Genomic DNA, 286531 nt, shown 5'->3' with positions numbered 1-286531 from the left:
AACCTATGTTACCTCTATATTTTTTAAGTTAAAAATAAAACACCGTCCTCATGGTGCCTCCTACAGGAAGCCTTCCTTGACTACTCCCTCATTTCCCATGGTAGGTTTGGTACCCTTAAAACCCTATTAGTTTCCATAATACCCATGCTCACTTCTAGCACAGCACTTACTATAAGGTATTTTAATCACCTGTCTAATTACTTGCCTGCCCCTTAGACTGTGATTTCCTTAGAGCAGGTACTGTGCCTTTCAAAACTGGGTCCCTAGGGCCTCTAATGGGGCCTGGTGCACAGAAGGAGCTTTCCCATTTCTACCCCCCTTAATAGTCCTGCCTTTAACACCCACCCAACCCAGGCAACAACTAACCCCACACACATTTACAGAGAGCCCAAAGAAGACTTCTTCCCTGTCGTCAACTGGTTGAGTAAACTTTGTTGCCAACAATGAGAGGATGGAGGGGAACTCCTCAAAAGATCAAGGCCCTGGTGTAGAGGTCTTCACCCTCATATCCCCAGGGAACTTGCCTCCTACATATGGACGTGTTTTACTAAGCCCTGAGTACCCAACACTATGCAATAAATATGAGAAAATGAGGATTCCAGAAGGACTTGGTGGGCACGGCCGTCTCAGGAATACTGGAAATCAAGGGAGGTCCTCAGGCATATTATTTGGATGAGAGCTCTATTCCTCCGGAATGAAAGGTAAAGGAGAGGGGGCAGGAAGTTAGGAACTAGACCTAGAACTTGAGACAAGATACAGACTGGAGGTGGGAAGGCAGTGAAAGCGTGAATCTCTGTTTTGGAAGACAAATTGATAGAGGAGGAACAGAGCATCATATAAAAACTGAATTTACACAAATTATACTTGGCAGAAAGGAAGAGAAAGAGGGAAAGAGGAAAAGAGGGAAAGAGGGAAAGAAGCAAGAGTGGGAGGGGGTGAAGAAAGATGATACAAGAGGATAACCCCGTAAATAATATAGGTTTTTATATTTTATTAATGTACAGGTGGTCCTAATGAATATTCCACTCAGTGTTGTTCCAGAAAAGTTTGAGAAGGGAGAAGTGACGTATACTTTACCTTTAGTGTACTAGGATACTGCTTTAACCGCTTTTGGGTTACCAGGGGAGCTTTAAAAAAATATATATAGCTGCCTGGATCCCACCCTCAGAGAATCTAATGTAATTAATGAGTCAGAGATGCAGCCTGGGCATCAGACTGGTTAAAAGCTCCCAAGAGATTTTTTCCCAATTTTGTTTATTATGGTAAAATACACATAACATAAAATTTACTGTTCTAACCATTTTTAAGGATGAAGTTCAATGTTATTAAACACATTCATAATGTTGTGTAGCCATCACCACCATTCATGTCCAGACCCCTTTTCATTTTGTAAAACTGAAACCCTACACTCATTAAACAATAACCTTGGCAACCACCATTCTACTTTCTGTCTCCAAGATTTTGACTATTCTAAGTACGTCCTATAAGTGGACTCATACCATATTGTCTTTTTGGGTCTGGTTTATTTCACCTAGCATAGTATCCTCAAGGTTCAACCATGTTGTAGCATACGTCACAATTTCCTTCCTTTTTAAGCCAAGTAATATTCCATTGTATGTATCTAACATATTTTGCTTATCCATTCATCCATTTATGGACACCTGGGTTGCTTCCACATTTTAACAATTGTAAATAATGCTGCTATGAAGATGGGTGCTTTCAGTGCTTTTGTGTATGGACCCAGAAGCAGGATTGCTAGATCACATGGTAATTTGGGGGAAGGGAATGATCCTACAGGAAATCAGTGTTCCTCTATCAGCCAAGGAGGGGATGGAGGCTGGGCAGACAAAAACAACAAACATCTAGTACTGAGGAGAGGAAGAACTCTAGGGTGGGGCCTTAGCATGGCCAACTGTGGAGCTAGAGTTCCAGGAAGACTTAGTGGGCCTTAGAGGATCAATCTCTGGGGTTATGACTTGGGCCCTGGATTTTCTCTTCATTGGTGAAGCCTGAGAAACAAGAGCTGCACTAGAGAAACAGAGGCCCCATGACTGTCCTGCCTCTTCCTGTTCAATGGAGGTTTTAAAATTACCTGGACATTCCATGTACAGACGAATGGATAAAAAAGATGCAGTATAGGGACTTCCCTGGTGGTGTAGTGGTTAAGAATCCGCCTGCCAATGCAGGGTATGCGGATTCAAGCCCCACTCTGGGAAGATCCCACATGCCTTGGAGCAACTAAGCCCGTGTGCCACAACTACTGAGCCTGTGCTCTAGAGCCCGTGAGCCACAACTACTCAGCCTCCGTGCCTAGATCCCGTGCTCTGCAGCAAAGAGAAGCCACTGCAATGAGAAGCCCGTGCATCGCAACGAAGAGTAGCCCCTGCTTGCTGCAAATAGAGAAAGCCTGTGTGCAGCAACGAAGACCGAATGCTGCCAAAAATTAAATAAATAAATTTATTTTAAAAAAAGATGTGGTGTACACACACACACACACACACACACACACACACACACACACAAAACGGAATACTACTCAGTCATAAAAAAGAATTAAATACTGCTATTTGCAGCAACATGGATGGGCCTAAAGGTTACCATACTAAGTTAAGTAAATCAGAAAGAGAAAGACAAATAGCATATGATACCTCTTATATGTGGAATCTAAAATATGATACAAATGAACTTACTTACAAAGCAGAAACAGACTCACAGACATGAAAAAAAAACATATGGTTACCAAAGAGGAAAGAGGGGGAGGGATAATTAGGAAATTGGGATTAGCAGATACAAACTACTACTATATATAAAATAAACAACAGAGTACTATTGTATAACAAAGGGAACTATGTTCAGTATCCTATAATACACCATAATGGAAAAGAATCTGAAAAAGAATGTATGTGTGTGTGTGTGTGTGTGCGTGTGTGTGTGTGTGTAACTGAATTACTTTGCTGTACAGCAGAAACTGTAACCGAAAGTTGGGTCTGGCTGCTCGCTGCTCAAAAGCCAATAGAGAGGCAAGGTTGGTGGAAAGGAAGGTTTGCTTTATTTTAGATGCTGGCAACATGGGAAGGGGGTGGGGAGGGCGGACTCCTGTCCAAAGGCCAACTCCTCCCCCCACCCGACAATCAGGGAGCAAGAGCTTTATATAGATGGAGGGAGGGTGCTACAGGCAGAAACAGCACAGTCGGCTCTGACAGTCATCTTGAAGTTGGCCACGCGGTGGTCTGATCAGCATCCTCTTGATTGTTTTGTGGTACGCGGGCCTCTCACTGCCGTGGCCTCTTCCGCTGCGGAGCACAAGCTCCGGACGCGCAGGCTCAGCGGCCATGGCTCACGGGCCCAGCCGCTCCGCGGCCTGTGGGATCTTCCCGGACCGGGGCACGAACCCGTGTCCCCTGCATCGGCAGGCGGACTCTCAACCACTGCGCCACCAGGGAAGCCCTCTCTTGATTGTTTTAAGTACGGTTAATCTTCAGTTCCGGGGTCGGTTTATTCCCATTTCCTTGAGGCCAGTTCTCGGAATTGCGGCCGCTTGTGTCATGGCTACAGTCTGGTCATCATGTAGTTAACTTCTTCCACCTGATGGGGGTTGTAGTATCTGTAAGACAGCTCAGAGGATATGGCTCAGAATATTATCTATAGCCCTTAAGAAGGAACTAAAGGGCCTTGACTTTGCTTACTGACTAACTTATTATTATTTTGTCCTGTTTGCTTTTCTTTGCTTCTGCATTTTCTCACTTCTCTGACTAAACTTATTCTTTGGCTAAAGTTTTTCCATAGACAAAAGGCAGACTGAGGACGTGGGGGGCAAGGACCAGAGGGTCCTGCTCCATTTCAAAACTAACACAACATTGTAAATCAATTGTACCTCGATTAAAATAAATAAATAAATAAATAAATAATAAATACCTGGACATTAAAAAGCAGATTTCAAAGTAAAAACAGAGAATAAACAACACGAAAGATTCCTGGACAGGAGGACATGCAGTGACTCATGGTAGCTCAAGGCAAGAGCTCTGCTACCTGCTCATGACAAAGAAGGTTCCATCCATTGGCCCAGTGGACGAGGGTTGTGTTTTCAGTCCCCCCAGTTCACCTGAGCCCACCGACTCACATAAATCCCCCTGTTTGAGAGGCTTATATGGCTTGTTGAGGGTTGTTGCACGGTGATGTTGAATTGTGAAAATGTAGAATAATAACACTCCTGATCGCCAAACCAGAGCGTCTTAGATAAACTCAGGAGACTAGATGTAGGTGAAAGCTAAGGAAGTTATTCAACGCCAGAGTGATTCATCCAGGAAGCAATGACATTTTCTTCCTTAGATATCGGTAAATATACAATAAATTTGCAGCTAAAGATCAACTTCAAGATGTCTTTTCTGGGTGCCTCCAGTCCTAAGGCTTTTTTTTCTCTCAAGAGCCAAAAAGTAAAAATAGAAACTAGAATGTGTCTTTCAATTATAATTTTGATGCCTCTGTCACATGTTGTGTAATTCTTGGCTTTCACCTTCTAAAGCTTTGATGCTGAGATTTGAAGAACGGGTGGCTGTTATCTTTATTCATCAGGTTTTTTTAAATTTTTAAAAATGTATTTGGCTGGGCTTCCCTGGTGCCGCAGTGGTTAAGAATCTGCCTGCCAGTGCAGGGGACATGGGTTCGAGCCCTGGTCCGGGAAGATCCCGCATGCCACGGAGCAACGAACCCATGCGCCACAACTACTGAGCCTGTGTGACACAACTACTGAGCCCACGTGCCTAGAGCCCGTGCTCCACAAGAGACACTGCTGCGATGAGAAGCCTGCACACCACAACAAAGCCCCTGCTCGCCGCAACCAGAGAGAGCTGTGCACAGCAACAAAGAGCCAATGCGGCCAAAAATAATAAAGAAATAAATATATATATAATAAATAAATGATAAATATTGGTGAAATGACCAATGATTAAATGAATGACTAGAAAGAGTGGTGTTTTCCTGCACTTGTTCTGGAATTGAGACCGTGGGGGCCCCCACCCTTCCCTTAGTGCTGAGTTCAGAGACCCCCCCCGCCCCCAGGAACAGGAGTCACAGCCAGTACTGCCCCGCACCTTACAGCCTTCCCCTCACAACCACATTCTGAGACAAATGATCAACAACGGCTGAGCAAAGTGGATGGCTGTCAGCCCGCTAAGTCTGCTCTTCTTGTCCATCTGTAGAAACTCAGGCTTCCTCTCTCGCAGCTGTGCTTTGAGGTAAGGAGATGTTTCCATATTCTTCCTTTCCCAGCAGCCTGCAGCATCCTGGAATCCTCCTTTCACTTTGAAAGCAGCTTCCTTGCAGCTCTTGAACTCCAGAAGCAGGGAATGTGTGCTTGTAATAAACTCCTCCTATTGGCTCGGTGATTACGTTTTCAGTAGTGTGACAATCACCTGACCCTGGAGGCCAGCCCCTGTTTCACTCAGAGAGGCCAACAGTGACTCAGATATGGATCTGTTTTTCTGAAACCCCAAGGCAGATGGGGCTGTGGCCAGGCTGCCAGTGGGTGGGGCGCGGAGGATCTGTGCTTCCTTTGCCAGTTTATTTTGGTAGAATTGGCAGAAGCTAAAAAGTGGAGATCAGAGAGAGGCTGTAAGGTGGAAGACTGTCCTCTCCACCCTATCCCTTTGACCACCTCTCCGATGACCATCTCCCTCTTTGCTAAATCGGGGGAAAACTGCCCTTTCATAAGAAAACCTTTTTTCTTTTTTTTTTGCCTGAGAGGCATGTGGGATCTCAGTTCCCTGAAACCTTCACCCATGCCCCCTGCAGTGGAAGCACGGAGTCTTAACCACTGGGAAGGTTAAGGGAAGTCCCCCTTTCATAAGAAAGGGGGGGACTAAGTTCTTGATCTTAGTTCTGAAAAGAAGGCAGGAAGGGTGGTTTCCACACAGAGCTCAGGCCTCCCACATTTCCTCAGAATTTTCTCTAAGTCAAAAGGCCAAGCACGTCATGAACTTGAATGTGTACCAGGTAGCCAGCCATAAGCAGCTCAGCGGGGAGCAGAGATAACCCCCAACTAAAGGTTCTTTCAGGGTGGGAGAGCGAATCTTCTCTCTGAAGGGAAACTTTTCAAGCACAGCAAACTTCTGCCGTGGAAGGGCGTCTACAGGCGCCTACTCAACTCTGGTCCAGCCTTGACTACGGTATGGTATCACTCTGCAGGCATTTGGGTGTATTTCTTAGCTTGTGGTAACACCAGAGACTTTGTTTTTTCCTTCTGCTTGTCTGTGATGGTTAAAGGAGGAAACTCTAATTGGTCCTCTGCAAAACCAAAGCATATAAATAACCAAAACCACGAAGACAGAAGCTTTCAGAAAAGCCCTTTGAATGTAAACCCCAGCTCTTATGCCTGGTTCTTAGTTCATATTGCGTTTCCCAGAGCTGTAAGGGCCTCACGGAACTGGTAGCCTTACTTATTTCTTTTTTAAATGCAAAAGGCCCTTTGTGCCCACATACGAGGATAGGACTTTGTACATATGCCTTTCTTGTCATACAAACCAAATAAATCCTTCTTCCGTGAACAAAATATGGGCATGGACTTGATGGGTTCCAGGAGTGGTGAATTGGGCTGCATCACTGATCAGAAATTGTGGGAGATGCAGCTATAGAGCAGGGGACAGAGCGTGAAGGGCCTCTCATGTCAGACTGAGAGCTTTGTTCTGCAAGCAAAAAGAACAGAAAACTGGGGATTCATAGGAAAAGCGTCTTTTATACAAGATTACTTTATAGTTATTTCATGTGTCCCATGAAACACTAATCTCAAGAAATGCTTCTTGAAAAAAAGGGTCACATAGATAAATAAGTTTCCGAAAGCCAGTCCACTCTAGTCCTGGAATCTCCTGGAGGTTCATTAAGCACAATTATTTTAAAGTCTCTGAGATGTCACAAGAAACTGATCGGATTCTGCTTAATCCAGGGGGAGAGAAAAAAAAGGGGAGTATATGGATGAGAAACTGATTCAATTTTTCGAGTCCATCTCACAGCAATGAATCTATAGGTAGCTTTTTTATCTGTACCAGAATATTGTCCAACCAATTTAGTATCAGGCAAATATAACTCACATGTTCAAACCCTACAGCAAGTGACCTCAAAATAAAGTTCCATGATGGTAATATTTTAAAAACTCAATGCACAGCGCCTCTTAAGAGGAATCTTGGGTTTCTGGAGATTCTTCCATGCAAATATTCCTGGGATGTTTACAGGTATAGTCCCAGAGCTCCCTAGGCTTGGCCAGTTTGTGGTTCTAGTTAAGCTCCTTTTCCTCTCTTTTAGGAGAACAAAAGGGCTAGAGGGACCATGCTCAGACCCACGCCCAACTCACATGGTCCCGCTCTGCAGGCTGCCTGCCCTCATTCACGAGACCTTATAGATGACTCTTGGTCATATTTGTCTCCTTTCTGGCCATCAGGGAAGCTCATTTCAGAGGGGTTGCTCCTAAGAGAACTGCAGGGTGCCCAGGTCATAGTTTTCCCCTTTTTTATACCTTTTCCCCTTCTCAGAGCATTAAACACACTAGCATCCTGTTTTGTTTTGTTTTTTTTGCAGTACGTGGGCCTCTCACTGCTGTGGCCTCTCCCGTTGCGGAGCACAGGCTCCGGACGCGCAGGCTCAGCGGCCATGGCTCACGGGCCCAGCCGCTCCGCCGCATGTGGGATCTTCCCAGACCGGGGCACGAACCCGTGTCCCCTGCATCGGCAGGCGGACTCTCAACCACTGCGCCACCAGGGAAGCCCAAGAAAGAGTTATTTTAAGGAATTGGTTCATGTGGTTTGGGAGACTAAGTTTGAAATTTTCAGAGTAGGATGGCAGGCTGGAGACCCAGGTAAGATTTGATGTTGCAGTCTCAAGTCCAAAGGCAGTTTGGAAGCAGAACTCCTTCTTCCTCTGGAGACCTCAGTCTTTTCTCTTAAGGCCTTCAACTGATTGAATGAGGCCCACCCGCATTATGGAGGGTAACCTGCTTTATTCAAAGTCTACTGATTTAAATATTAATTTCATCTAAAATATACCTTCACTGTGATATCTCGACTGGTGTTTGACAAAACAAACAAACAAAAAAACCCTGGGTACAATGGCGTAGCCGAGTTGACACACAAAGTGAACCATCACAATCAGTTGTGATGTGGAGTTGGGTTCACTCTGCCAGGCTCCTGGGTCACTTGCAGTGACTTTCGGGCTGCCTGTCCCTCTCTGCCATCTGACATCCAAGGGGCCAGACCCCAACTAAACTCTTAACTCAGGTACAGCCGAGGTAGTGTATAAAGTAGACAGAGCCCTTCTCTTCAACCCATCAAACCAGCTTTGGTTTGCATGATCTGTTGTAATTTTGTATTAAAACCCCTTTTCCAAAGAGTTTCTTCATTCTTCAAACACTGAAAGCTTTATGTTTATTTATTTAAAAACTCAATAGAATGACAACATGGAAATGGAAAGTAAGTTTCTCACTACCAGACAATAAAGGAAGACAACCACACCATCCAACAGCCTTGATGTTCAAAAAACTGAGATCAGGGCATGACAGGAGATTTTGGGGACATCAATGTATAATGGGAAAAAATAGGCCATACACAGCCAGGGAACATGTGTGATGCTCTGTGGGTCCCAATGTGACAGAGAATATTTTCAGCCATAGTGATTCGGTTAGACCTACCTAGACTCTTAACCTCGGATTCATTCAAGCTATTTTTTTTTTTTTTTTTTTTTTTTTGCGGTACGCGGACCTCTCACTGTTGTGGCCTCTCCCGTTGCGGAGCACAGGTTGCGGAGCACAGGCTCCGGACGCGCAGGCTCAGCGGCCATGGCTCACGGGGCCAGCCGCTCCGCGGCATGCAGGATCCTCCCGGACGGGGGCACGAACCCGTGTCCCCTGCATCGGCAGGCGGACTCTCAGCCAGTGCGCCACCAGGGAAGCCCCATTCAAACTATTTTTGGGGGTGAGGTTTTATGATTTAATCTACTAAATATTCTCTAAATTTCACTTCTCGCTTCCCATTCTAAAATCGTACCCTTTTCTTTTCTTTCTCTTTTTATTTCTTGCATTGTTTTTCTTTCAGTCTTTCCTCTTCAGAGATGCCAATGTTAGAACTTTTTTGGAAGCCAGGCCTCTGTCACTAAATAGTGCCTGGTGACGTCACCCAAACTGATTTTGATAATTGCTTGTTTATTTTACACAGTGAACTAGCTCAGGCATGATAGATCCATTGTGAAATGTTAACTTTTCTAATTCTGGTTACTAACAGTGTAGATACAGGGAATTAAGGAGGGTGGGACCACTTAAATCTTACATCATCTAACTTAACATGGTCTCACTATAGACTAAAGAAGGCCACGGTGAGGTTAATGCCAGGGAGGTGGGGGAGGGGCGGTGTAGCTACACTTTGGGAAATGAACAACATTGTTCACTTACGTGGTTCATCTTCAAGTCTTTTCAGGTGGGATGTGTCCAGCTCTGAATGAAATACCAGTTGTACAAACATTTCTGGAGAAGACACTGTATTGATGTATGTACCCTGTAACCCAGAACACCACTTTCTTTCTTCTAGCTTTATTAAGAGAGAATTCACAGATAGCACTGTGAAAGTTTAGGAATACAGCATCATGATTTGACTTACATACATTTTGAGATGATGATCGCAGTAAGTTTAGTGAACACCCATCATCTCATACAGAGACAAAATTAAAGAAGTAGAAAACACCTCCTTTTCCTTGTGATGAGAATTTAGGGTTTACTCTCTTAGCAACATTCATATGTAACGTACAGCAGTTATATACGTGTATACATATATTTACACATTCTATACATATACACATTCTATACACATATACACACATTGTATACACATATATACACACATTCTATACATACATATATATATATACACACACATTCTTTTTCCTATTCTTTTCCATTATGATTTATCACAGGATATTGAATATGGTTCCCTGTGCTAGCCAGTAGGACCTGTTGTTTATCCATTCTGTATATAATAGTTTGCAACTGCTAATCCCAAACTCCCAATCCAGCCCTCCCGCACCCCAGGCACTGGTAGTTTTTAAATCTTCCTCCGTAATTCCAACATGAAGTCAAATTTGAGAACCAGTGTCTGACCAGTCCTTCTCAAGCTCTAATATTCATACAAACCACCTAGGGACCTTGTTAAAATGTAGATTCTAATTAAGTAGGGGTGAGACCTGAGAGTCTGCATTTCTAAAAGCTCACAGGCGGTGCTGATTATGTTGGTCCATAGCTCACATTAGATTTACAAGGTCCCAGGGACTTCCCTGCTGGCTCAGTGGATAAGACTCTGTGCTCCCAATGCAGGGGGCCTGGGTTCGATCCGTGGTCAGGGAACTAGATCCCACATGCATGCTGCAACCAATAGTTCACATGCCACAACTAAGGAGCCTGCGTGCCGCAACTAAGGAGCCAGCGAACAGCAAGAAGCCCACCTGCTGCAACTAAGACCCGGCACAACCAAATAAATAAACAAACAAACAAACAAATAAAACAAGGTCCCAGAGAATCTGGGTGGGATATCAGATTTCCAATGGGGGTAAAAGCCAAGATGAAGTGTGGCCAGGTGCAGGGGGTACTGTGAATTGTGTCCCTCCCCAACAGTTCCAGCCTCTTCTAGGGTGCCTTCCTGTATGGTAGAGACAAGAAACCGAAAAACCACATTTCCCATTGCATCTACGGCTCTGAATCTGATTCCCATTCCTCTGATCCTAAGTACTCAGGTGACATTTGAACTCAGGACTGAGTTAAGTGGGAGAGGTGACAAGATAAGAGGCACCCATCTTGCTCTGTGGATGGTAGCAAGTGTTCTAGAGCAGGGGGGCGAGGAAGGCTACCAACGCAGCAGAGTCTCTGGTGGTCCATTTCCTCAGCATGGATTTGGGAGCTGTTCCTGAAAGTCCAACCTTCTAGACCCTGTGCCTTCAAGCCTTGTAACAATGCTGTAGGCTTTAAAATATTCCAAATTAAATCCTTTTTGCATAAGCCAGTTCTGTTCTTTGAGCTTACACCTTGACCCAGACACCAGGTATCCAAATTATAATAAGAGATAGCAAACCAGTAACACTGAATGAGCCAAGGGTAACATCTGGAACACAGGCAAAGTGGGGTCAAAACAGATGCAGGAGACGAGTGGCGGAGCCATAGGACGTCCATGGACAGGCCCGATGGGTATCCAGGATCCTTGTAAGGACATGGACTTCCCCTATATGTGAAAGTCCCCCACCTTTTGTTTCTTGTTTTTCAAAGTCAAAGACCTTTGAACTGGCATCTAGCCCTTAAGAACTCCTGGAGGTATCAAATGTTTCTTTGGGGGATCCTGAAGGAACATCTTTCTAGAAGGGTGGGGAGACTCATAACTGGTATCAACGAAGGAAGCATTAAGAGATTAAGAAGGGGAAACTCCCTTATTTTCCCAGGATCCTATGTGAATGGGGGAGTCTCTTGAGTTTGGGGTCAAGCTGTAACTTGGATCCAAGCTACCTCCTCTTTCTTCACATGTTGATCCCAACCTTAGGAACCAAGGAATTACTGCCAGACTTCTGAAAACCCATGCCATCACCAAGCCTTTGGCTGTAGGTAGAATAAACAATGTATCACACACATATATGACAATCCAATAAATGTAGAAATGGCATCTTTAATAAAATTCAAAGATATTTAAAATCACTGAAGAATTTATAGCAGATATTTCATTGTGAGTTTCATTTGGTTCACAAATACTGGAAAAAACAACTGCTAACTAGTAGAGATCTACAAGCTTTTTTTTTTTTACATAAGTTAAAAAAAAGAGCCCTCATACTTAAGTATTGATATCATTGCCCACTCCTTCTTGAAGTAGGGATTGTTTGCTCACAGCTCTTTCAGAAGGTCTAATAGGAAGAGTTTTTTCACAGCTGGGCAAGCGAGGAAAAAGACCAAGGAGTCTGAACAAGGGTGCAACCTCAGGGCCCAGCTGCCTGCACTTCACATGGAGATTCTTGGTCTATATCCAGTTTGGAACCTGGGTTTTGGTTTTATTAAGAAGGCTCCAGGGCTTCCCTGGTGGTGCAGTGGTTAGGAATCCTCCTGCCAATGCAGGGGACACGGGTTCGATCCCTGGTCCAGGAAGATCCCACATGCCACGGAGCAACTAAGCCTGTGCGCCACAACTACTGAGCCTGTGTTCTAGAGCCCGCGAGCCGTAACTACTGAGCTGCGTGCCACGACTACTGAAGCTTGCAGGCCTAGAGCCTGTGCTCTGCAACAAGAGAAGCCACCGCAATGAGAAGCCCACGCACCACAATGAAGAGTAGCCCCCGCTTGCCACAACTAGAGAAAGCCCGCATGCAGCAACGAAGACCCAACGCAGCCAAAAATAAATAAGTAAAATAAATAAATTTTTTAAAAAACGGATCTTTAAAAAAAAAAAGAAGGCTCCATTCTGTCTCTAATTCAAGGTCAGAGAAGTACGAGAGAAGTCCCACTTGGAAGGTATCTGAGGTAGCAGCATAAAGGTAAAAACACAGACAAAATCCTGGACTAGAATACAGTCATTCACTCATTCAACAAACAGTCTTGGCTATCAATTATATGTCAGGTAGAGAACTAGAATCTCTGGGGATGATTGATACCACTCTTACCCCCAGGAAGCTTGCAGTTGAGTGAGGGAGAAATGCAAATATATTGGTGACCAAATACAAGGGTAAAAGTATCAGGATGGGGCATTGTCAATTAGGACCATGTTGAAAGTGACAGTGACCTATAAAAAAAGAGAAAGATTCGGTCATTTATCTTTCATTTCATATACAAACGTTACTTCAGGCTAACCAAAGAGTAGACAAAGGAAGACTTATCTTTATAAACATCTGTATTTGTTCTATCAGAGCCTAAGTATGACACAGGAAATGACTGCATCCCACTGAGGTTAGAGGAAGGGATGACGCTGGTGACAGTGCCTCGTGATTCACCCGGACTAGACTTAGGTTCTCCTGAGGGTGGCTGGATGGTTGCTGCCCGCCCTCCCCAGGTGCTGCCGTTCTCAGGTGCTGTGAGTCATCATCACGGGATGCCTGTCTGCTCCAGCTCTGGTTCCCTGCGAGATCAAACACACTAGCCACAGAGGCAATTGTCCACAGAGCCCTGAGCCTTGTTTCCCTTGAAAACCCGTCACAGTCACTGCAGCGTATCCATTCCTGAGGTACAGGCTGTGCGCACTTGTCTACCCCGTTCCATTTTGCCTGGAACTGAGGGCTTTCATGGGATGTGGGATTTTCAGATCTAAAGCTGGGAAAGTCCTGGGAAAACTGGGACAGATTGTCTACCTTACGACCCCAGATATTTTGAGAAGGTACAGTAGTTGGTTTGAAATCCAACTGAATCACTTTTGCCCACTTGGTCTTATTCTTTCTACCTTGGCCCAGGCCACAGCAGTTTGGGTGCAAAGTAGAATAAATGCTTTTTGCAATACCTTGTGTGATTTATATAGGAGGATTTGATGGAAATCCACCTTGCAATAAACACACACACACACACACACACAATCTGAAAGCAACAGTGCGATACAGCCTACGGCTCTGGTCCCTCAGCCCTTCGCACATTATCTGTCATATGAGTTTGATAAATATTTGATATACTGTTGAACCAAGTTTAACTGAGTACAGGGTTGGATCATATTCAAAATCTCAGGGCCAGAAAATCTGGAGAAACTGGGCTGTTCCAGAAATTCTTCACAGCAGTAAATACAAGACTTCATAGTAGAAATATAGTGAGTTACCATCACCTCTGGTGACCAAATTGATCTTTCAGTAGAGAGGATGGTCTGCCACCTGGTGGTAACTCTTAGCATTGATCCCTGGTAAACCACAATTTCTGGGTTGGGTGAATTTATTGGGCATAGAATTCCTGAAGGAAAGGTAAGGGCTGGGCGAGTCCCAACGCTATGACTATATTTCTAACCGCTAAAATAGAGAAACCTGACAGATGTTTTAATGATTTCTGAATTCTTTTATGTAATAAATCTCATAATGGGATAAAGGAAAAGATAAAGAAAACTAAAATCTGTGGAATACTGAACGTGAACTAAACATTCTATATAGATTTCTTCACCTCACAACCACCTTGTAATATGGGTAGTATTATATCTATTTTACACGTGATGAAACGGATACTCAGAGAGGTTAAGACATTACTCCGAGATTAAACAAGAAAATAATGGGTACAGCACAATTCTTCCTGGCTCCAAAGCATGAATTCAGGCTGTTACACTGCATTTTGCCAAACAATTAAAAGATCACTTAAAAATTAACTTTATTGTAGTGTAGTTTACATATTATATCTGTTTAACATTTTATGTTGTAATACTTATAGACTCACAGGAAGTTGCAAACATTTTGTACCTTACCTAACTACAGTAACAGTAGCAAAGCCAGGAAATTGATATTGCTACAGTACATGTGTGTGCACTTTTTATTTTATCACGTAAAAATTCACGTAAGCACTACTGCAATCAAGAGACAGAACTGTTCCATCACCACAAATACCCCTGTAAATCATGCCGTTTTGTGTACCTCTCAGCCTACAGGTAGTGATGCTGTGGGCTAGAAATCCCAAGGCTATAATGTTCTGGACAAGCCCCCTCAGACGTTCCCCCTTTTGGAACCAGTGTTGTGGCTGGACCGGCCCTTGTGGTTCTTATTATGATGACAAGACACACCTTGTCAACAACCATCAGGGAACTTTGTAAAAACAAGGTTTATTACCCACAAGTCCTGGAAGGCACACGGCATGTCTGGGGCCACACAGTAAGGTCACAGGGAGAGAGAGAGAGAGAGAGAAAGAGAAAGAGAGTACGGACCTGGGGTTCTGCCTTTACTGGGCTCGAGGATGGGTTGCCTAGGGTTTCTCAGGTTTACTCTTTTCGGAATTAAAGTGTGGGAAGGGAAAACGGGGTCGCTCACTCAAATGGTCAGTTGTTGAGGTCAGCCAGGCCTTTCCAAAAGGGGAACTTCATGGTTGGGGCAGCCTGGCTCCTTAACTGCTTGTGTAATAAGCAGCGTGTTTGCTCAAGATGAATGACTTTGAAGTAGATGCCGCAGCAATCGAAAGCTTAACGTCAGTCGCGTACATTTTACAATCAAAAAAGTCGTATAATTGTCAGTTACTTACACTACACGCACTCACAACTCTCCCTCCCACCACTCCTAAACCTCGGCAACCGTTAATCTGCTCTCCGTCTCTATGATGTCATTTGAAAATGTTATTGAATCGGAATCATACAGTATGTGACCTTTCGAGATTGGCTTTTTTTCACTCAGTGTAATGCTCTGAGGTCCATCCATGTTGTCGTATGTATCAATAGTTCATTCTTTTTTATTGATGAGTGAAGCTCCATGGAAACGATGTGTCACATTTGTTTAACCAGTCACCCACTGAAGGACGTTTTAGTTGTTTCCAGTTTTTAGTATTTTAGTTTAGTTTCCAGTTTTTAGTATTACAAATAAAGCTTTGATGCACAGCCACACATAGGTTTTTGTGTGATCGTGGGTTTCCATTTTTTTGAACTAAATGTCCAGGAGTGCAATCGCTGGGTCATATTTTAGTTGCATGTTTAGTTTTTTTAACTAAAGTAAGTTTGCCAAGCTGCTTTCCAGAGGGTATACCATTTTACATTCCCACCAGCAATGTAAGAGATTCACTTTCTCCACATCCTTGCCATCATTTGGTATTGTCACCCATTTTTATTTTAGCTGTTTTAATAAGTGTGAAGTGATATCTCAATATGGTCATTACCTGTGTCAAGCCAAAAGACACAACCAAGATAAAAAGCGAGAGAAGGCGGGCTTCCCTGGTGGCACAGTGGTTGAGAGTCCGCCTGCCGATGCAGGGGACACAGGTTCGTGTCCTGGTCCGGGAAGATACCACATGCTGCGGAGCGGCTGGGCCTGTGAGCCACGGCCGCTGAGCCTGTGCGTCCCGAGCCTGTGCTCCACAACGGGAGAGGCCACAACAGCGAGAGGTCTATGTACCGCAAAAAACAAAACAAAAAAAAGCGAGAGAAGGAAGGATTTATTACTTTCATCAAGTAAGCAGAACACCAGAGGTCTTTTCCAAAGCAGTGTTGATGCCGAAAACTCGGCCTCTGTGCACCAGCGCTGAATTGAATCTCGGAGACAGTTTTGGGTGAAGTAGAAAAGAATAATTTTATTGCTTTGCCAGGCGAAGGGGGACACAGGGGGCTCCCACCCTTGAAGCTGTGTGTCCCAACCCAGGGGAGTTTGGTGAGGAGTTTGATAGCAATGGTTCAAGGATGGCGCTGCTGATAAGGACCAGGGTGTGTGCAGGTCCTCAGGTGGTCTCCTGATCTCTGAAGAATGCTTCATCCAGCGGTTCCACCTTCCATTTGTTGGGGGTTTTCGTTCTGTAAAGAGCTCAAAGGTATTGCTATGTGTATCCCTTGAGGTGGAACCAGGACCCTGCTCCAAGGCTGCACTATTGTTTCTTAGCTCATCCTCCCTTGTCTCTGCATCCCCTCCCTTCCCTAATTAGCAACTGTTTGAACCTGCCCTTTGGGACTCAGGGAAGGTCAAGGAGGCTGAACAGAAAGGCTCCTGGGCACAGGAGCCCCACAGGGTCCTGCTCAGTTTCACTGTCTCCTCAAACAGCAAAACTGGGGAAGTTTTAAGCTTCATGAAGGGGCTTGAGCAGGAGAGAATTCAGCACAGAACTGGGGCAAAGGATGACAGTGTCCAAACTTTAGTTGATTGAAGTCATGAGGGTCAGAAAAGGTCAACATCATCATTCCATCCTCCACCTAGGTGGGGGCCGAGTTCCTGTAGCACTCAAATATAAGTATCAGATTGTGATGTATATCCCTTACGGAGGGTGAGAAAGGCCTGTTGAATGGCAGAAGGAGAGGTGAGGGGTCCTTGAGGGGTTTCTTTAGAGGCTAGATATAAGGGTTTAGTGAGGAGAGCAAAGTTAGGGATCCAGTGTCGGAAAAATCCTATAAGGCCCAAAATGGAGAGAATTTGTTCCGCTGTTTCCAGAGGCTGTAGTTCACAGATAATCCGGGTGCAATCGGCTGTTAGACCTTTTGCGGTAGGGGTAAGGTGGAGCCCCAGGTAGGTTACAGAAGATACAGATAACTGAGCCTTGGCTGGGGAGACCTGATAACCGCGAGAGCCAAGGTAATTGAGGAGATCTGCAGTATGTTGTCTTGAGAAGCTGAGAGATGGGCTACAGAGGAGGAGGTCATCTACATATTGAAGGAGTGTGCTGGGGGTAAGGGAGCAGGAAGTGAGGTCCCGTGCCAGCACCTGACCGAGGAGGTGAGGACTGTCGCGGAAGCCCTGGGGAAGAACTGTCCAGGTGAGCTGACTGGAAGTATGAGTATCCGGATCCGTCCAGGTAAAGGTGAAGAGGAAATAGGAGTTGGGATGTAGCGGGATAGTGAAAAAGGCATATTTGAGATCCAGAACCGTAAAGTGGGTTGTGGATGGGGGGATATGGGAGAGCAAGGTGTATGGGTTTGGTACTACTGGGTGGAGAGGAATTATGGCCTCATTGATTAGTCGCAGGTCCTGGACCAGGCGATAATCCCTAGAGGCCTTGCAGACAGGCAGGATGGGGGTGTTGCAGGGAGAGTCAGTGGGGATAAGGAGTCCCTGGTTTAGGAGTCTGGTGATAATAGGTTGTAGGCCCCTAAGGTGAGTCTCAGAGATGGGAAATTGGGGCCTTGATGGAAATTTGGAGGGGTCCTTTAGGCGGATGAGGACGGGGGAATGGTGTGTTGCTATTATGGGCTTTGATGTATCCCAGGCCTGGGGGTCTATCAGGTTGGGGGAGATGGGAGGAGGGAGAGAGGAGGGAGGGGGTTCTGCTAACAGACCGAGGAGGGGGAGCAGGAGTTGAGAGGAGGGGGCCTTAGGATCAAGCCTGGCCAGTTGGAGAGAGGCCCCTAATTGGAAGAGAACATCACGACCTAGCAGAGGAACCGGGCAGGACGGTATGACTAAGAAAGAATGAGTGAAAGGGAGCCTCTCGATGTAACATGAGAGGGGGCCGGTCTGGAGTCGGAAGGACGGTTTGCCATCAATACCCATGACCGCGATCTGGGAAGGAGAAACTGGCCCGGAGTAGGTAGGCAGGACCGAATAGGTAGCCCCCGTGTCCACCAGAAATGAGATACCCGCTACCTGTAGCGTTACCCTGGGCTCGGCGAGGGTAATGGGGGTCTTCGAGTCCGGGCGCCGTCAGTCGTCAGCCAATCCCAGCAGTTCGAGTGGTAATGCCGTTGGGTCGGCCTGCCCCGCGCGTGGAGACGCTGAGCGAGGGCCAGTCGTAGGGCAGTCACTCTTCCAGTGGCCCGTTAGCCCGCAGCTGGGACAGGGCTTAGAAGGAGGTCGGGGATTGGGACATTGGCGAGCCCAGTGGCCTTCTTTTCCGCATTTGAAGCAGGCCCCCGGCGGGGTTGCCTTTTGCGGACCCCGTGGATGCTGTGATCCATGGGAGATGGCCGGCCTTAGGGCGGCCACAAGAGCTTGGGTTTGGAGGGCCACCTTTTGGTGCATCCGAGCCTGTCGGCTGGATTCTGCCAAATCCTCACAGCCATTATAGACTTTAAAGGCCATCTTTACCAGATCTCGAATAGGGTCTGAGGGCCGTCTTCTGCCCGTTTTAATTTCTTTAGGATGTCCGGGGCTGACTGGGTAATAAAATGGGTGGCTAGGACCGCTGCCCCTGCCGGGGTGTCGGGGTCCAGCCGGGTGTAGAGAGTTAAGGCCTCTGTAAGGCGATTGAGAAAGATAGCTGGATTTTCGTTAGGTTCTTGGGTTATCTCTTTTAGTTTTTCAAAATTGACTACCTTATGAGCGGCGGCCTGCATGCCAGCCAGGAGGCACTGGATCATGAGGTCGCGTTTACGGCAGCCATCTTGGCCATCCTGATAAGTCCAGCCTGGATCGGTGCCGGGTACGGCAGTCGCTCCGACAGGCATGGAGCTGTCGGTAAGGTGAACCTGATCTGCGTGGTTTCGGGCAGCAGTTTGAATTCTTTCCCTCTCGTCAGGGGTCAGAGTAGAAGATAGGATCACAAAGATATCGTGCCAGGTTAGATCGTAGGCTTGAGAGAGAGAGCGAAATTCTTTGATGTAGAGGGAGGAGTCGGCAGAAAAGGAGCCTAATCGTTTTTCAATTTGAGAAAGGTCCTGGAGAGAGAAAGGGACATGGACTCTGACCAGTCCTTCAGCTCCTGCTACCTCCCTCAGAGGGCAGAGGAGATTTGCATCTTGGGAGTCGTGAGCGCGTGTATGTGCACTAATTGGCGAAGCAAGGGGCCTGGGAGGAGAAACCGTTGAGGGAGGCGGGGGAGCGGTTGGAGGGGTCGGAGCGGGTTCGGGAGGAGGAGGGACCGCTTCAGGGTAGGGTGGAGGATGGAGAGGAGTTCTGGAGGGGGGAGAGGCGAGAGATTCGGGTGGGTCGGCTAGTGGAGAGGGGTCATCGTCAAAGGAAATTAGGGACTTTGGTGTAGGAGATGTACAGGGAAGGGCGGGAGCGTAAATACCAGAAGGCCTGGACATAGGGGACCTCAGACCATTTATTTGCGCGTCCTGCGGCAGTAATTATCTAGATCACGGAGGATGTTAAAATCGAAAGTCCCTTCAGGAGGCCATTTGGATTGACTGTCTAGAGGATAAGCCGTCGGCTACGGAGATCTTGGGAGAAACCGAGGGCTGTAAAATTGGCTAGGAGACACCCCAGGGGCGTCTTAGGATCTGGTTTCAATTGTGAGGTTCCCATGACCCCCAGTCTGTCCCTGAGTGAATGGAGAGGGAGAGAGGCGTCCCTGGTCTCAGTCTCCAATTCACGGCGGGTCGGAGGGCGGTCAGGCGACTGGGACGTCTCCACAGTTGCCCGAGGCCCGGCGGGTCGGAGGGCGGTCAGGCGATTGGGACGTCTCCAGTTGCCCGAGGCCCGGAGAGAGGACGGAGGAGTCCCTGACGCGGCCGCGATTAGGGACAGGGAGTCCGGTGGGCAGGGACTCTGGGGGTCGGAGGGAACAAGGGAGGGGGACTTACCCCGTTTTCTGCCGGATCGGGTGGATGAGTAGAGGTTCCCTGGTTGTCTCCTGGGGGAGGGGAGGAGCGGCCCGCGCGGTAACCCGCGGAGCTTGGTATCCCTCCTGGGTTTCGGCACCAAACGTAAGGAACGGCACCAAGAAACGGGGGCGAGCTTAAACAAGCTTTATTTGGGAGCGCTCCTGGGCGAGGTTCACTGGTCCGAGAGAAAGGGGCCAGAAAGTCCCCCGGGCGAGGGTTTGGGCAGAATTTATAGGGGAAGAAGGGAAAGGGGTGTGGTGAATCTGGGAGGGCGCAGGGTATTCCTTATTTGGTGGTCTTTTTGGGTATCCTGGGGGACCGTTAGTCCCGCCCCTCGATAGGCGGGAAGGCTGGGCCGGGTGGAAAGTCTCCAGGTCAGTTTCTGGAACTGGGTGGTACGGAAAGTTTCAGTCTGATGCAACCTGTGAGTCTGATTGCGTTCGGCTGCCTCGGGCCAGTTGGCCTTACAATTCTTTTAAAGGTTGTGCCCTGCCCCTTTCCTGTCTGAGTTATCAATATTAAATATAATACTTTTACTGTACCTAGTTTTACTAGAAATCAAATAAGACCTTATTACTGTTAAAGTTTGTCAGCAAGAAAAATAATGGTATGAAAACGTTTTAAATAAATAAAGTAGAGGTAAATGAGATAAGAGCTTTAGGTAAACTCTTTAGGAATAACTGTTTTGGGAATGTCTACTTTAAGGATAATATCTCCAGATTTTGGTAACCTGAAACAAAACTAAGTTAAACTACGAGAATTTCTTCACTATCTGGGTCATTACAAGTAGGATAAAATACTAGAACATTAATTGCTGGGCAGGCCTAAGTTTACCTACTTTTGTCTTATGAGAAACTGAAGATGTTTATTAGATACATGTCTTGTATCACATTGAAGAAAGAAATTCTTTAAGAAGGTGTATGTTTCTAGCGGTTGTAAAATACGTTCATAATTGTCAATCAGGAAATGCTGGTATGACAGTTTATAATTACTTGCTTCTTGGTTTTTGCTAGAGATTAAGAGTCTAAGGTTAAGAATTATAAGGGAAACATTTCAGTATGCAAGGAAACTAGGATGTGTGTTTTCAGACAAAAAAAGAGGAATGAAAATACGTTTTGTTAAAAAAAAGGTCATTTTTTCCTAGAGCTGGTTGTTTCTAAATGGATACATAAAGTTGTCAAATGTTTGTGGAAAGGGAACACTGAGAGTTTTGTACATGATCAGGATTGGCCTAAATTAGATAAGATTGAACTTAATTAAGAAAGTGAATTTTAAAAGTAAAGTGGTACAGGGCTTCCCTGGTGGCACAGTGGTTGAGAGTCCGCCTGCCGACGCAGGGGACACGGGTTCGTGCCCCGGTCCGGGAAGATCCCACATGCCGCGGAGCGGCTGGGCCCGTGAGCCATGGCCGCTGAGCCTGCGCGTCCGGAGCCTGTGCTCCGCAACGGGAGAGGCCACAACAGTGAGAGGCCCGCGTACCGCAAAAAAAAAAAATGTAAAGTGGTACAAAACCTGAATTTGGTTCTCTGAAAGGACAAAGTTTTCTTAAAATATTGAACGGTTTTTGATAATAGATTGTGAGTTTCTTTGTGTTGAAGTGATCTGTATTTGCCAGTGAGATCTTCTATTGTCACTTTAGTTAAGTGAATGGGTATTGTTTCACAGTGACCAAGTGTTGTAAAACTTCTTTATATTTTTGACAACCTTCCCAAAGATAAAATCCTAAATGAAGCTCATTTGACCTCTAGCTAATTTTGAAGTTTTCCAAAGGGTCCCTAGAATACCTCAAAATATTTGTTTTCTCTCCATCTCAGAGAGAGGAATATTAAACTGCTTAGGCTTCTTCGCTATGTTAAATTACATGGGAAGCATTGTCAAATAGGTGGTGATAAAACTTCTTAGATTGTACCCTATGGGTAAATGTTACCAACATACATATTCTCGAAATTATATGGAACTCCTAAAATTCTGGTAGGTCCTGGTAAAAATTATATCAGTCATAATTTTAGTAATTATCTTAAATTGTTGTGTGTCACAGCAGTAACCAAGTTTTCCAATTACATTATAATCAGGTCTTTAACCTTGACTTTTTAAGTCTTTTGACGTTTATAGGCAGTTATTATTGTACTCTTTTTGCAAAACGCTTCATCTTCAAGAAGATCCACAGAAAGTACTTTTTGCCTGAACAGATTTCTGATAATTTTCACATCATACTGCTGAACTGGGTAAGAAATTAGAATTCTAATAAACTGGATGGCTTCGTGTAACTGTTACCAGAAGATTAAGATCAAGGACTAGTCACAGACTAGTGAACAGACTATGGTTATAATTTTTGGTTTTTGTCTGAAATAGTACTGGGTTTTAATCTGTTTTCCAGATATAAGGAAACCTTTAAAATATACCTCTGTAAGTAGAACTGAAACCTTATCTTTTCTGTCTACCAGATGTCTCCAGAATTTGGAACCACTTAGGCTCCCAGCAACTTTATCAGGCCTGTAAGGAAGGCCACCTCCTAAAAGGTACAGGAACCTCACTGTATTTTGGGGACCTCGAGAAGAGAGGAATTCGCCTAAATCCATCACCCAAATCTATAGATATCACGGGTTGAATCTATGACATACCTTTGGTATGGGTTTCCTATCCCTGAGGTTTTTAAAGTTCAATCTGAGATTCTTTATGAAAAGTTCCAGCACAGCCAATTTAAAAGTCCATGTGGTCAATTACCCAGACTTATTTTGCAAACAAATAAGTCTTAATTTGGCTATATTTGGTAGAAATGAGGGTATTTTAGAGAGAAAAAGATTGTTTCAGTGAATACAGAATTCTAGTTTTGTTAATTGATGTCTGTATTTACTGGCGAAGACTCACTTCCCAGATAACTCCTTGTTAAGTTTAGTCATTAAAAAGACACTGTTTCTGAAGTTCTTCACAGTAATCTAACTTTGGAAGAAGATCAAGATGCATCATGACCTGCAACCAGGTTATGCATATTGGAAAAGACATCAGATAAAGGACTCTTTCGGGCCACTTCGGAAGGGACCTTATCAGACCTCTACAACTGAATGAACTGCAACTCCAATTTCTGACACCTGACTTAGACTAAGACCAGCACTACCAGACCAGGATGAGAATATTACATCAGAAGTAGACAGCTGAGCCAAGATGACAGAGCAGGTCTGTATACTGATTACTTTGACAATTGCTCACGCTTTTGCAAATGAACCAAATGTACTTCTTGGGCTCAATCCCATGCAAGTTTCAAAAAAAAAAATCAATCCAATTGCTGGGTTTGTGGCCAATTACCAGTACTCCCAGGTTGCCTTGGTGGTTGTCTCCTCTCCAAAGCTCTAACTGGATGGTTCTTAGAAATTGTATTTCAAACGAAACTCTAGCACCATGCAAGCTAACATTGCCACCAATATCACTAAGTGATACCCTCTTACCTGGCCAATTAATGGTGCATGTTCTGAACCTGGCCATAATACTCCTTTTTTATTAGATGTTGAATATTGGGTAGCTCCTAACAGGACCCAATGGATTTACTGAACAAGTTTGTGACCTTGGCTCTCCCCAGGTTAAGAAGATAAAAAATTGGTTTCCCTTGGGCTCAAGGTCACCTATGGCTACCGTGGAAACAGCCCGTGTCAATCTGTAATGTGAGTACTCTGGTTACTATCAGTTTTCCAAATGGCATGACCATTTAGCCATTATATTTGTTTACTCATCTTATGACCCATGAAGTGTCAGATTTCTGCTCTGAACAATCCTCTTCCTAGTTTAGGGGAAATACTAGGAAAATGGTTTTGTTCAGGAGGATTTTGGCTTAAATCTTTGCTCATGATATTGCTACTACTACCAATTTAGTTTGTGGAACTTATAAGTTGATACTTTCCTGCCTTTCATGCTGTGTCACCTACTTGTACTAAGATAATGTCTAAATGACTTGAAACTATAGATCACATCTGTAGTTCTATATAAAATAATGGACATACCCCACACACATGTGAGGAAAATTGGCTTAAGTCTTACTGGACAACTTAGAACTGAATGTCAGTCCTTGCCAAACATCCTGCTAGTACAACTCCCCCGAAAGGAGAGAATCGGGCCGTTAAGGCCAAGCATCAAGGGACAGGCAAGCAGCCACCCTTGTTTTGAGGGACCAAATATTTGATCACCTAACACTTTCTACTGAAAGATTATTTCACAGTTTCCCCCCATTGATCATTAAAGTTCATATTTTATGGCAAGACAAGAAAAACTTAAACTTTTCCCTGCCCTTTGGTGGCCTCTCTCCCCACTACTGTACATTGTGTATCTGCATTATGCATCGGCCAAACCTTCCCCATTGGCAGAGATACCTGCTCAACCACAGAGAGCAACACTCTCCTAGCATCAGAAAGACAAGTCCTTAAAAGACAGTATTCCTTCTTGATCTTGTAAGGGGCCAAGATGATGCTTAGACTTGGATTGTGTAAACTGTCAACAACACGTCATCTAAATGTATAGCCTTCTGTCTCAACAAACTTCTATAACTGAGCCTTTACTTCACTTCTCAGAGCTTTCTGAGATGCTCTTCCTGGGTCGTAATATCCAAATTTGGCTCGAATAACAGTTTCCATTCCTTAGGCTGACTGATTTTTGTCAACATGTCATAGTGGCTTGCTTCCTCACTTATGTCAAAATGTTTCAAATACTACCTCCTCAGAGACCTTTCCTGACCCCAACGGTCCTACCTAGCATAGCAACACTATTCCCAACTCCTTAGTTTTACTTCTAGCATTTAATATTTGAAATTATATTATTCATATTTATGTTTTGTCACTTCACACTAAAATGAAAATTCCCTGAGGGCAGGAATGTTTTGTAGCTCATTTAGTGCCATATCCTCAATGCTTGGTAACATACATGGCTCAGCGCAGGAAGGAGTGCTGTAACGGTTGATCGAGTGGAATGAATTCTCTTCTCAGAACGCGTGCAGGGCTTGTAGAAATCTTCTTGCATGTTCTTAACCTAGAACTGTAGTTATTTATTGCTTATTCATCCCGCAAGCCTGTATGCTCTCAGAGGACAGGAATTATGCCTTATTAATTTAGGGGTACACAGGAGGCATTCAAATAATGGCACTACCTCTAAAACTCCAAATATCAACTGTAAAACTTGTCTTTCCATACAGGGACTACTATCAGGATTTCATATGAATAATAGTATTATTCAGAAGGAGGAAAATACATCACATTTAATTTATAATGCACTCCTCTGCATGTAACGAGATACAGTAAATACAATTAGGTACTTATCTTTATTTTTAAAACAAAGCCATTTTCAAAATATAAAAAAATAGACCTCTTTTCAAAGAACCATTTAAATATGGCTTTGAGAGCCACAGTATTTTATTTATAAGAAATAGATGGTACTGCAAAAAGCATTCATAGATGTTTACGTAAATAAAAATGTTAGTATCCTTCTGGCACCCTTCTGGGGCAGGCCTTTATATTTATAGAAAAGTTACCGTAACTCAAAAGTAAAATCAATAATGGCCTTTAGTGTAATTTGTATTTAAACCTGAATTTGAGCAACCGATGTAGATTGGTAACTTATTTGGGATCTGGACCCACATATCTGAAATCTGAAGTAGAAAGCTAAAGCTTCTCGTTTCCATACAGTTTGTCAACAAACGTACCCCAGTCATTCTAGTATCTATATAAGGTGATCTATTAGCAACACCAGTAAAGTGATTTATAGACAAATATGCTAAGTAAGGGCTGACACAGCTGGATCCTCGTTCAGATTTTATAAAAAGACACTAACTACCTATGCCAAAAAATAATAATGTGATCCAGGATTATATTTTAAATGATGAAAGAGCTTCTGGGAAAAAAAATTCGTGATGGAATGACAACAGATATCAGGTACTTCTCAAATTAAGAGAAGTACATAACTGCATTCCAAATGAATTAAAACAAAAGCACATTTACAGTGGAGTTTTTTCCCCACCAAACTTTCCCGTTTCAAAAGTGGTCAGGATTTGGGCAACATCTTTCCCAGCAAACACTTGAAACAGCAATGACATCTTTTAAGAAGGTTTTTGTTTGCTATTGCACAGAGGTTGATTTTTTTTTTTTTGCGGTACGCGGGCCTCTCATTGTTGTGGCCTCTCCCGTTGCGAAGCACAGGCTCCGAACACGCAGGCTCAGCGGCCATGGCTCACGGGCCCAGCTGCTCCACGGCATGTGGGATCTTCCCAGACCGGGGCACGAACATGTGTCCCCTGCATCGGCAGGCGGACTCTCAACCACTGCGCCACCAGGGAAGCCCACAGAGGTTGATTTTAAAGCCAATACAGACAAACGAGTTCAGAAAAAGGAGCGGTCTTCAAATCCATTCAGCAAATGCTGCAAGTCAGCTTCTACTTGGACAACGAAATGGAGAAAATCTGTGAAACTCTCCATTCGGTGTCAGTTTTACTGTTGTGTTGCTAGCAACCATTTCAGGTAGAGGAAGCCAAGTCCCATACGTATGGGGAAAGCAAAAGCAGAAAAACATTGTGAAGGCTTAGCAGTTCTGTGACTTCTAATGATTATAGACCGAGTTCAATTATGAGCCATGTTGCTGTGCAGTATTCTTCTGAGTTTCATGTCTCAAATACAAAGGAGCACATGGCTGCCTTGGGCAGATGTACTGGAATTATCTTCTTTTAGTTTACTTTTTCTTTTCTCTAAGGCCAAGTAAAAAATGTGAGATATTTTCATATACCACAAAGGTAATACAGCAGGCTGGAGTCACTCTAATCAAATTGGGGGCAATTCCTTTGTAAAATCCACCGATGCCTTCTTTCCTTTAGAGAGAGAAAAGAAGATATATACATATATATACATATATACACATATATACTTAATTTCCTACAGAGCTAGCCTGAAGATAAAATCATAACCATCTTTCAAATGCCTTTAAATGTGTGAACATGTAGGAGTATTAGCTGATCTAATGTAGGCATTAAACATCTCATAACTAATAAAAATGCTAGACAACACTAAACATAGCACACAAAAATAAAACTTTATTTTCTTAATGCCTAGAATTGGAATAAAGCCTTGAAACTTTTCACTTACATTCTCAATATATATATTTACTAAAGTGAACTGAATTTAAATGTTTAAATACTCTGTCCTGGCCTTTTAGAATTAAAAAGAAACGTGGGGATGTATACTATAACAATTTAAACATTCCCACACTGAAGACATGCATGTCTTCCATACGTGGAAACAAGTGTTTGCAAAAGTTCTGCTACCAGTAGCAGATGTGGGGCCTTTTTTTCTTTTCTTTTTTTAAATTGGAGTATAATTGCTTTACAATGTTGTGTTAGTTTCTGCTATGCAATGAAGTGAATCAGCTATATGCATACATATACCCCTCACTCTTGGACCTCCCAACCCCCATCCCACCCATCTACGTCAACACAGAACAAGGAGCTGAGCTCCGTGAGCTATGCAGCAGGGTCCCATGAGCTAGCTATTTTACACATGGTAGTGTATTTATGTCAAACCTAATTTCCCAATTCATTCCATCCTCCCCTTCCCCCCACCAACATGTCCACACGTCCGTTCTCTACATCTGTGTCTCTATTCCTGCCCTGGAAATAGGTTTACCTATGATTCCACATGCACGCATTAATATATGATATCGGGTTTTCTCTGACTTACTTCACTCCGTATGACAGACTCTAGGTCCATCCACATCTCTACAAATGACCCAATTTTGTTCCTTTTTATGGCTGAGTAATATTCCATAGTATATATGTACCACATCTTCTTTATCCATTCATCTGTCCATGGACATTTAGGTTGCTTCCATGTCCTGGCTATTTACAAATAGTGCTACAATGAACATTGGGTTACATGTGCCTTTTTGCATTGTGGTTTTCTCAGGGTATATGCCCAGTAGTAGAATTGCTGGGTCATAGGGTAGTTCTATTTTTAGTTTTTAAAGGAACCTCCAGACTTTTCTTCACAGTGGCTGTATCAATTCACATTCCCACCAACAGTGCAAGAGGAGTCCCTTTTCTCCACACCCTCTCCAGCATTTATTGTTTGCAGATTTTTTGATGATGGCCATTCTGACTGGTGTGAGGTGATACCTCATTGTAGTTTTGATTTGCATTTCTCTAATAATTAGTGATGTTGAGCAGCTTTTCATGTGCCTCTTGGCCATCTGTATGTCTCCTTTGGTGAAATGTCTATTTAGGTCTTCTGCCCATTTTTTGATTGGTTTTTTTGTTTTTTGATATTGAGCTCCATGAGCTGTTTGTATATTTTGGAGACTAATCCTCTGTCAGTTGTTTCATTGGCAAATATTTTCTCCCATTCTGAGGGTTGTCTTTTCGTCTTGCTTATGGTTTCCTTTGCTGTGCAAAAGTTTTAAGTATCATTAGGTCCCATTTGCTTATTTTGTTTCTATTTTCATTACTCTAGGTGGTGGGTCATAAAAGATCTTGCTGTGATTTATGTCAAAGAGTGTTTTTCCTATGTTTTCCTCTAAGAGTTCTATAATGTCTGGCCTTACATTTAGGTCTTTAATCCATTTTGAGTTTATTTTTGTGTATGGTGTTAAGGAGTGTTCTAATTTCATTCTTCTACATGTGGCTGTCCAGTTTTCCCAGCACCACTTATTGAAGAGGCTGTCTTTTCTCCACTGTATATTCTTGCCTCCTTTGTCATAGATTAGGTGACCACAGGTGCGTGGGTTTATCTCTGGGCTTTCTATTCTGTTCCATTGATCTATCTTTCTGTTTTTGTGCCAGTACCATACTGTCTTGATTACTGTAGCTTTGTAGTATAGTCTGAAGTCAGGGAGCCTGATTCCTCCAGCTCTGTTTTTGTTTCTCAAGATTGCTTTGGCTATTAGGGGTCTTTTGTGTTTCTATACAAACTGTAAAACTTTTGGCTCTAATTCTGTGAAAAAAAATGCCATTGGTAGTTTGATAGGGATTGCACTGAATCTGTAGATTGTTTTGGGTAGTATAGTCATTTTCACAATGTTGATTCTTCCAATCCAAGAATATGGTATATCTCCCAAGAATATGGTATATCATCTTTGATTTCTTTCATTAGTGTCTTTTTTTTTGTTTTTAAGACTGTTTGGAATTTATTCTCTTAAATAAGAATGGTAACATTTGTTAAAAAAAAATTAAAAGTACAACACCTTACTTTCACAGTAATGGAAAAACAAAGTTACGCAATTAAATAAAAACTCACAAAGAAACACACCAAAACTCGCAACAGCACAGGTTAAAAACAAAGGCAAACGCAAGGCTTCACGGCAGGAACGTAACTTCCTCCTGATGGCAGGAACCCAGGATCGTACCGCGTGGCTATTCTAGCTGGTGTGGGAAATGCCTGCATTTCCTAATGGCTCATTCAGCATCCAAACCATGGAACCCAAAGGTGACCATGCAAGTGACCACGGGCATGCACCAACCACAGCGAGGCAGCCTTTTATGCCAAGATCCTCTTTCCATAAGACGACAGACAACGAAGCCTTTCTCCCGTCCCATGTCTGTGACCTGTACTGGAAGCAATGCTTTTCTGTTCCCTATGATACCCCAATCCAGTACACTTCAGTTTTGGTTACCCGCTATGTGAGTATCCTCTGGATGAAAAGAGGATCTAAAAACCTTCAACCGAGGGTCTTGTATTCAACGAGAAAACATCCCACTGGGGGTTTTCTTTCTCTGTCTGTTGTTATCCAAATGTTTCCTCAAGTCGGGGAAGGTACGATGAGGCCAGGGTAAGAAAATCTGTGCCAGGTCCACTGACCTGCAGCAGAAATATAAGAAGCTTTTGAAACAAAGCATTTACTGATTTTGAGAACAGAAAAGAGGGTTTCTATATTAAAAGATGTTAAACCAGGCAGCAGCTGGAGGCCAGGTTGCCAGAGACAGATGATGCTGGACTAGATTCTAACTCGCGGGTTGTGTTTTTGGCAACAGCAGTCATTTTGGTGTAAGACGAGAAGAACATAAGGGAAAAGAGGGAAATGCCCACCAGTGTCTTAGTTTTCTGAGTTCAGGTCTTTTTGTCTCCTTAGGTAGGTTAATTCCTAGGTATTTTATTCTTTTCGTTGCAATGGTAAATGCGACTGTTTCCTTAATTTCTCTTTCTGATCTTTTGTTGTTAGTGTATAGGAATTCAAGAGATTTCTGTGCATTAATTTTGTATCCTGCAACCTTACCAAATTTATTGATTAGTTCTAGTAGTTTTCTGGTGGCATCTTTAGGATTATCTATGTATAGTATCATGTCATCTGCAAACAATGACAATTTCACTTCTTTTCCAATTTGTATTCCTTTTCTTTCTTTTTCTTCTTTGATTCCGTGGCTAGGACTTCCAATACTATGTTGAATAATAGTGGTGAGAGTGCATATCCTTGTCCTCTTGCTGATTGTAGAGGAAATGCTTTGTTTTTCACCATTGAGAATGATGTCTGCTGTGGGTTTGTTGTATATGGCCTTTATTATGTTGAGGTAGGTTCCCTCCATGCCCACTTTCCGGAGAGTTTTTAAATCGTAAATCGGTGTTGAATTTTGTCAGAAGCTTTTTCTGCATCTGTTGAGATGGTCATGTGGTTTCTACTCTTTAATCTGTTCATATGGTGTATCACAATGACTTGCTGATACTGAAGAATCCTTGCATCCCTGGGGTAAATCCCACTTGATCATGGTGTATGACCCTGTTAATGTACTGTTGGATTTGAATTGCTAGTATTTTGTTGAGGATTTCTGCATCTATGTTCATCAGTGATACTGGTCTGTAATTTTCTTTCTTTGTGATATCTTTGTCTGGTTTTGGGATCAGGGTGATGGTGGCCTCATTGAACGAGTTTGGGAGTGTTCTTCCCTCTGCAGTTTTTTGGAAGAGTTTGAGAAGGATAGGTGTTAGCTCTTCTCTAAATGTTTGATAGAATTTGCCTGTGAAGCCATCTGGTCCTGGACTTTTGTTTGCTGGAAGATTTTTAATCACAGTTTCAATTTCATTACTTGTGATTGATCTGTTTGTATTTTCTAATTCTTGCTAGTTCAGTCTTGGAAAGTTGTACCTTTCCAAGAATTTGTCCATTTCTTCCAGGTTGTCCATTTTATTGGCATAGAGTTGCTTGTAATAGTTTCTTATGATCCTTTGTATTTCTGTGGTGTCTGTTGTAACTTCTCCTTTTTCATTTCTAATTTTATTGGTTTGAGTCCTCTCCCTTTTTTTCTTGATGAGTCTGGCTAAAGGTTTATCAATTTTGTTTATCTTCTCAAAGAACCAACTTTTAGTTTTATTGATCTTTGCTATGGTTTGCTACATTCCTATTTCATTTGTTTCTGCTCTGATCTTTATGATTTCTTTCCTTCTACTAACTGGATTTTCTTTGTTCTTCTTTTTCTAGTTGCTTTGGGCATAAGGTTAGATTGAGATTTTTCTTGTTTCTTGAGGTGATACTGAATTGCTATAAACTTCCCTCTTAGAACTACTTTTGCTGTGTCCCTCAGGTTTTGGGTCATCGTGTAAGAAGTACAGGTGTAAGACTGATAAAGTTAAGTAAATCCTGGGCTTGACTTGGAAGTGTCAGTATGAGCTCATAAGTTACTTTATCTTAAATAAAGCTATAAAACAATTAACAACAGAATCTCCTAGCTTTGTTTACTGAAAAGACCTAGAAATAATGACCAAACTAGTAATGACTGGATTGTGATCTCTATATACCATTTCCTACTAAAAGGAACTAAGGCTCCTTGAAGAAATGGGTGATTTCACCTCTGGGGCAGGAAATGTACAAGATGAGCCTGGAACATCTTGGCAACTCTGAAAGACAACTCAACAGGATCCAAGAGCCAATGTGGATTGGTTCTCACTGGCAGAGATGATACGATTTAAGCATCAATGAAGATAACAACTGGAATGGTTTGAAACACATCAGGTATGTTTAAATGCATGAGTTCATAATGATATTAAAATAAAATTCATTGATCAACTTAGAGGATGCCAAGAAATCAACTTGTTACTTTGATATTTGGGGAAAAAAACAAAGCATTTGTTCTGCTTTCTCTACATGAACTGTATTTCTGGGTAACCAACTTGTTGATGAAGGAAAATTTCTCTATAGAATGTGTGTGTGTGTGTGTGTGTGTGTGTGTATTTTATAGCAATATATATTGGTATAGATAACAAATGAAGAAAGTGATAGGATATCCCTCTTTTCAACCCTGCATGATTTTAGGGCTCTAGCAATGACCATCAATGACCGATAACATTCCAGCATGAGAAGAAGACTATGTGCCCCCTAAGGAAAGCACATAACACTCCCCAAGAAGTTGTTTTGCAAGAAAGAATCAAACCTGGATCTGGGAGATTTAGGGGTAAGATGGCAGAAGAGTAAGACGTGGAGATCACCTTCCTCCCCACAGATAGACCAGAACTACATCTACACGTGGAACAGCTCCTACAGAGCACCTACTGAACGCTGGCAGAAGACCTCAGACCTACCAAAAGGCAAGAAACTCCCCACGTACCTGGGTAGGGCAAAAGAAAAAAGAATAAACAGAGACAAAAGGATAGGGACGGGAGGGAGTGGGAGGGAGCTGTGAAGGAGGAAAGGTTTCCACACACTAGGAAGCCCCTTCGCCGGCAGAGACTGCTGGTGGCGGAGGGGAAAGCTTCGGAGCCATGGAGGAGAGTGCAGCCACAGGGATGCAGAGGGCAAAGCGGAGAGATTCCCGCACAGAGGATCAGGGCTGACCGGCACTCACCAGCCCGAGAGACTTGTCTGCTCACCCGCCGGGCCAGGCGGGGCTGGGAGTTGAGGCTCAGGCTTCCGTCAGAGCGCAGGGAGAGGACTGGGGTTGGCAGCGTGAACACAGCCTGAAGGGCCTAGTGCACCACAGCTAGCCCGGAAGGAGTCTGGGGAAAAGTGTGGAGTTGCCGAAGAGGCAAGAGACTTTTTCTTCCCTCTTTGTTTCCTGGTGCGCGAGGAGAGGGGATTCAGAGCGCCCCTTAAAGGAGCTCCAGAGACAGGTGCGAGCCGCGGCTAAAAGCGCGGACCCCAGAGATAGACATGAGATGCTAAGGCTGCTGCTGCAGCCACCAAGAAGCCTGTGTGCGAGCACAGGTCACTCTCCACAGCTCCCTTCCGGGGAGCCTGTGCAGCCCGCCACTGCCAGGTTCCCGGGATCTAGGGACACCTTCCCCGGGAGAACGCACGGCGTGCCTCAAGCTGGTGCAATGTCACGTGGCCTCTGCCGCCGCAGGCTCGCCCCCCATCCGCACCCCTCCCTCCCCACGGCCTGAGTGAGCCAGAGCCCCCGAATCAGCGGCTCCTTTAACCCCGTCCTGGCTGAGCGAAGAACAGACGCCCTCCAGCGACCTACACGCAGAGGCGGGGTCAAATCCAAAGCTGAACCCCTGGAGCTGTGCAAACAAAGAAGTGAAAGGGAAATCTCTCCCAGCAGCCTCAGAAGCAGCGGATTAAAGCTCCACAATCAACTTGATGTACCTGCATCTGTGGAATATCTGAATAGACAACGAATCATCCCAAATTGAGGAGGTGGACTTTGAGAGCAAGATTTATGATTGTTTCCCCTTTTCCTCTTTTTGTGAGTGTGTATGTGTATGCTTCTGTATGAGATTTTGTCTGTATTGCTTTGCTTCCACCATTTGTCCTAGGGTTCTATCCGTCCAGTTTTTTTTCTTTAATTTGTTTTTCTTAATAATTATTTTTTATTTTAATAACTTTATTTTATCTTACTTTACTTTATCTTCTTTCTTTCTCTTTTTCCTTCCTTCCCTCCCTCCTTCCTTCCTTCCTTCCTCCCTCCCTCCTTTCTTTCTTTCCTTTCTTTCTTTCTTTCTTTCTTTCTTTCTTTCTTTCTTTCTTTCTTTCTACGTCTACTAATTCTTTCTTTCTACTTTTTCTCCCTTTTATTCTGAGCCGTGTTAATGAAAGGCTCTTGGTGCTGCAGCCAGGAGTCAGTGCTGTGCCTCTGAGGTGGGAGAGCCAACTTCAGCACACCGGTCCACAAGAGACCTCCCAGCTCCACATAATATCAAACGGTGAAAATCTCCCAGAGATTTCCATCTCAACACCAGCACCCAGCTTCACTCAACGACCAGCAAGCTACAGTGCTGGACACCCTATGCCAAACAACTAACAAGACAGGAACACAACCCCACCCATTAGCAGAGAGGCTGCCTAAAATCAAAATAAGGCCCAGACACTCCAAAACACACCACCAGACGTGGACCTGCCCACCAGAAAGACAAGATCCAGCCTCATCCACCAGAACACAGGCACTAGTCCCCTCCACCAGGAAGCCCACACAACCCACTGAACCAACTTTAGCCACTGGGGACACACACCAAAAACAATGGGAACTACGAACCGGCAGCCTGCAAAAAGGAGACCCCAAACACAATAAGATAAGCAAAATGAGAAGACAGAAAAACACACAGCAGATGAAGGAGCAAGATAAAAACCCACCAAACCTAACAAATGAAGAGGAAATAGTCAGTCTACCTGAAAAAGAATTCAGAATAATGATAGTAAAGATGATCCAAAATCTTGGAAATAGAATAGACAAAATGCAAGAAACATTTAGCAAGGACCTAGAAGAACTAAAGATAAAACAAACAACGAAGAACAACACAATAAATGAAATTAAAAAGACTCTAGATGGGATCAATAGCAGAATAACTGAGGCAGAAGAACGGATAAGTGACCTGGAAGATAAAATAGTGGAAACAACTACTGCAGACCAGAATAAAGAAAGAAGAATGAAAAGAACTGAGGACAGTCTCAGAGACCTCTGGGACAACATTAAATGCACCAATATTCGAATTATAGGGGTCCCAGAAGAAGAAGAGGAAAAGAAAGGGACTGAGAAAATATTAGAAGAGATTATAGTTGAAAACTTCCCTAATATGGGAAAGGAAATAGTTAATCAAGTCCAAGAAGCACAGAGAGTCCCATACAGGATAAATCCAAGGAGAAATACGCCAAGACACATATTAATCAAACTGTCAAAAATTAAATACAAAGAAAACATATTAAAAGCAGCAAGGGAAAAACCACAAATAACACACATGGGAATCCCCATAAGGTTAACAGCTGATCTTTCAGCACTCTGCAAGCCAGAAGGGAGTGGCAGGACATATTTAAAGTAATGAAGGGGAAAAAGCTACAACCAAGATTACTCTACCCAGCAAGGGTCTCATTCAGATTTGACAGAGAAATTGAAATCTTACAGACAAGCAAAAGTTGACAGAGTTCAGCACCACCAAACCAGCTTTACGACAAATGCTAAAGGAACTTCTCTAGGCAAGAAACACAAGAGAAGGAAAAGACCTACAATAACGAACACAAAACAGTTAAGAAAATGGTAATAGGAACATACATACATATGGATAATTACCTTAAATGTAAATGGACTAAATGCTCCCACCAAAAGACACAGATTGGCTGAATGGATACAAAAACAAGACCCATATATATGCTGTCTACAAGAAACCCACTTCAGACCTAGAGACACATACAGACTGAAAGTAAGGGGATGGAAAAAGATATACCATGCGAATGGAAACCAAAAGAAAGCTGGAGTAGCAATTCTCATATCAGACAAAATAGACTTTAAAATAAAGACTATTAGGAGAGAAAAAGAAAGACACTACATAATGATCAAGGAACCGATCCAAGAAGAAGATATAACAATTGTAAATATTTATGCACCCAACATAGGAGCAACTCAATACATAAGGCAAATATTAACAGCCATAAAAGGGGAAATCAACAGTAACACATTCATAGTAGGGGACTTTAACACCCCACTTTCACCAATGGACAGATGATCCAAAATGAAAATAAATAAGGAAATACAAGCTTTAAATGATACATTAAACAAGAGGGACTTAATTGATATAAGACATTCCATCCAAAAACAACAGAATACACATTCTTTTCAAGTGCTCATGGAACATTCTCCAGGATAGATCATATCTTGGGTCACAAATCAAGACTTGGTAAATTTAAGAAAATTGAAATCATATCAAGTATCTTTTCCGACCACAACGCTATGAGACTAGATATCAATTACAGGAAAAGATCTGAAAAAATACAAACACATGGAAGCTAAACAATACACTACTTAATAACGAAGTGGTCACTGAAGAAATCAAAGAGGAAATAAAAAAATACCTAGAAACAAATGACAATGGAGACACGACGACCCAAAACCTATGGGATGCAGCAAAAGCAGTTCTAAGAGGGAAGTTTATAGCAATACAATCCTACCTTAAGAAACAGGAAACATCTTGAATAAACAACCTAACCTTGCACCTAAAGCAATTAGAGAAAGAAGAACAAAAAAGACCCCCAAGGTTAGCAGAAGGAAAGAAATCATTAAAATCAGATCAGAAATAAATGAAAAAGAAATGAAAGAAACGAAAGCAAAGATCAATAAAACTTAAAACTGGTTCATTGAGAAGATAAACAAAATTGATAAACCATTAGCCAGACTCATCAAGAAAAAAAGAGAAGACTCAAATCGATAGAATTAGAAATGAAAAAGGAGAAGTAACAACTGACACTGCAGAAATACAAAAGATCATGAGAGATTACTACAAGCAACTCTCTGCCAATAAAATGGACAACCTGGAAGAAATGGACACATTCTTAGAAATGCACAACCTGCCAAGACTGAATCAGGAAGAAATAGAAAATATGAACAGACCAATCACAAGAACTAACATTGAAACTGTGATTCAAAATCTTCCAACAAACAAAAGCCCAGGACCAGATGGTTTCACAGGCGAATTCTATCAAACATTTAGAGAGGAGCTAACACCTCTCCTTCTCAAACTCTTCCAAAATAAAGCAGAGGCAGGAACACTCCCAAACTTATTCTACGAGGCCACCATCTCCTTGATACCAAAACCAGAAAGACAAGGATGTCACAAAGAAAACTACAGGCCAATATCACTGATGAACATAGATGCAAAAATCCTCAACAAAATACTAGCAAACAGAATCCAACAGCACATTAAAAGGATCATACACCATGATCAAGTGGGGTTTATTCCAGGAATGCAAGGATTCTTCAATATATGCAAATCAATCCACGTGATACACCATATTAACAAATTAAAGGAGAAAAACCATATGATCATCTCAATAGATGCAGAGAAAGCTTTTGACAAAATTCAACACCCATTTATGATAAAAACCCTCCAGAAAGTAGGCATAGAGAGAACTTTCCTCAACATAATAAAGGCCATATATGACAAACCCACAGCCAACATTGTCCTCAATGGTGAAAAACTGAAAGCATTTCCACTAAGATCAGGAACAAGACAAGGTTGCCCACTCTCACCAGTCTTATTCAACATAGTTTTGGAAGTTTTAGCCACAGCAATCAGAGAAGAAAAGGAAATAAAAGAAATCCAAATTGGAAAAGAAGTAAAGCTGTCACTGTTTGCAGATGACATGATACTCTACATAGAGAATCCTAAAGATGCTACCATAAAACTACTAGAGCTAATCAATGAATTTGGTAAAGTTGCAAGATACAAAATTAATGCACAGAAATCTCTTGCATTCCTATACACTAATGATGAAAAATCTGAAAGAGAAGTTAAAGAAACACTCCCATTTACCATTGCAACAAAAAAAATAAAATAACTAGGAATAAACCTACCTAAGTAGACAAAGGACCTGTATGCAGAAAACTATCTATTATATTAACTCTTTTCGGTGTTTGGACTTTAATTGGATGCTTGAGGTAGTTCGGGACATTTAAAGATTTAGTTTTTTAAGAAACCTCCATACTCTTCTCCATAGTGGCTGTATCAATTTACATTCCCACCAACAGTGCAAGAGTGTTCCCTTTTCTCCACACCCTCTCCGGCATTTATTGTTTGTAGATTTTTTGATGATGGCCGTGGTGACTGGTGTGAGGTGATACCTCATTGTCGTTTTGATTTGCATTTCCCTAATGATTAGTGATGTTGAGCATCCTTTCATGTGTTTGTTGGCAATCTGTATAACTTCTTCAGAGAAATGTGTATTTAGGTCTTGCACCCATTTTTGGGTTTGGTTGTTTGTTTTTTTGATATTGAGCTACATGAGCTCCTTGTATATTTTGGAGATTAATCCTTTGTCAGCTGCTTCATTTGCAAATGTTTTCTCCCATTCCGAGAGTTGTCTTTCTGTCTTGTTTATGGTTTCCTTTGCTGTGCAATAGCTTTAAAGTTTCATTCAGTCCCGTTTGTATATTTTTGTTTTTATTTCCATTACTCTAGGAGGTGGGTCAAAAAGGATCTTGCTGTGATTTATGTCATAGAGTGTTCTGCCTATGTTTTCCTCTAAGCGTTTGATAGATTCTGGCCTTACATTTAGGTTTTTAATTCATTTTCAGCTTATTTTTGTGTATGGTGTTAAGGAGTGTTCTAATCTCATACTTTTATATGTACCTGTCCAGTTTTCCCAGCATCACTTATTGAAGAGGCTGTCCTTTCTCCACTGTACGTTCCTGCCTCCTTTATAAAAGATAAGGTGACCATATGTGCGTGGGTTTATCTCTGGGCTTTCTATCCTGTTCCATTGATCTTTCTGTTTTTGTGCCAGTACCATACTGTCTTGATTACTGTAGCTTTGTAGTATAGTCTGAAGTCAGGGAGCCTGATTCCTCCAGCTCCGTTTTTCGTTCCCAAAATTGCTTTGGCTATTCGGGGTCTTTTCTGTTTCCATACAAATTGTGAAATTTTTTGTTCTAGTTCTGTGAAAAATGCCAGTGGTAGTTTTTTTCTTTTTTTTTCGGTACGCGGGCCTCTCACTGTTGTGGCCTCTCCCATTGCAGAGCACAGGCTCCGGACGCGCAGGCTCAGCGGCCATGGCTCATGGGCCCAGCCACTCCGTGGCATGTGGGATCCTCCCGGACCGGGGCACGAACCCACGTCCCCTGCATCTGCAGGTGGACCCTCAACCACTGCGCCACCAGGGAAGCCCCGCCAGTGGTAGTTTGATAGGGATTACATTGAATCTGTAGATTGCTTTGGGTAGTAGAGTCATTTTCACAATGTTGATTCTTCCAATCCAAGAACATGGTATACCTCTCTATCTATTTATATCATCTTTAATTTCTTTCATCAGTGTCTTATAATTTTCTGCATACAGGTATTTTGTCTCCTCAGGTAGGTTTATCCCTAGGTATGTTATTCTTTTTGTTTCAATGGTAAATGGGAGTGTTTTCTTGATTTCACTTCCAGATTTTTCATCATTAGTGTATAGGAATGCCAGAGATTTCTGTGCATTAATTTTGTGTCCTGCTACTTTACCAAATTCATTGATTAGCTCTAGTAGTTTTATGGTAGCATCTTTAAGGATTCTCTACATATAGTATCATGTCATCTGCAGATAGTGAGAGCTTTACTACTTCTTTTCTGATTTGGACTCCTTTTATTTCCTTTTCTTCTCTGATTGCTGTGGCTAAAACTTCCAAAACTATGTTGAATAAGAGTGGTGAGACTGGGCAACCTTGTCTTGTTCCTGATCTTAGTGGAAATGCTTTCAGTTTTTCACCATTGAGGACGATGTTGGCTGTGGGTTTGTCATATATGGCCTTTATTATGTTGAGGAAAGTTCCCTCTATGTCTACTTTCTGCAGGGTTTTTATCATAAATGGGTGTTGAATTTTGTCAAAAGCTTTCTCTGCATCTATTGAGATGATCATATGGTTTTTCTCCTTTAATTTGTTAATATGGTGTATCACATGGATGGATTTGCATATATTGAAGAATCCTTGCATTCCTGGAATAAACCCCACTTGATCATGGTGTATGATCCTTTTAATGTGCTGTTGGATTCTGTTTGCTAGTATTTTGTTGAGGATTTTTGCATCTATGTTCATCAGTGATATTGGCCTGTAGTTTTCTTTCTTTGTGACATCCTTGTCTGGTTTTGGTATCAAGGTGATGGTGGCCTCGTAGAATGAGTTTGGGAGTGTTCTTCCTTCTGCTATGTTTTGGCAGAGTTTGAGGATAGGTGTTCTCTCTTCTCTAAATGTTTGATAGAATTCGCCTGTGAAGCCATCTGGTCCTGGGCTTTTGTTTGTTGGAAGATTTTGAATCACAGTTTCAATTTTAGTTCTTGTGATTGGTCTGTTCATATTTTCTATTTCTTCCTGATTCAGTCTTGGCAGGTTGTGCATTTCTAAGAATGTGTCCATTTCTTCCAGGTTGTCCATTTTACTGGCAGAGAGTTGCTTGTAGTAATCTCTCATGATCTTTTGTATTTCTGCAGTGTCAGTTGTTACTTCTCCTTTTTCATTTCTAAATCTATTGATTTGAGTCTTCTCTCTTTATGTCTTGGTGAGTCTGGCTAATGGTTTTTCAATTTTATCTTCTCAGAGAACCAGCTTTAATTTTATTGATCTTTGCTTTCGTTTCCTTCATTTCTTTTTCATTTATTTCTGATCTGATCTTTGTGATTTCTTTCCTTCTGCTAACTTTGGGGGTTTTGTTGTTCTTCTTTCTCTAATTGCTTTAGGTGCAAGGTTAGGTTGTTTATTCAAGATGTTTCCTGTTTCTTAAGGTAGGATTGTATTGCTATAAACTTCCCTCTTAGAAGTGCTTTTGCTGCATCCCATAGGTTTCGGGTCGTCGTGTCTCCACTGGCATTTGTTTCTAGGTATTTTTTGATTTCCTCTCTTTGATTTTTTCAGTGATCACTTCGTTATTAAGTAGTGTATTGTTTAGCCTCCATGTGTTTGTATTTTTACAGATCTTTTCCTGTAATTGATATCTAGTTTCATAGCGTTGTGATCGGAAAAGATACTTGATACAATTTCAATTTTCTTAAATTTACCAAGTCTTGATTTGTGACCCAAGATATGATCTATCCTGGAGAATGCTCCATGAGCACTTGAGAAGAATGTGCTTTGTGGACTTGATTAACTATTTCCTTTGCGATATTAGGGAAGTTTTCAACTATCATCTCTTCAAATATTTTCTCAGTCCCTTTCTTTTTCTCTTCTTCTGGGACCCCTATAATTCAAATGTTGGTGCGTTTAATGTTGTCCCAGAAGTCTCTGAGACTGTCCTCAGTTCTTTTCATTCTTCTTTCTTTATTCTGCTCTGCAGTAGTTATTTCCACTATTTTACCTTCCAGGTCGCTTATCTGTTCTTCTGCCTCCGTTATTCTGCTATTGATCCCTTCTAGAGTATTTTTAATTTCATTTATTGTGTTGTTCATCATTGCTTGTTTCCTCTTTAGTTCTTCTAGGCACTTGTTAAATGTTTCTTGCATTTTGTCTATTCTATTTCCAAGATTTTGGATCATCTTTACTATCATTATTCTGAATTCTTTTTCAAGTAGACTGACTATTTCCTCTTCATTTGTTAGGTTTGGTGGGTTTTTATCTTGCTCCTTCATCTGCTGTGTGTTTTTCTGTCTTCTCATTTTGCTTATCTTACTGTGTTTGGGGTCTCCTTTTTGCAGGCTGCCGGTTTGTAGTTCCCATTGTTTTTGGTGTGTGTCCCCAGTGGCTAAAGTTGGTTCAGTGGGTTGTGTGGGCTTCCTGGTTGAGGGGACTAGCGCCTGTGTTCTGGTGGATGAGGCTGCATCTTGTCTTTCTGGTGGGCAGGTCCACCTCTGGTGGTGTGTTTTGGGGTGTCTGTAGCCTTATTATTGTAAGGTCGGATCTTAACAAACGGCACCGCGAAACAGAGGAAAGCTTCGAGTGAGCTTTATTAGGGAGCGTCCCAGGCGAGGTTCACTGGTCTGAGAGAAAGGGGCCAGAGAAGTCGCACCCGGGCGTAGGTTGGGCAAGATTTTACAGGAGAAGAAGGGAAAGGGGTGTGGTGAATCCGGGAGGGCACAGGGTATTCCTTATTTCGTGGTCTTTTTGGGTATCCTGGGGGACCGTTAGTCCCACCCCTCGAAAGGCGGGAAGTCTGGGCTGGGTTCAAAGTCCCCAGGTCAGTTCCTGGAACTGGGTGGTCCGGAATGTCTCCAGGGCAGTTTCTGGAACTGGGTGGTCCGGAGAATTTCGATCTGATGCAACCTGTGAATCTGATTGTGTTCCCCTGCCTCGGGCCAGTTGGCCTTACATCCCGACCTCTTTGGTGTTATGGGGCTGCGTTCTGATCTCTGGCTACTTCATGCTGAATGGGGGCGTCTAAAGGGGAGTCGGGCGACCAGAGGTCCGAGGTTTAGGGGAGACCAGTGGGGGCTTCTGTAGGAAGCAATGTGTAAGGACCGAGGAGCATTTGGTTTGTGGCTACCCGAGAGACTTCCTCCATGCGTCTGCAAAGGAACCTAAGAAAACAGGGAGCAAGCATGCTACGAAGAGGGTGCGGTCCACTTTTGAAAGAGGGGTGTCAAAGAGTCCCTCTCTCGGCGGGCTGAGGGCCTCTACGACTTGGGGGCAGGAGTGGGAAGAGGAGGTCCCGGTATCGGAGATAGGCAAGAGGGAGGCCGGGTTTAGGTGGGGGGGCGGGGGCGGGGGGAAGAGGTCGAGGGAGATAGCAGGGTTTTCAATGAACAGTAGGTGGAACTCCTGGATGCGGGAGGGGCCCAGGAGGGAGAGAGACTTGTGGCCTAGGAGGTCGACCAGCCGGTGGGAGGAAAACACGGTTAGTGGGTGGGCCAGAGGCAGTTTGAGTGTTTGTTTGGTCAGTTCGGCTGTGCTGCTAGGGCCCGAAGGCATGGTTGCCATCCCCGAATGTTTGGGTCTAGCTGTTTGGAGAGGTAAGCCACAGTGCGGTAGGAAGGCCCTACAGGCTGGGCAAGGAGTCCAGTGGCTATTCCGGCCCATTCATCCACAAAAAGGTGAAAAGGTCGGTTTGGGTTGGGCAGAGAAAGAGGAGGAGAAGATATCAGAGCGTTACGGAGGGTGAGAAAGGCCTGTCGAACGGCTGAAGGAGAGGTGAGGGGTCCTTGAGGGGTTTCTTTAGCGGCTAGATATAAGGGTTTAGCAAGGAGAGCAAAGTTAGGGATCTAGACTACTGGGTGGAGAGGAATTATGGCCTCATTGATTAGTCGGAGGTCCTGGACCAGGCGATAATCCCTAGAGGCCTTGCGGACAGGCAGGATGGGGGTGTTGCAGGGAGAGTCAGTGGGGATAAGGAGTCCCTGGTGTAGGAGTCTGGTGATAATAGGTTGTAGGCCCCTAAGGTGAGTCTCAGAGATGGGAAATTGGGGCCTTGATGGAAATTTGGAGGGGTCCTTTAGGCGGATGAGGACGGGGGAATGGTGTGTTGCTATTATGGGCTTAGAAGTATCCCAGGCCTGGGGATTGATTGGATTCGGTGTGATTGGAAGAGGGGGATAGGGTTCTAGAGACAGGCCAAGAAGAGGAAGCAGGAGTTGAGAGGAGGGGACCTTAGGGTCAAGTCTAACCAGCTGGAGGGAGGCCCCTAAGTGGAAAAGGACATCTCGGCCTAGCAAGGGAACTGGGCAGGATGGTATGACTAAGAAGGAATGAGTAAAAGGGAGTCCTTCGATATGACATGGGAGTGGACCAGTCTGGAGTGGGAAGGATGGTTTGCCATCAATACCCATGACCGAGATCTGGGAAGGAGAAACTGGCCCGGAATAAGTAGGCAGGACTGAATAGGTAGCCCCCGTGTCCACCAGAAATGAGATACCCGCTACCTTTAGCGTTACCCTGGGCTCGGCGAGGGTAATGGGGGTCTTCGAGTCCGGGCGCCGTCAGTCGTCAGCCAATCCCAGCAGTTCGAGTGGTAGTGCCGTTGGGTCGGCCTGCCCCCCGCGTGGAGACGCTGAGGGAGGGCCAGTCGTAGGGCAGTCACTCTTCCAGTGGCCCGTTGGCCCGCAGCTGGGACAGGGCTTAGAAGGAGGTCGGGGATTGGGACATTGGCGAGCCCAGTGGCCTTCTTTTCCGCATTTGAAGCAGGCCCCCGGCGGGGTTGCCTTTTGCGGACCCCGTGGATGCTGTGATCCATGGGAGATGGCCGGCCTCAGGGCGGCTACAAGAGCTTGGGTTTGGAGGGCCACCTTCTGGTGCATCCGAGCCTGTCGGCTGGATTCTGCCAAATCCTCACGGCCATTATAGACTTTAAAGGCCATCTTTACCAGATCTCGAATAGGGGTCTGAGGGCCGTCTTCTGCCCGTTTTAATTTCTTTCGGATGTCCGGGGCTGACTGCATAATAAAATGGGTGGCTAGGACCGCTGCCCCTGCCGGGGTGTCGGGGTCCAGCCGGGTGTAGAGAGTTAAGGCCCCTGTAAGGCGATTGAGAAAGATAGCTGGATTTTCGTTAGGTTCTTGGGTTATCTCTTTTAGTTTTTCAAAATTGACTACCTTATGAGCGGCGGCCTGCATGCCAGCCAGGAGGCACTGGATCATGAGGTCGCGTTTACGGCAGCCATCTTGGCCATCCTGATAAGTCCAGCCTGGATCGGTGCCGGGTACGGCAGTCGCTCCGACAGGCATGGAGCTGTCGGTAAGGTGAACCTGATCTGCATGGTTTCGGGCAGCAGTTTGAATTCTTTCCCTCTCGTCAGTGGTCAGAGTAGAAGATAGGATCACAAAGATATCGTGCCAGGTTAGATCGTAAGCTTGAGAGAGGTAGCGAAATTCTTTGATGTAGCGGGAAGAGTCGGCAGAAAAGGAGCCTAATCGCTTTTCTATTTGAGTGAGATCTTGGAGGGAAAAGGGAACATGAACTCTAACTAATCCTTCAGCTCCTGCTACCTCCCTCAGAGGGCAGTGGAGATTTGCATCTTGGGAGTCGTGAGAGCGTGTATGTGCACTAATTGGCGAAGCAAGGGGCGTGGGAGGAGAAACCGTTGAGGGAGGCAGGGGAGCGGTTGGAGGGGCCGGAGCGGGTTCGGGAGGAGGAGGGACCGCTTCAGGGTAGGGTGGAGGATGGAGAGGAGTTCTGAAGGGGGGAGTGGTAAGAGATTCGGGAGGGTTGGTTAGTGGGGAGAAATCCAAGGGGATTGAGGTTTTGGATGGAGGAGATATTTGTTTGGCAAGGAGGATTTGAGAGGTAGAACAACTGACGCAAAGGGAGGGGCGGGAGCGCAAATACCAAAAAACCTGGACATAGGGGACCTCAGACCATTTGCCCGTCCTGCGGCAGTAATTATCTAGATCACGGAGGATGTTAAAATCGAAAGTCCCTTCAGGAAAATAGTGAGGGCTGTAAAATTGGCTAGAAGACACCCCAGGGGCGTCTTAGGATCTGGTTTCGATTGTGAGGTTCCCATGACCCCCAGTCTGTCCCTGAGTGAACGGAGAGGGAGAGAGGCGTCCCTGGTCTCAGTCGCCAATTCACGGCGAGTCGGAGGGCGGTCAGGCGACTGGGACGTCTCCACAGTTGCCCGAGGCCCGGAGAGAGGACGGAGGAGTCCCTTACGCGGCCGCGATTAGGGACAGGGAGTCCGGTGGGCAGGGACTCTGAGGGTCGGAGGGAACAAGGGAGGGGGACTTACCCCGTTTTCTGCCGGATCGGGTGGATGAGTAGAGGTTCCCTGGTTGTCTCCTGGGGGAGGGGAGGAGCGGCCCGCGCGGTAACCCGCGGGGCTTGGTACCCATCCTGGGTTTCGGCACCAAACGTAAGGTCGGATCTTAACAAACGGCACCGCGAAACAGAGGAAAGCTTCGAGTGAGCTTTATTAGGGAGCGCTCCCGGGCGAGGTTCACTGGTCCGAGAGAAAGGGGCCAGAGAAGTCGCGCCCGGGCGAGGGTTGGGCAAGATTTTATAGGGGAAGAAGGGAAAGGGGTGTGGTGAATCCGGGAGGGCGCAGGGTATTCCTTATTTGGTGGTCTCTTCCGGTATCCTGGGGACCGTTAGTCCCGCCCCTCGAAAGGCGGGAAGGCTGGGCCGGGTGGAAAGTCTCCAGGTCAGTTTCTGGAACTGGGTGGTCTGGAAAGTCTCCAGGTCAGTTTCCGGAACTGGGTGGTCCGGAGAGTTTCGGTCTGATGCAACTTGTGAATCTGATTGCGTTACCCTGCCTCTGGCCAGTTGGCCTTACAGCCACAACTATAGAAAGCCCGTGCACAGCAACAGAAGCCCAATGTAGCCAAAAATAAATAAATAAAATAAGTTAAAAAAAATTTTTTTTTAAGTATTGAGAGTAATAGTAGAGCAGAGAGGCAAAAGGGGGTTTTTCTTTCAGTAATCTTCTGAAAGTGTGAGGTTTACGTTGACGTTTGCCGTTGTTTTCTTATGGTTATTTGCGGTAGGCTGAATAGCAGCCCGTCAAAGACGTCCACATCTTAATATCTGGATCCTGTGAATGTTACCTTGTACCCTTGTATTGATCTTGGGTGGCCTCGGCTTGCAGCGGCTTGAAGCAGGATTTCCATTCCCGGCCAGAGACTGAAGTCAGGCCACGGCAGTGAGAGCACTGAGTCCTGCCCACTAGACCAGTGGCCAGTGACAAGGCCCTGGCCCATACAGCTTTTCAGAAAATGAATTTCCACAAAGAAACGGAAGGTAGTGAAACAAGTTAAAATGCTTATTAGAAGGAAAAAGAGTACGTGTGGATAGACACGTGGGCGGGCTCAGAGAGAGAGCGCGCCCTGGTGGTAGTTTGAATCACTTTTATGGGGCATTCCTTCCAGGTTTCCTCTGGCTAATCATCTTGCTTTGCCTGGTTCTGAGTCCGTATTTGGTTTATCTCAGGGTCCTCCCATGTGTGCCTGCGCATCTCTTAGTCAAGATGGATTCTAGTGAAGAGGCCTATGGGTAGGTTGAACATCACTCCCTTTTTGACCTCCAAGGAGGCTTTCTGCGCCTGTGTAGTCGGGAGGGTCTCCTTGACCTTGAGAATGAGAAATATGTGGTCTCTTATCTGGGCAGGGCTCAGTTCCTCCTCTTCTTCATCTTGGAATATCTGTCCACAGGCGACAAACTCCAGCTGCTCAGCCTGGGGCCCATCTACCTCCTGCCTCAGTATCACAAGAGAGATTTTTGCTGATGTGATTAAATTAAGGTTCTTGAGAGGAGGCGATTATCCTAGATTATCCATGTGCGTCAGGTGTAATCACGAGGCTTCTAATAACAGGAGTCGAGGAGATCAGAGTGAGTAGTAGGAACTGAGTACAAAACCAAGATGTTGGAGTGTTGTAGGAAGGAGCCGTTAGCCAAGAAATGCAGGCAGCATCTACCTGTTAGTGACAAAGGCAGGACTAAAAATCGATTCTTGAAACTCAGTTTTTTTTTAAACTGACGTATACTTGATCTACAATGTTTCAGGTGTACAGCAAAGTGATTCTATTTTAGATAGATGGATAGGTAGCTAGTTAGATTCTTTTCCATTATAGGTTATTATAAGATATTGAATATGGTTCCCTGTGGTATACAGTAGATCCTTATTGTTTATCTATTTTATACATAGTGGTGTGTTCTAACTCAATTCTTTATTCTTCCCATCGCATCATACAGTTGCTATATGATGTTATAAGTTAAATCAGATATGCTGCACATGTTAAATCATATTTTAATAAACTGTAAGCTATTATACAATTTCTGGGTTGTACCATAATCTTAACATGCTGATTTTGTCTATTCATCATCCAGGAACCACATACTGAGCACTTACCTTGGGCCACTGTAAAGCCCTGTGGACACAGGCAGAGAAGATGCAGGCTCTAGGCTCTGAATCAAGGAGCTTGCCCTTTAGTGGGCAAACACATGTATATCAGTGTGAAAAGTACTATGATGAGTTTATTCAGGAAGTGAGGCCTGAGCCAGGTCTTAGAGGATGACCAGGTGTTAGCCAGAAGAGGATGAAGCGGGGGTGGGGAGGGGAGGGGTACACTGGGGAACTCTGTTGGCTGGCTATGATTGCTGCTTAGGCAGTGAGGGTGCTAGTGAGAGAGGAGGATGCTGAAGGAAAAGGTCAAGGTCAGCTCCTGGGAAGCCCTGGCATGCCTTAAGACGTTTGGAACTCATCTTGAAAACGATGGGGAGCCATCAAGATTTAAATAGGGATAATATGATCAGATTTGGGTTTTTTTGTTTGTTTTTGCAGTACGCGGGCCTCTCACCGCTGTGGCCTCTCCCGTTGCGGAGCACAGGCTCCGGACGCGCAGGCTCAGCGGTCATGGCCCACGGGCCCACGGGCCCAGCCGCTCCGCGCCATGTGGGATCTTCCTGGACCGGGGCACGAACCCGTGTCCCCTGCATCGGCAGGCGGACTCTCAACCACTGCGCCACCAGGGAAGCCCCAGATTTGTTTTTTAAAAATTGCTCTGATGACTGCAGAAGGGAGTTGAGGATGAGGAAGGAGAGAAGCTACGAAGCTGTCGCAGTAATGTAGATGCTGGAACAGGAAGGTCCCCTCAGACATAGGGAAAGGGGCCGGGTCTGAGAGTTATAAAGGAGGTAGGACCTGTAAGTAAAAGTAATTAACTGACTAGAGTGAGAGAGAGAGAGGACTATTCTTAAAATCCTAGCTCAGAATTTGTTCATTCATTCATTGCAATGGTTCTTGCTCATTGGTTGCTTAAATCTATCATCTGCAGGGAAATAGAGGCATCCCCGGTGTGGGTCTATGTCAAAAAGCATTGCAAATCAACTTTCCTTTATTTTGTATAAAATATCCATAATGGAAATTGGCTACAAAAATATTTTAATTCCAGCTATTTTTTTAACATCTTTATTGGAGTATAATTGCTTTACAATGGTGTGTTCGTCTCTGCTTTATAACAAAGTGAATCAATTCCAGCTATTTTTTTCCCTTTGCCGCTTGCTCACTCACTGATCATATCCCTGACACTAGCAGATGGTAGATGTGTATGCGAGAGATGCCAGCTGGGTATGCGAGAGATACCGACCCATTCTAATATTTGACTGATTGTCTCATGTATTTATAACTCCACCTGTTTCCAAAAAGAATTTGGAACAGCCTACTATGAAAACACAGATACAATAAGCCTAAGCTCAGTGGATACAAAGCAAAAGATTGATAATCTTTGTACTCCCATGCATGGCAGCCATGTGCTGTTTTCAAGTTCCTAGCATCCATTTCTTTCTTCAACCCTAATTTTAAAAAATTTATTTTATTGAAGTATAGTTGATTTACAATGTGTTAATTTCTGCTGTACAGCAAAGTGATTCAGATATATGTATATATATAAATATATAAAAACTATATATAAATAATAAATATTTATATATAAATATAAATAAAAATATTTATTTTTATATAGTTATATATAGTTATTTATAAATAAATAAATAAATATATAAGTAAATAAATAAATAAATAAATAACTCTACTCAATATCTTGTAATAACATAATGGAAAAGAATCTGAAAAAATATATATATACATATATATAAAAATACAAATATACGCATGTATAACCAAATCACTCTGCTGTAAACTTGAAACACATTATAAATGAACTATACCTCAAGAAAAACATTTAAAAATTAAAAAAAATAATGACTATATTCTGCACACTGTAAAAAAAAAAGAAAGAAAGAAAGTAGGCAAAGAGCAAAACCAAAACACCCTGTATCGGGGTCATACTTCATCTTTTTTGGAGAATTTTCTTTTAACAGCATCATCTACCTTTGAGGTGCTGAGGAAATGGAATCATTTCCATTGGAAGATATGCCCTGGCCTTGGCAATGGAGGCAGGAACCCAGACTCCCCTGAGAGCTTCAGAATGACAGGCGTTTGTCTGTGTGGCCCATTGCTGTATTCCTGGTACCTGGAGCAGCAACCAGCACATAGGAATTGCTCCATAAATATCTGCTGAGGGAATATGCGAGACAACTGAATGGAAACCTTCTGCTGAAGCTGAGTAGATTCTAGAAGAAAAAGGGAAAGAAAAGACCTGTGTTCTCTGTGGGGACAAAGAAGGGGAGATTTCTTTAAGGGGAAGAAAAAATTGACTTGATAAGGGGAGGAAAAATTTGACTTGATAATGGGAAGAAAGTTGTGTTTAAATGGGTAGGGTGCTAGGGAATGTGCAGTCCCCGACATTGCTGGTAGCCCTATCATCTGGTGCACATTGCATGGGCCAGTCTAGACAGTGAGCATAATTTGAATGAACAGAGGGTGACTAGTTCCCTGACCAGGGATCTAACCTGTGCCCCCTGCAGTGGAATCATGGAGTCCTAAACACTGGACTGCCAGGAAATTCGCCTAAACTCATTTATATCAAAGACTTCTGGGGTAAAAATTAAAGGCGTTCATAAAATATGTAAGGTGCAGTGCTGCCTATATGTTTGGCCCCAGGTGAATATATAAGGGGATAATACAAGGTAACCTCAAACATACTGGGATAATAGGAAATATATAAAATAGGAAAAACTTACTTAAGAAATCCACCAGCTGTATTCCATCACTAAAAAGTGGAAGCTTTGAGTTCCCAAAAAGCCTGAGCCTAGCTTTTGTTGTCTACTAGCAGGAAGTATACCTGTTAACCAGGGGGAACAAACAGAGGTTTCTGGGGCCATGAGGTCTGAGGGTTCTGGAAAACTGGACATCCACATGCAAAAAAATTAATCTAGGCATGGACCTTACACCCTTCACAAAAAGTAACTCAAGGTCTTCCCTGGTGGCGCAGTGGTTGGGAGTCCGCCTGCCGATGCAGGGGACACGGGTTCATGCCCCGGTCCGGGAGGATCCCACATGCCGCGGAGCGGCTGCACCCGTGAGCCATGGCCGCTGAGCCTGCGCATCCGGAGCCTGTTGCTGCGCAACGGGAGAGGCCACAACAGTGAGAGGCCCGCGTACCGAAAAAAAAAAAAGATCAGTGGTTGCCAGGGATGGCGGGAAGGAGGGATGAATAGGCAGAGCACGGAGGATTTTAGGGCAGTGAAACTATTCTATATGATACTACAATGGTGAATACATGTCATTATACATTTGTCCAAATCCATAGAACGTACAACATCAAGAGTGAGCCGTAATGCAAACTATGGATTCTGGGTGATAATGATGTGTCAATGTAGTTTCATCAATGGTAATACATATATTACTCTGGTGTGGGATTACCCTATATTTATTACCACGTTGATAATGGGGGAAAGCAATGCATGTGCGGGGGGCAGGGAGTATGTGGAAAATCTTACTTTCTACTCAATTTTACTATGAATGTAAAACTGCTTTAAAACATAAAGTCTGTTTTTAAAAGTTATAATCAAAACATGTTATTCATAAACCCAATAAATATTTAGATTATAATTTAGAAGAAATTGAAGCTTGGGAGAGCATGGACTTTCTAACCAACTTAAGAAAAACATGCTCAGAAAACTAGTAACTCGTTTTTGCTTTTATTCTCCCGGTAATAATAAAACCAGTGCTCCTTTCCTGCAGCTCCCTTTTTCATTACTAGAACGTATGTCCGGCCACTCTAAATGGTGTTCAAGACATGGTGTCCTGCTCTTCTAGTGGGGAGAACAGAAGTGGCTGACCTCAGGTCTGTTCAGCTCCTGCTTGAACCGCGCACATGTGTGGTGACACCAAGGCCCAGCAGTCTCTACCAGAAGCCCCTCCCCTCTGAGCTCTGGCTGGGCCTTGAGTCGGGGAAATCAGCAAGGAAACAGTTACTGTAAAAAACATCGGAGACACTGTGCAGTAGCGCCTACAGTGTGCTTCATACGTAGCAAACAGCTCCAGAGATGCAGGAGAAACATTTGGGATGGAGTTATCCTGGTTCATTGTTTTATCATAATTTCTGGGTAAAACTAGTTCTTACACTCTTAAACATTTTTGTAAGCTGATAAAGAGGGAGGTTATTCCACATCAGTGAGGCTGAAGGTGGGGAGTTGGGGGGATGAGGGGAAAGGAGGGGCCAAGGGCTCTGGATTCATTCATTCTGCAAGTGCGTGTATCCAGCAGTGAATAAGAAAGACAAGTTTTCTGCTTATAGTCTACAAATAGGGGATACAGACAATACACAAAGAAACAGATTACTTAATGAGATGATGTTACAGCAGAATAGGACGATCTGGTGGGCACGAGGTGGGGATTGGAGGGCTGCGGATTGGGGCAGTGGTACTTTATTAAATGATCAGGGAAGACCTGGGAGTGGGCAGGAACCTGAGGGAGAGTGAAGGTCCATGGCTAAAATGTGTGGTCCAGCCTTAGAAAGTGCCCCTGATTCCTCTGGAGGACTCATTTATACATTGAAGTGGCAGAACAGGTTATTTTGGACCTGTTGGACCACATTGAAAACTGTGGACCATTTTTAAAGTCTTTATTGAATTTGTTGCAATATTGCTTCTGTTTTATGTTTTGGTTTTTTTGGCTGCAAGGCATGTGGGATCTTAGCTCCCCGACTAGGGATCGAACCCGCACCCCCTGCACTGGAAGGCAAAGTCTTAACCACTGGACCGCCAGGGAAGTCCCCAGCCTCCTTCTTGAAGAAGGACACAAATCCTTCCCTTCTTTGGGGCCGGGTACCTGGTAAGCCAGGCTGGTGCTGCTCAAGGCTGAACAGACACAGGCTCTTGGGGTGATAGTGCAGGCATTAGGGCCAGAGCTGATCTCTCTGACAGTGTGAAAAGGATGAACCTTCTCGTGGATGTTTCCCCCCACCTCCCATGCCCGCCAGGCAAAGCTTGTGTTCCTTCACGTCCTCCGACCCCTCCTCAACTCACAGGGATGTGAAGCCTCTTCCAGCTCCATCCAGAGGAAGAAAAACAATGGAACTGAGCGACGACCTTGACCAAAGAGAAGAGGTGAATTCCTGAGGGCACTCTGGGGAACAGGAAACAACCAAAAGGGGTGGTGGTGATAGGAGGTGGGTAGACGTTTGGCGATAGGATGGACTGGAGAAGGCCGATCACGTGAAAGTTCTGGGTGTAGATGAAGCAGGTGAAACAAACTGCCTGGGGTAGAAGACCCACCTGTGAACTTGCACTTGAGGATGCTTTAAGGTGAGTTTTTCAATCTCAGCACTACTGACACTTTGGGTGGGAAAATGCTCTATGGCTACCAGTGCATGTGGAATGTTTAGCAGCATCCCTGGCCTCTGCCCTGTAGCAGCCACCAGTCATGACAATTAAAAACGTCTCCAGATATTGCCAAATGTCCCCTGGTGGGGGGCACAAGGTCACTCCGAGTTGACAACCATTGCTGTAAAGATTTCAAGAGGCAGCTTGATCCTTACGCAAGGAATGGTTTCACACAGCAGTAAGAAATGGTCCTATACATATTTTTTGACCATGTGGTCAACCAGAAGGAAGACTTGCTTTTGGTAAACGGCCCGCTCTATGCTTCCTTCTAGTGCTAAGTGTCTAGCAAGGTCAGAACACTGGTATATTAACCACGGCTCATTTTGATCACTAGACCATCAGAAATAACAAGGTCTCATACTCTTCCAACGCTTTAAATCTCAGTCAAAATTACTAGTAGACAATAAACCTGTTCTTGTGGAAAGGGGTTGAAGGAAGTCAGGACACAAGTTGGGGCTCCAAAGGCCCATTCTAAGGTTGTGAGAGTTGGATGCTAAGAGAATGTGAGCTATTTCTAAATGAGTCTAACTCCTGAATAAAACTAGGGGAATCCGAACTCTAGCCTGAGGTGTATTGGAGCTAGCCCCACGCCAGTCTCTGTCAGGATCCTCAGGTCCATCCCAGCATCTGTACAGTGTTCCCTGGGAGTCCCCTTCCAAATGAACACACTGAAGAAAAAGAGAGGGAGAAGGGAGTGGAAAGGGAGGTGGGGAAGTGGGGAGGGAGAGAGTTTTTCTTGCTTTGCTGAAGCCCAGGCAGGCACGCACGCTGGCTGTGTATCTCCCTGGGGGAGCCTACGTCCTGGGATTGAGGGAGTGGCCAAGGTGCCTTGTTTCCTCTCAGACTGGACCACACTGGAGCCATCAAGGAGGTGAGGTGCTCAAGGCCCTCCCTCCCACCATCAATAATAGTGCTGGAAAATGGGCTCTGTGATCCTTCATTCTGTCCCTGAAAACTCTTTTCCAAGGACATTACGGCCCACGAAAGAGGGGAAAATGAGCCCCATGTGGTTCTTGCCAGTGCGAGGAATCTAGAAAGAAATAGAATTTTTAGTGGTTTGTTAAGATTATAACACAGATTGATCCCCCCTCTGTGAGACCCTGAAAGTGGTCCAGCAGCCAAAACTTGGACTTCCCTTCAGTTACTACTTCTTCATTTATAGAGTTTTTCCTTCCTTTTTTCCCTTATTAACTATTTTTGTCTTAAGGTCCATTGCTATTACTTGTGACTTTAAAGAGAAAAAACATTACCTGTGTGGTTTATGCAAAGTTTAGGGCTATACTGTGTGTGGGAAGGCAATTAATACACATCCGTCTAGGTGATTCTGTTAGATCAAAGTTTGATCCTAGAGTCACTGAAGGTTTGCAGCCCAGCTTCACCTATGAGCAGTGTGACCTTGGGTCAGTCAGGACTTCTTTCATGTCTTACCTGAACAATGGGGATAAGAGTACCCACTTCTTGGAGTTGTTAAAATTAAATGTGATAACGTCCGCAAAGCATTTAGCATGGTGCCTGGCACTGTTATTAATACATATACAAATGCAAAGCGTCATAGGAACACGATACTCAAACTATTCTAAGGGTCAGCATAATCTCAGCCCCAAGAGCCGCCAGTGGAATTTCAGATTGGCCGTGAGAGTCACTGGGTACCATTGGCAGACCTAAGGAGAAGGGTTAAAAGTGAAGGCAGGAATGAGAAATGATTGCAAGATGGAGAAAAGAGAGACAAGAAAGAAAGAAAAAAAACAAAAACAGAGGCACAGACAGGTGGACCTTTTAGAACACTGCTTACTCCCAAAATATTGAGCCAGGCACTGTTCATTCTATGAGGAATAGACTGTCTGTGCTATCAAGAGACACAGTCTCACCATCTTTTGAGAGAGACAGTCGCATGAATAGAGCAAGGTGAACTATCACAGAGAGGGTAGAGGTGAGTGGAAGCACAGAAGGGCAGCCAACCCCGGAAGCAGTGGGGTTCAGGGTTACAGAGTAACCTGTACAAGAGTGGAGACCTTAGGAACATCTGAGAGAAGAGTACAGTGTTTTCAAGACATGGAGGTAAGAGCATGTGTGCAGGAATTGAAATTCTGTACAGCTGAAGGTGAAGTGTGGGGTTAGGCATGAAATGTATCCGTTATCTAGTCATGCTTTAGGTATTTGTTACGGACACACGGAGGATACTGTAGAGGAAAAAAAGCAAATTCCCTCTTCTCAGAAATATTATTATTATTATTATTGGCCACACCACACGGCTTGCAGGATCTTAGTTCCCCTACCAGGGATTGAACCCAGGGCCATGGCAGTGAAAGTGTTGAAGTCCTAACCACTGGACTGCCAGGGAACTCCCAGAATATTATTTCCTAGAGAGGACAGATGACAAGCAAATACAAAACCAAGTAAACATAAATAATCAAGGAAAGTTCTATGAATGAAAGGAAACACTGGTAAAGTGATAGAGGATGGGTGGGTGGGAACCCAATTTAGATAGGGTAGTCAGGGGGACTTCTCTGAGGAGGTGGATTTCAGCTGAGTCTAAAGAATAAGATGGAGCTGGCAGTGCAGAGAGGGGCAGACAGACAGGCAGAACAATCAAGATGGTGGGAAGCCCCAGTTCAAATGCTGGAGCCTGGGGGCAGCTGGGGGCGGTGGGGAGTGAGGTGGGTAAAGCAGAGATTGGCACTGATATTTGCTCCAGTAACCTTTTGATGGAGAAATCTGAAGGGGGGGAGACTGCCCCCAAGAGGATGCAGGAGAGGCCACAAGTTTGTAGAGACCAACTGTAGTGAAGATGCACGTATTTTTCTTTTTTCCTGCATCTCAGCCAGAATGTTGCGCTAATTTCCAAATTCTGCCTAAAACGTAGGATTCAAGTATCACCTCAAATAACTTTTCCTCCTGCAGGCCAAGGTGGAGGTGGTTGAACTATTGGTGGGCGATTGTAGTGGGATCAGTATCGAGGCTGTCAAGCAGAAGGAGCTTTATTTGGGGTCTTAAGAATTGCAATTCGGGAGACACAGATTCAGGTAAAACTCAAAGAGTGTTCTGGGGAAGAGAAAAAGCCAGGAGCTTATACGGACAAAACCACAAGGTTATTAGAGTTGTCTAGCAAGAATTGTAATTGATTCTCAATGCAGGTAAGAAAATATTTGTCCTGAAAGACTAGGCTGTCACGAGTTATTTTAGGGTAAGGGTCCCAATAAGTAGATAGGCTGTCTGGAGTTATTTTAGGGTAAGGGTCTGATAAGTATCCCGAGCTTCTGGCAGATGTCCTGAATACCTGCTTTAAGACAGAAAGTGGTCAGCTTAAAAGTGCATAAATCACACTTCCTCAACGGCCTCCTGACTCCATGTTAGAGAACTCTCTTACCGACTCCATTTTGATTTTCCTTTCAGGTCCAGGGGCTGACAGCCTCAGGGGTCATGGCAAAGAGAATCCAGGTGACCAGGGCGATAACACAACTTTTACCGGTGCCTTGCACACAGAAGAGGGAGAAGACCTGAAGTGACTTTGAAGGAGATGAATTCATGGCAGACAGAATGGATTCCACCAACTTGGAGGAGTAGCACAAAGGCTAGTGCCTTTTAAAGACCTCTAAGTAGTTTATAAGGCTGGTGTTAGCAATAGCTTTCTCACCTGTAAAATGGGAATAAGAATTCTCTGACCCTCCCTATTCCCTCTGTAAACAAACAAACAAAAAGACAAAGAGTCTCACTCATCATCCAGTTACACGAAGAGCTAAATCTCAATCCTGCAGTTGCCCCACCAGCAGTGCACCCTGAGGGGAATTCAGGATGAAGAAAAACAGTATGAAGCATTTTGTGTTTTGGATACATGGCCCCTAGATAGTTAAGATGCATATCTAAGGAAGAATTTCAATGACCCTAGATTCTTGGATCTTCCCATATTTGGGAAAGCACTAAAATCATTAACTTGAGATATATTCAATATATATATTTTTAATGATTAGTAGTCATCTTTTACCAAGATGTATGCTTAACTACATTTCCTAGATCAAAAATTCATATGTATACATATATATATATATATATATATATATATATATATATATACTGGCCCCTCCCCTATCTCTTCGTAATAGTTCCACATAGCTGAGAGGTTTATCTCCCAGGATAGAGTCCCTAGTAAGGTCCCAGAATAAAGCTGAAAGTCACTGCCCTTACGTCGTGCGTTTTTTTTCGTCCACACCTACAGCAAGACACTTTAAAGGTAGAGAAGAAAAGAGAAAGCTGTTAGGTTCAGTGAAAGCCCTTTTTAAGTCAACAAGTATTGCAGGGTTTCTGCAGGGCACACGTATGTTCCCAGCCAGGCTCCATCTGGAGGGAAACCGTGCCTTTCAACGCTGCCCAATGCAGAACAACATCTAAGGCTGGGCGTTCTAATTTGTAGCCTTGGGCCTGCGGTGGGGGGCGGGGGGGCCTAAGGATGGAGTAAAGTGGGGGCCGGAGCCCCCAGGTGCGTTTCCCTGTGGCGTCAGTCTAGAGAAGTCACTCCCAAAAGGACATCTCTAGAAGAGCGACTGCCCTCAGGCCTCGTCCACCGCCACGTTCTTACTTCTAGAAAAAACAACAGGGTCACGTCTAACACTCCCTTCGCAGATGCTGGAGCAAAGAGAAAAATCTCCAGTATTGACCCCACCGGGGCTACTTGGGCGGTACAAGCCGTTGCGCCAATGCCTGTCGCCGAGATTTGCGAACCTGGTCGCGGAGCATTGTGGGGCTGGTAGTCCAGGCTGGGGCACGGCTTTAGGCCATTGAAGGCGTAGAACTACATTTCCCAGAAAGCCCCGCGCTGCAGCAGACGCGGACCTAGTACGTCACTACCAGACTTCCGGCAGAGCCGGGGGCGGGACCGTGGCGGAGGCTGGAGCGGGGCGGCGGGATGCAGCGACCCGGGCCCTTCAGCACCCTCTACGGGCGGGTCCTGGCCCCGCTGCCCGGGCGGGCCGGGGGCGCGGCCTCTGGCGGAGGAGGGAGCAGCTGGGGCGTTCCGGGTTCCCACGTGCAGTTGCCGGGACGCGCGCAGTTCGGCACTGGCAGCACAAGTACAGCTGGCGGGGACGCTAACAGCGTCTGCCCGGCCCCCTCCACGATGTCCAAGGCCGAGGAGGCCAAGAAGCTGGCCGGCCGCGCGGCCGTGGAGAACCACGTGAGGGTGAGCAGCTCAGGACGTGGGGCGCCCGTGCTCGGCCTGATGGGCTCGCGCTCTGGGCACTGCCGGTTGCGCCTAGTTCCTGGCAGGGAGGGAGCTGCGTGAGAGGGGAGGGGGTACGCATTTCACCCGCCTTGAGACCTGCTCCTTCAAGGCCTTTGAGATGTGGAATCGGTTGGGGTCGCGTTCCCTAAAGTTGTGCTATCTAAAGACTGCCTGTCCAGGCCAGATAAGTTTGCAAAGTGGAGCCTGGTGGTGTGTGTCTGATGTTTGGAGTGGGGTTAGTAGGGACTTAGCGTGTGGCTTCCTTTTCAACAAATAAGAGACTGGGACTGCGAGAGGTCTTCACTCGCTTCACTGCCCTGAGAAGTCGGGTGGGGGGAGCTGATTTTAAAAGTGTTTTGAAATTTTACTCCAAGAAAGTGGTTAGCTGGGCGCGCACCCGCTCCTGAGTATACTTGTTGGAGGGAAGAGGAGACTGAGTCAGAGGAGAAACCCAGGCTTTAAACCTCCTCCTTTTGACACTTGAAGTCTGGAGGACCCTCTTTAAGGTCGGGATGTGGAGATGTTTAGCTCTTACTTGGCGAGGTCGTGGCCCTACTTGTTTGCTGTGTTGCGGGTGTGGTCCTCTTGGGTGGAGTCTTTTAACCCGAGCGCATTTGCTGGCAGCAGTCAGTTACCTTAATTGTAATACCGGCGGCCAAGTGGAGTATCTCTACCCTTAGGTGGAGTTTCCTTGACTTTATTGGCTTTTAGTCTTTCTTTTCTGCTTCCTGGAAAGTGGTATCAGATTCCCTTTTCTCTAGTGATGGTTCTTTATTCTTTACATTTGGTGATGCTTTCGTGTACAAAGTTATTTTGCCTAGATAGATGTTTGATCCTCCCACCGCCTGGCTAAGTGGGAGGGGCGAGTGTGGTAACCTTTGGCTCAGCGTGTTCTGTAGGAGGAATGACCAAGGATCCTCCAGGACCCAAACCGAGTGACTTCCGTTCCAGTGCCCTTCCACCTGTTACACAGCTGCTCTGTTCTGGTTTAATAGTGTGGTTAGCAATAGGATTTTCTGTGGGGATTCACAGAGATAATGTAAAATGTGTAATCTGGCTCTCCTTTTGGGATTCACGTGCCTCAGCTGCAAAATTGGGATGGTAAGCTGAAATTTCAAAATGCCTGGATAAAGTGAGTCGTAATGGATAAATGTAATGGATAAATGAGATCTATACAATTAGAAAAGACCCATGTATTACATTTCCTGTTAACCTATTTGCATTCCTGTTTGGTGGCACGCCCCTCCCTGACCATTGTTTTATTATTATGTATTTGGTTAAATTACAATCTGCAAGCTCCCACCTTAGGCCAGAGCCGCAAAACACTGGATTCTGGCCACATTATTGCGTGAAGTTACCAGGCAATCCTGGGGAGATCGTCATAGGCCTTTTGGGGGCACTCACCCCAATCTGTTACACGCACTTTCCTTTGCAAACTTCTTTTCTGAGATGCCAACACTACTTGAATTTTGTATTTTCTGCTTTGTAACTTTGTTTCATTCATTGCAGGTATTTGTTGAGTGCCTGCTATGTTTAGGTAGTTGGTGTGGTGGTCAGAAATGTGGCTAAAGGGAGGAGGAGAGGCTGGTCCTGGATACTTTGCAGACAAGATAACTTAATTCAGAGCCACAGGTTTATTGAGCATAGTCCCGCACCTCACCGTCGAGGCTTAGCTGCTCTCTCCAGGGGGTATCCTATCCTTTTTTCCATCTAAGGCCGAGTTCCTTTAGCACTTCATGTCTTGAAATTGTTTACTTTTTACACAACCCAGGCTTGGCTGCTCACCCCTCCAAAGACAAGTGTTGGTTGGAAAGAAAAGGTTACTTTATTCTGGAGGCCGGCAACCTGGGGAGAAGGCAGACTCCAAGGATCAACTCCAGGGGAGAAAGGGGAAGTTAATCGCAGTTAATCGTTTGGGGAGGGGGCGTTCAGAGTCTTATCTTCCACTGAGTGCAGACTTTCTTCTGATTGGTTGATGGTGAGGTAACTGGGTGATGGTTAGCCGGAAGTCTTGCGCCTAGCCTGAATTTCCCATCTTCCACCTGGGTGGGGCCTTAGTTCCCGTACAGGAACTCAGAGTTGTATTGTTTTGTATATTCCTTGAGAAGGAACCGGGACCTGTCGCAGCACCATTGCTTCTTGACTGCACCTCCCTGGTTTCTGCAGTCCCTTCCTTCCCTGATTAGCAACTGTTTGAATCTGCCCTTTGGAACTCAGGGGAGGTCAAGGAGGCTGAAAGAAGCCTATTTCCTACAAACAGGAAGCGAAGGACATGGAAAGGATTTGTACGGGAGGACGCCATAGGGTCGTGCTCCGTTTCATACTCACTTGTGTAAGTTTATCAAGCTAGGTTGTGTGCGAGGTCCTGTTGGTTCCACCTTTGGAATGTTCTTAGAACTGACCCTTCCTGTTGGCCTGCCAACTTTCCTGGTTTAGGCTCTCCTCGTGGCCAGAAGATTGCAGTTGCCCTTATCTCGTCCCCTCTGTCGACCACCCAAGTGGTGCATTATCGTCTTCTGAAACTTTAATCTACTCTTGTCACTGTGCCCCTCAGGTGGCCTCATCCTAACCTCCATAAGACACATCAGGAGCATCTATTGTAAACCAGTACTGAGGCAGGTGGAGGGGATACACAGATGAGAGGCTCTAGTTCTTGTCTTTACGCCCACAGTCTTGTTTCCTTCTCTGCTCCCTTCTCTCCCATGTACCAGAACATTGGAAAGGACAGACTACTGGCATAGAGTGTGTGTTTTAATATCAAAACCCTTGACCAAGAGTGCTTTTTCTTGTCCGCTGCTTTTGCCTATTAAAATCATATATGTCCTTCAGGGTTTGGTTCAAAGGCCATTCTTCCTTTCCGTTTTTCCTTAGTCTTGTAGGGGAAGCAGTTCTCCCCTTGAATTCTGTAGCACTCCACACCTCTTAGATGCCTTATGCCTCTTAGTAGGTGTCTTTATGGTCTAGTTATGTGTATGTGCGTCTGCCAGTTCCCTGAAGGGTAAGCTTCTGGAGGGTAGTTAACCTTATTTTCATTCAGTGTTGGTCACAGTGGGGCCTTCCCAGTAAATGCTTGATGAATTATGCGGAATGTGGACACGAATATGGAGGTTGTGGGGTGAATCTCCCTAGCCCATTGGTGACTACTTGCATTTTCTGGGTGGGTGGAAAACTTGGAGAGTTCTCAGCTGAAGCCTTTGGGTAGCCACCCGGGACTCAGATGTGCCTGTTGCAGGATGGGTTACCATGCAGGGCCATGCTCTCCTGAAGGTCCCTAGCCTCCTTTGTTCTCTTTGGAGCCTGGGCTTAGCTTTTTGGCTGGCTTGGCTTGAAGGAGTTGGTGGGCAGTGGTTCCAGTCGGTCAACAGAAGAGGTTACCCTACTGGACAAGGTAACCCAAGTTGTGATGTTGCACGTACGACCTGTTGTCAAGTACTGCCATTAGGAGGAGCCTGCTCCTACGGCAGAGCCTGCCTGGCAGCCTTCTGCTGCTGGGCCACATCTGTTTGGCTTTGGCTGGTGCACTGATTCTTGGCCAGTCGTTTGATTGCAAGGTAGCAGGACCACAGGGTTGAGGAGCTTTGGGCCTGGCAGGCCTGTGCAATTCCTGGCCTCTTTCAAGAGCCAAGGGAGGAGCCTTGCACAGAGCTTGTGTGACTCACCCAAGTTCATCTGTGTGCCACCTGCCTGCTGGGTGACGTGAGTATATGGCAGAGTATGGTAATGAGGCATCTGACAGTTGAATTGCTGTATAGCTAGAGCTCACAGCTTCAGGTTGGGTGTGAAGGTCAGGTTGAGCCTACCTAGTCGAGATATTTCCTCGTTACTTGAAGGTTTGTACATTTTCTGATATTCAGCTATTTTGTGTTGTGATGTAGCATTTACTGGTCTTGAAGACCTTGCGATTGAGGTTTGCCCAAGTAGCTAATTGGCTGTTGGATGCATTGCCTTCTTGAGGGCATCATCACAGGTGAAATCCTGACCTAGCACAAGCTCTGTTTGAAGGCCCCTTGGTGTTATTTGGTGACTTTGAAACTTTGAGCAAAGGCACACACCCCTGTAGGATCAGATACTACCTGCAGATTCCAGCATTTCATTGAAAGTATGTCTAATAATCTCTTGCTCATTTCTAAGTCTTAAATTTTTCCTTAGGGTGTTGAATTCATCTCTAAAGTGAGGCTAAGGGCCTTGAGGTCACAAGGGGTTGTTGTGAGATTTGACTTATATTAACATTTATGAATCTTCTTGGTAGGTGCTTAACAGATGATGTTAAGCTTTGGCTTGTAGCTGTTTTGCCCTAAACAGGCAGGAGATTACTCCCAGGAAGTTGCTTAGGAACCAAGCTTCACATTAGTTCCTGACTGTTTGTACTCTGACCTTGTTTTGCCGTTTGTGGTCTAACTGACCTTGGCTGGGCCCCTACTCCGCCTCTGGTCTACTCTGAGGTACCTGCCCCCTTTTCTTAAGATAATAGGCTCAGTAGTAAGATGCCTGTTTCTTCTCCCTTGTACTCAAGGAGTGGCTTCTTATATGGCAGATGAAGACTGTTTCTCATGTTCCCACCTAAGCCTTCACCCTCTCCCCATTTTGTCTGAAGCAGGCTTGTGCAAAATGAGGACCCCTTGGGATCAGTCGGACAGATGACATGATTTGCTGTTCAAGGTTGCTTCAGACTCTTCTGTTGACTTGGGTTGGAGCTCTGGATGGTAGCCTTGATGTGTGTCTGAGGTTCGCTGTGATGCCACCAACTTGATGGGGACTGTGTAAATGTTAAACTTGTGTGAAAAGTCACTGAAGCCAGAAACCTCTGTTTTCTGCTCTTAACGTTCAGCTAGGCTGTTTTTCTCCTAGGGTCTTTCCTTTCTGATCGTGCTCCTGGGGATGGCCAAAAATCGTTCCGCGTTCATCTGCAGGCCATTTCTGTGAGGCTGACTTAAGTTGCTCTGTGTTGTAAATAAGCCAGATCTTTTGTGTTGATAAGAGGGAGGGAGTGTTCAAAATGAGACAACAGACCCAAAATGGAGTCGCTTATGCCAAGCCCCGCACCACCAAACAATACCTAGTTACACTTTTGGCTCTCCCGGAAATGGAATCTTAGCTCAGTCAATCAGGAATCACCTTATCAGCACTATTGAGGTCATCTGCCTGGTAGACCCCTGCCGTCTCCTCAAGGGAAGTGACCTTACAGTAACCAGCTTGCTTTTTTGCCCAATATAACTTCCTTGTCCCCGCTTGCTATAAAAGTCTTAATTTTGTACAGCTCCTCAGAGCTCCCTTCTGCCTGCTAGACTGAGTGCTGCCCAATTCAAACTGATTTTTGCTGAAATAAATGCTTAAAATTTTTAATAGGCTTCAGTTTATCTTTTTACAGGAGGAAATGGTGATGTCATTGTCAGGGATGAAAGGAGCAGGGCTCTGCTGATAAATTGCCACTGGGCACCAGGACATAGTACAGCTTTGAGGTTCAGTGATTATGTTTCTGTGGGCACAGTACCTTGCACCCAAGTTGGTGAATTGCTGTTCCTAATAATTTTATAGCTCTAGGAAGTGGGCTGGGGACGGGAGTGAAACACGGTATTAATAAGTCTTGGATTTCCCTCCTCCTTTTTTTGCAGAATAACCAAGTGCTGGGAATTGGGAGCGGTTCTACAATTGTCCACGCTGTGCAGCGAATAGGTATGTTTTCAGGCTGACTCCTGGATGTTTGTGTGGGGTGGTGGGGATGGGGGCATAGCGGAGAGGGAGGAAGCGGGGCACAGCTTGGCACCAGCATTGTGGAGCCTGTGGCCAGGTGAGTGTTTCTGCTCTTCTCTGAGTGGGATTCTTGGGCCTCTTCACCCAGATTTGGGGTTGCCCTGGCTTTGTTTACTCTGCTGAGCTGGGTGAGGAGCTGACTTAGGGTGAGGTCTCCACAGAATCTTAATTGTCATCAGTGGTGTGTGTGTGTGTGTGGCCTCATGGGTCCTGAGGCAGGCAGACCCTCTAAAGCCTGCGGTTTCTCAAGCAAACAAACCAAGGTCGGCGGGGCCAGCGCAGGCTCGGCCTGTCCGTGACCCTGCAGTTGGTGGCTGGCTCTGCAGATGCTGCCTTCATTCTGATTTGGGTGTCTCTGGGCTCAGGAAGGGCTCAAGCATTATCAACCCCGGTGGCTGCTGGACAGGTCTGACCGCCCTGCTCTTGTTTGTGAGAACAGAGCCCAGAGGCCAGGCTTGCCTGAATGTGGATCTCCTCTGGCAGGTGCCAAGGGGCTGTGCTCAGGGGACAAAGCGCAGGAATGCTTTGTCTTTAAGGAATGGTTGTGGTGCGGGTGTGATGGCTTCTGAAAAACTCAGCGTTGCACACCTTTCTTCCTCAGCACTGAGTATGTGAAGGACTTTAGGGCATAGGGATTACTGTGGGTTTCATAATAGTGGCATCTGAATCTCCCAAGGTGTACACCCAGTGATTAAGGAGACTTGAGATTTTTAATAAGACAGTTTTTCCCCGTCGACTGAAAAAAAATGCACAGCCTCGAAGTTGAGAATTATGTTGTATGTGTGTGTTATTTATTTATTTTGGCCATGCTGTGTTGCACGTGGGATCTTAGTTCCCCGACCAGGGATCAAACCTGCACCCCCTGCAGTGGAAGTGCATAGTCCTAAACCATTGGGCCGCCAGAGAATTGCCCAAGAATTATGTTTTATTTGGGGGTGTTACTGAGGACTTAAGCCTAGGATACAGCCTCCCAGATAGCTCTGAGGGACTGTTGAGGAGCCAGGATATATAGGAGTTTTTGCAAAAAAAACCCCGAGCAGTCAAACATCAAAAGATTACAGTTAATTAAAGAAAAACCAGACATCTCAAGTTAGTGAATGTAGTGCTTTCCTGTGTATGGAAGATGCAAGGGTCTGGGCTCAATGAAATTATTCCTTTGATGTGCACCTTAGTCTAGAGCCAGTATCCTGTTTTTTCCGTCCTGAATTCTCTCAGGGGTGCACCGCTTGGGGGCAGCTGCAGTGGCTGAGGGCTTGATGGCTGCGACATCCTTTGTTTACTGAAATGACAGTAGACGTTCTTTGTGTGCATCCCTTAAGACTTTCCTTTTTGTTTCTTTTTGGCCGCATCGTCGGCATGTAGGATCTTAGTTCCCTGATTGAACCCGTGCCCCGGTTGTGAAAGCACCGAGTCCTAACCACTGGACGACCAGGGAATTCCCAAGACTTTTCTTTTTGTTTAAATCGAGTTTTCCCGAAAGGTACAAATCCAAAGTGAATAAATAAACCCTCTTTAACCACCCCCTGGGGTCTATAAATGATTATATTTTTTTTACTGACTGTAAAAGTCAAATTCTAGCTTTTCTCTGTAAAAGCCTATATAGGGAAGTAGTTAAGACTGGCACTAGGCTGCCTGGGATCAGATCCCAGTTCTGCCATTTATTAACTGTGTACCAGTTACTTTGCCTCTCTGTGCCTCAGTTTCCTCATCTGTAAAGTGGGGATAGTAATTGTAAGTTATCTTTGGGTTACTGGATTAAAAGTTCATGTGTACAAAATTCTTTGAATATCGCCATGCACATACTAGCAAACCCTGACCTTGTGCTTTCTGTGGTTAATACTTACCTCCTTAGGCTTTTTTGTCCCTGTCTAGTGACATGTGAAGGCTGTTTACCAACTTTTCAGCAAGGGTGGGGACATAGAATGAAAGGGACATTTCAGTGGGGGGAGGGGTTGGACCTTTTCTGTGGGATTTGAGCAAATGTGAGTACAAGGAAAATAAGGTGAGGAGAGAGAAAAACCACCAACGCGGCTTTTGTCTCCACAGCTGAAAGAGTGAAACAAGAGAATCTGAACCTCGTCTGTATTCCCACTTCCTTCCAGGTATGTCCTGCTTTCCATTCTGCATCTTGGCAGTTGGATGAATCTTCTGGGTCCCTGAGGATGTAGGGGTGCGGCTCTGGGTCGTGTCCCAGGGTTTTCTGGGCGAGAGAGCCAGGAGCGGGAGCGCAGGTGACTGGAGATGGCTCCTCAGAAGCGTGGTTTAGACGTGAATATTTTAGTGTATCTTGTATTAGGCACCACGGAGTACGCAGAGATAACCACGTGGTCTCCGTCCTCAAGGAGTATTAGCTGCTCCACCATAAAATAGCAGGGGCTGGTGCAGGAAAGCAGTGGAGCCAGTTAAACACAGGGAGAGCTAAGGGGATAGTAGACTTCAGGAAAGGAGGGAAGAGAGGTGCCGAGACAGAGCCCCATGCCTCACCTGGCTGTTGTGGGGACGGTATGTGTGTCGTCTCTCATTGGCTTCGTCGCAGGGATCCTGTGAATTGGGGTTAAAGGTTGGCATTGCTGGTGATTTGTGCTCCTGTGATGTTGTGGACATGGTTTTGGACAGCTAGGTCTTAAACTCTGAGTCCTGGAGGCAGGATGTGTCAGGTGTGTGCCCCAGCCTGTCAGAGTAGGGGGTGGAGGAAGGATTCCAGGTAGGCAGGATAGGAAGTTAGGAAGGATAGTGCACGCTGTCGGAGCTGTTTTGAAGTTAAATCTCTTGGAGGCTCTGACAAGCTGCCCGGACACCCAGGGAACTGAAGACAATACCATAATTCCTGCTTCAGGCTAGAAAAGGAGTGGTTTTTTTTTTTTTTTTTAAACATCTTTATTGGAGTATAATTGCTTTACAATGGTATGTTAGTTTCAGCTTCACAACAAAATGAATCAGTTATATATACACATATATTCCCATATCTCTTCCCGCTTGCGTCTCCCTCCCTCCCACCCTAAAGGAGTGGTTTTACCTGGCCTTTCTTGCTTTGGAAATCCTGATGTTCTGAGGAGATGCTGTTAAAGTCAGAGGGGCTGTGATGAGTTGCCTCGCTCTTGCAAAAGCGAAGTGTCTGATTTTTCCAAGTGACTTGATCATCTAGTATTTTTATTTCTTGTTTAATAAAATTATTTCATATTGGTGCTTATTTTTAATTAAAGCTATACATACACATAGATTGAAGAATCAAACAATTCAAGTCATTTTATTAAAAAATAAGACACTCCCTTCACACCCTCCCCCACTCCTGACCACCACCATTTCTTGCTCTTTAGATGGACATACTTTTAAAACTCTTTTAGCTGATTGGGTATTTGCTCCAAAATCTGGAAACTACATGCTTTTCTTGCCATTTAAAATTTTTTTTTCAACTTGAGGTAATAATTCCACGCTCAGTGGATGCAGGGAAGACGAGCATTCGGTTCTCTCTTCCCTCCTGCTCTCACAGGTCAGACACCCTTCTCCTGGTCTGCAGTACAGTTACGTTTTGGTGAGGCCCCACTCAGAATTGTGATGTCCAAGCTACAGCTGAACTGTGCAGTCAGCTATGATTACGCTTCCGAGCCTGCTCATTATCTTGTTTTCCTGAAAGTTAAGTAAATGATGCCTTTGTTTTTTCCATTTCCTTGGTTGTCTGTGGACTCCTTACTAATTCAACCCGAAAATCTCACCTCATTCTGGCCCAGTGGATATTCTACTCCCATCAGCTTCATCTTCTTGGTACTCTGGTTGGTAGCAGCTGCCCTCGGCTGTTGTCTTGGGATCTCCCTTTGTGGTCAGGAACTTTCCTTCTTGCAGCGTCTTAGTTCCCGGACCAGGGATGGAACCTGTGCCCCCTGCAGTGGAAGTGCGGAGCTCTAACCATTGGACTGCCAGGGAATTCCCTCTTCTGGCTTTCAATTTGCTGTTGAGAAGCTTGCAGCCATTCTGATTCTTGATCCTTTGTATAAAATCTATTTTTCATTCTCTCCCTTATATTATCTTTTCTTTGTCTACAGTGTTCTGAAATTTCACCATGCTGTGTCTTGGTGTGGGTTTATTTTTGTCCACTATGCTGGGTGCTTGCTGGGACATGTCATTCTACAAATTCACACTCTTCAATTTTGGGGATTTTTTCCCCCTATTATTCCTTTAATTTTCTTTTCTCTGTTTTCTCTGGCTCTGATCTTTCCTTTTAGGGTACTTGTTATTTCCTTGGTGCTTGGGGCCTGTTTTGTCCTTTTGTCTTTTCAGCTTTACCTTTTTCTAACCCTTCTGTTGAGCTTTCTTTGCTCTCATGTATTTAATTTCAAATAACTCTTTTTTTTTTGTTCTCTGAAAAGTTTTTTTGTTTGTTTTATGGGTGCAGTTTTTTTCAGTTTCTTCTCTTAGCTCCCTGAGGATGTTAATACTTTGGTTTTTGTTTTAGTATTTCTTCTCCTGTATCTCTTTTCTCAAAGTTTTTTTTTTTTTTTTTTTACAGTTTGTTGGAGGTATAATTTACATAGAAAATTTACTCTTTTTCTTAATATCTATAAAAATTTATTTATTTATTTAAATATGGCTGAGTTGGGTCTTTGTTGCTGTGTGCGGGCTTTCTCTGTTTGCTGTGAGCAGGGGCTACTCTTCGTTGTGGTGCACAGGCTTCTCATTGCGGTGGCTTCTCTTGTTGCAGGGCGCAGGCTCTAGGCGCACAGGCTTCAGTAGTTGTGGCTCGTGGGCTCTAGAGCGCAGGCTCAGTAGTTGTGGCATACGGGCTTAGTTGCTCCACGGCATGTGGATCTTCCCGGACCAGGGCTCGAACCTGTATCCCCTACATTGGCAGGCGGATTCTTAACCACTGCACCACTAGGGAAGCCCCCAAATTTACTCTTTTTAGTGTATAATTCTGAGTTTTGACATAGTCATGTAACAACCAACACAGTCAAATATTGTTAGAATGCTTTGTTCTTTTTTTAAAAATTACAGCTCATTTTGAAGACTAGTGGACTAAGAAGCTGACCGGAGACCAGCTCTCGGGGTGAGGGTGGTCCTTGCTCTCGGCTTGTCTGCCAAGAGCACTCGTGGCAGACAGATCATTGGGGAACCCCTAGTGTCAGATCATTTTTTTTTTTCCTCTGGCTGGTCAGGTTTCCTGGAGAAGACTGCCCAGTGCCCTTTTAGGAGGGGTATGCGTGGCTGCCTGTGTCCCGGGAGCCAAGTTAAGAGAAGAGGGCTAGAAGACGTCTGTCATTATTTGGGACATAACCCCCGTTTTCAGCGTAGTGCCTGTGGTAGACGGGGAAAAAGTGCCTGCTACACGTTGCAGTATTTCTTTGACTCTGGGCCTGATCGTGTGACGTGTTTTGCCAATGGGATGTGACCTAATGGCCCGCCATCAGTGGCTTGAACAGTGAGTGCTTTTGCTTTGTGGCTTGGCCCTTCTGCTGCTGAAACCATTCTGCGGCCATGTGAACAGGCCTCGGCTCCTCCTCTGGAGGATGAGAGGCTCTTTTAAGCCTCTGAGTCTTGGGGTAGCTGCCGCACGGCCAAAGCTTGCTGATGCAGTACCCCATCTTCAGCTGCGCCTGGCAGCCCAGTCCTGACACCTGCTGTTTGACCGCCAGAGAATGAACGTGCTGCTTTGGGAGTAGTGGAGCAAGATGCTTTTCACTCCCACCGTGGTGTCTGTTTTCTGAAGTTCCCAGGGCTGCTGGTCCTTGAACCTTTTGGGAGGTTCTGTGCCGTTTATTTGGTCACTTCTTAGCTTTTTCCAGTACTGGTTTAGGATACTGGCTTAGGATTTCTCTTTCTCATTTCAGCCATTTACCATTGTCCATCAGTGATCTAGCTTTTAGAAGTTGGTTGCTGTTTTTTCCTCTTTTTGGTTTATGCCATTGAGAAAAATTCCTTTATTGTACTATAGATTTAGAGAGGTTTAGGGAAAGAGCTGAGCTAAATACAGGTGTTCAATTGCTATCTTTAATTGGAAGTTTGATCTGTGTTTTTAAGATAGCATCCTCCCAGCCCACCTCTATGTTGTGGTGGTTAGTAATAACCATGTACCCAGACTGGAAAATGCTGGCCAATTCCAGCTGATCAGGTAGAGGAGTCATTCACAGTTCACAGGACTTTAAAAAATTCACTTGTCCAGAGTTACTGTTTTGTTTTTCCCCCCCATCAAACCCACACTTATTCTGTGTTAAGTTTAGCTAGCCTCAATCTTCCTGAAATGATTGAAAGGAAATCAAGATATTTCATGTTCTGCCTTTTAAAGAAGTAAACCCATAGGTGTTTAAAGGATTTTTCTAGATTTTCCCTTTAAAGTTAAAAGCTTTTGGGAGAGGAAAATTTTAAAAAAGGATTTAAAAGCCAGATCTGGTCTAGGCAAAAAAACAGTGTTTGCTCATGCTGGCTTTCAGTCTGCCTCTGTTAGTTGATAGAAGGGGAAGTGCAGCGTTTTCAGGTATTATTGTGAAATTGATGAAAAACAGGACTGCTAGCCTGCCACATGCCACTGTCCTTGATCACATGAGGCATTTGGGGGCCCCAGCTGTGGGATTGCAATGAGAAGGCATTGCTTCCTGTCTTTTTTTTTCAAAAGTACAAGCTAATCATTAGCTTTCCTGCTCCCTGCACTTTTAAGAGCTGGAAGAGACAGCTGTTTGCTCTGCACCCTCAGGAGCCCCTTAGCTTGTGAGCCTGGAGTGTCTGGTGTCTAGCAGGTACTGATCTCAGTTGAGCACCTGTGTCTGCGTTAGTCCTGGCTGAGCCAGTGATGGGTCCATATCTCCACAGTAGGGCTGTAGTGTTGAATTCAGCGGATTCGTTTCCCAGGGCTGCCATAACAAGGAACCACAAGTTGAGTGCTTAAAAAACAAATTTATTGCCTCTCATTTCTGGAGGCTAGATGTTGATTGCTTTAGAGGCTGTGAAGGAGAATCTGTTTTGTCTTTCTCCTAGCTTCTGGTGGTTTGCTGGCAGTCTTTGGCATTGCTTGGCTCGTAGGCACATATCCTTGCCCTCTGTCTTCATGTTCGCGTGGCGTTCTCCCGGTGTGCCTCTGTCTGTGTGTACAAATTGCCCTTCTAAGGACACCAGTCCCGTTGGATTAGGGCTCACCCTCATGACATTCTGACTTGATTACCTCTGTAAAGGTCCAATCTCAAAATAAGGTCACAGTCAGAGTTACTAGGAGTTAGGACTCCAACGTACCTTTTTGTAGGGGAACACAGTATAACCCATAACACTCAGGGAGGAGGAAGCTCATGCCACCTGTGATGATGACTTCTCTCTGTGTGCAGGGCCATTCTCAGGGGTCTTGTGCGGAGTCCGGTCAAAGATGGGGAGAAGGGAGAGTTGGAGGACCTGCTGATGGAAGCAGGACTTAAGGGTCCGACCCCAGTGGGCTCTTTGAGGTCATTGTACAGGGTCTTCCACGTTGTGAAGGGGGGGGTACGGACGATTTAAAGGCAGAACAGATCCTGTCCTTACGTTACTGCTTATTGTCTGGGAGGACACGGGGCTTGTGGAAGTTGGGGTGGCCTCCCAGCCACATAACATAGACAAACGTATCTGCTGGGCTCCTTTCGTGTGTGGACTCTGGACGGGTGTTGAGACAGGCAGCTGGTGGTGGTGGTGAGGCAGATTTCAGTCAGCGTAGTGATCACCGAGGGTTTATCTTTTCAAAGGGGTGCGAGGCTCCTTGTGCACGGCGGGTGTTATTCAGCAGTGCTCGTGCCCAGTGTGGTGCCTCGCTCTTAGTAGGCACTCTGCCTGTTGGATGAATAAATGCTACATTTATGTGTGTCATGTTTTACAAATATATGGTAGAGAAGAAGTAGAGGTAACGTGCCTGTTGGAGGAAGGAGAGCCCACTCCTTGCACAGGGGATTGGGGGCTTCCTGGAAAGCTGGGCGTGAGGGGCTGGAGTTTGGGAGGAGGCAGGGCATTTCAGGTAGAGGAGGGAATGCCAAAGAACTCCTTTTAAAATTGTTATTGTTAAAAACGTTATTAATAGCATAGTATTATTATGTAAGATGACGTCAATTCCATTTATAAGCAGAGGCCATCCTCTCCTTTCCTTTTTCTTCTACATTCCCTTTGTTTGCCTTATCTTCTGATTTCCTTCCTAGTCCCTAGACAGGGCAGGAGAGCAGGAGACTGTATTTCTGGTCCTCGCCCTGCCCCTAACTTAGCACTGGGACCCCTCTGGGCATCCATTTCTTTCTTAATACAGGAGTTTGCACTAGGTAACTTGACTGAACTCAAAATAATTAATTTTTCACTCAACTATTGGCTTAACTGACCCTAACTGCTATAGGGTGAAGAGTGTATGTGAAATGTACTCTCTGATTACGATCTAGATGGGCAAACAGGACATCCTCATGAAAGAGTAACACTGCCAAGTGGTACAGGCAGTCTTAACACTTGAATGGTAAATTACAATGATATACAGGATGTTTCCCTCTAGGAATCATGATAGAACAGTTTCCTGACGCCCAGTGCTCATGTAATACGTTTGAATGCAGTTTAGTATTGTTTCTAAAGTAGTACATAAAATTAACAGGAACCGTAGTATATAACAGTTTTATTTGTATGATAGAGTATCACACTGAACTTTATGCAGTTCACAGCATTATTCCAACACCATCTGTATTAGATATCTTTGCTGGAACAAATTACCCCCCAAACTTAGCAGTTTAAAACAAACATTTAGTAGCTCCTAGTTTCCAAGGGGCAGGAACCTGGAGTGGTTACCTGGGGGGCTGTGGCCTCGGGGCTCCGGGGAGGTTGCAGTTAAGCTCTTGGCCAGGGCTTCCAGCTCCGTCTTGTGGGTGTTCTGGGCCTTAATTCTTCACAGCCTGTGCGGTAGGGGCCTGTCCCCAGGGCTGTCTCCATGTCTTCAGGACGTGGCAGCTGGTTTCCCCCAGTGTGTGTGATAAGAGAGTGAGGGTGAGGGGGAAGGAGGGAGGGAGGGAAGGATCTTGTGGGAGCACGCCCCCCCTTCTCTATAAACTAATCGCAGAAGTGTCTTGCTGTCTCCTCTGCTGTGTGCCACTGGTGACACAGAACAGCCTTGGGACGTTGTGGGCAGGGATTCCCCAAAGGCACGAATACCAAGAGGCGTGGGGGACTTTGGGGGTTCATCTTCCAGACGTTCCAAATGTTTTTATAGGCTTAGGGTCTGGAATTAGTATGGTTCCTCCAATGTTACATTTGGAGAAACCTAGGAACTGAGAAATAATCCAGAAATACCATTTTTATTGTTGTTTTCTCCCTTCATTATATATTTCTCTTTAATAGGAGCAAAATCATGTTTTTTTTTCTTTTGAACTTTTTTCAGTCAGTATTTTATTTTAGCTTTTTATTGTGGAAAATCTCAAACTTCAAAAAGGATGAAGAATAATGTAATGAACTTCCACGGACCCATCACCCAGTTTCCACAATTATCAGCTCATGGCCAATTTTGTTTCATCTGTATCTCATTCTCCTTCACCTTTGTTATTTTGAAACAAATCCCAGGCATGGTATGATTTCATTGTATGTATTTTATTATATCTCTCTGAAAAGTAGAGAGACACTTAAACCTCTCAACAATACTAAAAAAAAATCAAACGATAACCTTTAATAGGATCAAATAAAAATCCAGGATTCAAATTTCCCCTATTGACTTATCCTTTTTTACAGTTTGTTTGAATCAGGATATAAATAGGTCCCATATATTGCAAATTCCAGGGTCTTTGTACTTTATTGTTAGAGTCTTAGGATTTTGGATTTGAAGATTGACATTGGTCATTACCCATCTGCATCTTTTTATAGATGAGAAAACTTGCCAGGGGTCATGTGGCTGGTTCATTTAAGATTAGAACCGAGACCTTCGGATCCTACATTTCAGGTGCTTTTGACTTTAAGCAGAAAATATTTTCAAGACGTGGCTTTTGAAAAGAAGTTTTCCATCCTTTAGTTCCTCTGCGTATTGTAAGCAGTGGCATGAACACAGATCCTTATCACTTGAACTTGAGTGGTCAGACTCAAAGGTTCACGGTGCATTTATTCCAGCAACAAATTCTGCTCTGGGCCCTGTGGTGGTGGTAACCCTCCCCTTCAGTCAGCCTGTGTGAAAGGCATGTCCATAGAGTCGGTGGTGCTGACTTTTCCTACAAACATCCTAAATCTTTCCCAGTCTGGTGCTCTCATCTAGCCATTCCGGAGGTCCAGCCTTTACATATTCTTCTGAGTGTATGTATTCTTTTGCTTATTTTTATTCAACAGTGTAGCCTGGAAATCAGTATGTATCTATTTGTAGTGATCTTCCACAGTCTTTTTTCATACTGTTAGATTTTTTTAGAGACGTTTCTAATATTTTGTAGATTTGGCTCTTAGTTTAGGAAATTTAAAAAAGTGTTAGTCCCCCTTATCCAGGAGGAATATGTTCCAAGACCCCCAGAGGATGCCTGAAACCACAGATAGTACTGAACCCTGTATACACTGTGTTTTTTCCTATACAGCCATACCTATGATAAAGTTTAGTTGATAAATTAGGCACAGTAAGAGATTAACAACAACAAATAATAACATAGGACAATTATAACAATACACCATAATAAAAGTGACATGAATATGGTTTTTCTCTCTCTCAAAATATCCTACTGTACAAATGTAATGCCTTTTCCATCTTAACTGGGCACTTATGCACTGTAGTCTTGTAACTTTTGCAGTTTGAGATGCAACAGCTAAATTAGCACAGCTTTCTTTTTCCTTCTTTAACTTCATGATGGAAAATTCATTCTTACCATAGATCTTAGCAACCTCGGCATGTAACTTTTTTTTCTTAACTTACTAAATTGAGGACTTTCACTTTTTTACTTAAAGGACTTTATGGCTTGTCTTTGGCATATCTGAATTGCCAGCATCACTATTGCGCTTTGGGACCATTACCTTGGAGATATTGCAGGTTTGGTTCCATTCCACCATAATAAAGTGAGTATGATATAAAGCGAGTCACATGAATTTTTTGGTTTCCCAGTGCATATAGAAGTTATGTTTATACTGCATCGTAGTCTGGTAAATGTGCAATAGTATTACGTCTAAAAAAGCAATGTACATACCTTAATTAAAAAATACTTTATTGCTAGGGACTTCCCTGGTGGTGCAGTGGTTAGGAATCCGCCTGCCAATGCAGGGGACAAAAGTGCGAGCCCTGGTCCGGGAAGATCCCACATGCCGTGGAGCAGCTGGGCCCGTGTGCCACAACTACTGAGCCTGCGTGCCACAACTACTGAAGCCTGCGCGCCTAGAGCCTGTGCTTCGCAACAAGAGAAGCCACCACAATGAGAAGCCCACGCACCACAACGAAGAGTAGCCCCCGTTCTCTGCAACTAGAGAAAGCCCGCGCACAGCAGTGGAGACCCAGTGCAGCTATAAATAAATAAATAAACGAATAAATAAATAGACTTTATTGCTAAAAATGCCAAAAAACAATTACAGTAGTAACATCAAAGATCATTGATCACAGATCACAGTAACAAATATAATAACAATAATGAAAAAGTTGGAAATATTGCGAGAATTACCAAAATGTGACACAGAGACACAAAGTGAGCAAATGCTATTGGAGAAGTTGTACCCCTAGACTCCTTGGAGTCAGGGTTGCCACAGCCTTCAACTTGTAACGAATGCAGTACCTGCAAAGTGCAGTAAACTGAAGCACAATAAAACGAGGTATGCCTGTATTAGGTAAAGTAAGGGTTACTTGATACACAAGCACTGTGGTATTGTGACGGTCAATCTGATGACTGAGATGGCTTTTAAATGACAAATAGGCAGGGTACGCAGGACAAAGGGATGAGGGCTAGCTACTCAAAATGGCGTGCAGTTTAAAAGTTGTGAATTGTTTGTTTCTGGAATGTTCCATTTAATGTTTTCGGATCAAGGTTGCCCCTGGGTAACTGAAACAGTGGAAAGTGAAACCTTGAATGGCCATGGAGGGGGAGGGGGGTGGTGGTGGTGGGGGAGGGGGTGGTGGTGGGGAGGGAACTACTGGTACTGTATTACCAGAGGCTTTGGGAGGCCATGACGCTACCTTTATTTATTTATTTATTTACTTATTTATTTATTTACGGCTGCGTTGGGTCTTCATTGCTGCACACAGGCTTTCTCTCGCGGCAAGCCGGGGCTACTCTTTGTTGCAGTGCGCAGGCTTCTCATTGTGGTGGCTTCTCTTGCTGCGGAGCACGGGCTCTAGGCGCACGGGCTTCAGTAGTTGTGGTGCACGGGCTCAGTAGTTGTGGCTCGTGGGCTCTAGAGCGCAGGCTCAGTAGTTGTGGCGCACTGGCTTAGTTACTCCGTGGCATGTGGGATCTTCCCGGACCAGGGCTCAAACCCTTGTCCCCTGCATTGGCAGGTGGATTCTTAACCACTGTGCTACCAGGGAAGTCCCCCTTGACATTATCTTAAGTAACAGGTCACTGAGGAGGAACTCCCAGCCTAGCACTGGAGCAGTGTTCACTATGTGCTGTCTACCTTCTTCAAGCTTCTGGAATGAATTAACTTTTGCTGTTCATGGGGCTAGATCTCCTACCTCGTGGTGGACCAGGTTGGATTTGAGAGGAAGCCTTGGTGGGACTCAGTGTCTGACACTTAAATCCAAGAGGATTCTGGGGATTATTGCCGTCACTAAGAGTTAATGATTAAGGGTGGTTTTTCCTGTCCTCCACAGGCCCGTCAGCTCATCCTGCAGTATGGCTTAACTCTCAGTGACCTGGACCGACACCCAGAGGTAAGTAGAGAGAGGCTGCTGGGTTTTTTGGTCTCCTTTTTTTTTTTTTTTTTTTTTTAAATAGCTGTCACTTGTTCATGGGCTCTGGATATCTTGTTGAGTCTAGGAGAAGAGTCAGTTAGTCATACTAGCTTTTCTCCTAGGACTTTGAATATTAATCCTAGCTGAGGTCAGAAGAGAAGAGCTTATGAATTTCTAGGACATTCCCTGTGGTTTAACCGAGAGGGCTCAGGGACCCAGGGCTTCCTGCAGCCCTCACACAGACGTATACGATGTACACGAGCAGGGCGGCCCTCAGAACTAAGTGGAGATAAGAAGCATCATCTGAGGCAGCCATGGGTCTTTGAAAACAGATTAAAGTGAAGTTGTGTGGTAAAGATGATTAAACACACGGACAATCTGGAGGAGACTGAAGAGCGAGCAGCGTGCTCACGGCTGTCGTTTACTGAGCCCTGACTGTGTGCCAGTTACTATGCTAAGTGCCGGGCCTGTATTAAACCACAGTCGTCCCCGGGTATCTGCTGGGGAGCGGCTCCAGGACCCACTGCGAATACCAGAATCTGCAGATGCTCAGGTCCCGTAGTTGGCCCTCTGTATCTGCGGTTCAGCATCTGTGGATTCAACCAACCGTCGGTCACGTACTGTAGTACGTATTTAGTGGAAAAAAATCTGTATAAGTGGACCTGTGTAGTTCCAACCCATGTTGTTCAAGGGTCAGCTGTATTTAAGCTCCAGTAGTCTTGAGGGTGGGTACCATTAGTACCTCATTTTACAGATAGGAGAAAGGCACAGAGAGGGCAAGGCATTTGCCTAAGGCCATGCTGTTTGTAAGTGGCAGAGCCTGAAAGTGAATCCGGGTGCTTCTGGCTCTAGAGGATGCTGCTTAGAAGGGTGTTGTGGGAAGAGGTAAAGTTTGAGCAGAGCTGTGAAGGCTAGGTGGCAAGGGCAGGAGAGAGCATTCCAGAGAGGGGTAGATGGGAACCATGGGAGCGGTTCCAGCCTGGCATGTGTGCAGTGCTGAGACTGGCTGGGGTGTCTAGGACCGAGTGAGTGGAATGGCTTTGTGCACAGCAGGGGGAGGGGGAGAGGGAGAAGGAGAGGAGAGGGCAAGGCTGCATTGGAAGAGTGAGGTGGGATTTCGGCAGCTTGAAAACAGACTTGATGGTGGTCTGCTAATCCACTGTGTCATGGGACATGTGGGCCACAGATGGGTTAGTAAGTACCATGGGAAGGGCTTGTTCAGAGATATCTGTGGGTAAAGCCAGGGCACAGGCTGAATCAGCTGTTCAGCTCTGTGGGGAGAGTGGTTTGGGCTGAAGGTGGGCGTGAAACCCAGACAGAAAAGGTTGCCGCCTTCCAGGCCCCAGAGAGCTGCCATGGTGCAGAGAGGGGAGGAACACTGCAGGCTGTACCTCCATCCTTGTGAAAGGGTGGAAGCGAGGATGCCCCGTTGAAGCTTTGCAGGCCCTGGGCCAAGCAGCTTCTAACTGCAGCTTGAACTGAATCTGCGCCCTGAGGTTTTATACTGCTCTTTTAAAGACCATACTTGAGGCTCCCGCCTTGTCTCTGCAGAGTACCAGGAGTGACAAGAAGTACATCCCTTTCTTGATTTCAAATTTTGAAACATGAATGAACCTATTCCCACTGCTTTTGGGCCTGGCAGTGGAGCTTCCTGTAAAGGGAGTGGGCCAGCCCAGACAGGTGCCTTGGTGGGTCATAGCGGGGGTACCTCAGAAAATTTCCAGTTCTGTATTGCATCAGATGTGTGTCAGCATGCCGGTATTTTTGCCACATTAGTACGGAGACTTCTGAATCAGTGTGTCTCAGCCTTTTTTCCATTAATGCCCACCCCCAATGAAATTTTAATCTCACAGGTATACTGTATACCTCCTTCTGTACTTGGAGGTGAAGTTACTCACGTTGAGATTGCATGCTCTCAATAATTCCAGCTCATCCCCAGAGAAGCCCATCAATGAGTAAAGGGAGTGTAAAGTGGTGGATCAGAGTTGGGCCCAGGTGTGGTTCCCCTGTTTGTTTCCTGGTGACCTTACTGGAATAGCTTAACCTCTCAGGGCCTCAGTTTCCTGACTGGCTGAATAGGAAGAACTGTGCTGGCTAATAGGGCTGCTGGGACCTGATGAGCCGTGGCATGTTCAAGCTTAGTGCTTTTTATATCTTTCCTTACCCTCAACACAGATTGACCTTGCCATCGATGGTGCTGATGAAGTCGATGCTGATCTCAATCTCATCAAGGGTGGTGGGTGAGTGTTGTGGGGATTTTTCTGCAGAGTATCTGCCGGTTAATCCTTAGCAAAGCAAAGTGGAATACAGAATAAACACATTGCCGCTGTGATGTACATGAGTTTGTCTCTCTGCTTGGATGTGGACAGCATAAGGCTGTAGAACCAGCCTGGCATTTCTGGTTGTTAGTAGCAGTCTGGTGACAGGAACCTGGGCCTCTGCAATGAAACTATTCCTCTTAAAGGGTTCTCTTTGCTGCCTTCTGCTGATTCCAACTTTAAAAACTGTACGGGCTAAAGCAAACGTATTACCGGGACTAGATTACTAGGTCTGTGGGCTCTGAGCAGTTAGTGATGTATGTATTCATTGATTTGGAAAACACTTATTGGGTGTTTCTTAGGTGTTGATTTTGGGGGGTTAGGAAGTGGTGAGTCGAAGGAGGTGAAGTCCTGGTCTCCTGGTTCGTATAATCAAGCAGACTGTGGAGTGACACAGAATTTGCTTCACATCTCACTGTGCTCTCTCCACTTTATAACCTGGCTGTCACACTGCAGATACGGCAGGTTGTTCAGAGCTTGTCCTTACTTCTCCAGTTGCGGAACCTCCGCCTCATGCCGTGCTCAGGTGGCTTCTCCCCAGGCACAGTGCTTCCTGACAGATGCATCTTAGATGGGATTATGCCCGCTGCCTGACTGGGAACCATTTCTCCCAGACACAGGCTGTGTTTCCATAGTCCATTTACTGGAAACAGCATGTCTTAGCTTGGGCTGCCATAACAAAAACCTTAGACTTAGTGACTTAAATGGAAAAATTTATTTCTCACAGTTCTGGAAGCCCTGGGCTTGCAGATGGCGGCCTTCTCAGTGCAGCCTGCTGTGGCGGAGGGAGGGAGAGTAAGAGAGCTTTCTGGTGTCTTCTTAAAAGGATATCCATCCTATCAGACCAGGGCCACACTTTAATGATCTCATTGAACCATAATTACTTCCTTAGAGACCCCATCTTCCAAGTATAGTCACATTGGGGGTTAGGGCTTGAACAATTGAATTTGGGGGGAGGGGCAGGGAGACACAAGTCAGTCCGTTACACAGATGGAGTTGGGGTGGTGGTGGTGTTCCTTTAAGAATTAAAAATTAAATTTCTCTTTAAGTGCCAGAATTGAGTGGATTTTGGTTTCCCATATCTGACCTTAGTTTCCGAATTCAGTTTTTGTCTTACTTACCCCTGTGTTCATTTGCTGCTTCTTCCCCATCCCCCAGAGGCTGCCTGACCCAGGAGAAAATTGTGGCTGGCAATGCCAGTCGCTTCATCGTGATTGCCGATTTCAGGTACGATGTTTGGTGTTCTGAACTGTCCGCTGAGGAGGTAGATCGGCCCCCAGGCTTCATATTACAGAGGAGGAAACAGGTGGAGGGAGGGGCTTTTCTGATAGTCTATGGCGAGGGCCGTGTCCTGCAGGATTATGCTCTGCTTTCGTGCTGAAGTTAGGTACCGCTATTTCATGTGTCCACTGGAAGGAGGAGGAAACAGCTCGTCACCCTTGTTAACAGAGCGCGTCCTTATTTATCACGCGTTCGCGCCTAGCAAGGAGCCTCAAGAAGCGGCCCTGCAGCCTCTGGGGTCACACGTGACTTGTGTCGTGGACAGTCTTTGACCAGGCTCTCAGATTCTCCTTCAGGGAGTCTGATAGAAGGCACTCCTGCGAACATGTTAATTAAAAAAAAAAATTACAGCTGTAAATGATGATGTTCTTCACACCTGTATATGACAAGCCAGTCACATCCAGGTTTTAACATTTTTGTCATATTTACTTACAAAAGCTACTGCTTTTCTTAAACGGTAAAACACAGCCAATGCATTTGAAGCCCCGTGCACTCCACCCTTCTCGCTTCCCTTGTCCTCTTACCTCATTATTACCCCCATGCCTGAATTTGCTGTGTCTGTACCACTGAGCTTATCTACACTTGTTGTACTTTCTGACTCTTTCTTTCCAGGAAAGATTCAAAGAACCTCGGGGATCAGTGGCACAAGGGAATCCCCATCGAGGTCATCCCGATGGCCTATGTCCCAGTGAGCCGAGCTGTGACCCAGAAGTTTGGGGGTGTGATTGAACTTCGAATGGCTGTCAACAAGGCAGTAAGTGGCCAGGGAGGTTTCTGGAAGGCATTCCAGGCTCTCAGGGCTGTGTCCTCCTTCCTGCTTCCATTAGGTCTGTGCCTAGACTGGGCAGGTGGCTTCTGTTTATTTATTTTTAATCAGCCTATTGGTTTACTTTTAGAGCGCTGGCTTTATCAGTTTCCACATTCAAACTCATGTAGCTAAGACTATACTTAATGCAATGCATATTCTCTGTACAGATGGGCGTATTTTCTGTCGCTCGGGATCTGTGCTCCTTAGGTTATCTGGTCTTTGTACCCGAGGCCTGGATCTCTGACTAACAGCTGCTAAAAATGGGTTTTGGGAGGCCCACCTGGGGCAGAAAGTTATTCAGGTTTCATGGTGTAATTTTATTTTTCCTCCTCTTTTCTCATTCTGTGGTTAAATGAAGTAGAGTTTCTAGGGAGATGTGAATTCCTCCCCAGGAATATACTCCAGAAACTTCGTCCACATGTTTCTCTTCAGCTTCTAAAGTGGGTTGCACAGAACTTTTTTTTTCTTACACTTAAATAAACAAAAAAGCAACAGCAGTACTCCAAAAAATAACTATAGTTGCAGACGGAACTATATATAAAAAGTTTGGAACGTACAGAAGAGAAAGCAAGTTATCTGTAACTCTACCCTGACGAACTTTTATCGTGACGTGTTTTCTGCCTGGTGTTTTTGTGACTTTTACAACATCATAATCCTAATCATACTGGTTGTACAGAGCTCTGACTCTGGCTCCCTTTGTAGCTGAAAAGCCAAGAGGAGATTGTTGGGGTGCTCTCTCATGGCTGGGGTTCCTCCACACTAGAGCCAAGTATCGTGCCTTCGTGGGGTTCTGCACTGGGCTCCCAGCCCTTCTCCAGTTTGCAGAGGAGTCCTCATTTCCTTGCCTTTGACTGTAGTGTTCTGTCAATGTTTATGCTGCTAAACGCTTTCTAGTGCGCAAAGCTGTCGCGGAATTCTGGATTACTCAACTAAAACTACCCCCAGCCTGTTCGACCTCAGGACCCATCTCTGCTCCCTGTCTTTTGGATGGGTCTGCCCCACCTGGGGGAGCCTCGTCTTATGTGGCGTTACTGATGGTTCTTCACGTGAAGCTGTGGGAATGTTGAGCCGTGTTGGTAGTCTGTCCTGTTGCTGTAGTTTTTCACTCTAATCATAGCTAAGAATCAGTGAGCCCTCGCTGTGGCTAACGTTACCCATGTGGCTTACCCACAAGCTGCCTGATGAGGTATGTTTCATTATCCCTTTTTTGCCATTGAGGAATCTGAGGCTTTCAGAGGTTAACGGCTCCTGTGAGATCTATCTATGCCTGGATGGCTTCAAGACTCCAGTTCTGACTCCCAAGTTCCTGCCTCCTAGAAAGCACGAGGCAGGGGTACTGGTTGGAGCGGGTTAATTAAGATACTTGTCTTTGGTTATCACCTCCCCTCTCCTGCTCTCCCCTGCCTGCCTGTATGTACATGGCCTCTGTAAGTGTGGGGAATTATCTTCTAGGGTCCTGTGGTGACGGATAATGGGAATTTTATCCTGGACTGGAAGTTTGACCGGGTCCACAAATGGAGTGAAGTGAACACAACTATCAAAATGATCCCAGGTAATGGGAGTGGCGTTCACTGAGCACAGACGCCCATGCCCTTCGTAGCTGTCCCCTGCCTCTGGCCATGGATGGATGCGGGCTTTGCAAGACTTGGTTGGAAAGAATTTCCTTCATGCTGTGTTTCGACTTCCTAACTTCACGCCTTTGCCTTTTCCTTCCGAGAAGGGTTATCGCTCACCAAGCAGCTTCGTTGGTTGGCATTTCACAACCCATTCAGTTGGGGTAGGCCTGGAGCTGATGGGGTGTCAGATGGGGCCTGCCTTGAAATAAGCCCACCCTCTCTGCGAAGAGCCTTTCCTTTCAGGAGCTTGGCTGCAGCCTCTTTGATTTTGGCATGTTCTCTGGGGGAGAATGACTCAGGTCACCCACACATTAGATTCCTGCCACAGGCAGGGCACTGTGACACGTGTTACAGGGAGTTCTCCTGTTAATAGAACATGGGCTCTGCCTCAGGGAGAGTTGATGTGAACCTGGGGAAAGCTGTGTGGGGCTGCCTAGGAGCTGTGCCTACAAATAAGATGGAATGTGGAACACCAGGAGTCTAGAGTTGCTTCTTCTGCGAAGCAGGGGGAGGTTCATGGAGGAGAGGTGACTTTGGACCTCTGCCTTAGTGTAGAGTGATCCAGACACTGTGCTAAGTGTTGAAAAACGTCTCGTTGATCCCCCAATTTAATAAGATAGTTACAGAGGAAGACACGGATTGAGGAAGGGTACATGGTTTGCTCAAGGGCTGCAGCCCCAAGGTGGGAGCCTGGGTTGTCTGCCTCTAGACCCTGAACTCTAAGTCCTTCCTTCGTCGAGAGCCAGGTCAGGAGGGGGTTGTGTGACACGGACATCTGGAGCAGTGGGGTGTCTCCAGTCCACCTTGTGCCAGGGATCCGGGCCCTGGGTGAAGGCTGGGTGGGCAGTATCGAGGTGAGTTATGAGTCCAGGCCAGAGGTGGTACTGAGGGCTCATACGAGGGGATTAAAAAGAGGAGGCAGATGTGAGAGATATCAGTCTTACGATATCGAGCGACTAAGATTCCAACTGGGAATATTGCATGACATGAAGTATTCTTGGGCCAGAGCAAGCTAATGGGGCAGGTGAAGTCAGTTTAGTAGATTGTAGTGGCTAGGGGTGGATTCTGGAGCAGACATCCTGGGTAAGGATCCAAACCCAGGCTTGCTCTATCAGTATGACCTTTGTGCAGTCAGTTAAATCTCTGCGCCTCAGTTTCTTCCTCTGTAAAAGAGTCTGCTGTTAGTACCTACCTCATAGGATTGTTGGGAGGAGTAAATGAGTTAAAATGGTGCTCAGCACACGTGGAAATATTTGTTGAACGAGTACATCCCTAGGAAGGAAGTATACTGTCTTCATCATCAATTAAGTTGCTAGATTACATTCTGATTTACCCATGCTATTTGGGAATGAAATACATATAAATATATAAAATGAAAAGTATATAGACATGGAATAAAGAGCTAATTCTCCACCCTTACTTTACTCTACTATTTTAGTCTTCTATTGACAATCTTTTTCCAGATTTACTATGTAAAGAAGATGGGTTGAATTAAGCTTATTCCCTTACTTAGTGTTAACTTTTTAGTGGAAGAACTAAAGCGCCTTCTAAGAAGGCAGGAGGAAGAGAAGCCATCGAGGTCACTATCAGTAACGTGGGAGGATTAGCCCCGAATGATAATGCAGACAAACCCAGGGACGCACAGGAAACGGCTCACTGTTGCCGGTGCTGTTCCTCTCTAGGTGGATTTCTTGCAGTGCCCACTAGGTAGCTCTGTTGCACCTGTTCAGACCTTTCTTGGTGTATTGAGACATTGAGATCTCCTTGGTGAGCAGATTTCTCCCACGCTTTGCTCTCCACCTTAGTAAGTAGACGCTACATCCTAGAGAAGTTCAGAGTTTCACGAGGAACTTAAAATGAAGAAAGCAAAAAAAGAGAAGCTAGATGTTAAATTATTTAGTGCAGTGCCACCAGGATCATCAGTGAGGTTTTGTTCTCTCTCATTCTCTTTTCTCTTCCTCTTTGGTCTCTTAAGATACTTGCTGCCGGACCATGATCAAGGGAGGAAAAGAGGGCAAGTTTCCCTGTCTGTCCTGTCTGTCCTGTCACCCTGCCCTTGTCCCATGTACGTTCATTTATGTGAGGACACTTAAAGGACAGTTAAACCGGTCCATGGCTGGTCACGCCCTTGGATGTTCCATTGTTTGCACGCAGAGCAGAGGTTCTTTCCCCCATGTTCACACTGAGCCATCTCTGCCCTTTCCACTAATTGGGAGGGTGGGGGTAGGAATGGGTTAGTCGCTCCCAGCATCTCAGTAATCTGAAGAGAGTTTGCTCTAAGGTCAGACCTTAGACTGCTGCCGTACATCTCTGCGCTTTCTTTGAAGTCTTTTCTGGAGCCAGTATGGCTTTCTCTTGGATCAGGTGGAAGCTGTCACCTTGTATTACAAAATTTTTGCAAAGGATGGGTCTTGAGTGGCCGCTTGGCATGTCTTTGGGAGGCCCCAGTTGTGGCGGCCCAGTGTGGTGCTGGAGACCTCTGTGTTTCAGCAGCTCCTTTCTCTACCTGATGGCTTTTTATTGCCGGTAAATGATTTTATTTGTTTATGTATTGGGGGCTGTCTTTGAAAATTTTAATTTTGTTTATCCTTTTTAATATATGTAGTTCAAAATTACAAAAGTGAACAGTGAAAAGTCTCTATCTTCTATCCCTTTGCCCTTCCCCCTGTCTGGAGGCAGCCAGTGCTGCCAAAGTCGTGTGTCCTTCTTGAGTTGATCTTTCATAAACGCAAATCAGCCCCCGCCCCCATCTCCTTTTACATAAGTGACAGCACACTAGACAAGTGGTTTGCTTCCTGCTTTTTCCCATCTTGAAGATTATTATGTAATGGTTCACAGAAGAGCTTCCTCATTTTTTTTTTAAATAATTGCATGGCGTTCCATTTTGTGGCTATCACATAATTTATCTAACTAGGTCCCCACTAGCAGATATTTGTTTCCAGTTTTTTCTGTTTTTGTTTTTTTTCAGAAGGGAATTACCAGATCAGAGGATACGTGTATCTGATTTTGCTATTGGTGCAGAATTGCCCTACACACTGGGTCCATCAAACTTTTTTTTTTAATTTTAATTTTATTTATTTATTTTTGGTTGCGCTGTGTGGCATGCAGGATCTTAGTTCCCTGACCGGGGATCGAACCTGCGCCCTCAGCAGTGAGAGCTCGGAGTCCTAACCACTGGACCTCAGGGAACTCCCAAACTTTTTTTTTCCGATAGTTGAACAGTATAGTTAAGTCCCCTGCATATGGACGAGTTCTGTTCCAAGAGCGCATTTGTAAGTCCAATTTGTTCATAAGTCCAACAAAGTTAGCCTAGGTGCCCAACTAACACAATCGGCTATATAGTACTGCACTGTAATAGGTTTATAATACTTTTCACACAAATAATACATAAAAAGCAAACAAAAAATCAAGAAAACATCTTACAGTACGGGACCTTGAAAAGTACAGTAGTACCAGCTACATCACTGCTGCTTTTACCCTTGCTTCCAGACATCCCGGGCTTGAAACAAAGATAGTATACTACTGTACTCTATGCAGTACTCTACAGTAAAGTACACAAAAGCACAACCACTTGTAGAGGATGCACGGATGTAGCAATGTATGCCAGACACGTGAACTAACTTATGTGATCGGACATGCGAACGCACGTTCACCTCTTTGAAAGTTCGCAACTGGAAGGTTCGCATGTAGGGGATTTGCTGTATTATCTCATTGTAGTATGTGTATATACGTAAATATTTTCAGTGAAGGTTGCTTACAGTTGTAGTTAATTCTCGCTACCGAATAGTATACCATCATATTTATGTGTTTGGAAAAAAGTTTGTATATCCATTCTACTCTTATGGGCATTTGGGTGTTTCTAGTTTTTAGCTATTAGTAAAAGTGCTGCTGTGAACGTTCTCATACACGTCTTTTGAGGGCCATATATATACCTAATATATACCTTATATACCAAAGAGTAGAATTGCTGGATCATCAGGTATGAATATGTTCAGCTTTAGAAGATGTACCAGCAGACATTTTCCAACGTAGTTTTGCCAATTTACTCCTACTGTTAGCGTGTGGGAGTGTCTTTGCATTCTAGTCAAATTTCATTATACTCATTCTGGTGAGTGTGTTGTGGTGTCTTGTTTTAATTTGCATTCTCTTTTGACTAGTTTGAGCACCGTTTTCTCTGTTTATTGGCCATTTTGGATAACCTTTTTTGTGAAGTGCCTCTTTAAGTCTTTTTTTTTTAATAAATAAATAAATAAAATTTCTATTTATTTTTGGGTCTTCGTTGCTGCACACGGGCTTTCTCTAAGTTGTGGCGAGCGGGGGCTAGTCTTCATTGTTGTGCGTGGGCTTCTCTTGTTGCAGAGCATGGGCTCTTAGGTGCTCGGGCTTAGTTTTGCTCCGCGGCATGTGGGATCTTCCCGGACCAGGGCTCGAACCCGTGTCCCCTGCATTGGCAGAAGGATTCTCAACCACTGCGCCACCAGGGGAGTCCCTCTTCCAGTCTTCTGCCCATTTTTCTACTAGGTTGTCTGTCGTCTTATTGATTTGGAGAGTTTATATATTTTGATGTGGTATATGCATTGCACGTATGTTCCAGCCCTTTGTGGGAGAAAGTTCTAAGGCTGATAGTGTGATTGAGGATAACTGGAAGTGGGGGTACTTCGAGTAGTCCTGGGGGGCCTCTCTGAAAAGATGGCCAGTCCAGACTAAGGCAACAGTGTGAGCAAAGGCCCGAAGGCCAGGAGAAGCTTTGCACATCTGAGTATAGAGGGAAAGCCAAGACTGCAGGGGAGGAGGCATTGCAAGAAGAAATAAAAGTAATCAGAATCTCTTTTCATTGTCACGAGGGAGGGAGGGCTTTAGACTTGTCATTTCTTTGTCCAGTGCTGTTCATGGTAGTTGCTCCTACGGACCCTGCCCTGTGATCCTGGTTTTCTTCTTGCCTTGGGAACCTGAAACTTAATGCTCCCTCCCGTCCTTCGTCCTGCAGGCGTGGTGGACACGGGCCTGTTCATCAACATGGCGGAGAGAGTCTACTTTGGGATGCAGGACGGCTCGGTGAACATGAGGGAGAAGCCTTTCTAAACTGGCCCTGCAGGAGCGGAGTGTGTTCCCCTTGTGTCCCCAGCCCGCCGCCGAGGCGGACATGCCTCTCCAGGAGCCTTTGCCTTAATGTATCTGTGCCAGGTGGACACTTGGCAGGGTGGGGGGTTGAGGGTTAAATCTGGTCTTCTGAAGTATTGTTATTAAATGTCTTTTTAAAAAGAGAAATATAAACATATATATTTTTACTATTAAAAATACTTAGTTGTTTTTTTATAAAGTAGAACTTGATTTCATGTTTTATATGAAACATTTACCAAAAAAAAGGAGGACTGTCTTTTAAACTTTTACCTTGAGCCTGCTGGTTACGGTGAAGCCTCTGAATATTGGGTTTGCTGAGAAATGTAAATCAAACTTTTCTTTAAACTGGTGAGATGAAGGGCCCAGCCAGCAGCGATTCCCTGATGCCTTACTGGAAACACTGGAGTTTGTTTACTTTTCTACCACACTGTTTTATTTTTCGTTTTTGTTGTGTACAGACGCACAGTGCGTAGTTACGTGTTGTAAGATGTGAATGACAGAAATCCGGTGAGCGTAGGGGTGTGGTGTGTGTGACTCAGAGTGTGTAGACCACCAGGGGGAAAATACGGGGGCTCTTTTGCCGAGAACAGGGGGTTCATTCAGACCCCTCTTGTTGGAAGCCATTGGCTGGAAGTACTTGCCAGTACTGCCAAAGCACTGCTGTGAAACACCTTTAAATGATTGTCTTTTCGTCGTTAATATTTTTTTTCTTTATTGTTATTTGCATGGTTCGGCATCAGAAGTTGTTACCTCTTTATATTGTTTGAAGGTTGAAATAAAACAGTATGGTGCCGTTTTGACTGTTTGTCTTTACTATAGAATTTTTGTCAGTTTTGCAGTAAAATAGGAATCAGTTTTGCTCACCCACTTTACATCGGATCTTTGATAAGGGGTAGAATTCACTCAAGCAATCTTGAGCCAAAGAGTAGACAAATATTACCTTTATTTCTGAGAGAGCTTGATGTCAGTTTTATTCCAGAGACCTCTGTCAAATAAGACATTAGTTTTCTTTATTAATAGAGGATGACACAGCTGAACAAAAGTCACAAATTATCCCCAAGTTTCACACCGGTCAGACTTTCGATCCTGGAAGCTGAAAAGCAGTAAAGTGGGTAACCTGACTTTTCTCTGTGTTCTCCCGGTCTGTAATCTTCGCAGTGTGCCTAACGAGCAGTGAACCGTCCAGAAAGCCTCCGATGGGAACGGAAAGGCTGTGGTCAGCTCAGTGATGATTCTAGATGGGACTCGGGAATCCATCCTGTTGCAAAGGTGTTTGTGCGGAGAGCCCTGATTCCCCCCCGCCATGTGCTGACTTCGCACGATCCTTAGACAGTCATTTCACTCGCCTTGGCCTCTGTTCTGAAGCTTGGATTATAGCTGCCAAACTTAGTGGCATTGGAATTCCTGCGAAATCAAGTTGCAGGAAAAAAGTCAATCAATCAGGACTGAGCACTGACGAGGCTTTCTTTGCTGAATTCCTTCTCTTCTTTACTCTTAAGGTGCTGATTAAAAATAGTTGCCTCACACATTGTTAGGAGACCTATTGTTAGGAGCGCTTTATTTTTCTCCAAGACTCTTTTGGTCTGGGTGATAGGTAATTTTTGCACAAAATGGGCACTAGGTCTTAGCTGAGAAAACTTTTGATAGAACTGATTTTTGGAATGATCCTTTAAAGCTCTTGGATTAAATTCATAAAGATAAAGGCATAAAGATAAAGGCATAAAGATAAACAAAGTTAAACTGGGCTTCTGAAAAACGCCTGCACGCTCCACAGTACGTGTAAATCCTCAGAGACTTTCATACACCTTCACACCTGTGACCCAACTGCAGTTCCCTTAAGTGTGAATGTGAGGTTTTTCTTCTCGTGAAGAAGAAAAAAACACCTGCTGTGCTTCAGGTACGCATACAGCAGTTTGTTCTAGAGGTCAATTTTGATTAAAGTTTCTTCAATAAAGTTGTTAGTAAATGTGATCTTGTTGGATGGACACAATTTGCAGGCTTGTGATCCGTTGGAGGGGCACAGGGCAAGCTGCAAGTCCGGTGTTTGGGAAAAGTTTATAACCAAGTTAAGCTGCCGCCTTTCTGGGAGACATCAAAGGGGAAAAACAATCACTTGGATTTGAATCAGATCGATTCTACTTTGGTTTCAGCTAGAGCTCATCAAGTTTTGATACTCTTCAATCATCAAGTGTTTTTCAATCAAGTCCCCATCACGTGCCAGTTCTTAGTGGGGAGTAGTTGGGGGCCCGGGCGGGGGAGGGTGGGGACAGAGACGAGACACCTCCTGTGCTCCAGCTGCTTCCAGCCTTTGGGGCGAGACAGATTGACAGAGGAATTGTCAGCACAGTAAGGAGGAGGGGCCACGAGGTAGGAAAAGTTATCAGGTGAGACTGGTGACAGAGCCCTACCTGTCCTCACTGTGTGCAGGTGCTGACCTGGGCCTTTGGCCTGTTGTCTCACAGCAACTTGGTGGTGTCTGTTCTTTTCATTGGCGGAGTGGGAAACGGGCTCAGTTTAAGTAACTTGTTCAGGTCATACACTGGAAAGCAGGCCAGGCTTTTCTGGCTCATAGTTGCAGGTGGTTGTAGGACTCTGAAGGGTTGGTGTTCTTAATTGTTGTATCCATCATTTGTAACTTGAATCACAAGTAATTTGTAATTTGTTAAAGTACTGAAGTTAGTGAATGGTTTATTGTGTATGTCTGTATGTGTATAGACTCATGGGTAATCCTATACTATTAATAAATTTCTGTTCTCTAATGAGCTTTCTTTTAACGGGAGAAAGGAGCAGGACATTGTACAACCTAGGGTCGGCTGTGGGAAGGCCCTTGTAGGAGCTGGTCCTTAATGCCATCACTGATTTTCTCTCCTCCCATGCTTGTTTCCTTTCTCCCCTTTCCAAGATATACGCACAGTGGCAACCATAGGCACTGCTAGCCTGGGGAGGATGTTTATGGCTAAGGGTTGTCAGTTCCCTGTAGCCAAAGACTCTTCAGAATGTGTAGTTGAACAAAATTGGTTTTATTGACCCATTGAGTGAAGGATGTCACATGCCATGGGGAGTCTGTCCAAGGGTGTTAGGACTTAGAGGATTTAGGCTTATGCCTGGGGCTTTGGGGGAGGGCTTTGTACTGGAATGGATGTCATCAAGAAGCAGGAGAGGGCTTCCCTGGTGGCGCAGTGGTTCAGAGTCCGCCTGCCGATGCAGGGGACACAGGTTCGTGCCCCGGTCCGGGAAGATCCCACCTGCCGCGGAGCGGCTGGTCCCGTGAGCCATGGCCGCTGAGCCTGCGCGTCTGGAGCCTGTGCTCCGCAACGGGAGAGGCCACAGCAGTGAGAGGCCCGCGTACCGCAAAAAAAAAAAAAAGGAGAATTCTGTGATCGGGCGTCTTAATTTTTACTGTGAAGGTAAGAAGAACGGAGTGAGGCTAAAGTTGGGATCGACAGCAGTCACTCAATAGCCAGGGGAGGGGCTGTCTGGTCCTGTTTGTGGTTTGGATGACGTTCCTTCGTTGTCTCTTTTATGGAGACATGAAATGATTACGGAGTCATCTCGTGTTTGTCCTCACAGTCACAGTGACTTTGTCTGATGGTGTTCTGTGATGTTGTTTATGATGCACAGGAGAACACAGCAGCCTTGCTGTGGGGTGCCAGGCCAGCTCTTAGCGACACCAAGACTGGGCTCTAGAGCCTGGCCAGTTCCCAGCTGTCAGGGGCTGCATTTCTCTTCCCCAGGATCTTCTGACCCCAGGATCTGGAGACCTGAGTGTTCTATGAGCTACTCTTCCCTTCCCTTTGGTTAACAGGTACTGAGTACTTTCAGTGTCCTGGGCACTGGGATGGAAGAGTCAGGCCACAGATACCCTATGATGTGACTCTAGCCTTCAAAGACTTCGTTGGTGCCATGAAGTTTGCTCGCTTCCTGTCCCACCTAGCAGCGGATGCAGCCAGATTTAGGATTGCATCAGCCTTCACTCTCCACTAACCCAGTGATCAGATGATGTTTTTGACACAGGTTCAGTGCCTTTGCTTTTTTAGTAACCAGCTTGTATTGCAGGACAGCAAAACACTCCAATATAGCCTCGCATTCAAATGTGCCCAAGTTGACCTCTGCAAATAAACGTCTTTCATGATGCTTTGAGAGGGATGGAAATGTGATGGTTAATGAGGGCAGTGTGGTAAGGTGGAATCCAGAGGGGAAGGGAAAGGTCTTCCCTGCAAAGGCCCCCCCAGGGTTCTGTGGACAATGCATTATGCAGCCTGATTCAGTGTTGAAACTCCATCACTGAGAACATCTCTGCTCGGCAGCAAGGTGGGAGAGGAAGCAGCTTCTCTGGGAATGGAAGCCCTGGCTGCCTGCATCTCTATCAGCTTCAGCCCATGGGCAATAAGACCCCCAAATGTCTCCCTGATGACAGAAACACATTGGAGGGACTTCCCAGATTCAAGGGTGTTCCAACCTGAGTTGCAAATAGGAGAGTGGCACGCATCCTCATTTTATTTCAGAAGCTGTTCTTAGTGGAGTGTTAGGCCAGTCTCCAGTCTCTGATGAGTTCAATTCAGATTAGAGCTCTGATCTGAGTTTAGCTCTGCTTGGCCCATGTTCCTGTGCCAGTGGTGCTGCCTCCTGTTTCTTTGTGAACTTGTGGAAGCATTCACAAGGCGAGAGCCCGCAGGGAGCTGGCACCCAGGGCAGTACAGGTATGGTCGAGAACAGCACTGCCCAGTGGAAATGTGAGACACATATATGCTATTTTCAATGTCCTAGTAGCCACGCTAAAAAGGTTAAAAAAAAACAAAAAACCCCCAAACAGGACAAATTAATTTTAATAAAATATTTAACCCAGCAAATCCAAAATATTACTATTTTAACACATAGTTGATACTTTACATTCTTTTTTTTTACTAAGTCTTCAAAATATCATATATGTTTTACTTCGGTACATCTCATTTTGGACTAGGCACATTTCAGGTTCTCAATAGTGACTATAGGATTGGGGAACAAGGTTCTAGAATTCAAGTGGAGCTCTGGTGTTGTCCTTGTTCTGGCTTTTTAAAGCCTCCTTTGATTCACAGGAGTAAGCCTGGGTTCTCCTGTGGCCCTAGATTTTTTTTAAAGCCCACAGAGCATTGAGTCAAATAGAGGGCGCCCCAGGGGCTCCACTCAGTTGCCCCAATTTTTTTTTTTGGCATCTCTTTATCTATCTGTCTATCTATCTATCTGGGTTGTGCTGGGTCTTAGTTGCGGCATGTTGACTCTCGGTTGTGCATGCAAGTGGGATCTAGTTCCCCTATCAGGGATCGAACCCGGGCCTCCTGTATTAGGAGTGTGGAGTCCTACCCACCAGACCACCAGGGAATTCCCGTCAAGCAGATGACTTTTTTGACCTTATAAGTGGCCTTAACTCCAGGAAAGAGAATACCATTCCTTCAGCTTCTGAGTTAAATGATTATTTTAGTTGAGGTATACTGTTTTTGCTGAGAGAGGTAAGTATGATTAAGATAGTAACCTTGGTTTGGAATTCCATTCTTGCACTTACTAACTTTTGGATAAGTTATTTCACTCATAAGCCTTGATTTCCTCAGTGTAAAATGGCTATAAAAATGTTACCTTTTAGGGTAATTTTGAGGATCAAATGAATTAATTCATGCCAAGTGCCTGGAGCACTTATTGTCACGTAAAGCACTCGAATGTTTTATTCTCATTAGACTGCTGTGGGCTTATATTTTCTAGATTCCGTGGGCCTCACAATGAAGAGCATTGGGACGTGCAAAAATAGCTTGCTGAAAATAATTAGGGGGCGCATAGGATGGGGAAACAATGAACTGAGTCATAGGTACATGGGGTTCACTGCTCTCTGCTTTTGGATGTGTGATATTTTCCATAATAAAATTTTTCTTAAAATGGCTTGCCAACTTTTGTTCTGGAATTTGCTGAAAGAAAACATTGTTACAATAATTTTAGGTGCCCCTGTGAAGTACCACGTAGGATTATCGAGATGTGTGAGTATATGTGTGTGTTCTGCTCGGGAAAGTCAGGGAAAGCCTCGTAGGCTAGGTGGTCATTTAGTTGTATCTTTAAAAAAGTTTTTTCAGCTCTATTGAGATATAATTCACATACCATACAATTCACCCACTTAACGTGTACAGTTCAGTTTGTAGTATATTCAGAGAGTTGTGTAGCTGTCGCTACAATTCTAGAACATTTCCAGCAACCCAAAGAGAAACCCCTTGTCCATTAGCAGCAACTCCCTGTTTCCCCTCAGTGCCTCCCACCCACACCCCCCAGTCCCAGGCAACCATGAATTCACCTCTTTTTTCAAAATTATTTATTTATTTTTGGCTGCATTGGGTCTTCGTTGCGTGTGGGCTTTCTAGTTGCGGCGAGCGGGGGCTACTCTTCGTTGTGGTGCGTGCGCTTCTCGTTGCGGTGGCTTCTCCCGTTGCAGAACACGGCCTCTAGGTGCGTGGGCTTCAGTAGTTGTGTCACGCCGGCTCAGTAGTTGTGGCTCATGGGTTCTAGAGTGCAGGCTCAGTAGTTGTGGTGCACGGGCTTAGTTGCTCCACGGCATGTGGAATCTTCCCAGACCAGGGCTCAAACCCACGTCCCCTTGCATTAGCAGGTGGGTTCTTAACCACTGCACCACCAGGGAAGTCCCATGAATTCACTTCTTGTCTCTATAGATTTGCCTCTTCTGTAATTTCATATAAATGGAGTCATACAATATATGATCTCATTGTGTCTTATTTAGCATAACGTTTTCAGTTCTTGTTCATTCTTAGAGCGTGTATCGATACTTCATTCTTTTTTATGCTGAATACTCTTGTATGAATATGCCACATTTAATTTATTCGTCAGTTGATAGACACTTGGGTTGTTTCCACTTTTTATGAGTAATGCTGCTGTGAACAGTGATGTACAAGTTTTTGTGTGAATGTATGTTTTTTGTTATCTCCTTGTCTGTTTGTACTTCCTTCTTTCGATTTAAATAAATTTTAAAGCCTACTGTTCTAATTCCTCTGTTTTCTGTTTTCTTTTTTACTGTTTATATTTTAGTGACTTTTTAAAGTGGTTGTTCTAGCTGCTGAATCTTGAAGGAAGAGTAAAAGACCACCAGGTAGGCAGTGGTGGGTGGGGGAAGAGTGGAAAGAAGCATTCCATGGAGGGGGAACAGAATGTGCAAAGGCAAGGGTTAGTGAGGACCTGGTGGGTACGGATAAACTCGAGGAGCTCTGTATGGGTGACAGGTGATGGTGGCTTTGGGGAGGAGCTGAGAGAAGGGAAGGCAGAAACCACTTACTGAAGGGCCATGTTCACCACAGCAGTGGACTATGGTCTTAATTCTGACAGTGGGGGATTTAGGCAGCGGAGACTTAGGGTCCGTCATTGCTGGCGGCAGGGAGGAGGGTGGGATGAACAAGGCAGAGTCTGGGCCGGAGAAATCAGTGATGAGTCTATAGAAAATGTTCAGAAGGGCTTCCCAGTTTATTTGAAGACTTTGTGTTTTTTTTTAAAGGCTGGTAGAATGTTTTCTTTACAGTTTCAGGACACAGCAAGTCTGGGTTGTACAAGATGCCAGGAAATGGTCTATATCATGTGGGTACTTTTTCTGAGCGTCACTAGTTACCCTGGGGGCAGGAACTTTGGCGCTTCCTAAATCCAGTTACCTTCAAAGTGTTTCCGTTAAAATGATCCATTGTTTAGGAACCCCCCAAACACGATGAGATATAAAGTGGAAGTAAGAAATAGGATTCTTGGGAAGGAGACACAATCATCAATGTAGAGGAAGATCAATATATAAAAGGCAGATATGCAGAGGCAGATAAAAGGCACGTACTGAGTTTAGCAGATTTTTTTTTTTTCCCCCTTCTCCAGCATCTGAACCCCCTATATATATCTGGGGAATTCCTCACTGTGGGAACTTGATGTGAGGCATGTCTTGCCCTTTCTACCACAGCTGAAATGTCTATTCTTCCTACTCCCTGGCTCCTAGGGCATGGACTGAGGCTTGATCAGTGGGCTGCCCCTGCCCAAGGCTTGAACCTTAAGGCAGCGTCCCAGCTATCTATTGCATAGTAAACCACCTCAAGGTGTAGTAGCTTAAAACCACCACCACCGTTCATTTGCTCAGTCCTGCAAATTGAGCAGAGCTTGCTGGGGATGGCTCATCACTGTTGTATGTGGCTGCAGCTGGGGAAGCTTGGCAGAGGCTGGAATGTCTGGGAGATGCCTGGGCCGCTCACTCTCCCTGGGCCGTCTTGGGCTTCCTAACAGCATGGTGGCTGGATTCCAGGAAGGAGTGTTTATGTGGAAGCTGGAAGGCTTTCTCAGACATTGTACAATGTCTCTCTCACTTATATTGCTCAAAGCGAGTCAAAATGCCAGCCCAGATTCACAGAGGTGGAGAAATAGACACGATGTTCTTCTGCCGGCGGCATCCAGAATTCAGTGGTGGGTGGCAGTAAGGCCAGGAATGACATTCAGGGTAACAAAAACAATATAGCATCTTATTCAGACCATTTTACGGTTAGATCTTGGCCATATTTCCAGTGTGTCAGGTACCCTTGGTTCTATTTTCTAAACCTAATTTTTCAGTTTTCCCATCCGTTTTGGAGCTGCGTTATACCCTGTAAATAAATCCCATTTCTGCCTAATTTAGCCAGAACCAACTTCTGTTGTTTATATCTAAGAACTCTGCCTGATACTCCAATCAATAAGAAAATCAGTAAGGACTGTACAGTAAAATAGTAAAATAGATAATTTACCAAAGAGGAAAAGCACATGGCTAATAAACACCCAAAAAAGTTCTATCTCACTGGGGCTTCCCTGGTGGCTCAGTGGTTAAGAATCCGCCTGCCAGTGCAGGGGACATGGGTTTGAGCCCTAGTCCCGGAAGATCCTACATGCCGCGAAGCAACTAAGCCCATGCACCACAACTGCTGAGCCTGTGCTCTAGAGCCCGTGAGCCACAGCTACTGAGCCCGCATGCCACAACTACTGAAGCCCACACACCTGGAGCCTGTGCTCCACAACAAAAGAAGCCACCGCAGTGAGAGGCCCGCGCACCACAATGAAGAGTAGCCCCCGCTCGCCGCAACTAGGGAAAGCCTGCACACAGCACCGAAGACTCAATGCAGCCAAAAATAAATAAAATAAACTAAATTTAAAAAGTTCTACCTCACTAACAACAAAAACAAAACACATCTAAGATAAAACAGTAACCACCAGATGCCTTTTTTTTTTTTTTGCTTATAAAATTAGCAAATAAGGTAATCAGTGTTGCAGAGGGCAAGGTGAGACAAGCTCTCTTTAGACCTCTGGTAGGATTGAAAACTGGTCTAATCTTTCTTTCTGGGGATTTTGGGGCAATATTTACCAAGAATCTTCAAATGAATCAATCCTTTTTAGTTGCATCCAGGAATCTAGTCTGATCAAATACTTATAAATGTAAATAGAAATTTATGTACAAAGATGTTCATACCAATGTTATAACCTAGCAAACATTAGAAATTTGAATGACACAAATGAGTTAAGGTGTGATGTCATGAGATATTATGCAGCCATTAAGAAAGTTTCGTAAATAGTGAAAGATACCAGAAAAACTTTATAGAATAATATTGAGGGATAAATTAACCAAAAATTATAGATGTGAGTGACATATGTCAGTCATGACCTTGTCAGAAAAGTAAACCACTCTAGGCATTTCAGACAAAGGGAACTCATTATGGGAAATGCTTCACAGGAGGTGGAAGGGCAGAGAATCAATCCTTATGTTAAAGCAACTCAGAGATGAGTGACAGCCACAGGCCACTGCACTCCCAGGGCTGGAGGACGTGGTGTTACCAGAACCCAGAAACTGGGCACTTGTTAGAAGCTAGGACCACAGAGGAGATGTAGCCACTGCTGGAAAATTCCTCCCCGAAGCAGAGAGGGACTAAGCCCTTGCTTTAACCCTAATTCCCACTCTCTAAGCTTTTGCCAGTGCCTCCCATCCGCCAACCAGCCGAAGTCAGTCGGCGGTGGAGCCTGGGACAGTAGATGGAGCGTGATCTCCACTAGATGAAAATTGTGCCTATTAAATGATGTTCAAATTAATATTTTGCTGATGGAATTATATATGACTTTTACTTTCATGTTTTTTTTGTGTTTTCTAAAGAACCCAAACAATATTACTAAAAACAATGGTGAGTATATTCAGGGGAGATGCCAGATATTCTTACGAAGATAATACGTACATAAGGATGGATGTGATGCAGTCAAACAACAGCGTTTTAGATACTGGGTCTCTTTCATTAAGCTCCAGGCTTTAGTGAGCGCTCCTCCTAGCGCTGGATGTTCTCTCTTCATGGCAGCCAGCAGGGGGCACGCCAGCCCAGCGCACAGGCTGGCTGGCAGGCTGGGGTTTCCGGCGGCCCTTGCAGAGTGGGACCCTAGGGGAGAGTTGTTCTGTTGACTAGCCTGGCCCCAAGAGATTTGTCTCTTTCAGGCCTCTGTCTCAGAGCTGCCCCTCGCTTCCATTTTAGACAAGCTATTGCCAAGATTCATGAGAAAGCCAAGACAGGCACCGCTGGAACTGGAGGGACTTTCGTTGTCCCTTTGGGGTGTTTGGCACATGTGTCCGTTGAACCTTGAGCCCCACTGTACTGATTTTGCTTGGCCTAAAGAGACTTTCCTGGAGGTGCCAGTGGTCACTGGTTAGACTCTCAACCCTAGATGTCATATAACAGTAAATGCTGTATGAATCCATCGTGGCGTTTCCTTGAGTGTGGACCTGAAATTGCTGTGTGCAAGGCTCCATATTTTGCAGTTTCTGCTGTTTCTTCAAACTGTCTCACCTCAAGTGACTGATTCTGGTAGACCAGCTTGGGCTGCTTAACCAGCGAAATGCCAAAAGTAGTTCGAGCTGCATTACTGAGTGGCCAGAGGACTTTTTTTGGCGGTCAACATGAGTACCTTGACAGTAAGGTACCTCTGTTCACCTAACCTTTATCTTTGCCTGTTCCCCGGGGTACACAGAGCTTTCTCATGGCTGGAAGTGCAGGCTGGGCTGGGCTGGGCTGGGATTCCTGCCTTCCCGAAGCAACTCCATGACCTCTTCAGGCAGATGATCTTCTCTGGACACCTATATACAGGTCCCCAGGGGTCACAGGAGATTGCTCTAGGGAGTGGGGAAGCTTCCCCGGAGGAGAAGGGGTCAAATTCTGAATAGTGGACATTGTAAAAATGTAGCAGGTCTCTGATAATGAAGGCACCTGCAGCCCCATCAGGAGCTGCCCTGGGCTGCCACTAGGGCTCCCACAGTGAGTGCTGCCAACCTGCTGCCTGTGCAGAAACTCTGGGGTAAGAGCTGGGCCCTGGAGTCCCACCCAGGCTCTGTGTGTGTGTGTGTGTGTGTGTGTGTGTGTGTGTGTGTGTGTGTGTGTGTGTGTGTGTGTGTGTGTGTGTGTGTGTGTGTGTGTTGGAAAATCCAAGGGAGGTCCAGTGAGGTGGAAGTATAGAATGCTTTACAACTTTATGCGTTTCTGTTTTGGGAAATGAGTTAAAACTTCTCTGAGGAAAAGATTGCTTTGGTGAAATGTAATTAAAGAGATTGCATAAGCAAAATACAATGAGTAAGTGTTAAGAGGGTGACATGCAATTTTTTTTTTTAGTTTTATTTTTTTTTAAGTTGAAGTATAGTTGATTTGCAGTGTGTTCGTCTCAGGTGTACAGCAAAGTGATTCAGATATATATATATTCTTTTTGAAATTCTTTTCCCTTAACTGGTAGATGCAATTTTAATTGGGAAAAATAAGCAAAGTTTCATCAACGTAAACTATTTTAGGCATGAAAAGTTGAGTCTCTGATTAAGCATGAATCCAGGCTGATAATGCTTGTAAATGTTGATCTGGGAAGTTCTTGGGGTACTTTGCAGAGCTGAGAGCTGGGTCCTCTGGGCTGATGGCTTAGATCAGCTCCTTTCTCTCAAGTACAATTTTCTTGGGTTTTATTTAATGCACTCTTATTTTTTATTGAGATATAATTCACATACAATAAAATTCACCTCAATGCATTCATCTTCCTAAAATTGATTGCTGTTATATAAGATGTATGCATAAGTATTTTTACATTTATGTTTAAAAGTTTTGAGGAGAAAAGAGGAATCTTTCTCTAAGTAACCTTGTAGATTTTTGTTTTTAATTATGGCAAGTACTCATTAATTATAATTTTTTCTTTTTGTTCCTTTTTAAAAAATTGAAGTATAGTTGATTTATAGTGTTTCCGGTGTACAGCACAGTGATTCAGTTATACATATATATATATATATATATTTTTTTTTTCAGATTCTTTTCCATTATAGGTTATTACAAGATATTGAGTATAGTTCCCTGTGGTATACAGTAGGTCCTTGCTGTTTATTTTATATATAGTAGTGTATATCTATTAATCCCAAATTCCTAATTTATCCCTCCACTCTCATTAATTATAAATTCATTTCATGGGGCAAAATATATTTTCTGTGTACCCCTATCCATAGGAACCTCAGTGGATCATCTCATTTTTGTATACCAGATATAAATAATGTAAATGAGTAAATGACCCCAAATATTTATCCAAATAAGAGACTGAATTCTAGAACTTATTTTTTGAATACTTTTCTGTAATTAAAATAATTAACACTTTGATAACTTGAATTTTTATAGTAAGGAAAATTCTAAAAGAATTCCAGAAGTATTGGTTTTGGAAGTAGTTCAAAAATTAGTTTGCTCCGTAAGGAGAGTTTATACAACACGTACCTTGAGGTCTCACTTCTTGTTATGTCTTTTCTAACATTCCAGTTTTTGGTTTCAGTCCACTTTTATTAAAAAACCTACTTGAGAACTAAAATATTTTATTAAAAATTTATTAGTCTGGGGGATATGGAGTGGTGGAGAGAGAATTATTTCCCATGATTTTTCTTTTGTACTGTATGAGTGTTTTGCCAAGTTCATGGATTACCTTTTTAACAATCAAATGGAAAACTTTTCAGTAAAATACTTGATGCCCTTTAGTGTTTTTCATTAACCTATTTCTACCTTTTTAAGTACTTTCAAGAATGGAACTAGACAAATGGATGTGAGAAATTAGAGAGAAGCAACTTAATTGACTAAAGCATGCATCTGCACCCAAACATACCCTTGGTAATTTATTTTAGACAATCGTCTAAACCTAAAGTATTTTCAGTTCTCAATCCAGAATGACTGAACCTATTTTTATAGTTCACGTGTCACTTGACAATAAAGGATAATTTCAGATCCTGAGAATTATTTGCTGTAACTGGTAGAATTTAACCTTTCAAATCACTTAGTCCGAACTGTTAGGAAGCAATAAGCTTTCATGTTTGTCTGCTTAAATAACAGTGCTTTATTTACCCTGGGTGCTGGGGCAGGATCTTCACAGCTGGGGAATGATCTGCCCAGGGCCTGGCACAGAGCTTGTGCTCAGGAGGTATTAGTTCTATTTGAATCTGAAAACAAAACGATTTCTTTCTGACTTCCACTGTGCAATCTTGGCAATATTTTCCTGTTCCTAAATATTACTTATTGAGAAATGATATTCTAATAACAAAAATTTTGGAGGAAGAAAATTCACAAATTTGGACTTAATATAACAGTTTTAGCATTTTGTCCACGTCCAGCCTTTGTTCGTAGGCACATGTATTTTTACAGAAAGCTAATTGTAAGGCATATAGAGTTCCACACTTTACAGATGCCTCATTAATTGAGTTTTCCATGTTGCTGCACAGACTTCAGAAGCCTCCTCTCAAATGACTGTAAGTTAGTTCACTGAGTTGGCTTTCCATAATTCCTTGGCCACTTCTCCTATTGTTGGGCATGTAAGAGTTTTCTAATGTTGGTTTTTAGACTTCTTGAAATTTTTGAGTTAAAGGGAATGAGATTTTAGTGGCTTCTGATATGTGTCACTAAATTTATTTTCAAAAGGTCGTACCAATTTACAATGCCAATTAAGTGTTTCACAAGTGTCATTTTCAACCATAGGAGAATTATGTTACAGTCTATTTATACACATCTGTATCTCTCCTGTACAGCCAGCAAAAAACCTGGCTTGAGGGTGAAGTAAGACCTAGACATACATAAATACCCGTATGTTCACTGTGAATGTCTAGCTTCACACACTAAATTCTATAGATATTATCTCACTGAGAAATACAGAGATAACCCACTTAGCTCCAGGCCTCAAGTCTGGCATTAGGTCTTTTTGGAGAGCACGATTCTGTAAGTTTTTGGTCACAAACCCTTATCAGCAAAAAGTGAAGACTTTGACTTTCTGTTTCTGACTATGATCACAGGTGTCTCTCCAGAAAGAAGGAGTTGAGGGAAATTGTTCCCACCCATGTAATTATTCAGGACTAAGTAAGTGCCCGGCCTGGAGGCAGGAAGGAGAGCATGCCTGTGAGCCCACCACACATGGAGAAAACAGTTTTGTTTCATGTTGCCGGTGGGGCAGGAAGTGGCACCATGTTGCTTTTTATGAAATGAATTCTGTGCCTGTCCCTGGGAGCTGTTGTTCAGAAGACTGGGTACAATAAGCTTGCCAGGAGTTTTCTTAAACATTGTTTGTGTGACCGTTATTCAACACTGTGTAGGACATAAGGTGTTTTTATCCCCATTTTTTTACTAAGACTTACTTTATCTGGACTAAGTGACGCAGTCAGCAGAACAGGAGCAGAACCAGAGCCAAGTACAAAAGTCTGTATTCAAATCCAGTGTGGTTTGACTAGGTTTTATCGCCATCTTAGGCCACTTGCTTATTTATTTATTTTTGGCTGCGTTGGGTCTTCATTGGTGCACGTGGGCTTTCTCTAATTGAGGCGAGCAGGGGCTACTCTTCGTTGCAGAGCACAGGCTTCTCATTGTGGTGGCTTCTCTCACTGCAGAGCATGGGCTCTAGGTGCACAGGCTTCAGTGGTTGCAGCACACAGGCTCAGTAGTTGTGTCACATGGGCTTAGCTGCTCTGCAGCACGTGGGATCTTCCTGGACCAGGGATCAAACCCGCATCGCCTGCATTGGCAGGTGGATTTTTAACCACTGCGCCATCAGGGAAGTCCCAGGCCACTTATTAAAGACATGCCATTTGAGGGTAGAAATCTCTCAATCTACATCCCCAGCACAGATGAAGGGGAAATTAGATCAGTTGCCTTGGCAATTTTGTCCAGTGTTGACTCATTGGATAGGGTACCCAAACCAGGATACTCAGGGATTTCTAGATTTAATTTATTTCCTTCTGACGGCATTGTTTATGTCATCTGGGTGGTCTCCTACTTTCGCTCTTGCACTCTGTAGGCATATTCTCAACACCCATGTGGGTGAGGGCCTGCTTTAGGTGATAAGCTCCTAAAAGGTCTCTGGAGGCCTGGTACAAGGCCCACACATCAGGGGGTCATAGGTTAACCTGCATGGTGGGCCCAGTCCATCTCTGGTGGAGCTGTTATCTTACTTTCTCTTTGGCTAGTTATGTTCCTTAGAGCAATGCCTCATTATATGCCTTTTCATCTGCTGAAACTTTAAAAATCCTTGCTAAAAGGAATACTGCAAAGCCTCTTTTTCATATTAAAGTATTTATTTCTATATTATACTTAGCAAGTCATGTTCAAAGAAAGGACCTTAAAAATTCTTCACATTGGGCTTCTCTGGTGGCGCAGTGGTTGAGAGTCTGCCTGCCGATGCAGGGGACACGGGTTCGTGCCCCGGTCCGGGAAGATCCCACATGCCGCGGAGCGGCTGGGCCCGTGAGCCATGGCCGCTGAGCCTGCGGGTCCAGAGCCTGTGCTCTGCAACGGGAGAGGCCACAGCGGTGAGGGGCCCGCGTAACGCCAAAAAAAAAAAAAAAAAGAAAATTCTTCATATTGTCATGAAGGAATCGTAGAACCTTAGATGTGGAAGGAAACTTCACAGACACCCAGTTCAACCTGCTCATCCTACAGACTGGAAAACTGGGGCCCACTGGCTTGCTCTAGGTTGTTAGCAAAGTGGTGCTAAGGAGGGTCTCCAGCGCATCTTTGGATTCCAGTCCACTGTTTTAAAGCCTGTGTAACGAGCACCTGATGTTTGCTCTTCTATGAAAGGAGAGCAGACAAAAAGAAAAATACCCTAGTTCTGGAATCAGAAGCATACAATATTCATAATCATGGGAACCCCTTACAACCGTGAAGCCCTTTGTAGTTTATGAATCTCTTGCACCCTCAGAAGTATGAATTCATACTCAGAAGTATGAATACGTAAAATCAAATTTATTTGCTATTTTCTGAGTTTCTTAATTGGCCAACATTTTGCCCCTTTATAGTACTACAGTAATTTTTGGGGAGATTCTGAAGTGACTTCTGAGTTATCAACGAAATAAAATTACTAGAGAGAGGAAACCAGATCTACTGGTTTGATTTCACCTCAGTCATGATCTTTTAAAATCTATTTACTTTAACTAGAAGAACCCATTCCTTAAGTAAGGCAGCTAACAGGGAATTTTCTGAGGTTGCTTCAAAAATTTTGGCGATTTTGTTAGTCCTCCATTGGATGATGCTTCTTTCACCTTTTGTGCAAGAAATAGGTTTGTGGATTTTGATAACTACACACAGCAGGTTTTATATCATCAAGTTTTGATAGAACGAGGAGGTCTAATGACATGATTTAAACTAAAATTCCCAGAATCCTTTGAATTTGAATGACAGTGTCTTGAGAAGAGGAGGGGGGTGCTAGAGAGTGGCTGCTGTATCATTAGTGGAGCCCTGAGGCTGGGATTGATCGCGTATGGTCGGAAATGAAGGAACAGCAGTGAAGCATCTCGTGTGAGCTTGAAAGTTGTAAAGCAATGCTTGTGTGTAGGTTGATAAAAGGAACAAGAGTGGTTACTTTTACCTAGGCTCCGCACTAGGTGCTTTCATGTTGTCACTGTTCTTACAGTAACCTTCAAAGAGGTGCTCTGTTAGTATCTTAAAATTACGGACGAGGAAACTGATGTTTTGAGAGTGTCACTAACTTGCTCAAGGCCAGTCACCCAAGTTATGGTAGAGCTGGATTCAAGGTCATGTCCGCCTGTTCTGAAGTCCATAATCTTTCCATTGAACTTTTATTACCATGCTGAAAAAACTATGCTTAAAATATTTTTCTGCTTTTCTTGGCAGTTTATTCCAAGATTGAATGATTTCCTTTTTCTGGACATGTGCAGGCTCTTAACTTCTCTTCCTCTAACTATGGCTGGGCTGAACCTTCTCTTGTTTCCCATTTCTCCTGCTTAATCAGCACACAGCGGTTGGGGGAGCCCCTGTATCAGCCAGGGTATTAAAGTCTCTTTCTCTGACTTTTCCTTACTTTCCCCTTGGTGTTATGGGGAAAAGCTCCGTAGTAACTGAAACTGGGAGTCTTAGGAGAAAAGGTTCCACTGTGGGGTACACGTCAGCAACATTTCGTTCCTCCATTGTGGCTTAAGCAACCTGTGAGCTGGACCCTCATGCCGGTCCCCTGGTGAAAAAAGCCTGTTTTCATTTCTTCTCTTGCCAAGCCCAGCTGGATAGCACAGGTGCAGGGCTGGCCTCTTAAAATAGAAGCCTTTGTTCCATGTGACGTGGCCACATGGAAACCCCCTCGCCCCTTCACCTGCTGTTCAGATTCGTGAAATGATGATGATCTGTTTTCCACCGTGCCATTTTCCTGACTTCTCTGGGACCTTTCGTTTGTCAGTTGACGTTTCTAATTTCTTCACTTGTAAAATAGAGGTAACCTCGAGGATCCTTCCTAGCTTTGATATTCTGTGTCCGTGCTTCTGATGAGAGCTCAGATCTTGGAATTCACCATCTCTATTTTGTTTCATTCTCCCAGCAATATTATTCTAGCAGGAGTAGCCGGGCCTACAAATGAGTCTTGTTGGTTAGAGTACATCATCCCACTATCTTGACTTCCCATTTGTTCTGCATCGGCAACAAGTGTCAAGCACCATTCAAAACCTTGAATAAACCCCCATGTATACGTATAGGATCACAGAAAACAACAGGTGATTTAATTTAACATCAGGGAGGGTTATTTCCATGACAGCTGTTTTTTCCTTTCTGGCATAAGAATTAAAGATTCCTTTCAAAAGTTCTAAATCTTAAGAGATTAGACTTTTTTCAAAAATATATATTTATTTATTTATTTATGTTGGCTGCGTTGGGTCTTCGTTGCTGCGCACTGGGTTTTCTCTAGTTGTGGTGAGCGGGGGCTACTCTTCATTGCAGTGCGCGGGCTTCTCGTTGCGGTGGCTTCTCTCGTTGCAGAGCACAGTCTCTAGGCACACCGGCTTCAGTAGTTGTGGCGCGGGGGCTCAGTAGTTGTGGTGCATGGGCTTAGTTGCTCCGCGGCATGTGGGATCTTCCCAGACCAGGGCTCGAATCTGTTTCCCCTGCATTGGCAGACGGATTCTTAACCACTGTGCCACCAGGGAAGTCCCAAGAGATTAGACTTTAAGAAATTGATATAAAACTCCTCTGGCTTTTTTTCCTGATGGTCAAACTAATCTTTGAGTCCTCTTCTCCATTTTTTGTAATTTAGGAATAGTAATGCCTCCTTCATGGGGTTGTTATGGGAAATAAATGGGAAAAGGATGTGGCTCTGCTTAGGAAGTGTCTGACACATATTAGGCACACAGAAAATGTTTGTTCACTTAGGATCAGATAATAAGTTACATTTTTTCTGCTCATGTGTGCTACCTATTGATTGGCGTAGCTACTGATTTGGCCCCATGATCTCAAGAAGCTAGCAATATTTTAATGACACTAAATAAACATATGAAACAATTAGAGAGCAGCTTAAATCAGGACATGACCAGCTGTTGCTCTGGGGATAAGATGCCCCAAGCAGAGCAGGCAAATTCTCACAGCGATGGTCTCTGAGTCAAGTTTTCAAGGAGAGTGGTGTGCCAGCAGAGCTGCCATTCTAAGAAAGAGTCAAGGCCATAGGTTGTGGGTTCCAACAATGGGGAAAAGGCTAAGTAAAATTAGGCACTGTCAATAAGAGAGAATGATGTGTATCTTTCACAATGATCAACGTAATATCTAAGTCAAAAATAGAAGTGCTGGGAAAAACAGCAAGTGAAAGAAGTTGAACACAAAATTGTGGTAATGATGTGAATTACCCCTGCCACTATGAATGAAATACGTAAATAAATATTGGAAAATAATATGATGTGAGGAATGAAAATAATAGGTGTATTAGGGTTATGGATTTATGGATAAATTTCAAAAACATTCTCTTTAGTAGTCTTTCACTTTTAAGAATTGACATAGACCAAATATTTTGAATAGCTTCATACTGAATAATGGCTTGGATTGAATATTGCACCAGTGCATGGGTGAGGGCTCCATCCTTCTCTGGGGTAGGACTTCCTCTCTGATATTCAATGTGATCTCTGTCTTGAGTGACTTGATTTTTTTTTAAAGAGAAAAAAGTATAAATCCAGTAGGTTGTGGAGTCCTCTTCCATTTACATTCCTTCCATTACATTTACAATTCTTCCTAAATTCCCTACAACCTGATATTGAATCCAGAAGGAGGGAGAGGCCCTGAGAGCTCTGATTTTGAGCTTCATGGATTTGTCCTGCTACTTCTCTAGAAAATGTCTGGTTCCTCCATGAATCAGTCGGCCCCAATAGAGGCTCATATCTCTTCAAGAAAAAAACAATATACCAACCGTCAACTTGGCAAATGGATAATTTATGTTTTATTTTGGCAGACGGACCCTTTATTTTCCAAAGAATTCCTCATAAATATCCCTTAAAAATATATTGACCTTTCAGGAACACATTGCTTTCATGCAGTGACTTGCCCTATAGGTCAAGTCATGAATACTTAGGGCTGGTTCTGCTAGAGCTTGACCAACCCTAACACTAACCCTGACCCTTTTTTTTTTAGGGTTCTTGTTAAGGGGAAGAATCTGAGGAGATGCAACACAACCGGGATCCTCAGTAGTCTTCCAGCTTTCAATTCGATTTAAGTCAAATTGATTCGACTCTGTGCAAGCCCATCCAATGCAAACTAGTCCAGTCTAACCAGTCCAGAAAACATGTGGGTGTTTTGGGCCAGTGACTGAGGATCAGTCATTCCCCCCGAATCAGAAGTTAACACAGCAGCCTGGCCCAGGTTGCCCTCTAATCTTTCCTGCCACCACGGGGAAGCCTGGGGCCCTTTTCCACTCACTCGATGTGCCAACTTCTCAAGGCCTCCTTGCCTGAGTCTGCTAGAGGAAGGAGAAGTGGGCAGAGAGCCTCAAGACTGGCTTCTAGTCTCAGCTCAACTTCAACTGCTAAGTCATTGGAAGTTAACTAGTTACCTACTTAGTCAAATACAAAGTGCTGAATAAGTCAATCTCTCGAGGGCTTAGTCTCCATATTTATTACACTAAAGAGGGTAGACTGACTTTTCTGGCTGCTTCTCTTCAGTCCTAGTGGTCTGTGAATTCACCTCCAGCTCTTTTATCCAAACGTCTTGATTCATTCAAACCAAATCCCAATCACTGTGATACTTTTAGCTGGCTCTTCTCGGGGTGATAGCGCTCAATTTGGCACTATTCTAATTTTCCCATGTCTATACTCATTTTGTGGGGGGGCAAGGATTATGTTTGTTTGTTTGTTTGTTTGCAGTATGCGGGCCTCTCACTGTTGCGGCCTCTCCCGTTGCAGAGCACAGGCTCTGGACGCGCAGGCTCAGCGGCCATGGCTCACGGGCCCAGCCGCTCCGCAGCATGTGGGATCTTCCCGGACTGGGGCACGAACCCGTGTCCCCTGCACCGGCAGGTGGACTCTCAACCACTGCGCCACCAGGGAAGCCCTATGTTTTATGTTTTACACAGACTTCTTGAGGGTAGAACTTGTGACTTCCATGTCCTTATATCTCCTCACAGTGACCTGAACTTTTAGGGCCATTGTGAAAATGACATTCTTCTCGGTGAGTCTATCCTTCCTTTTAGAGTCCCCTGTCTATAAAACATTCTTCACTCAAGAGTAAAAAGTTATCAAAATTTAAATAAATCCTTGAATTTTTATAGCTCCAATATTTCCTTTTAGAGTAAATGTTGGAAGTAACTTTATACACACAAAATTTTTTTTAAGATTTATTCTTAAAACTAAATGAGGTGGTTTGATAAATCTGTCTGGTGTGGAACACAAACAATCATTTCCAGTTGTGAAAGAGCAGTGATTCTAAGTTATTTGGTGCAAATAAGCAGTTCTTTGCTGTCAACTCAATGACTTCTCACCTCTGGTCAAACCATTCTGCCCAAAAGCGTACTTCCTTTCCACTGGAAGAGAAAGTGCCCATCGTGTGTGCACAGAGGTGGAGAGAATGGCATGGTGCTGGGTAGGGTGTGGTGTTGGTGGATTTGGATTAGATGATATGGGATTGTGAGAAATGACCCTTCATTTCTAGGTGGCTGGCTCCAGAAGGTGCAATCTCCTATCCTTACATGAAATCGGAGCTTACATTCATTGGAACTGAAGGCAGCATAGAGCAGATGTGCTATAGAAGGACAGCAAGGCAACAGGAAGACCAGTCCCTGAAGTTCACTTTTGGAAGGTGGATTCCAAGTCCAGTGGGACTCTTTAGGAGGACCTGGATGGTCAGATCCAATTATGTTGTTGCAGGCAGGTGGTTGTGTTGAGCAAAAGGAGGAACAGGCTTGAAATCAGAGGGCAGGTATCTGAGAGATGGCTTTTCCACTTGGGCAAGTCTCTCAGTCTTTCCGGTTCTGTTTCTTCATCTGTAAACTGGGGTAATAGCGTCACACTCTGTGAGTTGGTCTATCCAAATAACAAACAAACACAACCGCGCACACAGAAAAACAACCCCTATAATAGTTCTCCCAACATATATCAACCGTAAACAATTCATTATTCATTCACTCATTTATTTATTCAACAAACGCTTTTGCAGCCAAGGCACTGTGCCTTGTGCCAAGCACTGCAACAAGTATACAACCGCATAAAAGTGAAGGTGCAAAAATTCTAGTTCAAGTCCTTAATAAATGGTGATGAATCATAAACCAAAGCATGGAAATAAAGAATGACTTGCAGTTGGTTCTCCAGCTACTATTGTGATCCTCAAATATTGTTTTGGTGCAGAGTTTTTGAGCAAAACAGTGCCAGTTTCTTTATAATGGACAGAAGGCTCTCCTTTTTAGGAGCTTATATTTTGATGGGACATAAAGGCAGAGATCCTTGGGTCTTACACAAATCAAACACATAAGTGATGGATCGTATGTACCGAGCACAGTGATGTGGGGAATCAAGAGAGTAGACTCTGGGTAAAATCAGCAGAGTTTCTCATTATTCACAGATGATCTTTTAGGGAAGGTGGGATATCTGGGGGATATCTGGAGGTCAGCTGAAAATAGAACCAAGTTTTCGTTGATTTTCAGACATACCTGCAGACAAATAACGAATGACTTATGAGGTTAACAAGTTTGATACCGTTCCATTGAACAAACCATTCGTGCCTCCTCATTTTGGAGTGTGTCGTAAATCTGGCAACACGGGTGAGAAGTTTATTTGCAACTGTCATATCGGATAGGCCTAGAGGAAACACAGCTTGTTTGATTTTACTTATTAACTCTGACTGCAGTAACTGGAAGAAGTGCATTCCTTTTTCTTACCTAAAAATTAGGGGTTACTATATTTCTGAGCAAAATGCATATTAGAAAACCATGTTGAGGTTGAGAGTGGAGGGAGCCAGTGGCTGGGGTGAGAAATGCTCTGGACAGAAGCGTGTGTCTCTGGGTCTGCGTGTGTGTTGGTTGGGGGCGAGGAGGGTTGCACTGTATCATTTTTCACATCTGTCTGTTCAGCTTCTCCTGTTTCAAGAACTTTGGATTTTTACAGTCAATTTAGGAGACACTGTGTCTTCAAGCATTTATAATCCTCAAAGAGTAGGGAGGGGGAAGGGAGGAGAAGACAAGCTCAAATCAGGGCAGGAAAGCTCAGTCCCATCCAGCCCTTCGGTTTGGGGCTCTCTTCGCAGTTGCTGCAATCCGAGGAAATCTTTCCATCTCAGGGTGGCTGGTCTAGTCAGTAAAGTCATAGGAGACTCTTTGCTAGATCATCATTGCTAGATTATTTAATTGCTAGATTATCATCTAGCATTGGAACCCTGATACAGTGCATGGCAGACCAGCTGATCATCACCTCAGTGCACAGCCTCTCTCAGAAACCCGCAGCCTGGGCTGGGCCCTCAGGGGAAAGACCTGGTGACCACTGTCTTCAGAGCCTACCCAGTTTCTCTCCGTTTCTCTGTCTTTTTGTCTCTCTCATTGTTCCCATCTCTGTTATCTTTTGTCTTTCTTCCAGCTCTCTTTATTTTCCTTTTCCTTCGAATCCTGTACAAAATGTGCTTTAATTCAACACGCTTTGGAATAAAATCATAAACATTAGTTTGCTAAATAAAACACTGCACACACACACACACACGAAATATTTTCTATTTGTTAAAACAAAAGAAGAGAATTTAAACAGCTCTCCGGAATGTAGAAGCCTGGGGCAGATTGTCTGTTTGGATTGGTGATCCTCAGTCCAGAATTTCCTCATGTCTGGATTGTGGGCCCAAAAAAGAAAATATATGTGGGAAACCCATATGTGGATCTTTGAGTCTGTGGAGAGAATAGAGAAGTGAATGGGAGTAGGAGGAGGTCCTCATTTTATTCAGGTCCAGGGAACAGATTTAAGCTTCTGTTTGGTGACCGAGGATCTTAAAGGGCTCAAGGTGAGTGTTTGTAGGTCATGCGGCAGCCCCACGAGGTCAGGGGCAGCTGTGTACTCCTCTCCACGGGGCATCTTCCCTCGCCTACCTCCCAGCCCCCAGGACACAGACCCTAGTGCTCATAAATGTCTATAGAACGAAAGAATCCAGGAATAGGTGTCGGGTCAGAAGTTGTAAGAGAATGGCTTGAATATATTCTGATTCCCCAAGCTCTTTATCTATTTATTTTCTTATTCCTCTCTATCTGTGATGTTAGTTTTTTCCTTGTTATGTGTCTCTTTCCAACAGGGAAGGGCAAAAAACCCAGTTTCGGTTATTAGAGGATTTCAGTAAATGAGCCATCACCTGTCTGCCCATGAACCAAGTGGGTGGGAAGCCAGGTCTTCCGTCCAAGAAGAGTTTGTGATGCCTTAGACTCCAGAGTATCCTTTCCACAAGCCTATAAACACACTCTTAGTTCACTGTGCTTCTGGTGAGGAAGACAGCTGCATGGTTGGAACGCTTGAAACCACGTGGTGATATCTGGAGAGCACATTTCTTTCTTTTTTTTTTCAGCATGAAATATTGTTCTTTTGGGAAATGCACCTTCCACCTTAATCCTGCAACCTTTTTATGTTCCGTTACGGTGTCAGGAACGATGCGCTGGGGGAGGAAATACCCTGAACTGAACTTGATCCTTAGGCCCGTGGGTGAGACATTGTAGCAACAAATAGTTCCTTCACTCCATGCCTCAGTTTCTCTATTTTTCTTGATTGAGATTGAGAGATTTTTCTTGCTATACATGTCAAATAGGTAAAGAGGAACAGGAGGACTGTGATGTTTTATTGCAAATTGGAAGAAATGAAGATTTCAAACCAAACTAAAAAAGGTTTCTTTGTGGAATCACCGCAGGGAGAATACCCACTGAACGCAGCCATGGAATCCGAGAACCTATTAATAATTAAGAATCAGAAAAGATCATGGATTGACCATATACTCTGTGACCTGCCCTGTCCTAAGTGGACTATATACAGTATTTCATTTAATGTTCATAGTAATACTGAGACAGAGGTTTTACTTCTGTTGCTTTAGTATAGACAAAGAACCTAAGACCAAGAGGAGGTAACTAAGTTTTGAAGTGATGAGTCCCCATGTCAGAGGTCCTTAACCTATGGCTTCCCAGTCACAGGGCTGGAGGCCTGGAGTGATTTGTGAGGATATCCTTGGTGTCAGGTAAATCCCAGGTTGACTGATGTTTGGGCAGGAGGATGAAGGTATGTATTTTCCCTGACCTCCAACGTGTATTATGGGCCCATCCTGTGTGGTTCCACAGGGTTCTTTAGACATCCCACCCTCCATCCCACTGCTCTGTGTGGGATTTCTGCTAACTTGTTTCTGCCCTAGTCTGGGAGCTCCTTGAGGTTGAGAGCTCTATGTTGTTCACTATGTTTCTGCAGAACATAGCGCTACACAGAGCCCGGTAGTGAAGATGCTAATCATAAGGTTTGTGGAATGAATGAAGGTGGGCCTCCATCCATGCAATCACACAAACGGGTAGTTCCTATAGTAGTTAGGATTGCTTGGGGTAGAAGGGCAAACAGCTAACCCTGTGCCTAGGGTAAGGGCCAACAGATGGCCGAATGGATGTGTGGATGGCTACACGCATGGATGGAAGGGGGGGATAGTACAATAGCAGAGAATGCTTCTGTCCTGGGCACTAGGAAATTTATGAAATATGTTCTGAAATGTTGCTGTGACTCCTCCCTATCCTTCCCAGCCTCCTATCCCTGAGATGCCCAAACTATTCAGCATGAATTTTTTCTTGCTGCTCTCAAACACTTCCAGGACCTCTGTGGGCCTCATGAGGAACCTGCTTGCCCACAAGTTCTTTCTCACATGCTGTGTATGTAGATTCTCTTACTGTATCAGACCACTTAGGGGATGCTGACCATTCTGGGCTGAGGTTTTCAAGTAGAAGAATTCTAGGACTGGAGATGGGGCAGTGGGGTTTGGTAGAATGGTATTAAACAAGGTTAGGGTCCATGTTACTTCCATTGCAGTGCTGGACACAGACTTAGCCAGGTGCTAGGGGGGCCCCAGGTGCAGGGGGCCGTGGAAAGTACTGTAAGAGCGTGGAGTGCACCACCCAGCCTGTTGAAGGAGGATGGGAGTGAAACCAGCAGCTGTGCTCAAGGTTCTGTTTTCAGTTCCCCAAAAGATCTTCTTGACCAAAGCGGTGTGACCGTTGCTATGACAGTTGCTATCTTGGTCCTTGGTGCTCTCCTTTGTAAGATGTCATTACTTTTTTGGTCTTCTCAGGCCAGTCACCATGAAACTCAGTAAGAACCAATCTGGGGTTGGGGTGGTCTGGGCATGGTTTTGGGGCCTCAGCACTGTGATGGTGAAAAACATTGGGGGTGCTAAGAGGGACATTTGGTTAATGAGTTATTTTTCCAAACTAGACCAACATACCTAGTTGTCTTAGGCTTGGCTGACCCTCCATTTTTGCTGAGGGTCTTGAATTCCTCCCCCTGAGAAGTCTGTAATGAGCTCATTGTTACATTTAGTAAAAACAAAACAGTTAGAACACTGGCTTCGAATCTCAATTCTGTCTCTAAGTGACCAGGCTATGCCATGCTTTTTAGTCTCCTCATCTGTTAATGAGAGATTTGATTTCTAAGCTCCTCTCACTCTAGGACTCAATGATTCTTTGCCCCTGAAAATGGCAGCTGTGAATAGTGGTTATTAAGGGATTGTGCTTTAGAGTTTGGGCTCTTGATCAGGTTGCCTGAGTTTGAAAACTGATTTTGGTATTTACTGATTGTGTGACTTGGACACAGTGCTTACTCTAAGTCTTAGTTTCCTTATAATACAAACTACCCATGGGTTGTTGGAGGATTCAGTGACATGATCTCTGTCAGTGTTGAGACATTACGATCCATTACTCTATCACAGAGTACAAACCTATTACAACTCAACATGTTTTGAGCCACCAGCAGTATTACAGAAGGTCTTCTCTGTGTATTCTTTGTTTCCTACCTTGACCATCAACATGTTACAGTGTCATGGATTATTGGAGGCAGCTCCTCATTTGCTCTGTGAGCCCCTGATGAAATAAAAACTTGTATACTTTCTTGAAAAGAACTCATAGATAGAAGATCCTTATTCACCATCCAGCCCAACACTTTTGCTAGTATTATAGGAGTTGATTGAGGCCTAACTGGTAAGATTACAAACCAATGACATTGAAAACCTACAGAGAACCTGCCACGTGCAAAACTATGAAAAAGACATGGTGGTTTGGGCTTGGTAACCGTAGTTTAAGTCATGGTTCTACCTCGCATGAGCTCTGTAATACTAAGCACTTGACATAACGTTCTTAGTCTCAGTTTCCTCATCCATGAGGCAAGGACATCAGTGCCCATGGACACCCCCTTCTCTTCTGTTACTGGGTGAGCTGTCTGTGTTCCTAGCTAAGGGCAACACCTCCACCTGTGCTCCCCCTTTCCCACCTCACCTTCTCAAGGACATGCTCCAGTAGTTTTCCCTTCTCTCTCCTACAGCACCAGATCTTCTTTCTCTACTAGATGATTCTCATAAACATTTGTCAAGAAGAAAGAAATTTTCCTCTACCCTTCTAGGTTTTTCTGGCTGGTCTGAGATTTAAATTGACCTGAGACAGATTAACAGGAGAAAAACACAGTTTAATACCTGCATAAGTGGGAGAGACCCAGAAAAACTGAGCAACTCGCCAAAATGGCTGCAACCGTCACCTTAATTACCATCTTCAGCTAAAGACGAAAGAGGATGTTGGGGGTAGTGGCTTGGGACTTGAAAGGGGTGGAAGGCAATTCACATGGAGATGGAAAGGTAAATTGTGGGTAAATAAATGTTTTCTGGGCAGGCAGAGATAATGGGACATGGAGTGGACTCTGATCTCTGAGAGTTTCCCCACCACACGCAGCTCATGTTCTTTGTAGACATGCCTGGTGATAGCTCTACTCTGGGAACAGGCCCTCAATCTAAATTCTTTTAGGCAGTTAGGGGGAAGGTCAACATTTCTTCCTGAGTCTTTTGAGCCTTAATTGTTTTCAGCTCAAAATAATCCAAATGCCAGAGAGACATTTTGGGGTGACAAGTTTTGCTCCCAACACATTCAAAAATGCTGTCATTTCTCTTCTCTTTCCAGATACTGCCTCACTCCTCTCCTTCCCTTTTCCAACTCTTTCCTTGAAAGAATTGTTCATGCCCACTGTCTCCACTTTCTTTCCTCTGATTTTCTTTTGAATCCATTCAGATCAGACTTTTGCCTGCCATTCTATAGAAACTGCTCTTATCTGTTCACCAGTGACCCCCTACGTCACTCAATCCAATGGTCCATTTTCATTCCAATTGACAACTGATCAATTTTCCCTCTTTAGAACATCTCTTCTCTTGGATTCCAGGACAACACTACTCTCCTGATTTTCCTTCTTCTCTGACCAATCCTTTTCAGTCTTCTTTTCTGGTTCCTTCTCATCTCAGTAATCACTTAATGTTGGAGTGCCTCCCAGTTCAGTGCTTGGATTTCTCTATCCATGCTCACTAGCTAGGTACCCTCTCACAGTCTGTTGCAATCTGACGGCTTTTAACACCATCTGCATGGTGATGACGCTACATTTATGTCTCTCGTACTGACCTCTCTCTTCTGAATTCCAGGTTCTTATATCCAGCTGTCTACCTGCCATGTTTGCTTGGTTGTCTAATAGGCATCTCAGATTTAACATGTCCAAAATAGAGCTCTTAAATCATCAATAATCAAGGCAATGTCTATTGGTATCAGGATAGACAAATAGGCCATGGAATGGGAAAGAAAGCATAGAAATAGACCCTACTTTACGGGGTCAATTTATTTCAACAAATATGCCAAAGTAATCCAACAAAGGGAAGGAAAGTCTTTAAAAATAAATGGTGCTGGAACAACTGAATATTACATGAAAAAAAATGTATGTTGACTCCTATACCTCATACTATATGCAAAATTAATTCCAGATGGGTCAAAATTGAGCTCCTGTCTTTTCTTCCAGACCTGCACCTTCTGTAAGCTTTCTTATTTCATTAGAGCAGCTCTATCCTTCTAATTCCTTAGGCAAAGAACCCTGGGTGCACCCTTGTTTCCTCTGTCCTTCCCCACATCCACACTGTCAGCATGTCCTATTAGCCCTACTTTCAAAGCAGCACCATCTCTTGCTTGGGTTCTTCTAGTAGAAAGAGGAAAGGGAAAGGGGAAGTGGAGATAGATGTTTATCTGTTTGTCTTTTTACACTGTGCCTCATTCAAGAACTGACAATTCCAAGGTCTAACTCTTCCATTGTGTCCGCAGCCTAACAAGTCTCTTTGTTCTTTCTTGAGACCCCGGACCCCAGGGATCTCAGGTGCCTGCCAGGCCTCTTCATCTTCCCATAGAAGGTGCCACAGGTCCACAGACTACTGGTCATTTCCCATTTCCCTAAACCATTCTCCTATCTGATGCTCTTGCTTCATGGGGCTGGTGTAACCTTCTTGTGCATCACTTGGCTGTCCTGTTGGACTGTAAGAGCATTAATGGTTTACTGAGGCTGACTTGTCAGTACAGATGAAAGTTTGTTGAGAACCGAACTCTCATCTCTGTCATCCCCATTGCGTTAGTTTGCTTGGGCTGCTGTAACAAAGTACCAACTGGGTGGCTTGAAACAGCAGCAATTTATTCTCTTTCAGTTCTGGAGGCCAGAAGCCTGAAATTAAAGTGGTTCTTCCTTGAAGCTCTGAAGCAGAAGCCACCCCATGTCTCTTTCCTAGCTTTGGTGGCTCTCCAATGATCCTTGACATAAATTAGCTTGCAACTGCGTTACTCCGGTCTCTGCCTGGCTTTTTCCCTGTGTGTCTCTGTATCTCTAATCTTCCTCTCCGTAGAAGGACACCAGGCATTAGATTTAGGGCCCACCTTAATCCAAAATGACCTCCTTTTTCTTTTGTTTTGCATTTTATTTTATTATTTTTTTAAATTGGGGCATAGTTTCTTTACAATGTGGTGTTAGTTTCTGCTGTACAGCGAAATGAATCAGCTATATGTATACATACATCCCCTCTTTATTGGATTTCCTTCCCACTTAGGTCACCACAGAGCATTGAGTAGAGTTCCCTGTGCTATGCAGCAGTTCTCATTAGTTATCTATTTTACACATAGTAGTGTATATATGCCAATCCCAATCTCCCAATTCATCCCAATGACCTCCTTTTTTAAAACTTTTTTTTAGAACCTTTTATTTATTTAGTTATTGGCTGCACAGCCTGCAGGATCTCAGTTCCCTGAACAGGGATCGAATCTGCACCCCCTGTTGTGGAAGTGCAGAGCCTTAACCACTGGACCACCAGGGAAGTCCTTAAACCTTTTTATTTTGAAAAAATTATAGATTAACAGGAAGTTGCAAAGATAGAACAGAGAGGTCTGGTGTGCCTTGCACTCAGTTTCCCCTGATGGTTACTTCTTAACATGATTACAGCACAGTATCAAACCCAGCAATGTGACATTGGTACAATGTGTGTGTATCATTTTATGTCATGTTATCACGTGTCTAGATGTATGGAACCACCACTGCAATCCAGAAACAGGATTATTCTCTTACCACCAAGATCTCCCTTCATAGGCACATTCAGTCTTTTTTCCCCCCACCATCCCTCACCCCTGGCAACCAGTAATCTATTCTCCATCTCTACAATTTTGTCACTTCAAGAATGTTATGTAGGGGACTTCCCTGGCAGTCCAGCAGTCTTTGGTGCAGCCGAAAAAAGAAAAAAAAGAACGTTATGGAAAAAGAATCATGTACTATATTACTCAGCCATAAAAAGGAACGAAATTGGGTCATTTGTAGAGACATAGATGGACCTAGAGACTGTCATACAGAGTCAAGTAAGTCAGAAAGAGAAAAACAAATATCATATATTAACACATATATGTGGAATCTAGAAAAATGTTACAGATGAACTGGTTTGCAAGGCAGAAATAGAGACACAGATGTAGAGAACAAACGTATGGACACCAAGGGGGGAAAGTGGTGCATGGGGAGGTGGGATGAATTGGGAGATTGGGATTGACATATATACACTAATATGTGTAAAATAGATAACTAATAAGAACCTGCTGGATAGCACAGGGAACTCCACTTCGCTGTACAGTAGAAACTAACACAACATTGTAAAACAACTATACCCCAATTAAAAAAAAAAAAAAAAAAGACCCATGTACTATGTGACCTGTTGAGACTGGCTTTTTTTCACTCAGTATAGTACACTTCAGAATCATCCACGTTGTTGCACGTATCAGTACTTTGTTTCTTTTTATCGCTACACGGCATCCGTGACATGGATGTATCACAATCTGTTCAGCCTACTGAGAATCATGTTGAGGGATCTACCGAGTCACCTTTTGTGTCACCTCTTGGGGGCCATGTTGGTTGTTTCCAGTTTTTAGTTACACATACAAACCTGTTACGAAAAGTAGGTACAGGTTTCTGTGTGGATGTACTTTTTCATTTTGGGGGGTTAAATGCCCTGGAATGCAATTGCTGGTGTATTTTGTTTCGTTTTTTAAGAAACTGACAAACTATTTTCTAGAGCGTTGCCTGAGGCATCCTACTTTTCTACCAGCAGTGTATGAAAGATCCAGTTCACTGCATCTTCACCAGCGTTTCAGGATTCACATCTGCAAAAACCCTGTTCCGAAATGAGGTCACGTTTATAGGGACTGGGAATTTGAGCATATCTTTTTGAGGGACACAGTTCAACCCATAACACCTGTCTTCACTTCTTTGGGTCGTGGTGGGTCTGGTTTCAGAGTTTTGCTTTATGAGAAGACCCTTGCTTGGGATCAGACGTGCCATTGATTGTTGAGTTTTGCCACCAGAGATGATTGAGAAAGTTTATGTCATTTGAAGGGACATTACTGAGTCTTTCTGAACTCTACTCAGACCCCCAAAATTTCAAAGACGTGATAATAATGAATATTCTCAAGCGGTACAGTGTCAGTGTTGTCCTTCTATCCACTTCTTTCCATGAATGTTCTTTCCCACTTGCTCCAGGACTGACAAAGGAAAGGAAAAAAGAAGAAAAATTGGGTTATAAGTGTATTTAGGGAAAGGACAGCATTTTAGTTACTTCTGTACCTCTTTCAGGGTATAGGCTAAGAAAGGTGCTCAATGTTTGGATGGATGAGTAGGTGAGAGGGGAAGGGCTGGGGTCTGGGGGAGGACAGTCAAAGTTGGTTTTATATGTGCCCCTCCTGCCCCCCGCTTCCCAAACACATAACCTTTCATACATGGGCTCCCAATACCTGGTCCATGTTAATTCCATCCTTTGCCCATTGTTGAATGTCTGTTCCATTCCATTTCTACATGTGTATGCTCCTGGTTAGCCAGATAGAGGAGGAGTCCCTGGGAAGGTAGCATTTGACCCTCTATTCTGTGCAGCAGTGTAAGTACTGGAAGGCAGAATTGTATAGGTGTCAAGAGAGCAGAATTAGGGGACTTCCCTGGTGGTCCAACGATTAAGACTCCTCGCCCTCAATGCAGGGGGCATGGGTTTGATCCCTGGTCAGGGAACTAGATCCCACATGCTGCAACTAAAATATCCCTCGTGCCACAACTAAAGATCCCGCATGCCACAACTAAGACCCAGTGCAGCCAAATAAATAAGTATTAAAAAAGAGAGAGAGAGAGAGCAGAATTAGGCAGGTAGGGATTTGATTCCTGGACCACCACTTACCAGCTGTGTGGCCTTGACCTATTACTTATGCCTCTTAGCCTCTCTTATCTGTAAATTGAGTATATTTCTTTATGTGAACTTATCTTGAAATAGAATGTATATAAAGAGATGTGCACAGATCATAACTTTACAGCTCGATAAAGTTTCACAAAGTGGCACACATCGCATTGTCAAAACTTCATAAGCCCCTTCTTGTCTCCTAGGCACTACCTCACCCCACCCCCCAGCCAAAAGTAATCCCTATCTCAATTTCCAGTTGTGTTTTTCCTGGTTTTGAACTCTATATAGATGATAATATATAGGACATGTCTTTTGTGTTTGGTTTCTTTTGCTTATGTCATGTTTATGAGAAGCATCATTGTGTTGGGTACAGTTGTAGTTTATTAGTTCTCTTACTGAATAGTATTCCAATGTGCAAACATGCTACAATTTAATGATCATTCTCCTGTTGGTGGACATTTAGATTGTTTCCAGTTTTTGGCTTTTATTAATGAAGCTACTCTGAAAAATTCTTGCATGAGCTTTTTTGGTGGACAGGGACACAGTCATTCAGGTGTAGGATTGCTGGGTTATAGAGTATGAATATCTCTCAGCTTTATAGAACCTGACTCACATTTTTTTTTTTTTTTTTGTGGTACGCGTGCCTCTCACTGTTGTGGCCTCTCCCGCTGCGGAGCACAGGCTCCGGACGCACAGGCTCAGTGGCCATGGCTCACGGGCCCAGCCGCGCCGCGGCATGTGGGATCTTCCCGGACCGGGGAACGAACCCGCGTCCCCCGCATCGGCAGGCGGACTCTCAACCACTGTGCCACCAGGGAAGCCCCTGACTCACATTTTAATGAACGCTTTTAACCGTGTAACGTAGTGAGAATTAAATTATGTTGTGGAAAGCAATCAGCATGGTCTTCGGCAGATAGAAGGCCCTCGATACGTATTGTGTGTAAAATGCAACAAAGGCATCATATTCCCTTAAGTTGAAGTGCCGCAATGGACTTAAACATTTCCTATTGCTTGTTCACTTACGTCGTTATCATTGCTTTGTTATTTTACATAGATGTTATTTTACATGGATGACTCTTTTTCTAGCTGTTCGCTTCTTTTGATAGATTTGCTTTTGGTAAATTAGATTCTACTGGATCAAAGAATATGTGATAGTAAGAACCGTCACCCTTAAAAGGACTCTGAGGGCCTGCTGAAGAGGGGAATCACAGAGGCAAGCATCTCAATCCCAATAAAACAGATAATAAGAACCTACTGTATGGCACAGGGAACAGTACTCAATACTCTGTAATGACCTATATGGGAATAGAATCTAAAAAAGAGTGGATATATGTATATGTACAACTGAATCCCTTTGCTGTACCCCTGAAACTAACACAACATTGTAAATTAACTATATTTCAATTAAAAAAAAAAGGGGGGGCTTCCCTGGTGGCGCAGTCGTTGAGAATCTGCCTGCCAATGCAGGGGACATGGGTTCGAGCCCTGGTCCGGGAAGATCCCAAATGCTGCAGAGCAACTAAGCCCGTGAGCCACAACTGCTGAGCCCGTGCACTGCAACTACTGAAGCCTGTGCACCTAGAGCCCGTGCTCCGCAACAAGAGAAGCCACCACAATGAGAAGCCCGCTTGCTGCAACTAGAGAAACCCTGTGTGCAGCAATGAAGACCTAACACGGCCAAAAATAAAATAAATAAAATGAATAAATTAAGAAAAAAAAAAGAGGCAAGCCTGTCATAGCATGGCCCGGGAGAGGGCTGGGAAGATAGGCGGCTTGTGGGTTTCATGGAAGAGCGTCTTATAGGGGACAGTACGGTAGGGTAGAATGGAGGATGATGATTTTTATAAATGATGGTGTCGTTTTTAGCAACTCAATATTTAGTTCCTTAGAACTGCTGGCAGCGGCCCCCAACCTTTTTGGCACCAGGGACCAGGTGGAAGACAATTTTTTCACGGGGTGGGGGGGGTGGGGGTGGGGTTGGGGATGGTTCAGGTGGTAATGCAGGCTATGGGGAGCTGCAGACGAAGCTTCTCTCACTTGCCTGCCACTCGCCTCCTACCGTACGGCCCACTGGGGACCTCTGCCTTGGAAGATAAACTGGGTCATTAGAAAAACAATGTTTTGTTCCTTTTTATGGCTGAGTAATATTCCATTGTATATATGTGCCACATCTTCTTTATCCATTCATCTGTCGATGGACACTTAGGTTGCTTCCATGTCCTGGCTATTGTAAATAGAGCTGCAATGAACACTGTGGCACATGACTCTTTTTGAATTATGGTTTTCTCAGTGTATATGCCCAGTAGTGGGATTGCTGGGTCGTATGGTAGTTCTAGTTTTAGTTTTTTAAGGAAACTCCATACTGTTCTCCATAGTGGCTGTATCAAGTTACATTCCCACCAACAGTGCAAGAGGGTTCCCTTTTCTCTACACCCTCTCCAGCATTTATTGTTTCTAGATTTTTTGATGATGGCCATTCTGACCGGTGTGAGATGATATCTCATTGTAGTTTTGATTTGCATTTCTCTAATGATTAATGATGTTGAGCATTCTTTCATGTGTCTGTTGGCAATCTGTATATCTTCGTGAGGTGGATGGACCTAGAGACTGTCATACAGAGTGAAGTAAGTCAGAAAGGGAAAAATAAATACCGTATGCTAACACATATATATGGAATCTAAAGAAAAAAAAAAAAAGGTCATGAAGAACTAGGGGCAAGACGGGAATAAAGATGCAGACCTACCAGAGAATGGACTTGAGGATATGGGGAGGGGGAAGGGTAAGCTGGGACGAAGTGAGAGAGTGGCATGGACATATATACACTACCAAATGTAAAATAGATAGCTAGCGGGAAGCAGCCGCATAGCACAGGGAGATCAGCTTGGTGCTTTGTGACCACCTAGAGGGGTGGGATAGGGAGGGAGGGAGGGAGGGAGGGAGACGCAAGAGGGAAGAGATATGGGAACATATGTATATGTGTAGCTGATTCATTTTGTTATAAAGCAGAAACTAACACACCATTGTAAAGCAATTATACTCCAATAAACATGTTAAAAAAGGAAAAGAAAAACAATGTTTAAAAAGCTTAACTCAGGAAGGAGAGAGAAATCACAGGTGCAAAGATTCACTTTATTTATTCATTTTCCCCCCAACATTAGCATGATTAAAACCAAAGAGGGGGAGGACGGTGAGGTGGGGAGATGGGCTGGAGGATTGCAATAGGGAAAAGGGCCCGAGGCCTGAAGAGGCGAGGAAGGGGGCTGGGACCCAGCCCAGGTGATGGACGAGCCTGCAGGCCTCTCGCTCTAACAGTCGTTCTTATTGAAGCTCTTGACCAGGGCGGAGGCCAGGGACTGGTGACTGACCTCGCAGGTATAGAGACTATGGCTTTGGTACTCGGAGCTGGACAGCGTCAGGGTGCTGCTGAGGCTGTATGTGCTGTCCTTGCGGTCCTGCTCAGTGAAACTCTCCTGGATGTTGCTGTCTTGGACAACTCCATCCACTTTCCAACTGACTTTGATAGTTTTGGGGTAAAAGCCATTCACTAAGCACATGACAGAGGCAGTTCCGGTCTCTAACTGCTGTTCGGATGGGTGGAAGAGGAAGACAGATGGCCGAGCATCAGAGCCTGAGGAAGGAAGCATAGGGGGTGGTGTTTAAGTAACAGGGAAGTTCTCCACTTGGGTGCATTGTTTGTGGGTGAGCCTGGAACTGCAAGGGACAGACATGCAGAGAGCAGCAGGCTTATTCTGTGGCATCCAGGGAGCAACTAGGGAAGCCAGGAAGCATATTTCTAATCGCCATGATTTGGAGATTTTCCCCTAGCCCCTACCCCTTAAGAAAGTTCTAAATTGTTTTGTTTGAAGTCTTTGCAGCCTTTCGAAGCTCTTTGCATGCCCTTCTGACCTTACCTTTCTCTCCTTCATCTGTGTTCTCTGCCTCCTGCAGGGAACCCAGTGCTTCAGGCCAAGAAACAAAACCACTTCATTGGACCCGTCAGAGTTTAGAAGTGAGAACAGGACTTGCACAGATCGTTTCCCCTGTGCCTCTCCTAGTTCTGTGCAGTGATATCAGGCTGCCTTTCACTTCCTGGGCTTCCTTCGGGCGTGTTGGGGTCAGACCCACCAGGCAGGGTGAGCCCCAAACTCAGTCTGGGCCCGGGTCGGTGGGGGGATCGGCCACTTCACCCTCTGTGATCAGGCCAGCAACTCACCCACTCCTCGCCAAGGCCTCAGAGGGAGACCTGGGTCCTGGCCTGATGGCTGTCACCATATGGGGCAAGGTTCAGCCAGACCAGGAGGGTCAACTGTAATTTTGGCCACCTGCCCAGGAGGAACTGGCTAGCTTCACTTCTGACCCTAAACAGCTGCCAGATGGCCTGCTGGGAATCCCCTTTGTGGGCCTTCAAGCCCTCAGGTGGGAGAGCATGAGTTAAATAACAAACCAAGAATCTTCTTTTGCTGTGAAAAGCCACAGATAAGGGAAGAGATTTTTATAAAGCTATAAACCTTTATAAAGCTATAAGTCTCCATGTTAACCAAGCAGTTTAATATAAGATACTGAAATTTTAATGTTTTGATACTTTCTTCTCTTTTAACCATCATCACTATCTTTTTCAGAGAATTTTATAAAATAGCCTTAGTAGCAAAATAATATGAATTCTAGAAAAAAAGGAGAGGAAATATTCTATGAAGATACTCCTATTTGGGTCAATTTTTGACAGCTTTAAACTTTCTATCTTGCATTAAACAATTAGCATATTTGATATGGAAACTCTTGTAAGACCTCTTACTAGCTTTCTGATGGAGTTTAAAATTTATTAAAAGATGTTTAAAAGACCCTAAATACAGTTTTAGAACAAGTTTAAAGTACTTGATTACAAGTTTAAAGTAAGTTTAAAATACTTACATGGTTTAAATAGTTTGAAAAGGGTTTTAAAATGGCCCTAAAATAGTCCTGTCAGGTTGTCACAAACCAAGAATAATCTTTTTCAAGTATTGCTTTTGAAATTACCTGGAGTAAACAACGACAATAACAAATAACTAAACTATGTTAAAGGGTATATAATTAAAATAGCCCGATTAAAAACGTTCTAATCACAGAATGTGGGGATTGGAAAATATATTCTATTAAGTTTTTATCAATGGCATTTACATATGGCTAGATATTTTGTACACCTGAAATATAATCCTACTGAAGCCATTAAATTTCTGAAAATTAAAAACATGTCACAAATTTATCTGATTTTTTGTCAGCAAATATATCTTAATGATATTTATTTTGAACTCAGTAAAAATTAATTGATCAAAACCTGAACGGCCAGATTGTTGCTGGCCTTCAGTTATATTTTTGCTGGTGTCGATTTTGCCCTGAAACAATTTATATATATATATATATATATATATATATATATATACGTATATATATGTATTTCATTTGGATTGAGCCTTTATTACTTAAATACATTTGATGAGAAGATATTTAAGAAATTACATATCCCTGCAAAAAAATAGCTTTAAGTTCTTTATAGTCTTCTACTGGAAATTTTTATTAAGAGGATATAATAATGTGAATTTCATTTCTGGAATCGCTAATAAAAATCAGGTTTCTCCCTGTTTTCCCCATGTTAACTCATGCCCATCACATTTCTGTTCTCTTCCGTTAGCGACATTATTTGTATCACTGTGTTAGGAAAGAGGGCCACGGCACAGCTGAACGGGCGATCGCGGGGTTGCCGTGGCCTTTGGCGGCATTTAGCGGCCAGGTGCGCCGTCACCAGAGCCCTGGGACCCGGCCGCCAACGTCATTCAATCACGAAAAGAGACCGCCAAGAAGTCTACAGACCACCCTAGCTGTGCCACGGCCTCCTCTGCAGTATAAAAACACCAGCAAGTAATAACAAGGAACATACTCATTAAAATATTTCCTATTTTTCTACATGTCCGTGGGCATCTAAAAATCGCAATTATTTTATTTTCCTTCACTTAAACAAATTACTTCAAAACTGAGCTTTTGGGGACAACCGTCTTTCCTCCATTATGATAAGAGATCATTTCCAGTTTAGTCTAATATAGAAATGTGGCTTTCTAAAAAAGAGTAATCTGTTAAGGTATAGAATTTCTAAATATTGACAGTTTAGCGCTCATTTTAGCCTCTAAAAATGACGGTGCTTCTGATTCGCAATTAAGCGGCACCTTTAACACAAATAAATATGCTTTTCTAACTTCTTACTGATTTTGTAATGCATCCTATTGATTTTTATTCTTACAAAATAATACATCGGACACAAGAGAGAAAACAGACTAAGAAATACATTTCTCTACTTTTCCGTGTTGTACATACAAGCAAAAATCAATACAATATTCGGCAAATTTCAATGAAAATTAATTCGCTTTAACTCTTTTAGAGCTGCAAGGATTCCTTTTTCATCGACACTAATTTTTTTTCCCTTTGAGTCATTCAGTGTAGATTAATCTTTTTGTCTACAAACCCAGGTTTGGAGCTGAGTTTAACTTTTGAAACTGATAAAAGATCTGAAATGTTCTCACTTACCCATCTCCACAAAACTCATACTTAAGCCCCTAAAAGTCAACACTGGCATTTAGACCCAGACACATTTCAGAAGGTAGTAGAGAAAAATTACTTACGTTTAATCTCCAGACGTGTCCCTTGGCCAAAGGTGGTCCTCAGCGTTAACTTAATTACTTTCCCCTCAACAAAAATCTGTTTTTGCTGCTAAAGTCATTTGACTGTCAGATACAGAGAAAATCTGGCCATTTAGATGCCACATCAACTAACTAGCTCTGTGCTCTTCTGAGACAACCTGATGTTCAGTCCCTTTCTGATCTCATTTTCAGAAGAATCCCATTCTCTTCGAAAGTGACCTCAACTCACATCCCAAGCATGAAAACCCCCAAATTTCACGACTCTATAAGAAAGAGGAGTAGAGAAGTGCACTTACGTTTGATTTCCACCTTGGTCCCCTGGCCGAACGTATAAGCCACAGTGAGTGAGCTAAAACACCCCCCTGATCAAAAACCTCCCTCTGAAGCCAATCACAGGAAAAAGGCTAATTCACAGAAAAATCCAGATTTTTCTTCCCCTTTCTCTCCACAAACCCTACTCTCCTTACAAATTCATCCACTTTTCTGTTCAGCTTAAAAATTGACTATCTTCTGGTTTTCTGCCTTTTAACTTTTGGGTCACCAGGAATGAAAAAAATACTTCTGTTTGATCTCTATTTTGGTTCCTGAGCCGAAAGTATACACACGAAGTGTATACACTGAGGAAAGGCCGTGTCAATAAACTAGTCTGAGAGGTTCTTGGATTTATGCATGAGTGATGGAAATAGAAAATTTGGGGGAGAATTCCAACAAACTCATCACTGAAGCTGCTTTCCATGTGGCCCGCAACAAAGTTAGATTCTTAGAATAAATTCTAAACTGCTTGTGGGGATAGAGAGAGAGAGAGAGGGAGAGGCTAAGTGCATGTTTATAAGTTACCCTGAAGACTCTTGATAAGCTAGCTATCTTATCAATGTTCCTCAGCTCTAATATTTCAAGAAACACCATTTTTGGTTTTTATTTGACATGATTAACCAGCCTATTTGAGAGGTCTGCCTCCCACCAGTACCATAGAGTAAATCACCGAGCATTTTAGAGACACAATGACACAATTTTGCTCTTCACAAAGGTTGAAGGATGGGGGCTTCCCTACCTGCCTGCTGAATATTTGTGTCTGATAATCCATCCTGAAGTTTGTGGTTCAAAGGTTTTCTTCAGCTCATCATTCACAGTAGGGTCCCAGGCAGGTGATTCTTTTTTTTTTTTTTTTTTTTTGGTGTACGCGGGCCTCTCACTGTTGTGGCCTCTCCCGTTGCGGAGCACAGGCTCCGGAAGCGCGGGCTCAGCGGCCATGGCTCACGGGCGCAGCCGCTCCGCGGCATGTGGGATCCTCCTGGACCGGGGCACGAACCCGTGTCCCCTGCATCGGCAGGCGGACTTCCAACCACTGCGCCACCAGGGAAGCCCCAGGTAATTCTTTTGACTTCAGTTTGATCCCTCCCTCCTTAGGATCATATTTCTGTCATTTGTACTTGACTTAAGCTGATATTCCAAAAGGGTAGGAGGAAATTCTGGAGTCCACATTCAGTGGTGCTCAGAATCTGATCAATTGCTGGTCTTCGGGCTAGAGTGCCACAGATGGACATCTGCCCTGCGTCTCCAAGGGGGCAAGGATGGCTCCATTAGCCTGGAAGGAGGGAGGCAGAGGAGGTCACTTGAAAACTCGCTGCTGGTTTGCTGCCTTGGAGCTGTGCCTCTTTCCATTCATCTCTGAAGAGAGACATGCTGAGAGAAGCAAAGTCCTTTGCCCAACCGTGTGCAAACGCATGTGCCGTAAACGTGACTCAAGATTTTGGTCCCACTCTGGAAAATGTAGACACTCATCTTGTTTCCACAAGGACATTAAGGCTGCAGGTGTTTCTTGACGTTCTAGAGTGAAAGCGACAACAGCAGCAACGTACCAGGGCTTATGGACCCTTGGAGATTTACATATTGAGGCTTGTGGTTTGCAGCGGGTTTCCACTAGTGATGAGCCCTTTGAGCTCGGCCCTGGAGTTCCCTGGCTCCCTGTCTGTCTGCTTGGCATCCAGCCCTGCGTCTTCTCTCACCCTACTCAGAGAAACCCATGGCGGACCAGCTCCGCAGGCAGCTGTGGAGCTACGTGAATTCAGGTTTGGCTCTTCACACTTTTTGCCTTTGTTGTCAAAATCCTCAGGTCCTTTATGGACACTCCACTCTGCTTTGTGCTGGCTCAGGGACCCTCACTGAGTGCCCCCTCCCACCCCTCTGACCATGCCCCCCCCCCCACCCAGTCTTGCTTATCTTGACTAAGGACCTGGGCTCTGCATCTTTCCTGCCCACCCTGTGACATTGCCTCATTCCCTCAATATGTATATCCTTATCCCATTTCAAAAGGATTTCAATGTCTCTTTGCTTTCTAGTTCCACCAGCTCTTCTGTTCGGCTCCACGGGTCAGTTAAGGCGGTTACCACTCAACCTAATATTTTGCTGCTGTTGACTCTGTTCTGTTCTTCTTGTCCTTGTAGGTTTGTTTATTATTATTATTATTATTTTGGCTGCACCGTGAAGCTTGTGGGATTTTAGTTCCCTGACCAGGGATTGAACCCGGACCCTTGTGTGGCAATGAGAGTGCAGAGTCCTAACCACTGGACCGCCAGGGAATTCCCTGTGGGTTTATTTCTTTAAAATAATTTCTTAAAAAAAATTTATTTTTAGGTTTTTAAAAATTTTGTTGTTTTTTTAAAGAATTTATTCATTTACTTTTTGGCTGCGTTGGGTCTTTGTTGCTGCGCACGGGCTTTCTTTAGTCGCGGCGAGCGGGGGCTGCTCTTTGTTGCAGTGTGCCAGCTTCTCATTACGGTGGCTTCTCTTGTTGCAGAGCACGGGCTCTAGGCACGCGGGCTTCAGTAGTTGTGGCACGCGGGCTCAGTAGTTGTGGCTCACAGGCTCTAGAGCGCAGGCTCAGTAGTTGTGGCGCACGGGCTTAGTTGCTCTGGGAGATGTGGGATCTTCCCGGTCCAAGGCTCAAACCCGTGTCCCCTGCATTGGCAGGCGGATTCTTAACCACTGCGCCACCAGAGAAGCCCCTTAATTTTGTTTTTAAACAAGGGGGTATTGTGATTGAATGTGTGAGTTTAATTCATCATCTTAAACTGTATCTTTCTTAAATTGGCTCCTTTGGGTTCTAAGTGGGGTTAAACTAGGCTGGTTCCTGGCTCTTCTCCCGATACTAATCAGCATCACATTTAAGGGCTGTTAGTCTGGTGCTGGGGAAAGAAGCACAGATCACCTCCTTCCCCTTAAAGCACCCTCCACCCCAAAGTGCCCTGATCATCCTGGCTGAGACTAGAGTTCCGAACCTAAGAGGGAAGGATGGGAAGAGGGCAGGGTGGCGAGAAAACAAACAGCAAAGAAACAAGAAGAAAAGTCAAGAAACCCAACAATTGAAGCAAGGAATAATGTGGACTTTTACATTGAATATGCTGGACCTGTCCACCGCTCTCAAACTCCCTTTGTAATGACAGAAAAAATGTAAAAATGAGAATAAATGTATTCCAGGATTGGAGCATCACAAAGGATCCTGTTAGGAGAAAAAAAAAAATTGGGGGAAAACTGCACAGATTTAAATTACATGATTGAAATGATGGAGCAACTAGAATCTAGAATCTTCCATTCCATCACAAAAATAGGCAGGGGCCCTTGAAGCAGCCAACACTAGTTTTCCCCACAAAGCCCTCAAAAAAGCACATGCACCTCAGAGTTAAAAGACATTGGGACTGGGAGTGGGATGGGGGCTGGTGGAATGTGGAATAACACCCGGGATGCCTGACACTTGCCCTTCAGGCCATGTGACTAGTGATGGAAATAAAAAGGGGTCAAGTGACAGGCATTCAACAGCAATGGGATAAAAGTCTTCCAAAACACCAGAAGATGAAAAAAAATTAATAAACCAAAGTGGCAAAATTCAGGACAAGGAAATAAAAAATCAAGAGAAAAATATGATAAACCGAAATACAAAATAAGATGGGCAGGCCAAGTTCAGATAGAACAAACTATAATAAAAGTTAAGTTATCCAAAGCTTGAAGATAAGGCAAAATGATGACTACTGAGAAAAATTCTCTCCTTGACCAAACTCTACTCAGGCTCCTCTGAACTCTCTTCTCAAGCAGGCCCTGAATTTTGGGCTTCTGTGTTTATCACTGCATTGTCCAGTTTTAGCAAGAATCCTGCTAAGTCAATTTAACCAGAATTCCCCATCCTGCATCCTCCTTGGTATCTAATTGAGTTCCTTATATTCCATCATCTCCCAGGTAATGTCTGAGGACCCTGGTCTGCCTTCAGCAAGGCTCCCATCAGGTTGGTTCAGCCAGAATCAGAATTACCCCTGATGTTTCCTCTTAGAAATTGTCTATCCACTGACCCCTACCCTGCTCCTTGGCTATAAATTCCCACTAGTCCTTGTATTTGAAGCCCAATCTCTCTCCCCTTCTGTATAACCCCTTTGCTGCGTGGTGGTCCCTACACTTATGATGGTAATGGTCCGGAATAGGGTCTGTCTTACCATTTTCTTTTTCTGGCTGTGCTGCGTGGCTTGTGGGAGCCTTGACCAGGGGTCGAACCTGGGCACTTGGCAGTGAAAGAGAGGAATCCCAACCACTGGACTGCCAGGGAATTCCCAAGCCTTACCATTCTTTAATAACTGTCATACATGATTTTTCTTCAACACTATGTGTCCTTTCAAGGTCCTTTGATTTGCTAGAGAAATAAAGTTTGTTTGACTTGTATTTATTACTGATTAAAAACTAGATTCCAGGGCTTCCCTGGTGGCGCAGTGGTTGAGAGTCCACCCGCCGATGCAGGGGACATGGGTTCATGCCCTGGTCCGGGAGGATCCCACATGCCTCGGACCGGCTGGTTCCGTGGGGCCATGGCCACTGGGCCTGCGCATCCGGAGCCTGTGCTCCGCAACGGGAGGGGCCGTGGCGGTGAGAGGCCCGCGTACCGCAAAACAAAAAAACAAAAAAACAAAAAAAACTGGATTCCAGAAAGTTAGATATTAGCCTAGAAAAAACGGATATCATGAAAATGACAAATGATTTTTGTCCGGGAAGACCACGCCAAGCCTTATGGTTTTTATTGCTCTGTAGGACATTAACCAGTTTTGAATCTTGTTTAGCAATCTTATTCTAGCCTTGATAGGGGTGTGTGTGTGTGTGTGTGTGTGTGTGTGTGTGTGTGTGTGTGTGTGTGTGTGTGTGTATCTATGACCTCCTTTCACCAGCTTTATCATCTGGTTCTGTCATCAATAAATTAAATGAATCTTTGACACATGCTCACAATATATATGCATGAGAACTTTAAATTTTTTGGAAAAATTTGTACCTTGACAATATAAACGAGAAAAACTTTACAACTGAAAGACCAAGAACAGTGAATGTAACACACAAATCTGGCCGTATGTTGTTGAAAAGAGATGTATTTAAAACTCATACATAAAATGATTGGAACAACTAATGCAATGGATGAGGGTTGCCAGGCAACTGCTAACTGAAGGAAGGACAATGTGTAATATTGGAGAAATAGAATTAGAGGAAAGAACACTTCCAGGGACAAAATCAAATACAATAAAGAGACTGAAGGGCTCAGACTGTGGGAAATACATTTCTATCAGATTGTTCTGTTTTTGTGAATATCATTTGCAAAGCATGAGAGCAAGGCACTGGGTATTGAGATTGCCAGTTTTCCCAAGGACAGGAAATGGGTGGGCTTGGGGCCCAAGGAGGGGTGTGTCCCTTGGGGCTCAGGGACCATTAGGGGCTGAGAGAGAGGCCGGTGGTGGCAGTGGTGGTGAGGAAGGTGGGGAGGGTCAAAACTCACTTGAAGTCACGGCAAGTGCCTCCAAGTCGTTAACCTATATTCACGCTCATCCTCAAATGTTCTTATGTCAGGAACAGCCCGCTCAGGTTGAGTGATTAGATAGAATGAAATGCTTTCAGTCTCTGGGTCCTTTTCCTCAAGATTCAGCAAGCAGGGAGGTTTGTTTAGCCTAGCTTGGGTCAAGGGCTACCCCTTGGCTAAGGAAAGTGTTGGTCCCATGACATCCTCAGCTGACTCCACCTAATCAGAAAGAAGTAATTCCTCAAAAGGGGAGGTTAGTTTGCTCTTAGGAAGTGCAAGGATGCAGTTAGGAAATGGAATGTCCATTGCTCTCTGTTCTTCCGTGTATTTTGAATCCTCAGCTGGTGAATTAGGATGTTTTGACTATAGATAAAAGATACAATTTACCAAGAAGATTTCATAGTGATGGACTTTTATACTGAGTCAAAATGCATCAAAATACATTAAAAATTTTTATTAGAGACACAGTAAGAACTTGAGAAAATGACAATTACACCAGAAGACTTTCTTTTTTTTTTTCTGCCTATTGGGAATAATAGGTATTTTTATTAAACTATTACTGGCAGTCAGTATTGTGCTAAGTGCTTTATATATATATATCACTGTTTTTGATTGTGAGATTAATTCTGTTAGATAGTTGCTTTCTTCATGTAAGAGATGAGGAAACTGGTGTAGGATGATCTTAAGTAACTTGTCCAAGGTTACATTTAGTAAGTAGCAGAGAAGAAGACTTTCTGTATAGACAAAGAAGTTGGGACCAACACAATGAAAACTGGAATCTCTCTCCCTTCTTCTTTCCTTCCCAGGCCCATCATCCTATCCTGTGTGGAATAACAGAACTGACAATAGTGTGAAATCATTTTGCCGGCATCAACATGTTAAAGATTATTTGCCTCTTTCCCAAGTGTGTTTATGTAATAAGGCACATTTCCAAAAGTAGCTGAGAATATTTCTGTCTAAGTTCCCTGGTGGAGAAGCACAAGCTTCAAACAGATTCTTTCTAATCCACATACTGACCCCCATTAGAAAAAGAAAAAGAGATATATGTCTCAATTCATTTTAATATATGTGTGTATATATATAATACACACATATATATCAGTAGATACTTGGGTATATAACATTGAAAACATAATCTTTTCAAATGCCTGTGGAATATTTATAACATTTAGCTGTGTACTGGGCCAAAAAGAGAATGAAACATTTATACATTGTCCCAAAGTAGAAATCATTTTGGACACATTATCTTTACCACAACGCAATAAACCTAGAACTTAGCCATAAAGTAGCCAGCTAACAGATTACTGACTTGGAAATTAAAAAATGACCACTCTAAAAATCTTAAAAAGGAAATATATCAAATTACAGAGCAACGAATTATTGAAGCGTCAACAACAGTGAGAATACTGCATATTAAAATGCAGTATTTTATTTATTAAATATTAAGTATTTATTAAATACTCTTAGTATTTAATACTGCATATTAAAATTCATGGGATGGAATCAAAGTGGGTCTCAAATGAAAATGTGTTTTCTTTACTGATTAAAGAAGAACCAAGAGGACTTCCCTGGTGGCACAGTGGTTAAGAATCTACCTGCCAATGCAGGGGTCACGGGTTTGATCCCTGGTCCGGGAAGCGTGCCGGAGCAACTAACATGCCGTGGAGCAACTAAACCCGTGCACCACAACTTCTGAGCCTTCACTCCAGAGCCCACGAGCCACAACTACTGAGCCCACGCGCCACAACTACTGAAGCCCGCGTGCCTAGAGCCTGTGCTCTACAACGAGAGAAGCCACTGCAACGAGAAGCCACCGCAATGAGAAGCACGCGCACCGCAACGAAGAGTAACCCCAGCTCGCCGCAACTAGAGAAAGCCCGTGCACAGCAACGAAAACCCGACGCAGCCAAAAATAAAATAAATAAATTTATTAAAGAAAAAGAGCCAGGAGATCAAACATAATAAACTAAGCATTAAACTCAAGGAGCTAGCCACAGAACAAGATGAACCAAAAGAAGGTAGAAGGACATAATTAGTAAAAATAAAAACAGAAGCACATAAAAAACAAAGCTATTTTGGTGAATAAAACCAAGAGATATTTATTTGAAAATGATCAATAAAATAGACAAATTTCTGGACAGTGTGACCAAGGAAAAAGAGAAAAACACATATAGACATTGAGAATGAGAAAGAGATTACAGCATACCAAAAAGCTTTTAAGAATTAAAGCACGTGCTGCCTGGATTTCCCCCATTCTTCCAGCCTTCTGGGGCCATCCTCACTATTATTTTTTTCCATTTCTTTTTTTGGTAGTGACTTGGGGGTAACCTCGCTATTGAGATATAATTTACATGCCATACAATCGACCCATTTAAAATACACAGCTCAGTGTTTTTTAGTATATTCACCATATCACACTACAAATGCAACCGTCATCATAATCTAGGAATATTTTCATCAGCTCGAAAAAGAAACCCCGTTCTCCTTCTCTATCACCTCTTAGTATTCTCATCCTTCCCAGCTGCTGGCAACTGCTAATCTACTTCCTGTTTCTCTATATTTTCTCATTCTGAACGTTCCATAAAAGTGGAATCATAATAGGTGGTCTTTTGTGTTAGGCTTCTTTCGCTTAGCCTAATGTTTTCAAGGTTCATCTCTGCTGTAGCATGAATAATATCCCACTGCATGGATATACCACATTTTGTTTATTCATTAATCAGTTAATTCACCCTTTTTTGTTATTCAAATAAAACTGCCCGGGGCCCCCCTGTGACATGTTGGTGAAGGCTCCACCTTTTCAAGGATTCTCAGAAGCTTCTCAAACGTGTGGTCCCTTCCTGTTTCAGATTCTTATGGCAATGGGATTATTGATCTCCCTGACTGCTGTCATGATTCCTGTACCATTGCCTTCTCTCTGCCCCTCCTCACTTCATGCTTGACTCGTCCTCTTACTTCATTTTCCAGAAACCCACTTGTCCAGGGTTTCTAGGTTAGGCAGGGTTGGTTTGATAGAATGTTTATTCTTCTCATTTTCTACCCATATTCAGATTAAAGCCCCCCTAGGCCATTGCTCTTTTAAAATTTTATTTTTGTTTTTAAATTTTTAATATTTTCTTCCAGTTTTATTGAGATATAATTGGTGTATAGCACTGTGTGAGTTTAAGGCATACAGCATCATGATTTGACTTACATACGTCGTGGAATGATGATCCCAATAAGTTTAGTGAACATCCATCATCTCATACAGAGACAATATTAAAGAAGTAGAAAACACATCCTTTTCCTTGCGATGAGAATTTAGGGTTTACTCTCTTAACAGCTTTCCTATGTAACACACAGCAGTGTTAATTATCTTTATCAGGTTGTACGTTACATCCCTAGTACTTATTTATCTTATAACTGAAAGTTTGTACCTTTTGAACACCTTTATCCAATTTCCCCTTCCCCCAGATAGGCTTTTGCTTTTTGAACATCTAAATGAAGGGCACAATTCCTTATCTCCCAGAATAAATGGAATAATTTGCCCAAGAAGAGATAGACACTAATTTTAGAAGAAATTGAGGAGTTTGTCAAAGACCTACCTCCTCCAAAAGAACCTAATACAAGACAGTTTTCAAGCAGTTTCTTTATAAGCTTTTTTTTTTTTTGAAACTGATAATTCCTATGTCAAGGAGATACACAGATATGGAATACTTTTCAATTTATTCTCTGAGTTGGCATGACTGTGATACTGCAAGTGGACTGGAGCAGTCCTCAAATGAAACCTAGGACCCTTACAGATTAGAAAGGCTCATCTCTGTTCCTTGAACGCAAATTTCATGGCCCTTTAAAGTGAAGTGAGGAGAAAGGGTAAATATTTAATCAATCTTGTAATTGGCGTGGCTGGGAATTTGGATAAGTACTAGACAAGGAGTAGCTGACGAAATTAATACCAGAAACCAGGAGGAGTCTACCCAAATGTAAGGCACATACACCGGGACACATCAACCTAGGGAAGAACCAAGATCACAAAAATAACCACGCACAACGTATCATTGACACTTGTCTCTGCCCAGGATATCATACCTTCCACTTCCATGAAAAAGAATATTCTTCACATCCCTCATTATTTCTTGCATCACGCAGGCATCTCATGAGGGATCGCACTCACCGCTGCACTCTCCGTGATTAACAAGTGTCTGGCATACACTTGGTGTCCAATACATGTTTACCCAAATGAATGAGTGAAACGAACAAGGATTGTTCAGCAGTCACGTGGTACTTGCTGTTTTCTCCTCTCTTGCTCTGGCGCGCCCTCTGGTGATCACTTTCGGTAATTTCTGAAGCCCTGAAAACTGCTTCTGAAGGTGGTGCCTTAACTGGGACTGTCTGAGCTGCAGCTGAGCCTGGGACCATGTTAGACTGAATAGTTTATAGGCTTAGTGTGATCTTGGAGGGTCTTTGTAGAGCCTTGCCTCCCAATTAAAGTACTTCCATCACATTTCCTGAGGCACTTGGCAAAACCTTCGTAAACCAGGAAAATTGTTTGCACAGTTGCCGTCTGTTTCCCTTAAGTCAGTGGAGGCATTTTAATGCATTTTCTGAAATCCAGTGACAGAATGAAAAATGAGTCTGTGCAGCATGAAAATACGTTTCTTTCTTCAGCGTGACAGCTGCTCTGGAACTCAGTCAGGATACAAACATCACATTTAATATAGAAAAGAGCCTTAACTATTGACTTTTATAACTGAGGAAACAAAGGCCCCCTTAATGATACTGAGGTTGTAGGAGCACAGTCAGGGTCTAAACCTTTGCCTTCTAAGAACCAGTTTGTGATTTCCGCTAAATGCTGCCAGTTGGAATAATCTTCAGCCTGATAAGTGTATTAACTAAGAGCAGTGATAGCTACTCTAATAGATACTATCCAAAGCTTCAGTGACTGAATGCACTGGAAATTTGTTTTTCACTTGTGTGAAGTTCTAATTGGCAGTGGAGGGTAGGGTTTCTGTCCCATGCTGTCTCTGAGGGACACAGGCTGACAAAGGCCATCTTCAGCTTAAAGCTCCTGTGATGAGTTGCAAGACTACTGATTAGGAAAGGAAGATTGACCTCACAGTCACAACCACTGAATCGGGCTGGAGTTCCAGGCTAGAATGGAGGCTTTGCGGATGGTGAGCTCTACACATAATGAAGTTCTCCATTGCTGCCTAAGAGACTTTGGCTATTGAAGGAGAGGGTAAAACCCGAGTGACCCAAACTCTCCAGGTAGGTAGGCAATCACTTTGGTAGAGTGGTATTTATCATACTTCCCACATCCTGCCTTACATCATGGACTTTTATAATCGTATTTGAACAGCTTGAAATACTTCTGTATTCGCCATCGTGCCTCTATACTGAGTACTCAGTGATTGCTCTTCAAACTGAATTTGATAAATATGTATATTTGGGAATATGTTACATTGAAACTACTTGGATATATAATTTAATTAGAAAAATTAGAATGTTTATGGATAAATCAACAAGTATCTCCTCCCTCCCTCCCTCCCTTCCTTCCTTCCTTTTTTCTCCACACTAGTATTGCTGGGGTCCACTGTTGTGCAGACAGCATTAACATAATGTCATGAGGTATGACAAAATATGTACAGATCCTTGAAGAACATGGAGAACTACATATCTTATCAAATATTCTCTAGATGGGTGCAGGGTCTCTCCTGCCCAGTGCCATGCAGGCTTCATCCCAAGGGCTGCCACATCCTATTTATACCTCCCAGAGCAGTAGGGCAGTGACTGAGGTGGGGAGAGAGATTGTAGCACTTAGATTTACATGGAATAATTAAACAGAAAGGAGATGACAAATACAGAAAATTCTTTCTTCTGGACAGGTCTTTACTATTATAGCCTTAGAAAAATTACTGCTGATTATTTTGTCTTTTTGTGAGATGGTCTCCTGGAGTCACTGACACAAATGCTGGAGATTGTGTGATGGGTGTTTCTGCTCTGGTCTCTGTTTAGGGAGGAAAAGAGAAAAGATGAATCAAAAGCATCATGTTTGTTGAGAATGCAAAAAACCAATTTCATATACAAATGCCATATTTTTTGGTCAAGATTCAGAGGACTTAAGTGCTGCAAAAAGAGGAACTATTTCTCTTACCAGAGATCCAGAGAAGCAGAAAGATGAGGGGAGCCTGGGAGCTCATAGCCTTGGCCTGGCGTTCACTTGTCGTCAGCGTCCTCACCAGTTGAACAATACACATTCTATGGCCTCTGAGATGTTGAGGGACTTATGTATGGGAGCAGTATGCAAATTACATGGTATGTGGTGGTGGGATGGGCAGGCAGTGTTTAACTGGCAGAGTGTGAAACTTCATGCATGAGCTGTCCATGGTGATATTGTCAGAGCTTTCCTTACTCTCAAAAGGGCTGTGAGTAAAATCTAAACTCCTGGGCAAATAGCATCATCCTTCCTCTGCTTTGCTTTTCTGCCCCCAGACTTTTCATTATTCTGCACTATTCAGTATTCCATCTGCTGCCATTCTGATGCTAAGTAAACTGGGGTGATAGATACCATGGCAATACTCCTGACATCATCAACCATTGCCCCCATTTTTGGGTTACACGCTCAGGACCATAATTACTTCACATCGTGGTTGAATACAGGATTCAGAGAGGTGTCTACGTAATGCTGTTTCCAACTGCACACTTGCTTCCGTGATTACTCAGCTCTCTGTTCCAACATTTACACACGTATTAGTTACCCTAAACCATAATTACTTACACTGAGATTTTTTCACATTAAAATTTTAAAATTTTCTTTTGACTCAAGTGAATTCATGTCTACTCGGTGGTACTGGGTAGAACCTAAAATAATTTTCCTTGTATACCATCCGTCTACATTTCAGAAAAAACTACATGCTGCATTTGAAAGTGGAAACTTGAGAACTACAGCTAAAGAATAGGGCAAAAAAGATGAAGGGTGAGACATTAAATTGCTACTGTCAGTTTGAAAGGAAAGTAAGATGTGTCTTTCTTTTCCTTAATCAAATTCTGTTTACCTGATGCCCACACAAAAACTTGTAAAAGAATGTTCATAGCAGAGGCATTGAATTCACCAAATACTGGGAACAACCCGAATGTCCATCAAGTGTTGAATGGAAAAGCAAAATGTGGCCTATTCGTATAATGACATACTATTTGGCCATAGTAAGAAATAAAGTACTATAATAAGCTACAACATGGATAAACCTTGCAAACATTATGGTAAATGAAGTGAGCCAGTCACGAAAGACAACATGCAGCACGATCTGTTTATATGAAATATTCACCGTAGGCACAGACAGTAAGTGGTTACCTAGGACTTGGGGATGTTTGATGCTGGAGGAAATGGGGAGTAACTGGTAGTGGGTACAGGATTTCTTTTCGAAAATATAAAATTGACTGTGGTGATGATTGCACAACTCTTATACTAAAGTCCATCATAGTGGACAAGATAAATTGGTGAACTATATTGTATATGAATTATAATGCCATAAAGGTGTTAACAAAAAGTCTAGAGTTTCAAGAGTGAAGAGACCTTCGGCGAGGAACAGCAAGAATATGTGAGTAGGGATTCCCTGGTGGCGCAGTGGTTGAGAGTCCGCCTACCGATGCAGGGGACGCGGGTTCATGCCCCGGTCCGGGAAGTTCCCACATGCCGCGGAGCAGCTGGGGCCGTGAGCCATGGCCGCTGAGCCTACGCCTCTGGAGCCTGTGCTCCGCAATGGGAGAGGCCACAACAGTGAGAGGCCGGTGTACTGCAAAAAAAAAAAGAATATGTGAGTAGTAGAAACCAAAAGAGCTATTTGTAAGCCTGGGGCTTTGTGTTCTGAGATGTGTTTTGAACATTTAAAGATTGTCCATTTTTTTGAATTATTGAGAAAGAAATTAGTCCTAAAATGGAGTTACTAGAATGATCTGTGATGCTCTTCAACTAGGTGGATGACCTTGAACAGCTCCTACCACCTACCTCTCTGGGTCTTGTTCATCTCTATTGAATGGCACAGCAAGTGTGATTTTTAAAAAATCCCGTTGAGATTTTGATTTTGACTAGGTTTTTTTCAATTTCTTTGAATAATATTCTGGAGTCTACAGTGTATTTTGTTATTTTTTCCTAAATATATGATGTTTTGGATGCTCTTGTAGATGGTGTGTTTTGTAATTTTAATTTTTATAATTTGTTGCAGTTATAGAGAAATCAAATTGGTTTTTTTTTGGTTTTTTTTGTATATTCACCTTGAATCCAGTGGTTGGCTATTTCTTTTATTGATTTCAGTAGTTTTTCTATAGATTATTTTGAATTTTCTCTGCACACAATCCATTCATCTTGACAGTTTTAATTCTTCCTTTCCAGTTCTGTTTTTTGTTGTTGTTATTGTTGCCTTATTGCACTGGCCAGGACAGGTATATCTTTAAAGGCATCCACTCATGTGCGTCTGATCCAATGCCACTGGCAGAGAAATTGTGCCTAAACCTGGCTGTGCCTTTAAGTCCAAGAAAAATTCCAGGAGTCCGCGTGCAAATCTTGTCATGGGGTTACTTTTCAGAACGTTAAGATTTCCAAATAGAGGTAGAGATGCTAAAACTGCACAGCCGTCACAGCAGCTGCTTATAAAGGAAACAGCTGGTATAATGAAAAACCCTCAAAGGTTTGTGGAGGCTTTTGTTTCACGTTGAATCACTGTGGATACCCGCTATAGTACTGATAGCAGTAATAAACAGCAACATCTTCAGGCTTCAGGCTGCTGATGGTGAGAGTAAAGTCTGTCCCCGACCCACTGCCACTGAACCGGGCTGGGATGCCAGAGGCCCTGGTGGTTGCATCATACATGAGGAGCCTGGGAGCCTGCCCAGGTTCCTGCTGGTACCAGGCTAGGTAGTTGCTAACACTCTGACTGGCCCTGCAGGTGAGGGTGGCGCTTTCCCCTGAGACAAAGACAGGGAGGCTGGAGACTGTGTCAACGTGGCTTCTCCAGTGGTATCTGAGATTGGAAATAAAACAAAAAAGTCGCTCATGTAATCTAGATCCTACTTACTGTCTTCCCCACAGGGCTAGGATCATGGATCTACACTGAGCCTTAATTTTTTGCTTGCTGAGTAGAGGTGCAGGACCCAACTGCATGAACCAAAAATCTTCACTGACATGCACAACCATCCCATGTTCCTCTCACCTGGGATCCAGAGTAACAGGAGGCAGAGAAGCTGAGCTAGGGCTTCCATGATCCACTCAGAGGCAGATCTGAGGCAGATCTTCCCCAGAGCACTGACTCAGGCATAGATATGGGCTTTGGGCAACAGGGCGGGCTGGGAGGAACATGCAAAGCAGCTGGGATGGGGCGAGCTGGGTTTCCAGCTGCAGCAACCACGTGCCTCCTCTTCTCTACACTTGAGCAACCCATCCCCAGGTGGTCAAGTCAGAAAAGCCTATTGACTTAGTCTGAGGGATGAATTTTTCTCCTCTGGTCACAGAATTTCCTTCCCGTGTCCTCTCACTTCATTATTCACCTAGATTCAGAGAGATGGTGTTTGGTATGAGCCTGCTGGGAACAAAATAGATGCCTTTGGTTCTGTTTTCCTCTTTCTACCAGCACTATGCCTAGATGTCTCCCTTGGTGCATGCTTGGGTCAAAACGGATTGAGAAGTTTATAGGAACTTTATGTTCCGGATACACCTTTCATTTGCAGCACAGTGCTGTTTCCCAAGGGCACATCCCAAGAAGTCACCTTATTCTTTGCTAGAATTAGGAAAGAGTAATGTCAGGTTAGGCCAGGCAACATGGTTGTAAGGGTAACGACAACTGCACAGATGATGAGGACCCTGGCTCTCCCCTCCTCCCTCCCCCCTCCAGTGTACTGATACCATATACATGAAGACAGACAGTGGTACTGTCCATGCAGGCAGAGTTAATTACTCTGTATTTATCATGCAGGAGAAAGATGTAATATGTCAGATTTACTTCTGGAAGATTACTAGGTTATTTTGTAGTGAATGGATTATTCATTCCTTGTCAAATAGATTTTTAATAATTTAGGGCCCTTTCACTTTTTTTTTTTTTTTTTTTTTTTTGCTGTACGCGGGCCTCTCACTGTTGTGGCCTCTCCCGTTGCGGAGCACAGGCTCCGGACGCGCAGGCTCAGCAGCCATGGCTCACGGGCCCAGCCGCTCCATGGCATGTGGGATCTTCCCGGACTGGGACACGAACCCACGTCCCCTGCATCGGCAGGCAGACTCTCAACCACTGCCCCACCAGGGAAGCCCTCACATTTATTAATATTATTTATCTTCTTTATACCACTGAGCTATGGGGACATATCTGAATTTGTACTTAAGATTTGTACTAATATGAGTTGTATCATTTAAGAGTAAAATTTTTTCTGTATTGTGGGGAGGAGGTTCTTAATCACTGATCACAGTTTTGTTAAGGAGAAGCTCATGTCACACACTTTTCACAGAATTATATACGTATAGGGTGAATAGTTTCATACTCAGACAAACCAACAGGTCACATAGACCAGACTACTAGTAAGACAGATTAGAAGCCTAGTATGGTCACTTTTAATTCGTTTGTCAAATGATTGCTATATAGTTAATGCAACTTGCTCATTTTTCTGTTTAATCTGTGACTTGATGAAGTTTTCTTGCTACGAATCCAAACTTGCTGATGATTCTTGGAAGCACATTCAAGTAGAGTTTGGTCCGTCCCCTGTCTTAAAATTCTGAGAGCTGGGGAACTTAGTGATGATGCTGGGTTGTCTGCGGTCCTATGATTAGAGTGCTATTTTGCTTTCTTCGGAGTTCAGAACATGCTTTTCTTGCTGTCTCTCCAACTAAGGCAGGGTTTTTCAGGTATGACACAACACCAGAAACTGCAAGGAATTCTATAACCTCCTTCAACTTAGAACCTACGGATACTGAGGCCAGAGAGGCTTTCTCTTTGACTCTCTGATGCTCTTACTAAGATAAATTATTAGCAGTACCAATGAGAGATGCTATGAAGTAGAAGAGCAATAAAAATATGCAAGGCCATGATTTGTAAAGAAAGGACCAGGCACTGGTTATCTGTCATCACCAACTGCTCACCTCCAGCTAAGCACTTATGAATGTTCTGTCCCACAATTTCCATCAAGGCCAGCCAAGGTCAGAAATTTTCTCTCTCTACATCTGAGAAGTGTCAGCCACCTTCCTAACTCTATTTGCTATTACATGCTAGATGCTCTCTGCATGGCACACATCACTGCTCTCTATTCCCTCTCAAGCCAAGCTATTCTTCTCTAGAAGTTAAGGTCTTCCTTAGACCAAATGTTCATGTATACCCTTGCATCTACTATGTTCCCTAAACCTGCATATTCTACCATACTATCACCAAATCTTTTCCAGATCTTAAGAGAACATAGTTTTCAATGTTTGCATTTAGGACATTAGAGCCCAAGCATGATGAGGAAGCAACCACATAGGAAAATGAAGGGGGAGACCTTTGTGGGGTTTGGAGCCCATAATATGGAAAGGGCATCTGTGTGGGGTGGAGCTGGAAGTGCAACATGGGTTGCTGGGGCTAGAGCAGGGAATGATGGCACTATTTTCCCAGTTCGGGTGTGCCAGCTGGTGGGTGGTTGGAAGGATGTTCACGTGGGCGGGGGCCCACAGTGCAGGAGTCAGAGCCCAGACTGGGTGAGGAGCCCACCCATGCAGGAGGCACAAAATGTTGGTGGCTGTGCAAGGGCTATCAGAGCTGGAGCAAGGTATATGTGTGTGTGGGGAGGGAGGTGGAGTTGTCTGCACAGGAGGTGGAAGGGACGGCCGCGACCGAGATTGATTTCAAATCAATTTGATCAAGTAGTTTGATCAAGTAATTAAACGCAATAATGATACTTAGAGTCAAATTATCAGCGTTAGAGAAAGAGTCATGAATAATCGAAGGAGAGTATTAGAATAAACTCTATGGTGTAGATTGGAATTGGAGATAGTGTAAACCCTTGGGCTTTTGTAGATACAGATATGAATGTGCACGTGTATATACGTGTGTGTGTGTAGATAGATAGATGATAGATAGATAGATAGATAGATAAATTTTCCCTAGCCTGGAAGCAATGACACCCCGGTCCCCAATAGCATCCATAGTGCTCAAATCTTGGTGTCTAAATACCATTCTCCACTAAAAGGAACCAATAATTCTTGGAGAAATGTCTGACTCTGGATTTAGGACAGGAAAAAAGCCAGATGAGCCTGGACCATCTAGTTCCAGACACTAAAGAAATGCTCAAAGAATGATGGGGTTGTGGCAGAAGGAAATAGAAGCCAACTTCAATGGTTCACCAACTGGCCAAATCTGGGAAACTTTGAGTACCAAAATAATTAATGATGGTAACATATTATAGCCCATTGATGAAAATAGGAATCCATGAGTTCATATTGATGTTTTGATGAGGAATAGGGATTCATATAGTATCAAAGAACTTATTCATACGTTCTTATTAAGTACAAAGGGGCAAAAGTAACTATGCAGCAGAGGTCTGGGAGACACTACCTTCATTCAAGATTCTAAGGAAACATCATCAGTAATGGGACAGATTGAAATCATGCACCACCTGATACGATGCAGTGAGTAGAGCAGAACATTGCTTCTGGATATTACTGTACGTTATGGGCTGAATCATAACCCCCAAATTCATATGTTGTAATAGCCAGTGGTAATTACCTCAGAATGTAACTGTATTTGAAAATAGGATCATTAAAGAGGTAATTAAGTTAAAATGAGAGGTGACCACTAATCCTGTATGTCTGGTGCCCTTAAAGAAGAAGAAATTGGAACACAGACACACACACATAGGGAAGTGCACGTAAAGACACAGAGGGAAGACGGCAATTTGCAAGCCAAGGAATGAGGCTCTGAATTAAGGATTACAAGAGGAATATGTAAGCGCTTCAAGGAGGAGTCACTATAAATCTAAGGCACAAAAAGGATACGTGGATGTCTCTTTCATCTAGGAAAACTTCATTTTTCAAGAAAAAATGGAGAAGGCTAAAATGGAGGAAGGTTCCCTTTACGAGACATGAATATTAAACATAAAGTGCTCTTCTAAAACTAGACCCAGGTCATTTTTGTATACAGTGTATTGATTTTTGTCACCGACCTGTGTCTTGTGTAGTTTCATGCTGCAGAGACATGATGAACTGAAAGACCACTGTTTGTAATCAGGAGATGATTTGGATATCTGACAATTAATGTGACTATAATTCACTTTATTTTCCCAGGAAACACAAGTGTTAAACTGTACTGATTTTTTCCACTTTCCTCTGACTCTTATGATGCAGGATGAGGATAAAATAAGTGCACCTGCACATTCATTGCCCCATTCACCCTGTGTGATGACATTTCTTCAGGGGAGGAATCGCAGAGGGAGAGGCCAGGAGGAACAGCAGAAAGCTTATTTCTTTATTATCTGTCCCTCCCATTAGACTGAAAGCTCTCTGAGGTCAAGTGTTCTGATGGAGTTGTTCAAAATGTCCTGTGCCTAGGAGAGTTCATGATACTGTTTGTTATTTGTGTAATTCTCTCTATATATTTCATTTGGATGTAGACAGCATATATATGGTCTTGTTCTTGTATCCATTCAGCAAGCCTGTGTCTTTTGGTTGGAGTATTTAATCCATTCACGTTTAAGGTAATTATCGATATGTATGCTCCTATGACCATTTTCTTAATTGTTTTGGGTTTGTTTTTGTAGGTCCTTTTCTTCTCTTGTGTTTCCCACTTAGAGAAGTTCTTTTAGCATTTGTTGTAGACCTGGTTTGCTGGTGCTGAATTCTCTTAGCTTTTGCTTGTCTGTAAAGCTTTTGATTTCTCCATCGGATCTGAATGAGATCCTTGCCAGGTAGAGTAATCTTGGTTGTAGGTTCTTCCCTTTCATCACTTTCAGTATATCATGCCACTCCCTTCTGGCTTGTAGAGTTTGTGTTGAGAAATCAGCTGTTAACCTTATGGGAGTTCCCTTGTGTGTTATTTGTCGTTTTTCCCTTGCTGCTTTCAATAATTTTTCTTTGTCTTTAATTTTTGCCAATTTGATTACTATGTGCCTTGGTGTGTTTCTCCTTCGGTTTATCCTGTATGGGACTCGCTGCACTTCCTGGACTTGGGTGGCTCTTTCCTTTCCATGTTAGGGAAATTTTCGTCTATAATCTCTTCAGATATTTTCTCGGGTCCTTTCTCTCTCTCTCTCCTCCTTCTGGGACCCCTATAATGCGAATGTTGTTGTGTTTAATGTTGTCCCAGAGGTCTCTTAGGCTGTCTTCATTTCTTTTCATTCTTTTTCCTTTATTCTGTTCCACAGCAGTGAATTCCACCATTCTGTCTTCCAGGTCACTTATCCGTTCTTCTGCCTCAGTTATTCTGCTATTGATTCCTTCTAGTGTAGTTTTCATTTCAGTTATTTTATTGTTCCTCCCTGTTTGTTTGTTCTTTAATTCTTCTAGGTCTTTGTTAAACATTTCTTGCATCTTCTCGATCTTTGCCTCCATTCTTTTTCTGAGGTCCTGGATCATCTTCACTATCATTATTCTGAATTCTTTTTCTGTAATTGTTTTCTCCACTTCATTTAGTTGTTTTTCTGGGGTTTTATCTTGTTCCTTCATCTGGTATATAGCTCTCTGCCTTTTCATCTTGTCTGTCTTTCTGTGAATGTGGTTTTTGTTCCACAGGCTGCAGGACTGTAGTTCTTCTTGCTTCTGCTGTCTGCCCTCTGGTTGATGAGGCTATCTAAGAGGCTTGATGAGAGGGACTGGTGGTGGGTAGAGCTGACTGTTGCTCTGGTGGGCACAGCTCAGTAAAGCTTTAATCCACTTGACTGTTGGGGCTGGGTTCCCTCCCTGTTGGTTGTTTGGCCCGAGGCGACCCAACACTGGAGCCTACCTGGGCTCTTTGGTGGGGCTAATGACAGACTCTGGGAGGGCTCACGCCAAGGAGTACTTCCCAGAACTTCTGCTGCCAGTGTCCTTGTCCCCACGGTGAAACAGAGCCACCCCCCGCCTCTGCAGGAGACCCTCCAACACTAGCAGGTAGGTCTGGTTCAGTCTCCCCCGGGGTCACTGCTCCTTCCTCTGGGTCTCGATGTGCACACTACTTTGTGTGTGCCCTCCAAGAGTGGAGTCTCTGCTTCCCCCAGTCCTGTCGAAGTCCTGCAATCAATTCCCACTAGCTTCAAAGTCTGATTCTCTAGGAATTCCTCCTCCCATTGCCGGACCCACCGGTTGGGAAGCCTGATGTGGGGCTCAGGACCTTCACTCCAGTGGGTGGACTTCTGTGGTATAAGTGTTCGCCAGTCTGTGAGTCACCCACCCAGCAGTTATGGGATTTGATTTTACTGTGATTGCTACCCTCCTACCATCTCATTGTGGCTTCTCCTTTGTCTTTGGATGTGGGGTATCTTTTTTGGTGAGTTCCAGTGTCTTCCTGTCAATGATTGTCCAGCAGCTAGTTGTGATTCTGGTGTTCTCACAAGAGGGAGTGAGAGCACGTCCTTCTACTCCGCCATCTTGGTTCCTCCTCCTCTGATAACACTCTTATCCATTGTTTGTAGATTTTTTGATGATGGCCATTCTGACCAGCGTGAGGTGATACCTCACTATTGTTTTGATTGGCATTTCTCTAATAATAAGTGATGTTGAGCATCTTTTCATGTGCTTTTTGGCCATCTGTATGTCTTCTTTGGAGAAATGTCTATTTAGATCTTCTGCCCATTTTTTGATTGGGTTATTCTTTTTTTTTGATATTGAGCTGCTTGTTTGTTTTTTGTTTGTTTGTTTTTGTTTCACAATAAGTGGTGAGGAGCTATTAGATATGGACATGTAAATCCCATGAGAAATTTGAATGAAATTCTGACCCATCTAATACCAGGCAAAAATATGAATTAGAGTGTAGTCTTCATGTGAGAGGTAAAATACTGATGCTTCTAGAAGAAAATATAGGAAGATATCTTTAGGCCCTAAAGGTAGGCAAAAATTTATTGAACAGAACACACACATAAACACATGTAGCAAACACAAGAGAACAAAAGAGATAATAGAGTGCTTTATAATTAAGAATTTCAAATGATATATAATTTATATATTATATATGATTCATATTACATAAATATGTATAAACATGTATAGGTAGATGTATAAAGAGTCATTCAACATGATTGGTCATCATGGAAATATAAATTTTAAATACAACATCACTTCAGGTTTACCAATACAGATTTTTAAAAAAAGTTTGACAATACCTCATATTGGAAAAGATTGCAACAACTGGAACTTTTATACATGGTTGATGGATTTTAATATGTTCACCATTTTGGAAAACTATTTTGCAATTTTACCAAACCCATCCCGATCCTATGACTTGGCACTTCCACTCTTAGGAACGTACCCAAGGGAAATGAGTACATAAGTCCACAAAAGACATTGAAAGAATATTCCAAAAACAACTATATTCATAAAAGCTGAAAACAACTCCTTAATTAAAGAATGAATAAATTAATTTTGATATATTCATATATAAGATATTCTGCAGTGAAAAGGAACAAATTACTGCCACACCACCAACATAAATGACGCTTAAAATATATTGGTCGAATAATTGACAGGAAGGTAAGGAGATTCCGCATATGCCCCCAGCCCAACACATGTACAGCCGCCCCCATTATCAACATCACTCACTAAAGTGGTACATCTTACAATTGATGGACCTACACTGACACATCAAGATCATTGAAAGTCCATAATTTACCTTAGAGTTCACTCTTGGTGTTGTACATTCTGTGGGTTTGGACAAATGTATAATGAAATGTTATACATCATTTTAATATTATACAGAGTATTTTCATAGCCCTGAAAAATCTCTGTGTTCTGCCTATTCATTTGTCCCCCACTGCACCCAATCTCTGGCAACCACTGACCTTTTTATTATCTCGTCTTTCCATTAATAATGTCATATAGGGCTTCCCTGGTGGCGCAGTGGTTGAGAGTCCGCCTGCCAATGCAGGGGACACGGGTTCATGCCCTGATCCGGGAGGATCCCACATGCCTCGGAGCGGCTGGGCCCGTGGGCCATGGCCGCTGGGCCTGCGCGTCCGGAGCCTGTGCTCCGCAACGGGAGGGGCCGCGGCGGTGAGAGGCCCGCATACCGCAAAAAAAAAAGTACATGAAAGGACTAAATTTTTTTTTTTTTTGCTCGCGCAGGCTCAGCGGCCACGGCTCCCGGGCCCAGCCGCTCCGCGGCATGTGGGATCTTCACGGACCAGGGCACAAACCCGTGTCCCCTGCATCGGCAGGCGGACTCTCAACCACTGCGCCACCAAGAAAGCCCTTTCGTGTGCTTTTATATCACCTCTGAAATCCTCACTCTAGCTTACTCTGGACTTACCAGGTTGCCTGGTATCAGATGCATGGGCTTTTCCTTAGCTACTCCGTTTCTTGCTTACTTTAGTGCAATAGCACAGCACAAATTTAATACCTTAATGATACACTGTCTCAGAGGGGATGCTTTTACTTTCTTTGTGGTCATTTTTCTTCTTAATGAGAATGTACCACCTTCATGCAACGATGTTTATTGAGCACCTTGAATATGCCAGGTACTCTTGTGTAACGCTGAGATACGTCAATGCTCCCAGGAAACAAATGTCCCTGACCCTGTGGAGCTGAAATTCTACCAGAGAAAATCAGACTCTAAAGGGCAAACATCAAAAAGAGATAAATAAACTTGGGAATTCCCTGGCAGTCCAGTGGTTAGGACTCCAAGTTTTCACTGCCAAGGGCAAGGGTGGAATCCCTGGTTGGAGAACTAAGATCCTGCAAGCCACAGGGTGTGACCAAAAATGTAAAAAAAGAAATAAGTAAAGTTGAGAAGTGCTTTGAACAAAAGTGTGGAGCAGGATGTACTATTCATGCAGGATTGGGGTGATCGTTGAGAAGGGAAGCTTTGGGCTGAACTGACAGATGAGGCGTTAACACAGCGCGTGTTTGGAGGAAAAGTTTTGCTGTCAGAGGGACCAGTGAGACCAGAGGTCCAAGGGCAGGACTGTGTGTGGCTTGTTCAAGGCAGAGCCAGGTGGCCAGTGAGGCTGACGCTCAGTGAGTCAGTGGACAGAGCCATAGGAGACGGAGTCTGAGAAGTAACAGGGAGGGTCCTGGTCAGCGGGAACCTGATAGGCGTTGTAAGGATTTGAGCTTTTCCTCTGTGTGAAGTAGAATCTAGTGCAAGATTTGGAACAGAGGACAAGCTTAACTCACATTTTAAAAGATTGCCCTGGCTTCTGACTTGAGAATAGACATGTTGATCTTTGGGGAGGGTGTGGCCCTTGTCCAGGTAAAAGATGGTGGAAGCTTGCACCAGGATGGGCAGTGAAGGTGGAGGTGATCAGGGGTGGTCAGATTTGGGATATATCGGAGATCTGGGATTGTTTGTCCACTTTTCTTTGCTCCAGGATTCCCAGCCTACTGTGTTGAGTATGCTGTAACTATAATCACTCTTAATTATTTATTTTTGAATGAGAATATTCCTTCTGCCTGTTGGCACTCAGGAAAAAGAATCATCATTTCCTCTTAGGTTTCCTTTGAGGAACCAAGATTGTACCTTTGTTTCACATCTCCTTTCCCGGTTTTCTCTGTCTTCTGCAAAGAGAAGGTCAATTTACTCCCTACTAAGAGTCTTAATCTCTGATCAAAAGGCCTCAGTCTAGTGTTTTCTCTATTGCTTGTATGTTATTTTCTTGTTGTTGTTGGGTTTTTTTTTGTCATCATCTTAATAAAATAAAATATCACATTTTCCCTCTGGTTCTAAGTGATCAAATGTCATCTTAGTTAGTCACACTGATTAGTTTCAGAACTGTCAATGAAGGTACAAAAAGGTATTAAGAACCATACACTAATGCATATATATGGAATCTAAAGAAAAGAGTACTGATGAACCTGGTGACCAGTGGCAGGGCAGGAATAAAGATGCAGATGTAGAGAACAGACTGGAGGACACAGGAGGGGAAGGGGAAGCTGGGACGAAGTGAGAGAGTAGCATTGACATATATACACTACCAAATGTAAAATGGATGGCTAGTGGGAAGCTGCTGCACAGCACAGGGAGATCAGCTCGGTGCTTTGTGACCACCTAGAGGGGTGCGATAGGGAGGGTGGGAGGGAGACGCAAGAGGGAGGGGATATAGGGATATATGTATACATATAGCTGATTCGCTGTTGCACAGCAGAAACTAACACATCGTTGTAAAGCAATTATACTCTAACAAAGATGTAAAAAAAAAAAGGTATTAAGAGATCCCAAACCCTGTCCTCAGCAAGTTACATGTGGAGCCTTGCCTAGTACCAGTGTCCTTGCCTCTCACAGAATCTTTCCAATCAGCTACCTACACAGAATCCTTCTCTGTTCTCAAATACTCACTCCCTTCTGTGAATCAGCTTTTCTGATTAGAATCTGTCCTTACTTTCTGGATGACCTTGAACACATTTTATAACCTCTCTCTGCCACCGCGTTTTCTACTGGACGATGGGAATAAAACGTCCTTCTCATGCCAAGACTTAGCTCAATTCTTGGAACATAATAAGCATTTGATAAATATTGCAGCCATTCTTCTTTGTCGTCCTTAAATGTATAACTCAGACAGTTATGGTAGATCAGAAAAACATTGCTGCATGTTTCTGCAATGAAGACTGCAGTCTGTTTCATCCAGCCTTGAATCAAGTTGGGTTTGGGTCTTACTTTGACAAACAGAATGTGGTTCGAAGAACCCTGTGCCAGTTCTGGGTAGCGGGTCTCAAATAGTGTTGCAGCTTCCATCTCACCTCTTGAATGTAAGAAAGAAGATGTAGCCTATTAGAGGATGAGAGGTCACATGGAGGAAAACTGAGGCTCTGGGCAAACAGCCGGCACTGACCACCAGACATGTGAGAAGACCATCCAGTGGCATGACAAGGACGGCTAGGGGAGTGGGAGTGGTCCTTCCTGCGGGGAGGAGAATTGTTCAGAATTTTCTGTGCACAGTGATAATAAAAAGTAGCATTATTATTCATTTAAAATTCTCTATAGTCAATTCACTGTTTAGAGCCTGCACCTGAGGTTCAGGTCTCTCACCAACCTCCACTTCCCTTAACATGTGCCTAAGGGAAAAACCAAGACTCCCCACTCGTCAACCAGAACCAATAGGCAGACTTGTGGCTGAGAACAGCGTGGACCTTTCAGCCCGGGTGGCCTTCAGCTGACTGCAGTAGCATGGGTGAACCCCTGGCAAAGCAGCGAGAAAGCACCCAGCCAGCCCACAGAATCACGAGAAATAATAAACTGTTGCTTTTTGAAGCTGTGATTTGGGGGGTGTTCTTTTATGCTGCAGTTGATAACGGAAGTAACAACAAAATCGATTTAAAGCTTCTGTCTGGATCACAGCTTGGCTCCAGTCTCCTCCACCCTTTCCCCTCTGTAGATCCAGTTTAAATGTGAGGTAATGTCTCAGCATGCCCCTGCTTCACCCAGCACAGAAACTTAGACTCTGAGAACATGGGCATTAAAATATGGACATCTTACATCTCACATTGCGGCTTCTTGCAGGAAGCAGGTGTCTTTTCACCAAGTGGGCATCATTAGACCAGAAAGGATATTTTTATTTGAGGGCCTGTCACTGTGAGAGGTGGGCTGATGTGCTGCTGACAGTAATACACCCCAACATCTTCAGCTTCGACTCCATGGATGGCGAGGGAGAAGTCAAAGCCAGAGCCACTTCCTTGGAACCTGGACGGGGTTCCTGAGGCCCGGGCAGAAGCTCCAAAGATGAGCAGCCTGGGAGGCTCCTTGGGTTTCTGTTGGTACCAGGCCATGGAGGTACCTACCTCCACGCTGCTCTTACATGTTATGGAGACAAAGCTTCCTTGAGATGCTGCCAGGGTCTCTGGAGTCTGGGTCAGTGTGATCTGTCCCCAGCAGCCTGTAAGGACACCCCACCAAGGCAACACAAAGTGTTACTTTTCTCAAAGACTCAGAATCCACATCGAAGTGGCTATTGATATGTCCTCAGGACAAGGGCAAGCTGTGAAAGGTGACAGAACATGGGACAGTCCCATCCTCAGGGGCTGAGGGATGAGTCCATTCACTCTGGTCTAAATGGGTCCCTGGTGCACCTCTAAGGAGAGGGTGGACGTGGGGAGGGGGCATGGACAGAGGGCTCCATCGTCCTGAGGGGAAGAGGACAGGTTCCAGGTTCTTTATGCCTCTGCCTCATTGTCAACCTTGGACTCTGCCTTGGATGCTAATAAGAGTTAAGTCAAAACAACTCTACAGGGAGCTTCCCTGGTGGCGCAGTGGTTGAGAATCTGCCTGCCTAATGCAGGGGACACAGGTTCGAGCCCTGGTCTGGGAAGATCCCACGTGCCGCGGAGCACCTGGGCCCGTGACCCCCAACTGCTGAGCCTGAGCGTCTGAAGCCTGTGCTCCGCAACAAGGGAGGCCGAGATAGTGAGAGGCCCGCGCACCGCGATGAAGAGTGGTCCCCGCTCGCTGCAACTAGAGAAAGCCCTCGCACAGAAACGAAGACCCAACACAGCCAAAAAAAAAAAAACAAAAAAAAAAAAACAAAAAAAAAAACAATTCTACATATTGCATTGTAATTTCTAAAGCCCTATGAGCACATGATCTCTTTGTCAAGGGCTAAAGTTCTAGCTCAGAATCTGCAGTGGGAAACATGCTTACCCTGAAAACCCATCACCAGGAGACAGAGGAGCTGGGTCTGGGAGCTCATCTTGGAGTGTCCCTGGAATCCGTTGCTTCTGTACCGAAGGGCAGGAGATAGTATTGCTTTGGAATTGAGGCTGAGCCCTGGGACTAAATAAACACAGGCTTCCTTGGAGTTGATTTGCATGTCTGATGGCCTGACCAGAGCTCTTCTCTAGAGCCCTCTGAGGGCAGCAGGCTTACTGCACCTACAGCTGCAGGAGGACTTGGAGGTGAGGGAGGTGCCTCTGGTCCCAAAGACTCTTAGGCTGGACTGGGCGGTACCAGTGAGGCTGCCCCATTCACAGGCTCCTCTCCAGAGGCTGGGACAGAGCTCACTTCAGAGCCTGCCAGATGCCTGCAGAGTGGTCACTCAAGGGTCTATTCTTACAGAAATGGGGGCTTGTTTTACTTTCTGCTCTAACCAGTTTCCAAATTTACCCTTGATTGAAGACCAAACCAGCCAATCAGATATCACAGGAAAGCCAAGTCCTCCAGGCTTCATCACAGAGAATGTATTTCCAAATATACACAACCACTACCGACAAAGACTGGCAATTAAAATTAAGTTGTTGCTGAAGGAAAACGTTAATATGGGAAGCCACATACTGACAGCATATGGGTATATGTTGCTGACCTAACAATGCAGGAGCCTGTCCAGCCCACGTCTCCAGAGGAAGGATGGTGTTCTGCTGCCCTCAGAGACCACAGTGGGGCCCTCGGGTTCTCTCCTGTGTGTTGTAAGCTGGGGAGTCTCAGGGTCTCGGATCAAGTCCTCTGTACTATTTTCAGGTCTTTGGGACAAGTTTGTAGCTCTGGGGTTCTCATGGACAAGACTGAGTGATGATTATGGGAGTGAGGTTTGTGAAGACCTCCTGGGTTGTCAGCAATCTCCTTTAGTCTTCTGCACCTTCACGGAGCACGCCTGCCTGTCTGGTTTAGTCTGGGCCCCTTGTTTCTTTCTGTGGGTCTATCTGTCTGTTGGCAACCTTCCTTAGGAGGACCCTGTCAGTTACCATAAGGGGTGAACCGAACACAGCAGGGACATGAGGTGGTAGGCAGTTCCCCAGGGACAGGACACAGTCCTGTGGTCACTCTGACCGTTTTGACTTTAGAACTACGTGTTCCCAGAGAACATGAGGCCTGGGCAAACAAGCAGGCTGAACAATCCCATTACTGCTCATGTAGAATCCTCAGGAATTCAAGGAAGCATCTTTCCTCACTGTAGGTAGGGACTTCTGCTGATTCTACAAAAGCATCTTTAGTGACCAAGGAAAGGAATCAGCAGGTTGAGATCGATTTTAATGGAAAAAATGAGCCTGGGGTCTGAGAGTGGGAGGAGTTCTGCGTGGCCCTGTGTGGTCATGGAGGTGACAGCTCACTGATGTCACCCTGACCTCCACGGAATAGTCCATGCAGGCACCAGAGCCTTGGAGCAGACAGAGCCAGCATCGAGCTGCAGACAGATCCAGTAGCCTTCTCTGCGGCAGCCCTGCCAGTGGTCAGCAGAGCATCAGCTCCATACCCAGCCCTGTTGATCCTGTTGGGGCAGGACCAGGACCTGAGTGATGTGTTATGTGTGACGGAAGCAACCTCACTGCTCTGCAGGAAAATGGGACGAGCTCTGTGGGAGACAGGAGCAGAGGGCGCAGGCTGGGTTTGCACAAGTATATGTGGCCTGGTGAAAACTCCTGATTGATCATCCCTTTCTTACAAGTTTAACTGTTTTAGGTGCCACATATAAGTGATATCATACATTACTTGTCTTTCTCTTTTTCACTTACCTCATTGAGCATAATGTGCTCGAGGTCCATCCCTGTTGTTGCAAATGGCAGGTTTTCCTCCTTTCACATATTATATATATAATATATAAAATGGAATATATTATATATAAAATGGAATATATATATACTGCATATTTTAATTAAAAATTTTCCCTTCCTTGATTCCCACCCCCCGCCACGGTCATTGCCCATGTGAGAGCTGGCATGCCCACTGGAAACACAGATTCTCAACCATTTAAATTTTGGAACTCCTCAGCATCCAAAGTTGAGTCAGCCTTTCCCTAAAGTAGGTCATAGTCTAGAAAACAGAGACGTGAGAAAAAGAACTCAGTCTGACTCTTCGAGGGTGCTGAGGTTCTTGGAAAGAAGGGTAGGGCCTCCCTCTACTTGGCTTCCTTGCAAGAGTGAAGAATATTTCTGTGATGCCCTAGGGAAGGGACATCCCTAAAGTGAGACTTCATAACAGCAGTGAGATGCTGCCCCAACCTCTTCCCGGGGAAAAGAAATACTCGTCCCCATCTTATACCCATGAAAATCCCTTTTCCTCTGTAAAAACTTTCCTCGTGCAGTGTCTCTTTTGTGCAGTGTTCCACCCTTTTTCCACTACAGTCCCTTTTGTCTTTACCTATAACCACAGCCTAAATCAGTTATGCTGTAATCATTTGTATATCTAAGGGATCATCTTCCCCAAAAGGCAGTGTCTTCCTTGAAAGCAAGGGCTAAAGTTTTCAATATTTTTATCTATAGGACCTATCAAATGTCAATAGCCCCAGCCTGAGTGAACAAGGACTCACCAGCAGGGGTAAACCAGAGATAATCCAGGATAATTTCCCTGTTTTAAGATCCTCATGTATCTCTTTATCCCATAGTCTTAATTTATCTCTCCCCCACCTCTTTCCCCTTTGGTAACCATTAGTTTGTTTTCTATTTCTGTCAGTCTGTTTCTGTTTTGCAAATTTCATTTGTGTTATTTTTTAGATTCCACATACAAGTGGCATCATATAACATTTGTATTTCTCTGACTTACTTCATTTAGTATTATAATCTCTAGGTCCACACGTGTTGCTGCAAATGGCAATATTTTGTTCTTTTTCATGGCTGAGTAATATTCCTTCATCTATATCTATATGTATATCTATCTATATATATCCCACATCATCTTTATCCACTCATCTGTTGATAGACACTTAGGATGCTTCCATGTCTTGGCTATTATAAATAGTGTTGCAGTGAACATTGGGGTGCATGTATCTTTTCAAATTAGAGTTTTCGTCTTTTCTGGATATATGCCCAGGAGTGTGACTGCTGTATCATATCGTAACTGTATTTTTATTTTAAGGAACTTTATACTATTTTCCATAGTGGTTGCATCAATTTACATTCCCATCGACAGTGTAGGAGGGTTCCCTTTTCTCCACACCCCCTCCAGAAGTTATTGTTTGTAGACTTTTTTTTAAACATCTTTATTGGAGTATAATTGCTTTACAATGGTGTGTTAGTTTCTGCTTTATAACAAAGTGAATCAGTTATACATATACATATCCCCATATCTCTACCCTCTTGCATCTCCCTCTCTCCCACTCTCCCTATCCCACCCCTCTAGGTGGTCACAGAGCACCGAGCTGATCTCCCTGTGCTATGCGGCTGCTTCCCACTAGCTATCTATCTTACGTTTGGTAGTGTATATATGTCCATGCCACTCTCTCACTTTGTCCAAGCTTACCCTTCCCCCTCCCCATATCCTCAAGTCCATTCTCTAGTAGGTCTGCATCTTTATTCCCATCTTGCCCCTAGGTTCCTCATGACTTTTTTTTTTGTTTTTTAGATTCCATATATATGTGATAGCATATGGTATTTGTTTTTCTCTTTCTGACTTACTTCACTCTGAATGACATACTCTAGGTCCATCCACCTCACTACAAATTTCGTTCCTTTTTATGGCTGAGTAATATTCCATTGTATGTATGTGCCACATCTCCTTTATCGATTCATCTGTTGATGGACACGTAGGTTGCCTCCATGTCCTGTCTATTGTAAATATAGCTGCAGTGAACATTGTGGTAAATGACTCTTTTTGAATTATGGCTTTTTGAGGGTATATGCCCAGTAGTGGGATAGGTGGTATGGTAGTTCTATTTTTAATATTTTAAGGAACCTCCATATTCTTCTCCATAGTGGCTGTATCATTTACATTCCCAACAACAGTGCAAGAGGAGGGTTCCCTTTTCTCCACACCCTCTCCAGCATTATTGTTTGTAGATTTTTTGATCATGGCCATTCTAACTGGTGTGAGATGATATCTCATTGTAGTTTTGATTTGCATTTCTCGAATGGTTAATGATGTTGAGCATTCTTTCATGTGTTTGTTGGCAATCTGTATATCTTCCTTGGAGAAATTTCTATTTAGGTCTTCTGCCCATTTTTGGACTGGGTTGTTTGTTTTTTTGATATTGAGCTGCATGAGCTGCTTGTAAATTTTGGAGATTAATCCTTTGTCAGTTGCTTCATTTGAAAATATTTTCTCCCATTCTGAGGGTTGTCTTTTTATCTTGTTTATGGTTTCTTTTGCTGTGTGTGTATGATCCTTTTAATATGCTGTTGGATTCTGTTTGCTAGTATTTTATTGAGGATTTTGGCATCTATGTTCATCAGTGATATTGGCCTGTAGTTTTCTTTCTTTGTGACATCTTTGTCTGGTTTTGGTATCAGTGTGATGGTGGCCTTGTAGAATGAGTTTGGGTGTGTTCCTCCCTCTGCTATATTTTGGAAGAGTTTGAGAAGGATAGGTGTTAGCTCTTCCCTAAATGTTTGATAGAATTCGCCTGTGAAGCCATCTGGTCCTGGGCTTTTGTTTGTTGCAAGATTTTTAATCGCACTTTCAATTTCAGTGCTTGTGATTGGTCTGTTCATATTTTCTATTTCTTCCTGATTCAGTCTCGGCAGGTTGTGCATTTCTAAGAATTTGTCCATTTCTTCCAGATTGTCCATTTTATCAGCATAGAGTTGCTTGTGGTAATCTCTCATGATCTTTTGTATTTCTGCAGTGTCAGTTGTTACTTCTCCTTTTTCATTTCTAATTCTATTGATTTGAGTCTTCTCCCTTTTTTTCTTGATGAGTCTGGCTAATGGTTTATCAATTTTGTTTATCTTCTCAAGAACCAGATTTTAGTTTTATTTATGTTTGCTATCGTTTCCTTCATTTCTTTTTCATTTATTTCTGATCTGATCTTTATGATTATTTCCTTCTGCTAACTTTGGGTTTTTTTGGTTCTTCTTTCTCTAATTGCTTTCGGTGTAAGATTAGGTTGTTTATTTGAGATGTTTCTTGTTTCTTAAGGTAGGATTGTGTTGCTATAAACTTCCCTCTTAGAACTGCTTTTGCTGCATCCCGTAGGTTTTGGGTCGTCGTGTTTTCATTGTCATTTGTTTCTAGGTATTTTTTGATTTCCTCTTTGATTTCTTCCATGATCTCTTGGTTATTAAATAGTGTATTGTTTAGCCTCCATGCGTTTGTATTCTTACAGAATTTTTCCTGTAATTGATAATCTAGACTCATAGCATTGTGGTTGGAAAAGATACTTGATACGATTTCAATTTTCTAAAATTTACTAAGGCTTGATTGGTGACCCAAGATATGATCTATCCTGGAGAATGTTCCATGAGCACTTGAGAAGAAAGTGTATTCTGTTGTTTTTGGATGGAATATCCTATAAATATTAATTGAGTCCATCTTGTTTAATGTATCATTTAAAGCTTGTGTTTCCTTATTTACCTTGATTTTGGATGATCTGTCCATTGGTGAAAGTGGGGTGTTAAAGTCCCCTACTCTGAATGTGTTACTGTCGATTTCCCCTTTAATGGCTGGTAGTATTTGCCTTATGTATTGGGGTGCTCTTATGTTGGGTGCATAAATATTTACAATTGTTATATATTTTTCTTGGATTGATCCTTTGATCATTATGTAGTGTCCTTCTTTGTGTCTTGTAATAGTCTTTGTTTTAAAGTCTATTTTGCCTGATATGAGAATTGCTACTCCAGCTTTCTTTTTGTTTCCATTTGCATGGAATATCTTTTTCAATCCCCTCACTTTCAGTCTGTATGTGTCCCTAGGTCTGAAGTGAGTCTCTTGTAGACAGCCTATATCTGGGTCTCTTTTTGTATCCATTCAGCCAGTCTCTGTGTGTTTTGGGTAGAGCATTTAATCCATTTACATTTAAGGTAATTATCCATATGTATGTATGTTCCTATTACCATTTTCTTAATTGTTTCGGGTTTGTTATTGTAGGTCTTTTCCTTCTCTTGTGTTTCCTGCCTAGAGTAATTCCTTTAGCATTTGTTGTAAAGCTGGTTTGGTGGTGCTGAATTCTCTTAGCTTTTGCTTGTCTGTAAAGGTTTTAATTTCTCTGTCAAATCTGAATGAGACCCTTGCTGGGTAGAGTAATCTTGGTTGTAGCTTTTTCCCCTTCATCGCTTTAACTATGTCCTGCCACTCCCTTCTGGCTTGTAGAGTGTCTGCTGAAAGATCAGCTGTTAACCTTATGGGGATTCCCTTGTGTGTTATTTGTTGTTTTTCCCTTGCTGCTTGTTTTATTTTGTTTTGTTTTGTTTTGTTTTTTGCGGTACGCGGGCCTCTCACTGTCGTGGCCTCTCCCGTTGCGGAGCACAGGCTCCGGACCCGTAGGCTCAGCGGCCACGGCTCACAGGCCCAGCCGCTCCGCGGCATGTGGGATCCTCCTGGACCGGGGCACAAACCCGCGTCCCCTGCATTGGCAGGCGGGCTCCCAACCACTGCGCCACCAGGGAAGCCCTGTCCCTTGCTGCTTTTAATATGTTTTCTTTGTATTTAATTTTTGATAGTTTGATTAATATGTGTCTTGTCGTGTTTCTCCTTGGATTTATCCTGTATGGGACTCTCTGTGCTTCCTGGACCTGATTAACTATTTCCTTTCCCATATTAGGGAAGTTTTCAACTATAATCCCTTCAAATATTTTCTCAGTCCCTTTCTTTTTCTCTTCTTCTTCTGGGACCCCTATAATTCGAGTGGTGGTGCATTTAATGTTGTCCCAGAAGTCTCTGAGACTGTCCTCAATTCTTTTCATTCTTTTTTCTTTATTCTGCTCTGCAGTAGTTGTTTCCACTATTTTATCTTCCAGGTTACTTATCTGTTCTTCTGCCTCAGTTATTCTGCTATTGATCCCATCTAGAGTCTTTTTAATTTCATTTATTGTGTTGTTCATCTCTTTAGTTCTTCTAGGTCCTTGTTAAATGTTTCTTGTATTTTCTCCATTCTATTTCTAAGATTTTGGATCATCTTTACTATCATTACTCTGAATTCTTTTTCAGGTAGACTGACTATTTCCTCTTCATTTGTTACATCTGGTGGGTTTTTACCTTGCTCCTTCATCTGCTGTGTGTTTTTCTGTCTTCTCATTTTGCTTAACTTACAGTATTTGTGGTCTCCTTTTCACAGGCTGCAGGTTCTTAGTTCGCATTGTTTTTGGTGTCTGCCCCCAGTGGCTAAGGTTGGTTCAGTGGGTTGTGTAGGCTTCCTGGTGGAGGGGACTAGTGCCTGTGTTCTGGTGGATGAGGCTGGATCTTGTCTTTCTGGTGGGCAGGTACGCATCTGGTGGTGTGTTTTGGGGTGTCTGTGGCCTTATTACGATTTTACACAGCCTGTCTGCTAATGGATGGGGTTGTGTTCCTGTCTTGCTAGTTGTTTGGCATAGGGTGTCCAGCACTGTAGCTTGCTGGTCGTTGAGTGGACCTGGGTCTTGGCATTGAGATGAAGATCTCTGCCAGATTTTCACCATTTGATATTATGTGGAGTTGGGAGGTCTCTTGTGGACCAGTGTCCTGAACTTGGCTCTCCTACCTCAGAGGCACAGCCCTGACGCCTGGCTGGAGCACCAAGAGCCTGTCATCCACACGGCTCAGAATAAAATGGAGAAAAAAAAAGAAACAAAGAAAGAAGAAGATAAAATAAAATAAAGTTATTAAAATAAAAAATAATTATTAGAAACAATTTTAAAAAGTAATAAAAGAAAGAAGAAAAAAAGAAGGAAAGAAGGAAGAGAGCAACCCAACCAAAAAACAAATCCACCGATGATAACAAGCGCCAAAAAGTGTACTAAAAAAAACAAAATAAAACCAAACAAACAAAAAAACCCCAAACAGACAGAACCCTAGGACATATGGTAAAAGCAAAGCTATACAGACAAAATCACACACAGAAGCATACACATACACACTCACAAAAGGAGAAAAAGGGAAAAATATATATATATATATTGTTGCTCCCAAAGTCCACCTCCTCAATTTGGGATGATTTGTTGTCTATTCAGGTATTCCACAGATGCAGGGTACATCAGGTTGATTGTGGAGGTTTAATCCACTGCTCCTGAGGCTGCTGGGAGAGATTTCCCTTTTCGTCTTTGTTCTCACAGCTCCCAGGGTTCAGCTTTGGATTTGGCCCCGCCTCTGCGTGTAGGTCGCCTGAGGGTGTCTGTTCTTCTCTCAGACAGGATGGGGTTAAAGGAGCAGCTGATTAGGGGGCTCTGGCTCACTCAGGCCGGGAGGAGGGAGGGGTACGGATGTGGGGTGAGCCTGCGGCGGCAGAGGCCTGCGTGACGTTGCACCAGCCTGAGGCGCGCCGTGCGTTCTCCCAGGGAAGTTGTCCCTAGATCACGGGACCCTGGCAGTGGCAGGCTGCACAGGCTCCACGGAAGGGGGATGTGGATAGTGACCTGTGCTCGCACACAGGCTTCTTGGTGGCGGCAGTAGCAGCCTTAGCGTCTCATGCCCGTCTCTGGGGTCTGCGCTGATAGCCACTGCTCGCACCCGTCTCTGGAGCTCCTCTAAGCAGCGCTCGTAATCCCCTCTCCTCGTGCACCAGGAAACAAAGAGGCAAGAAAAAGGCTCTTGCCCCTCCAGGCTGTGTTGAGGCAGCCAGTCCTCTCCCTGCCATCAACCGAAGCCCGGTCGGCACCGATCCTCTGTGCGGGAAACTCTCTGCTTTGCCCTCCGCACCCCTGTTGCTGCGCTCTCCTCCGTGGCTCCGAAGCTTCCCCCTCCGCCACCAACAGTCTCCGCCCGCGAAGGGGCTTCCTAGTGTGTGGAAACCTTTCCTCCTTCACAGCTCCCTCCCACTGGTGCCAGTCCTGTCCCTATTCTTTGTCTCTGTTTTTTCTTTTGCCCTACGCAGGTACGTGGGGAGTGTCTTGCCTTTTGGGAGGTCTGAGGTCTTCTGCCAGCACTCAGTAGCTGTTCTGTAGGAGTTGTTCCACATGTAGATGTATTTGTGATGTATTTGTGGGTAGGGAGGTGATCTCCACGTCTTACTCTTCCACCATCTTGAAGCTCCTTCCTATTTGTAGACTTTTTGATGATGGCCAGTTTGACTGGTATGAGGTGATAACTCTTTGTAGTTTTGATTTTTATTTCTCTAATAATTAGCAATGTTGAGCATCTTATCATGTGCCTGTTGGCCATTTGTATGTCTTCTTTGGAGAAGTGTCTATTTTGTTCTTCTGCCAGTTTTTTGATTGCATTGTTAGTTTTTTGACATTGAGTTGTATGAACTGTTTGTATATTTGGAAATTAAGCCCTTGTTGGTCACATCGTTTGTAAGTATTTTCTCCCAGTCTGTAGGTAGTGTTTTCATTTTGTTTATGGTTTCCTTTCTGCGCAAAAGTTGTAAGTTTGGTTAGGTCCCATTTGTTTACTTTTGCTTTTATTTCTTTTGTCTTGAGAGACTAATCTGAAAAAATACTGCTACAATTTACATCAGAGAATGTTTTCCTTATGATCTCTTCTAGGAGTTTTATGGTGCCATGTCTTATATTTAGGGCTTTAAGTCATTTTGAATTTATTTTTGTGAGGGAGTGTTCTAACTTCATTGGTTTAGATGAGCTGTCCAACTTTCCCAGCACCACTTGCTGAACAGACTGTCTTTTCTCCATTGAATATTCTTGCTTCTTTTGCTGAAGATTAATTGACAGTAGGTGTGTGGGTTTTTTTCTGAGCTCTCTAGTCTGTTTCATTGGTCTGTTTTTGTGCCAATACTATGCTGTTTTGATTACTGTAACTTTGTACTATTGTCTGAAGTCTGGGAGGGTTATGCCTCCAGCTAGGTTCTTTTTCCTCAGGATTACTTTGTAATTTTGGTGTTTTGTGGTTCCATATAAATTTTAGGGTTATTTGTTCTAGTCCTGTGAAAAATATCATGGGTAATTTGATAGAGATTGCATTAAATCTGTAGATTGATTTGGGTGGTATGACCATTTTAACAATGTCAGTTCTTCCAATCCAAGAGCATGGGATATCTTTCTATTTCTTTGAATCATCTTCAATTTCTTTTTCCTATGTTTTATATTCTCAGCATATATAAACATTTTAAGTTATAGGAAATAAAGTTTATTTTGGCTGAGACTTTTAAATCAAATTAAAGTTACATACATTAGTAACATAAATCAACATCCTCTAATTGATATAAGTGTGACACATTTCTTGTTTTCCCTTGTTTTGCTAAGTTACCATAAGCTAAATTGCATTATAAAATTGATTCTATATATATATTTTTAACATCTTCATTGGAGTATAATTGCTTTACAATGATGTGTTAGTTTCTGCTGTGTAACAAAGTGAGTCAGATATATATATATATATGCCCATATCCCCTCCCTCTTGTGTCTCCCTCCCTCTCTCCCTATCCCACCCCTCTAGGTGGTCATAAAAATGATTTTATATTTTGAAAAATGAGCATGAACCTTTCAAATCAACAGTGAGTTCATTGCTCTATGGCCACTTCCCCACTACAGAGCCTGATGGTGATGAAGCCCAGGACCCCACACCCACGTTCCTGAGGGGTCATCAGGGACCTACTCATTTTTGAGGACTCCGAGTGATCCGAGGGAGGTCTGGGGGACCCTGTGAAGCTGTAGGCACTGGGGAGATATATAGTGTGCCAGGGACTCAAGAGGAGAAATATTTCTTTCCAGAGCTCATCCCATAGGCAGAACCCCCCCTGGTGGCTTCCCTCCCTAAGAGAAGCACAGGTGACCTCAGGTGCAAGTGTAGTCACACAAACGAAACCACTCCACTTGAGAACACTCAAGCCTGTTCTCAGCCTTAGGTCTGACTCGGAGTGAGGAGGGATGTCCCCCCTGCCCCAGGATTCATTGCTTCTCATGGCTGCCAGGACTCTTGTTCTCAATGGGCCAGGTCTTCCCCTGTCCCTTATTGCTAGCATCTGAGTATTTGTATCTTACTTTATGGTTTCCAATAACCTCAACCTGCCAACAACGACTCCTCCACAAGGATTCATGGAGTGGAATTAGAACTACAGGATAACAATGGGTCAGGATGTGAGAAACAAGGGCCTCAAATCTCAAGATGAGAATGCATGTGTATGACATAAAGATGAATTGAAATCAGTGAATTCAGAGTAGGATGTCGACAGAACACACCAAAGTGCTTCACTCAGTGATGAAGGTGAGATGCACTGGAGGTGCCCATAGAGGAGGTGGGAAGGGAGGGTCAGGAGGAGAGGGGGTTGGCCCAGCCTTATTCCCCTGAGATGGCCCCAGAAAGCTTAAGAGCTCTAGGAGAGAAAGCTGGGTTAGGCTTGGGCTCAGAGTGATGACAGGAGGAGTGTCCCGGGACTCCTGAAGGCAGTTCTCCTGCTGGTGAGGAGAGTGATGTCTGTGCAGACCCACTGCCTCATGACCAGGGGTAAGTGTCAGTGTGCAGGAGCTCAGCGGTTCGTCCTGCTTTCTGCTAATGTCAGGCCAGGACGCTGTGAATACTCTGGCTGGCCCTGCAGGTGATGGGGCCCCTCTCTCCTGGGACACAGGGAGGAAGGCTGGAGACGGTGTCCACACAGTGTCCCCAGTGGCATCGCAGTGGGAGAGCAAACATTGACATCCCCAATATGCAAACGAAGCATGTAGGTAGCTCATTCCATTTGATGCATTTCTGATCAGAAAATAACAGACTAACAACTTCCTCTTCAAGGGCATGTGCATGTTCAATGCAGAGAAACTGAGGCTGAAGCCTGAGTCCTCCTTCCTCACCAAAGTCAGAACAGCAAGAGGAAGAGGAGAAAAGCTGGCGTCCCCATTTTCCCGAGGTGCTTCCTGAGGCGGGTCCTGCTCAGAGAGGGTAGAGATGGGCACTGGGAACACAGCCATCACAGAGGGGAGGAACAAGGTGGTGCTTCCAGCCACAGAGCACAGAGCATTTAGGAGGGTTTCTCCACCACTCAGCAGAAGACAGCTCCTCCCCAGGTGTCCCTACCACGCCAGAAGCCATTCAAGCCTTAGGGGCTCCTGTTGAAAATGGTACAGTGTCACTTACCTTCTCAGTATTTCTGAGAACAGGATTATGTCTTGTGTTTATTCAGCATATGTCTGCCATCTAACGGCAGTTTGCGATACAGCAGTTCATAAAATTTTCAATGCAGAGCCTCAAAGAATATTGACTGTGAGTTTTTTTTAAAAAACATCTTTATTGGAGTATAATTGCTTTAAGATGGTGTGTTACTTTCTGCTTTATAACAAAGTGAATCAGCTATACATATACCTATATCCCTATATCTCCTCCCTCCTGCATCTCCCTCCCACCCTCCCTATTCCACCCCTCTAGGTGGTCACAAAGCACTGAGCTGATCTCCCTGTGCTAAATGGCTGCTTCCCACTAGCTATCTATTTTACATTTGGTAGTGTATATATGTCCCTGCCACTCTCTCACTTTGTCACAGCTTACCCTTCCCCTCCTGTGTCCTCAGATCTGTTCTCTATGTCTGCGTCTTTATTCCTGTCCTGCCGCTAGGTTCTTCAGAACCTTTTTTTTAGATGCCATATATATGTGTTAGCATACAGTATTTGTTTTTCTCTTTCTGACTTACTTCACCCTATATGACAGACTCTAGGTCCATCCACCTCACTACAAATAACTCAATTTCATGGTTTTTTTTATGGCAGAGTAATATTCCATTGTATATATATGCCACGTCTTCTTTATCCATTCATCTGTTGATGGACACTTAGGTTGCTTCCATGTCCTGGCTATTGTAAATAGTGCTGCAATGAACATTGTGGTACATGACTCTTTTTGAATTATGGTTTTCTCAGGGTATATGCCCAGTAGTGGGATTGCTGGGTAACATGGTATTTCTATTTTTAGTTTTTTAAGGAACCTGCATACTGTTCTCCATAGTGGCTGTATCAATTTACATTCCCAACAACAGTGCAAGAGGGTTCCCTTTTCTCCACACCCTCTCCAGCATTTATTGTTTGTAGATTTTTTGATGGTGGCCATTCTGACTGGTGTGAGATGATATCTCGTTGTAGTTTTGATTTGCATTTCTCTAATGATTAATGATGTTGAGCATTCTTTCATGTGTTTGTTGGCAATCTGTATATCTTCTTTGGAGAAATGTCTATTTAGGTCTTCTGCTCATTTTTGGATTGGGTTGTTTGTTTTTTTGATATTTAGCTGCATGAGCTGCTTGTAAATTTTGGAGATTAATCCTTTGTCAGTTGCTTCATTTGCAAATATTTTCTCCCATTCTGAGAGTTGTCTTTTCGTCTTGTTTACGGTTTCCTTTGCTGTGCAAAAGTTTTGACGTTTCATTAGGTCCCATTTGTTTATTTTTGTTTTTATTTCCATTTCTCTAGGAGGTGGGTCAAAAAGGATCTTGTTGTGATTTATGTCATAGAGTGTTCTGCCTATGTCTTCCTCTAAGAGTTTGATAGTTTCTGGCCTTACATTTAGGTCTTTAATCCATTTTGAGCTTATTTTTGTATATGGTGTTAGGGAGTGATCTAATCTCATACTTTTAGTACTTTTAGTACATGTACCTGTCCAGTTTTCCCAGCACCACTTATTGAAGAGGCTGTCCTTTCTCCACTGTACATTCCTGCCTCCTTTATCAAAGATAAGGTGACCATATGTGCATGGGTTTATCTCTGGGCTTTCTATACTGTTCCATTGATCTATATTTCTGTTTTTGTGCCAGTACCATACTGTCTTGATTACTGTAGCTTTGTAGTATAGTCTGAAGTCAGGGAGCCTGATTCCTCCAGCTCCGTTTTTCGTTCTCAAGATTGCTTTGGCTATTCGGGGTCTTTTGTGTTTCCATACAAATTGTGAATTTTTTTGTTCTAGTTCTGTGAAAAATGCCAGTGGTAGTTTGATAGGGATTGCATTGAATCTGTAGATTGCTTTGTGTAGTATAGTCATTTTCACAATGTTGATTCTTCCAATCCAAGAACATGGTATATCTCTCCATCTATTTGTATCATCTTTAATTGTTTCATCAGTGTCTTATAATTTTCTGCATACAGGTCTTTTGTCTCCTTAGGTAGGTTTATTCCTAGATATTTGCACTGCTGGTGGGAATGTGAATTGGTACAGCCACTATGGAGAACAGTATGGAGGTTCCTTAAAAAACTACAAATAGAACTACCATATGACCCAGCAATCCCACTACTGGGCATATATCCTGAGAAAACCATAATTCAAAAAGAGTCATGTACCAAAATGTTCATTGCAGCTCTATTTACAATAGCCAGGACATGGAAACAACCTAAGTGTCCATCAACAGATGAATGGAAAAAGATGTGGCACATATATACAGTGGAATATTACTGAGCCATAAAAGGGAACGAAACTGAGTTATTTTTAGTGAGATGGATGGACCTAGAGACTGTCATAGAGAGTGAAGTAAGTCAGAAAGAGAAAAACAAATACTGTATGCTAACACGTATATATGGAATCTAAAAAAAAAAAGAAAGAAAAAAAATGGTCAGAAGAACCTAGGGGCAGGTCGGGATTAAAATAGATAGCTAGTGGGAAGCAGCCGCATAGCACAGGGAGATCAGCTCGGTGCTTTGTGACCACCTAGAGGGGTGGGATAGGGAGAGTGGGAGGGTAGGAGGGAGGGAGATGCAAGAGTGAAGAGATATGGGGACATATATGTATGTATAACTGATTCACTTTGTTATAAAGCAAAAACTAACACACCATTGTAAAGAAATTATACTCCAGTAAAGATGTTAAAAAAAAAAAGAAGAGAATCTAACTCGCAGAATATGACAAAGACACAGCTAGCTTTCATACCGTCTCTGTGTTTCCTAAGACTCAATAGTGAAGAAAATAAGGAATTGATATATCTGAAGAATAGAGTTAAGGGCCACAATAATATTTCACCACCCCAGGCAGGGGAATGCAGACTCTGGTAGAGGACACTGGTAGATGTTGTCTCCAAAGCCATAGCTTCAGAAAGCTCAGTCATTTTATGCACAGACGTAAATGAGACAGAACTTCATTTCCCAATGGGGATTTAGCTCCTGAGAATGAGGGTATAGAAATAAGTACCAACTAAAACTAACACCCAGTCTTAAAATAAGATTTTTGTCTTTATTTCAAGTATTAAATAAGCAAAACTGTACTTTTTAGTGTCAACATCAATATAGATAATTTGATTTGAGGAATCTACCTCACTGTCTGTTAGATTTTCAGATTCGGGGGAAAAAATAAAACCCTCACTGAGCAGATATGGCATTTAACAATATTGGGGGATGAACTATGGCAGAAGAATTGCCAATGGAGCAAAGGATGAAGAACAGAAAATGATACGCTCCTCAAACATTATTCTTCCATTTGACTTATCCTTTTTTTATTTTTTTTGTGGTACGCGGGTCTCTCACTGTTGTGGCCTCTCCTGTTGCAGAGCACAGGCTCCAGGTGCGCAGGCTCAGCGGCCATGGCTCACGGGCCCAGCCACTTCGCCCGGACCGGGGCACGAACCCGCGTCCCCTGCATTGGCAGGCAGACTCTCAACCACTGCGCCACCAGGGAAGCCCTGACTTATCCTTTTAACTTGCCTTTTGCTACAGTTTGCTGCAAAATTCAAATCTATATCTTAAATCCATAATTGTTTTTATGAGAAACAAGTATATCAAGATCTCTTGAAATAAAATTATAAAATTCTCACCCTTTTATATAGTGCATCAACTCATGTTTAGTTGCCTTTTATCCTATAGATGATCATGTTGTATACAGAGGGTCATGTTTATTGTGACTGTTCCAAACTAGCTGTCATGTTATCCTGGAATGTCCCATAAACATATTTGTAATGAGTATGCTTAATTGTACACACCAAATAGCTTCTAGTAGTTGTCCTAATCTGACCTGGAAATATATAACATCTTGCAAAAACAGAAGGATGTATGGTTCCAGCCACTGTCATCTGAGATGGGAATAAACAACATTTCTAAGTCCCTTTCCCTGAGCTTTCCACCAGATCTCCCCAATTAGACATTGGTAACCTGGATAAGAAGAAATAACTGAATCAGTGGACTCTTTTTGTTCAGGGCTGTCACATTTTGAGATACAAATTCTTATGTTGTTGGTAGTAATAATACGGTGCATTTTGAGCCTTTAGGCTAATGATAGCAGAGGTGAAATTTGTCTCAGACTCACTGTAATGACACCAAAGAAGGATACCAGGGGACGGATGGACGTATGGTTTGAGAAGACTGGGGACTTGTCATATTTTCATTGGTATCTGCTCAGGTGGGTACTAATATGTTGATACTTTGCAGCTGATGGTGACTTTCTCTCTTGAAGCTTTTACTGGATGTTACAAATTAGGTGAGCACAAGTCTCCACTGGCAACTTAATTTTTTTAAAGTCACATGATCACAAATATCATTGAGACTAAACACATCACATTCAATGATTTCTCAGGGCACTCACAGACATGAAAGGGGCCTCAGGATTCATCTTACAATAAGAAGAAATAATAGTGAATTTTTTTATCTCCAAGAAGTGCAGGTCTCTTGGTTTCTCTGTCTTTATGTGTAAAAGGAGGTCGTTGGAATAGGTGATGTACTCCTCAGTGATTGATACAGTGCATCTCTCTGTTAGAGGTCATTAAGACACAGGTTGACTTAAGATTCATTCTTACTGCACTTTGGTCACTGCTGGATATAAGATAACCTGTTTAATTTCTTCAAGTTTTCCAGTATCAACAATCTACAAAATGTTACAAATGGTTAAGCAAAGAACAACCTAAAGGGAAAAATGTAATATATTAAATATTCTTCAAAAGATTCCTTGCATCCATTTTATTTGTTGTTGCTGCTGTTAGCTGTGGGTGTGTGTTTGTGTGTATGTGTACATTTGGTAAGAATATTTAACATGTGATCTACCCTCTTAACAAATTTTGACTATAGGCACTGTGTTTTAGATCACATCTCTAGAACTCAGTCATCTTGCATAACTAAAACTTTATACCCATTATTTTAATAGAATTTTGTCCAGACTTGATCATTTACATGACAGAACAGCAGAGTGAAGACACACAATCTAAGGTGGTCCTCTGATATAGTTTGCTTGCATCTAGAATGAACACCAGCTCATATCCTCAGTCTTGTCCAAGGACAGTGTTAACCGTCTTGCTCTCTGTTACAATGTAGACCAAAGAAACGTTGATCATCTGGACGTTCCGCGGCGTGTTGCACTATAAACTACCTGCTGATCAAAACATTTTAAGTAAACCCGATGATCAAGAAATTGCAAGAACTCTTGGTGACTTGTAAATATACAAGGTCAGAGGATGGAATGCAAATACTTAAAAAATTCATGACCTTCCCTATCAGTGAATATGGCTCGGGTCCAGAGGTCTGAGGCAGGATGGCATATGCTCTTCAAGATAGATAGCAAGTCATCGCACCTTGCGTCTCCTGCCACAGAAAGTGAAGCACAGAGGTTTGTAGGCGTCATGAAATGTTGAGAGAGCACATTACATTCTTAGGAGGTAGGGGGGCTACCACATCCCATCGATCAGGTATATTTAGAAGGTTTCCAGATCGCAGGAGGCCCACAGCAGGAGAGGACTCTGCATCAGGTTCAGGTAGCAATATGAGCAGCTCCATCGCTTGGACCAAATGATCTAACACATCACCTGGTGCAGGTTACATTTGGATTAGATGAGGATATCGTGAGCACACTCTGAAAAGCTCTATTATAAACCCACATCTTAGATTTGTAGACTTGTAATGCAAGATCATGACATCCTTAAAAAATAAAAATATTATACACTATTCAAAAATCAGCTCACAGGATGTCGCAGACCTCTGGTAGATGTGTCTATGGGACATTAAGAAGCTGTGTGATTGAGCTTCCTACTGTAACCTGGTAATTTCACACTCATCAAATTATCAGGGTGGGTGGGTCGCAACCGCAGTCAGTCTTAGAAAGGAGATGGTTCATTTAGGATTGGGCCTGAGCAAATTCAGCAGGCACACTTCATTTCCATGGACAAGTATCCCAGGTCCCCATATCACTTTCCAATCTTGCCCTAACACCTCTGCATCGGCTTATATTTTGGCTTCATGGGAGTGGTAAACCAGCTAATTCCATAGGGGAAAAAAAAACCCTCCAGGCTTTGTCCATGGCTATGCCGGTATCATGTGTTGGTCTGAGCAAAGATGTACAGTCCCCACACTACAGCCCAATCAATGGCAGGGTCTGAAATAAAATGTTAAGCTAGCAGGTACATGAGCAGTGCCCCTGGTTATCATCTTAGTCTGCATAGAGAACTGGCCCGAGATAAGGGTTTACAGCGATTTCAAAGTAGCTGGTTAATCAAAGAGAAGATTGGCAGATCAGAGATTAGGAATGTGGGGAAAAGGAATGTAGATAAACCTAAGGACGTGGGCATGATGTAATTGTAACTTTGTGTTATGTCAGAAATCTGCAGAGGGGCTTCCCTGGTGGCGCAGTGGTTGAGAGTCCGCCTGCCGATGCAGGGGACACGGGTTCGTGCCCCGGACCGGGAAGATCCCACATGCCGCGGAGCGGCTGGGCCCGTGAGCCATGGCCGCTGAGCCTGCGCGTCCGGAGCCTGTGCTGCGCAACGGGAGGGGCCACGGCAGTGAGAGGCCCGCGTAGCGCAAAAAAAAAAAAAAAAGAAAAGGTATAAGAATTTTATGCCTAAGACAGTAAAATGAAATACCTGAAAACCAGTTTTTTCAGTCTGGTGCATATTCTATCATAGTTCTATCTATATCTCTATCTGTGTCTCTCTTCATATATATATAAAATATATATATGCCATATAAAATATAAATATATAGGGCAGACTAATCAAAGGATTTTTTTGATGAAAAACTTCACTTGGGATGATGGAACAATATGAAAAAAGAATTATTTTATAATATATTTTTCTGAGTGGTGCTTAGAAAGACTCTTCCCCTGTTGACTCTTCCCCATCAAGTAGAACCAGGTCCTGCAGGATTTCCTGATTTTTGTCAGCTCTGTGTGAGAACCTAAGCTCCCACTGCCTGTGTGTTGGAAGCCACAGCCGGGAGTCTACAGTTCAAAAGAAGACGCAGCTTGTGTGAAGAGCAATGATGGATCCTTTATTTTAATGTCTCAGGGTAGCCTGTGTCTATCATTGACACCTTCCTGGGCCTTTATTTAAGAATGGTCCATAGGGAACATGGTTCCAGGCTACCACTGCTCAGAGGGTCAGTCTGTTACGCCAGCTTTCATTAAATAGGAAAACAATGTGACTGTTCTCACATGTCAGCCCGGTGCAGGTCATGGTGAATTGAACGGCTCCAGAAAAATAGTGCCAACGTCAAATTGCTTTTGTCCTGAAAATAGAATTTGGAGAAGTTGAAAGAGTAGACTTTGTTGTCCTATTCAAGTTTGGGTAATTGCAATCCAAGCCAGACTTAATTGATCATGAAGACAAATTAACAAATTAACTAGACAATTAACTAGTAAGATTCCACAAGAATGTTTGGTGTGCATATTCTCTGGGAAATACTCAAGAATAAGATTTTGAAACAATGCTGAAAAGATAACTGAGCAAAAATTATGTTCACCTTTAAACTCAGAACTTTATGGTGATAATATCATTTTCTGAGAAAAATCGTGGTGTAGAAGGACATGCAGAAGTACATTATGTTCCATATCTCACTAGTCAAAATATTATTTACCTTTTTATTTTATTCTATTTCTTTAAGTTTTTGCTATCTTTGACCTGGTCTCTTTTATGATGCTAGCAAATAGATTCTGGGTCTTACTTCTGGCTTCTGAAGGTACCAAGACAGATAGGGGTTTCCCCTAGGTAGCAGGCTGCTGTCCTGAAGACTCCAGCCCTTTAATTAACCATGCAGTGAAAGAAGTCAAAAGATAAACATCTGAAAAAAACAAACAAACAAATATGAAGCGAAATGGAGAAGGTATTATAAATATTAAAGCTAGTTTTATACAATTCTTTTAACAAGCATTAAATTAAGAATTGTTTTTATGCACTCTTACTGAATGAATTCTGTTCCCCTAAAAATTATATTTACATTTATATATTTACATTATATTAACATATTTCCATACAAATAACCCAAAGAAAGTTTCGTATTAGTTGTTTTTTGTTTGTTTGTTTGTTTGTTTATTCTGCAGGTTCTTATTAGTCATCAATTTTATACACATCAGTGTATACATGTCAATCCCAATCGCCCAACTCAGCACACCACCATCCCCACCCCACCACATTTTCCCCCCTTGGTGTCCATACGTTTGTTCTCTACACCTGTGTCTCAACTTCTGCCCTGCAAACCAGTTTACCTGTACCATTTTTCTAGGTTCCACATACATCCGTTAATATATGATATTTGTTTTTCTCTTTCTGACTTACTTCACTCTGTATGACAGTCTCTAGATACATCCATGTCTCAACAAATGACTCAATTTTGTTCCTTTTTATGGCTGAGTAATATTCCATTGTACATATGTACCAAAACTTCTTTATCCATTCTTCTGTCAATGGGCATCTAGGTTTCTTCCATGACCTGGCTATTGTAAACAGTGCTGCAATGAACACTGGGGTGCATGTGTCATTTTGAATTATGGTTTTCTCTGGGTATATACCCAGTAGTGGGATTGCTGGATCATATGGTAGTTCTATTTTTAGTTTTTTAAAGAACCTCCATACTGTTCTCCATAGTGGCTGTATCAGTTTACATTCCCACCAACAGGGCAAGAGGGTTCCCTTTTCTCCACACCCTCTCCAGCATTTGTTGTTTATAGATTTTCTGATGATGCCCACACTAACTGGTGTGAGGTGATACCTCATGATAGTTCTGATTTGCATTTCTCTAATAATTAGTGATGTTGAGCAGCTTTTCATGTGCTTCTTGGCCATCTATATCTCTTCTTTGGAGAAATGTCTATTTAGGTCTTCTCCCCATTTCTGGATTGGGTTGTTTCTTTAATATTGAGATGCATGAGCTGTTTATATATTTTGGAGATTAATCCTTTGTCTATTGATTCATTTGCAAATATTTTCTCCCATTCTGAGGGTTGTCTTTTCGTCTTGTTTATGGTTTTCTTTGCTGTCCAGAAGCTTTTAAGTTTCATTAGGTCCCATTTGTTTACTTTTGTTTTTATTTCCATTGCTCTAGTAGGTGGGTCAAAAAAGGTCTTGCTGTGATTTATGTCCAATAGTGTTCTTCCTATGTCTTTCTCTAAGAGTTTTATAGTGTTCAGTCTTACATTTAGGTCTTTCACCGATTTTGACTTTACTTTTGTGTATGGTGTTAGGGAGTGTTCTAATTTCATTCTTTTACCTGTAGCTGTCCAGTTTTTGCAGCACCACTTATTGAAAAGACTGTCATTTCTCCATTGTATATTCTTGCCTCCATTGTCATAGATTAGTTGCCCATAGGTGCATGGGTTTCCCTCTGGGCTTTCTATCCTGTTCCATTGATCTATATTTCTGTTTTTGTGCCAGCATCATACTGTCTTGATGACTGTAGCTTTGTTGTATAGTCTGAAGTCAGGGAGCCTGATTCCTCCAGCTCCATGCATGGCCACAGGCAAGATCTTGAGAATCGTCTGAGGTGCTGCAGGCAGCTTGCAACATCAGCACACCGACCCCTGGGCATCACAGACAGGCCACATGGTTTGGTTACAGCCTGTATCTCCAGTGGCAGATATGTTCAAGCTTCTGTGGGAACACCAGGGCATCACTTATTTCTAATAGTGCTTCACTTAGTATCACACTCCCCAGCCTTTAAAAGGGTAGAGTTTAGACTCACATTCCATGTATTCAAAAAAAATCCTTGCTTGCAAGATGTAAACTTGGTTTTCTTTTGCTGAAAGAACTCCAACCAAAGTCCTCAGGTGTAATCATCTGTCCTATATAAATCAGAAGAGGCATCATCATGTCTGTGCCACTGGCACTGAAGAGGGGCAGGAGAGTTAGAGTGCTGTTCCTGCCACTTCTACCGAAACTTCTAGCCACATTCAAAAAGTGGGTGCATCTCAGATATGTTCTCAGTGGATGGAGGTGGCAAGAGCAGCTGGGGCAGTCAAGCCTCACACATCTGCATCCCCTAGTGGTTTATGTTCTGGTCTGTAACACTGTGGGAGGTGTTTCATCATACTGTTGACAGTAATAAGTTGCAGCATCTTGAGCCTCTAGGCTATTGATGGTGAGGGTGAAATCTGTCCCAGATCCACTGCCACTGAACCGGGATGGGACCCCAGTTTCCAAACTGGATGCAGAATAGATCAGGAGCTTAGGAGCTTCCCCTGGTTTCTGCTGATACCAGGCTAAATATTTGCTAATGCTTTGACTGGCCCGGCAAGAGATGGTGACTCTTTCTCTTAGAGATGCAGACACAGAGGATGGAGACTGGGTCATCTGGACGTCACACCTGGCACCTGAGATGGGAAACACAAAAAACAAATATCCATGTTATTACTAAGTTATAAGAGGACTACCCTGTAAGACCAGGCAGTAATGACCACACAGGCAGAGTAAATTCCTAGAGCTCTCCGTCCTTACCTGGGAGCCAGAGCAGCAGGAGGCTGAGGAGCTGAGTGGGGACCCTCATGTTCACTCTGTGTCCTGACTGGGACTGATTTCTGCACAAGATATGATCAGAGCATTAATAAGTCTCCAGGGCAGTGGGTTGTTCTCCAGTAACATGCAAATCAGTAAGGGATGGGGCAGAGTTGGGCACAGCTGCAGGGCTGGCCAATCTCAATAACATCGCACAGGGGCCGTGTCTCCCAGATGCCCAAGTCTGATCAGAGCAGCTCAGATTTAACTGCAGACATTGCTTTTCTCCCTGGAGGCCAGAGACTTGAATTACTCTACTGCTCTTTTGTTCTTTTCAATGTTCATAACATGATTTTTTTTGGCTACCTTTCCATCTAATATGGGTTCTCTCGTGGATGACATACTTCAAGAAGCTGCAAGAATTTTTACACGATCTCTGCATTTGGTACCCGGGGATATCATTGAAGCTAGAATGTCTTCTTTGTTGACCTGATTCCCTGATGCTCTTGGAGTGATAAATTATTATTAGAGAGATAGAGCATAGGGTAACCACAACGTTTCCCATCCATATTTAACAATGCACCAGATCCAGACATGTGCAGACTGTGCAGAACCTACCGATGTTGTACAAAAATTTCTCTGAACTTATTAGAGGGAAAATACCTGCAGAGCTCACACAGAGCCAAGATTAGTTGTTTCCACCAGGCAGAGCACAAAGTCTCATCATTTGAGAGACATCAGGTTGCATGTTCCAAAAGGCTTTGTTCCAATAGAGGGCAAAATTATCTGTGTTCTCGATGCCATTCAGGTCTTTCCTAATAAAGATTAAAAAAAAAATCCACTAGACTCAGTTTCAGCCAACAAGATTAGATATTGCTGAAGAAAAGATTGACTTTCTCAATATAAAGTATCCACAATCGAGCACAAGGAGAAAAAATACAATAAAATGAGCAAAGCATTAGTGAGCTGCAAGCCAACTTCAAGCAATCTATTGTGTGTACAATTAAAGTCCTGAGAGGAAGAAGTAGGGACAGGAGTACAAAAAAATATTTGAGAAAATATTGTCTACAATTTTCCACATTAAAAAGAATCACAGCCAGGGCTTCAGTAATTAAAAATCAAGATCAGGTGAAAACCATGAATTCAGTGGTTGAATTTGCAGAAGGCCGAGAAAAAGCACACAACTTACCCACTGCTCCCTCTGGGGTCCTGGCTGTAGTTGCAAATAAGTTTCTAGCATCTGAATGGCTGGGGGAATATCAAGAAATTATCTTCGAAATGAAAACACAGCCCTCATAACAAAAAAATAGAGTCAACACTAGTTACTCTTCTTTGGGTTCTGAAAGTTACATGTATATTTTGGAGTCAGTGGTCTGACTGATTGCTTAATAACTTGTAAGGTTGCCATTTCTGAGCGAGTCCCAGAAGAGAAGAAGACTCTGCACTAAGTACAACCTGCAGTGGACTTTATGACCTAGTGGACCAGTGAAGCTAAAGTGCCTGGGGTTAGATAGGGACAGTGTATGGAGGCTACAGAAAGCTCAGCGGGAGAAGCACAGTTCAGATCTCCAGAGTATTGGAATAATGCCATAATCCCTTCTGAAGATACCGATTCCCTTTTTTTTTTTTTTTTTTTTTTTGCCTCTCACTGTTGTGGCCTCTCCCATTGCGGAGCACAGGCTCCGGACGCGCAGGCCCAGCGGCCACAGCTCACGGGCCCAGCCGCTCCGCGGCACGTGGGATCTTCCCGGACCGGGGCACGAACCCGCGTCCCCTGCATCGGCAGGCGGACTCTCAACCACTGCGCCACCAGGGAAGCCCCCAATTCCCCTTTTTTGATATGGGTTCTGATTTGCTATTAATTCCTTGTAGAGACTACATGCTGTCTATAGGCCCAAAAGGAGTCCTGTGACCTGAGTTGCTCTTTCTGCATTGAGTGGTAACTGACCCACTAGTCTATAAACATATGCATGCAAAAGAGCATCTATCATCAGGTAGAAGTGGGATATTAAGGCCAGGGCTTGATTCTGTCCCCCAGGCACACAGGATTTACCCGTGTAGGTTGTTCAAACTCTCTTGGCACCAACACTTGCAGACTTCCCCCTTTTCTCTCATGCTGTACCTACAGGCTTCTGTGGATTCCCTTTAGCAAACTGATTGAAGAAGAAAATAATTCAGATCAAATTTATGTCATATATGCTTTCATCTTTTCAAAGTAGATTTTTATAGCATTGAAGCCCACTTTAAGAATAGTGGGGTAAGACCGTGCAGGAAGAAAATATCTCAGTGGGCAGGACTTGGAGTTATGTGCTCGAATCCACTTTGCCTTGCACAGAGACAACCTGTGTCAGAGATCTTTACTAATTCAAGAGCAGTGATTAACAGTTTGGCCAAATGGTCAGAAGATTGGATTCACCATGACTGGAAGGTTGGTGAGAAGTAGATTTAAAGCAGAGTTTTCAAATGCATCTTTTGAACTGAGCACATTTCTTGGAGTGCCCCTTAGTATTTTCAGGTACAGAAGTAAAATTTAATAGTTAATAGAAGATTACAGTAACACAATACATAAATGTCCAATTGGTTAATCCATTAATGAGTAAAAGATTTGAGTTACTATACACCGAAGGTGGTGTTGTACATGGCAGTGGGAACATGGGTAGTGGAAAATATAAAGTTATAAATGTTAACTATGGCTAACTTGGTGCAATGGGAGAAATAAGACCTCTTATCTATATCTATATTTATGTGTCTATCTATCTATTATCTATCTATCTATCTATCATGATTTCTCACCTTCTTCTGAGAGGCAGAGGTAAGAGGAAGGATACATGCAGATTATGGGTATTTCATGTTGGATTAAATAGTCAGGAGTGCTTGTGAGGGGAGCACCTGCCCTTGTCCTGTCTCTGAGTGAATTATGTCTCCCTCTGCTGGTGATCTAGAGTTGAGACACGTTAAGATTTTTTCTACAACCTTTATTTATATACAATAAACTGCACATGTTTAGCATAGACAATTTGGTGAGTTTGGATATATGCATACACTCATGAAATCTTTACCACAATCAAAGTTTTAGACATGTCGTTCTCCTTCAAAATTTTCATCACATCCCGTTGGGTATTTTGTTGTTGTTAGGATTTTATATTTTATTTTATTTTATTTTATTTTATTTATTTATTTATTTTTGCGGTACGCGGGCCTCTCACTGTTGTGGCCTCTGCCGTTGCGGAGCACAGGCTCCGGACGCGCAGGCTCAGCGGCCATGGCTCATGGGCCCAGCCGCTCCGCGGCATGTGAGATCTTCCCGGACCGGGGCACGAACCCGTGTCCCCTGCATCGGCAGGCGGACTCTCAACAACTGCGCCACCAGGGAAGCCCCATTTTATTTTATTTATTCATTTTTAATGATAATACTGAAATCTCCCCTCCTAACAATTCAGTTCATTATATGGTCCTGTCACTTTAGGCACTGAGCTGTACAGCAGATCACTGGACCTTATTCATCTCAAAGCTGAGACTTTGTACTCATTATTTTGAAAAGGTTTGTCCATGCTTGATCACATGCAGAGCTGAGCAGGAGAGTAAAAACACACAAACGAATACAGTCTTCTGGTATAGTTTGTGTTTACCTAGAGTAAAAGCAGTTCACATCCTCAGTTCTCCCCCAGGACAGTGTTAATTCTCTTGTTCTCTGTCACAGTGAAGGCTGAAGAAACTTTGATTGTCTGGACATTCCACAGTGTGTCGTATAATGCAGGACTGGATTGATGGCGTCACGTTCATTAGATTCGACGGGCAAGAAATTGCCAGGACTGTAAATGACTGGTAAAAATATACGTGCTCCAGACAATACGATGTAAATCCTACCAAAATTCATGGGCTGCCAATCAGTGGATATGGCAGGGGTCCAGATGCCTGAGGCATCTCAGACTGGCACATGTTATCCAGGCTAAAGAACAAGAAATTGAACCTTGTCCTCCTACCACTGATGGTGAGGCAGAGTGTTTGTGGGCTTGGTGGAATGTTGACACAATACATTCCACACTTGGGTACAAGACACCACCCATTTGTGGCTCACACAGAAAGCTGCCAGGTCTGAGTTGCGCAGGGAGGAGAGGTCTGTGCATCAGGTTCAGGTCATGATATATAGGTGGCTGTGTCACTTGGGCCATACGATCCAGTACATATGTTGTTGCATGATACATCTGTGATAGATAAGGATATTGTGTGTACACTCTATAAACTGTAATAGAGCTCACATCATAGATTTCTAGGGTTCTAGGGCAAGACGATGCCACCCTCAGGAAATTAAAAACAACAACTATACAATGTTAAAAAATCAGCTCTCAGAATGTCAGGGATGCTTGCTAGACATGGCCTTGGAAGTGAAGTAGCTTCGTGATTGAGTTTCCCATTATAATCTGGTAATTTTCTTTTTTCTTTTTTTGCGGTACGTGGGCCTCTCACTGTTGTGGCCTCTCCCGTTGCGGAGCACAGGCTCCGGATGCGCAGGCTCAGCGGCCATGGCTCACGGGCCCAGCCGCTCCGCGACACGTGGGATCTTCCCGGACTGGGGCATGAACCTGTGTCCCCTGCATCGGCAGGCGGACTCTCAACCACTGCGCCACCAGGGAAGCCCTCACCACCATTTTTAATCCCACCACATAGAAGCCAAAGAGCAACTGTGTGTGTGTCAACTAGATTCTCTTCGTGTTTCCATTCCTGCAGTCTTCCCACACTTTAAAATTCTTAACTTTTGTGGAAAAAAATCCCCTCATATCATTCTGTATTCTTCCAGTGTTCTACAGGGTAAATTCTATGCCCTACAGTTTATTTATTTTTTAATCCCTACTTTTGGAATTTTCATATCTCACATTTTCTTTCTGTGAAAGGTAATTGAGACAAATCAGATATGTTTAGCATTAGGATATTGTAGGGACTATGGACTTACAATTGACTATTTAGACACTCATAACCCCAAAGTCTTACTGATGTTCTCAGCTAACTCCCCCTGGGGACAGCTGTGTAGACTGCTGTCTAGAACATGGAAAACAGGTAGGAAGATATGTAGTAAAAGGGAGAATCAGAAAGTGGGGAAAGTGGGGAAAAATATTCTTGAATATTATGACATGTTATCTTAAAAAATATATCAAAAACTGCTAAACCCATTATGTTGCTATAAATCTGCCTCAGTTGTCCACCTGTTACACTGACTACATTTATTTGACACCTACCTGTACCTGAGGGAGGGAGAAGTCGGATGCGCTTTCACTCACCTCTCCTTCCTCAGGTCTGTTTGCTCAGAGGGCACTTAGACCCTTCCATTCTCCTGCTGGTTCTGTCAGGCAAGGCTCTGCAGCTGATGGGGCCTTAACCTGTGATGTCTGAGGAGTAGAGGAGGCTTTCATGGTCCAGAGGCCTCAGCTTCAAACTACTCCCCTGATTCTCTAACATCTTCCTCTTACACTGACTCAGAGAATCTGCCTGCCTGCTCCCCAGACAGTCAACATATGTGGGCAGCTGGGCCACTCGGAGAGGGGTGTTTGTGTTCAGGGCTGTACCACTGTGGGCGGATCTTCCATGTCTTGCTGGCAGTAATAAACTCCAGCGTCCTCAGCCTCCACCCTGCTGATTTTTAGTGTGAAATCTGTCCCTGACCCACTGCCAGTGAACCTGTCTGGGACCCCAGAGGCCCGGTTGGAAGCTCCATAGATCAGAAGCTGTGGAGACTGGCCTGGTTTCTGCAGGTACCAATTCAAGTAAGTGTCTCCGTCACTATCTTGGAGGCTCTGACTGGATCTGCAGGAGATGGAGGCCGGGTCTCCAGGGATGACAGACAGGGAGAGTGGAGTCTGGGTCAGCACAATATCCCCATTGGATCCTAAAATAATGAAAGAAAACAACAAAGCTCTGGACAAAATTTATGAAACAGTTTCAGAATTTCTCTTCTGTTATTGACGTCAGGCTAATTTTTTTTTTCTTTTTGATTCCGAAGAATACCCAAAATACCCAATTTCAAAAAGAACCCAAGATTTACAATGCAAAGAGGTCTCTAGACGTCATGTACACTTGACCACTCTTTCTATGCCACCATCTTCACCAGAGGACAGACACTGCTTGTTCCTTCCAGATTCATCCTCATTCTCATATCACTAAACATCACATGTCTTTTGCAGAGGGTATGGTATGCTTCTAACATGTGGACAAAGACACATGAAAAGCAGTGGTGGTGCTCCCAGAGCTCACCCTCCCACCCTCCTTCTCATCTCCCCTCCGTCCTTACCTGGGACCCAGAGCATGAGGAGGCCCAAGAGCTGAGCAGGGAACCCCATTTTCAGAAGCTGCAATTGATGAGTCCTGATAAGTCAGAGCACGACTGGAGCTGAGCTTTTATCTCACACTTGCAGGGGAAGGTCCTCCCTCAGGAACAACATGCAAATCCCCTGGTGGGGGAGGGGGGACAGCTGTGTGGAAAGAGCCAGGGGGAGGGAGGGAGGGGCCCAACTTTGAGCAAAGTGAAATAAAGGCCTTCTGTGTTTGGAATAAAATGAACATCTAAAATCCATACTTCTTGGAATAGTGGGAAGAAGAATTCCACTGTGAAAGTCCGGATTGATTGCAAGAACCCAGTGTACGTGGCCTGCGGCTCTAAGAAAGCATACGAGACCCTGAAGTGAAGACATGTGTGTCCAGGGTCAATATCCGGGAGGGGAACAGTCATTTTGCTCTGATTCTTCCAGGCTGATCTAGATAAGAGAACAGCTCCTTCCCCACTAGTACTGACCATCAGAACTTTCTCCAAATAACTGCACAGAGTTAAGCTGTTTCAAGAGCTGTCAGGTAAGTGCAGTTCCCAGGTTATCTGTTTAAGAATGTTAGAAACAGATGTTAGAACTAGTCTTTTCCTGAGACCTCATGAATTATATTTCAAAGACCACTTAAATCACAAGAACTTGACAGTAAAATGAAATACCTGAAAACCAGTTGTTTTACTCTGGTGAATAATCTATCATAGTTCTATGTCTCTGTCTCTCTATCTCTCTCTGTCTCTTTCTGTCTCTGTCCCTCTCTCTCTCTGTCTCTCTGTCTCTCTCTCTCTCTCTCTATATATATGTTTTGTACACACACACACACACACACACACACACACATATATACACATATATATGTCAGATTAATCAAAGGAAAAAATTCACTTGGGATGATGGAACATAATGAAAAAACAACGATTTTATATTATTTTTTCTGAGTGGTGCTTAGAAAAACTCATCTCCTGTTGACTCTTTCTCACCTGGTAGAACCAGGTCCTGCAGGGTTTCCTGGGTCTTGTCAGCTCTGTGTGAGGACCTAAGGTTCTCACTGGCCAATATGTTGGAAGCCATAGCCATGAGTCTACATTTCAAAAGGAGATGCCCTTTCTGAGAAAAGCAATGACTGGATCCTTTATTTTTTTTTATTTATTTTTTTCCCCTTTTTTGCAGTATGCGGGACTCTCACTGTTGTGGCCTCTCCCATTGCGGAGCACAGGCGCCAGACGCGCAGGCTCAGCGGCCATGGCTCATGGGCCCAGCCGCTCCGCGGCATGTGGGATCTTCCCGGACCGGGGCACAAACCCGTGTCCCCTGCATCGGCAGGCGGACTCTCAACCACTGCGCCGCCAGGGAAGCCCTGGATCCTTTATTTTAACGTCTCAGTGTAGCCTATGTCTATCATTGACACATTCCTGGGCTTTTATTTAAGAATGGTCATTATGGAACACAGTTCCAGACCACCACTGCTCAGGGCATCAGTCTGTCACACCAGCTTTCATTAAATAGGAAAACAACACGACTATTCTCATGTGCCAGCCTGGTGCAGGTCATGTTGAATTGAACAGCTCCTGAAACATAGTGCCAATGTCAAATTGCTTTTGTCTTGAAAATAAAACCTTGGAGAAGTTGAAAAAGTTGACTTTGCCATCTTATTAAAGTTTGGATAAGTTAAATCCAAAGTCAGACTTAATTGACCAAGACAAATTAACTAATACGATACTATGTAAGATTCCACAAGAACATCTGGTCTGAATATTCTCTGGGAAATATTCAAGAATAAAATCTTGAAACAATGCTGAAAAAATAACCGAGCAAAAATTATGTTCATCTTTAAACTCTGAACCCTATGGCAATAATCTCGTTAACGGAGATAAGCCATGGTGTAGAGGTACAAGTAGAATTACACATGTTCCATACTTCACTGTTCAAAATATTATTTACTCTTTCATTTTATCTATTTCTTAAAGTTTTTGCTTTCCTTGACCTGTTTTTTTTTTTTTTTTTTTAATGATAGTAGCAAAAAGATTCTGGGTTTTACTCCTGGCTAATGAAGGTACCAAGACAAATAGGTGTTTCTACTAGGTAGCAGCCTCCTATCCTGAAATTCCAGCCCTCTAATCAACCATGTAGTGAAAGAAGTCAAAAGATAAGCACCTGAAAGAAATACAAACAAATATGAAGCAAAACGGAGAAATTGTTATAAATATTAAAGCTACTTTTATAGGAATCTTTTAACATGTTTTAACTTAAGAACTGTTTTTATGCTCTATTATTAGTTCAATACTGTTTCCCTAAACTTATATTGAAGTTTTAGCCCCCAGAACCTCAGCATATGACATTATTTGGAAAATATTCATTGTAGATATAATTAGGTTAATTAGGATGTGGTTATACTGTAGTATCGTTGGCCTTTTTATAACTGAAATATAATTAATGTAAAATATCATGTTAATTTCAGGTGCACAGCACAGTGACATATATATACATATATGAAACTCTTCCCTTATAGGTTATAAAAAAATATTGAGTACAGTTCCCCGAGCTATACAGTAGATCCTTGTAGGTTATCTATTTTATATAAAGTAGTGTGCATATGTTAATCCCAACCTCAGTGTATCCCTTGCCCCACCCCCCTTTCCCCTTTGGTAACCATTAAGTTGCTTTTTTTTTTTAATTTTTATTGGAATATAGTTGATTTACAATGTGTTAGTTTCAGGTGTATAGCAAAATGAATCAGATATATATATATATATATATATATATATATATATATATATATATATACACTCTTTTTAAAATTCTTTTCCCATATAGGTCATTACAGAGTATTGAGTAGAGTTCCCTGTGCTATACAGTAGGTCCTTATTAGTTTTCTATTTTATATATAGTAGTGCACATGTATCAAAACCAGTCTCCCAATTTATCCCTGCCTTCCCCCTTTTCCACCCTGGTAACCACAATTTTGCTTTCTATATCCATAACTCTATTTCTGTTTTGTAAATAAGTTCATTTGTACCATTTTTTGAGGTTCCACATATAAGCGATATCATATATGATATTTGTCCTTCTCTGTCTGAATTACTTCACTTAGTATGATAATCTCTAGGTCCATCCGTGTTGATGCAAATGACATTATTTCATTCTTTTTTATGACTAAGTAATGTTCCATTGTATATATGTACCACTTCTTCTTTATCCATTACTCTTTTGATGGACATTTAGGTTGCTTCCATGTCCTGGCTATTGTAAACACTGCTGCAATGAACACTGGAGTGCATATATATTTTTGGATTATGGTTTTCTCTGGATATATGCCCAGGAGTGGGATTGCTGGATCACATGGTAGTTCTCTGTTTAGTTTTTTAAGGAACCTTCATACTGTTTTCCATAATGGTTGTACTAATTTACTTTCCCACCAAAAGTGTAGGAGGGTTCCCTTTTCTCCACACCCTCTCCAGTATTTATTGTTTGTAGACTTTTTGATGATGGCCATTCTGACTGGTGTGAGGTGATAACTTGTAGTTTTCATTTGGATTTCTCTGATAATTAGTGATGTTGAGTATGTTTTCATGTGCTTTTTGGCCATCTGTATGTCTTCTTTGGAAAAATGTCTATTTAGATCTTCTGCCCATTTTTTGATTGGGACGTTTGTTTTTTTGACGTAGAACTGCATGAGTAGATTGAATATTTTGGAGATTAATCTCTTGTCAGTCGCTTCATTTGCAAATATTGTCTCCCATTCTGAGAGCTGTCTTTTTGTTTTGTTGATGGTTTCCTTTGCTGTGCAGAAGCTTTTAAGTTTAATTAGGTCCCATTTGTTTATTTTCATTTTCATTATTCTAGAAGGTGGATCAAAAAAGATAGTGCAATTTATGTCAAAGAGTGATCTGCCTATGTTTTCCTCTACGAGTTTTATAGTATCTGGTCTTACATTTAGGTCATTAATCAATTTTGAGTTTATTTTTCTGTTTGGTGTTAGAGAATGCTCTAGTATTATTCTTTTCCATGTAGCTGTCCAGTTTTCCCAGGACCACTTATTGAAGAGACTGTCTTTTCTTCATTGTATGTTCTTGCCTCCTTTGTCATAGATTAATTGACCATAGTTGCATAGGTTTATTTCTGGGCTTTCTATCCTGTTCCACTGATCTATGTGTCTGTTTTTTTATGTCAGTACCATACTGTTTTGATGACTGTAACTTTGTAGTATAGTCTGAAGTCAGGGAGCCTAATTCCTCCAGCTCCATGTTTTTCTTTCTGAAGATTGCTTTGGCTATTTGGGGTCTTTTATGTTTGTTAAACTTATAATTAATAATTAAAGTTATAAGACAATTATGGTAGATCAGAAAATATGTTACTCCGATTGAGACTGCAGTCTAATTCATCATGTCTTGAATCAAGTTGGGTCTAGGGTCTCACTTTGACAAACAGAATGTGATGACAGGAACCCTGTGCCAGTTCTGGAGTCTAGGTCTCAAGTACCTTGCAGCTTCCACCTTCCCTCTTGGATATAAGAAAGCTGATCTAGCCTATTGGAGGATGAGAGGCCATGTGGAAGAGAACTGAGGCCCCTCAGCCAACAGCCAACACTGACCACCAGATATGAGGTCAGTGAACCAAGCTCACTGCTCTGAGACTACCAGCCCTGCAGGGAATGGGACAGGCTCTGCGGGACACAGGAAAGGAGGGTGAAGGCTGGGTTTACACACAGTGCCTGTGGTCTGGTGACAGCTCCTCAGTAATTATCCCCTTCTTGATAAGAAATGCCCTGAGCACTGGAAACTGAGATTCTCATCTATCTAAATTTAGGAATTCCCTAGCATTCAAAACAGAGTCAGACTTTTTCCAAAGTTTGGGAAAGCCTAGAAAACAGAGGCATAAAAAGGGAGTTCAGTCTGCCCCTTGGGTGATTCTTGTGGGAGCCTCACCCCTGGCTCTGGAGACGAGGGGAAGAAGGGTCCTGTGATGCTCTAGGGAAGAGGGAAGTAGCATGAGCAGTGAACACTGCCCCATCTGCTGCCTGGGAAAGCTAATAGTCTTCCCCACCTCCTTCCCGCAAAATCCCTTTTCCTCATGAAAAATAAAGAAAAGAAAAATCTCTGGAAAAGAGATTTTACGGTAGAAAAAATGCACATGAAACGTCACAGGCTACAGTGAGGGATGTATTTATTTTGTGGAATAATATTGATGACTTTCAGTAGAAATGATAATATATGGCTAGTAATATCTTCCATAGCATCCTCATTCTAAAATATTCAAGGGTGCATAAAATAGACCACCTGGGTACTCTTCACACAATACACACACACACACACACACACACACACACACACACACACTTCGTGGTGCATCATCTGGTTAACCTCACAACACCCCTTTACATGTGTAGTGATCTACTGCACAGATAAGAGAAGAGTTCATCAGAGCGCATGTGTGGTTTGGCCAATGTCACATGGTCAGCGGGTGCTGGGCTGGGATTCAAAGTCAGATCTGTGTGACATTAAATCTGCTCCTTCCATGAGGCCACATCCATCCCATAAATGAGCTCATGGCCTATGAAGTAGGAGAAAAGACAAAACCAGAAGGACCTTGTTACATTACAGCTCCCTGGGGCTCCTGCCTCACACCATGCTGACCTTCACCTTAAACTCAGCCCTCAGCGGTTTCTCCTATAAAGCACAACGCTCTCCAAACCTTTGCAAACGCTCAGTGACATTATTCCAGTGACAAGAGGCACTTCTTGCATTGCCTCGATTGCTTCCTCATCTCCACGTGTCCTTCCCATTTCTCCACCTCTGTCTCTCCCTGCTAAGGTTGTGTCCTATAAAGAAATTCAACCTCCCCAGATAATCCAGCGTAATATAAAAATATTATAAATATAAAATATAAATAAATTTATATTTATATAAATTAAAAATATAAAAAACCTCCCCAGATAATCCAGCGTAATATAAAAATATTATAAATATAAAATATAAATATAAAAATAAAATATAAATATATTTATAAATATAAAAATATAAAAAACCTCCCCAGATAATCCAGCATAATATAAAAATATTATAAATATAAATTATAAATATATTTATAAATATAAAATATAAAAAACCTCCCCAGATAATCCAGCGTAATATAAAAATATTATAAATATAAAATATAAATATATTTATAAATATATAAATATAAAATATAAAAATCCTCCCCAGATAATCCAGCGTAATATAAAAATAAAGAAAAAAGATAACAACAACCTCCCCCTTTTCACATGTGCTTTGGGAACTAACCCCAGGCTCTCAGATACCCAGGTTGTACAAGAGCTAAGCAAGCATCTTTATTTATTTATTTGCGGTACACGGGCCTCTCACTGTTGTGGCCTCTCCCGTTGCGGAGCACAGGCTCCGGACGCGCAGGCTCAGCGGCCATGGCTCACGGGCCCAGCCGCTCCGCGGCATGTGGCATCCTCCCGGACCAGGGCACGAACCCGCGTCCCCTGCCTCGGCAGGCGGACTCTCAACCACTGCGCCACCAGGGAAGTCCTAAGCAAGGCGTCTTATCCAAGAGACTTTTCTCCCTAAGAGAAATTCTGCTTCTCCTGCAGTAAAATGTTCTCCATCTCTTATCAAAATTGACACCAAATTATAAAAGGTCGGAAATTTTTGGGAGAACAGAGAATATCTATCCACCCAGAGAGGCAGTAGATGTTTCCTCTCCTCATATAACTTCCCTGCTATAAAAAATGACCACGACCTTATTGGCTTCAAATAATTGAAGCTTATTACCTTGCAGTTCTGTGAGTGGGAAGTCTGGGTGGGTCTCCCTGGTTGGCAATCAGGGGCCGACAGCACTATGTTCCTTGTGGCAGCGAAATGGAATGACTTGTTCCCAGCCTTTTCCAGCTTTTAGATGCCACTCTCTTTCCTTGGCCCGTGGCCTTTTCCTCACATCCCTCTGGCCTTTCTTTCCATCATCATTTCTCCTCTCTATAACTCTAATCCTCCAACATCCCTATTATAAAGACCCCTGTGATGACTTAGCACCGCCTCACCAGGTAATGCAGCGTAATATCCCCTTAGATCTTTAACTTAATCACAACCGCGAAGATCCTTTTGCCATAGAAGGTGACATTCACAAGTTCCAGAGATTTGGATGTGGACATCTTTGGCAACTGCGGGGTGACATAATTCAGATCTTCAACCCCTCTAATATCGCCAGAACATAAATTAGTTCTCCCCTAAATGAACATCGGAAAGCACATGGCTAGGAGGAAGAGAGAACGGGGAGCAATACACAGATATGTGAAGCCATGAAGCTGGGAGGAATCTGAGACTCAGGGGCCCTCTGGTCTGCGGGTCTTAGGGATTGAGAGACTCCTCTAATGAGGAATTCATAGGGCATAACTGTCTGTGCAGAGGTCCCTCTGATTTAGTGCCACAGAAGAAAAAATTTACTGCTTAAATCTAATCTAAGAGAGATTGGTAAGGTGAAATTAAATGTTTCCTTAATTTTCCTATTCATCAGTAAAGGAGAAATGGAAAAAATTCAGAGCAGAGATGCCTTCCAAGAATAAGAACTTGCCTATGGTCAGGTTGAGTCGCCGGTGGCAAGGATGTCCATGCAGGCAGCATACGTGAGAGGTGCAGGGAGCACTGCCAGGGGAGGAGGGAAGAAAGGATGGACCGTGACAGCACACATCAGCAGGCCTGTTGCTGTTGAGGCTGACTGGACCTCAACCCCACCGTGGAAACAAGGTGAATGTCCCTGAGTTATTCCACCTGAGATGTGAGGGCGCTGAGGTATTTACGCACCTCCTTCTGTTGAGGGCTGTCCTAGGAGGTGCTCATTCCAGGCCCTCTGGCCTGCAACACATGCAGGCACAGCTGTTTCCCCCTTATTCAGAGTGAGCAGTGAGGAACAGATGGGGGTTTAGGAAGTCAGCAGAGGCGCACGGAAGTGGAAAGCCTGAGGGTACCAACAGCAACCGCTACATCCACCTGGAAAAGAATGTGTATTTTCACTCAGGAGCTCCACGTGAGCTGCATCTCTCTGGTACAGGATACTGGCTGCCTAGTGGCAAGCAGGTTCCTTAGAAACTCAGGCCCTAAGGCAGCAGGAGTTTTTTTGCACAGGCTGCACCACTGTGGTTTGGCTACCTGCAGTCATGCCTGCAGTAACACTGCCCGGAGTCCCCAGGCTCCAGGGCGCTGATGCTAAAGGCTTAGTAGGTTCTACTTCCCCTGCTGCTTTGCTGGGCTGGGACAGCAGGGGCCAAGGTAGAGATGTGAGATACAAAGGGCTCAAACCTTTGTCCAGGTTTTATTCGGATCCAGATATTTCTCTGTGTACATTGGCACTGGCTTGATAGGAAATGGTGACTCCCTGTCCTGATGTCTGGGCATCTGGGTCAGGATGATGTCTCCACTCACTGCTAAAAATTAAAATAATAAAGTGGCATTCATGGTGCACAGCAGGGGACATGCACAGAGCATGCATGTTCACTTAAGAGAGAGGGTTTACTAATCTGGTCTTGCCCCACAGCCTCCCTGCTGACCTGCTATCCAGAAAGCCAGGCTCCAGAGGAGCTGCCCCTGAGTCTGCAGTAACGTCCTGGTAGGAAGTGCTCAGAGACTGGGGAGTGCATCAGACCCATACAGAGAGACTGGGCAGAGGGTGTGCTGGTGCAGCAGACAGGGGAGGGATGCAAAAGAAGAGGCACTAAAGAAAGGATTCAGGTAGCCCTCTGTGGCTGTGGGGTTTCTGATCTGAGATGGGGTCTGCAACCCTTGTAAAGAAAACAAATATTTAGGAGGGAACTTTTCTATCCTAACCACACTTGGAGAAAAAGGCAAGAACTAGCTCTCCTGTGATACTTTTCTTCTTAGCCAGCCCAGAATCACACAAGATGTTAGATTTCAACAGCTACAGAGTAGATTGACTGTAAGTGGGAAACTCCTGAAGTTTAGAAGATGTTAGTACAATGGGTATAAACTCTTCAGGAATTCCTATGCCTATCTGTTATTTTATTCTATTGATCACCAACCCATCTGCTTTCTGAATGGGGTCTCACTTTCAAGCTCACACACACCCCTGGGTAAAGCCTATTTCATCCAGAGGGATCCATCCAACCTCCACTGAGGGACCTGACAGCCATTGTTTCGGGGACCACGTGGAGACATCGATCAAGAGAGACAAGCAGGCATGTCCACTGTTGAAATGGACTTCCTGATAAGAACCAGCTCAGATCCCCGAGGCTCTTTGACCAGTGGCCTCACCTTCCAGCTCCTAAGGCTGTGGCCGTAGGTCTGGGGTCTAAGTTCTTTCTTCCCACATGCATAGCCCCTCTCAGAATTCACTCTGGACTCCTCCATGCTGTGAATCCTAAATCCAGAACCATCTTCCTGCTTCCCGTCCCAGGAATCGAGCATTAATTTTTCTTTGTAAATCCTCAGATGGCACCCTGATAGGAAATGGCAGGATGAGTCAGCATCTCCCCTGCAGGAACAGCTGAGAATGGAGGGAAAACCTGGGACACAATTTTGGTGTTGAGGAGACTCATATATTCCACAGACTTGGTCTTTTCCAACTTTTCCTGTTTCTTGACCACAATTCTTTTTTTTTTTTTGGTACGCAGGCCTCTCACTGCCGTGGCCTCTCCTGCTGCGGAGCACAGGCTCCGGACGCACAGACTCAGCGGCCATGGCTCACGGGCCCAGCCACTCCGTGGCATGTGGGATCTTCCCAGACCGGGACACGAACCCGTGTCCCCTGCATCGGCAGGCGGACTCTCAACCACTGCGCCACCAGGGAAGCCCCACAATTCTATTTGAATGACCCCTGGAGGATGGAGGGATTAAGGAGAACAAGAGGCTGTTTCATCCTAAAGATATAAAAAGAGAAATAAAGATGGGGAAAGAGTAGAATTCGTGAACTCTTCAAAGTGGTTTGGGTTTCTCTAGCCATGGGCATAGCATGACATGCCTGGGAGAGAATTACTTATTATGTTTCCTGCCTTTGTGCCTCCAAATCCCCACCAGCACTCACACACATGTTGATAATGACTCTCCTCTACTAAAGAGTAGATCTAAGTTCCCGCCAGCCTCTTCCTTTTACCTGCCTTTTCTGTATAAATTAGAATAAATTTAGAAGCAAATTAAAAAATGATAACAAAAGTTTAAGCAATAACAAGAAGCCTGAGGTTTGGAGCTTGTAGAGTTGATGCAGCAGCTCAGTGACAGCAGAAACGTCCTGGTTTCTTTCCATATATTTGCTTGGCCACCTTCACCTCATTGGTTTTTTGATCTTGGGCTTAATGCCTCATGGACTCAAGAGGGCTGCAATGGCTCTGAGCATCATGTTCTCTCATAACTCTTCCAGGATTAAAGGCAGGGCTTTGCTCTTCACCTCTCGTCTTTTTATGAGGGTTCACAATTCTTTAGGGAAACACTGACTGCACCCTCACTCACCTTATATCTCACAGATCAAGGTGATCACAGGTCTCCCCACCCCCAATCCCTGCTCCTCCCCTGAGGCTGAGAGAGGTCCCCTGTCCTCACCTGGCACAGCACTCTCGCCAGTGAACCTGATAGGAAATAAAACTAACTAAGTAACTAACTAACTAACTAAGATTCTCTCCTTGTCCAAACTCTACTCAGGCTCCCCTGAACCCTTCTTCAACCCTGATTTTTTGTTTTGTTTTTGTTTTTCTGCAAAAACTCTTTTTTGATTGAAGTATAGTTAATTTACAATGTTGTTAGTTTCAAGTGTACAGCAAAGTGATTCAGTTATACATATATATCTTCTTTTTCAGATTCTTTTCCATCATAGGTTATTACACAGTATTGAGTATAGTTCCCTGTGCTATACAGACTTGGATTCCATGTTTGTCTCTGCATTATCCAATTTTAGCAAGAATCCTGTTAAGTCAGTTTAGCAAGAATCCCCCATCCTCCATCCCCAGTACCTAATCAGGTTCCTCATCTTCCACCGTCCCCCAGGTGATGTCTTCTTCAAGACTCCTTCAACAAGACTTCCGTTAGGGTGATTTAGCCAAACCATCCCATCCCCTTACCCCTGATGTTTCCTCTTAGTAATTTTTCAACCACAGAGTTTGTAGCCACACTTCTTGTCATGCTCTCTATATTCAGAGCTGAACCTCTGTACTGAGGTCTCTTTTCCCCTATTGCAATTGTCCTGGACAAAACCTGTTTTTACCGCTTAACTACTGCCCAGTTCTGATTCTTCTTTAACAAAACATGGGTGATGAAAGAAAAATTCATGAAAACAAGACATGGGTGATAAAGGAAAATTGGTGAAACTTATAAATCCAACTGTCAGGAGGGTGCTTCTTGTAGAAGTGAGAATTTCCAGGTCCAAAGTGATTTTGAGGTAATAATCTGAACCCCAGGGCTATCCTTCTATTGGAGCAGTTTTCGTAACCACATAGGTTGTGTGAACCCACATACAGACAGAGAAAGGAAAGCAACTCTTGGGTCCCCAGACCAAGGTTGTATGAGAACTGTCCCCTGTCCCCATGCCATCAAGTGACAGAAACCTGTCCAGAATCCAATAGTCAGAGTTCAAACCTTAACTTAGAAAGGAAGGAATGATTCAGATATAACAGAAAGGGATTCAAGAAGATTGCTGCATCAGAGCCAAGAGAGTCATTAGAAAGAGCTATACCAGGTTTCTTTTTAAAAAATAGGAAGTGTAGGGCTTCCCTGGTGGTGCAGTGGTTGAGAGTCCGCCTGCCGATGCAGGGGACACGGGTTCGTGCCCCGGTTTGGGAAGATCCCACATGCCGCGGAGCGGCTGGGCCCATGAGCCATGGCCGCTGAGCCTGCACGTCCAGAGCCTGTGCTCCACGGTGGGAGAGGCCACGGCAGTGAGAGGCCCGTGTACCGCAAAAAAAAAAATAATAATTAAAAATAAATAGGAAGTGTAATATACATGTATGTATACGTGTATATATATATTTTTAATTTTTATTGGAGTATAGTTGCTTTACAATGTTGTGTTAGTTTCTACTGTACAGCAAAGTGAATCAGCTACACATATACCTATATCCCCTCTTTTTTGGATTTCTTTCCTGTTTAGGCCACACAGAGCATTGAGTAGAGTTCCCTGAGTTATACTGTAGGTTCTCATCAGTTATTTTATACGTAGTATCAATAGTGTATTTACGTCAATACTAATCTCCCAATTCATCCCACCCTCCCTTTTTCCCTTGGTATCCATAAGTTTGTTCTCTATGTCTGTGTCTCTATTTCTTCTTTGCAAATAAGATCATCTGTACCATTTTTCTAGATTCCACATATATTTGTTAATATACGATATTTGATTTTTTCTTTTTGACTTACTTCACTCTATGCCAGTTTTTTAAATGCAACTTTGAAACATACTGTAAGAAAAGAAGGATGCTTACCAAATACAGACAGAACATATTCTGGAAGAAAGCATCACCTGAAAAATAGAATGATATCCCTCACCAACATGCTGACCTGTGAAAGTACTTAATAAAGATAAATTCCATACAATGAGACCCCCAAAGTTGAGATGAATTAGTTAATAGAATTGAGTGGAAACGAAGATTTCACAGCTGAGGAGACAAATTGAACCTAAACCAGCAGGATCAAAGAACGATTTCTTTAGTCTACACAATTCACACCCGACTGGAAGCTAAGGGGTAGGGGAAGGGCTGTTTGGTTTCCTCCTACTCATCCTTACTGGCCCAGCTGGCCAGGTATCAGCCTCAGGCACATAACAGCACAGACGTGAAGACTCAGATGGGCTTCCTGTATCCTGCTGCTCTGGGTCCTGCGTGAGGAAAGTGAATATGGAAGATTCTAGAGAAGAGGAGGTGCCCCAACCATTCTCTGGTCTCACAAGAAGGCTGTCCCTCCACCGTTGCCCCTCCAGATCTACCTTATCCACTGTCCCCCTTTTTGCAGCATCTCCAACCTTCCCCTCACTGAGCTCTCCTCCTAAGCTAATCAAAATGCTCAAATATCAGCCTGCTTGCCTTGGATTTGTGATTCCCTGTGGCTACCACACTTTTCTTTCCTTCTCTCCCTTTACTTTCTAAGTTAAGAGCATTGCTCAACATCACTAATTATCAGAGAAATGCAAATCAAAACTACAGTGAGATATCACCTCACGTGGTCAGAATGGCCATCATCAAAAAATCTACAGACAATAAATGCTGGAGAGGGTGTGGAGAAAAGGGAACCCTCCTAAACCGTTGGTGGGAATGTAAATTAGTACAGCCACTATGGAGATAGGGAGACGCCTTAAAAAAATAAATATAGAGCTACCATAGGATCCAGCAATCCCACTCTTGGGCATATATCCGGAGAAAACCATAATTCAAAGAGATACATGCACCACAGTGTTCATTGCAGCACCATTGAATGGAAGCAACCTTAATGTCTATTGACAGAGGAATCGGTAAAGAAGATGTGGTACACATATACAACGAAATATTACTCATCCATAAAAAAGAACGAAACAATGCCATTTGCAGCAACATGGATGGACCTAGAGATTGTCATACTGAATGAAGTAAGTCAGACAAAGACAAATATCATGTGATATCACTTATATGTGAAATCTAAAAAAAAGTGGTACAAATGAAACTATTTACAAAACAGAAATAGACCCACAGATAGAGAAAACAAACTTATAGTTACCAAGGGGGAAAGGGGAGGGGAGGGATACATTGGGAGATTGGGATGGACATATACACACTACTGTACATAAAATAGATAATGGATAAGGACCTGCTGTACAGCACAGGGAGCTCTACTCAATACGCTGTAATGACCTATATGGGAAAAGAATCTAAAAAAGAGTGGATGTAACTGATTCACTTTGCTGTACAGCAGAAACTAGCACAATATTGTAAATCAACTATGCTCCAATAAAAATTAATTTAAATATATATATATATATATAAACTGGAAAAAAAGAGCATTTTTTGAAAGCCTTGTCTACACTGACTGCCTCCAATCCCTCACCATCCTCTCACTCCTCAAGCTGCTACTGAATGCCGCCCTCACCACGTCACTGAAACTGCAAAATCACCATTGCCAAATCCTCAATGGCCACGCAACCACCAATTCCAACGTCTTAGCCCTTCTCTTACCTGCTCCGCTTGCAGCATCAGACACTGTTGCTCATCCCCCCTTCAAATCCTCTCCTTTTGTTTGGGTGAGTCTCTTCTCTCTTAACTCTCCTACTTCCTCTCTGATGGCTCTAGCTGTCTTTTACTGAATACATTTTTCTGCTCTCCCTTTAAATGTTGGCACGTCTGGACTCTCTCCTCAGCTCTCTTTCTTTCTTCCTCTGCCCAGTCGACTTGCATACGTGAAAGCTCCGATAAATATAGAGTGTGCTTGTGATCCAGCAAAGGATCCACCTGGAACTCTGTGTAGGAACCCATGATCCTCCAAAATTTACCTCAGCCCTGCTGTTCCCAGGGAAACTGTGGCCTGGGAAACGTCTCCCATTATGATTTATTAATACCCAATAGAAATGATCTTTGTGAAGAATAAGATTCTGGTCCTCTAGAATCCTGTCTTGCCAGAAGTTACGTGAGCTTTTCAGAGTTTAAAGGTATGAGAAATGAATGCACAACTCATTTTGTGAGACCCTACCTCTGGGGAGCACCTCTGCAGCCCAGGTGAGAATGAGGCATCAGGAGCCCCGCTGAGGTTTCCTCATGCTGGTGGAAGCGGGGGTGGAGGGGAGGGGGAGGGCCTGGTGCTCAGGTCATATTCCGTGGGAAGGACCATAAGACTCTGGGGCAACATTTGTTTTCAGATTGTATGAGAGTCCCAATACAATATCAGGAGAAGAAGTTGCGTTGGGGGAAGTTGTGGGTGGGGTGTAGCTAGGAAAACTGCATATATGCAGGTAGCAGCTTATTTATACGATGCTCAGATTGTTGACAAGGAAGGACTTCTAATGCCTACCCTCCTTGCTACACACACACACACACACACACACACACACACACACACACACACTCACACACACATCCCTCAGGTCCAGAAAGAGTGGTGAGGAGGAAACCAGACAGAGTTGCAGCATCTGGAGTAGGGCTGGACCGTCCGGAAGCATCAACCACGGCATTTGGAAACGAGAGTTCTGTTCTAAGCTCAGTTCCTAACGTCTGTATGGCCTTGCTCAAGTCACTTCCTTCTTACGAAACTTGCTTTGCTCCTTTGTAAATGAGGAAATTGAACTATGTACTCGCTAGGATTCCTCCTAATTCTTCATCTCGTGAGTCTGTAAATATAAATTAAGCAATATTAGTGCTTGTGTTTGGAGAAGTTGCACTTACCCACTTTGACCACTAGAGGAAGACATGCGATCGTTACAGAGGCTGGGGTTTTAATTTATTTTTTTATTTTCTATTTGGTCGCTGTAAGGTACTCTTTCCCTGCACTTAAAGGCAAAGAATTTCTTGGATTTTTCCATTTTCCTCATCAGTTGTGATTATCAGAGAAGGTCAGAAAGAGTCACCTTTTCAATTTAACAATAATTTATCAGGAAAACCTCCTAGAGAACACATTTAAGAAGGAATGTTCAAAAATAATCCCTTTAAGCCTTGTATTGGCTAATTATGACTGTAACATTCTTTAAGCATTACTTACATGACATTCACTTAAAAATGACTAGAAATCTGCATATTCTGTTTATCTCAGCATTATTTATATTAGGGAAAAATTAAATACTAGCCAAGAATTCAAAAAAAGAATGGTGAGGGGAAAGCATATGGTTCTTTTAAACAGTAATAGTCACTAAAATTGATAATAGTAACTAAAAATAATGACATAAGAAAAACGTATATTGTTGAGTGAAAAAATCAAGATAACTTTAAAATTATTATTACATTTTAATATTGACTATAAACATATAAAGAAAGATAGGAAAGAAATCAACCAAAATTTGAGAGAGTTTATCCTTGTTAATAGGATTATCAGTTGTTGTCATTTTTCTCTTTTTAATGATTTTCAAATTCTTCAGTATGGACTGGTATTACTCTTGTATTTTAAAACAAATATGAAAAAAACCCAAAAAACCTGCCATGAACTTTCCAGTAGATTTAACTGATCAACCATAACTGTGTTTCTGGCATCAGCAAACATTGAACACACCCTTGGCACCATCCATTTCTTGGCTTTACTTTAAAAATGCCTGTGATGAAAGACTTCTACTTCCCTCGTACATCCTACTGTATAGTTGGTTAGCTCTGATTATGACAACATTCCAGATACAAAGGCAAACTCTGCCTTTTTGAACTTCCACCCATCAGTTTGATTCTGCCTCCTGCCGCAAAGCCCATGACAGGACTTCACAAGTTGAAGGCAAGCTCACATGACTCCTTGGTCCTGCAAGGGTTCTGTTGTCCAATAGCCACCATTGATTCCTTCATTCTGTTAATATTTAAGGGTCAGAAACTTTGCCAGATCCTGACATGTAGCAAAGAGCAGAGCTCAGGGTCTAACATAATAAACCATAAACCAGCTGTGTTACCGTCAGTGCCATGTGTTTGATAGGAGTAAGCAGGGGCCCTGGGCCACACGTGAAAAGACATCTCCTTGGACTTGAGAGGTTAGGAAGGCTGCTTCAAAGAAACATCTTCTCAACTGAGAGCTGAAAGGAGTGAGATAGGAAAACAGTAAGAGGTGGGATGCGGGGAGGAGAGCTCTAGGGCTTTAGGAGAACATAGCAGGAAGAGGATGTGCAGGGGCCCAGAGGGGAGAGAGCTGGCGCCTTGGGAGAACATACTTCTCCATCCCCTCAGTCTTCATGAAGTCTCTGCTTTCTCAGGGTTATCCCATCTTACAAGCTCTTTGAGGACAAAGATTGTTTTATTAAAATTTTTATTCTCTCTTTTGTCTATCCTGAACACCCAGCCCCGTGCACAGAACATAGTAAACCACAACGAGTTTTTGTTGGATGAGTGAATAAATGAACATGCTAACACTCGTGCCATCTGATAAGCACAGAGTAGCACAACAATGTCATCTGTCTCCGTCAAAATATGGGTCTTCAATTTTTTATTTCTTTTTTACTATAGAGGTCAACACTCAGTGATCTCTTAGACCTTTGAGATGCCATAAAAGGTACAGTCACCCTCATGGACTCAGTTTTCACCCATTAAGTCACTATTGATCAACCCACGATCTAATTCTCCATCTTTCTTTCTTTTCTTCCCTTTCAATTAATTCATTTATGTGTCCCAGGGAAAGGAGCACATGATGTAAAATTCACAGGGGTTCCCAAGCCTCCAGCTTCTCTCCCTAGAGTCAGCCACTGCTTCTAGTTTCATGAGTAACCTTCCGGAAAGAGCCTATGTCCCCGCAAACGTGTATGCAGGTGCACTTTCTGTCCACAAATAGTAGCAGAGTAGGCCTGTGTACCATGCAAGAATTCAAAGCAGTTGGGAAAATGGATGAGTTGTGAGTTCCAAGTGTACAGGGCAGTTCCCGCACTGATGGACCCAGCAAAAGCAGGGGATACCCGATGCAACCATCACAGCAAATGAAAGGTAGTGACCATTCATTCTTGGTGTGTTCCTGGTGACTGTGGAACAGATAAAGGGCTTGCTTGCTTGGCAGATACTAAACGTTCCAGTTCTGCATTCAGCAACAGTGATGAAAAATTTCACTCTGGACCTAAATGTCCACCTGCACAGGAGTTTTTCACTAATTAGGAACAAGGGGGTGAGATATACACAATGCAGTGATTTCTTTTTTGAATCATTTTTAATATTGCCATGAGTACTAGTTCTATAATGAGCTAGACAATAATGACCCTCAGAGAACTAAGAGACATAAGTGGAAATTAACTAATTAATTTTAACTAATTACGGATCATACATCATGAACAAGGGGGAATTATCCCTGTGATGCAAGGATGGTTCAACATATGACAGTCAATCAATGTGATACACCAGGTTAATAGAATGAAGGATAAAAATTTCAGGATCAACTCAATAGATGCTAGAAATGCATTTGACAAAATTCAACACACTTTAATAAAAAAAATTCTCAATAAGTTACATATAGAAGGAATGTACCTCAATACAACAAAAGCCACTTTGAAAAGCCCACAACTAATATTATATTCAAGGGTAAAAAGCTGAAAACTTTTCCTCTAAGATCCAAAGCAAAGCAATTATTTCTACTCTTACCACTACTATTCAACATAGTACTGGAAGTTCTCCTCAGAGTAATTCGGAATGAAAAAGAAAAATAAGGCTTTCAATTAGAAAGGAAGAAATAAATTTATTTGTTTGTAGATGGCTTTATCTTATAGATCATCTAGAAAACCCTAAAAATTCCATCAGAAAACTGTTAGGACTCATAAACAAATTCAGTAAAGTTACAGGATACAAATTTCAGCTATGTTTCTATGCACTAACAATGAACAATCCAAAAAGGAAATCAAGAAAACAATCTCATTTACATTAGCATCAAAAAGACTAAAGTACTTAGGAATAAACTTGATCAAGGAGGTGAAAGACTTGTATACTGAAAAGTATGAAAGGTTGATGAAAGAAATTTTCAAAGCTATAAATGGAAAGACATCCTGTGTTCATGGATTGGAAGAATTAATATTGTCAAAATGCCATACTACCCAAAGCAATCAACAGATTCAGTGCAATTCCTGTCAAAAAGCCAAGGAAATTCTTTACAAAAATAGGGGAAAAAACCCTAAAATTCATATATGAAAACAAGAAAGACTAAAAACAGCCAAAGGAATTTTGAGCAAAAAGAACAAAGCTGGAGGCATCCCACTTCCTGACTTCAAATTTTATTGCAAAGCTACAGTCATCAAAACAGTATGGTTCTGGCATAAAGACAAACAAATAAAACAATGAAATAGGATCGAGAGACCAGAAATAAACCCCAACATATACAGTCAACTAATATTTGAAAAGGAGCCATACTCAATGGAGAGAAGACAGTCTTTTCAACAAATGGTGCTGGGAAAACTGGATATTCACATGTAAAAGAATAAAAAGCCCTATTGTACATCACTCACAAAAAATAACTCAATACGAATTAGGGACAAATGGACAAATGTAAGACCTGAAACCATGAAACTCCTAGAAGAAAATATAAGAAAAAAACCCCTCGACATGGGTCTTAGTAACGATTTTTTAGAAATCACACCTAAAGCACAAGCAACAAAATAAAAAGTAAATTAGTGGAACTATACCAAACTGAAAAGCTTCTGCGCGGTAAGAGAAACCATCCACAAAGTGAAAAGACAAGCTATGAAATGGGAAAAAAATACGTGCAAACCATATATCTGATAAGGGGTTAATATCTAAAATATACAAAGGACTCATACAATAAGAGTTAAAAATAAATAATCCATTTTAAAAAGCAGCAAAGGACCTGAAGAGACATTTTTCCAAAGAAGATATACAAACGGCTCAACATCATTAGTCATTAAGGAAATGCGAATTAAAACCACAGTGAAATATCACCTCACACCTGTTAGAATGGCCATCGTCAAAAAGATGAGAGATAATAAATGCTAGTCATGATATGGAGAAAAGGAAACCCTGTGTATTGTTGGTGGCATTGTAAATTGTCACGTCCACTGTGGAAAACAGTATGGAGGTTCCTCAAAATATTAAAATACAGCCACCGTATGATCCAGCAATTCCACCTCTGGGAATATATCCAAAGGAAACAAAAACAATAACTCAAAAATATATCTGCACCCCCATGCTCATAATAGCATTATATACAATAGTCAAGACATGAAAACAACTTGAATGTCCATCAATAAATGAACGGATAAATAAGTTGTGGTATGTACATACCAAAAAAATATTATTCAGCCATTAAAAACTACCATTTGCAACAACATGGATGGACGTTGAAGGCATTATGCTAAGTGAAATAAGTGAGACAAAGAAAGACAAATACTGTATGATCTCATTCATGTGGAATCTAAAAGAACAAAAAATCACCAAATCAGAGAGATCAGATTTGCGGTTACCAGGAGCAAAAGGTGGAAGGAGGGGAAATTGGAAGAAGATGGTCAAAAGATACAAACTTCCAGTTACAGGATAAATAAATACTAGCAGCGTAATGTACAACATAATAACTGTAGTTAACACTGCTGTATGATATATGGGAAGACGGTTAAGAGAACAAATCCCGAAAGTTCTTATCACAAGGAGACTTTTTTTCTCTTTTCTTTTTATTGTATCTCTATGAGATGGTGGATATTAACTAAACCTATTATGGTAATCATTTCACAATATAAGTAAGTCAAACCATCATGCTGTATATCTTGAACCTTATGCATGATGTATGTCAATTATTGCTCAGTAAAACTGGAAAGAAAAACAAACACAGAGACAAACGAAAAAATAGAGCCCAGAAGTAAACCCACATGTAAACAGTCAACTAATCTTCAACAAGGGCACCAAGAATATAATGGGAAAGGGGTAAATGGTGCTGGGAAGTCTGGATATCCACATGCAAAAGAATGAATTGGATCCATATATTACGCCATACACAAAAAGAAACTCGAAATGGATTGAAGACTTAAACATAAATCCAGAAACTGTAAAACTCCTAGAAGAAAGCAAAGGAGAAAATATCTTCTTGACATTGGCCTTGATAATGATTTCTTGAATATGACACCAAAAGCACAGGGAACAGAAGGAAAAGAATGTGATTATATCAAACTAAAAAGCTTCTGAACAGCAAAGAAAACAATAAACAAAGTGAATGGGCATTCTGTAATATGGGAGGAAATATTTGCAAACCATATATCAGATAAAGAGTTAAAACCTAAAATGAAGAATGAACTCCTACAACTCCATAGCAAAAAAAAAAGAAAAAAAAAAAGGTAAATGTTGGTGAGGATGTGAAGAATAGGGAACACTTGTACACTGTTGGTCAGAATATAAATTGGTGCAGCCACTATGGAAAACAATATGGGGGTTTCTTTAAAAATTAATAATAGAACTACCATATAATCCAGAAATCCCACTTCTCTGTTTATATCCAAAGGCATTTGAATCAGGATCTCAAAAAGATGTATGCATTCCCATGTTCTCTGCAGCATTATTGACAATAGCCAGGACATGGAACTTAAATGTCCATCAATGGATGAAGGGATTGAGAAAACGTGATATTTGCTTACATACAACCTTAAAAAAGAATGAAATCCTGTCATTTGTGAAAATATCAATGAACCTAGAAGATATTATGCTAAGCCAGTCACAGAAAAACAAATACTACCTGATCCCACTTATATAAACAATCTAAAACAGTTTTACTCCTAGGAACAGAGTAAAATGGTGGTTACCAGGGGCTGAGAGGAAGCGAAATGTGGAGGTATTGGTAAAGGATACAAAATTTCCATTATGTAAAGCAATTAAGTCCTAGAGCATAATGCCTATAATTGATAATATTGTATTGTATACTTAAAAATTTGTTAAGAGTGTAAATCTTATGCTAAGTGTTAAGACAAAAAATAGATAGATGGGAAGATAGTTAGATAGATAGATAGAGAACAGGAGGAAACTTTTGGAGGTGATGGATAAGCTTATGGCATTGATGGTGTGATGGTTACATGGGTATATACTTATCTCTAAACTCATCAAATTGTATACGCAAAATAAATACAGCTCTGCGTATGTCAATCATACATCAATAAAGTGATTTTTAAAATGGCCACAAGTAAAGAGGTAAGTCAAAAGACAAATGAGAAAGTGGGAAAATATATTGCAGCTTATATCACAGACAAAGGACTACTCTCTCTAATATACAAATAGCACTTAGAAATTGATTGAGGAATAGGCCAATAATCCAATAGAAAAAATTTAAAACATAAGAACACAGAGTTCATAGGGAAATAATTGAAAATAGATCTTAGACATAAGGATAGTTGCTCAACATATCTCATAATAAGTGTAAATTAAAGCTACAATGATAGGGAGGGTGGGAGGGAGGGAGACGCAAGAGGGAAGACATATGGGAACATATGTTTATGTATGACTGATTCACTTTGTTATAAAGCAGAAACTAACACACCAATGTAAAGCAATTATACCCCAATAAAGATGTTAAAAAAAAAAAGCTACAATGAAATGCCACTTCTCACCTATTAAATTCGACAATATATTCTGTTGGTGAGGCTGTATGGGAACAGATACTCTTATACATTCTTAGAAGTGATACAAATGGTGCAACCCTTGTGGAGGGAAATTTGACAATGTCTAAAACATTATACATGTATTTCTGTCTGTCTATCTCTCTTTCTCCTCTCAATAGTGAACTCATACATTTCATAGAGTCAATTGTTTTAATCAACTGCTTTCATTATCCTTTTTTGATATTCATGTTGTTCTATTTTTGGTTAATAAGAACCCCTTCATATGTATGTCTATGTCTTTTGACCCAAGCCATTACTCTTCAACTTCCTAGCTTTCTAGCATAAAAAATATGCCAGGATCATCTTGCATATTTCCCGCTCCAGACTCGGAATCAGCCACTCTTTTAAGAAATTCTGATTCCTTTTAGTAAAGACTAGTATTAAGAGGATCACATGCTGGTTCTGGGCACACTCATTGTTATCAGATTGTTATTGCTTCTAAGATTTTCAGGAGAGCTAGAGGAAAAGGAGAACATCCACTGGATAGCAATGAAAGCAACTCCCATAACAACTATTTAATATGAAAACTGGCAATTCAAAGGAAAACGTCAGCATTTATCCTATCTTATTTATATAAACTATATGAGCAAAATCGTTCTAAATGATGAGGAAAACTGCTGTGACAAGAATGAACGAGGTAGAAAAATCACCATTTTCAAAGCCTAATGAAAAAAGTTTTTCCAGGCAACTATTACTAAGGCATTAAATCATTATCTGTCACTACCCGAATGTAATGATTAATCTTAGCATCATGAAAATCGGAACAACAGACATTGGGAGCTTCCTTTGTGATGTGACATGAGGCACACTGCACCTCTATAAAGTATTTTTGCCACAGAAGTCAAACATGAATTTATTAAGCCTGTGGAGCTAACTTCCTTTTATAAGAAATATAGTAAACAGAGAAAGAAGATAAATGACACCACAAAGAAGCAAATAGACAAGTCCAAGTAGGAAGACAGCCAACCCAGTTAGGGCAGTTAATCTGATGTCTGCAACAAGTCATTGGCAAGGGGGTTAAAGGACAGAGGGGCCATTGTAGATTACAGACTCAAGAGTCATGACAACCAAATTTAATTGTTAAACTTATTTGGATCCAAGCTCAGAAGCTTGCTATAAAACAACAATTATGATATAGTTGGAGAAATTCAATTATGAACAACGTAATAAATGATATTAAGGAATGAATGTTTATTTTGTTAGTTATGAAAATCAGGGTCACATTATAACTTTTATGTGTTCTAGAAACTTTTGTGTCTGTGAGCCCCTTCCTCCATAGAAAAAATATTAAAAAGTGTATTTTATGACCACAATGGTGTAAAGACTATTTAAGTCCAAGGCGAATTCAATATTATGTATTCAATATTCTTATATTTATTTTTTCTGATTTTAAAAGGAATAAAAATTAATACATTCCTCTGGGCTCCTAAAAGGACTGCGGGTCCTGGGCACTGTGCCCACTGTGCTGGATGGATCACTTAGCCGCAATGATAATGCCACAAAGAACTGAAGGAAGAGAACTTCTATGTTTTACATAGAAGAACTCTATGTTTTACACCATAGAGTGAGTCAATAGGAATTTAATTCAACAAAATAAGAGCCCAAAGATGAGAACATAAACAAAACAGAATAAGACTGAAAGAGAGTGCAATTCTAAGGAGAAAAAATGAGAACCCACATAAATAAAATCGTTAAAAATTAACACATAAATTAGAAACAGCAAGGAAAAGAATAGTCATTATCTTAGTCCATTTGTGCTGCTCTAATGAAAACCACAGACCGGGTGGCTTAAAAACAGCTGACGTGTATTGCTCACAGTTCTGAAGACTGAAAGTCTGAAATCAGGGTGCCAATTAATCAGGTGAGGGCCCTCTTCTGAGTCACACACTTCTCATTGTAACCTCACATTGTGGAAAGGACTAGGGAGCTCTCTGGGCTTCTTTTTATAAGGGCACTAATCCCATTCATGAGGCTCCACCCTCATGACCTAATCACCTCCCAAAGGCCCCCATTTTCTTTTTTTTTTTTTTAAACATCTTTGCTGGAGTATAATTGCTTTACGATGCTGTGTTATTTTCTGCTTTGTCCCGCATTTTCTAATACCATCATCTTGGGGGTTAGATTTTCAACATATGGATTTTAAACATTTCTGAACATTCAGACCATAGCAGTCATCTTTCAAAATATTCTGTTGACTGAGTAAAGACTGGTGATAATCACAATGAATTCATAAAACAAAGACTAAGATTAAAGAAATTAGTCTACATATCCCCAGTTTTATTTACGGATCCCCAAGACAATGAAACACATGCAGGGTCCTAGCCATTCACCTCTTGATGAGGTCTGGGTGACCTATGACCCTCTAAAAGTGTGGTGCCCAGAGTGGCATATAGTTTCCAATTATGGTCAAATCAACAGAGAGTAGGGCAAAGCCCTGATATTATTTGTCTCCAATCAGTACAAACCAAGGATGATAACTGACATATCTGGATCAATGTAAGGAAACAGATCTCATCTAGGAATCTCAAAGAAGGATGCACTGTTGTGCTTGGGAATTCCACTGTACTATTGTAGCTGGAAATGCGGTACCAGGTGCATATTCCTGTGTATTCGTAGTACCATGGGAATGGGGTCACCACAGAGCCACCCTCCTTCAGAGAAACCTTCCTGGCCAATATGGGGACTTAGACCAGCAGCCATCAGACAGGAAGGGACAGTGGTCAACAGCACCCTCTGTGGTGGGTGGGAGGGAATGGTAGTACAGTAAGTACCCTACATACGAACGAGTTCCATTCCTGGAGCGCGTTTGTCAGTCTAGTTTGTCCGTAAGTCCAACAAAGCCTAGGTACCCAACTAATACAATCAGCTATATAGTACTGTACTTGTAATAGGTTTATAATACTTTTCACACAAATAATCCATTAAAAAAACACAAAAAATAAAGAAAACAATTTTAATCTTATAGTACAGTACAGTTCCTTGAAAAGTACAGTAGTCCAGTACAACAGCTGGCATACAGGGCTGGCATCGAGTGAACAGGCAAGAAGAATTACTGACTGGAGGAGGGAGGGGAGGTGGGAGATGGTAGAACTGCAGGATCGTCAGCCATAGGAGATGGAGTGCAAGCTGCAGTTTCACTCACACCTGACGTGATTGGACAGGCGAACATACGTTCGCATCTTTGAAAGCTCTCAACCTGAAGGTTCGTATGTAGGGGATCTACTGTAGTGGTCCCCCAGGCATGGTCTCACCTGCCCTTGGAACCTCCTAGTTTGGACAGCATAAGTCTTCCTTATGACCCAAGGGCTAGACTTTCTGAAAGTTTGGATTCTCAAACAGTTTAATTTAATTTGCATAGTAGTTTGTAGCTATTACGGTTACATGAACTGATGTATAACATTTAAGAAAAATATGGATTTTCTATGATGATAATTGCCTTTTTAAATGATGGTAATTGCCTTTCTAAAACAAGTTAATATTCTCATAATATTCTTTCTCTTTTTTGTTGGTTGCTCAAGCCAGCCTCTTTTAGTCATGTTTTTAAATAAAGAATCAAATCTTGGTTTTTCATTCTTGGGTTCATATGTCTTCCAGTTTCAATTTTTTTTCACTGTTACAATTAGCTTTTTGCAAGGGCTGACTGATTTCTTGATTTTCTAACTATCTGCATTACTTAGGTAGGTGTTCCATGGAGGATTTTATTTTTCTTTTTAAAGTCTGGATTAATGTTACGTATTTTATACTTGCTGCTACTTTCCCTGCATCCTGTACAGTCACTGGTTTCATCTCTGGTATATCCGTCCCCTGCAAATAGTTGTTTCATGTCTCCTTTTTGTTCGTGACTATGGAGTCACTGCATATGCATTCTCCTTGTCTGTCTGTGTATTGTGTGTGTGTGCGCTAGAATTTGATATTGCACTATGCCCACATCTGAAACAAATAAACAAGCAAGCCAACAAAAACAGTTGCCCAAGCTTCTGCCTGCAGGAATTTGCAGTGAGGACCCTCAGTGGGAGGTGAGAGACTGTTCCTCAGCCCACTAGGATGAGACCCCTTTGAGTTGTAATGAAAGAAAGCTCCTCTCCACACATCTTCAGACAAAGCCCTCAGAAAACTCCACCGAAGTTCCTGAACTTCGCCAATTGTGAATTAAAAAGACTAGATTTCCTCCGGGGGCCTGAAAAGTTCTCAAACCTCAGTGCCCATTAGAACCACATGGTGGGCTTCCTTGAACAGATTAGTGCCTGCGTCCCATTAGAGATCACAAGAATCAGATCTCTGGGAGTGGGACCAGCTCCCGCAGGTGACTCTAACCTGTGATTTGCTGTCACTTGCAACAACTAAGACTTGGGAGCCCCCACGCCAGGCTACCCAGAGTCAATTTAGGAGCTACAACTGCTGGGGAACTCCACTGGCAGCTGTGGCAGAACAGACAGTAGAAAAAAACGCCCGTGGAGAACCCACTAGATGAACAGCAAGAGTGAAGGTAAGAAGAGGTAGATGGCAAGTGCTAACACCCATTGGTCCAGCGGCTTTATCGGACTTCTCTCCTACGTGTGACAAATCGGCAAGGATGATGGTTTTGCAAAGCTGATTACTTTGAAAAAGTTAATTTTTTTTTTCAAAAACAAAATTATTTTGTTCTTCTTTCCATTTTTCCTGTCCTTAGGGGTCCTTACAACGTAGGGGTTATTACTCCTTGACAAACGTTCGAGGCTGTCAATAGGTTGTTAAATTGCTCTGCTGTCTGAACTGTGGAAATTAAGTTAGCTGCGCTCTGCTCGGTCTCTTTTCCTAACTCTGTAAGTCTGTTCCCTGTTACCTTTATTCAGCTGTTAATGACTCCCAGCGTGCCTCTGAGGGTCTAATTGTATCACGTACCTTACTGAGAAACGAATTCTTTAAAGCTTTAGAGCTTTTAAGTAGAAGAGGTGAGAGCACAAATGCCTTGAGCTAGGTGTAGTCTCTAAAAAAGCTCTCCTCTCCCTCGGTCTCTTTTCCTTCCCCAGGCAAGTGCGGGGGTGAGAGAGCGACCCTAAGCCAGTGTGGGGTGGTGAGGAAATGGAGCGGCGGGGGGGGGGGGGGGGGGGGCTTCTAGGTTTCCCACTGTGCTCTCCTGCCTACTTTATTTTTTTATTTTTTAAAATAAGTTTATTTTTGGCTGTGTTGGGTCTTTGTTGCCGCGCGGGCTTCCTCTAGTTGCAGCGAGCGGGGGCTCCTCTTCATTTTGGTGCGTGGGCTTCTCATTGCGGTGGCTTCTCTTGTTGCGGAGCACGGGCTCTAGGTGCGCGGGCTCAGTAGTTCTGGTGCACGGGCTTGGTTGCTCTGTGCATGTGGGCTCTTCCGGGACCAGGGCTCGAACTCCTGCCCCTGCATTGGCAGGCGGATTCTTAACCACTGCGCCACCAGGGAAGTCCTCTCCTGTCTACTTTAATTTTAAATTATACACTGCTGCATCTGGAAAAACCTGCTATGACAACCTTTCTTCCTTTCTTACATTCCTGCTTGCTTGATTTCCTTCCACTCTCCTTTCAATTGTTCTTTCTTTCCCTTCTTTTTCTCCTTCCCTCCCTCCCTTCCTTCCTCCCTTCCTTCTTCCCTCCCCCACTTACCCACCTTCTCCTCCTCCTCCTCCTTTGTGACCGCCCTCCCCCTTCCTTCTCCGTCCCCTCCCCTCCCCCTCCCCCTCCCCTCCCCACTCCTCCCTCTTCTTCTTCTTCCTCCTCCTCTTGTTCTTGTTTCTTCTCCTTCCCTTCCTCTTCTTGTTCTCTCTCTTCCTCTCCCTCTCCCTTCCCCCCTTCCTTCCTTCCTTCTTTCCTTCCTATCTTTCTGTCTTTTTTTCTTTCTCTGCCTATTATTACCTGGAGAACCTGAGCTGAGGAATCTACTGCTTGCTTGGGCCCTCACTAGGTCCAAGTTGAAATCTCTCAATGTTAATTATTTTCTTGATCTCTAATCACAGTTTTCTGGATTCGTAGATATGAGTAGTAGAAATTTAGGCATTTTCTTCCCAATTTAGTCAGGACCAAGAGCATTTCAGAGGCGTTTCATTATTGTCAATAATGATGGCTTGAGTATCGCTGCATGATAACCCCTGTGCCAGTGTCCTTCCTGCCTTAACTCAGACCCTGCCCAGCCGGGGCCCCCGAGCTTCCACCTCCATCAGCTGTTCTTACTTCTAACCTTGAGAGTGCTTTTCAATCCGATGAGTCTAGCTGCTGGTACTGAACCAAGCCTTGCTTCCCCTTCTGTATAACATTTCTAATTTAGTCACTGGGCTCTCAGTCTGATTTTAGTTCCTTGCCTGCATCATATCCCCATTACCATTTACAACGAGGCACTAGTCCAACTTACATAACAGGTGCCTATAACTCACCTCAACCATGTTGGGGAAGGGGAATCCTTCTTCCTCTTTCTCCTTGTCACTGTGGATGGGCGTAGCTCTCCCCTAAGGAATTACTGTACTGGGGCGTGGGCTGAGGTAGGAAGAAACAGACAAGTCATTTTCCACTCTACATCTGGTCTGTTACTGGAGAACAGTCAAATCATCTGTTATGTTCAATGACAAGTATCTTTTACCATCTGTCAATCAAGATGAGGTTACATCCTCAGTGTTCCTCCAAATTTCCAAGCCCAGTCCACAGTTACCCAGATGATCAATGGACAAGACAGGTTATAAATTCCATATTCCTCTACCATTTTATGGGAGGGAATATTGGCTTCATTGGATCACATAAGCATCCACTGCCCCTGATTCTGGAATAACAGCACCTGGTAGCTTTCTTCTAGGGAACTGTTCTCTCCCAACTCTCAGCCCTTTTCTTCTGATGATGGTACTGAGTCCATCCCCCGCTCCCAGGATGGGACCATGAGTCATAACAAACTGACCAGAGCCTTGCCATTCCCTTAGCCATACTGATTGGTTCTGGGATCAAGCCACATTTGAAGTCACACCCCTAAACTCTCACCTGAACTGACAAACTCCATCTTCGCTTTAGCAGCTCTGGGTCAGCATTCTGTCCCTTGCGACCATTAGAGCGCTGATGATTCATCCATCGGAGCCTGGCACCTGCAAGGGTGTTCCCAGATAAGACCAGGTGCCGGAATGCAGGAACTTGGCCTTGGGTCTGTGAGCAGCTTCTCTGACTGAGACTTCTGGGGAGAGAAGAGGCATCTGGGAGACAAGGTGAAGTGGGATGCGTGAAGACAGGATGAGTGTACAAGGGGCCACCGGAGTCCACTGTCAACCCTGTCCAGGGCCACCCGTCCCCAGGCCTCTGCTCTGGCTCCCTTCCAATCTGGGCCTTTTTGTGCCTCTCCTTCCTCCATTGTAATTAGTTCAATCGTGCAGTCATTGTGCGTCACTTTGTCACTTTTCAAGTCCAGTCCAGACTAGCCTCTAATCTTTCCCATCAATACCCAGGGCTCATAAACAAGAAGGTAATCTTGCATTTGTGAAAACATGGTGAACTTGGAGGCTTTATGCTAAGTCAAATAAGTCAGATAGAGACAGACAAATACCATCTGATCTCACTTACATGTGGAATCTTGAAATAAAAAAACAACAACAAGATCATAGAAACAGAACAGTTTGCTGGTTGCCAGAGGCTGTGGCGGAGGTGGGGGATGAAATGGGTGAAGGGGGTCAAAAAAGTACAGACTTCCAGTTACGAAATACCTAAGTGATGGGGATGAAATGCACGTATGGTGATAAGCGTTAACAATATCGTATTGCATATTTAAACGTTGCTGAGAGAGTAGATCTTAAAAGTCCTCATCGTAAGAAAAAAATGTTTTGAAACTACGGTGACAGATGTTAACTAGACTTATCGTGATGACCGTTTCACAATATATACAAATATTGAATCATTACATTGTACACCTGAAACTAATATAATGTTGTATGTCAATTACACTTCAATTTTTTTAAAAAAGAAAAAAACACCCAGGGCTCTGAAGCCTGTTTTCTTCTCCTTCTCCTTTCACAGGCCATGGGAGTGGTCGTCAGCTGTCTCAGAAACCCCACAGACCCTCTTGAGCCCTCACCTTAACAGCCAGGCTCTCATTGACCACCTTCGGCCAAGGCCAAGTTTCCCCAACACACAGTAGTTCTGAACTCTCGTGGTGCATAGCATCACGGGAAAAGATTGGAGGACATACCCAGGCTTGGGCCACACCTGCAGCTCTTCTGATGTAATTGCTCATGGGTTGTACCTGGGCATCAGTATTTTGTAAGATTCCCCTCGTGATCCAGATGTACACCTATACAGCATGGGTCTCTTTACAGTTTCTGGGGAAGGTCTGAGCATGGCCTTTGTACCTGCTTGTTCAGTTTAATGGATAGTCCGGGCAGGAGCACGCAAAGCCTCCCGTGGCTTTGCAAATGATGTCAGCCTTTTCTTAAAACCTTCCTGTGTCTCCCACTGCACAAGGAATGGCCCGGAAGGCCCTGCGTGATGTGACCTCTCCCCACCTCTCCACCCTCCCCTGAAAGCCCTCTCTGTGTCACACACTGTGATCCAGCCCCACGGGCCTTCATTCTGCTCCCTCTGCCTGGGAACCACCCTCACGGGCCTGACTGCTGCTCGTCACACAGTTCTCGGCATCCCTGTCCCCTCCTCGGAGTGGCCTTCCCTGATCCCCACCACCCACCCTGGCTGAAGTCGTTCTCCTTCCCTGTCGCCGCATTGCATCGTCTTGGTCCATTTTAGAGCACTTAACACTAAAGTCATCTTGGGTTTTTTTCTGTATTTATTTATTTCCCACCCCCAACACATACCCCAGAATGTAAGCCCCAATAAGAAAACAATTCTTTCTTTTCTTTCACTTCTACATCCCCAACATTGAGTATGTGACGGTGCAACTGGCCATCAGCAAATAACATGCTAAGTGGATGCATGGCCCCTAGTGGGAGGTGCAGATGCAGTGAGACCAGAAGATATCAAATTCTACCACATGGTGGCAGCACATACCTGGCCAACTGAGGTTCTTCTATAATACCTTACACGGAGAATATGCAGAAAGCCTGGAGAAATCGTCAGCCATTAGGCCTTCCTGGCTTTCCAAGCTTCCACACCTGTCTGAAGAACCTACATGCAGTGAAGACCAGCCATCAAACCATTGTAAAGGAGTCTAAAACTTTACATTGTTCCTAATTGTTCTGTCTTTATAATGGGCACATTAATATTCTTCCAAAATATTGTTTAATAATAATAATAAATTGCGATTGTAAGGTCCTTTATTTTTTACAAATTTTTGCCATGTGTTTGGGTACAGAAAATTAATATGTGAAACATGCAGCGATAAAGTGCTAAAAGTTGGTCGTTTACCCGGTTAAAAATAAAGAGGGCAGTGTGGAAAGGGAAAAGAAAACATGGCTTGGAGAAAGAAGACCTGAGTCTGAATCCTGGTTAGGTCTCTGTCAGTCAGTCAATCTTGAAGTAAGTGTCCGGTTTCAGCACATGACTGGCGCTCCCTGCATGTTTGTACAAATGCATTTGTAAAGTGGGAGTGATCATAATAATACTAGTTTCTGTGGCGGTGAGAATTAAATGAAGTCATGAATTCAAACGGGCTTTGTAATTCATAAAATGCTATGATATATTATGTGTTATTATTATTGGGACCTAACTGTGTGGTCGAATAATAAGAGAGCCTGTAGTCGGAACAGAGGGGTTATTGTACACCAGAGGTCCCAGGGAAGGCTTCCCAGAGATGGGGAGGGAAGACAAAGTGCTACAAGGCATCCTTCTCCATCACGACCAGCAAATGTGCCCCCAGGGGAAGCTCTCCAGGCAGCAGGAGCGCAGTTTACCCTTACTACGGTGGGAGGTGAGTTCTTCTTCAGGAGCAGAGCCCACATACAGTTCCCTCACGGCTACATCCTCTCAAGGCTAACGGTTATTTTCCACCAAACTGGATCTGATCATATTTCTGGTAGGACTCCTTCCACCCCACCTCACACAAATTAGCATCCTCGGGAAAAAGGCTCTCGATCGATTCAGCATCTTATTATTGCCTCCGTAATTGTTATAGTTATGACTATGACAGTCATTCTAAGGAAAATCATCCGTATGTGGAAAGCAGAGGGAGGAAGAGGCTCTATGGCTCTGAGCAAAGTTAGAAGGCCAGCAAAATTGAGCGAGGTGTCAACGACTGTACGCTTCCCAGCATACGGGGGAAGCTGGCTGTGAGCCGCAGGGGTGGAGAGTAACTATACTATGTCAGAAAAGGCCCTTTCTTTCTCCTCCCTGCCCAAGCGTTGTACACCTCCTCTTCCAATGTCTTCAGTGCCCCTCACCTCCTCTCCATCCCCTCTGAGACTGCCCTCGCTCAGGTCCTCGTCACCCCATGCCTAGATTTTTGCAGTGTTCCCATCACCCACCTCCCAGCCTCTAGTGAAACCCCAAAAGGGTCTTCCCCAAATAGATGGTATCATGTCACTCCCCTGTTCAAAGTCAGCAAGAGCTTCTCATTTATTCGAATGTACATGTTGAAGTCTTCATCATGGCTTGAAAACCTTCATAGACTGGCCACTGCTTTATCCTATCAGCCCAGAGACAGACAGACAGACTCATGGTGCCTGTACACGCCCCACCCGTTCATGTCTCGTGTCCCCACTCCTCTTAGCCTGATGATCTGGAAGTACCTTATCATCCTCCCTTCAAAGCCCTGGCTCAGACTGCGTCCTCCAAATATTTCCCAATATTGGGATTATTTTCTCCTCCACCTCTCCTAAGTATTTTATTTGAGTTCAGGATACTCTGCCTTGGATCTGAGCTACTGAGTTCATACTGTTAGTTCCCCCCAATCGACACTCTCTAGAGGTCAGGATCTGTGCCTGAGTCACTTCCTGCATTTCTATTTAGCACCCAGATATAGTTGGAGCTGAATAAATGCCTGGTGAGTTGCAAGTGCATTTCATCACCTTCCTTTGACTTATTCTCGCAAAGACTCTGAGGGATGAGTCCTTGCGGGTAATGACCGTGGGCGTTACACATGGGCAGACCAGAGGCCAGATAACTTGGCCCCGGCCAGACACCAACCGATGGAACCTTACACAGAACCAAGCTCCGTGCAAAAAAGCAAGAGGGCCCATCCTGGGAGGGCGCCTCCTCTGTGGGGATGTGCCCCTGGTGACTCTGATGAGTCATAATACTGTAAGTTAATGATTAAGAGTCCAGACCCTGTGTCTGGATCCTGGTTTCATCATTTCTACCTCTACGATTCTGGGGACGTTTCTTGACCTCTCTGATTCCTCATGTAATAGCAACCTCTTAGAATTGCAGATAAATTAGACAGCATGGAACACCTTGCCCTGAATCAGGCACACACTGACACGCAACGAGAGGTTTGTGGTTATTAAACCAGCACTAAGAGCATTAAAAAACAGTAGACTAAGATTTCTCTTTTGTGCCTGGGAATAGTGGTGAAGAGTCCAAAGTACCACCCTAGGAATGGGGAGGAGAAGGAGAGGCTGGAAAAACATCCCCTGGTCGCCAGAGCACATTCCCAAGATACCAAGCCACGCATCGGCATTTCCCAAGCAACAAGTCACTGTCATTTCCTCCCCAATGCCCTGGGAAAGTGCGCAAATTGAGTTCATTCCACGAGACGCTGTCTCCTGTTCTCAGGCCCAGTCGTGACCCTCACCAGCTATTTGATACTCAAGAGCCAGGTATCCACCATATTGAATGTGGTCCCAGGCTTAAAGCAGTTTGCTCAGAGTCGGTGTACACAGGGAGATCTGCTCGGTGCTCTGTGACCATCCAGAGGGGTGGGGTAGGGAGAGTGGAAGGGAGACGCAAGAGGGAGGGGATATGGGGTTGTACGTATACATATAGCTGATTCACTTTGTTATAAAGCAGAAACTAACACACTATTGTAAAGCAATTATACTCCAATAAAGATGTTAAAAAAAAAAAAGTAGGTGCCCGGAAGAGATGCCACCTTGCTTCTCTGAATCCAGAGAAGTATTAACTGAATCCAGTCAGCCAAATGGAAAGCAGAAGACAGAAAAAGATGAGACGATTCAACAGTGACTGGGAATCAGGAAAAGGCCGCTTCCTAGGAAGCAGTACAGAGGCTTACGAGTTCAGTCCTTAAAGTCAGCCAGCCTGGGTTCAAATTCCTACCCTATCACGTCTAGCTGCATGGCTTTGAGCAAGTTATCTAAGCATTTTGCAATTCATTTCCTCGCTTAAAAAAGTAAAATTACTGCCAGCATCTGTATCAGAATTGTGAGGGTTAAATGAGATAATACACATAAATGCTGCCTCGGCCAGGGCCAACGTTCACTTGGGTAAGAGGGTTGGTGGTGATGCTAATTTGACCCTGACACAGCCTGGCTGAATATTTTTATTCCCATTTCACAGTTGAGTAAACTCTGACTCGAGAAGTTAAGTGCCTTGCTTGAGGTCCCACGGACGGTACACAGCAGATCTTCTAACTCAAGTTCTTCTCTGTTTCTGCCCAGGACTCCAGCAAGGGATCCAGATGCCTTAGGGTGGAGGAGCTGGGACCAGAATGGACATCTTCTTGGGAAATCAGAGGATAATGAAGGTGCACACCAAGACCCAACGGAGCCTCATGGCTAGGTAAAATGTCCACGCACTCCAGATCACTACATAGGACCAGGTAAGAGCACACCTGCCGAGAAAGTCTCTCTCCTCTATTTGTCTAAATAGCCCAACTTGTGCAAGAGTTAACTATTCTTCCCCTGCCAGGTTTGTACACCTGAGGTCATTTAAGTCATGGGAAGTCTTATTACAAGGGGCAGATGTGAGGTTTCTTCTAGAAGGAGCGCAAAGTCAGTGGGTATCAGCAGGAAAGGCAGGGAGGCCCCAGGCTTGCCCCCGGGGCTATTTCAGGGTGGCCTGAGCTACAGAAAAAGACCACCTCTCGAGGACCCCCATCTATGGATGGTTGATCCCAGGTAAAATCAGCTTAATCGAAGAATCAAGGCAGTATCGATGGGTCAGGAACTGCGACTGGAGTGTGTTAGGATGAAGAGGACAGGGTGACCTCAAGGATTACGAATGACTTGAGGGAGTCATGAACTGTGGCATTCGTCACCCTTTAGCTATTGTTGTGATGTCACTGGGAATTCGCCTTTGACTTATTGCTCTGGCCCCAGCACTCACAGGATGGCTTGACAGGTGGTCCATAGACACCTGTCAGATGAACAAATACAAGCCACCATCATTCGAATTGAGCTTATCACACCCTCAAGCAGCCTCTCTTTCCTTTGGTCCTCATGGCATCACTGAGGGTTCCGCGTGGCACACGCGGTTATCCAAGATATGCAAAAGGCTCATCTGGGAGCATCTAGCTTCTGAGCACAATCATGTGAGCTCTCTACGCTGCCACACTTGGAGTGATGGGGATGCAGGGGAATGGGGAGGGGCTCTGCCTGATGCATTCTGGGACAAGTGCCAGCTCTTTTCTCCCTCCTTCCTTTCTCCTACACGGGTTGCAGGAGGAACCAAAAGTTTGGGCCCATGTGGCATCTGCCTTAGGCTGTCCTAGCTGTCACTCTCACTAGCTTCTCTGAGCAGAAGAGCCAGGGGAGATATTTTCAGAAGAGCTGTGGCTTTTCAGTGGACAGAACTGGAGTCTAGGACCAGCTCAGCTCTCTGCTGGCTGTGGCCCCTTGACAAGGCACAAAACATTTCTGTTCCTCACTTTCCACATCTGTCACCTGGGGTGTCGTAACGTGGACTAAATGGCAATGGGGATATGAAGGACCTTGGGTGGTATCTGGCACATTACGGGTCCTGGAAAAATTGTCATGAGGGGTAAATGAGAAAATACATGCCAAATGCTTATCACAGGGTAATTTGCTACCTGGGTTCAATGAATGTTGCTACCACAGTTATCGTTTCCGACCAGCTCTCATCCCTGGGGTGTAACGTCTGTGCAGCAGCCTTACCCCGAGAGCTCCCTCACTCTGGCCACCGTGCTTTCCTCCTCCCAGCCTCACTGACAACCACCCACTGCCTCTCCACCCTCACTGGGCTCCCCAACCACTCTAGGCCACCCATCACCCAGTCCTCTGGGCTTGAGTCTTGTCCAGCCGGGCCCTCAGGGTCAGGCCTGTCACCATCCTCCCTGACCTGCTGGAACCCCTGCCTCTCGAAAATCCATAGACTCTGTCTGAAAACCCTGGGTCATGTCACGTCGCCAAATGCCCCATCATGCCTTTTCTGTTTCCCTCCTCAGTTGGGCAGTTTTAATCGTCTCGTGTCCATTTTGAGTTGCCCCAAACCTTCTCCAGCCTCCCAGGGTGCCTGATTCTATCCCAGCCTTCCTTTCTGGCAGGTGACTTTGCCTTCCTCGATGAGCACCTCTCCACATCCCATGAGGGATGAGCCACAGACCGCATGGCACAGCTGTGGGCAGTCGAGAGGGAGGGGGACGGAAAGGGTAGAGGTGGAGGATGTGGGCATCACGGGAGTAGAAGTGGGCCTGAGTGTAGGCCTGCAGACCTACTGACCCAGAGCCCTGATCGGGAGAGACAAGGCCTGTCGTGGAGCCCGGCACAGCGTAGCTGCTCAGTAAACACCCCCTTACTCATGCCCTGTGTTGACGCGGAATATTTTTTATTGTTTTCAAAACCACCTCAAGAGTGCTGGTGTCCGGGATCGAGCTGCCCACGGCTCTGCCATCTTTTGGACTCCATGTCTGGGCAGGGATTGAAGAGGGGGAGGCCTACTCAGCTCCTATAACCCAAGGTAATATACTAGTGATGACCCAGAGCCCTGGGGAGGAGACCGGGGGGACTCTGCTGGGTCAGTGGGAAGCGCTGGAGTCTAGGGGAAAAGATCAAAGGAGGCCCAGGAGCAGGTGGGAATGTATATGCTGATTTTCAGAAATCAGGTGTCCTCAGAGGTTGTGACTTTCAACGTCCCATGCCATCCAGGGCAGTAAGGTTGCGGGCCATGAGCCTGGTAAGAAGCACCGGTGTCTGATGTCGTGGGGGACACTGGTTACCAGCCTGGCTCATCTTCTGTGCACGCAGACGTGGAGTGGGAAGCAGGCTGCAGGGACCGCTCTGTGGAGGGGACGGCTCAGAGCTCCACAGAGGACCCGTGGCGGCAGGGCAACACGTGCAGGATGGAGTTTGGGAATCGGCTTCTCATTTGGGCTCCATAGCTGACTGCGTGTGGGGCAAGGAAAGTGGCCCTTCGGCCCACAGGGCCTCCATTTGAAATTTGGAAATTGGTCAGGACCAGTGGTCTTAAACTTGGGTGGGCACCAGAGTCATCACCTAGTGGGCTTGTTAAAACACAGATGGCCGGACCCTACCCCGCCAACAGGTAGGGGTGGGGCCTGAGTCTGTATTTTGAACAAGTTCCCAGATGGGACGGGTGCTGCTGACCCAGGGACCACACTCTGAGAACTGCTGGTCTAGGTGATGACTACTAGAGCTTCTTCCAGCTCTGAGGTTTTAAGATCTGATTTCCAAGAAGTACGTACATGGGAAGAAGACATTTTAAAATAAAGGAGAATTTTTGAAGAAGTAAGGGGAGATATTTCCAAACAGATGACCTAGCTGTGGCCACAGGCAGGCACCCAGTCATGGCCCAGGCCTAGCAGGAATGGGGCAGCAGGCCTGGTGAACCTGCTCTCTCCTCCCTTCTGCTCTCAGGATTTCTTTTCATTTGATTTTCATTGGATTCTACGTCCGAGACCATATTTCATGACGCCAGCTGCTTGAGTCTGTAATGAAATACTTTACGTGAAGGCAGTTTGAAAATATAAAGTATAAGGCAGGGGCTGATTTTTAACATATGTTTATATTTTCTGTTTTATCTCCTTCCAAACAGCAAATGATGATTGCAATAAAAGACAGACGTGTAGTTGACGGGAGAGAGTTGAATGGGATGGAATGGAAGTGATTTGAATTAAATAAGAGTTGCATTATCCCTACTCATAGAAACCAAACACTGAATGTAGGTGGGAGGGGAAGCCCGGTGACTCCAAAGATGAAAGAGAAAGGCTGTCCCCAGGGACTGAGAAGTGGACGGCACAGTAGCGTAGGGCGTGGGTGTCATGCCGAGTGCTGTGCGTGGAGAATATTTGCTTTCAGGAGACCTGGAGCCACGTGGAGACGTGGTCTTCTGTACCCGGGAGCCTAGACTCTGGTAAGCCAACATGCCTTGGGGCTGCAGTCAGAACATTTGGTGACCAAGTCCCAGAATGAGAGCTCAGGCTTCCTGACCCCTGGCCAACGTCTTTCCCACCATCTCAACATCCTTCCATGGCCTTGCAGTTTCCCCGCTATCGGTACGGCAGAGCGTCTTAGACGTGGACCCAGCCCCTTCCCGTTTGGGCTTTCTGTCTACACTTGTGCAACTACTCCTTCCAGCCATCTACCCAGGTGTGCCCTCCACACACACAAGCACAGACATCTACAGGGACTGAAGAGCTGGTTGAATGCCGTTCACCCACGAGCAATACCGCCTTCGACCCCAGGACAACCAAGGCCCCTGACCTAAGCCCTTTGACTCCGAGGGCCTTGCCTTCTAAGCCATGGGTCTTCCCATGAGATGAAGAGTCTGAGGGGCTAAGGAGACAAGCCCACTGGGAGCCCCTGGCCCACCTGGACCATGCTCCAATACACATGCCTACGCCCGGTGGGTGGCCAAACAGCGGCTGTTACGGGGAAGGGCTGCAACGGAACCAGGCCAGCCACACATTGGTGTGCAAAGCCCCGGGGGGTTCAGGTCAGAGCTGGGATGGGAGGGCAAGTTGGGCCCCAGGCCTGCCCATAAGCCTGAGGAATTGTATTCTATTTGTACTGGGAAAGAGGCGAAAGAGAGGCAAAGCCAGAGTCGTGGCCAAGTCTCAGGGCCTCTAGATCTGGCGAGAGAAGCCGAGCCAGGTGGGTGCCCCACCTGCAGAGCCCCGTAGCCCCCAAGGAGGGCCCACCCTGCTGGTGGAATCACCCAGCGTCACTCGAGAGTCCTTCTCCGAGGGATCAGCTGCACTCTTCATGAGAGTTGTTTCAAGCCAAGATCCCAGTTACCCTTGAGAACGCTCGCAAGTGGACTGCCGGCCAGGATGGCGCCAGGCAGCCCAGACCTCAACAAGCCCACGACCTTCTCCTGACCTCTGCATAGGAACAGGGCCAGCAGAAGCCCTAGATGGAGTCCAGTGGGCAATGTGTTTTGGAAACACAGCTGAGGCACGAAGGACCTGCTTTCTGTGGGCAGCATTGGAATTTAAACAGGCTGGGGCACTGAACGCTCACCAGTCGGATAAATGTAAGTCCTGGATTAGGCTCAAGAGCTCAGCTAAACAAGAATCAAACGGAAGAGACCCCAGTAATCAGATCATCGAGACCGCAAACTGTCAGCTTGCCACGAACTTATCTGAGCCAACAGCCGGCTAAAAGAAAAACAGAAAACAAATGCAACCTTAGATTGCATTAAGTATAAAAGCCCAAATACAGCAGGTAGAAATGGGTCAGGCCATATGTGGTGTGTTGTGCTCTGTTTTCAGGCCCTTTTTTTTTTTTTTTTTTTTTTTTTTGCGGTATGCGGGCCTCTCACTGTTGCGGCCTCTCCCGTTGCGGAGCACAGGCTCCGGACGCACAGGCTCAGCAGCCATGGCTCACGGGCCCAGCCGCTCCGCGGCATGTGGGATCTTCCCGGACCGGGGCACGAACGCGCGTCCCCTGCATCGGCAGGCGGACTCTCAACCACCGCGCCACCAGGGAAGCCCCTAGGTAGCCCATTTTTAAGACTATAATCACAAACCAGAATATTCTCTAATCAGTAGAACGATATGGTGAGGAGCTTAGAAAGTAGCCTTGAAAGAATTTTTAAGGAAAGGGCTGTTTAACCTAGAAGAGCCAGGAATCCCGGAGATTTGACAGCTACCTTCTGATATCGCGGAGTCTTATGGAAGAATGCTTGCTCCAACCCGGGTGTGACAGCGGATGCTGAGAAACACACCCCGTCTATAGAAATTGACACGCTTTTTGGAGAACAGCACGGCCTTCCATACCAAGGCCCCTAAAAATCCTCATGCTCCTTGGTCCAGGATTTCTATTGCTAGGAATTTAGCTCAAAGAAGTACTTAGAACGTGGCAAAGATTTTCCTACAATGATGTTTACTGCCATGTTATTTATAATATCGAAAATTTAGAAACAACCTAAGTGTCCAACAGGAAGGAAATGGTCACACACATTGTGATACAGCCATGCCACAGACAATTTGGCAACCGTTAAAAATATGTCTTCGGGGCTTCCCTGGTGGCGCAGTGGTTGAGAGTCCGCCTGCCGATACAGGGGACACGGGTTCGTTCCCCGGTCTGGGAAGATCCCGCATGCCGCGGAGCGGCTGGGCCCGTGAGCCATGGCCGCTGAGCCTGCGCGTCCGGAGCCTGTGCTCCACAACGGGAAGAGGCCACAACAGTGAGAGGCCCGCGTACCGCAAAAACAAAAAAAAAAAACAACAACAAAAAAATATGTCTTCGAAGACTATTCAGTGCTATGAGAAATGTTCACAATGTCAGGGAAAAGAATGAGCGGGATACAAAACCTATAATGAAATACAAATTTTGTAAAACGCATGCATATTTCTTCCACAAGTAGGAAGAAATACACCAAAGTACTAGCAGTGCTTATCACTGCATGTTATATTTATCAGTGATCTTTCTTTCATATCCATTTTTTTATGCTTTTCAAGTTTTCTGCAATGCGTATGCATCATCTTTATAATCAGAAAAAGAAGTATTAAAAATATTTGGGGGCTTCCTTGGTGGCGCAGTGGTTTAGAGTCCGCCTGCCGATGCAGGGGACGTGGGTTCATGCCCCGGTCCGGGAGGATCCCACATGCCGCGGAGCGGCTGCACCCATGAGCCATGGCCGCTGAGCCTGCGCGTCCGGAGCCTGTGCTCCGCAACGGGAGAGGCCGCAACAGTGAGAGGCCCGCGTACCGCAAAAAAAAAAAAAAAAAAAAAAAGAAATTTGAAGAGCGAGGATTTCCCTGTCTGTCCAGTGGTTAAGGGCCCCCGCTTCCACTGCAGGGGTCTCAGGTTCGATCCCTGCTCAGGGAACTAAGATCCCTCATGCTGCACAGCGTGACACACACCCCTCCCACCCCAAAAATTTGAAGAGCAGTTGTGGGCTGAATAGGCGATAGACTCACGTATGAAGTAGCAGCTAGAACTGCTCAGTACCAGCTTCCCCATGAGGTGGAGGCCTCCCTGTCACTGAGTATCAGGGACAGGGTGGGAGGTTGAACAAGAGGGCTGCTAAGTGTGGGAACCAACAGGGTGAAAAGGGAAAACGACATTTACTGTGGTCCTGCTATAGTCAGGGTGCTCCAAGTCTGAGATCTACCAACAAAATAACTCCCGTAATGAGGTAAAGCTGGTAACAGAGCTGGGATCTCAATCCAGGACTTCCTGCCTCTTCAGCGCATGTTTGAAAGAGCCTTTTCCCTCTGCAAGAGCCAGGCCTGCTCTAGTCACCTGTTTATATGCCCAGCCTGCATCCCTTCTTGGGATCAAGGAGCAGGTAGGAAATCTTGCAATGTATTACAGAGACTTTTCTCCCATAGATTTGTGAAGTCCTAGGGTGGAGATCTCTCTGGTACAGGAGTTGGTCAGCGAGTAGCTGGAACCCAGCTGGATTCTCAGACTGCAGTTCCCCCCACCCCATCACCAGGCATCTTGGGGGGCACTCATGTGGATCAAAACTCCAGCTGATGGACTCCCTTTTAAAGCATGTAGAATAGTTTCCTTTTCTATCCATGAAGCATGAAGTTACCCTCAGAGGCAATTCATCCACATGTGAAATATCCTATTTTCTCCCCTCACCTTTGCTGCCTCAGTCACCTGAAGCCATTTGGCTACGGTGTCAAAGAGCACAGAGCCCAGTTCCCTTTCACAGAGGGCAATACTGAGTCTGCTGTCAAAAGTTCTAGACACGAAATCTGGGACAGCTATGTGTCTGTCTCCGCTCAAGGCTTTGGACTTCTAGAGGGTTACTTGAGTGAGTTATTTTCATGAGAGACCTTCAATGGGCCCTAGGAAAAAAAAACAAGCCACAAATGTAATAGTGGCTTTCTGAGCACAGATGCATTCTTGTGTTATCAGCCACTGCTCCTTTCCCTCCCTCCCCCCACCAGCTACACAGACACACACACACACACACCGAGTCTTCCCTATAAGGGCTCTGAGGGTCATCTAATTCAAGCATTTCCTGACTCTTGCCAACAGAGCATGGAGAGCAGGGGCTGTTTTCAGGAAAGTCTGGTCCAAAAGTGAGAGGGTAATGTTGTCAGGGGGACAGGCCCCACCAGGAACACCCGTCGACCAAAGGGAGGTCAATTACGACCTCCATTTACAGACACCAGTCTATCAAGGAACTCGGTTCTGAGGATCAATGTCACTTGCATAGTCTGTCAAGAAATAAAATGTCTTCCCATCTCAGAACCAGGGGAGTAGGAGAGGGGGGAAGGAGTATCTTGTTTTCTGAGTTCCAAGAATTTAACAGTAGCCTTTAGTTGAAAACAGTATAGCAGTTTCTTAAAAACTAAAAGAAGAACTATCATATGACCCAGCAATTCCACCCCTGGGTATATATATGAAAAAAATGAAAACACTAATTAGAAAAGATACATGCACCCCAATGTTCATAGCAACACTATTTACAATTGCCAAGATATGGAAGCCACCTAAGAATCCATCAGCCGATGAATGGATAAAGAAGATGTGGTGTATCTATACAACAGAACACTACTCAGCTAAGAAAAAAAACGTGAAATTTTACCATTTGCAACAACATGGATGGACTTGGAATGTATTGTGCTAAATGAAATGTCAGGCAGAGAAAGACAAATACTGTTTGATTTCACTCATATGTGGAATCTAAAAAATACAACAAACTAGTGAATATAACAAAAAAGAAGCAGACTTACAGATATAGAGAACAAACTAGTGGTTACCAGTGGGGAGAGGGCAGTGGGGAGGGGCAAGATAGGGGTAGGGGGTTAAAAGATACAAACTACTATGTATAAAATAAGCTACAAGGGGCTTCCCTGGTGGTGCAGTGGTTGAGAGTCCGCCTGCCGATGCAGGGGACGCGGGTTCGTGCCCCAGTCCGGGAAGATCCCACATGCCACGGAGCGGCTGGGCCTGTGAGCCATGGCTGCTGAGCCTGCGCGTCCGGAGCCTGTGCTCCGCAATGGGAGAGGCCACAACAGTGAGAGGCCCGCGTACCGCAAAAAAAAGAAAAAAAAAAATGCTACAAGAATACAACACAGGAAATATAGCCAATATTTTATAATAACTGTAAATGGAGTATAACCTTTGAAAATTGTGAGTCACTGTATTGTACATCTATAACTTATATGATATTGTATATCAACTATACTTCAATTAAAAAATAAATAAAAGTAGCCTTTAGTTTTCTTAAGGTAAACTATATTTCCAGATCCTCCTACATCTGAAACATTTTCTAAGAAAAGGCAGTCTTTGACCATGAATACATACTTAATGAGAATCAGAAATGCCAAATTGGACCATTGTATCCAGCAGGAGAACACTTCACTGCCAGCCTCAATAACATCATCTCCAGAGGATATAAGTATATTCCCCTAGAACAACCAAAGAACCCTAATAGCCCACTATGGGTACCTAGCTGTATGACTTGGGGAGCTCATTTGACATCTCTTGATGTCACTCTTCTGCTCCATAAAGTGAGAGTGTGGTCCCCAAAATTCCTCCCAGTTTTAAATTGTATAATTCGACCCACCTATGAATTTTATGAATTTACCTGACCCAGGGTTAGCAAACTACAGCTGGCGGGTCAAATTCAGCTCGCTGCCTATTTTTGTAAATAAAGTTTTATTAGCACAGAGTCGAGCCCATTTATACCTATTATCTATGGCTACTTTTGGACTACATTGGCAAAGTTGAGTAATTGGGACAGGGTCGCCACAAAGCCAAAAAAAATTACTATCTGCTCTTTTACAGAAAAAGTTTGCCAACTCCTGGTCTAGACCATTAGAAACTGAGGTAGTCTGAGTCAGACAATGGGAAACCAGATGTTCTGTAGGAAACACACAACAGTACATCCATAGGCTGGGAACCTATTTATGTTTTGAGCCTGTGCCATCTCTTGGGATGGCACAGTAGGCAGCAAACCTATGGAACGTGTTAAGGAGATCTTTCTTGTTGTCCCCAAACCGCTGCGTCTGAGCTGCAGTGAGTGTGCCCTTGGCAAGCTCACCTATCTCCTCCTGCTTCGTTCCCTCCACTACCCACTGATTCCCATCACATCCCTGATCACCCTTCCTCTTTCCAAACTTCACTGTTTGGTTTTTCTAAGTCTGTCCTCAAACAGAAGGCTCTCCTTCCCCTTGAGCATTTTAATTGCGCTTCTCTGGACCATGTCCAGGTTCATCATGTCTCCCATAAGCCTTGCGGGCTTATGACCAAAACGGCACTCTTTCAGGAGCAAACCGTGGCGTCAAGCAAGGAGGGAAGTTTGGGCCATGGGGCTCAGGGGTGGGGGGCCAAGCTCTGTGGTTGGACCTGGATTGAAATCCTGACTCCCAAACCTCCTAGTTATGAGGTCTTCATCAGTAACTGCCAGGCTGCCTCCAGAACCTCTAAGGTGGTTGTAGGCATGAGCTGATGAGACACGGGACTCAGAACAGAACCTGCAAGTGTGCACACCTGGGATGGAGAGCTGGCTGATGGTGCTGTGTGGATTCCCCTCCTCCGAGAAGTCGGCCGTGATTTCAACTGTATTTTTGTACATGTTTTGTGTGTGTATATAGATATACAGCTGAAATCATAACTGACTTATCTGAAGATAAGAATCTCTCTCTCTCTCTCTATATATATGTATATATATACATCCATATATATATATATACATACATACATATATTATGAACATTTATATAGTTGTATTGATATTGTGTGTATATACATACAGTTGTATAATATATAATACAATATATATATTACCATATATATACATATTTACTTACATATATTTATACCATATTTTTTAAACTAACAGAATGTTTCCAATCTGAGCACTAAGCTCCTTGCAGGCACTCAGCCTCACCCATCTTTCTGCACATCCAGGGGCCAGCGTGGCACATGTGACATATCAGACTGCCTTGGTGAAGGGACCCCAAAGGCCACAATGCGGCCCAGAAAAATAAATTCCAATAGAATTTAAAGCTATCAATGAGGAGCTATAATTGCTCCATAAATACTTGGGAATTCATGTTTTAAGTGGAATGGCTCTCAGAACCTGCGTGTAAAAAGTTATTTAGCCAACCTTGATTGAACACCGACTACGAGGCAAATCCCTTCAAATAGGACGTGTTCTTTGCACCGCTAAGTATTGGTTTACAACTCATTAGCCATTTGACAGGGCAGCTGGGAGCACAGGGGTGGAAGAGAAATGTAACCCTGGAGGGTCCCGAGCCATTGTCACCTGGAGATAATGCATCTCTGTGATGTGAAGGAAAAGCCCGTGAGAACCCGTTTCCAGTCACAAGCACTTAGTGGCTACCCAGACATTTAGGAAATACAGAATATCCCAACTCTTTGGGTCTCTGACCTTGATGCCCTGCATCCTGTGAATACAGTTGGACAGATTTCCCTCTGAACTGCTTGCCTTGCAAGTGGCTCCTTTGTCCCTTCCCTGCTGGGCCACAACAGCAGAGACGGGCCTCAAGAGGCCCTTGTCCCTAACCTCAGAGTCGACCATCTCAAACACTGACAGCCAGAGGAAGATTACCTGAGAGCTGAGAGGAACCCAGAGCATCTCCCGCCCCACCTGGATTTGCCCTGGGTAAACCTGAGTGTTTCAAAAAAGCAAAAGCGTTTCCAAAGGCCTCCGCTCGAGGCTCCCATTACTCCAAGCAGACAGCTATCTCTAATCGGGATCACGCATTAATGACAGAGACAAGTCCTCAGGAAGATGAAAGGCCTTGTATAATTAAAAAGATAAGAGCGGTCCTGGGAGAAGGAAATTGGGATTCAATTAACACAAGCGCTCTGCCCCTACCCTCCCCCGCTATCAAATGTTCCACTGAGAAGTACCCTCTCTGCTGCCCGAGAGTGAAAGGCTGAAGGGCTCTTATTTATGGCCTGGCTGGAGTGGGGCCTGGGGCCTTCCTCGGCTGGGGAGTTTGTTTACTTAGAGCTCAAGAGGGGAGGGGAAGAGCAACACGAATCCTGAAAAAGGAGGTAACAAGCTGCTTTTGACTCCTTTTCTTTCCTCGTCTCAGCTCCTCTGATCTTCTTGACAGGGGAAGAAAAATACTCAATAGAAGGTCTATTTCCTTCCTCCTTCAGCCTGAGGCTGACACAACAGGCTAAGGGTCACTGCTGAGAAAGCTCTGCGGGGTTATTTGTGTTGGGAAACCAGGCCACTTCCCCCTTTCCGTCTTTCTCAGGTTTCCGTGGAGGCAGAGGGAAGATAAGGTTGGAGACGCAGCTGCTCGAAGGGTCTGTGGGACTGGACATGTGGGGAGACCGGCCTCGGGGAACCCTACTTCTGGGGATCCTCTGAAGAGTTCTAAAGGCAGGAGCAGAGTTCACTGGGGTCTGTGGTCTAAGCCGGGGTTGACAGGGTGGGGACAGCTTAGGGTGCTCCAGTACCCTAAGATTCACAGCTTAGGGTGCTCCAGCAAAGAGCAGCAGCTGACACCAGGTCTGTGGGAGTTGGTCCCAAGGTGCCTTTACTTGCAATTCTTCTACTTCGTAGCTAACTTAGCGGTAAAGGCAGACCTGGGCCCCAGGACCTTACAGAAATATTAGAACATGCTGGTCCACATGGATGGATGAGCTGTTTTGAAAACTGCTTTGGCTGAAGGTTGGTGAAGCTTCTTTCTGCCTCTCTTTTCGAGGGGCTCGTGGAACCCTCAGTCAGAACCGTCCCCACTAGAAGGTATCTCCCAGTCACCCTGCAGGGCCCTCGAGGCTATGCGCCACCAGGCCAATGGGGTCCATGAAGCTAAGGAGGATGGCTTTGAGGAAACCAACCCAGGACATCTGGGAGCAAGAAGACAGAGAATAGTAGAACAGCTGGAAGGCATGGAGAAATTTGCAGACAAAGCAGAATAATCAGGATATTAGATCTTGTTCTATGCCCGGTTGATCATCTGGAAGCTCTATTCAAGGTTGTACATTAACCTCACTTAACACACTGCAGACACCTCAAGTTCAAGACATTTAAAGCCGGACTCCACATTTTAACCATCCAGTATCTTTTCCTCCCATGTTCCCTATTTCAGCGAATGACTCAATTAGGACTCTCTAAGCCTCAGTTGTTCAATCTACAAAATGGAAGAAACAACGCCAGCTCTGTCTCCCTCAGAGTTGACAGAATCAAGTAGAGAGCCCAGAAACAAACACATTTTGGAAAATATCAAATGCAAGGCAGATCGCCAAAGCTGGAGACCTTGACTCTCCTCTCCCTCACTGTCCACACTGGTCACCTCCTTACTGACTCTCAAAGAAGGGGCTCCGTGTCACATGAAATGAGGATGCAACCGCACTCCGGAAACTGCAGTGGGCTGCACCTGTGAGCGGGTGACAAACCAGTGCAACCCAGCTCCAGAGAACTCCCTCAGGTGCAATGAACATCCATTTCTGCAGAGCCTTATTGAAGACTGAAACTGAATTTTTAGTGTGGAACAAGGGGCTGACAGTGTAGCAGGAATTCTAAGCTAGATGGGAGAGGAGAACGGTTGCATAGCGGGTTTGAAGGAGAGCTATCTGGACCAAGTTATAATGTGAAGACCTTAGAGACAGTCAGCCATAATCTCTTCATTTTTCAGGCGAACCGTGTAAACTGAGAGAGGGTGTGGATGTCAGCCTCCAAGATGATCTCCTGGAATTCATGCCCTTGTGCAGTGCCCTCCCAGGCTGACGGGGGCTGGCCTGTATAACCATTAGAATATCGAGGAAATCACAGCTTGTGACTTCTGAGCCTAGCTCACAAAGCACATTGTGGCTTCTGCCCTGGATCACTCACTCTGGGAAGCCAGCTGCCACGTCATGAGGACACCCAAGGAGTCTTTTGGAGAAGCCCATGTGCTGAGGAATTGCAGCCTCCTTCCAACATCCACATGAGCAAACCATCTGGGAAGCAGATCCTCCAGCCCCAGTCAAGCCTTCAGATGAGTGCAGCCCTAGACAATGGCTCTACAGACTGTGAGCCAGAACTTCCCAGTTAGGCCACTCCCAGATTCCAAATCCACGAAAATGTGAGATAACAGACGTTTGTTATTTGAATTCACGAAGTTGTGGGATATCTATACAGCAGTAGATAACTAATACAGAGAGTGTATGTTACCTACTTATGTTCTATATTTTCACAAGGTATCCAGATCATTATCTCATTTTATTCTTATACTTATTTGTTCTCTCAAAAGGAGAGAAGCTGAGGCTTGGAGAAGTTAAGTAGCCTTTCCAAGTTTACACTATGCATAGTGGCAGAAACAGGTAAAGAAGCCAAGCATTGCAACTTGCTTTCTCTGTGCACACAATCCAGCTTCTGAAATCACATTATGTAGGCATCTGAATCCTTTGTCATCGTCTAGGGCCTGCTCTGTTTTCTAAGAACTGCTTGCCGCATGCTCTAGGGCACAGGTGGGGACAGCATCACCGGGAGATTAAGAAGTCACCTCAACTTCAGCACAACCTGCTAAGCTAGTCTGAGTATTCCCAGCCCTCATCTGACAAGCCTCAACGGAGTGCCTGTGTATGACAAGTGTCAGAGAAGCCACATCTACAGGATGCATTTCCGAGAGGCACAGTTCAATAGAGAGCCAGGGGGTGAAATAAAAGAGAAAAGAAAAAATAAGAAAGTTATAACATTTGAGCTTGAAATGTCACAGGGAGCCAAGGAAGTTGTCTGATGGATTGCCCTGTCATCTCCAAGCCGAAAGAAAAACAATTTCAGATCCATCAATGTGTTCCTGCCCTTTTAATCCAAACAATATCCTACAGCATCAGAATGCAAAGGTGTTATTGTCTTAAACATCCAGCAATGTGTGAGGATTGCTGAGCACTTCATCAGAAAACAGCAAGTGAGAACCACAGGTTGTTCTAACGTCTGCACCTCTTCTTGACCCAGATTATATGTAAAAATATACTATAACATACACGAGAGCCTACATGGTGCCGTATGTTCATTTATTCATTCATTCACTCACTCATTCATGGGGCGCCCACTGTCCACGTGGCTCTGCCCTAGACAATGAACATGAGGGACACCTGTGTACCTATGCTCCAGCTGCCCAGGTCAAGGACATCTCCTGCCTGCCCTGGACCTGCTCCTCCCTCTGGTTGGCTTCCTGGTCAGTAGGCATGCTCTCCACTGTCCTCTCCTCAGGCTTTCCCCCATACTCTTCTACCATCTGCCCCGTGGATCAAATGTTTGGCTTTTGGGATCAGGTAATATGGGAACAAAGATTTATTTGCAGGGTAGGTTGAAAAACTCCTAACTTGATATGCAAATCTGACTGGCAGCATGAGATATATGCTGAAGCTTTGAGAAGGACAAGCACGAAAGTACTGGCTTCATGGCAAAGGCTTCCAAGTGAGGTGCAATTTGATGGGGTATTTGCCAGTCCTCAAACAAGTCCTGCCTTCTCTCATCCCCAGGTCTTAACTCACACTGCTTCCGCCTCCTCCAAGCAATCCTTCCTGATCCCCTCAGTCAGTGTGATCTTCCCCTTTCTCATCATGTTTTGTTCCTCTATCTCAGTGATCTGCTTTGTATTTTAATTACCCACGTGTGCACCTACCTTTCCCAATAGATTGTGAGTCATCAGTGAGCATGATTGTATCTATATCCCTATACAATAACTAGCACAGCGAATAATAAATCTTTGTTCCAATGACTATCGTTATCTACTCTCATTATACAGATGATGAAATGAAGGCACAGAGAAATGAAATAGATTTCTCAGGATCATACAGAGAAGAAGTGGTAGAACTGGGATTTGAACCCATATCATCTGACTGCAGAGCCTGTGCTCTTAACATCTTCACAGGACTGGAAGGTATTGCTTGCTAGTGATTCCGTACCTACCTGTCTTCAGTTTCTCTGTTTTCTGTGGGAAACCAAGTCAGGAGACAAAAACCTTTTCTACCTCCTTTGAAATGTTTTAGGACAGCAAGGAGTGTTTCTGCTGAATTTTCTCTTTTGAGGTTTAAATATCCCTTCTCTCGAGTGTTCCATAAGGTGAGCTCTTTCTAGCTCCCTCACCATCTTGGTCATCCTGCTGAATAAATCTGAGTTTGTAATAATTCTCATAGAAGATGATACTAGAAGTAAAGGCAATATTGCATATGTGGTTAAACCAGCATGGAGTAAGATGAGATGATGATTCCCTGTTTGAGGCGGAGCAGAAGACAGACACCTAGGCTCAAGGAAAAGCCACTTATAAGGGGACAAGGGTGATACTGAGTCAGAAAAGGAGACAGGAAACCATGAAGTGGTAAAGCGTTAGGGAGGATACAAGAAGGGTACATTCTAGTAAAAGTTTAAAGTGTTATGAAAACCTAGAGAAGAAGGAGTTTAAAGACACAGGAAGATGGCTTGCAATGTGAGATTTTGAAGAGGGGTTAAGGATGAGAAGAACAGAAAAGATGGACAAATCTGCTGGCTTGGGGAGAGCAGTTGGGAAAAAAATGCAGGAGTCATGGAAAGAGCAGGCAATGAGCACTGTGACTTCATGTTACAAAAGGAAAGGGAGGAGGACAGTGGCTTGTGGGAATAGGGGCAGGCAACAGGGTCACGTGAAACATTGTTTACTTGCCGTGGAGGTGGGAAGAGGGGTGTTTTTCAGTAGAGAGGATGAAGAGGGGAAGATTGAATCTGCTGGAACCAGGATAAAATGAAGGGAGCAGGCAAGATGAAAGGTAAACAGAACAATTTGCTGGTAGAGACAGAAATATTGGAAGGTGCAGAGAAGGGGGGTCTGGTAGTGACCCTCACTTCGTGCTTTATGGGGTGCAAAACTTATCCATGTTTATTATCTCATTGAATTGTACACCAATCCTGAGAGGGAGGTATTACTATTTCTGGTTTACATGTAAGACAAGGGAGGCTCATAAAAGGTAAGTGACTTTCCCAAGGTCCAAGATCTTCTGACTTCTAAGCCCTTTTTCTGACCCTAGGACTGCAGCCTATTGCTCTGTGTACCAGTGTGTTCAGTAAGGCATGAATCAAGGCCATGTTCTAAAAGGGAAGCAACAGAAGTGGGTTGCTGAGTAGCGTTAGAGGCTAAGGAGAGCTGAGAAGATTGAGCACACAGTTGCAGAAAAGGGGTCAATGAGAAATGAATAGGAAGTTTGTCTGAAAGCATCAAGGTAGCCAGCCTAAGTTTGCACTGGTCCAAAGGAGCCCAGCTCCAGTCTTCTCCTGTGCCCTGAGAAACAATAGCCCACCCACTGATTCCTCTGAGCTTAATGAGTACCACTGTGTCAAAGAACCAGTAGGCTACTCAGGGCAGGAGTTTTATGTGGCCAGAGACAGGGTAGATGGCACAAGATATACATGAATCATGACAGTGCCCAAATATGGCAGAATGTGACCAAAGAGTGAAGAGTCTTCTTGGACACCCATAGGAAATGGAGGCAATTCCATGGGAGTGGGTAGACTGAGAAGGTTCCTGTGGAGGGTTAAACACAAACCTTTACAGATGCTCCAGCATGGTGGTGAAAGTAGCTACAGAAACTGAGAAACCTTGGTGTTAATGAATGTAGGTAAAGTCAAGTCCTGTTACTTAGAAGAGCTGGAAAATTCCTCCAGAAGGCCTGGAAAGGGACTTGGAATTATTTCAGTGGAGAATACTTTTCCTCAAGAAGGAGAATTATAAAGCATCAGAAATTACTTAAAGTTACTTAAAGATTCACTAACAGCCACTAAGGAGAGCCTCAGAAACTTGGGATTCTCTTAGGCAACTGCTAAACTCTCTTCGCTCCCAGAATGCTACTCTCAAGGTGCTGCCAGGGTAGGACTCAAGGGCCAGGAGACCTAGGCTACATCCTTTTTTTTCTCTGCCCAGTTCTCTATATCCATCTTCAACAAGTGATTCTGGGAAGAGCCCAGTACTGTGGGCAGAAAGTATGAGGGCAGCCTTGCTTGGGCAGGAGACCCACAGCTGAGGCAAAGTGGCCACACAGAGTCACAGGCCAGGTCCAGCTTCTTCTGCATCGCCACCAGCTTGTCCTGCAGCCTCTTCCTTCTCCAGTCCAGGTAGCGCCACTGCAGCCGGTGTGCCTGCCAGTCCAGGAGCACTCCAGAGGTGAAGGCCACCAACACAGACAGCTACAGCAGCCTCTCGAGCACGTCCACCGTCGGCTGCCGGGCATGCAGTGCCCAGACACTGGCCAGCGTCTCCTGGTGCCATGTTGTCATGTGAACAGGTGTCTAACCAATCTCACCATTGTCCCCCAATCAATACACCCCTGGAGGACCTTGGCCCTCGCTAGAACTTTACAGTAAATGCATGAGGGGGAATCCATTAGAAAACATTTCTGTGTTAAAAAAAAAAGAACCAAACAAACTTTAAAAGCTTCTCTCATTTTTGAGAGTGGAGAGAGTTTGTCAGTTGCCGGGAAGAATGCCCACCCCCAGTTCTGCTAGAAATCTGGGCTCAGTTAGTAACAATGCTTTCTGAACCCCAAATCGAACTGTGCAGTCTCAGCTACAATTGTATCTATGAGGATGATGGGACAACGTGTTTGAAACTGGTTCAGCACATACAGGCAGTCACCATTGTGTAGCAATAAGAGTTCCAGTTGGCCAACCCGAGTCTGAGTCCTGGGAACCTCACTTGCTCTGTGAACTTGAGCAAGTCTCAGACTCCCAGAGTCAACACCCAACCTCAGAGCGCCTCGTGGTGTTACAAGAATAAAACAGACCAATCTTCTAAAATGACCAAATGATATATTATTGTTATTATGTTGCCAGTAAATAGTAAGAAAGTCTTTAAGTTAGACTACAGAGCCTAGACTTTAAGCATTTGATGATGACTATCCTTGCATGACATTTTTCCTCCTCTGCCATTCTCAGCTCAGTAACACATAGCAAGTCTCCTTCTGCCAGTTACCCTCAATCATCTTTAGCAGAGAAACTTCACAGCCCCTTGCCCTCTAAAATGAGTTTGGAACTAAATCAGGAGGTTTGAGGAAGAGCACTTCGTGAACTAAAACTGATGATTCATTTGGGAGCCTACGTCTTATTTTCATGTAGCGTACTTCCGAGATTTGACTCACTTTGGGCTGGAGCTATTAGAAAATATCCATAGGGCCTTAGTTTGGGAGTGCTCCCAAAGCACATCCTCTGGGACCATCCTGATGCCAGGCACTTTCACATCCTTTAAAATACGCAGTTTAATCCAATCCTCAATGAAACTTCTACGGTTGAAATAAGTATTCCCATTTAACAGACAAGGAGACTGAGGCTCAGAAGAAATTGAGAATGTGCCCAAAGTCATACAAATAACTATCAGGGCTGGAATTTTAACTCTTTTCTTCAAGCCCCATATTCTTTTCACTATACCACCCCCGTAAAGAAAAGTCTCAGCGAACCAAATGAATTATTTGGGGCTCCTTCTCATAGTATATTGACTCAAGAGCTTCACTGAGTCTTCTAGTCCATCAGCAGGGCTGAGATAGACAAAGTATCCAGTGAAATAGACTACAGAACCCAGAGACAGAGCTGCATGTGGACGGACACCACTTCATATAGAATACAACTGGTGTTGCAGATCAACAAAGAGAGAATAGACAGTTCAACAAATCTTTCTGGGACAACTGGTAAACCATAAAGAAAAACTAAATTTTAATCTACTTCACAGCATATATAAAATCAATTTAAGATAGCTTAATATCTGTGGAGAGTAAAATTTAAAGCTTTAGAAGAAACTGGGGGGGACTATCTTTATGACCTCAGGAGACGAAATACTTTTATCTGAAAACACAATATAAAAAATAAAGCTCATAAAGAAAAGATTGTTAACTTTGACTAAATTGAAATTAAGAACGTGGGTTCATCGAAATACACTATAAAGAAAATAAAAAGACAAGCCACAAACTGGGAGAAAATATTTGCAACACATAATCAACAACAGATTTTCAGAAGAGAACTTCTGCAAATCACTGAGGAAAAGCCAAACAATTTGACAAAAATAGTCAAAAGAAATAATGGATAATCATTTTACAGAAGAGGAAACGCAAGTCGCCAATAAACATACAAAACTTCACTCAACCTCATGGGTAATCAGGAAAATTAAAATTCAGACAACAATGAGAAACAATTTTGCACCCCAAAATCTAAAAGTCTGTTAATACCAAGTGTCGGTGGAAAAAGTGAAGCAAGCAAAGTCTTATTACTGGTGGGAGTGTACCCTGATACAGCCACATCGGAGAAAAATTCGCCATCATCCATTACATTGGAAGATAAGCGTTCCCTGTGACCCTGAAGTTATACTCTTGGATATATACCACAAAAGGCACTTGGCCCTTGCAGCAAGAGACAGTGAAAAGAATGTCCATGGCAGCATTACTGTAATAGAAAAATATACTGGAAACAGGTCAGCCAAGCAAATGTTCATTAACAGGAAGATGGTTGAATAACTTTTGACATAGTCCTGCACTGCAATAGCATACGGCCATGAAAAGAAAGTACACATGCCAACATCAACACACAGGAACCTCACAAGCATCTGCTGAACAAAATGAGAACAAACTCAGCTGCACAAGAATATACATATGGCATGATACCACTTATATAAAATTCAAAACTATGAAATATTAAGCAATCTATTGTTTGGAATACATAGATTCAGGGCCAACTACAAAGAAAAGTAAGAGGAATAATGGACCCAGAATTTAGGATACTGGTCACCCCTGCTGGGAGAAAGGGGTCTGGGGTCTCCAGTGGTTCCACAGGTGATGTTCTAACTCTCAAGCTGTGTGATGTTTATGTTGGTGTTCATTATGCAAGTCTTTCCACCTTATATATTCTATAAAGGCTATATTGTGAGTATGAGTTTGGTAGAGGACCCAGACAAGGAATATTAATATTTGTAATTCAGAGTGGACAACCATCTAGTGCTCTGGACACACCTCAGCCCAGTACCAACACTATGTTCTTCTTATTGAAGTCTATACAGCCAGCGCCTGGCACATAGATCATTACAGATGCATAATGATAACTTGATGAGGGAATAAACGGTAGAGGATTGATTAGATGGATGGGTGGGTGGACAGATGGAAGACTGAATGAAGTGGCCAGCTCAGGGCCTAAATAACATGAAGGTATTTAATAGAAGTTCGAGGGTAAATGGGAGGAAGAAGCAGGACGCTAAACAAGACTTGAGAACCACAACCAGAACATCCTTTCTCTCATCTCTTCAATGCACTCAATAAGATAAAATTAGAATCATCTAATTTAACCTAAGCCTGATTGAATCTCTCTTTATTAAATGGAAAGAAGACTGACTATTAATTCTACACAGTCCTCTCGCCACTACCCCACCCTCACTAGTCGGCTTGGAGAATTGCCTCTTCTTTCCCAACTCACTCGTGCTTTGCCCTGACCCTTGTTCGGTCTTTCAAACGCACTTTGATTATGGACATTCTTTACTGATTTGCAAGCATGATGCCCTTCTCGGCCCTTCTAGGCCGTAGGCTTGATGAAGGGAAGTGTGTCCTATTCATCTGTTCATCCTGCACCTATCACAGCACTTGACAGATCACATGTTGGACACATACTTCTTTTGAAATGAACAGATCCTGATATGCGTTAAAAGCAGTGAACCTAAGTCAATGACTCCAAAACTCAAGTATCAATAGATTAGCAGAGTAGGGATCTCAAAGTCAGAAGGAAGGGTAAAAATACAAAGTAGAGTCTAGGCTGATTATGGCTAGGATGTAAAAAAGCAATTTAAACCAAGCCCTGAAGTCTCGCTGAGTCCTCTCAAGCCAAGCAAATCTGATGCACGTAATACACCTAGCCTGGGCCACACACAGCCCAGGGGATAAAGCAGGTCCATAAAGTTTGGGCTGAGATATCTTGAGAAGGTTGAATAGAAGCCAGCTTTGTGAAAATACGGCATTTGAAATGAAAATTCTTTCGGGTATTGATCCCTGGAAAACACATTAGGGCGCCCTGCAAATAAAAACGGGCAGGTGACAAGGCCAGGAAGACGTGCAGAAATACAGCGAGGTGAGTGAGGCGGGTGGAAAGTCATGCACAGAGAAGTGTGAACCTTGGGTGGAATTAATCACACCTCCAATCGCTCGGGCCACAGTCTGCATTGATCCTATAGTAATTCTGGTGCAGTAGGCAAAACTCAGTTGAAATTCTTCCAGCACACGCTGCTGGAAACTCCTCTTTGAAAAATCTATCCAAGTTGCTTGATTTTGTTTATACACTAAACGCTTCTTTGCATCCAAATGGAAAGGCAAAACTCGAGGAAGAGATAGGTTAGAACTCATAATTGGATCTGATGATTATTTCCTTCTTCCTTTCAGGACTATTTTCAAATATTGGTAGTTTAGCCTGATTGGTGAAAGTTGTTATTGTTCAGATACTGGATGACGTGCCTCACAACAGCAAACAGGGCGGTTACAACTTGTTGACCAGTTGACTACTCACTACGTGCAGGCACTATCTTAATCCACGAATGTGCGTTACCCTTGTAGCAGTCATAATAGTGCCCTCAGGTCGGGATTACTACCCGATTTTCTATATGAGAAAACTGAGTCTTGAGAGATAAAGCAGACTGAGCAGCAGTTTGTCTCCAGGGCCATCTAATTTAATCTCCTTCCAGCTGATATGCATAAAAAGACATCTCTAAGGAGCACTGGGCTCTCTACAAGTATTGTCAGATATTTCTACCCACATTGAGGGCAAAAAACAACCACCACTAAATCATGGGAAACTTGTGGGCAGGAATCAGCACAGAACTGGGTATCATGAAACTCAATACATCGACTGACTGAACTTTGTTTGGGGACCTCGTGAAGCCTCAGGGCTTTGAGAATGTCAGCCGATGAGAACTTCCCATTGTCAGTGGTCCTTCTTCTTTCCTTTTCCTCTTTTCTCCCTTCTTCCCTTCTCCTTCCTTTCTCTCCTGCCTGCCTTCCATTAAATGAGTATTTTCAAGCACCTACTACGTATAAGTTTGCACTTGAGGTGGGATACAGAGATAAAGTAACGTGGACCCCGCACTCGGGTACCTTGAAGGATAGACATGGGAACACACCACAGCACAGTGCGAGAGAGGCTACACAAACTCCAGGGAATAGAGGACAGGCAGAGTCAGGTTCAGGTCCTTCTCTTCATGTTCAACTAGTAGGGTACAGGGCCATGCTTCCAAGTGGGAGAAGACCTGGCATGTGAAGGCAGGTCTGCAAATGAAGCAAACCACACATTACGTACGGGAAGGACAGTGCAATCACATGAAGGAAGAGCCATCTGCCAGGGATGGAGAGAAGAGGGGACAGGAGAGAGAAATAATTGTCCTGAGCCCTAGGAAGAGGGGAAATCAGCGAAATTCCCTCCTGACCAGTCACACACTCACTCCCACTCTCACCCCTTCTGTCTCCCAAGGAGGACTTTGACTTCTCTCCATACTTGATCTCGTAAATAAGAATGGGGAATGTACATTTCATCAACACTGAAGAGAGCAGGACAGAGCTGGAGCCCGCGTGGCAAGTGGAGGGGGAAGATCAATTCCAACATTTATTATTATTATTATTTCGAGGAGAGGGAGAAAAGGCAGAAATATTTCCAAAATGTCAACACTATTAAGGAAATTGGAACACCTTAATCCATTTAAATGTCAGCTAGAATCAGGCGTAGGGTTTCAGGAGGGGAGAATGAGAAAGTAAGGAGGGGCAGAGGGAATTAATGCCAGATTCCACATAATCTATCAAAGTTTCTTTCTTTTCTTAATATATTAAATATTAAATGCTTCTTTGCATCTGAGTGAGAGAGGAGAGAGAAAGGGACCAGTGTGGAACTCATAAATGCCTAGATAATTGGTTTTGAGGGTTTTTTTCTTCTTTCTTTCTTTCTTCTTGGCGGATTCTCAATTTCCCTATAAAAGAGAAAATTCATTTCCAGCCGCTAATGTAATGTCAGCGTGCTGTTTACTAAGCATGGATGATGTATAGGGGGACACTACTTTCAGAGGACTACTTAATGATGCATAGAATTAAATCCTGAGCTCCTCAGCTGAGCCTCCTCCCTCCCTCCTGGTTCCCAGGCTCCCAGTGCATCCTGGGAGAAGCAGGATTGGCCTAACCTGCCTCCCTGGTCACGAGAATTCTGGGGTCTCTGCTGGGGAAACTTGAAAATAGCCCCTTAGCCTCAGCAGACACATTTGCCCCTGGCATAGCCTGGGATGACGTCCCGGGCAGAAAGAAACTGATGGACAAGGGGAAAGATGGCTGCTCAGTGCTGGGGAGACAGAAGAAGGGTGTTAATGGGAGGCACTGGTTGGGGGGTGAGGGGGATGTGGGGGATGGGAGGGCAGAGGGCAGGGTGAAGTTGGAGAGCCTTGGGAGGGACAGGGCTGACCAGGAGGAGCTGGAGGTGGAGCTTCTCTGAGCTCACCCTCTGCCCTCTGGAAACTGCAGCATTTGGTTGTCTAGGAAAATAGTTGTGGGCAGTTCAGCTGCATCCCTGGGGGCCTACGAGGCTATCATTGCCAGAGCAGCACCTGAGTTCTTCTCCTGCACCAGCAGCTCATGCTGCTTTCACAGCGGGGCTGGGCAGCCTGAGGGGCAGCACCCCACAGTGGGACAGCCCAGCTTCCTGCCCTGTGGAAGTGACCCAGCCATGCCACCTAAGAAACAGCTGGTGGGCCGGCATGGAAACTGGGAGAGAAGGCAGGAAGGTAGACAAAGGGGCTGGTGGTGAGCTGAGGGTAGTTGGGGAAATGCACGTCTAAGTGTGACGGTGTGAGGAGTGGGTAACCACCCAGTCCGTTCTGCATCTCCTCCAGGGCTGCTCTGCCCCCCTCCATCCTACTGAGGCTTGTCCCCCTTCTCCCCCTGGGTAAGATGGGTGGCCTCATTTTCTTTGTCCTCCTGGGCATTTGATCTCACTGACCACTTCTTTCTGGAAGCCCCCTACTCCTCTGGCATCGTTGACACTGCTCTACTTCTGACAGCTTATTGCCTGTATCCCTCCTGTGTGTCTTTTTTCCCTCCCATCTACACACCGTAGACTTTCTATGGGCGCTTTCTTGGGAGCTCACTCCTGCTCTGTGTTTTCACTCCCTATACAGGTTCCTGCCTTTCATGACTCCAAACTGCTATCTCTAGTCTGACCACACTCCTGGGCTCCCAGGACACATTGGCAACCACTTCTAAGCACCTCAGTATAAGTGCCCAGCTCTTGGGGCACATTCAGTTTCATCCCTACAGTCAGCCGCCCTTCCTCCGCCCCATTTCTGCCCATGCATTTGCCATTTTCCCAAGCTCTCAGATCAGAAAACTTAGAGTCATCATTGTCTCTTCTCCCATTTATCAGTTTTGAAATGTCCCCTGGCTTCACTCTTTCCTATTCATCCCCTGACCCAGCATCACCCTGATCTAGCTCTTATGCCTGGACTCCTGCCAAGGTCCCCCAGGTTTCACCTGCCCCCAACCCTGAACTCTGAGGCCAGACTCATCTTCACAAAACAACATTTCCACTAAGTCATTTGACAGAGGCTGGTCACCACCTACTCAATTGTGTCCAGACTGCACAGCACCGAGCAGACCCCACCTGAAAGAAGAATCAGCCCTGGGGGAACAGCATCATGTACCAGCCCAAACTGGGAGGAGATCCCAGGCTCCAGCCTCCCTGTGGAAGAGTGATTGAAGAAACTGAGAGTTTCCAAACTGCAAGAAGGGAGGCTAAACATTTGAGCTTAATTTGAAAATCCTCAAGGAGGATCAGAAGCTGATTGACACAGAGGGACATGTCTGGAACCAGAGGACACAAGAGATCATGAGCTAGGACTTCCCTGGTGGCCCAGTGGTTAAGACTCCATGCTTCCAATTCAGGGGGCACTGATTCGAGCCCTGGCTGGAGACCTAGGATCCTGCATGCCATGTGGTGGAGAGAAAGGAAGGAAGGAAGGAAGGAAGGAAGGAAGGAAGGAAGGGAGGGAGGGAGGAAGGAAGGAAGGAAGGAAGGAAGGAAGGAAGGAAGGTAGGGAGGGAGGGAGGGAGGGAGGAAGGAAGAAAGGGAGAGAGAGAGAGAAAGAAAGAAAGAAAGAAAGGGAAAGAAATCATGAGCTAGATTTTAGAAGACCTTTCCAACAGTCAGAGACATCTAAGGATGAAATTGTCTGCTCCTGTCTCTCTATATATTTCAACAAAGATTGATGATCACAGGTAGGGTTATCATAAAAGAGACCCACGTGTGAGATTAGCAAGGTAGGAAGAGTTTTTCTAGAAGGCTTTAAAAAGTTCCTCCTCACCCAGAGGTTCTAGACTATTCTACCTGACTTCAAGACCCTCCTTCACCTGACCTCATGTCTGTATCCATCTTCTTTCCAAGTCTGTGTCCAGACAGGCCAGATTCTGCACTGTCCACACCATGCTCAATGCATCTCTTCGCCCATGTGGCTTCTGGAGTGAAGAATGGCCTCTTGTTGATCCTTCAAACCCACTCAGTCTTCTCTGCTCTCTCCCTCCCTTGACCCACAGCCATTCAACCACATGATCTCATACTGTACTCCTTCTTCTTACCCTCAAATTTTTCTAAGTGTGAACCCCTCATGACCTCATGATCTAATCATGATGCTTCTTTTGCACTTCCACAGTATCTAACACAGACACTGGTGCACACTGACCATTAATAAATATTCGATCAGTTAATTGATTAACCACTAGTATATACACAATTTCATTGCCCACCTTGAGTCTGGCTCTGTCAGACTTGCCAGACCAAAAAATGTCCTGGAAAGAACGACGCTGTGCCTGGCTTTCTATCACATACTGGATAAAATACCATTTCTTCAGCATGATACTCAGAGCCCATCACACCCCGATCATCAACTACCTTTTCAAAATGTTTCTCAAACCCTCAAAACCAATCCACACGCTTTGCTCTGGCCATGACAGACTCTCACTCTTCCCCCTGCCTGATATATGCCCTTCCTGTCTTTGTTCATCTGGAAAATTCCTATTCACTCCTCAAAAGGCAACTCAGAAATCACCCTCTCTGTGAAGCTTTTCCTGCTGACCTCTAAGGCGGCTCCTTCACTCCCTCCTCTGTGCTCCCATGACACTTTGGGCAGGACTCCATTATATCACTCAACATATTTTATTATAGTTAATTGTGTACACATCTGCCTTCCCCACCGTATGATGTGCTTGCCCTTCAAGGGCAAGGACAATGTCTTACCCATCTCTCATCCTTCTAGTATCCAGCAGAGTGTATGGTATATAGTAAGTATTTAATTAGTAGGAAAGGGGAGAGGAAAGGGAGGGATGGAGGAAGGGATACAGGAAGGAAGGAAAAGAGAGGAAAAATCATGGGCAGTGAGGGTATTACGACAAGAAACTGATGAGGGACATATGCATGGCCTGCAAGTAGTAAGTGACCAAGAAGAAGGCACTTTGTGAGACTTCATGGGTCTTAGACAGGGATCTTTGCCTTATCTTAGGAACATCCACTCTGGAACATGGTTACAGCTTCCTTGCATTCTAGGTCATGCTGATTGAAGCAAAAATCTCTCTCGCTTCTGGGACCCTGAGGTCCTCTTCTGTATAAGAGAGAAGAGAGTATTTCCATGAAGGCTGGAGATCTTGAGTGACGGGATAACTTGGTACAGGGACTTGGGAGAGTGTATTGCCTGGCATTGTGATTCATTAAGCCCATGGGTAGAGAAGGTGGTCCTGGGCCTCACAGTGGTATCAGGATAAGTCAGAGTAACTCTCCTTGGTACCAGTTCTCAGCAGAGTTGGTCCTCAGGAAAGCTCTGACCCTGGGCTATCTGCCTAGTCAATGCTGTTAACTGGAATAACAGGGTCTCCCAGTTAAGACAGAGCAGAGACTCTGGTACAATCTGGTAGATGGACTTGAGAAATATATCTCTCCCAAGAATCCGTCTGGGTCCTTGCTTAGAGCAGAGCTGAGATGGTTCCCAGAAAAATCTTGAACTGAGTCTGTAGGAGTCTGTATATAAACAAACATGTCTGATGAGCTCTTGGGTGGTTCCCCCTGGAAGCCCATTTGTAGGAAGCAATGACAGGGACCTCGTAAGATAATTCACGCTTAGGAAGAAACTCTTTCAAAGCAAGCCGGACTCAATGGCAGCACCAAGGGTTAGAGGGTCATGGTATCGTGTGCAGCATGAGTTACTTCAGGAACTTGTCCCAAATCAGCTACCTTGAGGACACAAGGGAAAAAATAGCTCTGTGTGTCTATAAATTGAAAGAGGTGTTCCAGTAAATTTTGATTCTTTGGGGGTATAGGCAGCCCTGCTTGGAGATTTCCCCCAACTGAGCACAGAGCGTACAATGTTCTCACTTCCTAAGAACATTAGTGGTTGAACAGTGGCTTCGGATGACAGAGCCCCCAGTGTTGGCATTTCTGGGAAGAGCAAAGGCTCTTGCTGACCAGCGGAGATGACAGACCAAAATAACAAAAGCCAGCACCATAGCAGCCCAAACTAAAATGCCTATAGACACTACCCCTTGGGTAGTACAGAAATGTTTGAGAGAAGGAAAAGATTGCACGGAGAAGTGGGAGTCCAAGTTAGCAAGCTCCAAAATTATTATTAAGGTGTCATCACCTGAACCCACAGACAGGTGAGAGTCAAGACACTGAGAATACTCTCTTTAGTTGTTGTAGTTGTCATCGTCCTTCTAACTTTTTTTGTTTGTTTAAACACAGAGGGTGATCGTGCAGGCCAGGAGAGGAGAAAATAAAATAACACTGGCAGATGCAAGTCATGACACCCACAGCCATGTTGTTCTCTGAGCTCAGGCTCTGCATGGGGGGCATCCACCCCCTAAAGGCGAGAGGTTCCAACTGGAAGACTTGGCTTCAGCCCTGAGAGTCAAGTATACTGAGGCTGAGTTGGTGAGAGTGGAAGGCAGAGCTCAAAGTCTGCCTCAAGGGTGTTTGAACTGTTCTTCCTTCCTGGAAGGCCCCTCAGCATCAACAGAAAGAGATTTCAAAGGATCTCGAAGAAGGCAGACCCCTTGTCGCTGGTTAGTCCAGCCAAGAACTCGGCTTGGCACCAGTTTTGTGTGTATGAGTGTCTGTTCCTATGGCCTGGGCACAGCCAGTATTTCTTTGTCTTTGTGCTATTTCTGGAACCCTTGACTTTTCACTATCAAATATGAGTTCCTTCGGATTATGTCTTCTAGATTTTGCCTTTTAACATACTGACCTTTGTAGAATATCCTGATTTCTCTCCCTTCTCATCTCTTTCACAATCCAACCCACCTCCGTTTCCAGGCCTTTGGTCTTAAAAAAAAATGGACTGGCCCAAGGAGGACGTGAAGACCATACAAAATCTGTCCATCCAATAGTTCAGCATTCCTCTCCTCCAAGTCGTTGGGTCACCAGTGCCTCCAAACCTGGTCCTGGACTGGGCCCCGTCTCTTTCCTCAGCTCCGCTGCTTCCTGCTCGTCTCAGACTCCAATATCCTGGGTTCTGTAAACTCTTCTGGGTTGAAATGTTAATGGCTAATATGAGTAAATGGGTTACATTTTCCTGGGGTCTTTTGAAGTCACCAAGGCAGGAGAGTTCCACTCAAATTCTTCACTAGGAGGTACTTGAGACATGCACATTTCAGTTCTGGGGAAAGTACCATGACCAAGCTGCTGGAAGATCTGTGCCCCTGAGAGACACACCCCACCTACTCCATGCCTCTTTTGTTATGTCCTGACCAGTCTCAGGTTTGGGTCAGTGTCTCAGCCTCACGGCTCCTGGGGGTTCCCCACATTGGGGCCAGTCACCACCCCCAGAGGACTTTGACTCTAATCCATAGTGTCTGGTTGTTCTGGGTACATCAGCCAAGAAAGAAACTTACTTACTTGGAAATTCCCTGGTGGTCCAGTGGTTAAGACTCTGCGCTTCCACTGCAGGAGGCGTGGGTTCGATCCCTGGTCAGGGAATTAAGATCCCACATGCCAAGCAGAGCGGCAAAAAAATAAATAAAAACTTACGTATCCCTCCACCTCTCTCTCTCTCTCTCTGTCATAGACCCTCATTCATGCTTCCCTGCCTCAAAAATAGTTCCATGGATTTTTTTCAAAGTTAAAGGTAGAAAGACTTTAAAGATCCTATCTGGGGGCTGTGATGAAATAAGGGACATTTCATCCCTCTGGATAACTTTTGAGATGGTTATAAATGACTAAAATTAGAAATTTGGGATGGAAAAAATTTCCCAGCTGTTAGTCTCAAAGCTAAGAGTAGAAACAGACCCTTCACAAAGGGAGAGGGCAGGGAGGACTACAGGGGGGCACTGAGAAAAGTGAGGAGTAGAATAAATGTTTCTGGACTAGGAAATGAGACCTGGGGATGGGAAACACTACTCCAAACCCTCCTCAGGCCATAAAGACTCACTCACATGCCCTCCCACAATGACACTTCCCACACAACATGTGTAAACAACAGAAGGGGCTCCAGTGAGCTGGGCCATAAGCAGGGGAGGAAGGGGGGTGTGGACCAGTCTGTACGCCAAGGATCTCAGTCCAAAGTCTGCTGAAGCATCCCTCTCCCAGGTTGGGATTTGGAAAAAGTGTGCCTCAGTTTCCCCATTTGTAAACGATAATAACCAAAGCTAACAGCCACTGAGACTTCTTGATATGATAGACACCGCAAAGTTCTTTACATGCGTTCACTGACTTACTCCTCACAACAACCCCACGAGGTGGGTCCTATTATAGATCGCATTATACAGATGTAAAACTAAGGCTTGGAGAGATTAAGCAGGCAGCCAGAGGTATACACTGCACCTGCGATTCAAACCCGAGTCTGCCTATCTTTCTACACTGCTGGTCTGGAGGCTCGTAGAGGAGCCCTTGCATCTTATTATTCCCTGGGGCTAGAGACATCACCCTGGGCCTTCTCCCTTCCATGGTTCGTTCTCCTAATCATCAGACTAGAGGCAGAAAGAAGGTGAGTGAGTTTCCTTAAGTTGGTCAACTAGAAGGTTAGCCAGTGCCAACAACCCACACACATGGACAGCACTTCTGGTTTGTAACGTTCTCTTACATGTGTTCTCTTTTGGCTGTCACAGTAACTAAATCTATAAACAGAGGCATGTTGCCTTGCCTATAGAATGAGCCTAAAATCACCTACCTTGCAGAGCTGGTACAAAGATGAGACAATTATGGGAAAGCCCCTGGAATAGAGTCAGGCCCAGAATTTGCTCTTTCAACAAACGTTGAGGTCTTTTCCAACTCTCTCCAAAGACTTCCTCTTGGAAGCAAGCATGTCTTGGCACCCTGTGTCTCTTCTCTGGGCTACGTTCCTCCTTTTCCCTTTCTGCTCCTCCCGCCCCACCTCAAATGCCCCTTAACTGCAAGTCCTAAATGGATTTACAGTGTGATACTGTGTTTTAGGCCAAGAATCTAAAAGAAGACCCAGGTTTCAAATGGGTAAGGGCTCAGGTCACGGAGGGGAGAAAAGGCACATGGCACTGAGAGATGGACAGGTGAGTGCACACAAGTCAGTTGGGCATGAGTAGCATGCATGTACACATGTGTACACACACACACACACACACACACACCAGTAGGGGCCTGGGTAGAGCACACCTCTGGCAGTAGTGGTCTCAGCAAATGAGCCCCTGCTTACTCTAGAAAAGAGCTGCTCAGGCAATCTGATCTCCAGGAAACACTCCTTTTTCAGGGCATGTGTCAAATATGTCTAATCATATATCATTGTTTATGTGGCCAAGTGTGTGTGAGGACCAGCCCCCTCTGCTGCCCCTGAGGCACCTCCAAATTTCCTTAGGGCTCCACGGAATATACTTTGAAAAACACAGCCTTAAACCAGAGAAGGAAGAAATATAGAGTTTTGAAGTTGGAGACAGAGGGACCACAGTTGACCTTCAGATCACATGATGTGGGCAGTTACCAATATGGCTTTGGAGGGGTGGGTTGCCTGGGTCTTTAGTAACTTGGTGGAGTCCTTTGGTGACAGTGCTTCACTGTCACGTCCACATTCCTTGCTTTGGGAGAGACTGATACACCCCTGCTTTATTTAGGCCACTTTATTTGGATTTCATGTTACATGTGGGTCAGCTCTGGCCTTACCTGATCCATCATGCTGTTCATTCCTCTCCTGGCCTCCTGCGTCACAGGCTGACCTCTCAGTCTGATGCTCGCTCTTTCCCCTGGAGCCGACATCTCTTACTCTCTTCATCTACACAAATCATTCAAGATGCCTGCCCTGCCGGATTCACTGCAACATCCCCAGGTCTCAGATCCGTGCTTAGCACACAGTAGGCACCCAGGGAATATTTCTTAAGCAGAGAAATGAATTATCTAAGCAGCTCTGCCCTGTTCCCATTATCCTATGGCCGTTCAACGTCCATCTCAAACCCTGACCCCTTGGCCCTCTCCCATCTCATATTTCTTATTGTCCATGGAAGATCTCTATTTGTTTGACCTTCCAACCCCTGCAACAAAACTTGTCTAAAGCAGAGCTTGTTATCTTTCCTTCCAAACCAGAGCCCCTTTCCACTTTCCCTATTACTGCTGGCAGCTCAGTTAGCCTTAGGACGGCACAGTCATCGCTCTTCATTTTTCTCTTTTCTTGGCGTTTACTCCCTCTTTGGGTCCTGTCTGTTCTTTCTCAGCAAGGACTCCAGACTCCGAGTTCTCCGTTCTCTCACACCACTCCTGATCCAGGCGCACCCTCTGTGCTGGGAGCCCCAGAAGGTTTCCTTCACGACACCATCAGGCACCTCCATTGCCAGTTCCCTGATCCAGGTGTGTTCCAGAGTGAGTGTTGGGTGCCGGATGGATGATCCCCACACTGGCTTCTCCTTGGGGAGAGGGGTCTTCTCTGTCCTATCTTCCCAAGGTGGACACAGTAATTTCGAGGCTTTTCTTAATTCTTCAAGTTTCTTTCATCCTCAAAACCAATCTGAAAACATATCCCTGCTCCCCTACCTTCACACCATCCACTCTCTGTCCCTTTCTCCTGATTCTGGACCACTGTCCTTCACGGAGTAGCATCCACATGACAGCTGTGGAAGGGGCCGTGATGGGGAATCACTGGTGATCTCCACAGCCTGCTTGTGGGAACAGGTGGTCTGGTTCGTTCACCTTCTCCTGCTACTGGACTTCCCAGCTTTTTCCTTCACCTCTGTCTAGAAAACACTCCAGAGTTCCTGTTCCCTTCAATGTTCATCCTATGATGCTATCTTCCAAATAAATAAACAAAAAGAAAGGAAAAATTCTCCCCAGAGGCAAGGCCAGCTCATTTTCCCACCACCCACCCACAAACTCCAACCCTAAACCTACCTAAAAATGCTCCTCACACGAAGAATGGGAGAGAAGATTTTTGCCCACTTTAACATGCTTTTCAGGTATAACTGTACATCCAGGATGAGGTTTTGGGTTCCCTGCACTCTCCCCTTCCATACCGCTCAGAGTCTATCTGTGTTGACTGACGTATGCAGGGCTAAGACTCTTCCTGAGAAAACAGTTTGGGATTTGGACGTACACAGGTAACATTAATGGGGTCTTCATGGAAGCCAGATTGTGGTGAGGAACTCCAGGCACCATTGAATCAATCTGGACATGGGACCTGAGCAGCTGATGGAAAGGACTCTGCACAGGGCGAGACCTCCACTCTGTGCACTCAGTCTGCCCAGCCTTGCTGGTGGCTGGGATGTTCTTCCACAGAGAAAGGGCTGTGTATATGCACAGTTAAGTGAGCAGCAAAGTCTTAGGGTTCAAGCAACTCTGCTCCAACATGCTGTAAGGGAATCACAGAAGAGAGGGGCCTTTTCCTTTCCTGTTTTGCAGATGCTCAGCAAATAGTCATCCAGAACAACGGGTGGTGGCCACACTTCAACAAGCCACCTGAGCAGAGTGACAATGGGAGCACCGCCAAGAAGTGAGCAGCGTCAGCAGATGACGAGAGCCAAGAGATTCATGAGAGCATCATGACACCCCAGGCACTGCCTGAGATGGATGGGAGGAGCCATGGGAAGGTGAGGGGGTGGCGGAGGGGGGATGATGGCCTCAAGTTCCCAGAAATGATCTCGCCAGTACCAGGAACCAGGCACACGGATCACTGTGACCTCGTTGCACCCACAGGCAGTGTGGCGAAGGAGCATTCAGATTACATAAGGACTCCTCCAGGTCGAAGTACATCAAACAAGTCCAAAGAATGAAGTAGGGAGAAAAGAAAAACAAGACGACAGGGCTTCCAAAGCATTGAGCACATTTGAGACAGCTGAGTACAGACAGTGCTTGGTCAGAGGCTCAGTTTGGTTGGAGTTGGATGGGAGAGGAAGGATGCAGCAGGAAGTCAGTCCCTGGTTCTCCCCCAGCCCACCCGGAGCCATCACTGTGCTCAGAGTCATGGGAAGCTCAGGGTGGTCCAAAAACAGTGAACGCCTTGGAGACTGGTGACTCTAATTCCTCCTTTTCATCGATGGGCAAATGGGCTTTGCACAAAAGGAAATAATTAAAAGTATCATTTGGATAGCACATCACACGAGGTCCCCACTAGTCCACGTAATTCTCATAATATCCTCAAGAGATACGGCTGTCATCGCTTTAAAGCTAAGAAATAAAGGTTCAGCGACATTAAATAATACCCAAGGTGCCTTGGCTTCCCTGCACACCTGTTAACGTGGAATTGGTGGGGGTGGGGAGTGGTGGTGGTTATGAGAATGTGGTGAAATACTGAGCCAGTCCCTTTATCAGTAAATATGATGCATATGAAAACATATTCAGTATTTTTAAAAATTATCAAACACAAATTGGGCAGATTTTTAAGAACTGGAAAGTGCCGTAAAATAGTGAGAAAATATGAGATTCAGAGCAATTCAGGAAATACCTGCTCCAGTGCTTGGCGTGCATTAGAATTCGTTTAAAAATATATACCTGGGACTTCCCTGGTGGCACAGTGGTTAAGAATCCATCTGCTAATGCATGGGACATAGGTTCGACCTCTGGTCCAGGAAGATCCCACACACTGCAGAGCAACGAAGCCCGTGCGCCACAACTACTGAGCCTGTGCTCTAGAGCCCGCGAGCCACAACTACTGAGTCCGCGTGCCACAACTACTGAAGCCCACGTGCCTAGAGCCCGTGCTCCACAACAGGAGAAGCCACCACAATGAGAAGCCCACGCACCGCAATGAAGAGTAGCCCTCGCTCGCCACAACTAAAGAAAGCCCGTGCACAGCAACGAAGACCTAACGCAGCCAAAAATAAATAAATAAAATAAATAAATTTATAAAAAATATATATATATATACGTGTGTGGGCCCCATCCATAAACTACTGAATCGGGACTTCTGGGGGCGTCTCCCTATACCCACCAAGCTGCCCAAGTGATGCTGCTGTATGTGGAAGTCTGAGAACTAATGATCTAGGTTATAGTTTACCTTAGTTTATAATTATCAAGACAAATAATTAACTAGTTTGTAAAAGTCACGTTTCTTGATTACTGTCACGTTTCACTCTGATAATGATAGTGGATCTTCATGGGGACTTACTCTCTGCCATGTATATCTATTCTGATTTCATTTTCATAAAGAACTCCGCAGGGTGAGTAGTAGTATCCTCACTTTATAAAGGTAGGACCTGAAGTTCAGGGAGATGGAGTGATTTGGTTGCTCTTAGGCATCCTGTTAATATGTGGCAAAGCTGGGATCTCCCTCCAAGCCCGGGTGGGTTCGTTTCATTGTACCCAAGACATGCCTCCTCCTTTGCCAGAGGCCAGGCTGGGAAGAGCAGGAAGAATGTCACGTGACTCCAAAAAGAAACTGATGAGTTCTATTCTCAGCACAGGTGCGGACAGTTGTCACAGCCACAGATAAAGCCTTTTGAGAAGAAGCTGGTGAGGAAATACGAGGAGCGTGTATGGCCTCAATAATGTCCAGAAGGAACAGGGAGCTTGTCTGCGAAAGAATGATGAGAGATTCAAGAGGGAGTTTGAGGTGAAGGAGATAAGAGCGGATGAGAAAGGGAGGCAAGCTTGAGGAATGTAAGTAGTTTGGACCTGGAATCTGGGGAAAGTGAAGGAGTGAGGTGCTGTGAAAGGGAAATTGGGTAGAAGGGAGAGGAAGGAAACTTCCAGAAGGAGGGAAGGGGTTCAAGGATAGGGCTGCTGTGAATGAAGGGGGTGGAGTATGAGAGCAAGAGAGGGGTGAGGGGGCGGGGAAGGGGGAGTCAAGGAGTGGGCTCACTATTTCTAAGCCAAACTCAATCAAACGGATAAATAATAAATTTCAGAGACAATCTCTGTTCCCACAGTTCTCAAAAGTTTGCTCTCAGGGTCTCTTTACACTCTAAACAATTACTGAGCAGCCCAAGAGCCTTGTTTATGTGGGTTACAGGTATCAATATTTGTCGTCTTATAAGTCAAAACTGGCACATTTTAAAAAGATATATTTATTAATTCATTTCAAAGTAATAGTAAACTCATTCATGTTAATATAGGTAATATATTTTTATGGAAAATATATTTTGAAAACCGAGTGAGCCAAAGGTCATTAGTATCCACATTTGCACATCTCTTTAGTGTTTGATTTAACAGGAGACGGCTGTCTCCTCACACCTGCTTTGACGCTCAGTGTTGCCACATGTTGTTTTGGCTGAAGTGTATCGAACAAACTCTGGCCTCACCCAGACATGTAGTTGAAAACGGGGGGGGGGGGAGTATTTATTAACTCCTTTTCAGATAATTGTGGGCATTCTTCTTTTTTTTTTTTTTTTTTTTGCGGTACGCGGGCCTCTCACTGTTGCGGCCTCTCCCGTTGCGGAGCACAGGCTCCGGACGTGCAGGCTCAGCGGCCATGGCTCACGGGCCCAGCCGCTCCGCGGCATGTGGGATCTTCCCGGACCGGGGCACGAACCCGTGCCCCCTGGAACGGCAGGCGGACTCTCAACCACTGCGCCACCAGGGAAGCCCGTGGGCATTCTTCTTTGACACGACCTCACAATTCAACAAATGGCACCTTCTTAAAGGTGATTTGCAGTGTGGAGTCTGAAACCCTATCAACGAGGTTTTTATTCCCTCCTACTTTTAAATGCATCGATCTGATTTGCATCCTGAGTGGATGTTTCACCCAAGCGTGATTTGTAACATCACGCATTGGTCACTTGGAAAATGTTAGCTCACTGATCTCTGCAGATCTTCCAAATGTACAATAGAAAACCCATTGTACACTCGGGAACAAGTGAGCGAGGCAGAAGCAAAGGATTCTGAAGTAGTGTGGACCTCACAGGCCCCCTGGGAGGGTCTCAGGTAGTCCCGGAGTCCCAGTCCACACTTTGAGAATCACTGCTGTTGTATATTGAAAAGTGTCCTGAACTGGGAATCAGACAACCCCAGGTACTAGATCGTACTCTACTTCTCATTAGCTTGGACATACCCCTGAACTTCTCTGAGCCTCTTCAACCAAACTGGGTGACTCACTATCTCTTAAAAATTCCCCATGAATCCCTCCCACCAAGCCTTTCTTCGCTCTGTCTGAAATATACTCTTCTCCACCCAGTTCTCCAATCGCCACCAGTCACCCTCATCCCCTCTGGAAGCCCAGCTGCTTAGCCAACCCTTCTGTGACGTATTTCTGATTTTCCCTCCTTAGGTCCTCTGCTGCTTTTGTTTGGACGTCTCTTGCGGATCTTACCTCATTTTGCTCCAAATGAGACTGTCATATTGAGTAAAGTAGTCAGAGAAAGACAAATATCATATGATATCACTTATATGTGGAATCTTAAAAAAGGGTACAAATGAACCTATTTCCAAAACAGAAATTGTCACAGATGCAGAAAACAAACTTACAGTTACCAAGGGGGTAAGGGGGGGGTGATTCATTGGGAGATTGGAATTGACATATGCACACTCTATATAAAATAGATAACTAATAAAAACCTACCGTATAGCACAGGGCACTCTATTTGGTGCTCTGTAATGACCTATACGGGAATGGAGTCTAGACGAGAGTAGATATATGTATATGTATGGCTGGTTCACTTTGCTGTGCAGCAGAAACTAACACAACATTGTAAATTAACAATAAAAAATTTTAATTAGAAAAAAAGAAAATGACCAGAGTGCTTGTCTGGCCCCTCCTGTCCCACTCCCAACCGCACTGTGTGTCCCTGGAGAGCGGAGACCACCAGTCATTCATGTTTGTGTCTCCTTCAGCTATAAGCCCAGTGCCTGATGAGAAGTGGGTGCCCTGTGGAAGTGAAATTAATTGGTTAGCATGTTTCAGAAAGATCTATCTGTGAGACTGAATGGATATTTATGGGAGAAGAGGCAGGGACGAGGTGACTGGGAGGTGAAGGAAGAGGAATGACAGTAAATGGAAATAATGAGAAGACTGATGGAAGGAGACAGAGAGAAGAGGTCAAAGTACGCACCTAGAAGCTAGCTGAAGAGAGGGGATGGGACCAGGGCATGGTGAGAAGATAAGAAGAGCATTTAGGGTGGATTTAGACGATTGAGGCGGGTGGGATGCTTGGGAAATGGCATTCCAGTGGATTAAGAAAACTAAAGGATGCCTGGAATGACAATCCTGAGAGGCTGGTGGACAGAGAGGGCTGAGTCCTGAGCAGGACCGGGATGGACGCCTGCGTGAGAGAGGGGCGTGAACAGTGGGTGTGGGAAGCCGGTCCACGTGGCCATGTTTCTAATTCTCTCTGCTATCAATTTCAAGGATGCTGCTGGCTCCCAGGCACCCAGAAACCCCTGCCAGCTCCCACACATCTGGTGAGGAATGAGTCCGCGCGAGGCAGAAGTGGAAAAGGGCAAGACACTCAAAAACTCTATTTTTTTCTCTTCAAATATTTGCAGAGGGGGAGTGTGGCATAGGCACGGGAAATACGGTGTTTATTGCTCACACTACATTAAAATTCAGATTGGCTTGTACAATATCCCCGGCATAACCGCTCTGCACCGATATTTTTATAACTCTTAATATCAAACAAATTGCCTCTTCAATGAGACAGTTTAATGTGACGGGGGCTGTGCCCACCACCTTCCTCACGCCGGCCCCATAAAGATCACCATTCTGTTACTGGGGACAGAGGAGCCATGAATTTCTTATCAAAAATATGGCTGGATTATGCAGAGTAAATCTTGGACCGTATTAAAGGGACCACGGTGTTTTAATTTCTTTTCTCTCCCCCACCCCCATATCCCCCATTGCATCTCTTCCTACTAATAAAATCAAGTGAGGGGCCTCCAGATTGAATCAGCCATGAATCATCTTTTTTGGCTGAGGTCCCTATTTTTGTCACATTCATGCCTCTTCCCCAGTCATCAATGGATGCCTTCCGCCCCACCCACCCTCCATAGATGTCATCTCTCTCTTTCATGATCTAAGAGTTGAATGGATTTTCCTAGGAAATCCCCACCATGCCGTCAACCGCAGCGTCAAGAGCATCTTCTTGTGTTGGCAGGTTTGCCTCAATGGCAGTGGCCCAGAGAACCACAGATGACATTGTACTCTGCCTCCCAAGCTCGTTCCCTCAGAGACTCCCTTTATTACCCACCGTGAACTCCTAAGTGATTAGGGAAAACAGACCGAGTTTATTAAACAATTGGCTTTCCCTTCCGTGTATTAATCAAAGACCTAGAAAAAGGTCAATCAGAGCAATCCGTTTGAGATAATACGTGGAAGTATCATAAGCTGGTAGAAATCAACCCAAAGAGAAATTGACATTGTATTAGCCCGAGATGCTTTATAGTAAGTAAGCCACACATCTTTTCAAATATTGAAAATAGTTCATGGACTCCTCCCTCCTCATATTTCTGCCTCAGAGAGCCACTCAGGGCACTGAAGTTTATAACAAGTGATGTAAAGTGTCCTCAAAGGCCCCAAGAAGTAGATTGATTGGAAGTGTTGCATCCGTAGACATGTCACTACAGGACATGTAAATTTTTATTTGTTTATAATAAAAGTGCTGGTGACAGCACGAACTCAAAGAGCAAATGATCAGATTGTTTTGCCTCAAAACAGCCTTCCACGCTCCAGGCTGACCGATGGACATAAAGATGGACACCTTGTTTTCCAAGGAAAGGGGATGAACCTTCACCTCAAAAGTGCCTGATCACTTGGGTCACCTGTGTGGGGTCACTGAATTCCAAAATTTTCTGCAACATCTTTACGCCTCAAATTCCTTTCTTCTTCTCCACTCATATGCTACTAGACCGTCTTCATACTAGACTCTTAGTGTGATCCCACCATTTTCAAGTTTTACATTTTAGGACATTTTGAAATTAGTAGGTTTTTAAATTACGTAATTAATTTGGCTCACATTTTATTTGCAAATGTCTTTTTTGCAAATCTTGCAAAAAGATTCAAGCTAAACAACCCTTTTTCTTCAAATACTGTGTCTTTGTGGGTTCTTAGAGAAGCTGGAGACTTGTTTGTCTGTCTTGTTGGCAGAACATTCTCAGATCGCCCTGGTTTGTAGATTCCGGTGGTCTTTGAAACCCTATAAAGTTCTAGAAGGGCCGATCCAGGGTGAGCTCTCAGATCAGGCCCAGTGGAGTTGTTGACTTCTAAGATATGTCACATCTTATTCTCATGAAGCCAGGAAGGAGCAGAGGTCATTGCTTTTCTCACTGACTATTATAAAAATAGGGTAATTTGGATTATGCTAAGGTTGGCATATCTTTATAATAGCAAAAATTTAGAAATAATCGAAATGAACAAAAATGTGTGCCTTGGTAAAGAAGTCGTACACAGAACATGCAAACATAAAATCAATAAACTGTATCCATTTAAAATTATATCTTAGAATATTTAATATCATAAAAAGGCAGGTATCACAATATTCAGTGGATAAACAACATGACCTTTCTTTTCAAACTAGGATAGATACCAAACTGTAGAATTAACAAGTGATTTTTATTTTCTTGCCTCTGCTTATCTCTATTTTCTTAATGTTTGACAGACTAATAAGTGTATTGTTTTTAAAATAAGGGAAAACATCGTCTGAAAAACTGGCCCCAGTGCACATCCCATGGGAGTTGAAAATGGAGGCTTGAGTTTGCAAGACATCCTTGTGTTGGTGTAGTCACTTCCTCCATAGATAGTACTTGGGCACTACCATGAGGCAGCCCTAAGGTAGGGCAGGAAAACCCAGGACCTACCACCTGCCCTCAGGGATCTTACAGTCGGCTGGCTGCGCAGACAACCAGAGGAGTTAACCCCCTGTCTTGGAGGTGAAGCCTTGGTCTTGCCGCAGCCAAAACCTCCCACTGCCTCCTATCCTGTCCCGAGTGGTGCCTGTGACCAGGACATGAAGCTGTTTGAGCTCCCGTGGGATCTGGGTATGACTGAAGTAGCCCGGACCTCAGTTGCGAGTGGCCACGTGCACACCCACCCATCCAAGGCCGCCCGTGCCCTCGGACAGCCACCTGCCACCCACGCTCTCGCATCTCCCCCCACCCCTTCCGCCTTTGTCCGGTTTCTTCCCAGGCACCCCCAGGGACCTGCTGCTCCAGCCCCAATCTGTTGCTTGTGCCCTTCTAAGAAGGTTTCTGCCCTTTTCAGCGCCACATCCTGGGGGGAGAAAGAAAGGCACCCCGAGGCTGAAAGTTCTTCTGGGGGAGGGAGTTCCCTGGAGTCTGCGGCAGATGGGGGAGGCCCCAGTGGGGCGCACGTGGATGAATTTCTGGGAGGAAACCACGTACCATCCGCTCTCGCTCGCTGCCATCCAGTGTTTTCTTCCCCCAGTGAGTCTCTTAATTTTGCTCATTTATCTTAAAGAGCTCCGTAAGCGCCGTGGGCTCCGGTGGGGGGCCCCGCACGGGGGCTCCGACACCCGACCCCCACGCCTGCCTTCCAGAGGAGCCATCCAGCGCGGACCAAATCTCATTTTCCTACAAATAGTTTGTCAGAAGCAGCAGGGCAGGTAATAAATCACCGAGAGCAGGAGCGGTGAGGGAAGGGCGGGGCCGAGGGCGGAGGGAGGGCTGCGGGCGCAGATGCAGGCAGCCTGGCGTGGGGGGGGGGGGGTGCAGAGGGAGGGGTGGGTGGGATCGGGGCACCCAGGGAAGAAAAACAAACAGAAAAGGAGGGGTGGGGGAGAAGGGAGGGAAGGAAAAGAGAGAGCAAGGGATGAATAGAAAATGAATTTCCAAAGGAGTCATGAGATGTCTGGTCAAGAGTTAGACCAGAAAAAGGATGGCGAGCAGAGACGCCCCTTGCCCTCCTCCACATTCTGTGTCCTGCGCTGTCGGGGAGCCTGCGGTCTCCCTCCTTGTCCTTCTTCCCACCTCTGTCCCTGCTGCCTGCTCCAGGTGGACAGATGCAGGATGCAGGTCACGTGAGGTCATCCTGGGGTCCACTATGTTAGCCAGCCTAGAGAGAAAGTCTCCAGTCACTGCATTGAGTGTGGTGTGTGTGGTGTGTGTGTGTGAGTGTGTGTGTGTGTGTGTGTGTGTGTTATAGAGAGGAGAGGGGAACCTGCATCCCGACTTATGATGATGCTATGCGGCCTCAAGCAAGCCGCTTGACTCCTATGCGCCTCGGTTTCCTAATCTAGAAAATGGGAACGCTAATCCCTATTTCCAGGCTTGGGAGGACTGGCAAATGTTACCCATGTGGAAGAGCATCTAACACACAGTACAGGCTGTTGATTAGGAAAAGGAGCCTCCCTTGAGTGTCTGTGGTCGGTGAACTTGGCCTGGTGGGGCCTTCAGATTCTGCAGTGCCTTGCCACCCCCGCAGTCTGTGATCCCCAGCCAGGCACTCTGATCCTTCAGCTGTCAACACAAGCACACTCCAGTGCTTTCTGCTTTGCCTTTGGTCTCCCCTGGGAAGCTTTGAACACTAGTGAGATCATCATTGTCAAGCTCTCTGGGCTTCTGGTGCAAGGGCAGCCAGATAAGGAAGACCACGGAGCTGCCCGCCCTCCACTGCGTCCCCAACGCCAGTGCAGCCTCGGGGAGAACTCTCCGCGTACCTTTACGGACGGGAAGAGGGAAGTGGTACCTATGGGGGTCCACACTGTGAAGGCTGGGCTCTTGTCTGTGTGGATCACAGAACTACCCCCAGCCCCTAGCACAGCAGGGCACATAGTAGGCTCATAAAATGAATGAAATTCATCTAATATCGTGAATATGTATTCACTCATTCACGCTTTATGGCAGTAAAGAAGCTGTTGTTATTGCATTTTATGGAAAGGGCAACTAAGACACAAAATCACCTCTCCGGGAAGAGGCAGAGCTGGGGTTTGACCCCCAAGCAGTCTGTCTCCAAAGCACGCATTCCTTCCACTGCAGCCCAGCGCTGGGCCTTCTGCCCATCAACATTACTCTTCAAACAGCCCATGTTGATCAAGGGCCTCCTGATACCCGAGGTCAGAGATGGCAGACAGCCCCAAACCTGTGGTACCTGCCTTGTCTTCTCCTTACCTTTGGGATCCTGGAGACGGGACCCCACAGGGAACTCCATTTGGGGATGAATCTTTCCTTTCTGGAACCTGTGCCATTGGTGTCGTCTTCTAGCCCTGGGCATCAGGCTATGCCACTCTCAGACAGACACTGGGACCCCAGGCCTCTGCCCAGCTTGGGGCTTTGAGGATGAGGTCATGTAATCCAGAACCTCTCTGCCCTCAGCTCTTAGGACCTGGGTCACGGTTGCTCTGCTCCCGTGCCCTCTAACCCTCCAGCAAAGTGGGCATCCTCTGGGGACCTCACGTCCAACCCCGACAAGGAGCACAGCCCAGGGAAAAGAGAACCGGGGACTGCCGTCTGCCATTTACCAGCTAGATGACCCTGGTCAATTATTTTTGCCTCTCCAGGCCTCAGGTTCCTCAACTGGAAAATGGGGATTGCAAAAAAAATCCATGCCTGACTCCCAGAGCTGTCATGAGAATCCCTTAAGGCAAAAACTGGAAAGCACTTTACAAATGAGAAGGCCTCTTACTCTCCACCTCCTCCTGATGGCAGATCCCCAGCTCTCCTTCCCGATGGCCCTGCCCTCCCAGCCCGATGTGCACACGGTCCTCAATTCCATGGTCTGAGCCCTGAGGACCACGATGCCTCCCAGCCTGCCCCTCACGAGGAATCATGACACGACACCATTTAAAAACCCCGATGAAGCCTCATAAGTGAATCAACTTAAAGAAGGCAGATTAAAGCAGTGGCTAAGAGCTCTGGTAGGATGAAAAAACCAAGTTTTAAAATTCCAGCTCTACCGCTTATTAACAGTGTTAACCTTAGACAATCATTTTCCCTCTCTAAGCCTCAGCTTCCCCATCTATAAAATGGGTTAATAATAATAACCATCTTATAAGGTAGATAAGGTATATTAAGCACCCAGTAAATGGCTACGATTGTCATTTCCCCTTATTTTTGGCTTGACTCCTCAACAATAAATCAGTTGCCACACTTTGTAGCTTCTGGCCTCTTTCTCAGTTGTTCCAGTGCTGGTACCTTAGTCCAAATCCTTATTCTCTCCTCCTTCAGCTGTGCCTCTCCTCCCAGCCTGCAAACCACCCACTCAACTTTGGTCTGGCCTCGTGACCAAGGTGAAAAGCCACCTTGGATTCCCAGGGTGCCTGACAACAGAAAAGGAGGAGGTGAACACAGCAGCCATCCACAATGATGGGGCGGTGAACAAGGTGGGAGAGGAGAGGTGACCTGCCCAAGGTCGTGGGGGTGCTACCATCAGAGCCACTGCTAGACTCCCGGACTCCTGGGGCCCATCTTTTCCATTATCCCCACCCAAAGCCCTGGTAGGCTATTAAGTTCCTCACAGCCCACAACTGGCTTCCCATCTTATAGAACCCTCTGCCTCAAAGCTCTTAGCAAGGTGCCCCCAAAGCCTGGCTCTATCCCAGACCATCTTCTCAGCCCCTTTCACTCACCCTCACTCTCAGCTTCCTCTAATATGCTGCCCAGCTTTCACCTGTCACCCACACAATTAGTTCATGGTTCATTCACGACTGTGCCGGACCTCCCACTGGCCGCAGGAACCAGGAATGTGTGCATGGTCTCTGCCCTCCAGGAGCTCCGGTGTAGTGCGTGAGCACCCAGCCTTCCAGCCCAAACCCGCTCCTTCAGTCCCTAAAGCCCGCTTCCTCCAGGGAGCTCTCCCACTGATGGAAGACTGCTTCCTAAACCCTCCCAAATGGTGCTGTTCCTATCTGGAAATTCTCTATGTGTGACATATTTTTATCTCCTATTTAAAATCGGACTTTTCTCCCTGTTACTATGGCTCACACTTTTTATTAAAGTTTTTTTCTGTGTCAGTATTTTAATTGCATTTGATAGGATGTCTTTCTTTATAAAATCCAAACATTTGTAATAAAATTTTTATTATCTAAAAAAAAAATTAAAGTTCTTAAAATGCTATCTTGTCTATGCTTCCTTAATATAGACGTCCACGTCGCTGTCGGACTGCATTTTAGGTACTGAGGCAGATCTCAGTTCCCTGTGACTCGTGGGGAATCAAGACTCAGAAGGCCACCGGTGGCAGGGGCAGGAGTGGGCAGCCAGACCTGCCTCGGGAAGAAGGGGAAAGATACCCACAGAGCCGGCTCCAGAATCCCGCTGATGCCATCAGAGAGACGAGACAAAGCGCAGTGCAGAAGGAAAAGACCATTTCTGGAATATTACTCAGCCATAAAAAAGGAATGAAATAATGCCATTTGCAGCAACATGGATGGACCTAAAGATGATCATACTAAGTGAAGTAAGTCAGACAGAGAAAGACAAACGTACTATGATATCACTTCTATGTGGAATCTAAAAAAAATGATACAAATGAACTTATTTACAAAATAGACATAGACTCACAGACATAGAAAACAAACTTATGGTTACCAAAGGGGAAAGCGGGAGTGGGAGGAATAAATTAGGAGCTTGGGATTAAGAGACACACACTACTACTATATATTAAATAGATAAACAACAAGGGCCTACTGTATAGCACAGGGAACTATACTCAATATCTTGTAGCAACTTTTAATGGAAAAGAATCTGAAAAAGAATATATATATATATATGTATGCATGTGTGTGTGTGTGTAACTGAATAACTTTGCTGTACACCAGAAACTAACACAACATTGTAAATCAACTATACTTCAGTTTTTTAAAAAAGGTTATTTCTGGATGTGGAGAATCCGGAGAGAAACCACTGTCAATTCTGCTCACCTTCAACGTGCCTGACCTTGGAGGAGCAGCTAAAATTCCATGCCCCACCCGATAGCTGCTCTGATACCCACCTGCACTGGCGCACCTCCTACAGAAACGCCCCACTCTGGGTACACCTGCCAGGGGTGCTTTGTGGATTCTGTGCCAGAGTTTTCCACACCTACTTCTGTGCACAGCTTTGCTTTCTCTCTGCAGTTCAGTTGTGCAAATTCTTCCCGAAGAGAGGCCAGTGTCTATCAACCTTTGTAGCCCCCTCTCTCCACAACATCCACCTTGACTTAACCCCGGTACTTAGGAGGTGCTCCGTAAATGTTTGTTGAAGGGAAGAAAGGGAGAAGGGAAAGAGAGAAAGAAAGATGGAAGAGAGAAGAGAGAGAGAGGAAGGAGGGAAGGAAGGAGGATTTGGATACGTTCTCAGGTGGAAACAGTACTCTATCAACAAAGCTGGGGGCTCTCTGTACCTCACCTCTCCCTCCCAAGTGCCGACAAGGGGACCTGGGGAACAGATTGAATTTTCGATTGTCACCCTCGGGGTAGATCCCCTGTCTCCCAGCACCCTGTGTGGAACCCAACACTTTAGGGATAGCACTGAATATGTGTTTCTGATGAGAAGTAACAGGTGCAAACTCATTTGGATGTTTAAGATTCTCTGCTCTATTTACAATAGCCCGGAGATGGAAGCAACCTAAGTGTCCATCATCGGATGAATGGATAAAGAAGATGTGGCACATATATACAATGGAATATTACTCAGCCATAAAAAGAAACGAAATTGAGTTATTTGTAGGGAGGTGGATGGACCTAGAGTCTGTCATACAGAGTGAAGTAAGTTAGAAAGAGAGAGACAAATACCGTATGCTAACACATATATTTATGGAATTTAAGAGAAAAAAAAAAGGTCATGAAGTACCTAGGGGTAAGATGGGAAAAAAGACACAGACCTACTAGAGAATGAACTTGAGGATATGGGGAGGGGGAAGGGTAAGCTGGGACGAAGTGAGAGAGTGGCATGGACATATATACACTACCAAACATAAAATAGATAGCTAGTGGGAAGCAACCGCATAGCACAGGGAGATCAGCTTGGTGGTTTGTGACCACCTAGAGGGGTGGGATAGGGAGGGTGGGAGGGAGGGAGACGCAAGAGGGAAGAGATATGGGAACATATGTATATGTATAACTGATTCACTTTGTTATAAAGCAGAAACTAACACACCATTGTAAAGCAATTATACTCCAATAAAGATGTTAAAAAAAAAATAAAAGATGCTCAGATCAGCAACCTTGAACTGGATCCAGCGAGACAGAAGAAATCCATCAGCACAACCTCCTTCAGGAACAGGAGGTTGCTGGGCAGAGGGGCAGTGCCAGGGGCCAGGGTCCTCTGGCCAAGAGGCCAGTGGGGCTTCCAGGTGAGGACAGAGCCAGGTGATGGCTGGAAGGTGGGGCCTCTGAGTCTAGAGCCGGAGGTATTAAGCACGGAGTCTGCTGAAGTGCAATTGAATGGAAATGGACTCCCACATTTCTCTTTCTGTTTCTGAGAACTGGGGGACCTCATATTCCCATGGTCATTTCTCCCAAGCAGAGGAGGAATTCGCCGCACAATGCAGAGGTGAGTGGCGCCCGGGAAGGGGCAGCAGACTTTGCCAGAGGCTTGGATTCTAGTGTCAGAGATGCTAGGAGCTGGCAGCATGGCCTTGGACCACTTAGTTAGCCAACCTCGTCCTCATCTGGAAAACTTGTTTTCCCACTCAAGGTGGTCCCATGTCCCATCTTTGGTCTTTTTTTGTTTGTTTGTTTTGTTTTGTTTTTGCGGTACGCGGGCCTCTCACTGTTGTAGCCTCTCCCGTTGCGGAGCACAGGCTCCGGACGCGCAGGCTCAGCAGCCATGGCTCACGGGCCCAGCCGCTCCGCGGCATGTGGGATCTTCCCGGACCGGGGCACAAACCCGCATCCCCTGCATCGGCAGGCGGACTCTCAACCCCTGCGCCACCAGGGAAGCCCCCCATCTTTGGTCTTTACAGACTCTGTGAGCCAAGAAGCTTCAGTGGTATTTGGAAAGATGTGTTTTCTTTCTTTTTTTTTGCAGAAAAACCTCAGGCTGCACCCCTTATTTAAATTCAGAACTAATTCCACTTCCACTCCACATACTTCTGGTCTTTCCTCAAGTGTTGCCAACCGAACGAGAATATACTCTGCTCTCAAACTCACTCAAGAACCTGGCTACTCTTTGTCACACGTTCAAAATGTCTTCACCCATTCATTCGTTCATCAAATGTCTTATTGAGCACATACTGTAAGCAAGACTACAAGGGAAACAAAGATGGGTGACATAGCCCTGTCTTTAAGAAGCTTTTTTACGGGAGAAAGAAGTTAAGCAAATAAATCAATTATTATATATACAGCATCACGCATTCCATACAAAATAATGCCGTCTAATGTCAGAGTTGATCAAAATCTTAGAGGCCACCTAGCCTTTAAAATACACAGTTCCTCATGTATCAGCGTTACAAATACAATCACAGCATTATCTTTGCATCTAGCATTTGGAAGGCCTAAGTTCTGTGATTATAAGAAAGAGATCAGAGCTTCTTTATCAAATCATCTAAGAGAAAAGTCCGCCCTTCCTGGTGCTTCCACGACTCTCTCTATCTGGCTGGCCTTTTAAATCCAGAGTTTAACCTCTCCAGGCCTCACTTCCTTCCCCTGCTAAATGAGAGGGCTGAACTACATGACTTCTGAGAGCCTTCCAGCTCTAACATTTTACGATCTACGATTAAGACTGAGATGACATTGCTCAACCCGCTGTCCAGAGGGTGACCCGCCACCTTTCATAAAAACAATCATCATTAACCTATCTTAATTGGTCAATAAAACCATCACAGTTTTATAGCATGAAACTTGGGACCTGCCCAGGCCAATGCTACTGAGGAGACAAGCGGAAGTTCAGTCCTAGACACAAAAGGAGCTAACGAGTGACTGCCGGAGCCGTACTAGTCAAAGCGACACAGATTCAAACTTATTTGGGCTGAAATGAGAAGAGCTAAGGGAGAAACTGAGTGACGCGTGAAACGATCTCAGGGTTGGAAGAACCCGGGTCAATCAGATGGCGGAGGGGGCTTTCTGGGATAGGGTTGGTACCCAAAGAGGAATCCCGAGGGCGTTTCCCCCCAATGCTACACAAAATCCACGCCTTCGTCACGAACCCAGTGGCCAACTCCTTGCCAAGACTCTGTATTCAAAACATATTAGGAATCACTGAGGGTTTTTTGCTGTTGCTTTGTTTTGCTTTTTAATTTAGCCCCTGCCCCAAGACTGCTGGGGGTAGCTTTTTAAATAGAGGATGATTTTTAGCTTGTCCTAGAACTTTCTACCTTCCCTGCCAGGGAAGGGACGTTGCAAATGAATTAAATCACCGAAGCGTGTTCCTGTCTGGCTACTCCTGGGTCCTTAAAAGACCACCACTGTCACCCCTGGGGCCAGGCAGTCTGTGGTCAGTGAATAGGGGCTGAGGTCTGCCTTCCAGCCTCATCTGAAACTGCTCCCCACACTTCCTCAAGCAGCTTGATCTGCTCAGTATCTGCCTCACTTAGATTTGAGGACCATCTCTCAGCTCGGACTCTTTATTTGCCCCTTGGACTTGACAAGTGTCCAGGATTCTGCTGAACTCTCAGCTCACCCTCAAAATTGTCCTATTGTGTGCCACCCTGTTCATAAAAAAATGAGAGTTATCGTGCGTTACCACCTACTATGGCTTTACATACAATATCTTGCTAAATCCTGACAACACCCCTGTGAGGTCAGAACTGTCCTCACCGTTTTTTAGCTAAGGAAACTGAGGCTTGGAGAAATGAAATAACTTGCCAAGGTCATATACAGGTAATGGGTGGAGCAAAGATTCAAACCCAGGTGGGCTTGCTGCCAGAGTGCTTTCTCCATCATCCGGACCCCGCCCCTTTCACACCCTGGCCCTCCCTCAAGGAGGAATGCGATAGGTACATCCACTGTAAATTATCAACGACTTCACCTTGTCCACGGGGAGAGACGAAATGGTGACAAGAGGAAAGTGGAGGTTGATTGCTGTGAGAGACTGGCCCAGTGACGAGTCAAAGGGCCCAGAAAAAACTCACAAGGGGACAGCAATGGGTTTGGAGGTCACGGAGGTAAGGAGCCACAGCAGCGCGTATGAAACCAAGTGCAAGACACTGGAGGCTGCGCTGAGAGGTTAGCACAAGGCACATCCTGCCAGGGGGAGGGCCGTTCATTACAGATGCTGCGTGTGGCTGGACAGGAGGAGACCTTGAAGGTCAGCCACCCAGCTTCCATCATCCCATGTTAGCTCTGCCAAGAAGCCTCCCAGCTTAGCAAAGAACGCCAAAGTCACTCCATTCGTATAGATCATTAGATAGAGACCCTCTATGGTAACTACCAGGTTAAAAAAGAAAAATATATACCAGTAGGGAGAGGTGGGGGAGGGAGAATACAGGGAGAGGGGAGGGCGAGGTACAAACTATTGGGTGTAATATAGGCTACAAGGATGTGTTGTAAGCACGGGGAATATGGCCACTATTTTGTAATAACTGTAAATGGAGTGTAACCTTTAAAAATTGTATAAACTTTTTTTAATAAAAAAATAAATTGAAAAAGGAAAATATATAATTTAGACCTGCAATCTATACACCTACCATCTTCTCACATAAAGACAGTAAAATTGTTGGTATAATGTTCAACAATCAGCCCTGGAATACTCCAGGTAGGTCCCGCTTTAAGAAAACCTGTCATACAAAAAAAAAAAAGAAAGAAAGAAAGAAGCGTGTCATACAAACGTGTAAAAGCTAGAAGCTGGGTTCTGGAAGAAGGGATTCTTCAGGCTTCCTGCAGGTTTTGAGTTGCCTGAGTTCAACTTAGAGATGAGTTTTCCAGAACACGTCTACTGTGTAGAGTGAGAAGGTCTGCAGATGTCCAACCTTACAAAGCATGGCAGGCAGTGGCTGCAATCTTCTGCCCATGCCCCTGGGGTGTGCTTTTCCACTTAACAGAGCCCTGCTGACTCTTCTGTTATGGTATCATTAACCAGAAAGGTTCCAGTAACTTACGTTTGAACGTTAAGCGAGGATTTGACCGTTTATATATACATTTGCAATCAATGCTCACGTTAGTGTAAGACATTACAACACGGTGTTGTATGTGGATTCTAGATGCTTGACTAGCAATACATAATACTGTTAACGTTTTAATGAGGGATAATAAGATGCATGGTCTTCCCCAAGTCCTCACCCTGAACAAAGTACCTAATATGTGAAAACGTTCGCCAAAGAGCGTTGACTTTCCAAGCCATGAGGAGGGAATCCCAGGTCTGGTTCTTATGAGTTGGGACAGTTGTCAAACCGCTTACCCTCTCTGAACCTCAGTTTCCTCCCCTGTAGCTCCTGCAAGGGGCCCGCCTCCTAAGCCCTGTCCTCCCCACACTCTCCTCCTGTCCAACCCCAGGGGAGCTGACCTTCTTGGGGGGCCACGTCCCTCGCCCCGGGCTTCTTCCCACCACGCGGCTGCTGTACCGGCTGCCCACTCTGCCCGCTCACTTTTTCTCAATTCTCAGCCCACTTGGCATCCGTCGTCCTTCAGATCTCAGTTCAAGCGTCATTTCCTTAGAGAAGCCTCACTGCAGAAACAGCCGGGTCCAATGCTTCCGTTAAAGACCATATAGCACCGCATTTATCACTAATGCAGACGTATGTGCATCTGTGTGATGCTTTCATTCGTGTTCCTCTCCTCCACTGGGCTGTAAGCTCCTGAGAAGAGAGGCTGACTGTTTGTACTCATCACTGAACCCCAAGAAGTAGAATGTAGGGAAGGCTCAATTAATGTGTGTGGGGTGAAGGACTAAAGCCAATCAACTGATATAAAATGGGAATGACACCACCTAATAACTAATAATAATAATAATAGAAGAACAGTTTATGCCCACCACCATATGCCCTTCCCCAACATACGACCCTTATTTTCAGGTACATATAAACTCATTATAAACACCTGACCTTACAAATATTTCATTCCTTCTGCCAGCTGCCCATTGCCCACCACTGATCTACCCAAACAGGATGTCCTGTGTGAACAGCACCCTAATGTCAGGCATGAATAATTGTCCACCTCCTGCTTGTCTCTCCACCATTTCTTTTCTCTTCCTGAGCATGTTGTTTTCCTTACCTCTTTGCCCCTCTCCTTCAGGAGCTAGTGCAGAAGACCCTAAACCATTTGTTCAAATCAGCAATGCTTTAGCGTCTTTAAAGAAATCTGTGTGTTTCCCTCCTTCCCTCTCTCGTCTGAATTTCCTCCTCCTCAAACCTCCCTTTCTTACCCCCTTCCTCCTCTAGTCATTCTATTTGTGAGCCAAAAATTGACCCTAATCATGACTGATAAATGCAAGAGCGGTGCGCAAGTGAACCATCAGAATCAACAAAAAGGAGAGTGGAATTAGATGCCATAAAGAGACCAACCTGAAATTCCTTGAACATTCTCGCCTCCTTCCCCAGAGTTCGTACAAAAGTTTACACCTTCTGCTTTCCCCAGGACATTCTATTTCTTTCCGAGTTCAGTATTCAGGGCAAATGCAGATACAGTATATTCAACCTTCAGACGCGTTGTTTAGTTACTAACATGGCAATCATATTATGTGATAGCTCCTTTCCTTGTAGATGTGCAGGGTCTCAGCTACGCTGTGATTGACTGATGCGGGAATTCGAAAGATGAACACTATTTCTTCTATGCAAAAGGTCCAGATGCCTGAACTTCATAATTTTCATCCTCCCTTCTGAGAAGTTGGAAGCAATCTGGTGATCACGGGAAAGACTTGTTGAAGGTAAGACCACCCAAATTTTAAAAGAGTGCTGGTAATGTCGGGCCTCTGGTCCGGGATCTACACAGAGCTCCCAGCAGTGCAGGACCTGAGGTCCATGACAAATGAGGTTCATGAAAAGCCTCCGGCAGCAGCAGCAATGATACTTCCGGAACTCTGTCTCCACCCCCCTGAGGGCACCCCTGTCCCCGAGCCTTCTGTCTGTCTGTCTCCCGGGTAGAGGTGACTTCTCCTCTCTCACCACCTCTCCTTACCACCACCCAGTCCTCAAGGGAGCAGTCACAGTTTAATAAAAATCACAATGCAACGCAGCAACGGCAGCCCTCTTTCATTAAGCATCTCCAAAGCGTGTGCCACATCTTTTGCAAACACCGCCAAGCAATCCATAAGGTAGGAATGACTGTCCCCACTTTGCAGGTGAGGAAACTCAAGTTAAATGACAGAGGCTGGGTAGGGGAGCTGAGGTCCCAATGTCTCCCCCATCCCTCTTCCCTCTAAGCCCCTGCATCTCCTGTCTCTCCCAGTCCTGGGGGCTGAGGTGCACATTTTTGGGTTCCTTATCCATGGGGGTACTTTACAACAGAGTCCAGAGTAGACCAAGCCCAAATGGCGAGCACGGCACGCATACAGAAGGGAAGCCAAGGTGAGCCCTAGAGAAAAACTATCAGGGGTCCAGTCAGAGGAGTGACAGCCCATAACCAGGAAGCCAGCCAATAGGTCTGGAGCTAGAAGGCAGGGAAAGGTGTGGCACACACGTATTCGGTCACGTCACAGATTTCAGGGCAACTGGGACACCCAAGGAGGCAGAACCCACGGCCCCTCCCAGGAAGAAGCAGCCAACTTCTGAGCATGGAGGCGCACACACCTTTATACAGTTGTCAGGGCTCTGAGATGTTATATCAATGACCCAAGTTCAATGTTAAATGCACCGGCGAGATTCACTTATTAAAGGTCCACGAGTGGAGCAAAGGAATTTAAGACGACTAAATAACCAGCTACCCCGAGGCATTCTGGGCTGCAAGTTTGTGTTCTGGGAAAGCAGGCCTTCTGGAAGTGGGATGCCTGGGCTGACCCCAGTCGATATTTTACTCAGCCCACCCTAGTTTCTGATGAGCGGCGAACCACTGATTATTGCCACCGATGGCTGCTGTGGCCTATTTGTCATGGTCTCTGGGGAAGGAGAGCCACAATCTTCTTTACAAACTCGTTTCAGCTCCTAAACTTTTTCTCCTCTGCCCCCAATCCCACACCCTCCCTTCAGGAGGGGGGTCACCATCCCCTATCGTCTCTTTGTGGGCGGACAAGCCATTTTAATGTCTCACAATCCTGCTTTTTCTGTTTCCACAGGATGCCCAGGTGTACCTTCTTTTCCCCCCAAAATAGGGAACCTCTGGCTAAAGAGGCGTTGGAGCACGGTGATGGCCCGAGGCTAGATGGGGGGTCCCAGCTCTGCCACTTATGAGCTGGGTCAGCTTGGTCTTGTGGCTTGACCTCTCTGAGCCGCAGCTTCCTGATCTGCATAAGGTAGATAGAAAGAGCACCCACCATGTAGGGTTCTCAGGATTGAGGAAAATCAGATGCATTGGACCTGGCAAGGTAGCTGTGACCATCACTACATCACCCGCAGTGCCCCTCCACCGACTATAACAACGTCTTCCATGTGATTTTTGCTGCACGATTGTCTGAGGGCTTTCAAGAGCCTGTTCACGGGGACTGCACTGAGCCCCTCAGCTTGCAGGAGGCTTACATATGTGTGGCCACATTGAGGTCTTATAATACCTGTGTGGTTGGATATTGTAGCCCTCAATCTACCATTCAAATCCCTTTCTCGTAAATAGGTATGCTGTATAGCATGTTTTGAAGCAGATAAACAAAAAAGAGATTTAAATCTTGTTTACAAATGTCCACTGGGACCTGCAACACTAAGCTAAGGAATTACTTGGGAGATGAGCATGAAATATAGAAATGATTCCTGTCCTGGGAGCTTGTAGGTAATCTGGCAGAGATGCCCAGACACACACGTACACACACACACACGTGTACGCACATGCACACCCTTCCACGCCGCACAGCAAGTAGTCCAGGCCAGGTTGTGGAATGGAAGCAGGTTCTCCAGTGAGGTGTCTGCCCTCTGGTCCTCTGAGGTCTCTGTGAGCTCTGTGGATTCTGCCCCCTGTAGATTTAGCTGGAAGACAGGCAGAGGGTCTGTAACCAAGCGAAAGAGGTTGGGGAAGGAGAAAGGACCTGATGTCAACTGGACACTTCCATTCTCACCCCTGTGCTATATGTATATCCCCATGATTTTATTTAGTCCTAGAACAGCACAGCAAAGTATTGCATCGCCCCGATCCCCCTTCAAGAGTGAAGGGCTCATTTGCCATCTCTCAGCTCTCTCTGGAATTACACTTGGCTGAAAAAAGCCAAATTCACCCAAGGTCAAACCCCACATCCCATGAGTGGTCAATATGGGGCTTTAAAGCCCTGGACCCATCATCCCAACTCAGGACAGCTCTGCGGGGCCATCCCAGCTTTAGAGCTCTGTGTGCAGTAGACCGCAGTCCTCTTCTGCCCAGGTCTGACCCTGCTTCCTTCCCTTCCGCCTCAGATGATGATCCCAGAAACTCTCCGCAATAAACTTCCAACATGCTGGTTTCTGTATGAAGAAATAGAGGCTCAGAGAGGTTTAATAACTTTCTGCAGGTCGCACAGCTTTCAAGTGGCAGAGCTGGTCTCAACCCCGTTAGTATGACAGTAAGACTCTAATTTTCAGTGCATAAGATGAAATGTCTCCCATCAGTCCTTGAACTCTAAAACTCCCTGAAAGAAACAGGATGTCTACTTCAGGCCATGAGAAGTCCAAAGAAGATCAGGTCTTAAGGTTTTGTTTTGTTTTTTAATAGCAGCTATTTATTTATTTATTTTTGCTGTGTTGGGTCTTCGTTTCTGTGCGAGGGCTTTCTCTACTTGTGGCAAGCAGGGGCCACTCTTCATCACGGTACGTGGGCCTCTCACTATCGCGGCCTCTCTTGTTGCGGAGCACAGGCTCCAGACGCGCAGGCTCAGCAGTTGTGGCTCACGGGGTCTAGTTGCTCCCGGCATGTGGGATCTTCCCAGACCGGGGCTCGAACCCGTGTCCCCTGCATTAGCAGGCAGATTCTCAACCAGTGAGCTACCAGGGAAGCCCCAGGTCTTAAGGTTTAAAAGAGATTATAGCCCTTATCCCCCGACCCCATGGAGAAGCCATCATTGACCATCTATATAGGAAGTCTCATGCAACTGACAAGTGCAGGGGGACCTAGCGGGATGCCGTGCAAGAGAGGAACAAGGCCGCATGGCTGGTTCCCACCCAGCTGCTCACTATTTGTGTGACTCTGAACAAGTCCCCATCTTTGGGCTTCAGTTTCCTCGTCTACAAAATAGAAGAAATAGCTCTGCCCTAAAATTGTTTGAGGGATTAAATGACATGATAAATATTTGTAAACTATTTTGAAATGCACGAAATTTTCCAGTTCAGTAGGAATGCAGAGCCTTGAAAAGGTGATGATGAAGGGCGTTTACCCAGAAATCCAAGGCCAATTCCAACAGCCTCACAGTTTGCTTGGCCCAACTTGAGTCCCCAGGGTTTCATAAGAGACTATAGATGCTCTCAAGAGAACCTCAAACGAACATTCACTGTCCATCCTGGAGCAGCATGAAACCCTGGGACAAGCAGGGTTTCAGGACACCTGGATTACAGTCCTGGTTTTCTCAAAAATGAGCTCTGTAACTTCACATGCCACCCCCCCACTCTGGGTCTGGTTTCCTCTTTTTTGAAACGAGATGCTGGACTGGACACTCATTAGTATCCCTTTCCTCCGAGGTGTGTAGAATTCTATGATATCCAGTGCCTTCAAGAGAAAGTATTCTTCCTCTTCCACTCCACCCTCATTCCTACCAACTGTCGCCTCCACACTTCACCCTGGGGGATGACGTCCTTGCAACCCAGGTCAGGGGCCAGGGATGGCAAGAAAGGGAGGATGAAGACTGCCAGCAAACCCAGGGTCACTCAGAGTCTCTGGAACCCATGGGCAACGTTAGCCAATGCTGGTGACTCTCTCCAGGTGGATGTACGAATGCTGCTTACCTAGATGCCAAACCCTCACCAGGCAGGTCCAAGCGTGCGCTGAGGCAGTTGGCTCCCATGTGCCGGCTGGTGGTCCATTTGTATCAAGCCTCACAACACACTCAGTTGTTTCATCCTGCAGAGCATCTCAGGAGCTACACCCTGGTCCTACAATAAGTCAAAGCAAAGACAATTGGGAGAGAAAACATACTGGGAAAGAGTTAAGTGAATACACGCCAAAGCTCAATAGACTACAGTGGTTCCAAAAGTCAGTTTGCAAAGTTAATGTCCCACATGTTCTGCCCTGGGTAGGGCCTCCCACCCGTCCCCATGCACCTTGGCGTGTGGGGCAACAGGGAGGTAAAGCAGCTGTAACTCTCACCTCTTGGGGGGTTGGCACCCTTCTTGCAAAGTCTCGCCCTGAGAGAGATGTGCTTCCAGAAAAAGAGGGTGGTGGCTTGGTTTGCGGGAGTGGAAAATGTTTCCATGGCAAAAACTCAGCACCTACATGTTGCAGCTTATAGAGAGAAGGCTTTCGCTTGACAAAAGTTACCAAAGTTATTGTAAAGTTGCAGCAAGAAATACAGAGCATTGGTGACATTGAGAAAAACTGGGAGAGCTTTAATTTCATTCATTCTTCATTCATTCATGCATTCATTCACTCAAAAGTACTTGATAAGTACCTGCTATGTGCCATTTACTTGACTGTCAACCCAAATTGTAGGAATCCCGATGTGATTTTTCTTTTCTTTTTTTTTTTTTTTTTTGCGGTACGCGGGCCTCTCACTGTTATGGCCTCTCCCGTTGCGGAGCACAGGCTCCGGATGCGCAGGCCCAGCGGCCATGGCTCACGGGCCCAGGCACTCCGCGGCATGTGGGATCTTCCCGGACCGGGGCACGAACCCGTGTCCCCTGCATCGGCAGGCGGACTCCCAACCACAGCGCCACCAGGGAAGCCCGTCCCTATGTGATTTTGAAATTAACTAGAAAGGTGATAATGAGTGACTTTTTGTAATCTATTTCTGAAGAAATTGTGAATTTACTTCGGTGCAGGTATCATGGCAGTGGGACCATCGGATATTTTATATTTTCCATGCTGCTCCCATCCACCCGCAGAGGTGATATTTATAGATGATTCTGTGTGGTTGCCAGAGGAAACATATCCTATAAGTAAACCCAAAGTCATTTGCCAGTTTCGGGATTAACCGTCTAGTCCAGAGATGGTCAAGTGTTCATTGAATGTGGCAATCCCATTGACTGGAATCATGTGTTAAGACGTATTCTGGGGCCAATGCGGAGCAGTGGGGAAGCATGCCTTGGGACCCGGGAGGGAGAGAGGTGGTGTTGGCATCCTGGCTTTTCCATCCCGAAGGCTGCATCCTAGCATCCTTCAGGTCTGCTGGTCAGCAGGTCTGCTGATCTCCAGCTATTCATTGCCTGCTAAGAACGCATTTATGCTGAGGTCTAGGCTCTTTTTCAGGGGTGAATATCTGAGCTGGAGAGATGAACACACGACCTGAGCAAAGGGCTGAAGTGCTGGAGCCCAGACTGTCTGCTGCATTCCTCCCTGGGTAATGGAGCCAGAAAAAGGAGCAAGCTCTGCCCTCCCAGCAGAGAGCAAGTGTACAGCATGGTGTGGGATGGACAAGCCCTGTGGATCTATTCCCCTGGGACTTGAAAAGCCAGCTCCCCACATGTGGCCGGGAGCTGATTGCAGAAACTGCAGCTCCTTTTGAGTTGGCTCTAAAGACAGCTGTTCTCCTCACCTTGTGTCTGCGTAATTAACCAGCAGTTGTTGCTGCTTTGTGGAACATGGGCCAGGCCACCCCGGGCAGCGTCCTGTGGGGACGTTCCAAGTCTGATTGGCAGACAATTGGCGGGCAGGCAAAGCTTCTGCAGTGCTTGGCTGGAGGGACTGAGGACAATGCACTGCTCTCTTCCCCATCTCACATCATCCTAATCGTCCTTTCCCCCTCTCTCTCTGGGCCCTCCCAGAGTACCCATGACCAGCACTGCTGGACACGGACCCCACCACTACCCTGAGGTGGTCCAGCTCAGCCTTGATTTCCACTTCTGGATGGGAATTTGGACTGAATTCCTAAAACCACTGAATTCTAGTGTGTCTAAGCTAGAAGAAACCTTAAATATCTTGAGGGCAATCTCACCATCATGCAGAAGAGGAAGTTTACCCTTGGTATAACCAAGGACACACAGCTGGCTGGGGCAAGGCTGCGCTGACTCGCAAGGCTGGTCATGGCCACATTCCACTCCCGTTTGATCCTCCCCAAACCCTGCAAGACATTCAATCCACAGAAATCTGGACCCTCGTGATCTTCCTAGATAAACCTCACTGCTGTCTTAACCCTCGTTTCTGTATGTTCAGCACCAACCTCTTTTTTTTTTTAATTGAAGCGTAGTTAATTTACAATATTGTGTTAGTTTCAGGTGTACAGCAAAGTGATTCGGTTTTATATATATATACACATAAAATTTATATATTAGGTTATATATATTAAACATATACATTAAATATATATTAAAAAGAATATATATATTCAATTTAAAATTCTTTTTCATTATAGGTTATTACAAGATATTGAATATAATTCCCTGTGCTATACAGTAGATCTATGTTGTTTATCTATTTTATATTTGGTATTGTGTATCTGTTAATCACATACTCCTAATTTATCCCTCCCCCACCTTCCCCTTTAGTAACCATAAGTTTGTTTCCTATGTTTATGAGTCTGTTTCTGTTTTGTAAATAAGTTCATTTGTACTATTTTTTAGATTCCACATGTAAGCGATATCATATGATATTTGTCTTTGTCTGACTTACTTCACTTAGTATGATAATCTCTAGGTCCATCCATACTGATGGAAATGTCATTATTTCATTCATTTGTATGGTTGAGTAATATTCCATTGCATATATATACCTCATCTTCTTTATCCATTCATCTGGTGATGGACACTTAGGTTGCTTCCATGTCTTGGCTATTGTAAATTGTGCTGCTATGTACACTGGGGGACATGTATCTTTTAGAATTAGTTTTCATCTTTTCTGGATATATGCCCAAGAGTGGTATTGCTGGATCAAATGGTAACTCTAGTTTTTTAAGGAACCTCCATACTGTTTTCCATAGTGGCTGCACCAATTTACATTCCCACCAACAGTGTAGGAGGGTTACCTTTTTTCCACACCCTCTCCAGCATTTGTTATTTGTAGACTTTTTAATGATGGCCGTTCTGACCAGTGTGAGGTGATACCTCATTGTGGTTTTGATTTGCATTTCTCTAATAATTAGCAATGTTCAGCATCTTTTCGTGTGCCTGTTGGCCATCTGTATGTCTTCTTTGGAGAAATGTCTAGGTCTTCTGCCCATTTTTTGACTGGGTTGTTTGTTTTTTATATTGAGTTGTATGAGCTGTTTGTATATTTTGGAAATTAATCCCCCGTCAGTCACATCGTTTGTAAATATTTTCTTCCATTCCGTAGGTTGTCTTTTCATTTTGTTTATGGTTTCCTTTGTTGTGCAAAAGCTTATAAGTTTGAGTAGGTCTTATTTGTTTATTTTTGCTTTTATTTCTTTTGCCTTGGGTGACTGACCTAAGAAAATACTGCTATAATTTATGTCAGAGAATGTTTTGCCTATGTTCTCTTTGAGGAATTTTACAGTGTCATGTCTTATATTTAAGTCTTTAAGTCATTTTAAGTTTATTTTTGTGTATGGTGTGAGTGTGTGTTCTAAATTCATTGATTTACATGCAGCTGTCCAGCTTTCCCAACACCACTTGCTGAGGAGACTGTCTTTTCCCATTGCATATTCTTGCCTCATTTGTTGAAGATTAGTTGACCATAGGTGTGTGGGTTTATTTCTGGGCTCTCTAGTCTGTTCCATTGATCTATATGTCTGTTTTTGTGTCAGTACCACACTATTTTGATTATTGTAGATTTGTAATATTGTCTGAAGTCTGGAAGGGTTATGCCTCCAGTTTTGTTCCTTTTCCTCAGGATCAGCACCAACCTCTTATTTAAACTCCAGAGCTATTTTTTCAGATCCCTCAGATGCACATGATAGAACCCTGTTGTCTTCCTCTTTCCTAAAGCTATACTGTCATCTGTGTTCCTGCCTGTAACCGTTAAATTCTGGGTGTGGATCTATTCTGGGAGAAAATGGGTACCTGATCCTCTGGCCGCAGCCAGGTAGCCACAGGGGAATTGCTGTGCAGGCTGCACCTCAGACACAAAGATAGACATGAGGCCACCAGGATGACCGGCATCCCCTGGTGGAAGCTCAGGGAGAGGAGCTTAGATGAGAGAGGAGCTCCTCAGGCAGAGGAGCTTAGATGTCTGACAGCTGTCCACATTCAGGGACTGAAGATCCCTTGCTCCCCATGTGGCTCCATCTATCTCAGGGGAGGGGTGTTAGAACCTAGTTTTGCCCAAGGGTGAAGTGAAACCCATATCTCTCCAAAGTCCACAGTACTAATTAACTCTACGGGATAGCCTTGCTAATGTTTAAATGTGACCCCAGGTACCTCCAGACCAAATATCTCCTCTCTTTGTGTCCAAGCATCCCCAGATCCCAGTGCTCATGGGACCTGATCCCCAGACCACCTCCAGCACACACCCTGGTTAAGCTCCTGGAAGGGAAACCCCACGTACAGTGCTCGGAAGAAACTTGAATAGGGGAGAAGCATAGTGTCACCTTCCATGTCCCAGTGGTGATGACCATCCTGGCAGCCTGAGGTTATGCCAGCTGTCTGGGCAGCCAAGTCCACAGGACCTCTTCCCAATTTTCTTAGAAAATGGGACTCAGTTTCCATCAGCAGTGTCTCCCTCCTACCCTCGGCCAGGACACCCCGCCTTGTCTTCTCACAGCCTCTTCTATACTTTTTTCAAAGTCCTTCCCAAATCCCTCCTCTTCCGTGAGGTCTACGCTATTTGCTCCTCACTTGGGATTACGGGTGGGTGGCTTCTCCTAAACACTATTTGTAAAATAAGGGGCGATCACTCAGGTCTCTCCCAGCCCATCTATGCTGTTAATCAATTGCCTTCTGGGTTAACCAAATCACAGCTTCTGGTTTATCTTCCTCCTTAAAGGTATGATCAGATCTGGCCCAGTGATATTGCTTAATAAACACTTGCTCATTAGGTTGAATTGATGCATATCGAGCGATGGAATAGAATGGGGAAGGTAGATGTTGATAAGGAGTGGGTCTATCATTCAGAAAGAGACAGAGTAGGAGGCCTTTTCGCAGGAAAGTGACTCAAGGGTGTCCAGGGCTGGAAGGGGTGACAACACACAAAGGGAAAGAGGAGAGAGCCCTTATCATGGCTATGCCACTTGTTTGGGATTCATGTTTGGGTAGAGATAAAAAAGAGATTGGGAGACAAAGGACATGATTGTCATTAGGCCAGGAGCTTTGAAACAGGGTTTTCAAGGCACCCACATCCACACTCTGAGCCTCATCTGCAAAATGAGACACTTGCAACTGGTGTCTCAAAGGATGGGCCGAGCTTATTAAGAATGCAGAGTTCCAGGCCTACTCCCAGGTCCGAATCAGCATTTAACCAGATCCCAGGTGATGCTGTGTGTCCTGAAGCATGAGTAATGCTGCCCTGGACAACCTCTCTGTGACTCCAAAGCAGAAACTGTCAGAACATAAGTGTCAGGCCCGCAGCACTGCTCAAATGCTGCTGCACCCCAAAATCATCTGGGAAGGTCTTAAAGTCTCACGTCCACAAGGGTTCTTTCTGGGATGACAACATATTCTGTATCTTGATTGGGTCAGTGGTTCTATATGGGTACATATTTGTCTAAACTCGTGAACTGTGCCCTTTGAATATGTATATTTTGTTAGATTCAAATTATGTCTCAGTAAAGTTGAATTAAAAAGGAAACTATCCCTAAACCTAAATCTTTTACTTACAGTAAAGCTGTAAGAAAGAACACTATTCAAGGATATCAAGAATGTCTCAGGACATCGTCCACTTCTTCCTCTAGAGAAGGGCTATGCTCAAGCATGAATGTGAGGTGGCATGTTTTCCAAGGGGACAAATCAGTGTTTCTTTACCTGTTTTTAAAAATATTCTCACCGGTCACATGCACCACACACACACAGTCCCGATGCCCCAGCCCGTACCAATTAGTTCAAATTTTCTGGGTATTTTTTAAACCTTTCCAGGTCATTGTAGTGGACAGCAGGGCTGAGAACCACTCTAGATCCTCTTGCATGTGTCAGCCGCCAATTCTGTGGCTTCAGTGGGATCCCTACACCACCCTGAGTACCCAACACTGTGCAGACGGAAGAAGCGGGAGAGATGGGGGAAAAGCATGTGGAACTTCATGTCCCTGAGTGATTTACAATCTGGTTTGAGATGCAAGACAGGGGGCTGCATAAAAAAGAAGTGAAATTGTAACTGAGGCAGGGTCACTCCCACAACTGTCCCCCACAGGGGTGACAAGGGCGGGGCAGCCCCTGGATGTGGCAGGTACTCACCTGTCAGGTAACTTTTGAGCGCCCTCCCCTTGGCTCCCATCCCACTCCTGCTTTTAGAGATGAGTAAGTGGAGACTCAGAGAAGTTAAGCAGCTTCCCCAGGGTCATGCAGCTAGGAAGAGAGGAAGGAGGCCTTGAACCCAGGCCAGATGTCATGCTTCCCACCAGGTACAGGCTGAGATCTCCCCAACCTTATCAATTTGCCAGAACCAATCAATTGCTAAACTCTGTGGTGCCCTGACTCAGGACATGGGAGCAGCAAAATAAGCCAGAGCAGTGGTGGTGTATGTTGGGGTGTCTCCAGGGGACAGCTACCCAGCTTGCAATCACAGGGACATGCAGCTGATGGGAGGGCACAGGTGCCTGGTGCCTCCTCGGGAAGAGGAACTGCCATGTGCGAGGGGAATAATTCAGCTCCAGGAGGTGAGGGCACAGCGAGCCCCACTGCCCCTCCTCCTTTGCCAGGGCAACGTAGGATGTCAGACAACACTGTGGCCGCCTCATTATTGGGCTGCTCGGCCATTGTCCCCAGGACAATGGTTTCCGGCCCCGGCTTTGTGTGGGGCTGCCAGCTGAAGTTATTAACCACAGGAGCTGCCTTTGAGGGACATCCAAGGGAGGGGTGAAAGGTCACCCGGAGCAGCGAGGGGAGCGGAAGTGGGAGGAAAAGAGAGCACAAAAGACAGGGATGAGCCCCCATCCCTCTCCCCCTCCTCCTGAAGGAACCCCGAACAGAGCTGGGCCCAGAGGGAGGCATGGGGGGTGTCAAGAGGAAGTTCCTGCTGCAGCTGCAGAGCAGAGAGGAGCCTGGGATGGCTGGCCATCCTGATGGGCCTTGGAGGTGGGAGAACAGAGGGGGACACAGGCTGCACGGGAAGAGGACTAAACCTGGGCGACCAGAAACAGGAGGAGGTGGCAGAGGCTGGGCCTAGGGCTTCCCCACTCCCTCCTAAAGCAGGTGTCTGCTACCCAGGACCTCTGATATCCACGTTACCTGCCTGCCTTGCTCTGGGCGGTAGGGGAAAGGACACCATGGTTTAGGGCTGCCTGGGCAGATGGCCATGGGAATTAGGCCATAGATAGAGCTGGTGACCACCTGCCTTTAACTGGACAGGGAAAATGGTACCCAGACAGGAAGAGGACTCCATGTAGGGTACAAACCCAGTGAGGGGCAGAACTGGAACTTCCTGCCCTGCGGAGAAGGCCTGGGGGCCTCTAGCATTCACCTGGGGCCTCTATCCTCGCCGCAGACTTCTCCAGGTTCCCGAGATCCCATCATCCAGCTTCCTGGATGATGCCAAAAGGCATGAGCCCTGCTAAGATGCCAGGCCCAGGGAAGACAGCCTCTCAAACGAGAGGAAAGCAGAGAGTGCTGCCCCCAGAGCTGCTACGGTCCGAGCCAGACCCCCGCTCTGCCGAGAAGAGAAACGTCTAAGAGTACGCGGAGTCCGCCTGGAGCTGGGAGGCACCAGAGTGCAGCCAGTTTGGGGCAACATGCAGTTGGAAAGGCCCCAGAAGGCCTGCATCCCGTCTCCTTTCTCCATTTCCTCTCCCAGATCCTGTTTCCGGTGCCCTGAATCAGACTCATCTCCCTCTCTTCTCCCCCTCAACCTGTGCCCCCTGCATGGAGACCTCCTGGTCCGGCCCCTCCCACCGTCAGCATCTCTCCAGCCTTCCTCCTCCCAAACTCCAGCTCCCCGCACACCCCACCCTGATTCCAGACTTCTGCATGGCACCCCCCTCCCCTCAGGACACCAAGGCCTGACAGCTCGCCCTTCTGTCCCCTCTCCCTCCCACCCAGCATACCCCAAGGAAGCCCAGATGAGACCACCCAGCTCTCCCCACATTCACCCCATTTCCAGATGCCCTCCTGAGCTCTGCTGACCTCTGGCATTCTCTCCCTGCCCTGTTCTTGGAGCTCCTGCTGGCTGGGTGAGGGCTGCCCAGTATATCCCATAACTGCCCTCTCAGAAGCCAGACAGTTGACCTTAGTGGGATAAACAGCCAGAGGGAGGCCTTCATTTTAACAAACCCATAATGAGCAGATCAAACTAAGGTAAAAGTGGAGTCTCTCTCTCTCTCCTTGCAAAGACTCATACATACTTGCACACGTTCACACATACTCTCACACACACGTACACTCACACACAGCCACACCACAACCCCACAAACGTTGCCAATGTTCCCGTGGTCATTCCAACCATTCTTTTTGTCTCTCCAGAGCCCAGGGCACTATCCCCCTGCCCTCTGCCCTGGGCCCACTTTGGCCCTCTCCTCACCAACACCCAAGAAGCCCAAACTTTCCAGAATTTGGCAACAGAGGAAAATCCAAGCCAACAGCTAGAGGAAGAAGTGGGGGGAATAGAAAGCAAATGAAATGTTAAAAAAAAAAATTAAGCAATGCTTGCATTCTCATTAGTAGGAACATGTGAGATGAAGCACGCGATGTTATTAGGCATTCTCTCGATTCAGTAAACACAAGCTGAATAAATTTATAAGTATCAGCATTAAGTGAGATTTAACGGGGAGCTGTTTATCTTCCTCCTGTCAGGCAGGAGGTGACGCTCTCCATGTATCACTCGCAGGCCGTGCAGTCTCCACTTGCCTGCCCCAGGCGCCTGGGAGCTGCATCCCAGCCAGTGACTGGGTGACTTGAGGACACGCGACACCACTCTGAACTGCAGTGTTAAGAAACCTGGGCGGCCTCGTAAGGCTGTTGGAGGATCAAATGAGGTGCTGTTTAGCCAGCACCTGGTATGCAGTAGGTCCACAGCCAGACAGCTTCCCTGCTTTCTCATCTCCAGCACAGAGCTGGAGGAAATGTCCCTGCGGCTGCGGGCACCGCCAGCCTAGATGGGAAGGAGACAGGTGACAGGTGCAGGGAATGGCAAGGCAGCCCAGGGGAGGATGTGTACTTGGGGGGGCCTCAGTGTGTATTACCCTGGCTCTGCTGCATCCACGTGTGGGACTTTGTGTAGATGATTCCATCTGGCTAACCCTCCATTTCCTCCCTTGTATCCTGAAAGTCCCTCTGACGCCCCAGCCTAGGTGACAGTGGTCCAATGAGGCCATATGCAGTGAGTACCAAGTGTCAGAGAACAAGGTCACTGAGACCAAGAAGGCTTCATGGAACAGGGGACCTGAATGTTGGCGACATGTGGTCCCCGCTCCTCCGTGATGCTCGCAGCCTGCCTCCTCCTTGCCTGGACTCCACCTCTGCCCAAGCCTGTTCACTGGCTCCCAGATTCTGAAGACCTTCCCAGACCACACAGCATCTCCTGGAGCCGTCAGCTTCCTGTGCAGAGCCTGGACATCAGGTCACGTCTAGGCACCCATCCCATACTCTCTCTCTCTCACTCTCATAAAATAAATCATATTACATCAGATAAAGCAAAACCTGCCTGCACTCCTGGTCTGTCTTGCTGTGTATGAACTGTTATGTCAAGAAAAGGTGCAGCAATAGGCCGCCAACAAAGAAGTGCTGAACATGTGACTGACCAAATTTTCAGCTATTGGGTGAGGCTTCCTTTACTGAAAGAAGCCATAAGGTCCCAGCAGAGTCCTTGAGAACAGAACATATACTTGGGCTCCTTATGAACCGGGACATGCTCAAAGGTTTATATTTCCCAACACATGACAACCCCTGAACACTCCTTCCCTCCCCTCCTCCCTCTACTGAGCCCTCCAGACCCCAAGCATCCACCCCGGAACAATATCCCTAAAGTTATCCCGAGATGCTTTGCTGCCAGGCAGTATTTCCATGGTACAGTGTGGGACAGCACCTCACCGCCCCCCACAACACACTGCAGGCAGGTGAGCTCATTTGAGGCCCCCTCTGCCCATCCCAGGAATGGTCAGCAGAGGTCAATGCTATCCTTTCTAAAAAGAAAGTAAATAAAAGCAGGTAGCATGTAAGGGGACCACACAGGGGGCCCCAGGGAAGTCCCTGAATGTCTCAGAACGTCTGCCTCCTTGTCGATGAAGCAAAGGTCTTCCAGTCTTCTCCAGCCCTGAATCTTAAACATCACCATTATTATGCTCCCTGGCTGTGCCTGGAATGAAGACTCTGGGGAGCTGAGCTGTAGAGAAGTAGCATCAGCTGCTTATTTACAGATCCTTGAGTGCAAGTGTATTGACTTTTATGGCTGAGATAAGCGCTCAGGCAGATTCCATCGTCCAACCACATTTATAGGAAGCGAGCAATGTGTGAGGTTCTCTACCAGAGATTCTGAAAACATTGCAGAATTAGTGTGGAAATCATATATCCCCAAACAAACAGCATATGAGAGAGAGGGTGCCCTTGGGCCTCATTGCATCTGAAACCAGGCCTAGAGTTATCTATATGCCTAGGTTGTCTGCTACACATGCTCTTGCTATTGTCACCGTGAGAGTCCCAGCCTGCAGAATCAAGTGTAGACCAGACTTTCTCAGGCCTCGATAGCCTGAGTCTAGAGCTGGGGTCACAATAATGGCAATAAGGCACATGTCACTGGATGGGTCCCACCCACTCTTGTGGGATCCTGTCCACATTCAAAGTGCCACAGTATTTCTGGAAACCTCAGAACAAGTTCACAGAAACTTTCATGAATGCATGGAAAATAAAGACCAGGAGGGTGGTGGTGTCATTACCAGCAACAGGGAAGCCAAGAAGAGAAACAGTTGTTTCTTTGATCAGGCAATGTGTGTGATTGTGTGTGTGACGTGTGTGTGATAGTGTGTATGTGATGTGTGTGTGTAAAGAGAAGGTGTTGTGCTTGGGATTTATTACCTTTGAGGCTCTTCAGTGATTTCCAAGCAACAATGCTTGCCCTGAGC

The 286531-nt window shown here is 44.4% G+C and overlaps 2 protein-coding genes and 3 long non-coding RNA genes across 13 annotated transcripts; 3 read left to right on the top strand and 2 right to left on the bottom strand.

Moving 5' to 3' along the window:
- Positions 1-22301: 22301 nt before the first annotated feature.
- Positions 22302-32429, top strand: LOC141276380 (uncharacterized). Its single transcript, XR_012325872.1, has 6 exons — positions 22302-22336; positions 22556-22630; positions 23034-23285; positions 23686-23767; positions 31869-32066; positions 32367-32429. It is a non-coding gene; the product is annotated as an uncharacterized lncRNA (long non-coding RNA).
- A 25515-nt stretch (positions 32430-57944) lies between these two features.
- Positions 57945-220632, top strand: RPIA (ribose 5-phosphate isomerase A). 9 transcript variants are annotated; one of them, XR_012325620.1, is made up of 9 exons: positions 57945-58258; positions 63913-63973; positions 66098-66153; positions 76773-76832; positions 79029-79093; positions 80330-80398; positions 81065-81206; positions 218371-218531; positions 220521-220632. XR_012325620.1 is itself a non-coding variant. In XM_073791149.1 (9 exons), exons 1-9 carry the CDS (start codon positions 57986-57988, stop codon positions 181159-181161), a joined length of 894 nt encoding a protein of 297 aa, XP_073647250.1. In that variant the 5' UTR covers positions 57945-57985; the 3' UTR covers positions 181162-182589. The 9 variants fall into 9 exon arrangements, 8 of the variants coding, with proteins under 8 accessions (XP_073647250.1, XP_033693908.1, XP_073647248.1 ...); XM_073791149.1 differs by lacking the exons at positions 218371-218531; positions 220521-220632 and adding exons at positions 82713-82812; positions 181094-182589; XM_033838017.2 differs by lacking the exons at positions 218371-218531; positions 220521-220632 and adding exons at positions 82713-82812; positions 153151-154622.
- Positions 123616-142221, bottom strand: LOC141275683 (immunoglobulin kappa light chain-like). The gene is given in 5 exon segments (XM_073791748.1): positions 123616-124135; positions 127469-127521; positions 141705-141936; positions 141939-141983; positions 142173-142221. Coding segments are annotated over 5 exon segments (702 nt in total). The 3' UTR covers positions 123616-123812.
- On the bottom strand, positions 176746-178115 carry LOC101335920 (uncharacterized). Its single transcript, XR_012325621.1, has 3 exons — positions 178057-178115; positions 177397-177476; positions 176746-177272 (listed from the first exon to the last, which is right to left on the bottom strand). It is a non-coding gene; the product is annotated as an uncharacterized lncRNA (long non-coding RNA).
- Positions 220633-249372: 28740 nt separating the features above from the next.
- On the top strand, positions 249373-253364 carry LOC141276379 (uncharacterized). Its single transcript, XR_012325871.1, has 2 exons — positions 249373-252102; positions 252209-253364. It is a non-coding gene; the product is annotated as an uncharacterized lncRNA (long non-coding RNA).
- The last annotated feature ends 33167 nt before the right edge of the window (positions 253365-286531 follow it).

This window comes from Tursiops truncatus, chromosome 14 (assembly GCF_011762595.2).
Source record: "Tursiops truncatus isolate mTurTru1 chromosome 14, mTurTru1.mat.Y, whole genome shotgun sequence".
Lineage (NCBI taxonomy): Eukaryota > Metazoa > Chordata > Mammalia > Artiodactyla > Delphinidae > Tursiops > Tursiops truncatus.
Note: the sequence above shows the minus strand (reverse complement) of the source record. Positions and strands in the feature narration are given on the sequence as shown.

Coding starts and splice junctions, on each gene's coding strand:
- RPIA (XM_073791147.1), top strand. CDS start 57,986: ATGCAGCGACCCGGGCCCTTCAGCACCCTCTACGGGCGGGTCCTGGCC. Junction 79,094..80,329: donor AATCTCATCAAGGGTGGTGG/GTGAGTGTTGTG, acceptor CCCATCCCCCAG/AGGCTGCCTGACCCAGGAGA. Junction 80,399..81,064: donor ATCGTGATTGCCGATTTCAG/GTACGATGTTTG, acceptor CTTTCTTTCCAG/GAAAGATTCAAAGAACCTCG.